The 288,358-nt window shown below is 47.5% G+C and overlaps 3 protein-coding genes, 1 long non-coding RNA gene and 1 pseudogene across 4 annotated transcripts; 2 read left to right on the plus strand and 3 right to left on the minus strand.

Moving 5' to 3' along the window:
- Nucleotides 1-60,625: 60,625 nt before the first annotated feature.
- On the minus strand, nucleotides 60,626-114,464 carry ZBTB44 (zinc finger and BTB domain containing 44). Its single transcript, XM_090027033.1, has 6 exons — nucleotides 114,289-114,464; nucleotides 87,863-88,931; nucleotides 80,714-80,798; nucleotides 72,665-72,828; nucleotides 68,934-69,234; nucleotides 60,626-66,526 (listed from the first exon to the last, which is right to left on the minus strand). The coding sequence occupies exons 2-6, from the start codon at nucleotides 88,878-88,880 to the stop codon at nucleotides 66,244-66,246; spliced, it is 1,851 nt and encodes a 616-aa protein (XP_089883159.1). The 5' UTR covers nucleotides 88,881-88,931; nucleotides 114,289-114,464; the 3' UTR covers nucleotides 60,626-66,243.
- Nucleotides 114,465-125,968: 11,504 nt separating this feature from the next.
- ADAMTS8 (ADAM metallopeptidase with thrombospondin type 1 motif 8) lies at nucleotides 125,969-161,165 on the minus strand. The gene is made up of 9 exons (XM_090027034.1): nucleotides 159,982-161,165; nucleotides 144,430-144,669; nucleotides 143,331-143,463; nucleotides 142,548-142,715; nucleotides 141,205-141,503; nucleotides 138,122-138,305; nucleotides 136,079-136,251; nucleotides 135,804-135,979; nucleotides 125,969-132,189 (listed from the first exon to the last, which is right to left on the minus strand). The coding sequence occupies exons 1-9, from the start codon at nucleotides 160,645-160,647 to the stop codon at nucleotides 131,457-131,459; spliced, it is 2,772 nt and encodes a 923-aa protein (XP_089883160.1). The 5' UTR covers nucleotides 160,648-161,165; the 3' UTR covers nucleotides 125,969-131,456.
- Nucleotides 161,166-178,019: 16,854 nt separating this feature from the next.
- LOC149853426 (U2 spliceosomal RNA) lies at nucleotides 178,020-178,174 on the minus strand (annotated as a pseudogene).
- Nucleotides 178,175-178,538: 364 nt separating this feature from the next.
- ADAMTS15 (ADAM metallopeptidase with thrombospondin type 1 motif 15) lies at nucleotides 178,539-206,913 on the plus strand. The gene is made up of 8 exons (XM_090026817.1): nucleotides 178,539-179,503; nucleotides 191,611-191,743; nucleotides 194,837-195,004; nucleotides 197,272-197,555; nucleotides 198,541-198,718; nucleotides 201,934-202,115; nucleotides 203,018-203,193; nucleotides 203,669-206,913. The coding sequence occupies exons 1-8, from the start codon at nucleotides 178,691-178,693 to the stop codon at nucleotides 204,447-204,449; spliced, it is 2,715 nt and encodes a 904-aa protein (XP_089882943.1). The 5' UTR covers nucleotides 178,539-178,690; the 3' UTR covers nucleotides 204,450-206,913.
- A 60,767-nt stretch (nucleotides 206,914-267,680) lies between these two features.
- Nucleotides 267,681-273,977, plus strand: LOC149853428 (uncharacterized). Its single transcript, XR_016439147.1, has 3 exons — nucleotides 267,681-269,113; nucleotides 271,228-271,661; nucleotides 272,451-273,977. It is a non-coding gene; the product is annotated as an uncharacterized LOC149853428 (long non-coding RNA).
- Nucleotides 273,978-288,358: the final 14,381 nt, after the last annotated feature.

The following is a 288,358-nucleotide window of genomic DNA, read 5'->3' on the forward strand; positions in this document are numbered from 1 at the left end:
AGCTGTTGAGAGCTTGTGGGGAGGGGGAGAGGTGCTGATCTGGCCTTGGGCTCCGTCATGGCTGTTTACACCACCTGGTGCAGGGTTGAGGGGCTGAGGAGATGCCAATTGATCCTATATGGCCCTGGGCCCATCCATCACTCACAGCTGGGTGCGCCGGATGGGTTGGGTGGGCAGGGCTTCCATGGAGACTAGCCTGGGATGCCTGTGGGGAGGGCACGCCGGGCTGGGTGGATGCGATGGGGCTGCCTGCCCATTTTTATAGAAATGGGAGTCTCCTCCCTAGCTTGCTCCTGCAGCCATATGGCTGAGAGCGGGCAAAACTTGGGGGCTTGGGCCTGCAAGTAGGATGCCTGCCAAAAGACATTGGAAATATCTGATGCCCCTGGTGGGGATGGAGGATGTTTGCCGGTTGTAGGGCCACTTATGGTTCTGGACTGACTCCAGGATTTGGACTTGATTTGACTGATTTGGCTTGGAACAGGAAAAATGTCTTTAAAGAAAAAGAAAAAAGGATGGGATGGGGCTGCAGGCAGGCAGGTGGGGCTGGGATCGTAGGGCAGTGACAGCATGGGGCTGGGCCCAGAATCTGCTCCCCACCCATCCGCAGCCCCAGCCCGTTTGCCTGGCTGAGCATGCCCTGCCCACAGGGGTCCCAGGCCAGTCTCCATGAACCTGCCTGCCTGCTCCGTCCAGTGCCTCTGGCGGTGAGTGCAGGGCAGACGCCTGGGGTGTGCAGGCAGCGGGGCTGGGGCTGGCACCAGTGGCAGAGATGCGGGCAGCAGCAGCCCGAAGCATGAGGGCAGGGAGCTGCTGTCATGGGGGTTGCCAGGAAGCCATGTCCAGCCACCCTGCCTCCCCTGCTCTGCTGCCATGCCACGTGGCCCCACAGACTACTGCTTCCAGCATTCCCGAGAGCCGTTCGAGCCAGGCAGCACTTCCACAGCGGGTATGGCAGGGCCAGATGTACAAGCCATGGCCTAAGCTGCCCTCCACACCTGGCCTAGGTGGACTCACCATGGGCCACATAAAATCACCTGGTCGGGACCCGGCCCACAGGCCATATTATCCTCACCCCTGATTTACAGCCCCAGTTGAATGCAGCTTTGAGGTGGGCTGCCAGTGCCAGGAAGCAAGTCATCCTCAAAGAACTCCTGGACATTGCTAAGACAACCTGAAGTCATCACTAGTGTCACTAAAGGAAACAGACACAAAAGCATTAATAAAGACCATTTGTCTGGGAACCCCCAAGAAAAGATCCAGTGATAAACTACCACCATGCTGGCAACACTAGCTTTTCTACAACTTTTCCTATGGTTGTATTGGTTCAGGACTGTCTTTGCATTCACTGTGTGTTAGTGGTCTCCCCCGGGGTAGAGATTTTATAGGGATCCACAAGTACAGGTGGCATCTGAGTGTGTGACACAACCATTGCTAAAGGAGCTCACAGGTCAGCTGAGCTCTGCTCCTTTCTAAGCAGGGAAGCGTGCCGTGGTCTCACCATCCTGACCACACCCAGTGCCCTGGCCCGTCTTCCCCATAACCCTCCTGGGCCCATTCAAGTCAATCCTATTCAGCAAGCTATTTTTTCATAGTTTCATATGGTCACAACCCACCGAAGTAACTGGCACCATCAGAGTCCTGCTAGCAGGGGACTGTGTGAGCCTCTTGAGAGATGGAGCCTGGGTTTGGTGTGAATCTTACAGGAAAGGAAAAGCAATTCTGAGACTGGAGCATCATAGTGGACTGGTCCCTGCACTTGGCTGAGACACCAAGGATGAAATCAGCCAAGGGGAGTAGTCTTCGCCTCTGGCAGGGAGGCAATGCCCCTTCACCTGTAGGTAGGAGCCCTGGTGGGATACGCCGGGTGAGGAAGCTTGCTCTGCTGCTGTTCTCTCTTGTACAAGCACCGCTCCCGCTTCCCATGGGTGTTCAGAGCTGAGCCCAAGCTCAAAAGCCCTCGCAGGACACCACGGTCTCCAGAACACCAGGGTGCCCGTGATAGGAATAGACCCTCACCCGGAGGTTTAGCTCTTGAGCCCAAACACCCTGAAGTCTGAGGGGTTCAGCCTGGGCCCCCTTCAATTGGTTAGACAGTCAGATTCAAACTGGACAGAGTTTGGCGTGTGATGCACAGAGTAGCTGGGCCAGACCTGCGCCATGCAAGGCGGGGGTGTTGCTACACTTGCCCAGCCTCTCCTCATCGAATGTAAAACCTGAAGTACAAGAGTTTTTCCAGTAGATGTCATTATTGTACCAGCAAGCGGCTGTGGTCCAGCTGGTACGCAGCGCAGGAGGACAGCCACTTGGAACAGCTCTTTCTAGTCTAGGACTCTGTTATGCCAATTGTGCAACGGCGACTTTTACCCCTGCCCTAGAGGCAGCAGATGGCTCTCTACACAAGGGAAGCTCATGCCAACTAGGTAGGATAACCAAGCATGATGGACTCCCTGGTCAGACATTTACAGTGGAATAAGAAAAGCCACAGTCCATGATGAGAGCCAGTCTGGAATGATGCTCCATGCAGATGTGGAGGCCATGACCCTTGTGGAAAGGGGCTACAGGAGGAGAATCACACTACAGGAAATGCTGAGAAACCACTACAAGAGGCACATTAGGTACAGTCACCTGTCCAGTGTAAGCCATTTGGTTCCCTAGCACATAAGCTTCTTGGGTCAGACTGTCTTTCGGCATGTACATAGACAATATCCTAAACATACCAATTAGTTCCTGGTAATGCTGCTCCCCACCCAGCATAGTGGAGCTACATAATAAAGAGCTGACTGTGCACTTAATATTTTGACTTAGTTACTTGTGATTATTTGGGGGCTGCTAAAGCAATCCCTTCTCCACACTTAGATAGCTCCCACCATACGCTGGCATGTGATCATCCTCATCACGTCCAACACGCAGACTGTTCAGCCCCCAGCGACAACCACCCAATGTCCCTGGGCTCGTCATTGACTCTGTTAATCCTTCCCTAACAAATCTCTTGGTCACACTCCTTGCAGATCCACTGGCTTTGGGGCTTGATCCTGAGTTCCTGTGAGAGCAGAATCCTGCCCTGGGGACTCCTGCTTTACACCAGGCCTGTTATTAGCGCAGTGCCCCTCCGGAGATACTGCATGACCACCCTAGGAATTTTTCTGCTCTAGCCCAAGTCTTGGGGGTCTGGGCCCGCCTGTCTGTCTCCCTCTCTGACATGGAGCAACAGCCAAATGAGTTAGAAACCTCCAAGACTTTCGCAACTACACAGCTCCCGTTGGCTTCAGCACTTCCAGATGGGGACGGGATACCACCCACAGAAGCCGTGTTCTCACTTGTCAGGCTTAGTCCCTTCCCAGAACTGAGCTGCCAGGAAGCCTGGGCAATTTTGGAGCACTGTTTCCAACTGGTTTCAGGTCCTGTTCTCTGTAACTCATGGCTAAAGGTGCTTGATAGAGTGCTCCCAGGTCAGCAGAAAGGATGCACCATCATTCCCTGAACCCCAGGCTACAGATGGGCAGGCAACACCTTGATCAGGGAGTGCAAATAGCACAATGAACCCATTTTCCCCCTGCGCAGACACAAGTTACGTGTGCAGACAAAGTAGCCTCCAGGACACTTGCAGGCTTCAAAGGGCTGGACTGGCTGCCAAGAGAATGGCAACCAGGCTGCGACCCAACACACTTGTCTCTCCTCTCACCCCTCAGCCTGCCCACAGCCCCACCCAAACCCATGGTGACTGGCAGTCTGGCCCTGCAGAACCGGTCCCAAGCTCTGCTTTTCCTTGCCTATCTGGAAAGCACTACAGACCCACCCTCTGTCTACTCCCTTGGCTGCAGGTCCCTGCCAGCTCCATCAGGAAGAGACAAGAGGCCTTTCATTGGCCCGAAGCAGATGTTTTAACAGGTCAGAAGCCCCCACTGGTCTTTTCTAGAGAGAAGAAATGGCACAAGACATTGCAAGGTGGGTAAGAAGACACAGAGGCATTCCAGTGCTCCCAAGCAGGGATTGCTGGGGATAGGAGCAAAGGTGGGGAGCGGAGGGGGGCAGGGAGGGTCAGTGCCAGGCTCCAGTCAATACCTGGACATGCCAGACAGGTTAGTCATGTTCTGCGGAGACACATCCCTAATCATAAATAGTTCACTGGAACCTTGATGTTGCCAAGCTTGGGAGAAGCTGGCATCAAAGATGCAGCATGTGAGAGGAGCAAATATGGTATGCATCAGTGCAGAGACTGCTATGACCAAGAGCGACTGGCTCCCTTCACTTTGAGCTATCACAGACTACGGGCTTATTCATTTTGCTCACTTCATTGGTGCAGAAAGTTAGCCCGGAGGACTAAATCTGCCTTGCCTGTGAGTCAACATATTCACGGCAGGGATGAATTGGGCTGTGCTCTGGACAATGCAGTGACACATGAACAAATGAAAGTTGAGATCCCAACTTCCACAGGTTCTGCCCAGCTTATATGTTCACTAGCCTCAGCCAGGATGTGACTGCATCCCACTCCCCAGAGCTGCCTGCCTCCATTTTGCCAGGGGGTTTCTGCCTGCCTGTGTCTCCTTCCCCAATATGGAGTAGCAGCTGAATGGGTTAGAAACCTCTAGGACTTTCCATATGCCCCATGAGCTGGAACCAAGTGCCATAGGCCACTTGGCACCTGGGAATCTAAACTCCTGGATGGTATCCTACATTAGTTCCTGATGGTCCTTGAGGAGATTGTTGCAACGTGACTAGCCAAGGGAGGCTGATTACCTCACAGGAGGGGCGAGAACCATGTAGAGGGATCTCAACCCACCCAGGGAAAACGCCTGGTGAGGACTGATGACAGACGTGATTTACCTGCAGGTGCAGAGTCCCACAAAATGGAGCAGCATATGCAGCTGCAGCCCCATTTCAAGAGTACATGCTCTCTGCACATCACCTATGTCATAAGACTGTGCCAGGAGTGGCAGAAGGAGGAAGTGAGAGAACTGGGCGGAGGTAAACTCCAGAAGCCTGCGGCTCTACAGGATCAATCATCAGATCCTAATTAGGAGACAGACCCATCCAAAGCTACAGACTGACCACCAGAGGGGTTCTCAGCCCTGGAGGACTTGGACGTGGAAGATGGAGGCAGCAGTTGGATACTGCACACCAACCTGGTGAATAAGGGGCACATGAGTCAGGCATCCTGACAGCAAAAAGCTACAAATGATGAGACTGCATCTCTTTTCTTTTCATCCATCTCTCCTTCTGAGGGTCTTAGACAACTCACATTCTGAAGAGTTAAAGGGTTGTGTATATACATATATTAATTTGCAAGCCCATCATTGTTGTAAGTGGCTGTCATGCTGGTTTATTTATGCATATAATTAATTGAAGACATAATTCATATTGGGAAATTCAGGAAGGAATTAATGGGTCTGGATGCAGTCTGGTTACTCATAATTGATTCCAGCTAGTATCAAAATTAAGGAAACATTTGGACCTGTCCCACATCTAAGAGTGGGCAAGGTCCGAGCCTTGTGACCTGTGGATTAGTTAAGAATTTTTCTTTGGGACTTGACCAAGGACTTTAGCTGCTTACAAATCGATTTGGGGAAGTTTACTTGATTAAAGAATTGATTGTGGCAAATAGTGATTGACAATACCCTGAGGGTGACGAAGGCAACCACACGTAAGACCATGTCATCAGGACATTTTGCCTTTCTGAATAGGCAGCAACCCCGAAGACACTGGTTGCACATACCCATAACACTGAGCACCCTACAGCTGGTCAGACCTGGCTGGTGAGTGGACAGGGTGCAGGGGAAGAGGAGCCCCAAGGAACGCTTGCAGAGAGAGCATACCTGGGGGCGGTGCCTAATACATTTGGAACCTCCTTTTTCTTTTCATTATTATCAAGACATGGCAGGTGAGCAGAGAAAGGTCACCTTAGGGGAAAATGTTTGATGTACCAAGGCGCTAGTGCAGACAGAAGGCCAAGCCTGCGCAGAGCACTCTCAACCTGTACACCACCTACTGTGCTGATACAGGCAGGTACAGAGATAGTGCGTACTCAGATCAGGCAGGAATTGAAGTGAGAGGTGATGGCTACAAAACGGTATTTAGAGGTTTACTTTTGGAAATAGGCTTATAGGTAAAGTAGATAAATATTAGAATAATGGTCCAGGGCAACAAGAAGGGTTTATTGATTTCTAAAGAGCCTGTGTATGACAGTTTCTTCAAGGCTCACTGCATCTGACAGGCAAGCAGCAAACAGGCTGGGAAACTGAAGACATGTTCCACACTGTTCTATAACATTAGGTAAGGTGGCACCAGGTTACAGTGTCCAACTGCAGGGCCTTGGGCTTTCTGGTTTGGGGGAACGAATCAATTTAAGAGAAGACCCTGAAAGGACCATATTAGGATGTGAGCATGTGATGGGCTTGTGAAAGAAAGGGATATGCTGATAGGACAGAACATGGACAGTATGACAACTACAGAGAGACCAGTGAGCAATGCCCAAAGATGAGGAGTCATCAGGAGAAGAAAAGAATACAAATGGAGGGACTGCAGAGCAGAAAAGGGTCCCCAAGAGGGGAACCTGAGGCCACCATGGACAGAGGGCATACCACCAGCCCATCTCACCCATGTCACTGGGGGAGAGTGGGCCTTGGCCTCCAACCTCTAGGATGCTGACATCTGACATTCAAGAGATGGGGTGAAGCTTGCATACTGGCCAGATGTACCTTCCATCTGATGACAGCTCTAGGACTGGTAAATATAGAAATGTTTGCATTATTCTTATCTGCTATCACTGTGTATCAGTAAAATTCACTTATTATTGAATGGAGAGGTAGTGGTTGGTCTGAGGGTTTGGCTTCACCCGAAACAAGGTCTCTGGGTCATAAATGCAGTGCCAACAAAAGGAAGAACCCAAGGCACTAACTATGCTGTTTAAAGCAGTGTCAGCTCACAGACTATTCTCCTTTGGTCCTGTCCTTGCAAGCTTGTGAGAGATCACACTTGTAGCAAGACCCCAGGTCTCCTAGACCACACAAATATTCCTGGTCATTTACTAAGTGGCCTAACGTGATATCAGTGTTTGAAGCCGGCTGCCCTTTTCCTCCTCAAATGTTCTCAGCCCATCTCCGAACGTCTCTGGAGAGCTCAATTGCGGCAAACCCTAACCCACAGAAATCTGTTCCAAAACCAGCTCCTCTTGAGTTACAGACACAATAAGCGTGTGTATTGAGCAGTGCCAAGAACAAACAGAGTTTCTGCTTCTCTGACTTCCCTTGTATAGCAAATGATGTTACGCAAGACTCACAATAGCCCTGTTGTAACTTGGATGGCATTGCAAGCCCGCAAAGAGTGGAAAGAGGGAATTTCTAGTCAGCAAGAACAGGCAGAGTCCTCCTTCCCACTGTGTGTCTCCTACCACACATCATGGATGATACAATCTTAGTCACGTAAGCTTTCAGGGCACAAAGGCAACCTGTTGGCAGTGGGAAGAAAAATTATGACCCAGAGCCAAAAAGGTTTTTAAGAAATCCCCCTCTTCAAATTAATCCAGGACAGATAAGAACTGAATTGCTCAGATCCCATCCCAAGTTACAGAGGAGGAGACTTGTCTTCCCTCCCCCGTGATGGACTTCCCCAGGACAAGCCCTTAGTCTGAGCTAGTCATTGACAGACCATCCTGTGGTTTCTGATATGACATCTTGGCACTAAACAGGCCTCTTCAAAAGTTTGCTGTGGCTTGAATGGGGCCGTCATCAATGGTTTTAATAAGAAAAGAAATGGCCAAGTGCACTTTGATGCCTAAGGATGATTTGCTTGGTGCTGCAACCAGGGGTGTGGGGAGTGATAAGTGAGATCGTCAGAAACACCCGCGTGACTCAGATATGTGCATAACACTTCCACAGGGCTCCTGAGAGCCACAGCCATCCATTCCTGCTCCGTATACACCAGCCCTGGGAATGCAGTGGTGAAGCTGCCCTGCTGTGCCCCTGCCATGGCTGTTGAGAGCTTCCTCCAGCATGCTCGTTGTGGCAGAGGGATGTCCTCAGCTGCTTCTGAGGAGTGCCACAGAAACAATATACACACACCTTAGGGTACCCAAGCCCCATTTATAGACTTGAGTTACTTGGGTGCTGCAGAGATTCTTGCTTAGAGCTCCTACTAGAGCATCCAGTGCATTATCAGGTGAGGTGGTTCTTGCCATGCAGTGTAATCGCCACCCCAGCAGCAGTAGTTAATCCTCTGGGAAACAGGCTGATGCTGACTTGTTCCTTAGCTTAGGCCCAAGAAAGCTGGGAGTGGGCTTAAGAGAGAGGGTTATAGCTGCAAGCTGAGCAGCATGGAAGTGGGACAGTGACTGCAGCAGCCAGAGCCAGGGACTGCTGTCAGTTCCTTACTTGCAAAACCCAACTCCAGGACAGGGGTGAGGTTAGATCAGGGGTGAGCAAAATACAGCCTGTGGGCTGAATCTGGCCCATCAAATGATTGAATGTGGCCTGCTGGCAGGTGCCTGCCAGGTGAATGGAGCTGGTCTGCACATGGGCAGGGGTCAGCTCCAGCAGCTGCATGGCGCTGGGAGCTCTCCGTCTCTCTGGGCTGGGGCTGCCACTAGTGTGGAAGTGGAAGCATGAACCTACCTGCAGCCGTAGCATGCTCCCCCCATGCCTGGAGTCCCGAGCTGGAGGCAGCTGGCTGCATTTGGGCAGCTGCGGGGTCTGGACATGGGGCGGGGGTGCTAAAGTTGTGGGTGGGTGGACTCTGGCTATGGGGAGTGGGACATGCTAAAGTTGTGGGTGGGTTCAGGCTTCCACGCTGCTTGCAGCCCTGGGAGGTGGGGATGGGGGCGCAGAAGGGTGGGGGAGGGAGAGGTGTGGCCCTTAACAGGTCACCAAAACTCATTAAGTGGCCCACCAGCCCAAATAATTTCCCACCCCTGGGTTAGACTTCTCATTTTGTGTGTGTGTGGATGTCTGTCCATCCTAATGTGCTCCCTGGTCTCTCATGATGTGTTGTGTCCCACAGCCTCTACAATCTGGTGTAGGCTGAAGGCTTTTTGTGCACTTCCCTTTGTGCACCAAACGTACACGCACCGTCATCCCAGCACAACAGGCGAGTGCCTGAGGAGGGGGCTCCAAACACCTTGCGTTTCCAAGGCTGCCAGTAGAGCCAGTGTCAGCATGAGGCTACGACTCAAGTGAGAGACACACGCAAGATGGTACCAGAGTGACTTGCTTTTAAAGCATCAAGTTATCTACTGCCTTTTTTTTTTGACACCGGACTCTTGGTGGCCATGGGCCATTAACTGTGAATGTGTTAACACATTTCAGGGAGCATTAATCTTGGTGGGAGAGGCAATCCCAGCCAAAGCACAAAAGTCAGCTCAGTGTAGGGTTCCTGCTCTCCTGGTGAGGCAGGGCTGGGTATACACAAGACACCTTCTCAGAAAAAGGCAATTTTTGGATGTTAGGTATGAACTGAGCAGAGCCGGCTGCTGGAGTAGCCCCTCACCGGAGGATTTCGTGGCCTTCTTTCCTTCTGAAGTGTTTTCTTCTGCCTCAGGGACTCTGCCGCTGTCCTCTCCCAGGCCCCTTCACTGATGTCAGTCACCTTTGGCTCCGCAACCCACAATATGGCAAACACTTGGCTAGTGGATTCAGGAAAGTCCCCAGAGAACATTTCCTCGGCCCATGGCACAGGGGCATAAGTACCAGGCTCTTCGTTAATGTTAAAGGGAACTGCGCAGCCCAATTTGTTCCCTTAGATGCATCAGAGCCTACAGGAAGGGTTGTTCTGATCCTTGGAAAAAGGGATTGGAAAACAGTTTTTGGCAAGTGCATGTGAAAGTGCCCTACTCCAATGCAGCAAAACCACTTCCCTCTGCCAAGGCTCGCTCTCAGTTTTGGCTCCTTCACTCTCTGCTGTGCCTGTCTAAGCCTACCTGCCCCAGCTCTTCCCACTCTCTGTTGCCAATCACCTTCCCCAACATCCCCCAAGTTGAATTTTCAGATCTCCAAGTAGACTCAACAGTAAACAAGGCCACTTCCCAACAAGACCAACCCCATTTAGCATGAAATGTAGGCAACAGGTTTGTCCTGTGAACAGATGGTGTCCAGCTACACAGCTTCTGCTCTCAACAGCCAGGCATCACCTTCTCGTACGCAGAGGCCAGTGATGTGGGTCTGAGAAGAAGGATGGTTTTACGATCAAAGCTTTGGATCAAGAGAAGTGATTTCAATGCCCGACTCCCACAAATTCACCCTGCTGCTTCATGTGGCGGCCGCACACTTCTTTTTACAAAAGGGGGATAATAGTTCCCTCTGTCTGCTTAGGTTATGTACCGTGACACACCGTGGACTTGTACAGTATGTAGTGCGAGGGGACCTTGCTGTCATCGGGATGCCAAGGGGTTGCTATAAAAGAAGCACCTTCTAAGTTAGGGGCGGGCAATTATTTCAGGTGGAGAGCCGCTTGCTGAGTTTTGGCGAGCCTTCGAGGGCCGCATGACAGGCAGCCAGGGGCAGATAAATATTTATTTTCTAAAATTTTTAGGGGCCCCATGGGCCAGAGAGGATGTTCCGGTGGGCTGCATCCGGCCCGCGGGCCGCATTTTGCCCACCCCTGTTCTATGTGATAATACCTCTCCCTCTGTCATGTGTACTGTTGCCCCATACCACTGGACCCCAGTGCAAAGTCTCCAGACTTCTGTGATGAGACCAAGCTAAAATCCAGGTTCAGAGCAAGTTATTTATGCTGTACACCAAATCCCCCATGCTCAAGCCTCCCAGGAGAACATAGAAATCATTTCCTTCACGTGAGTTATTCCCTGATGCTATTCTGGCACACTTCAGCCTAGCTATGTGCAACCCATGAGAGAGAGGGGTAGCAGGGCCAAGAACAGGATTTCAACAAGAGCCAAACACTAAATCAAAGATTAGCCCTGTCTTTGGGGAACCAGGAGATTATAGGTGGGGGTCTGTGCCTGCGCTGGAGTCAGACTGACAGGTCCAAGACACTATCAGAAGCTACTTTTAAATGCTGCAGATGGATTCCTCTCCATCCCCTTCCACAAAGACGTCTGCCAAATCACTTCTACAGAAACCACAGCAAGGGCTGGTCGGGCGCTATGGGAGGAACTGAAATAACCGAACAACCCATCAGTCTTGGATGAGACAGATCCGGGAGCAGATGAGACTGCCAAACTGGGGAAGCCAGCTGGCCCTGCTAGCCTGCCAATGTCTTAGAGCAGCAAATCTGAAATGCTTCAGAGAAAGATGCAGCCACCCCTCCACGTGGTGCCCTGCTGTGGGGAGGACACACCTGTCTCCAGTTGGGGCTGGTTTATGGCCGTGGCCGTGTAACATTCACCCCAGCTAAGGGCAACAATGTCCTCACATTGATGTCTAGTCCTTGTATAATATTAATTGAGAGAACACAGGCATCTTCTCAGGCTCAAGCCTCAGGGACGTCACAGGAACAACAGCCCTTTGTCACTGCAGTGGTCATTCAGGTTACAGCCAGTGCCCAGCATGGGAGGCAGGTCCTAGCGTGGTCCCTTCGGAGCCGCATACCATAGCTGGGCACCTGCTGTGGTTTTCCCTTGTGGTGGCAAAATGAGGTAATTATGAAGGGATCCCGAGCATCTCGCTCAGGCTGATGAGTGAAACTAAGCAATCAGGAGTCCTTGCTAGCTTGTATACAGGCATCAGGAGAGCTAGCCAGGGAAGAGCTACCCAAAAAGCAGATGTGCACACCTGCTCTCCGCCACAAACAAATCACCTTCTCGCACACATTTGGGAGAACAAACTTCTGTCCTTGAACCCCCGCTAGAGGTCTCTCTTTGCCAAGCTATCCAGCGGTCCGGGCACCACGTCTGCTCAGCATCTCCTGGGCGGGTGCAGACGAGGGAGGAAGGAGCGCTAAGTGCAGGCGTTTTCCTGCTGTCCAGGCCCCCGTCTCTGTGAAGCCAAAGTGGGTTGGCACCATCACAGGGGACAGCAGTGAGAAGGCAGAGAGGAAGGACAAGTGGATGCACAAGAAAGCAAGCTTAGGCAGTGCTGGATGGTGGGAGGACATGTGCCGCTTGCAGCAGCCCCTCGCAGCTGCTAGGTAAATCAGGGGACAGAATCAGGCTGGAAAATCCCTTCCCCCAGGATCAAGGTTCACACCGATGGGACGTGTTGACACACAGAGCCATGCAAACAGCTCATGTGCCCAGCTTGCTCTGAAAAGTTAAAAAGGTCGTTGCTGAAATCTCTGAACTATTTCTGCTCGGGGTTGACCTGAAAAAAGTGTATAAACCCACCCACCTGTTACTGGAAGGGCTTGTCCCAGCCCAGTGCATAGGGAACTCCCCTGGGCACCTTTGGGTGAGTGGTTATGAGAAGAGTAGAACCACCTCCTTCTCGTTGGTGTGAACAGGCCCAGAATCCCCTCACAAATCTACCTCAAACATTACGAAAATGGTTTGTTTGGGCAATTGCAAAATGCACCATTTCCAGCATGTCTCACTCCCAACCTTGACCTGCTCTATTTACACTAGGGCTTATTCTGGGTCCGAACAGCCCAGGCCTGTGGAGGAAAGGGCAGAGGTGCTGAACCTGAGCCTGGAGAAAAGAGGCTGAGCAATGCATCATATCCAGCCTCTTAAGACATCCTTACTTCATTGCCTTCCCAAATGTTCCCATTTCCCATCAGTCCAGGAAGATGAATCCTGACTTTCCCCATATTTCAGGTCCCATTACTATGGCTGTTTCGAATCCACCCTTCTGGGAAGCATCGACACCTGAGCAAAAGCATTGTCTGGCAGGAGGAATCTGATGCTCTCTCTTTGTGATGGTGACTTCTGGTTTTGAAGGGGTTCAGGTGAACTTCATATTCCTGAGACATAGAAACCCTAGCACCCGTGGAGATGGATCCACTGAGCATGTTGGTGGTGCAGCGTAAGAGAAGCTTGCCCTGCTGCTACTCCCTGCCCTTGCTCTGTGGCTAAGAAGAGGGCCAGAGACCTTGGGGCTGTTACTTCTGGATTTTTCACCACTCCTAAACCGAGTCCAAAAATACAGCAAAGCAAAGGAACTGCTTAGCCCCAGGGGCAACCGTTAAAGGGTGTCATTTCCCCACTGCAAAATCTTAAATAAATTAGCAGCAACATAAGCATGGATCTGGCCCCACTTTGTATTTCAGTCATATGACTCTTTGCCAAGCGTGGGACTAGAGATAGTTAGTGGTAGCACAGAGAAACATGAATGCAAGGGGTTTCCGTAACACAGGGCACAGAGGTGAAGCGGAGAATCAGACAGAGGGACTGACGTTGGTCGTTCGTGGCACTGGTCGCCTTAGAAACCGTGAGAAAAGTAAAGAGATCAAGGATCCCAAAACAATCAGCAGTGTGACCTCTGACCCCCAAAACCCATGCAAACAAAAGGGTCAGAGGCTGGGGAGCTGATGACATTTCACACTGCCAGGAGCTGTAAGAGAACCTATCTAGGCCTACAGGCTGTAGGTGGAAATAGCAACATCCTTTGGCTGCGAGCCACAGCAACACTCCCTGGGGGCAGCCACGCCCTGAAAGCAAGCAAACAGCAAGCAGATTGTGAGCAGTCAGGAACGCCTGCCAGGGCTTCGGAGAAATTACACACGATGAATCAAACTGAGGAAAACAGCCCACACATACATGATTATTTGGAAATGATTTTCATATAGCTTGGACTGATCAGGGTGAATGATCGCACAGGAGTTCATTGCAACTCCTAGTCTAGGGGTATGTGCCAGTTTGGTGCTCCCAACAACTGGGTACAGAATTCATTGTCACCTTATTTCCTGTCCTGAACCCTCACACAGCATTGCAATCTGATGTTAAATGTCAGCTCCACGTGGAATAATGCAGCAGTTTCACTAGTGCCCGCTGTATACTATTTTAAGAATCAAGTCCTCAGGGGCTCTGGGCACTTGCAAGCTGTGGCAAGGATCCAGGGGTGGCTGTGATGCTCCCTGGTGGCCATGCAACCCTTGCCCTGCTCCGACTCTGGGGTACCCTTCTCTTCTTGCCTGCCATGCCTTGATGTAACTATTTGAGTTGGTCTAATAAACGATATTGGATTTACCCAAAGAACCTTGATTGTCTCTTGATGTAACCACTGAATGTTACAAAGGGAGGCTGCCTAAAGGTCCTAGAGAGATCCCCCCATTCTTCTTACCACCAGCAGGTCCCACCCAGACTCTGCTGGTCTTAGTCCTACTTTGCATTCCCTGGGCCCCCTCAGCCTGCTTGAGCCCCTCAGGATACTTGCAGCCTTAAGGTCTATTCACAGCCTCCAAACCTCCCCTACAGTCATGCCTATGCCTTGCAGGTGTTACTGTACAGTACCACGGGGCTGGGGACAGCAGTGGCAGCAGCCGGAAGGAGCTGCCACTGCCAGGGCTGCCTAGAAATGCAGTCAGCTGCAGAGCCGCTCCAGCCCAGCTGCGTGCCTAGGGGGCAGCCAGACAGCACCTAGGCCAGGTGGGACCAAGGGACCTGCCATGGGCCAGGCAAAGTCCCGCTGCATGCCAGATGCAGCTTACGGGCTGTATTTTGCTCATCCCTGTGATAAGCCCTACCTTTTCCAGTCAAGTGACTCAGCAGCCATCACAGGTATCTTCATTCTGACCCAAGGGACCTGCCTGCTTTCCCTTGCAGCTGCTTAGCTGCTGTTTGCAGCTTTTAGCCCCCCCCCCCCCCCCCCCCCAAGTACCCTGGTTGTCTGTCCCTTGTGCCTGCTACTGCTGGCTTTTGGCTACACCTCAGCTAGCAAGTAGCTAGTTCCTTAGCTGTTAGCTTTCTCTGAGCCAGCTCACCCTGCTGCAATTTCCTGCTAAGTAACAGGAGCCTTCTGGCTCCCTGTTACACAAGCCCAGCTGGAATCAATGGATACTGCAAGCACTCAGTGCCTTGCTGAATTTGACCCAACTAAAATTTGATTTTGGAACTGTTAAGGGGCAAGGTGTTCAATTAATTCCCAGAACTGATGCTCTCAGATAATCAGTGAGAGTCACATGGAGGGGTTCAAAGAGAAACATGTGAGGAGGAGGGGAAGCTTCTGGGAAAAGCCACCAGACTTACTGAAAGAACACCCCTGCCTAGAGCAGAGTTAGCAGTAGGAGAATGCCTTGTCCCCACACCTCCATGCCCTGCCTGACCTAACAGTGCTAGGAAGGGTGACTGTAGAGCCACTGCTCTGTGTGCCTCTGCAGCAGCTCACACAATGACAAGTGGCACGGGGTGCCTGCAGCCTGTCAGCCTGACTGCTCCTTGCCCTGACACATGCCACCTTTGAGTTCAGCTTGCCCTGGCTCCTCTGCTCTTGTGTTCTTAGTTAGCCCTGTCTCCAGTGCCTCCTGCCTCCACCTGCTAGCTGGGACTCAACACCTTTGCCCCTCCTGGTCCAACTCCCCTTACACCCATTACCCAATTCTTCATTTGCACATGGGACTTGTTGTGGATGCCAAGCACAGCGTGGATGATGGCCCCATCTGCAAGGGAACCTCACCTGGCCTTTCCCTATTGCCTTGCCTTCTTCTTGCCCACTTTATGCACAACCTTCAGCCTTGTTTACATCAGGTGTTTTAGGCACTGGTGTAACTGTGCCAAAATAAACTCAGGACACTATAATCCTGGACTGAAAGCCAGCACCTCCTTATTCTTCTTCCCCCTTTCTCTCACCCACTACCTAGGAAAGGGCCACATTTGGGGTGGCAGGCAACAGATGAGCTGCACTTCCTAGCTATATGGAACTTCATGGCAACAGCAGGACATAGGACACCAATCCTTCTGCTATAGCAGTAAAGACCTGTACCGCTAAGGAGAAGCCACCTCAGCAGGGGAGTGGAGTACACCTCTTACATACGTCTCTTATCCTATCTGTGGGCCGCCATAACCATACCACCCCACAGCTTAGGTACCCCTGCACCCATCTGTGTCAAGAGCCATGCGTGCCACAGCATCTGCCCCTTTCCTGTCTTTCACCGCTGAGCTCAGAAGCAGCAGCTGGACATGCAGGAACCACAAGCTCTTATTTCAGCACATCCCTCGCTCAGAGCAGTAGCCTGGAGGCCACATCTTTCCCATTTGTTTTGGGGGTTTACAAGGCCATGGGAAATTCTCTCGGGCATTAGAATCTCTGGTTCCATCGCTCCAGGGAACAGGCCTACAAGGCACAAACGACTTCACGTGCCATTGTCTGTTGGCCTCCTCGCTCAAAGCCATTTGCATCCTGAACATGTTCTCCTGCTCGTCGACAGGGAGATGTGCAACAAAGCCACCTTGGCAGCCAAGACGTAAGTGGATGATCACCATAACACCCCTCACAAACAATGATCTCAACCCGCCAGGCAGAGCTGTAATTTCACACTCAGGGTCTTATCTTATCACGGCTGGGGGTTTGTGGTAAATGCTGCATACTTCAACCCCAAGTGGCTTCCCCATGCAGTGACAGTCTCCCAGACTACATCACTGAGTGATGGCTCCTGAGGAGGGGACTGGCAGGTACCCCCACCTTCCCCAGGACACATGGACCTGGGCCTCTCCTGACAGGCTCCATCTCTCATCGGCAGGAGTGGGGCTCACTCCAGGGGTGGAGCTTAATGCTGTTCTCAAGGGGAAGGCACAGAAGTTACATGTAAACCAGTTTAAGTGATCAGAAACTGGTTTAAACCTGTAACAGAACAGAAGCTCAGTGCACATAAATCAGTTTCAAAATGGCTGAAACTGGTTTAAGATAAACCTGGTTGAATGCAGTGTCAGACTTAACTGATTTGGATCAAACTGGTTTATGAAACTTTTGTCCCAGACCCCTTCCTGGTTCAAGTTAAATCACAGTCCCCAGCATCCCAGCATGCTTCCCAGCCCTGGGCTGGGCTGTACTGTCTGCTCCAGAAAGCAGGGCTGTGTCTGCTCCTCTGCTGTTTTAGCTGGGGCAGTGGGAGCTGGCTGACAAGGTGTGAAGGTAAGCCTGGCTGGGGATGCAGCCCCCTTCCACTCCCCCAGGCAAACCATGGCTGGGGTCTGGGGCCAGGGATGGGGGTTAAATATCCCTTCCTCAGCTCAATCTTACTGCTGGCTGCAACTGTGGACTACAAATCCCAGAGGCAGCTGGAAGCAGGAAGAGGAAGTGATGAACAACCCTGCAGAGTCCTGTTGCTGTAATTCTGGACTGCAAATCTGAGAGACCTTGGCGGTAGCAGGAAGAGGAAGCGAACACACAGCCAGAGAGCCTTGCTCTAGCACTCCCCAGCTTCTGATTTGAGCCACTGCAGGCACGTGGCTGCGTTTCTTGAATCAATAGGTAAATGTTGGTTCACTTCTGTTTCACTTTAACCTGTGCAGTGTAGACTAGCCTGCAAAGACTGAATCAATTCAGCCCTGGGCTTTTTGACTGCCTGTACCGAGCCAAGGAAACAGAGCTGCACTCCTGGATGGTCCCTGCTCAGAGCACCAGTTTCACAGGGCTGTTTCACAAGGCCTCCTGGGCCACTGAGTCCAGTCCCCGAAAAAAATTCTGGCACATGGCCCAGGTGCATTGCCTCATACGTGGGCACAGCTCAAGCCCAGTACCACATCCACGCTGAATCTGAGGATCTGACCAGACTTCTTTTCACTCAGCTGAGGGCAGAGATCCTCATCCGTCCTTTCAGTATGGCTCTCACCTGTCTCTTAGGGCAGACTGATTCATGTTCGACAGCTGTTCACATGGAAGCCTGTGGGTCACCGACTGAACTAGGTAGCATTTGCTTAATTCTTGGAGAATGCATGTCTCATATCGGGTGCTGGGCAGTGGCAGACTGTACTCAGAATGGCTAGCATAGCTGTGTTTGCTACAGGCCAGGTCCAAGGGGCATTGGCAGCACCCTGTGCAGAGAGTGCAGGACTAAGCTAGTTAGCAGCCATGGCTGTTGGTGGGCAGTAGGGCTCATACCTTCCAGATAAGATTGCCCTAGCTACAGTCATTAAGGATAACACCAGATAAACAGGTGCAGCTATGCAAATAAACCAAGTCAGATTTGTGCACCCTGATGCTTACAGACATAAGGCATTGTCCCCTGTGATCACAGGGAACTGGATGCAGTGGTCTGGGAGGTCCCTTTCGGTCCTATATGGCCATTTTTTAAATTTTTTTTTTACAGTTATAGGGAGGAACGTGAATGGTTTCTACTTGTGTTTAGAGCAGCTGTCACCTGGGAGGGACATAAGATGCTTTTGCAACCTCAGGGCAAATTTTGCAGTTCTCACCAAGAAGAAACCCTCATTCACATGCTTAAGATGCAAAACCAAGACCCTGCCATCCTTAGTCAGCCCAATCAGTGCCTTCTTCTGAGAAGTCCCACTGGGACTAGTGAGAAGCAAGATGCTCCTTGATGCAAATAGGCAAAACCTACAGGCACGTGTGTATACCAACTACCCAATACCAGGTGCAAATGGCAAATCCTTCCATTGCCCGTGCAGGACAATGAGTGGAGCCCAGACTAGGCCCGTCCCCAGCCCTTCCTTCCCTGCTGTCCCCAGCCCTTCCTTCCCTGCTGCGTATCCCGAGGGGTTAGGAAGCCGGCAGCCCTGCCTACTCCTGAACCCAAGACCTATGCAGCGAGTGTAAGAGTAGAGGACAGGAGAGGGGAGCTCCTTAATCTCTTGGCCGGACACTTCAGTCTAAATCATGATCAGGAGATGTGAAAGGCAGCAGCAGATTCTAGGCCTGACTGTAATAGGGCTGTTGATGAAGTAAGGCAGCAAACACGTGTGAGAGGAGCAGAATCTGGCCCACAGAGGCCAGACCCTTGCCAAGCTGCTGGGGAGGGGGAGTCTGACAGAAGGGTCAGAGCAAGTACCCCCAGACAGATCCCGGTCAAAGCATTAGTAACCTGATGTGCCACGTTAGGCCCACTCCAGGCTGCTTTCTGGTTAGGTTCTGAAATCCAATGGCCCTTTCATGAACAAAACTCCAGAGTAGGCCATAAGTCCACTGCTGGGAGATTCACGAAGGGCTGGGGGGAGCTGCGGCTTAGCACAGCATGCACGGCCAAGGCCTGGGAGGTGCCGAGCTGCTGCTAGGAGCAGAGGGTCCTTTTTCCACCACCCTCCTCCCCCTACAAGGATTGGGCCCATCATTTCCAGATGACTTCAACTTCCTGCTGGTCCTGCTTTGAACAGGGGTAGATGCTCTCCTGAGGTCCCTTCCAACCCTCATTTTCTATGTTTCTGTAATTCTAACTTGCATGTAAGAATTTTTACAGCCTTTCTTTTTCTCTTGTGCAACTGATTTTCTGTGGCATCCAGCCAGGCATTGTTAGGAGCCCGGCGTTCCCCCAGCACAGGAGATGGGGTTACAGGCTGGCTCCGTCAAGCACAGAAGCTCTTCTGGTGCATTCTTGCCTGCACCACCTCTGCCTTCCCCAGCCCTTCTCATCACAGACGGGCGCGAATAATAGATACTGGAAGGCTTAATATCAGAGGCTCAGATTGTTTTCTAATCCTGGAGGGAGCAGAGAGCTGAATCTTCCCACCCCCACGCTCCGATTTAAACTGAGCAAAGGGGGTGATTATGGGAAGTCTTGCGGATGGTATGTGTGGCTGCACTGAGCTCGTGCCAGGACGGGAGGACATAGTCATACCAGAGAGCCCATTTAGATACAGCGGATGGACCTCTCTCTTCAAAGATAGAAACTACCTATTTATACCGATGCTGTCAAGAGACTGGGATCCCTTCATGAGTTCGGTGCAAAAGGTCACTATTATTTTTCTTCCCACAATGCATGCCTGAACGATTAATCAGCAGTGAGAATTTGGTTAGTTATCTGCCCTCCTACAGTGCCTTGCAGCCACGGAGCGTCAGGCACTCTGCAAACATTTGTTAAGCTTCACGGCACCCCGTGAAGAAGATATTCTCCTTTCTGTGCCAGCAGAGACCTTGAGAGCTACATCACACGGCAGCTGGGGAAGCAGTGCCCTTCTAAAGGATCTCTGCATCTCAACTGTTTCGTGGCAAAGCAGCAGCATGATCTGAGGTTTTGTACACACAACAGCAGAGCACTATTTTAGGCACCATCTACTCTCGACTCAGTCCCATGAAGACAAAGGAAACGTGAATCTCTTATCCTCCAGCTTCTCACCTCCTGGTTGCTTGGATGGATGACAAGACATCAAGCCCATTTCGATCCAGTTAATCATTGCCTTCTGCTCTGCCTCAAAAGCCTCACAAGAGCAGCAGCAATCAGTCTAGGACAAGGCATATGAATTCGCACGCATTTATTCAGGTAGGAAAACTAACACAGAGAAAGGGGAGACTTGCCTAAGTCAGAGACAGTTGTAGGGGTAAAGCCCAAGCTTTCTGCTCTGACCATACAGTCCACCATTTCCACTGTGGCCAGATGCAGGAGACTGACAAACAAGATTCCCCACTTCCAAGGACCTGGGGCTGAATATGAGCCCTCACCATCACTGAGCTATATACTGGGTCCTTATCCTTGTCTTTGGTGATGGTGAGCCCCACTATGGAAGGAGCAGAGCTGGCAGGCCTAATCATAAGCAACCCAGACGGGCATTAATGTTTGTGTGCAGTTAAGTGGCTGTACAAATTGTGACTTGGCGTTGCACGTTTGTCGGTTCTGTTATTTCTGTACCAGACGTGCTTGACTTGACAAGCAGTTATTTTTCTCTCATTCTGGCCTTACAAATTCACCCTGAGATCTGACATTGAAACCAGGTCCTATCCATCTCGTGCTTCAACGTCATTAATAAAGGGCTCTGCAGCTTACGTGTGCCCTCAGAGATACCTGTGCCAGCCTAATATCTTCAAAGGCTTTGCAAGGACAGAGCAGACTGGGGCTGGGCAAACGGTCCTGCAGACAATGTATAGGCAGGAATAGACTCCAGCTCACTCTAGTTTTCACTCTGGTTAGTAACCAGCACATCAACAGGGCTGAAGCCCGAGACACAGGAGGATGAGAGGATCTTCATGGTTTCTTCTAGCCTTAGCTGCAAATCCTTTGAATCAGGTGGTCCCATTTCTCAGAACAGAAGTGTCCTGCAGACTTGGGTTCCCTGGGCTGGGCAGAGCCCTTCCCATCTGTGGTAGTTACAGTGAAAGGGATGACAACTTCACTACCAACACGTACAACTTCCAGAGGAGAAAGGCATCGAGCGTTGCCTCGGAGACAGCAGTAAGCAACGTGCTGCCAGATGACTGGGTCTCATACCGCAGCTGCCTCTTGCCAAAAGGGTGATCTCAGTTGTGTGCGCTGCACTATCAAACAGCCCTGCAGGAAAGTCTGAATGTGCCCGACGTCTGATTCACTCTGTCCTTATGGAAGGTAGCTCTTTATTTTACGAAGCCCATTAATCAAGGACATTGGCTTTGTCTCCCGACGTGCGGATTGTGATCACGCTCGATGGAACAGAAGATTCCCTCTCGGACGCCGGGAGTGAAACAACTCGCTCAGTCACATGCGGCATCTCAGCAGTTACAGAAACCAGAGAGAACAATGCCAAAGAGACCTGCTAGAGCATCTGCTTCACCCCACGTGCTCAATGCAGAATTATTCCCTGTTTTATGTCCTCCAGCATGATTTAGAAATAACCCTGCTGGTGGAGGTGCCACTACTCACCTACAGAGATTAGATAATGGTCTGAAAAGGTAACCATTGGGAAGTTTTCTGAAATATAGCCTAATCCTTGATCCTTTGGCTTCTAACTATTTACACTCTTTGTACCCTTTGTTTGGGCCATACAACATTTACCTATTTCTTCTGGTTTCATCCCTTGCTCAGCCGATATGTGCATTGATTTAAATTCGCACTGTTTTTACTCCCTTTTGCACTGGCTTGAGTAGCCCAAGTATGCTGCTTTTCTGAACGTTACACTGCAATTTCTCCTGTAATGCACAAATAAAACTGACTGTATCTTGAAAAGAAAAGAATGAATGAAAGTTAGATCCCGGATACAGGGAGCTTGCCTTATTCTATGTTGACTGATCCCTGTAGTCGGCTGTGTTTTACACTACAGTAGTTCTATGGAGGCATCGAGCCAGTCTGCGGAGACAACATTTTTAAATAGGAAGAAAAAAGGCCCTCAAACAAACATGCAGCAGTTTACTAAAGAGTATTTAAAAAGAGGGTAAGGCTGACACATGGTTCCTGACGGGATCTTAGGCAGAAGCAAAGTTCAGACAAAACATAGGAATTGCCAAACTATACCATCTAGATCCTGGTCATTTGATTCAACATACTGACTCTACAAAGTGCTAACAACATGCACTTCAAGTTTTCACGATTTCAAAAAGTTTTCTCTTCCCACCCTGGGACAAAAAAAATCTCAATTTTTATACATGCCCAAAATGATCCGAGTCAATTGCTTCAATTCCAACTGTATTTTTTTTTTAAATGTCATTAGTAATTTTAAAATGACTCATTTTAAAATGAGACCTTTTAATAATTAGAAAAGGTAATTTTGAACTAGCCAATGGGAATTTTGCACATTGAAAAACATCAACACTTTAATTAAATCTTTTCCAGGCCTTTTGCAAAAGCCTGGAGTCAAAACAGTTCAAAGCAGACCTGTTCTGCAAAACATTTCATTTGCTACATTAGCATTTTCTAAAGAAAAATCCATGTCATTAAAAGATTCCTGATCACCTCTAGGAGAAACCTGCTCACAGAGAAAATCTTCCTGGCTGTCAGTGTTTAGGGGCTGCCCTGAGGCAGGCAGCTTTTTAAAACTCAAGTTTTTTAGTCTTTAACTATACTAACAATCTCTTGACTTGTTATCCTTTATTAAATTCTGCTAACCACTTGGCCTGAAGGCTACCTTATGGCAGCATTTCCCAACCAGCGTGCCACCAGAAATGAACAGGTGCGCCGTGGGATTTTGCCATGGCAATGAGCTACAATGGGTATGAGGATGGGGAATGCCTTGACAGGTGGAAAATTTTGATTAATATAGGTGTGCCTTGGGCTGGCAAAAGTTAGGGAATACTGCCTTATGGCATCACTATCCACAAGTTATTGGTGCTTTGGTGTGAAAACACTGGGACCAGTTGAAAAGGGCAGAAGTGGCAGCCAACAGATACCTGGGAGCCTAAGGGCTATTCACCTGCAAAGACCTGAGTAGTGACCTAGAGTTCACCTTCGTCTCTCAAGGGAGTTTGATTTAGGCTGGGGAAAGGCTCTAGGACAATTCGAGCGACAGGGATTGAACTGCAAGTGCCTTTTCACTGGTCTATTAGTTGACTCAGCAAGTGCCCCCGTCTTGCTCACAATTTACTGCCAACTCATTCAAGCGATCACTCATCTGCCAACCCTAGGTGCTCAGCCCAGGGGCCTGGAAGCTCCCATGTTGTTACTCTGGTTTACCCTGGTCCCCCAGGTGAAACCCTTGATTAGCACAAACCTCCTTTTGTTTGTAGCAATTATTTTTGTATTGATAAGACTAGGGGAGAACATACTTGCTCATCTTCGCTCACATCCTATGGATGTGGCTTTCATTCAACTGGATGCTAATATTGAAAGATTTGTCCCTGGTTTCTAATCAAAAGGCCCACACTTGCACGGCAGAGAGATAGTAAATTAAGATTGCCTGACTGGCACCCGGAGCAACAGAGGCTTAAAACTTCCCTGAGTTAATCTCCGATGATGTTGATGCTTTGTATTCCTTGCTGTTCCAGCTAGAGATGGAGTAAAGAAATGGAACGGGTAGCTCAAACACGAGGAAAATCTTTGCTAATGGTGAGAAGTTTGCCAGCCTGTGGAAGAATCTCCCAAGGGAAGCGATGGAAGTCCCATTGCTTGAGTCACTTAAAACTGGAAAAAATACAGGAAAATCTAGTGGAGGGAACAAACCTGCACCTGTAGAGGGGGGAAGGAGTTAGATGACCTCATAGGTTTTTTCCCATCACTAATTTCCCTGATTCTAGGAATTTACCCAGGCCAAAAAAAGAATGGATGGCTTGCAGACCATGAACAGCGCAAGGCAGAAATTCTCAATCTGGTCCATTGTTGCTCTGACGTTTTGTGGAAGAAGTTATAACAATTCAAATATGATCGTACTTGCCTCTACTTCCACCATGTTTCTCCCCCAACATCTCAAAGCACTTTACACCAACTAGTCCATCCACAACAGACTGAACCAGTCAGCCAGTGCATAAAGCTTGATGCACTCTTGACAAGGGCAGAGGAACCGTGGACAGGAGCAAGAAATTAGGCAGCCAGTGGTCCTTTACCACCAGGAAGTGGCATCTGTCTGACAGTACTCCCGTGCACAAAGTCCTGGCTGGGCGTTTAAAAAAGCCTGGAAATGTTTAAGACAAAAACCACAACACTCTTTGTGCGGTGTAAACTGGGATCATATCGCAGTTAGAGAAGCAAGCAGCAATAAAGGGGAGATTACAGAACTGGAAACAAAGGGAATGCCCTACATTATAATGGGAAATAAATAAAAGAATTGGTGGGGATTAAGGGGTTAGCCATACTAGCTCACCAACATGAATTTATCTTTAAAGCATCTTCTGAAAGCTGCCCTCACAAGGACTTTTCCACGTGCCTGGGACTGGTATGAGATTCTGGTTATCTACATTTGGATTACGGTAGCATCTATGGCCCATTGCATTAGGCTCTGTACACAGGCAAGAGAGAAAACCCTTGTTTGGAGGAGCTTATCATCCAACCGATATTTGATCTCCATTCTCCATATGAGCCACACAGGGAAATGAGCAACTTAACTTGCCATGTGGGCATACCACATAGATATTGCTGACCAGAGGTCTCTGCCAACTCTCTGGAGCAGCTCCTGCTGCTGGTAGGTATCAACCCAAATCGGTAGAGAGAAATACAAGACATCAGTATCTATTAAGAAAGCCCAGAGCTCATCTGATAAGAGGTGGCTGATCCTTTGTCCACAGAAAGGGGGAAAGCCACTGCCCAGGGTTGTCACAGATATACAGTTTTGCTGGTTCTTAAATTTGCCTTCAAATTCTGTGGATGTTAATCTGCTTCACCCTTGAATTTGCACTTCACGCAGGAAATAGCGTTAAGTTAAATTATCCTGCAGCTGTGAGTTTTAAGATTATTACCAATGCTGATGGCTTGATAGAAGTCTAGAAAGAATAAGTCATGAACGGCCATTCACAGCTACATTAGTTAGGACACAGCATTTTTAAAAATAAAAATATCTCTGTGCTTTCAGACAAAAGTCAACCACTAAATGTCTGGAGTTGGAAAGTGCTTCTCCAATGGGATTTACCTTGAGTGTACATTAATCATTTTTCCTGCACCTTCTTCTGAAATACCTGGGGTTGGCTATAGTCACAGACAGGTCTGTTTTTTGTATGAGGATGGTGGGTCCAGGTCCACGGGGGCCACTAAATGTAAAACAACTGAGTTTATGGGAAAAATCATGAAAAACAGGACCAGGAGTGCAGGTTTTATAGGCTAATAACTAGGGTGCCAAGGGAGGCAGCCAACTTTGACTAGCACCCACTGCTCCCTGAACGTATCTAAGGAGTCAGAGGATGCTGCCCAGAAAAGCTGCTGGAAAACATGCACTGGCAAGGGAAAGGAAGACAGTTCTTCTGTCCCCGGGGTTCCCTCTGGCCAGCACCTCAGTCCTGGTCTGGTAGATGGACACAGCTTGGCCAGGGCCAGGAGCAGATGGACTCGAGAGGTGTGGGATTCTGTGGGCTAGGGATGGGGTGTGCGTAAAATAAAAGGTGCAGGGAAAAGTGCAGCCAGAAACTCAGTAAGAGGTTCCTGAGGAGGCAGAAGAGGGGCTGTAGCCTGGTGCAGTGAAGGCATACATGCACCGAGGGCTTTCGTTAGCTACAGAAGGGAGAGGCAGTCTATAAACAGGATACTGGACTGGATGGACCACTCATCTCATCCACCATGGCAGGCCAAGGTAGGGACAGCACAGCACAGTTCTCTGCTTGGATCCCCGCCGTTGTCTGGATTCGTTTGCTGCCACTGGGCATACTCTCTCTGCAAAACAGTTGTTTGCAAGTGCCAAGCAGATGGTTGTTAGATTTTACAGTGAAGATGTTAACTGCAGCCTCCAGTGTCTGCCTGGTTATCCGTAACAAGGGCATTGCCCATACAAGAAGTCCTGCCCCCATAACTTCTCTATGACAGGCACTTTGCAAAGAAGGAAGGAGTTTATTACTGCTATAGCTTCATCAAAGCTCCAACGTACTTGTTAAAACAAGGTATTGCGGGGGATGAATTCCGATTCCAAGATAATTTATAGCTTCAGTGAAGTAAAACAGGCTTATGGCTATTAGACACTGAATTAATCTTACAAAATTGCCCCAGGCAGACAAGGCAAATAGGAAAGCTGCTTGAGTTGGAAGACAAAGCAGGAAAGTGAGGTAGAAGCCCGTCTCCTCAGAAAAATAGGCCCTTCCTACTTGGTTGGAGGCCAGGGTAGGCAGAGTATTTCCATTCATCATTTTCTACACTAACACTGACTCCTCCCACTCTTTTCGTGCTCAAAAAGTAAAAGCACATTTGCCTATGATCTGAGATGCTGCCATGTCCCACTCCATCAGATAACCCCACAATGTATCGTTTGTATTGGATTGCTGCTCAACCTGTGTCCAAATTATTGCAGGGCCTCTGCTTTCCTCCTGCCCCCCCCGCCAGTCCCATTGAGACACTTGCTCCCCCAGCGCAGACATGGCATTTTGAGCTCTTTACAGGGTAACTGGGAACATGCCAACGTCACCGAGCAATAAACCTGTAGCAAAGACTGCATTTTGCATATACTTCCCATTTCATTAGCAGGTGGAGGGATCGTGAATTTGACATTATTGAGGTTCACCCCGAGCGAATAGCCATCTGTCACCATTTGGTGCTGTCTCATTCTCTGGATGGACATAAATCTGTCGTGTTTGGATACAAACACAGAATCCCAAGTGCTTCTGAGCAGCCTGGATCCCAGTAATCCTTGGTAGCTCAAGCCTGTGCCCTGGTGCAGACTGTCTCGCACCCTTCTCTCGCCCCGGTTGTCCAGCCATTCCCACATTACCCGACTGCAGGAGCTCAGTGTCCTAGCTGCACCCTTCGCATGGCAGCAGAGCAACGGAACAAGCAAAGGAAAGGAAAGTCTCTCTCTCTTACACCAGCACATGAGTGTTACTGATCCATGGAAACAAAGGCCTGAACGCAACCCCCTTCTCGTCCTCCTCACCCTGCAAGCCAAGGGCTTGGCTCCAGTCCTTTTGGCCAGGCCACCCTTCCAGTTTCCTGGCCTGACTATCTTGTTCCTGGTGGCCCTTGCTTAGAGGGAATTCCACTCATCAGAAGAGCTTATTCCCTTTCCTGTCCCTGGGCATCTGCTGGGAAATTTTCAGGCTCCAGTTTTCCTGCCCTGTCCCAAAACTCATCAGCAGCCTCGGGACAGAGCATCATCCTAATTCAACGGCTCTGCTGGTGGCAAATCTATCATTTCTCTAAGGTAGAGCCCCTTCCCGTCACTCTGTCACAGCCTCCCTGCAAAGCCAGAAGGCGTCACACTGAATGCTCAAAGCCATGCTAAAGATCCCTTGACTATGGAGGATGGATTGCAACTCTGCATTTACCAAGCCACAAGGAAATTCATAAGTGGACAACACAGACACGCTCCCTTGACACTCCAGTTCACTAGCAGTTTATCAATACTGGACTTTCAAAATCCATGCAACATTGGTTAATTATGTAGGTCACCTGATGTTGTTTCTAATCCCCGGTGAAGACTCACGAGATGAAATACAACGTGTGCTGCGAGCACTGCAGCAAAATAGTATCCTTTGTAAAATGGGAGATTCATTTTAAAGACACTTTCTAAAAATGCTTGTTCATGTGTGTTGTGGTAGATCCCAGAAGCCTGACTGATGTATGGATCCCACTGCACTAGGTGCTATACAAGCCCCAAACAGACAGCATGTCCCTATCTCCAAGGGCCTGCATCCAGGTTTACAGAGAAGAGACAACAGGTAGACGGACCCAGGTGCACAGACAAACTATATTAGTCAGCCAACAAGCAAGGGTAACAGCTTACTTACTGCTTCAGTATCTCTAATAAAGCATTTTCCCTAGGAAAACTCACTCCCACCTTCTAGCAAGTGAGCACAGTGGGGTCACGAGTACAGCTGAATCTCAATTTATTTTGGATCCCGAATGAACGCTCGCAAAACAAGCTCCCCCTGTAGATAGCCAGGCTCCAAATATTACCAATAGATCTTCACAGAGTTAGGGCAGTGTGACCTACACTGCATCTCTTAACTATTTAAATACCTTCATTGTGCAGGGCAGGCCCAATTTTCAGACACGAGACATTAAATAGCACGTTTGAATGTTATGCTGGCTGGCTGGGTTCACCAGTTCCCCATTCATAAGGTCTACTAGGGCATCTACCTGATTTGAAAACGTCAAGGCTGAACTGGACACCTGGTCTGAAAGTGAATCTCCAGATGTATAGATTATTCAAAGGGACCCCAACTCCATGACCTATTGCTGGGGGTACCATATATCGGAGGTACTTACCATTCCACCGAAGGGACCCAGCACACCTGTCCCCTGGGTGGGGATGATGCATTGCATTGCAAGTGGTGTTGCAACAGCCACAAAGAACTCATTGCACCCCTGCACACCACCTCTGAGTTATGTCTATTGTAATCAGCCCAGCACTGCAATAAACTGGCGTTTTGAGAAGAACCAAAAAAATAGCTCCAGGTCTGGAGGGACTGATTTAGGAGAGAATGACTAAGAAGGGCAAGAGATGGAACATGATAACGCCTACAGATATATGAAGCATGTAAATATTATGGAGAGTGGAATTATTTAGAACAATATAAGGGGGTGGATGTTACCGGACGTCATGGTACGACATTCCAAAAAGGAAAACTTAGGCTGAATTTCAGGAAAAACTCTGGACGGTGAGATCTAATAGGCTGCGGAAGATGTTGTAAAGAGCAAAGATGGAATCTCCACCACTGGGTACATTTATAATTGCATTTGAGAGCACAATGGAGAATGGAAAACCGAGAACAATAGCTGAGGGAATGGATTGTATGATCCAACTGTCGTCTGCTCCTTACCTCCCAACCCCTGCTTTATTCCTGTGGATCAGACCCTAGTTATCATTCAAAACAGTTATTCCACATTTGTGATAATAGCACTCAGGAGCTCACCCAGGCCCAGTTACCCATTGTGGCAGACCCTATACACGAGCCTGGAGTGTGCATTGGTGCTCCCTAGGGAGTTTGCAATGCAAGAGGGGAGTTTTGCCAGAAGAAGAATGATGGGAGCCAGCCTAGCAAGTCTGACCCTTCACTCCAGGTAGAATCTGCTCAGCAAAAACCCGAACAAAATTCTTGCCCTGGGTTAACCAGACATAACCAGCGTCTCAGACCAATGTGTGCTCGTGACCGCAGCTGGGCTTCCTTGCACACGAGAACATTCAGGACTGATTTGAACAAGGAAAGCTTAACGGAGAGGGGCTTTGGTAGATGTTTCAAGCACAGAATGAGGCTGAAGACACTGTGGGCAGTAAGCACAGGACAGAAAGGGGGCCATGACATGAGGACACTGACCAGAAAGCAGGGAGAAAATGGGGATAGACCCGGGAACACAACCCTGGCTATCACTCTCGAGTAAAGCCAACAGTATGTTGGGCTCTGCCCCCAGGTATGGAAAGCGAGGTCAGCCTGTCTCCAGTGAGAAATCCCAAACTGGAAGGAGTATGCCCTGCCACCTAAGAGGAGTCAACACAGCAGGCAACAGGGATGATGAATCCAAGAATAAAAAATAACCACCCTTCCTCCTTATATTGCCCCTTCCATCAGGAAAGCGGCCGGCTGTTGGGCAGAGCATCAGGAGGCTGGTTCGCTTCACTCTGCCGCTGACTCCCCGTGTGGCCTTAAGCAACTTGCTTTGCCGCATGTGCCCCCCTATTCACCCTTCTGCTTTTTCCACTTTGGCAAAGCATTTCTGAATTCCCAGCTAAAAGACGGTGAGGTTTTCTGATGTTGGATGATTTACAGAACATGCATTAGCCTTCGCGGCAACTCTGACGCAGGCAACAGCCTCCTTTTAAAACAGAAGTGAAGTGTTTTACCAAGGTCACTAGATGAACCCATGACAGGGCTCCTGGGTTCCTTCCCTGGCTCTAAGTGTTGGTCTCTGCATCCAGTTACTGGATTTTTGTTCACTTGAAATAAGTGCATCTTAGCCAGCTGTAAGGGCCCCCCTCTACTCCAAGTGGGATTATTCACAGAGTACATCCCTATTTATGGGCCCTGAAAGGTTCTGGTTTGGATAACAACTTCCCTCAAACTCGGACGTGTTCAAGACTCAGGGTTTTGGCTCAGCGTCCTGTAGAGAGATGGGCCAACTGCAAAGCTTGGCATTATCTAAGCATGTATTTATATGGTCTCCATCCCCTCAATCGCATAAAGATTAGCACTTGCTCACAATATTCTGCTGAGCCAGGGAAAAATTATCCCAATTTTAAAGATGAGGGGCTAAGTCAAGGCAGCGAGAAGGAAAACAGCTTGCCCAGAATCACCCAGGGGGCCTGGGGATCAGCCACAAATCGCATGCAGATCTCCAAACGCCTGCATGTGGGGCTGAAGCACAAGTGCATCTAGCATGGCTGGATCAGGACTGCTGGGAGGCCAGCGGCTATTTATTTAATGCTGCTGAGCACATCCTTAGATGGGTTATTAAGGGCCTCACTGCCTCGCATCTCCCTACGGTGTGTGCGGAGGCTCAGGATACTTCCAAAACCTTTCCACAAGCTCTGGTTCCTGCTCACAAGCGTAGGTGTTGGAGCTGCTGCTGTGGCTGGGCAGGATTGTTCCACATGCAGTTTGAATACAATCCACATAGAAGAGCTTTGTGTTCCCTGAATGGAAACGAGACCCCTTTATAGAGGCTGGATTGGCGATTCAATAGCCAAACTGTTCTCCTCATGCCTTATTTTCTTTAGGTTTTTGCTATGCCCCACGAGACATCTGGCACAAGGTTTATATGACACCGTTTGCTTTGGCACCGGGTGGACTTGGAGCCCAGATTGTTTAGATAGGATTTTATGAATTGAACAGAGTCACTTTTTTTTTCGGTAATGCTTCAAATTAAGGTTTCCACATATGAATTTAATAGAGATTCACTAAGACACTTATTACATGTTAAATAAATAACAGCCAGAGAAAGAGAACACCCTCACCAAGGATTAACAAACATATAATTCAATGGATCAGTTACAGCCGTTAAACCTCAATATAATTTTAACATCATAATCAGTCATTTTATTACGATAATAACTGCCCTACTAATGATTGTTAAATAACTAATAGTTATGACACCTTTTGCTGCAGGTCCCTTGTATTTCATAGTTGTTAGGGGCTGGACTTACAGGTCATCGGGTCCAGCCCCCCTGCACGTGCATCGCTTGGCCGCAGTTCACAAAGACTAAGGCAGGAAGGTGAAGTGAGCTGCCCACTGTCAGAGCCAGGAAAGGGCCTGCCTCCTATCTTAAATGACACTTCCTTAAGCATCCTTTCGAAGCATGTCCAGATAGCTAAGGGAGGACAGGTTTTAGTTCAGGCAGTGGGCTGTTTCTCTCTGGGTTTATTTCCCTGCTCTGTGGCAGCCCCCACACCATGACTACGATCAAGTGAGTACATTTTAAAATACACAAGACAACCAGTGGAAGAAAGGAAATATTTTTATCCTCCTTCAGTAGGTGCGCAAAGAGAGTAAGGGCCATGGCCCAGGTCCCACACAGTCTGAGGCACAGCAGAGACCTAAAGCACTTCAGTGGTTGTGGCCAAGAACAGATGCTCATTTCTACTGGTGGAAATTTCTAGGAAAGGGGGCATTCAGGCTGGAGCTGCCCCTCGTCCCCGCCGTCTGTGCCTCCACCGTGCTGGGGTGATCCCGGGCTGGAGGACAGCAAGCAGTAAGCAGCTGCTCCTGGTCTCAAGAAGGGGAGCAGTGGGAACCATCCTCCCCACCCACTCCCCAGCCCCGGGACCCCAGCGTGGCAGGCGGGCAGAGAACAAGGAACAGCTGCTCCTCTGCTCAGCCAGCCCTCCTTTTGCTGCTGAAACAAAAGTTGAACTCGCTCCAAAACTGAGCTCAAGGAACCCAGGCCCCCCATCCCACGCTTTATATCCCAGACCCTTCTGTGCCCCCATCTTCTAAGGAGTGGGAAAATGTGGTAGCCGGGACAAGGTGCCGTCACCCTTTCATTCAACCTGACCTTCCGTCTTGAGAAACACCAGGGCTTGGGCTACAAGGGCTCAGCAATGGCACAAGTCCAGCCTTAAAGCTAGGACACATTGTGTGTAACACTTGGCTGAGTCTGTAAAGAGATTTTTTCTGTGTTCCCAATTTTTGGAAATAATTATATTTTTACATTTACAAAAACAAAGATTCCTCCCATCTTCAGCCTGTCGTTTGAAGATGCACTTCCATATATGGTGAATACAACTGCCCAGCTCCGAGGACCCTGTAGATACTGTAAATAGGCGTAGGAGGAGCAAATTACTATTTAACACCAGATAGCTGCCTTCATCGCAGCTCTGGGATTTAACCTACTCATACGCTCCGGCAGCCTCCCAGTTCTTGAGTTATGCAATGCAACAAGTTGCCAAAAATCCCATAATGGGCTGCAGGTTTAGGTATTAATTAATGGTTGAAACATTTTAGAAATGTACTGTGTTAGGAGGAACATGACATCATGCTTCCTTTGAGACTTTGTATCCTCCTTCTCAAAGGGGTTTTCGGGTGATGACAGAAAGGACAGCAGCAAATCATTCTACATGTGACTTTAATGCAAATCGTACTGACCCATTTCTTCCTGCAGCCAGGACGGTTAGACCTGTTCAACTTCCAGAGACGATGCAAACCTCAGCTCAAAAAAAAATCAGACCCATTTGCTTGTCACTCCAGTTTCATAGTTGCTGAGACAAGACCACACTGAAACGAAGAACTCAAGAACTGTGTGAAAGTTTGGATTCAAACTTGACTTCAGTTTGGATTCCCCTGTAGCTAAAAGTACTGACTTGGATTCAGAAAACATAGGAGTATTCCACATTATTTAAGCATAACCCCTGTATTTATTACTATTCTGATGAAATTGGAGCTACTTGGCAACAGCTAATGCATGCTGCACGGCGACTTTTTAATGGAGATGTTTACAGTAGGACTACGTTGGTTTAGTGCAGCAGAGAAGAGCGAGGATCAGAAATAAGCCACTTCTCCACAAAAGCCAGGATTATTGAGGAAAATGTGCAGGGCTGCAACAGCCTGGTAACCAGAGGATCAAAACGTTACTAAACTGGGTCTCGATCAGGAAAAGGAAGAGTCGCTTGAGGGAACACAGAGGCACTCACCTAGGCCTGCAGTTGTAACAGAGGAGTTTAGCCTGTGTGTTGCTTTAAAATCCTGTCTCCCTCTAAACACTTTGCTTTTAAGAACCCCTTTTGGTCGCAGATTCCCCAGGTGAAGAGTCACAGGTGCCTGAATTCAATCAGACCTGCCGGGCATGCACAGGGGGTATGTAGCGTTCTTGAGAGCAGGAACAGGAGAGCAGACCATGCCAGGACACACAAAGACATGGGCCTGAGAAAGGACATTCAGGGAGACAGAGATGCAGCCGCATCCGTACACGAGGCGTCTCTTCTCTAATGCTACTGAAAACAGGCATGAATGTCATCCCTGTCACCCCAGCCTCCACTTACCCCTTTGCAAGGAGTTTAAATTAGCAGCAATTTTTTCAGTGCTCCACACAAACATTTTGGACCCTACATTGTGCATGAGCTTGAGACTTCAAACATCATTTTCCAACCTGTTCCAAGACCCACTGCTAGAAATCTCCTCTCTCCACCCCATACACTGAGGCCCTCCACATCACCCATGCAGGATATCACACAGACCATTGGCAGCCATCTCTGAGCATTTTGGTTTGTGGAGGTTGAGAGCAACAGATGCACGCACAAATTGACAGTAAGGGATGCACAGCCGTGTCTGTAATGGCTTGGACAACCTACAACTTCAAGACAGTTTCATGCATCCCAAATAAGGGAAACAAATTTGAAGCTCATAGTGCCAGACAAGTCATCTTCCATCTCCACCGACAGAACCAGAGTCCTGATTTTTATACACTGTGATTACATTAAAAACATGCAAATTGCAGCACCAATAAAGCCACTCTGTGCACAGAATAAACCAGCCCCACCACGATCAAACAGCATAAACATCAAAGCACTTCAAGAGCTTTAGGCACACACAGGCCCTTAACCCTACCTTGTGCCATTGTCTGTTGAATTAACTGTCTTCATCACCTGGACTATGCATTGCTCACCACCTGCTGCTCCCTCTGCACCTTGCATTTGGATAAAGAGGCTGACAGGCAAGATTACTGCCCCACCAAAACCTTGGGCAGTCTTCAGGGTGAGGCAAGAATAAGCAGACCCCCAGCCACACTACAGCAGACTCAGGAGGAGAAAGCCAGGCTTGCAGCTGAGTGATCGCAGGTGTGAGGCTTTGCCCAGGAGGTTACCAGAAGCCAGGATCAGCCTCCACTGATCTGCAGTGTTAACAAAAAGGGTTACACAACATGAGGACAAATGCTTTTTTCCTCTCTTTCCTTTCAAACATTTGCTCCTAAAAACAAAACTCTCTATTTTGAAAAAAAAATTGCTTCTTTTAAGTTTTTTTTTTTAAATTTAAGATATTTATTTTTCATCCTTTCTCTCTCCTTTCATTTATCTCCACCCCTTCCTTCTGCTCTAGACTTCAGCTGAGTGAGAGCAAGTTTTCTGGACAGGCTAAGCTTTAAAGAAAACCCAGCAAAACCAACAGCCAGACTTCATTTCCATTTGATTATGCAGACAGTCCTCTTCCTCCTCTACCTCTTGGGTCTCCCCTTCGGCTGGTACTGGTTTTGGTCAGTTTGATTTCCTGCTTCTTCATAATTTGCTTAATGCTAGGGATGAAAATAAAGCAAACAGCTGCTCCCCAGCCCCAAACCTGCTTTCATTTCAGTATCTTTTTTAAGTTCCTGAAACCATTTCTCTCCATATTTGTTTTTGCATATGCTCTCAGTAATAACACATGGGTCTTTCAAAGCAAGGCAGGTTTATTCATGCCACTGCCAATTAAATTAGCAGGTGTGGCTGCTGTGACATTGGAGGTAATATGGTCCAATTGATAGAACGATGCATCCATTAGGATTGTGACACTCCTGCAATGCAAGTCAGAAGAACAGCAGGACCCCCTATTACAATTGTGACACATTTCAGCTGTAGAGACCTGCACTGGAGGCCAATGATGCTCACGAGCACCCGTTTAATATAATGCTTCCCTCACACAGCCTTTTTGGTCTCATTCCACTTGATTAGGGATGCCTGCTTGCCTTTTGAGGATGTGCCTGACCATGAAGTGAGCAATGCAGCACAAAGGGGGCACCATCCATTGGCATTTTGCCGTGTGCGTGGTGCTCAGACATGCAATGCAGTTCCCTCTGCTACAGCACAGAAGCTTTGGTGTGGCTGTTGTTTGGACACAGGCCCCTTCCCTGCCCCTTACTGACATCTCCTGATACATCTCAGCCTCCTGGTCTATCTGAGCTCTGGCAAACCAAGAGGGGTGCCCTTCTCACTGGCTCTCCACCAGGAGTGAGGAAGGCTGCCCCTGCAGAAGAGGCAAGGAGCCAAAAGAAAAACAGAGTCACAGCCCTGGGCTGTCCTATTTTTTAATATCTCCTCCCTGAGTGCCTCTTCCATGGCCTGGTTTTGCCAGTGCGCGTGTGCAGGTGCCTGTTGCTGCATCTGTATGGTTAGAGGACCACTCAAAGACTCCAGACCAGACAGAGCATGAAAACCTTCCTGGGCTCAGCCTAAAGCCTGGTGTCAATTTTGGCAGAATAAAAAGGACCAGACAGTCAGACCAGGAAATCTGGCCCCCTGGGAAGAAGTGCCAACAAGCACCAGAGAGTGGTCGTGTAGACTAGGGCCCTGGCAGTCGCTTCTAGACATGAACATGAAACAGGCAAGTAAGGTGTGTGGTTTTGACTTGACAAGCTAAAGATACATAAAAGAAGAACGGAAATGAGCCAGGAGGCATTTTGAACTTGGAATCGCATGCTTCCACAGAGCAAGCTATTAATTGCAACTTAGCAAATTTCCTTTTTCAGATGCAGAGGACATGCACCCAGCCTCTGTGAGCTGCCTTGAGATCCCTAAGCTAAGGGGTGTCATATCAATGCAAGGGGCAGTTATTGCTCAGGAAACATTGGACTTCATAAAAATAAAAATGCAGGGAGGGAGACAGAACCTCCTTGGTGGGAGCACCTCAAGGACACAAATACCCCTCGTGGCCACAAGATGCTCCCCAAGTCTGCCAGCAGCTCCCAAAGCAGACGTGCTCATACTTTAGTCCCTCTGCGTGGGCAGATTCCAGCTCCTGCCGCGGAGTGAAAAAGTACCTAACAAGTGTCGACACTGAGAAACTGCCTTGGCCCCGAGTCCTTGCATTTTTCCCATTCTCCAGGCCAAGTTGCAAACGATTTGACTGCATTATTCACAACAGAAAGAACTTGTTTTTTTTAAAGCAAGGAAGGAGAGTCTGGATTCCTTGAAATCCTTCCGTGTCCTATAAGAGCTGTGAAGCAACAAATGTGATCTTTTCCTAGCAGCGAGAAAAGTCCTCGGCAAACTCTGCCTGCCTCCTCTAGGATTTACCTACACGTGAGGAACCCAGAGGGTTTTCATGCTGAAGAACCAGGGATTCACTCTCCTTTAAATGCCGCATGTCAGTGAAAGTGGTTGAGCTGACTTTTCTGATAACCAGTGTCCTCTTTTCGGCCACAGAACAGCCCGGGAGACTCAGCCAACACATCAAAATGCTCGCCAGTGCACCTTCCGTGGGGCTGACTCGGGTCCAGGTTAAGCACAGTGAACAACTTGGACCCTCTGAACAAATCAGTGGGGTGAAAAACCAAGACCCTTTTGATCTTCGTCTTCCGGGTGAAATGGCCACAAAGTGGAAAATTATTCCCCGCTGTGAGGCAACAAGGTTGAGAGCACTGGAGAGTGGTGATTTGGCTAAAGCTCTGCTACGGGGCTGGTGGATCACAAAATGGCACACGTTTCAATAATGGAGTGATTTCGGACCCATTTAGTTAAACTGCTACACACTAGTGCATGCAATTAAAGTGGATTTCAATGCATCTTGTTGTGGTTTAGCTTTGTGAGTACAGTTACGGGCACAAGCTCAACCAAAACACCCAGTTGTCCTAGAATCACAGCCGGGTTGTGCTGGAAGGGACCTCGGAGGTCATCTAGTCCAACCCGGTGCCTGAGGAAGGATCCTCGCTATTCAAACCACCCTAGACAAATCCTTAATCTGACCTCTTAGGGAACCTACCACCAAACCTGATGCACTGCAAGCTGGAGCACCCTAACCCGCCACCAGTAAAGCGAGGTACCACAGCAGGCAACATCCTGCTTCTGTCAGAGATTGCTAATACATGCTCAAGAGATCCCGGGTAGAGGGCCGTGCCTCCTGTTACAGAGTGAGGCAAAAACCCCAGTCTGTACCAATCCGACCATGGGGCGAAATTCCTTCCTGACCCCAAATGTGGTGTTTGGTCTGACCCTGAGTGGAGGGGCAAGGCCCCCTAGCCAGGAACCTCTGGCTCTACATCCCCAGCAGGAGCATTCACACACCCCGTCAAAATCCTCATCCTTGGCTGCACCCAACGCCCGATGCCTCTGAGAAAGGCTTAAAAACAAAACCTCCCTGACATACATAGCACAAAGCGGGATGATGGGGTGGGGGGGAGAATTCCTCCCAGCCCTATACAGCATCCAGCAAAGCCGAGCAGCATAACTGCAGATGTTCCCCAACCAGTGGCTGCCCAACCTCTTCCTGAGGCTCTCCAGTGATGGAGAGTCCATACCGTTTTGAACTGACATGTGTGACCACACAAGGATTCCCATTAGTTTAACCAATGATTTTTAACTTGTTCAAATACAACCAGCAGCACTTCCCTGCACACAAAATCATGCTGCAGGAGGATACCACCCAGCCCACTCCCTTGCAGTTTTCCATGCTCCTTTACCGCACATAGCATGGACTTTAGAGGAATTTAGCACTGGCCTATTTACTTCCTGAGGGGTGGGCAGAGCAATAAAAAGTCCCCCCACTTGGGAACTGCCCGCCTGGAGTCAGAAGTGCTCAGCTGATCGGTGATAGAGTACAGAGCGGGCAGCGGAGAGCAGCATGTTTCTTGTCCCTCGGCCTGTGGAGGCAAAGATGAATTCTGTCCCTGGCCGCGCTTGCCATAACACATTTCCATGTGGATCCCTGTCATCAGGTATGGTTCTTTCTGGAATGGGACTCGGACGTGTATCCATGACATGGGTGTTGATATATGGAGCCTTTGATCTTCTGGGTCCAGTGGATATCCTGCTCAGGACACTTGAGACTGACAATCATTCAGTACTATCTACACTCCAAGCTCTTTGGCTGACTAAAGCAAATAAGATGGGGACCCCAAGTCCAGTTTCTAATGCTCACACCTTAAGTGATACCACTTAGGAGTGGCAGCAGAGAGAACCACTGAGCAGAAGATGGAAACCAAATTTTGTTCTCCAGAGCAAGGACTAGCAGAGCAGCAAGGCCACCGTGGTACCAACAGCCCCTAAGACATATTTGTGCACATAATGCATAGAAACCCACTGGGAAGGAGAGGAACATTATCCTCCTTTGACAAGGGAGTGGGGCAGAGACTGTGTCTCGCACAAGGCCACGTAGCGGGTCCGTGGCAGAGCCAACATCTGAACCAAGAGCTCCTGTGGCCCTGCTCCCCGCCTTCCCCTCTCTGCTCACTTTTACAGTCTGTGTCACAGACTCTTGAAAGCACCAATAAGCAAAGGCTGGCCATACGACTTGTGGGGTACTATTTTGCTGGACTCTTTCCTCCGTTTAATTTCTATCACTATGCAATCCCCTTCCTTCCACCCTTTTCCTTTGTCCATAAACACTCTCTCCCTCTCCTCCTCAGTAATCCCCATTAAAGTCCAGAAATCATCTGTTTTAATTAGGCAGCGATTGCTATACCCAGAAAAAATGCATGGGATTTACAGCCATTTGGGAAAATCTGCTTTTGCCTGTGGTATCCCTCTGACCCCTTATCAACGACGCGACCCGGCTCCAGCAGGACAGGGATCGAATTGCTCTTCAGAACAGCTAGGAATTAAGATGTGTTATTTGAAACACTGCCAGCTAATCCTTCAAAGGACGAGGGACCAGCCCCTGAGCGCCATGCTGACAGAAGGCATCTTTCCTGCTTGCTTGGAGCTCAGTTTAGGAATCCATGTCTCCCCCCCCTTCATCTTCTTTTCTGAACGAGCTCCAAGGTTGATTTCCTGCGTGTTTGAATAGGACCAGCTTGACACAGCCTGCCTTGGGATGAAATCACCAACTTGGCTTGCCTTCTGTCTGAAAAACAAACTCCTTCTGCAGGGCTTTCATCTACAGAGAGGACAAGGATTCTGCAACCCAGGCAGGCCTCTCCCAAGCCCCTGCGAGCCACTGCCTGAAGAAAGCTTGCACCAGCTGAATGTTTAGCTCGGTTTGAAATAAATGTTACCTAGGCAAGATGTTAAGGCTAAATAAATGATCCCTTTTCACTTTGTTCCCTTGGAGTCAGCCAGAACCAATAAAGAACAGCCAGGCAAACATACAGAGAGGGACACATACAGGCAGAAGCGGAGCAAGGCACCCCATAGAAACAGCCCTCCCCAAACTGGTTGAGCCAAACTGGTACAGCGTGAGCTAGCACAGGGCTCGGAGAGGAAGGATGGTCCAATGCTTAGGCGACTGGCCTGGGACCTGGAAAACCTGTGGCCAGTTCCTTGCTCTGCCACAGACTGCTCACTGGACCCTGGGCAAGTCACTTAGACTCAACTCATTTACCTTTGAGGATGTGGCCCTCATCCCCTGTGCCTCAGTTCCCCACTTCTAAAATGGAGATAACCACAGGAACTCATGGGCTGATATAAGGGGAAAGCACTTAAGACTGAGTGGGGTGGATTTTATAGTCACCAGGGTCATTTAATTACCTCAGAGCAGACCGAGACAGCCAGAAAGGCATGCAGGAGTTACGGGATAATATGGGCAGGTCAGTAATCAGTCCCAGGTTCCCCATCTGTGAAATAAAGATAAACAGTCTGTCATACAAACCATACAGCCCAGATGCAAAAGCCACTTGCCAGCACGTCACCATAAGGAGCGGTGAAATGAGCCACACACTTTTTATATTACTTACAAGGCCAAAACCAAGATGCACTTGTGGAGTTTTGTGAGGCTGCGGGAAAGCTGACAAGCAGGAGCAGGGTGTAGGCGAAGGCTGCGCTTCCAGCTCCCTGCTGCGGTGTCACTCCTCCGACAAGAGTCTCCGGTTCAGGTACGGACTCAGCCCAGCCCTGCTTAGCTTGGGAAGTATAACAGGGCCACAAAGGAATGAGGCGCCCGAACCCAATGATGTGATTTAGGAGCCCAAGTCTTGGGGACTTTTGGTAGGACTTTCACTTATTCAGGCCCTGTTGAAAAAAACTGCCATTACTCCCCACCCCTTAGGGTGGAGATTTTTAAAAGCACCTCTGGGATTTAGGAGCGCAGGTCTCATGTAAAATCAGTGACACCTTTAAGGGCTTTTAAAAATTCCCCCTTGAATTTCGGCCGGCCCCAGGCAACTTCCTTAGATGTTTTTGCAAATTCCAGTCTAACTCTTCGATGCTTCTGGATGTCCAGGAAAAGCAGCTCAGATACTGGGTATTGAGCTTTGCCAGCTAGATGCTGGCAAAACACAGGCAGACGAGGCTTTATGTCCAGTGCAAGAGAGTCTTGGCCTCTTGAATTCTTTGCAGGATAGACCCACAAACACTGCGTGTTTTGGACTGTCCCTGCAGATGTGGCAAGGGCAGCTGATGTCGTAAAGAAAAGAACAACCCTATCTACACTTACCCATCAGCCAAAATTACTCAGCTCCGAAAACGGCGCAGGAGTGCCCTTGCACTGAATGGGGACACCTCTCGGTTCGTAGAGGTGACCGTAGTCTGCAGCCGTACGGCTTTCCCTTTAGGAGCCTCCCATTCAGGTACGAATAACCCAGCCCCACGTAGAACAAGGTCACACCACGTAACTGCATGGCAGCTCCTGGGCGCACGCAGCCGGCTGCGGCCAGGGCTGGGTTAAGAGTCTGCTCTGTACGTGCTTGTGCTAATCCTTGCTAGCACTTCTGCTGGTTGGAAAGAGGGGTCTGAGCACAGCCATATGGTTATCATTGGTACCGGGGAAGCATGTGGCAAGGACATGTGTAACTCACATTTTCCTCTGGACCACACTCAGCCTGCACTTGTTTATTGTGGGGGATGGACTGGAAAAACCATTGACTCACTGTAAGGAACAAAACATTTAAGCACTTAAGTTGAAAACGACTTTTTTAATCAAGCTGCGTTTGGTTGGTGACGATTTGACATGGAGCTCGGGGAGCTGGCAGCTACATGTTCTTCCTGAGCAGAGAAAGTACGGGAGGGGTGGATCGCAGAGCCAGCTCTTTCTGGGCCTCGTACACCAACTCCTCCGTGTCTCTGCTCTGTACTAGGCATGCCTGAACCCACTCCGAAGAAATAACGCACCAGCGCTCCCCAAGCAGCTTGTCTACTTCACGTAGGAAAATTTCAAATCACGGATGGGGCCTAGAGTGAAAAGCCAGATTCGTACCCACCACGCTGTAGTTTAGACCAAGATCTGGACTGGTGCTTTGCTGTTATTAGGGATGTATCATGGACTGGTGTGTGGGGTAGAGACCCCCACCCAGTTCTGCAGCAGAGGACAAGTTGTTTCGCCCCGGGGTGGCTCAGTTTCCCCCTCTGTCGTGGGGAAGGGATCCCAGGTCTTAGCCAGCTTTGTAACGCAGAGCCTTGTAGCCTGGAGCCCAGAAACATTCAGATGGTTACGTCTTACGAGGGGACAAACGCGAGTCCCAGATACGACACCCCTAATGTGGGCAAAGTCGATTTCTATTTAAGCCAAAAGGCTCCCCCACCACAGCAGTTAAAATGAACAGATTCCCACTACAGAGATCTCCGTGACAGTTCCCAGGGGAGGGGTGAAGCGCCCAGTCCGCACGCCACTGGGTTTGCTTCACGCAAGCTACCCAACACGCCTGAGTTGGCAAAGGTGAGCGGGAGGCTCCCAAGAGCTGGTTCCCTCTGGTCACCTTGCTGGTGTTTCCTGCTGTCAACGGGAGGTGAAGTACCTGGAGCACACTGCTCCACGTCCTTTGTGCTGCCAGTCTGCACTGGGGCATGGAGGCTTCTGCAGAGACTTCAACAGCAGCTAAAGGTCACTGCCCTTTCAACACAGACCTCGGCGTTGAGCTTAACCGCTGTGACGGAGCAGGTTTAAAGCCTGGCTGAAGCTCACGCACTGACTTGCAAGGAGGACAGAGGACTAAAGTCGGCACAAAGTTGAACCCTGTGGCCTTCTCCGTCTGCCCGCTTCCAATGCTGCCAAGTTCTCACGAACAAGCCAAAGCACTTTCCAACTTCAGCCTCAGCTCCTGCACCAGGATGACAGGGGAGCAGACCAGCCAGAGCTCTGAATCCTTTCAGGCACTTTCCAGAAAGCGTGAAGTTTTCTGGTCTGCTTCCATTTCTTGCCGACGTCAGAGGACTAGCCCCACCCTTAACGCCCCAGGGACACGCCAGGAGAGTGTCTCGCACAATGGAAGAGGTCCCTGTCCTGGGATTTAACAAGCACTAAGGGGACTGAACATCTGGAAGGAGCAGATGGTTCTCATATCTGCAGACAGTGTGTTTCAGTACATTCCTCCGTACCTGTCAGGGCCTGTCTGGCTACAAAGAAACAGAATACGTACCCCCAGATGGAGCAGCACCCACGTGAGATGAGCTGGGTATCTGAGGCTGTTGGATGTTCGTTAATGAGCAGATGCATCTTTAATATTCTGCATACAATACTTTGCCATTATGCCGTGCCTTTCATCTGAGGCTCTCAGAAAGCTTAGCAAATGTGGGTCTGTATTATCTCCACAGGCAAGATGGAGAAACCAAGGCACAACCAGACGGCCTGACTCAACATCGCTCAGGCAGCCGGTAGTAGAATCAGGACAGAGCCACAGGTCTGAGCCAACAGCCCCTGGCCCCTAATCACTAGATTACAGCCTTTCTTTACTGATGTATAAGTGGTTCAATAAACAAAGTCTTAAATCACTGTATTTTCTGCTTTTGTTTGCAAGCGTAATAACTGCCCTGCTATGAGTTTTCACTAGGGATTGAATCTAGTGGCTTCAACTTCCAAACCAGGTCTCTGGCATTTCAGCAACGCCACTAGCTGGTAGCGGCAGCGGGCCGCGTTCCTCGGTGCGCACCAGCCGGTGAAGAAACACAACGTCCCTCTACCCAATGGTCCCACTGGCACAGCGTGCAAGTGGCCCACACTCATCTGTGGGTTTAATCCTCATAACTCCGGGGAGGCAGGGAAGTGCTACCCGCCTTTTACCACGGGAGAACTGAGGCAGAGGCTGGTTTCAGGCACTTGGCCAAGTTTCCACAGGAAAACCAAACTGGGAGTTAACCCAAAGTCCCAGCCCAGTACTAAACCAGCCTTGCTTCCTCTCCACGTGTGAATATGAGGACAAGGCCAATGCCGCTAGGTCATGAGAGAGTGGTGAGGGACGGCTCTGTCCGGCAGGTGTAACCCATGGGGCAGGCAAAGAGCACCGAGTCCTACCTGCCGGGGGCTAGAGCAGGTGCCGACAGGGGTGTGTATCTGCTGAGTCCTTCATGCAGATGGAAGGGGAGAAAGACGTGGGTGCAGGAAGTGCAGCAGCTGAGCCCCAGGTCTCAGTCTCATGGAAGCTTCTCATTCAGATCCACAGCATTTCAATCCAGTTTGGTCGTTTCTTACCCAGCCGCTGTGCTGTCACACCCCAGCAGTGGGAGCGATGATGTAGAAATAATCCCAGCCTGAGCTTCTGGTGGCATCAGAAATGGCCTGTGTTGCAGCCAGCAGAAATCCGAGCTGCAGATTTTTCCTTTGAAGTTAATTATTTCCAATCCTTTGCTGCCTTCATAGTGCTGGGAAAGGTGCTAAACTGACTGCCCTAGAGACTTAGGCTTTAGGCTTTCCAGTTGCCAACGGTACAGACATGCACAGGCAATGGTGAAGAAAACTTACTCTACTCCAGCCAACAGGCTGCCACTCTAAACCGGGGGTAGTAACACTAAGGGCACGATGGGAGTCTCCTCGCTGTGGCCCACTGATCTCCCAGCAGGGGCAAGGCTCAATTATTGACTAATGTGGTGGTGGCTTTTGGCAACAGGCATCTACAGTAACTAGACTTTGAATCCACTGTGCAGGCTGCAGAACTGGTCGTGGCATCACTCCCCATCTGGTCTGTCAAGCAGTGGCTTAGGAACAAAACCCTTGATCCTCTTGTCCCATCAAGGCTTGTGGATACCATTATTCTGCTGTATTATACATGTGCTTTGCATGCTTCATCCTCCCACTTCAGGTAGTACCACAGGAAGTTAGTGTTTGTCTGTCGCTGCCATTGCGGCAAACGTGCATTTAATCACCAGAGAGGATGGGAAGAGAGATGATCAAGGGACAGGAACTGGAATTTGACTCTAGTCTTCTTTGCTGTAGTTCCCATGCTGTGCAACACAGGTTGCGTCCCTTTGAAATGGCATCGCTGCAGAAAGCCATCCTCAGTTCCTGGAGCCAAACTCGAGCCGTATTTTGCCCCACAAGCCTCTAGCAGCCCTCTTAGGGTGAAACAGCCAACTCCAGACCTGTTGCTGATGCTTAGCACAGCCAGGTGCAAATCTTTGTGCTCTGGCACGAAGCCAAGAGACCACCATGTTTTGAAGAATTTCACCCCATTACCAGACGCTGTTTTTCAATATTTTGCATTAAATCTTCGGCTGTATTTGATTAGCCTACAGCAGCTGTTTTCCACTCTCACAACAAACCATAAATCTACACGCTTGTGTAAGAAAGCGCCCGTGTCTAAGAATGTCTGCGTCTGAGAACACTTGTGGGTATAAATATATGCATGGGTCGGTACATGAATGTTTCCCAGCATGTGTGAGAAAGTGCAAATGTCTCTACCCACATGTGCAAGCGACTTTGAATGGGGATGGGTCCATGCATGTACCACCATGCAGGAGCCTGTGTGCAGACTATATTCCTGTATGTGTGCTTGGAAGAAACCAAGCAGAAAAGCCTAAGGTCCTTTGTCTCCCTGCACGTCCCTGAGCTTGTATTGCTTATGTGTGAGAACATGGGTAAGCATGGGGATGAGAACATGGGTAAACTCAGGATGCAGGCACATACCTCTATACCCAAAGCTGAGAGGGTGCGCATAGGAGGGCATGTTCTGTGTACTGTGCATAGGAGGGCTGCGTGTGAGTGAATGTCTGAGCACATAGTAGGCAGCGTGTGTGAAGCCACGTCAGAGTGTGCACAGCACAGTGCAAATCTTTGCACTATGTGTGCATGCATGTGAGAGCATGTACAACCATGCTGACAGACATGGATGTTCAATCCACAGCCACCGGGTCTAAACCAGAAGGCGCCATCGCACGGGTTGTCTAGAGAAGAGCAGCAAATGACTGAAGAAAAAAGTTACAATATGCATTGCTTTTAAAACATAAAAGGCGCTTGTCAAAGACTATAAAAGGCAAAAGTTTGGATGGAGGAGGAGAGCAGGTTTTGCCAAGCTGCTTTTAAAAAAAAAAAAATCAAGCAAGCTGCTGCCAGGTCTTGGCACGTGTGTTTTTGCTTGTATAAATCAGTCACTCCAGACCTATGGTAGTTCTTGCTGACAAGCTGTCCAGCTCCTTGGCCAGCGGAGCAGGGCATGTGCTTTATGTGCACTTACAGAATAGTAAACTGTTATTAGAAGTGGAAAAAGAACCCCAGCCTGATTTACTTGTGGTTTTGCCTGCTCTGCTGTATTAGCAAAGAACAGCTCCATGCACGGACAGCTTTGTCTGGGAGGACAGAGACTGTGCATGGAAAACTACAGCGCAGCTCTCCATGGAACGGCTTGACCTCTTAAAGGAACATCCAGACACCGAACAACAGCAGACACTAATGGAGGACTTGAAAACAAAACCCAGAGATGGGCTCAAGACAAAAGTGTATGATGCTTTCAAACACCCCAAAGTGCACTGGGCCCTGGTTCATGGCCTTTAAAGGTTATGGGGCCTCTGCAAGCTTTTGAGCTGGATTTGAGTAGGGATAAGCTGCCTCTCCAGGCTCTGAGGTGCTCAGATCCAGGGCTTGGCTTTAGGTTCATTCCTATGTGAATCTAAACATGAAGGCAGGGCTCTGTTAGAAGCTAATGTCAGTACCCCGCTGACCAGGTGAGCCTGGTATCCCACATTGGTAGGCACTGGCAGCACTGAAGAAGCAAGGCCATCAGGCAGGGGAGTAGGCAAGTGCCTCATGATACAGAACAGTCAGAGAAGCATGGATGGGCATCCAAAGGTTTCCTAGGCTGAAGAAAAGATAGAAGGTGGACCCTGGTCCCTCTGGCTTATGTTCAGGGGGGAATAGAGCTGTAAAAGCAGGAAGGACTTCCAATGCCCCATATAGGATATGGGAGAAATAAATGTAAACCTGACTTGACGGTTCTCCCTGCCTTGACTGCAGTCATATACATCCCTGCTACCACCGTCCACATTACAGCTCATTCGTTCTGCTTGATCATTCACTGAGCGTCCCATACCCGCAGCAGCTTGGACCTCACGTTTCTGTTACCTGCTGGAGTCAACCCTGAGATGCACCTCACATGTGGGAGCAGTTAGTTTTGTATGGCGCTCAGAACATATTACCGCCACGGCTTGTGCCTTGAGGAGCCTGTCAGCCTTCCCATTCTAGGTCGTGTTTTTTCAAGCTGTACATATGTCATACCAATTCATTCTGGACAGGAACTTGGCATCTGCAATATCAGTCTACATGCCAATATTTTAGAAAACATCAAAATGATAATCTATTACGGTATTTCAGTTAATACGGAAAAAAGAACTTTGTTTTCAAGTTGCAGTTCTTGGCAACTAATCCAAAATCCACTTTGCTTTGGAAATCTAGAACTCAATTGGAGTCATCCGAGCCATTCACTACCCAGATTGCACCTAGTCAAGAAGGCCAATCGTACCCTGTCATGCATCCACAGATGCATCTCGAGCAGGTCCAGGGAGGTGATCCTCCCCCTCTATGCGGCACTGGTCAGGCCGCAGCTGGAGTACTGCGTCCAGTTCTGGGCGCCACACTTCAAGAGGGACGTGGACAATATGGAAAGAGTTCAGAGGAGGGCCACTCGTATGATCAGGGGTCAGCAGGGCAGGCCTTATGAGGATAGGCTACGGGACCTGAACCTGTTTAGCCTCCACAAGAGAAGGCTAAGGGGGGACCTTGTGGCCTGCTACAAACTGGTCAGGGGGGATCAGCAGGTATTGGGGGAGTCCCTGTTCCCCCGTGCGCTGCCAGGAGTGACCAGGAATAACGGTCACAAACTGGCGGAGGGTAAGTTTAGATTAGATATTAGGAGGCGCTACTTCACAGTCAGGGTGGCTAGGGCCTGGAACCAGCTTCCAGGGGAAGTGGTGCAGGCTCCTAGCCTGGGGATTTTTAAAAGGAAGTTAGATGAGCACCTTGCCGGGGTCATCTGACCCCGGTGCTCTTTCCTGCTAAGGCAGGGGGTCGGACTAGATGATCTACCTAGGTCCCTTCCGACTCTAGCTACTATGAAACTATGAAACTATGAAACTATATTAACCATGTCAGATCCCTGGGGTAGAGGTGGTGCTCCATTGTGTATCTTGGGAAGTCCAGAGCACACTAGGTATAATGAGTGTGGTGGGTCACAGCCCAAATCCCAATGGACATGTGCCACCTTCACTGAAAAAGCACCACAACCACTGGCACTATTTACACTTTGGGGAGGTGGGGAGTGCATCCGGAAGACCATGCACGTGCAGTTCGCAGTGCCTCAAAGCAGTTTGAGGCACCGCAAACCACATGCGGTGCACGTGCACCTGTTCACCATGCTGCTAATTTGTAGTAGGGTGGGTGTTTGTGACACTGGGAGATCCCAATGTTTAAAAAAAAAAAATGCTGCTAAAAAAGCCGTGCAGAGCACATGGCAGCAGTGTTTGCCCACAGAAACCAGAGCCTGGTGGGCAGAGACACTTGGCCAGGCTCCGAGCGGCTGGCTCGGTGCTGCTGCTGTCCCGGGAGGCCCCCAGGACCCCAGGCAAGGCTGCTGGGACCACCTGGGTCACTTTGCTGTGTGCGAATATGTGCCACTGCTATTTCTCCCGTGAAAAATGTGCATTCATTGGGAGGTGGCCAACTTGAGCAGCAGATCAGGGAAGGGAAAGGGATTGGAGTGGCACTGAGGGAGGGTGTGGGGATAATTTAGAGCTCACCTGCCACAAAGCTTGGCCCTCACCGTGGACCTACAAAGACTCACCGATTCAGCAACAGGGTACCTTTAAGCTGGGTTGTCCTTCAGAGCAGCAGCATGGAGAAACTCACACTGTAGCTGTAACCTGGTCTGTAAAGGAAAATCAGTCCTGAGGGCTGCATCAATCTTTCACCACCAATAAATTCACCAGATATACATATATCTTTAAATCTACATTGGATATGTCTTTAATTGCACATTCATGCCACTGAGCCAACATCACACATTTTATGACTTGTGTATTATAGCCACAGTTGGAGGGAATTTGCTCAGGAAGGGATTATTAAAACCATTAAAAAAATCTGCCGTGAGCAAGCTGCTGAGTAACCCCCAAGCCTTTTGAAGGAGGAATCAAAGAGCCAACGGTCAGCAGCCACCCAGCACCGTCACTGTTGGCACTAAAGCAACTCCCAAAGCAATGGTGCTCAAGCTTTTCCAATTCAAGACACCCCTTGGAAAATGCCAGCTCTTAGTTTCCGTTTGTCTTTTGACTACAGAAAAATAATAGAGCAATTCTTCTGTTGCAAAGAATTGAGAAAGACCCCAGCAGGTCAGAATGCTTTTAATACCAAGGATCCCTATTTGAAATCTCTGGGTTTATCTTGTGAATCATGTTTGCATACTTCGCAGTGGTAACATTGCATCCGATAGCCCCCTTGAAAGGATCTCAGGGCACCCAGCACCATGGGTGAGAATCACTGTGTTAGAGGCTGCAGCGAAAGTTGGGGCCCCGCTGTGCTAATTCATACACACAGCAAGAGGAAGGTGGTAAGTTCTTCAGACCGGGGACCGGGTGGACAAGGCAGACAAAAGTGGGCAGGACCACCGAGGCAGAGAAGTGAAGCGACAGGACTGGAGCTTGGGAAACCCAGTTCACTGAGCCCCACTGCCTTGCCACAAAAGCATTTCAAGCTTGCCCCAAAAGCATGCTAGAAGCAGAGATCTTTTAGGGCTTTGCTCAAGCCTGTGCTTCAGTGAGTCAGGACCCACCAAAGGTGGCAGGATGTTTTGTGCTCAGGGTCAGATGTACTGAGACTGCTCATCCATTTTGGCTTTGATGCCCCACCAGTCCCTGCAGCTTCCCACCTTTGAGACAATAGGGGAGAAGAACTAGCGCAACCAAAACGTCAACGTACTTAAGGTAAAATTCAGCCCCGAGCAAGACTCATAATAGCAAGGATGCCCTTTCAGTGTGGCCTGTGTGTGTGCAGAGCACGCTTCATCCACAGATCTCAAAGTATATTGCACTTTTTTTCTTTTGCTGATAGAGGAACTGAGCCAGGGACTAGGGAAATGACTTGACCTATGTATCATGGCAAATCAGAGTTGGGAGCAGAATTCATTCAGGCTTCTTGATTCCAAGTCTGAGGTTTTTTTTATCATTTAACCAATAACCAGCATCAGACAAAATGGAACAACCAAGAAGGGAAGTCTACGTTGCAGGGTCAGGTAAAGCAGCAAAGTCCTCCCTAAAAGGTGTGGATGCGCACAAGTCACGAGGCACCAGGGATTAAAGGAGGGGAAAGGAAGGAGGTTAATTGCCACCTATTTCTCAAGCCATTCAGGTTGGCTGAGATGACTCTGTCAGCAGCCCAGTAATTGAGCTAATGAAACACCTCTGGAGATACAAGAGCACAAGTTAAGTTCAGTCCTGGCTCAGCCGAGGCCTGAAGATCATCACTCAGAAGGTTGCCCAGAGAGGCAGCCGCTGTGTTTAAGGTGTGTGTGCGGGGGAGAAGGGGAGCTGCAAAGCCAAGGCTTGAACTGGTTTGACTTGAAGGAGCAGGGACCTGGTTTCTTTCAATCAAGGCTGTTGGACTGGGGTAATTAGGCAGATTGCTTCGCTATTGACAGTCTCCCAGGACAGGAATTGAAACTCCTGTAACACAGCAATGAAATTTGCTAAACGTAGCAGAAAATCTCTTCCTTTGCCCTGCTACTAGGCTAAAGACTGAGCCATGAAAAACAGAAGTTAATCACCCAAGGCTAGCAGGCAAGCAGACTGTTTCAAGGCTGTGCCAAGGGAAATGCAACTGGTTTGCTTGAAGGGGGTTATGAATACTTGGTCTGCCTGATGCATTTTTCAGCGCGTTGAATCTCAGTTTTCAAGGATAAAGACAGAAATAAAAAGATTTCTATCCTTTGTGGTCATGAAGAAAACCTTCCAAATGCGCACAGAGGTCAGCAATGAAGTGTTGCCTTCCTGAGTCTGCTGATAGCTTCCAACTGAGCTGCTCAGAAAACAGGATCTTTTCTTCCTCTGTGAGGAATTTTGGCATTTTCGAATCAGTTTCTGGTCCAAATCAGATCAAAAAGTTGAAATTTTAAAAAATTCCCTGGAATGAAAAGTTCTGGAGAATTTCAATTGGGAAATGACAGAACGGAAAAAAAAAAAAAAAAGGCATTTCTGCCTGAACCAAAAGAATTCAACATTTCAAGCCGAACATTAAGCCAAAAGAACACGAAAGCTGTTGTCTTGCTTTGAAATGTTAGTTTGAAAGAAAATTTGCTTTTGGGAAAAAATCACAATTCTTAATGTTCCTGTCAAAAAATGTTAGTTTCCAAAAACCCCTATAATTTGGGGCAATTTTCCACCTGAATGAGCTGCAGTTAACATCTCTGGGCTGCCAACTCTGAAGCCCAACACTGACCCTAATGAAAGGCTTTTTGGTGCAACTTAAAAACGAGTTAAGTCCATTAGGGTGAGGACTGGAAGGTGGTTCAAGGAAGGGAAGGCAGAGGGCAGGACACAGGAAAGACGAACGCAAGGGAAAAGAAGAGGAACAGAAAGGAGCAGTAGTTCTCAATGGTTTTCTCCCTGTAAGAGACAAAAATGAACTGAATAAATAATTAACATTTTCTATCCCCAATCTCTCTACAATCTCCCACTGACCTTTGTGGGAGAGTCAGCATATGTCTCCAGAGGAAAGGGAGCATTTCCAGCCTTAACATTATGGCACAGACGTGGTATATGTAATAGAAGTGCTGGCCGAGGCTCTGTACTTAAGCCGAGTAAAGCAGCAGTGCTTTCTCTGTTATGGATCAAACATATGGGGTGTCCTTTCCTCCCCCCTAATGACAATGCTTCTTCCTTGGCCACAGAATGAATTTTCTAAGCACTCTTAAAGAAACCACTTAGTTGGATTAAAAATGGATCTTTTCAGAAATTGGGGATCTGCCTTTTTCTTTTTTGCAGGAATGGGGGGAAAAAATCTAATGTATCTTCATAGATTTGATAGACATCAGGGCTGGAAGGGACCTCGGGAGATCACAGAGTCCAGCCCCCTGCCCCAAGGGCAGGAAGTCAGCTGGGGTCAAAGGATCCCAGCAAGATAAGTGTCCAAACGTTTCTTAAAGGAGTCCAGAGTAGGTGCTTGCACCATTTCTGGAGGCAGTCTATTCCAGGCCAACACACTTGAGTTGGCAAAGGTGAGCGGGAGGCTCCCAAGAGCTGGTTCCCTCTGGTCACCTTGCTGGTGTTTCCTGCTGTCAACGGGAGGTGAAGTACCTGGAGCACACCGCTCCACATCCTTTGTGCTGCCAGTCTGCACTGGGGCATGGAGGCTTCTGCAGAGACTTCAACAGCAGCTAAAGGTCACTGCCCTTTCAACACAGACCTCGGCGTTGAGCTTAACCGCTGTGACGGAGCAGGTTTAAAGCCTGGCTGAAGCTCACGCACTGACTTGCAAGGAGGACAGAGGACTAAAGTCGGCACAAAGTTGAACCCTGTGGCCTTCTCCGTCTGCCCGCTTCCAATGCTGCCAAGTTCTCACGAACAAGCCAAAGCACTTTCCAACTTCAGCCTCAGCTCCTGCGCCAGGATGACAGGGGAGCAGACCAGCCAGAGCTCTGAATCCTTTCAGGTACTTTCCAGAAAGCGTGAAGTTTTTTGGCCTGCTTCCATTTCTTGCCGACGTCAGAGGACTAGCCCCACCCTTAACGCCCCAGGGACACGCCAGGAGAGTGTCTCGCACAATGGAAGAGGTCCCTGTCCTGGGATCTAACAAGCCTTGGGGACTTGGACAGTAAAGAAGTTTTCCCTTATGTGCAGCCTAAAATGGCTTTGGAGGAGTTTGTGACCATTGGTCCTTGTCGTCTCTTGGGGTGCTCTGGTGAACAGATCCTGATGCACACCCCTGATATACTTATATGCTGCCACCAGGTCACCCCTGAGCCTGCACTCTTCCAGGCTGAAGAGTCCCATGGCTCTCAGCCTCTCTTCATAAGGCCTATCCTGTTGCCCTCTGATCATGTGCGTGGCTCTCCTCTCTTCAAAATTCAGTATAATCTGATCTGGAGCTACAAGCCTCATTAGGGATTAATTTGAATTGGACAGTTATTTCCTAGGCCCCTGCCATAATTTACAATAGTGGTGTGATCAGGATCTGAGGAATGTTATGCCCCATGCCCAAAATCTCCTGCCCTGTGCCAGACATTCATGGCAGGAAAAGTGATCCAACTGTACCTCCAGTCCAAACCTGCAGATTGGGCAGGGGAAAGCTCTGTCCAGAACACCAGGGTTGCCCTGTGCTCAATCCCAAAGCTCAGATGAGTACTGGGACTGGGCATGGGCAGCTCTAGATCCTGGAGACTGGACTGGGGGCAGGGGCTGAATGTCTAGGTAGTCCCAAACTGATGCCAACAGTCAGGTGATAGCATTGGCCCAATCATTGTTGATCCCAGGGCTGTCCAAGTCCAATGACAACAATCAACTGGCACAGGTGAGCAGCCCCATTCTGGAATACAAGACATGGCACATATTCCACTTCAGGCACCTTACAAACTATCCACAAAGATATTTTATATTATATGTGGAACATCATTATGGCTGGTTTGCCATTTTATGACACCATAAATTGGCTGAACATGTATATGCTTTAATTTATGGCACAATTAACACATGAATCATGTCATAAATGTAACACTTGCCAGGTGCCCTACTATCACCACAAGGCAGACTTAAGAGTGCATGGATGCGTTAAATACGCACTGCTATAATTTAACATGTTTTAGATTTCTTTAATGTTAGACCTTGTTGCTGAATTTTCGGAGTTTGTAAAGTAATTGTTATGGGGATAATTACAACATTGCAGTGATATTGTTTCGCTAAATTATTCATAGATACTCTTAATCTGAACTCCACTTTAACTGCTCTCGTGAAAGGTACTTTTGACACCCCTAATTTATTAGCTCATACATAGTCATAGAAATACAAATCAATATACATTGCTCCCAGCCCTTAAATGTATCAGAACTGCTTCTGGCCACTCTAATAATGCAAGAGAGCACTACAATGATTTAAATGCTCAAAGGAGGATCATCCTGTGTTGAGATCTGGCATGGGGGTTATCTGACTGGTGATCTTGTGGTACCTGAGATACTTGCTAGTTCATCTCTCCTAGGGACTGAGGCAAGGGAGCTGCTGGGGAAGACGGTGGCTCACAGAGCTTAGAAGCTGGCTTCAACCCACACCAGTAGATTCGATTGTCTCTCAGCACATCCAAATCAGAGGCACTCTTCAGAAAAAAACAGGAAAAGGATTTCCAAACATGAGCAAACTCACTTGAGTGCAGGAATTCAGGCCTGGATCCTCCTGGTATCATCAAGCAACACGGTCTTCATCAGCCAGATTCTGCTCTTGGTGCACAGGTGGCTGAATTCAGTGAGGTTGAACCATTTGGACTGGCCAACCATTCTCCCACTGAGACTTGAGACAATGGAACCCAGTTCCCTCTCCCAGAGCTGAACCAGCCTCATGGTGCTGACAGTATAAAAAGCAGCAGCAAAAAGCTGCCTATTAAAGCTACTGCAGTGAACAGCAAGGACTCTGAATACCAGCAGGACAGATCCGCTCGATTGAGCTAAATGACCACAACCAGAAGAATCACATTTTAGAGGAAACCTGTATCTGAATACAATCATGTATAATACAAACCATGTATTATTCAAGCAGCTGGAGCTTTCCATTTTGTATTAATTGCCCCTTTTCCCACTGTACGTGTTTCTATCTAATCCACTGATTCTTTATTTGTCCCTCCCCCACAGAGCAATGCATCACCCTTTAAAGGGTTACATGAAGCTACAGGGAAGGGTGTCTGTTTTGTGTTAACTTGGCTGCACCAGACTTTAATAAAGCACCCGTCACAGCTCCTAGCCATGCTGTAGATCAAACTCCTATCATTCTTTTTAAGTCTCCATAGAGAAAAGTGAAGTAAAACGTAAAACTTGACCTTCCAATACTTTATTTCTCAACCCGAAAAATGCTGGAGTCCAAGTGAACTTGCAGTTTTTCCCATCCCAGTAAGAATTCACTGTGATAGGTTAAAGTGTGTGGGAAAGCGCAGGGTAACAGCAAGGGCTGAACGTTTTCATGTTACTCAATAGCACCGCAGAGCTGCCATCCAAGCTGCTCAAGACTGGGGCTGATCTTTTAGAGAAACAACATAAGTGACTACTCGAAACTCTCAGCCTATGGAGAGTCTGTAGCTCAGACAGGTTTCGCGCCCCTGCAGCCCGGGTATTGCTGGTGGGTGAACCCACCTTCAACGCTTCCATGTAAGGACTACCGAAAACAACATATGGGTGGATCCCCTTGCCTGGCCCTGACGTATGTAAAACTGGCCACAGCTCTGGATTCTGCAGTTTTTCTTGGTGCTTTACATACCTGGCCTGCTCTGAAGCACAGGGAAGCACTTGCTAGGGAAGGATTTGCTGGTGTGGGAGGCAGTCCTAGTTGTTTCTCCCATGATGTGAGCAGCTAGAGAGGCACCAGTCAGAAGCAGAAAGAAGAGAGAACAAGCAACCATGGGCTTTTTTTCTATCCCCCAGCTCATCCTAAATATGAGGAATTTCTCAAATCTATACAGAATGTGTCTTGGGGAGAAAGGAGGCAGCAATAGGATTCACTGGATGCAGAAAGATCCATCATCACATATGGTCTGGTATTGCTCTGCTACGTTTGCCTGGTGATGGCACGCTGAACCTCAGTGATACTCACACATGCCTGCACAATGCCCTTAGGTATCGCTATGAAACACGGGAGAAGGATGTTGGGCAGTGGTTGTGTTTGGCCTCAGAGCACGGAAAGTCTGCGGTTACATGCCACGATGCAGAAGGTAGCAAGTTCAGTACAGCTAGGACTGTGTTTTTGCCATTACAGCCAACAAAATAAGGAACTCTTGTGCTCTCTTTATTTGAATGCATTCTCTATTCAAATAGGGATTTGGGGATAGGAAACATTCCTCTCAGAGATATCAAATGATCACTGTGCAGCGTACAACAGCCTTACTGACTTGATTTCCATTAAAGAAAAAGAATCGGGTTTGCCAGATGGTAAACAAAAGGAAACACACAGAGACACATCATCAGATGGTGCAGATCAGCATGGCTCCACTGAAGTCATCCACTGAAGATCTGGTCCCTATATGCTAAATAATTATTAAGAGTTTTAACCCTAGTAAAAGAAATCAAAATAAAATTAAACTGTTAAATTACACAGCTGTTCCCTTTCAGACAGAAACCATTGCATCTCTTGGAACAGGGATGTCCAACTGGGGTGGGCACAAGGGGTTAATACTTGGTCCCTGGGCTCCTGGCCAGCTGCTGCTCCCTGTTTCTCTGGATGCTGCTGCAGCCTGGGTCTCCAGACTCCCTGCTCCAGGGGCAGTGCAACCCAGAGCACCAGGGGAGCACATGGCACAGTGCAGTGGGGAGCTGAATTGGGGGGTCGTGTGTGTGTGTGTGTGCATGCGGAGGGGGGAGCAGCAGGGGGTGCTACCTGTACTGTGCAGTGGGGACGAGCCGGGGGCCGTGGGTCACGTAGTGCGGCCCACAGGGCCACGGAGAAGCTGGACAGCCTGCCTTGGAGCACGGTAAACGAGAGCTTGCCTTTAACACAAAAGAAGTTTTTAAGAGCAGCACACTTTATCCAGCTGTTCATCAAAGCAGCTTTTTCATCCCAGACTCGTGTTAGATTTGGAGAAGGTCAACCTGCAGTTTTTTTAGTATTATAATTATTAATCTGAAACATGACAAGTTCCCCAAATGGCTCCTCTTTTTGTTTGGCTTTTTCTTTGACTGTATTAATTTCAATTCAATCATCTGCAAGGTTACATAACAGTTGTTTATAATTGCTGTCACGTCAGCCCTGAGACCGATCGCTATAGCTCTGAAGTTACATAAAGATTGGTTGTTCTTTTTTCAAATTGCAGGAAAGATGAAGTCCAAACTTGGAGGGATGTTTTTGTTTTTTAAAGCTCTGCTATTATATAGTGCCTCAATGCCATCTTTCTGTGGAGTCTTATTTTACACAGTACATGGATCCGTTTACACACAAGAGCTCACCAGTAATATAATTCCATGAACCCCTTTAAAAGCTCAAAGTTCAAGGGTACTTGAACACATTGCACTCAAATAAAAGCAAGTCAGGGGAGATACTGGCAACAATAAGCCCCAATTCAGCAAAGCTCTTCAGGATGTATAGTGGACTCCATTGAGTGCACAATCCCCTGGCCTGCCAAAAGCACCGACTTTACCAGAACTCAGTGTGAATAATGCTAATTGCCCACATGAACAACTCACTAAGCCTTTTGCACCTTACTGGTACTCAGCACTTCTCAAAATCTTGAGCTTAAACAGCAGCCTAAATTTTCGACAGGACCCAGTCAGTTTGCTTTAGAAACCTTGAAATTGCTAACCCCAAACCAGTTTCACTGATTAGACAGTTCAAGGGATTACATTTACAATAGTGGGATCCAGATTCCCGATACACTTGTAAGTGTATGCACTTAACTCACACACAGATTGACCAATATTTGTTTGAAGATAAGGTACAGGCAATAGGTGCCGTATTAGGCAGTAAAGCAAGTTGCGTGCTTTTCTGATCTGCATTTTCTGGGCCAAGACTAGATACAAGAACAAAGAGAAAGATGTTCCCAACTGCAATCCATGGGCTTACTTCCCCAGGAAGCCCACCCGTCAGCATGAAACCCCGTTGCTTTCTGTGGGGAACATAGTTTCTTAGAACCATCCCTGCTGAAGTTCGATGTAGGCATGTGGTCCCTCTTCCCCAGCAGAAAAGATTATTATAGAATATAGGCAGAGAGCCTTGTTGGAGACAAATTTGTGCCTCAGCTGAACTCACTCTCTCTCACCAAGCTTAGGAAAAGCTCCTAAAGAGGAGGAGGAGGGAATCAAAGTAGTACTAGTAAGAGCAAGGTATTGGATAGATACTTCAGCCTCTGGAAAGCTCTTAACTCTTTTCATGACAACCAGAATCAATAAAATGTACAGCAACACCACCTGTTTCTTTCAAGAACATTTTCTTTGGCAAGGGAAGATTTAGACAATTCCACACATTGTGTAAATCATTCATATTCCTAATGAATGCACATATGCAGATTCTGTGTGTGAACCTGTATTGAGGGTGGTATAGCTTGCTGAGAGAAGGAGCTGTTCTGATTTCTTTACTAGGTCTAGGTCTTTGATTTCAAATAATGTAGGCAAGAATGTAGGTCTTCCAAAAGAGAACATATGCACCTGGTTGCATAAGATGGGACAGCCGGTTTAACTGGGCCAGCAAATTAATTCGCCAATATACTTCCACCACTCAATAGTTAGCATTAACTGTTCTTCATATATTGCTAAATTCAACTTAGGCAGCTGTACATTTAATAAGTACTGGATGCTAGCCCCTGAATCAAGCACAGAAATAAGAGTGCATGGCTGAGTATGTGACAGCTTTTGCTGTAAATTCATTAACCTTGCACTTCGAAAGAGTCCACATTTTTTGTTAGACCAGAAGCAAACAAGTTGCCATGGAGCCCCATTAATAAGTGAACTATGATGACCTGTAGTTTTTGCTCAAAAGGTAGCCAGGGCTGGTGTTACACAGGTCAGGGTTGATCTCTTGAGCTGTTTCGTGCAAGGGGGTAACGATAAAGCTGGGAAGAAGGAATTCCCCAGGTTGTAACCCTAGCTGTGACAAAGACACCCACACCCTTGGACCAGTCACTTGCTCATTGAAAACCAGCAGCAAAAGGAAAATGCTTAGATGTCATGAATTGACGCTCACAGCAAATAATTGTATCATTATGATCAGTGCTCAGGAGACATACACACTCTGCCTGTGTGCACTAGGACTGGCTTAAGCAAACGCCCTTAGCTAATTCACCTACTTCGGCCTTGTTATCCCACGGAGAAGACAGGTCCAGTGGTAGCTAGGGAGCTGGCCAGGGACTTGGAAGAAGTGGGTTCAATATCCCACTTTGCAACATACTTCCTTTGTGACCTTGATTTCCATCTCTGCCTCAGTTCCTCATTGGTGTAAAGGAGATTATCCTTCCCTATCCCACTGGGGAATTGAAGGATGCTCAGACCGTCCGATGACGGGTGCATACAAGTACCTATACTCATGACGAGTACATTGATAGGGGACTGTTACAGAAATTTAGGCATACACTGGGCATGTGGACAGTAGTGATACATTTGGATTCTGAGAACAGGCAAATTCAGCACGTTAGCTCTGTGACAGGAGTGTTTGTACACGGTACTGTATTGGTCTGGGGCATGTGACACTTTGTTCGGGGTCACTGCACTGTCCCCCTGCCAAATGAATGACTTCGTAGGCACTAAAGTTCTCCCTTACTCAGGAAGCAAGACCAGAAACATTTCAAAGTTGCCAACTCAGAAAGTTAGTCTGAGCAAAACCTATACAAAAAACTTCCCATCTCAATTATTGTTGCAATAAAATACACCAAAGATTTAGCTAAGATCTTCTAAAAGGAAAGTAAGAGCATGGAATATGTAGAACCCAAACCGCTTAATCATCCAATCTGAGGCTCAACATGACTGCTTACCCAGACTCTGGAATCTCACTGGCTTTTCCACTTACTTTTCCAATTCAATTTTCAGATGCTGAACACATCAAGGATTGGATTGCTAGGTTATTCAGATTTGGCAATCACACCAGCCTATAACAGGAATGGCAAATATACAGGTTTATGGGTAGAGTTTTAAACGTTTTAGCCAAGCAATTACAAAACTACTGCCTTGTCACTTGTTTCCAGCTCCACACAAACCCTGCCAGGGTTTCAGCTCAGCCAGGGAAAGGTGGATCTGCTGGAGGCAGCCTGATTTAAATGCAAAAGTTGACAGAGATGGTAAAGTTCAAGTCCCCTTTCTTTACTACTCCCTCATAGATAAACTGAGCTCCAATCAGAGACACTGCACTGCTGTTTTAAACATCAGTTTTGACTAATCTGGATATGCTGGTTTCCACTGGCTTTCCATTAGAACAAGCCAATTCAAAAGGGAGCTCCCACCTCTTTTGGCAGAACACAAGCCAGAAGAAAGCAAGAGCCATTAACTAAGGGAAACGTTGCACATATTGGAAAGTCAAAGGGTGTCAGGTACTTTACTCTTAATGCTCTTTACTCATGCAACCTGTAAAATCACCCACTATTACTTTGTTTAAATGTACCCTGTCCGTCTAGAAAGGACTTGGACACACCGGGCACGTTTACACAAGACATTTACTGTGGAGTTGCCTAAGGCTGGAGTCAAGTAATAAACTTTGCAGCAGGTTAGTACTTGTAAATACAAATACTATTCTACAGTGGAGTTTTTTGTACTCTACAGCAACATGCAGGTAGACAACGAAGGGGCTAGCTGGGGCATGAGGGTGCTTCAGTTTGAGGGCTGCCTGCCAGCTAGCTCCGCACTGAAGCACTCTTGTGCCCCAGCCAGCCTCTCCGCAGCATGCTGAGCTGGGTCAGAACAGCCCCAGGCTGGCAGGTTGACCCCCTGGGCCCCTTGCCAGCTGGGGCTGCTCCGACCCAGCTCAACGTGTTGTGATCAGAGGCGCACATTCAAATGCGGTGCCTGGAAGCAATAAACACTGGCACAATATGCACCAAAGAGCTCCTACCTTACTTAATTTCTCTGAGCCAAAGCCAGCTCTAATGTCAGAGCCTGCAACTGGACTGAGAGAATTGCCCCAGTCCACAACAAAGCTGGATCTGGTTGTCTGTCTGTACTGTAAGACATACCGGTAGGGTTAAAAAATGACACAGAGCAAGTATGTACTCCATAAAACATTAATATTTTAATGAAAAATCTTAGCTTCATGTTTCTATCCAAAGACACTCAAAACTAGTTTTTCTCCCCACTTATTTTTGACCTATAATGTGACCAATCTGGAGATTTTTTTGTATTTTAAAACAGTTTTTTTTAAAGATTAAACAACCAGGCTAGCAAAAAGGTACCCAATACATACTTTTCTTATATCAAACAAGCTAGTATTTCAGTACAATATAACTATACAGAATATATACATTACACATATGATCACAAAGCAAACACTACAGGCTCAGAACAGATTTGAAAAAACATGATATTCACATTGATTACAATAACTCTAAAAATGATTGTAACGTTGAAACGGCACTTAGTTTACAAAAAAGATCACAAAAATATATATAGCCACCAAGAACTATGGTTCCTGAAAAATACTAATAGCCAGATAGTATTATATAAAATGTGAAGTGTATTTAAACATCGTATACATTAAAAACCAAAACCAAAAAACAATTCTGTTAAGTCAATAAACATGCCAAGTAATCTAGCTGTGGCCAGCATCAACAAGAGAAGCTGTACTGTGTATGAGATGACAACTGGATATACGGCTGGTGACTGGAGACTGGCACAGTTAAGGGGGTTGCACTGTTACTAAAATGCACAAAGAAGCCCAACGATAATTTAATTCACATTTTTCCTCCATCTTTTACCCTCTCCCCTTTCAAGAGTTCCACCAAAGGCCAGTGCCCAGAGTCAAGGCACTGCAAAAGGAGGGTAAAGAAGCCACCCAGGACTTTTTTGTAGCCGGGGCTATAGTCAGAATATCAACAGCATGCATCAGTGAAACAAAATGGTTAGTCAAAAATCACTCCACTGGGGATTTTAGCAACCCCGCAGGAAGACTGGTTACAGTGTCCACATGGGCTGGCAGCACCAGAAACTGATTCAATTTTCTCTTTAGTGTAATCAGATCTGCATGTGAGCCCTGTGGGGTACTGAATTACTGTGGTAACACATACTGAGTTAACAAAAACCCAGAGCTTCATTTGAACAATTACCATTGCATTACAAAAATTCACATTTGTTTTATGGTATAGTCCCTATGGAAATTCTGCACCAACTCTTATTTGCTGGTGATGTGTGATGTGGCTGATGCACAGCCTGACTTTGATCATCTTCTTTGTGAATAAGATGCTATGGAGCTGACTATGCCTATAACAAGCTGAGAATCCTCCAAAACTGGGATTTCCTTTGTAAGAAAAATACAAAGCGAAGTTATTTGAATGGAGTTTGATATTCTTTATGCTGATGGGGTGAGAATAGCACTTTCTGCTGCCTGCCACAGACCTAGGACCAGAGGTTGCTCCTAAGCAAATCTACACAGGTTGCACAAAGCCACAGCTCTCCCAATGCATATAAGACGCTACAGGACATTCAGGATATGTCCTAAAAAGAGGCTGGCAATAGTCTTATGCTCTAATGTCCTGGGGCTGGACTGGAAAACAAGCAACCAAGTAGTGATCGAAGCCCTCATAAAAGAACTTAAAACCACATCTTAAAAACGATAATATTTATCCCGTGAGGAACACAAGGATTATAGTTTTATAAAATATATTTTTACTGCACTGGCAGCTATTACTTTTTATTTTAAAAAGCTGTAATTCACACCTTCTAGACTCAAGATACACATGAACCCAGAACCATATTAAAAGACCTAGTCAAACTAATCTCTCAGTATGAGAGACTCAACCATTTCATCTGCCAGTCAGACAACCCAAGTCAAACCATAGTGAGAAAGCCAAGCCACTGGGAATATGATGCTTTTTAACCCACACGATAAGGAAAAAGACGTGTTTGTTGCAAGGAACCGACACTCCATACAATACCTGCAGGAAGCTTAAGCTCCTCAATGAGAAAGTAGCACCTTGGATATCAATGGAAGCTGTGCAAGCATGTATGCATCCTACCAGACCACGACCTGCTGCAACAGCTGAAACAGCCACCCCTGACTCCTTCTCCTCTGTGTGTGTGAAAGGGCCAGTCTGTCTGTCCCTTCTCCAAGATCTATTCGGTAGGGTTTCTCCTCCCCTCCCTTAACAGAACTATCCTACGCAATATGAAGAGGATAAAGATCCAGTACAGGTTCCCAGAATTTCACAGAAAGGTAAGGCTGGAAGGGACCTCAAGAGACCATCTAGTCCAACCAGGGATTGAACCTAGGACCTTGGTGTCATTAGCACCACATTCAAGCAACCAAGCCAATCCTTCTTGCCCCCAAGCACCAGAACCATTCACTCTGTGACAGCTGAGCCCCTGCATTTGCAAGTTAGCAGCAGAGGAAATGTTTTTTCTCTAAATGTGCAGAGTACTGCTGGACACAAGAAATATATGCAAAAGCAAAACGGAGTCAAACTACTTTGTGAATACATCTAGAGAATATGCACTGTTAAAAGTTGCTGCAATGGATTCTACTTCTTTCAGGAAACAAAATTCCCTCTATTGGAAAGCTATTAAATAACTTACTCGTCAATGAAAATACAAATGCATTCCTAAGAAAAAAATTTATGGAAAAAACAGTACAGGAATCAAATGTTGGCATTCATGTGTTGAATGGAATTTATGTATTAGGCTTAATCCCTTGTGTTGTCTAAGGCACACTTCTTTTAGCTTACTTAGGCATTTAGCTTGTTCAGTCTGGAATCTAAATATCCAGCAGTAAAGCCTGATTTAAAATGCTCTAATATTTTACCTCTCCTGTGAGAGGCATTAGCACACTCCAAAGAACTATGCATTTCCAGAATGTCAAAAAGCAGAAAAATGAAACAAGATTTATATTTCATTTGTATTCAATTCTTTGGAGAAGTGACACAAACTAACAGGAAACAATTACAAATGCCAAAAAACCAAAAATATTTATTGCTCTGACTAAGAGTGAACTGTACTGTTCCCTCAATTGACTCAGAGATTTAAAATAGTGAAAAAACTAAGCTTTCACGCCAACATTAGGGGTTTTGGTATGACAAGGTAAAATACACTGCAGTGAACAGTGGGCCAATGACTCACCTGGCACTGAGGCACTGACACTAACTATACTCATGTCTTTCTCTGGAAGAACAGGTTAGAGCTATAATAGTCCTTGTAGTAGGTTTTCATGCATTCTCTATGGTATTCAGAAAGTAGTTTATCTTCTGATACAAAATTTAGCTAAGGTGCATCTACTTTGCATCTGCACATCTCGCAATCATTATGTGTTGTGACACATTTTTTACTGGGTGGAAACCATCTGTTTGTGGCAGAAGGAATAGGTCCAGCCATGTTTGAGGCGATAAACAATTCATTACACATTATACTCATGGGACATCTGGAAAGTCTGAGTGTGCATATCTACCTAACTGTTTTTTGTATTATGACTAAATAAAAATTCCCACGTACGTGGACGAAAGACACCACACACATGAATTCAGTACCATACCCCTAACAGTCAAGATAAAGTAGGAAATGGGGAGAGAAGAATTTCAGCATGTATTTTTTTGGGGTGTTCATGTTTTTTTTTTAATTACAGAAATTGAAAGTGGAAGAGCGGTGGCCTTTTTGATTCATCCCTTTCAACAGATACTGGGCTAGTTCTTAGCACAGTACCTTGAAAAAAATTATTTTCCTTCCAACCTCTTTACAAAAGACTTAAGAGTTAGATACACAAGATGAACTGCAGCTGAGAAATTCTCTGCAGCACATTTCCTAAAAAGCCTTCAGATCTGACAGATAAAACTTAGCTTTGTAAGGTGGAAAAAGCAGAATCTCAAATGTGTGCGTTTTGCTTAACATAATAGAGAAAACTTGTTAAATGTCTGTTAACACTGAAGCCTTTTAAAATCATACCAGAATGCAATAAGCTAAATCTTGATAAATGTAGAGTTTGACATCAGTGTACATTTTACAGATCTACAGAAACATAGAGCTGCCTACCTCACCATGCAAATAAATCTTGTGATCTAACCTTTGCACCTCCTCACTGGTTCTTCAATATCAACCTTTATGCTTCTTATTCAATTCGATGCTTGTGTGAGAGGGACTTAATACCAAGAGCATCTGACCCATGCCCTTGGGGTAGTCGGGTCAGGTAATGCTTATTCTGAGCATGCCATGAGTTGTAGGGACAGCTCTTTGTGCATCAAACCAGAATTAATTAGATCAGCAGCCAAAAAAAAAAAAAAAAAAAAAATCTTAAAACAATTCCTAATTTAAATTTCTAAGTTTACTACAGTTCAAACTGCCTGCAACAAAATGAGAATCACCGCTTTGAGAATCCCATGGTCTAAATGTATAGTCTTTTCTAAATCAGGAAAAATGAAATGGCAAATCTTTCAATTTATTGCTTGCTTGAGCTGTGCATGTAGCTGGAGTAATGGTCTTTAATAAACCAACTTGGCAAGGGTTTAAAATGTTTTGGAACAGGAAAAATTTATCATTGCTGTATAGGCTTTTTGTAAACAACCCCCTGTTGGGTTAGAAAGTTGGCCTCTAAAGTGAATAAATTGCTTATTTTGTCCAAAATAGGCTAATAAAAGTCCCAGAAAGTATACATGCATATGTATAAACATAAAAGTGTACAATAATACACAGAAGATCTCATTTTTTCCCTTCTGCAAACTCTCTCTAACCAGCATTTGGAGATTAGTGAAAAAGAAACATAGTAAATGCAATAAAGGAAAGTGACTAAGACTGCAACAGCCTAGGTAAGGTATTTCAGTTGGGAAAACTTTCATTTTTTCAAACGTGGTTCCCTTTATCAGAAGATACAGTAATGAGATATTTGTCAGGTTTGAATGGATTTAATACCTTTCAATCACCTCCAATTCATTATGCATCATTAGCTGTTTCCTGACAGAATATTTCTATGCCGTACCCCATATAAGCAGATTTGGGTAGGTTGTTTGAACGAGCAGTTTCTAAAAAGAGTGGAATATCTGAAGTAGGAGTACCAGGATTGACAGAACTGAATTTGTCAAAACTGATTCAGAGACTGTAACAGGGACAATGCATTTTTAATAGGGTGGTACTGGGACTTTCAGAAATGCTTACCATACCCCAAAAAGGGGGCTACAGTAAGCGCTTTGAAAAACAGCAGGCACAAAGATGGGAAGTGTCATATTATAAAATAAGGATTAAAATGTCCACTCATAACTTAGTTAAAAGTGATTAGCAACTGATTTCCAATGCATCCTTGTGTTTCCCATTTTAAAACAATGTCCTCTGTTTTGTTTTATTTTCCTTTTTTACCAGAGGGTCTGCAGAAGCATGAGAAACTTAATGAGCTGTACTGACTGCGGAAAAAGAAACGATTAGAAGTTATTCGAATTGGTTGGTTCTTCTTTAGAAGTGTATCACAGTTTCTATGAAGTTCTGTCGGGATCTTTTTGTGCATTCAGTCTTAAGTATTTTCACAGAAGTGATCATTCAGTCATGAAAAATAATGTAAAATCTGTTGCAGTTTTCTGTTTAAAGTGTAGCTTACAAAGTAAAAAGGGAAAATCTCCCCACTTTCATTTTAAAAAATTAAATTAAAATGTACAGGACCAAACACAGGCACTTTCCAAAGAACAAATATGTAACCAAACCAAGAATTATTCAATAGTAATCGATGACAGCTCCGATTTCGGGGGGTCACCTGTGGCTGCCTCAGCACTGGCATTAGTCTTTGGCTGCTCTGGCACGTCTTCCTCCTTCTCTGCCAACCCACCCAGAGACCCCAAGGGGAAAGTGCTTTCACAATTCTGAGTCGACGAGACCTGCGAAATGACAGGCATTTGGACTGAGGAGTTGCTTTCAAAACCATGCTCTCCTAGCTCATACTGCCCAAGGGTCTCTTCTTGTTCCTGGTTTAAGTAGTCCGGTACTAGGAAATCACTAGAGAGGGGCAAAGGACAGAAGAGAATGTTATTTTTTTTTCAAAGAAACACCAGATACAGTTTTGCTCCCCACTGCATTGCATAGGGAAAAAAGTAACTAGTATCACACCGTGCCAACACGTTAATAAGGACATGCTTCAGTAAGTGTTGTTAACTTAGTTCTCGTTTATGATGACAGAGAAGCTATACTAGGATACCTACAATTTTGCACTGCTTTTAAAGCCATACCTCCTGCAAGGCAACTTCATACCTAGGTTTGATCCCCCTGATAAGGATGAGAGTTCACGGATACTGAGGTTCTGCTTTTAGTGCTAGGGAAGGTGAGGGTCTATCCAATCTCTGCAGTGGGAGGTGGGAATACCACTGAGTTCTCAACAGCCTTCCCTTTTAGGGGAGACGGGCTATCAACAAAAGTAAAGAAGGATAAGGAAGAGCTCTCAGGCTGTGACTATCGGACAACAGTGGAACAACAGTATGCCAACAGAAAGCAACAAGCAGAGAATAACCCCGAGTGACACCCACTGCACCCAGTCAAGGTGAATGTCCAACAGCCCTGGAGACTGAAATCAGTGGAACACAGCACTGATGACAGGTCAAACTTTCCTCATGCTGCCTTAACAGTGATTCAGGAGGACTGCTCTGGGGACACTGAGGCTAGTTCTGCTTCTGTGGTTAACCTGGTCAACTATGACTAAGGGTGCCAGCTGTGAAGGTGTTTTTCATACCACTGACACCTATCCTGTTACTAAACAGAGGACTGAACTTCATTTTCTCCCCAGTCATCCCTTCATGGTGTGTTTTGGCACAATAGCGCTATAGATAATTGTCAGCAGCAGGGTGCTGAAATGTGCTCGGAAGAAATCTATTGAAAACCCATTACCAACATTTTCAGAGCACAGGCTGAGAGCATGATGAAAAGTTTTTCTGTGGATGTTTGACATCAGATATATTTATGCGTGAAGCCCCTGACTACAGCCAAAGCAGCAGAGGCACGCTTGAGTTTTAACGTGCAGTCCACTGCAAAAGGAGTGGATTCTACATCAATGGTATCTGAGATTCAATGCCCTTTTTTACTTCTGCATGAGAGGGTGTGCATTCCAAATCTAATGGGCAACAGGATAATAATCTATCCTCCCACGTCAATTGGCATTTTCAAACTAAAAAGAACAATACATTGCTAAAAGGAACATGTTTTAGTCTATCCAACAACAACAACAAAAGAATATACCACACACCACATCATCTTGGCACAGGAACGTTAACTCTAGCACAAGTGGCACCCTCCCAGAACTGTACACTCCAGCAGGTATTGAACCTTTGTACTTTTCAGATATGTATATTTTAGGGGAAAACAGCTGACAAGCAAAAATTTCCTGACTGCTAATTATTTTGAATTCTTTGGTTCTTCACTACTTGGATAATAACCAAATGTAACAAAGTGTTGAAACCTTATGTACGACAAAAAAGATAACATCTAGAAAATGCCTCATCTCATCACTGGGGAACTTTAGTTGCGACAATATTATGAATAAAATTTACAATGGCTTTATTTAAAAAGCTCAATAAAAAGCCAACTTTATACATACGCTCTCCCTTGTGAAGGATTTTTTTTTTAAACTTAATTTGTTCCCAAGTTTTACCATTTGATGGTACTGAGGTCTCTCCTCACCCCGGGTTCTCTTCCTTCACTTTCATTTTTAACCCTCTATTTTAAAAAATAAAGTCTTTTTAACAAAGATGTATCCTATGTCATTATGATACGACTGCCAGCTTGACCCCACAAAATGCACCTAGAGGCCTTTTCAAGCACCTTAAGTGACATGTTTGTCTGGTAAACCAATTTTGTTCTACCTAAACAACAAGAAATGTGCAGTAGGTCTACATGATCAACAGGACATACATCTTAAAGTGTGATTTTTTACTGGTTAATAATCCTAGAAAGAAGAACAGCGGAGATATGATCATCTAGAGTCACGCCGTCTCACACCAGAATATCCTCCCCTCGATAAAAATGACTAAAATAAAATCAGTGAACTTCTCTCATAACGAACAAGCCAAACTTTTTCATATATTGCCATCAAATTATTTATAAAATCCCACAAACATTAGTAGAGAATGTTACACTTAGCACCATAAACTTCCTTATGATTATTACAGGAAAAAGAAGGAAGGAGCCTAGTCACCACAAAGAAACCTGTACATATAACTGGATACTTCAATGCCTTAGAATATAGGTTACACACACTAAAAAAGCAGATCAGAGATAACAGATAGTGGTGCAAGAGTGAACGTGACAGCAATTAGCTGGCAACCTGATGAGAGGCGCAGCAGGCTGCCCTGAAAGCAGGAAGAGATGGTTTAGAAAAAGCAAGTTTTCCCTGTTAGATTTTTGTTGTGCACCTCACCTGCTCTGGAAGTAGTTTGCTAGCTCTGATGCTTCATGGTTCAGACTCCGCAGGTGAACGATTAAATTTCCAGAGTTGGTGAACATGGCGCCACATGTTTTGCACTCGTAAATCCGAGGCTTGCGGATAATATGCCGGGAAACCCGCATGTGGTGTTTATATTCCCCGAAGGAAGTGAAAGTGGCACTACATATCTGGCACCGGAAACAGCGTTTACCTTCGTGCTTCAGGCGATGCATCTTTAACGAGTAAGCTCGGGTGAACTTTTTCCCACAACGGTCACACTGAAATGGTTTAATGCCTACAGGGAGAGAGGGGAAAATATATGCTTTGAGAATCTTTTACACTCCCTAATGACCAGAAGGACAGCAGTCACAGCTGGGCAGATGAAATTCTGATTTTAGAGAGAACAAACCGATTAACCATTAAGAGACAGAAATGATTAGCATAAAGTTGCAATTTCTCAGAATCAGCCCAGAAATCCTTATAACGGATAGGTCCTTCTTAGTTCTTATGCAGTCTTTCTTCCTTATAATTTAAATCAGTTGAAGCTTCTGTAACTCAGAAACTAAAGAAAGAACTAAAGTGTGTGGTGCAGTAGTAGCCTTAAACTACTTATTGCCCATATATCTTCCAAGCTCAAAAGAATGCATATTTAAGCTACCCTTGGTTAGCACCTGCCAGTGAGCTGGCCTGGATTTAGGGGATTGCCTGAACATAGAGATGTCCCAGTTCAGCACAGGAGGCATCAGAGAAGTAGTATACAGCAGGTCCACACCATCTGAGAAAATCTCCCTATAATAAAGTGATCTTGTGAGGGCCAGGAAAGGAAGCCTTGGCATGCTTTGCAGAGCTAAAGGTGCTCAAGGGTTGCCCTTCAAGTTGAGGATCTTGCCCTTAGTGTTTCACCTATATCACATATCCAGTGCTGAAGCCTTGGCTCCCACCTCTCTTGTCATTTACAGAAAATACGCATTTTGAAGTGAAGACATGGTACTGAAAGAAACATTTGCTCACTAAGTAATCACATCACGGCCAGGATTACTACAATACAAAAGGTTAACCACAAGAAGGTCCCAATAAAAGGTCTGAAATACAGGAATTATGGAAATTCAGAATTCAAGCCAATAATCTGGAAGTCAGATCTCAAATTCATACTAGTTCAAAGGGCCTGAATTAAGGATGAAGCACCACAGACCAGGCTAATTTTACTCATCTATACCTCTGCTTTCCTTATGTTAAAGTGAAACCCTTTAATTTTGGCTTCCAAAATAGCCTCAGTGTAACCTTAACTATAGCATTTGCTTTTTATAAACCTGCTTTCACATGGTTAACATATGAAAGTGCTGGCCCTTGAGACAGAAACTTTCCGTGGTTGCTTTCTGCCCCAAAGCATCCATTTTCTTGGAAAGTATGAGAAATAAATCTCTTTAGTTGTTTCAGTTAAGTTAAAATACTTTCAGTATTTAAAATGTTTAAGTTGTTTTTCCACACAAATAGCTAGTAAAAACATCTCTCTAATTTTGCATTTGAGACTTACTGTGGGACTGCTGGTAACTGGACCAACCTAAAATATTTCATACATGCTTGACTGATGCTGGTTAGGACTCCTACACCTAGCTGGGACGATTTAATAAGCAATGTGCATAGAATCATAGAAGTAGGGTCGGAAGGGACCTTATAGATCTTCCAAGTCTGACCCGCCCCCTGGGTGGGAGAAAAACTGGGCTCAAATGAGTCCAGCCAGGTAGGCATCAAGCCTCTTCTTAAAGATGGCCAGGGTAGGAGCCAGCACCACTTTCTTAGGAAGTTGGTTCCAGCTCCTAGCCACCCTAACTGAAGTAGTTCTTGCAGATGTCTAATCTAAACCTACTCTCCAATAATGTGTCCACTGTTCCTTGTCATGCCAGGGGGGCGATAGGGGAAACAGTGTCTCCCCCAAACCCTTCTGGTCCCCCCTAGTGAGTTTATCGACAGTCACCAGGTCCCCCCTCGGCCTTCTCTTGTGGAGGCTGAACAGGTTCAGGTCCCGTAGTCTTTCAACGTAGGGTCTGCCCTGTTGTCCCCGGATCATGCCGGTGGCCCTCCGCTGGACCCTCTCCATGTTGTCCACATCCCTCCTGAAGTGGGGCGCACAGAACTGGATGCAGTGCTCCAGCTGCGGCCTGACCGGTGTCGCATAGAGGGGGAGGATCACCTCCCTGGCTCTACCTGAGATGCACCTGCGGATGCACAAGCTGCGGTTAGCTCTGCCAACCGTGACCTCGCATTGTCAGCCTGTGTTCATCTTGGAGTCAATAATGACTCCGAGATCCCTTTCTGCCTCCGTGCTCTCAAGAAGGGAGTTTCCCATTCTATAAGTGTGCTGCTGGTTTCTACCGCCTAAGTGCAGCATCCTGCACTTGTCAGTATTGAAATGCATCCTGTTTAGGTCAGCCCACTCCTGTAACCTATCCAGGTCTTGCTGTAGTCTTTCCCTCCCTACTAGCATGTTCACCTCACCCCAAATTTTGGTATCATCAGCAAATTTAAACAGGTTGCTTTTCACCCCGTCGTCCAAATCACTGATGAAGAAATTGAACAGCGCAGGCCCAAGGACAGAGCTCTGGGGGACTCCGCTGCCCACTTCCCCCCAGGTTGAATATGACCCGTCCACCACCACCCTCTGAGTGCGACCCTGCAGCCAATCTGCAATCCATCTGACTGTGCAGAATCAATGCCAGAGTCACCTAGTTGTTTTTTTTTTAAATGAGGATGGGGTGGGAGATGGTGTCAAAGGCCTGCTGAAGTCTAGAAAGACTACATCCACGGTGACACCTGCATCCATTGCCTTTGTGACCTGACCATAAAAGGCAATCAGGTTGGTCTGACATGACCTGCCCCTAATGAAGCCGTGTTGGTTGCCCTTGAGCATCATCCCTGAAGACGGCCCATCACAGATGTGCTCCTTGAGGATCTTCTCAAATAGCTTGTTTTATTAAAAGTGAAGCACTGAAAAACTAGATTAATGGGTCATTACTTCATCTCTAAAATCACAAAACAGCCATTTTGAGCAGTAGCAGTTCTTGGTCTGTCTGGTCACTTGCCTGAGAGAAGATAAAATGACAAGGAAAAACCTGGGGATCACAATTGATGTAAAGAGGTAGCACTGACACAAGTCTTGTTGTACTGTACTGACTGAAATCACTTAGTTTATTAGGAAATAGGTTTCTACTAATTCTGTAAGAGTTAGGAGGCTATAACTGTATCTAAATCAGGCAGGCATGATTAACAGTGTTGCTGGTCAGTACTCTTTTCAATGCGAGTTTTCATAAACATCAGCAGACAGTTGTAACATCCCAAGGACTTCCTGTCTAGGCAACTGATTTAGTATTAAAAAAAGCCAATGTAGCAGAACATCTGAAAGTCCTTACATTAAAAGGCATCTTGGGTGTGCCTCAAACCTCTAGTTTTAGTCCAATAACTACTTCAATTAATATTTTTTAAATCCACACACAGTTCAAGCATTGTGACAGATCTCATTTAGCAAAAACAGTATGCAGACAACTAGCTAATCTCAGATTTTGGAGACTTCCCTCCCCCCCCCCCCCGAAGGGGGATATAAAAAGCCCTCCTTCATGTGTGCACACAGAACATCAATTAAAAACATTAGTTCCACACCTGCTACACAACCAAGCAAGCTCCCTTGGGTGCATGTCCCACTTATTCATGGAAACAGTGACGTTTCTTACCTGAGTGGATGAGCATGTGCTGTTTTAAATTCTGAATGCGCGTGAATCGGACCCCACAGGTCGGACACTGAAAAGGTCTATCTGGACCATTTGGGCTGGGTCTCTCTGTGCTGCTGGTAGAAGGAGCAATGTAGAGTTGATAGGGATACTGAACGTTCTCCAAACTAAAAGGAAAAAATTCACTCATTTACAAGCAAGCTGGAGAAAAGTGGAGGTGGCTTGTCCAAAACAGCTTGAACTTCAAATCTGTTTGTACAACAAGAAAACATGATTGTCCTGTTTAAGCAACAAGTATTGTTTCCATTTATATTAAACTGTATGGATGCTGAAAGCATCTTCCTGAAAAACTACTGATCTGAGCCGCCCTGGAAGTTTCATGTTCACTGGCTTGCCATTATGGCTAGAAATGGAAACGGGCCTCTGATTTGTTTGATTACAAATGGTTTTTGAATATCAGTTGCACAACCTACTTTACTTTTGAGGTACGCATCCTCTTCCAAAGGTATGCAACTAATTGCAACTGGAAAGTGTACCCATAAGAATTCTTCTTCTTCTGGCAAGCTAGGGAAGCAAACAGTAATTTATTTTGTAGTTTCAGTGACATTTTAAAAAAAGGAAACTGAGGCAGAGAGCCATTTTTAGCTCAGGTCAGATTTTATGATTGATGCAATCATTTGCAAATGTTATGTAGTACATATTATACACAAGCTCAACCCATCAGTCCGTCAGCATGCAGTAAGATAATAAATGTCATTATTTCATACTGGCTATTTGGTTGATTCAGTCCTCTGCATGACAGGAGTTGTGTTAGGAATTTAAAAACTAGCAAACTGGTTACTAGGTTGGTAAGTAAAAAGGAAAGGAATATTTTATTTTCAAAGAAGTAAGTTACATGAAATGGACTACATACTTTCATCCATTCAGACTATTAAAACTGGGGAGGGAGGAAAGGGACTATAATGTTATAATCTGGCCTTCAACTTAATATTTTCTTCCTTGTAGACAGAGCTTAGTCACTTAACTATAATAGGAAATGTATTTGTGTTTCCCTGAAAATTTCCTTTTTTCAAGCAAATGAGGCCCATAAATATGTCAGCCTGCTCACAGTTTGGGACAGAACCTAACCATCACTGGGATGCCCTGTGCTGTGAAATCCTCTCCAACTAAGACAGCTTCCACAGCCAGGATAATTCAATTTTACTTTTCTAAATTACACTGTATTAAATAAACCCTAAGGAAAAAGCACGGCAAATTTTCCTACTACAGAACATACAAAATTCTTCCAAGAAAAAGAAATATAAATTTTTGGATGCTGATTTCAACTAGCGTTCTACATGACTGCTGGTTTACAGGCTGTACTGGACCAGTGGACGGTAAAAGTCATAGAAAGGAAATCTTCACATAAACACACATATTTTCCTAGTCTTCACGATACAAAGCTCCATAGATTAATGAAATAGGATCAGGACACCAAAATAAGGTACACCCTTCCCATCTTCTCCTGAAAAGAAATCAATTGCCAAACAAATGACAGTGGACCAAAGCCTGGATGACTAATGCACATAATTTTGGTGAATTTATGTAGTGACAGCGTGGTGGCTGATCAGTAGGTCACAACACATGATCTGACTTCTCAGTCAGAAGATCACCAGCATTCTGACACATTTGAGCTGAATGTTTAACAAAAGAAAAGTAAATTCAGGAAATATTCTTAAGAGATGAATGTTAGGTCTACTGCAAAGAATACTGATCTGAATTCCAGGGACAACACTGGATCTCATTTGGGGATGGTAACTATCAGCAGGTCTACTTTAATGTAGTATAGCAAGTATAACACTCTTCCACAAGAGCTCAAAGAGGTTTTGAGGTCATGCTCCATGATCTGAGAGAGAACTGGAATAGTGAAGTATTTCATTCTGGGATTTGTATGAAACTCCCCTTTTAAAACATTCTGATGACTTTCTACTAGACAGCTGCTCTTTTTTCTTGGACATGCTTCTAAAAGCACTCCTAGAAGAATTCAAGGCTATGTTCAATTTTAATATGGTTGTTAAATTACAGACTTTGTATTAACCAGTAGAACGTGCATCACTTCATTGAAGTATCCATTTTGTATTCAGGGTGGCCCCAAATGGATGGATTTCTGCAGTAACACAATTTATCTGTAGGAGATCGACAATCCAGTGCTAGTCAGACAACCAGATTCATTGCCACTCTCTTCTCATCTTTTGTATGGTCTCAGTGGGAAAGCTGGGAAGATAACAGAGGTACTGAATCGCCTTTGGGAGAGGTAATTTGCCACCTTACATCTCGGGTCCCAACACAGAAGCCACGGGATATTTCACTGCTGTTTCCACATGTAAAACAGTCAAATCACAAGCTCAGCAATTTGGGGGGTTTGTTTCTCCCCCACACACAATGAATGAGGCCCTTCCTGGTTGCCAGATCCACTATTTATTCAAACTGCTACCAAGAAAGCTTTGGTGCCCATGCCCCCTTGCTAGACAGTGCCCCCAAAAAGATAAAGAGATTTTACTGAACCCAGGACAGAAGACATCCATTTTTCTTTTTGATATCAGCCGTTTCCAAGTTTATTTATGACAATCCCCTCACGCTGACTTCCACAGCCACAAGAAATTTGTTATCCACATTAGGAGCAAAAGTCATTTTGTTCCAGTTGATGCTGCGTTCCACTTCTACAGGTAAATACCTATTTCTTGGATTGAACTGAGAACCAAATGAGCCTGCTCTGTCACCCCGGCTTGAATGCATCAGGATTGCTCAATCTAATTCACTGAGAAGATCCCTTCAAAAAGACCCACCCAAAAAAAAACTGATCCCTTCCCCTCAAGGGAGCCGAAAATTTACAGTGGGTTTTTAATCTCTGTAAATGGACATGATAGGGTGAAATGGAGAGGATAAACAGGGATTATTGGATAAATTTCACGAACTCGAAAGCACTAATGCATGCCTGTTTAACAGATCAGTATTTCTTGCACGCTCCAAGAACTGTATTATCTTTATTTATGACCACCGTAATCTTCTGTTAACATTCTTCTAAGAGGAAAGCTCGTACCTGATTACTTATTGTCAGCCCAAACTCATTTCTCCAGCTCTCTGTATTATGGCTCTCTGGCTTCTTTAAATTATAACTCTTAGATGCCCCAAAATCTTAACACTATTTGACAAGATTTTCTCTTTGCACAGAGACCTGAATGCAAATATTATCCAGGAAGAGATAAATTATTCCCGTTTTTTTCTTTGCAGTTTCCATGGTTCACTGTTTTTGTTGGGGGGGGGTTTTGTCAGCAATTTTGTTGATGCTGGGGTTTTTTAGTTAATGAGAAACTGTGTTATGATTGTTGTTCAGTACCATGAGATTTACTGTGGGCTATGGTGCTTTATGAACATTATTATACTTTATATTAAAACCAAATATTAATGCTACCCTGATGCTGGAAGAAACCCTGAAGCATTGTAAAAATCAACTGGTAATAAGCAAAGTAGGAAAAAGAAAATGCTGCCATTCATGTGCAAGCTAGCCTGATTCAAACCTGAGGCTCAAGGATCAGTTCCCCAGAAGTTCTCCCTCTCTTTCCATTAAATAAAGCCTAAGTGACCCAGATAGGTGCATTTCTCCTGGAAGCCTAACCTAGGATATCAGCAGGGAATCCCTATGAGGCCTGTTACAACAGAGCCATATATTCCATTTCTTGGCAGCATCTAAGAGATATCCAGTGGTCTCCATCAGCAGCAGAGTAGCAGAAAAGGTGAGAAGGTTGCGGAGCTCTGAAGTTGGAGGCTCAGTTGCTTGTGCAGGCTGTAGGGATTCTGATTCAATCTTTCACCTGCCGTGCTGTCATTTTGGCATTATTCCCTTCATGGCCTTGGTTGGAAGAGGGCAGAATTCAGTCTTCCCCTGGAACCAGCAAAGCTCCCCAATGAAACACTTGAAAAAGAGGGAAAAAGCAGAAGATACCACCACACGAGTGGAAATGTGCATTTCTCAAGGGACAAGTAGCAGCGGCACTTCTTGTGCTGCTATTACTTGTCCTCAGGGAATGACAGTGCTGTGTGCATGCTCTGGCATGTGGCAGGTTACCCCAAATGGGGCAGGGGAGGCTGGGGCCAGCCAGCAGCCTTACCTGGAGTCCTGGGGGCCTCTGGGAGCTGCAGCCACAGTGCTCCTGCAGCAGGGAGCAGGGAATGTGGCTTTGGCTCTGGGCAGCGCACACACTACTGCCACATGTGCTGCCCTATTTTTTTTTTGGTGTGGGTTTTTTTGACCCCAGAATCTCCCTGAACATGCAATGTGTGGCGCTGCAGACGGGTCTGCAGCGCCATGTACTGCACATCCATGCTTGTCTGGACATGGCTCCTCTTTTCTTTTGCCTCTGGCTCTTCTTGGCCTAGCTCACTCCTTGAAGCCTGTTGTGGTGCCAGGCTCTGCAAATGCCTTGAAAAGGGAAGAAAAGCTAACAGCACAATCTCCTCAGAAGACATACCACCTTGGGATATGACTGGAAACATCCTGGTACCTTGACCCACATTATCTGTAAGGCAGCTGACCTTCAGTTTAGGATTTTACTCAAACAGTGCTGTAGCTGGACGGGCTGAATGGCCACCAAATTCCGCTAATGAGGCAGGTAAGACCGGAGTAGGAAATTCTCCTGCTGCTGGTGACAGAGAGGTCTTGGTGTGTTCCCAGACTGAAGCACCGATTTGTAACGGATCTATGGACCTGTCCGCAATAAACACGTTCAATTTAAAAATAATACTTGATCTCACCCTAATTCTCTACTTATATGCACTTCTTAACCATTTCAAGCTGTAAGAAATGGGTGTACCATCAGATAAAAAAGGGATAACACTGAAATGCAACAGATACCAAGTGTCCAAAAATGTTTTGTAACAGTTACATAAAATAAAAGCAGCAATTTAAATAGCCCCCACCCCCAATTCATTTGGGAAATGAATAAGAATATGGAAAAATGTTCCAATCATCTCAGTCAAGAAACAAATTGTGTTAATTGTAGTTAAGAGTTTCACAACCTAAGATCTCAAGTTCTATCAGCAATTTTTCCTGCTTTGGACAGTCTAAAAAATGCACGTTCAAGCATGAAAAACTAAATCCCAACAAATGTAAATATCCATAGTCTAAGTTTATTTAAAAATGTCCTGTTTGTAAAGCAGAAAACAAACATTTTGAACAAATGAAGACACTTATTATGATTAGACCTTACAAGCCTTAAAATATTTTAGTGTTAGTAATCTACTTCATAACTGGTATAAAGACCAGTAAAGCTAAACCAGTCATACAGTCATATTATATATCCACATTATAGAATTTTATTACAATCCAGTAACAAATCAGCAGAAGAAAAAATACTACAGAAATCAATTCAGTGACAGCAGATGAAATACATAACAATCACATGTGCCCCATTATACTGCAAGTAATAAACCATATGACCTGCCTGAAACAAGTAAGTTGCCAAACTACTGTATTACACACGTATAAACTAAAAGTAATAAGTCCAGGTAGTCAATGGATAGTTGTGTTAAATAATTATCATGGAAAAAGATATTTTACATGACAACACACTTTACATTGGAAGATAAAACTCTCACTGATTACACAGTTTTATTTTACATTTAGGTGGACAGGTCTTTTTGCTTGTACTTGAAGTAGAAAGGAAGCACATTCCAGCGTGTCTGGAGAACTGGAGTTTTGAAAACCTACATTAATAAAGCAACCTCCAATTTAGTTTTAAAAAAAGCCAGTAAGGAAAAATAACTGCACATATATCAATCTGTTAAACAAGTATGCTTGAGAGCGATTCGGTCACAAACTCTACTTGGTGACACAAAGCCCCTATGCTTCTTTCAGACAGTCAAAAATTCCTCCTGTTCCTGAGAACCTGGAGGAAGTCTGAACTCTGTTTGGAGATATGGTGCTTTTAGAGTAAGCCCAGGATATTCTAGGTAATGCTTCTCTACAGAGGAAACTTTCAGACTCTTCTTATTTATTTATTTTTTTTTTGGAAGTGGGGAGTGTCAAAGATAGCAGTAGAGGTTTTACTGTACTCAGAACATGATCTCCATCTCATTCTAGAATACATCTAAATGCCACATTGTGAATTGAAAATAGCCAGCTTACTGTCCTGTGGATAAAAATCAGGACACCTTATAAATACACACACTCAGGAGAGAAAATAGAGTGTGCACCTCAGAAAATTAATATAGAAGTTATATAGCTCAAGATGATTTTTGTTGACTGTGAATTACTGAACAGAGCAGAGCCAGAAGGTAGCAATAGTAAATATACCCAAATATATATCCTGATTGAGAATCAAGTCGGGGCATACATAAAACAATGCTTCCTACTACAATCAAGTCAAGGATGAACTACCTGAGACTTAGAAGTTCTAACTTAAACATTTAGCTGATTTATAGGGCATGCAAAGGCATATAAGATGTATTTGAACTTATAAAATACATTATTTGCTTTAAAAAGCTTTAAACTGGAATGCAGAGTTTTGCTCCTAATAAACCTACCCAGCCAGCAGCGCTCTCAGAACGATACGCAATACAGAAAATCCTACTGCATTTTATAGAGGGGCTTATTCAATTGGACTTAGGAGTTTCCAAGCAAAGGTTCAATACAGGGAATAAACTCATATTTTTCTCTGTATGTAAAAGGCTTTCATTGTGACACTGCACAATTTTAGAGGTCTCATAGCCTTTGAATCTTCCATGCAGTTTTGGCTTATTTTTTTTCCATATTTTTAAAAAGTGTTTGAGATTAGCTGTGGATGATTAGTGCCTGTGCCAATTTGAATTTGTCACCTGGTATCTTTTTTCTACCATTGGTGGAGATATAACAGATCTATTTTGGATTTAACAAGTAGTTTAAAAAAAGAATATTTAGGAGTTGGGGTTATCTTTAGCTATTATTACTCATAACTATATGTGATAGTTATTTTATAACTAAATTTGCATACTTAAAGGTAGCAAATGGATACAGCCTTTTCTCTGTCATAGTCTTCTCTCAGTAGCTCTGATTTTCTTTTAGGTGTAATCCTACAATGAAGGAGGCTCTATGTGCACCTGCCAACAGGGTTTATGTACTAGAAAAACACAGCTGCTGAGTGATAAAACCTTCTCTCTAACACAGAGATTGTAGCATAGCCATGGTTCACTTCCTTTGCTCAAAGTTCCTCCCCTAAGTAATACGTAAAAAACTAGGAAGATGACATAATAAAAAGGTTCATTTTGAAACAGAACAGCTAGCTGCATACCATACCTGACATAGCCACAAAAGCAAGGACATAAAACATTAAATTTACCTCTACTCCCCCGAGAGCTATAGACTTCTCTAATAAATATTTCATATACTTCCAGCTATGAAACATAACCTTGACTTAACCCACCTACATATGCCAGGATTCCTTTACCCACCCTTTAGCAAGCTTCCTATTCCAAACACAAACTACTATATTATTACAGGGGTGTAAGTTGCCAAACTACTGTATTACACACGTATAAACTAAAAGTAGTAAGTCCAGGTAGTCAATGGAGGTTAAAGGCTGCGGGTCCTGTCACATTCTTTAGGGCAGTTATAGAAATAGTGAAATGTGTGCCTCTGCATGCAAAAGCTAAGATGTACATGTTGCTTTGTGGCATTATGTCAGATATAGAACATATGAAGCAACTTTAGCTGTTTCTCAATGACATTTTTCTTGCTTATTAATAAAGAACAGTGATGAAGATAGCACACGACTATGGGTATCTGTCTCTCATCTCCAGTTCAAGTTGAAAACTTCTGAAATACATAGGAAATGAAGAGCAACAGGTAAGTAAATATCAACTTTCATCACCTGCATTGTTCTAAAGCATCTGCAGCTTCAGGCACTGACTGTACTTTGATCAACAGAGAAAGTGTACGTACGAGCAGCTAAACATTCAGGGATTACAGTTGGGTAAGTTAATTATAGCAACAGCATACCACTTACTGCAGAACAGTTTGCACACAATGTGGGTACATACCGATCATCATCATCTGCATGAGTATTAGTGCCAGAGGTACTTTGGAGTGTGGGTAATCCTTCAGTGACCCCCTCATCTATTGAACCTGGGCAAGGAAAAAAAGAACATCAACTTGCAATTTAATGGAAGTAAAGTAGACAAACAGTGCATAACTGCACAATTAAGGGTGTCATTAAATGACAATGATTTCTTCTGCACTAACACCTGTAAAGCAGAAAATGCTAATTTAGAGTGAAACTTACCTGTGTTTCACCATTTATTTCCACCATCTAACGACCAATTTAATCTTGCTGCTGTTCTACATCTTGATTTCCCCTGCCTTACACATTCGCCATATGATAGCTTTATTAACAGAATGCCAATCCCAGGCTGTAGGTGCCCTTGACAAATTAAAAAATGCAATCCAAAGGAGATGAAACAGTAGTATACCAGCCACCTGTCACTGAATGAGAGATGCAAGCACACAAAATGGCTCATTATGACTTCCAGCCAATGTCTTGGCAAATTCAGCTAAAACGAGCTTTGGAAATGAAATCTAGTCCAAATTCAGCACTAAACCAAATCCTGACATCTTCATTCCACTTGTACACTCAACTGTTGCTCAAAAGGGTCCCTGTTGATGAGAATGGAAATTTCACTAGTGTACGAGGTGATCTTCCTCCTACCTGGTAATGCTGTTGGGGTCCTACACCTGCATTGGCAGAACAAGTGCACTGAACTCCCCGGGACCCCGCATGCCTCCATTCCTTCCAATAAGCTCTCTGTGGCCATTTTCTCAGAGCTCTTTATTTCAGGGATGACCTGTGTCTTTTAATCCCTCCTTTCCTTATGGCAGGGACAATGTGCATCCTTTAATTACCCCATCTCCACCGCCAATCTTGGCCCAATGCCAGCTCTCTCTGTATGCCTCAATTCCTTCCATGTCATGGGCTTTGTGCTTGCAATTCTTCCTTCCATTGCAGAGAACTATATCTTCTTCTTCCTTGGCCAAGGTCTGCTGTACCCCATGTCCTCCAGTGCCCCCATTTCCTCCAACAATTTTTTTTTTAAATTTCTGATTGGGAAAAATATTTCAGGGTGTCTTTTAAATTATGCTGGGGCCATGGACAAAGCCAAGATGCGAGTGGGAGATGTTAAGGTGGAAGATGTTAATGGTTGCCATCAAACTTTCTTTTGGACTTAGAGAAAAAGTTACAGCCCCAGAGAAAGGTGGCACGTGCTGTGCACTAAGGAGGTAAAGAGGCACCACCCCATCAGTCCTTCAGCTTTCTGATTTTCACCAGAAGCAGAGAGGAGCCATTTCAAAATTCCTCCACTGCATTCGGGGAGATGGACAAGGAAACAAAGAAACACCACAGAGCTGAATGGGAGACCTTGCTCTGCGAGACCAAGTAGCTGTCACTGTTTTGCAGCATCATTCTGCATGCACCCTCCTGCAGGACTCCTCTACTCAACCTTTATAGTAGCGAACGTCTTAAATCCTGTATCCCTTGCCAGTTTGGTCTTATGGCTTTAGATATTTTAGGAAGTGCTGCATCCTGAACCAGCTTATGGTCCAATTACATATAACCTGTTACTAAGCTTAGTCCTACTATTTAAAGATATTTTAAATCATAAGTTCCCTGCACCACCCTAGCTGAGAATCACTGCTCTAGTAGAAAGATCCCTCTGTGATAAGCTATGCAGTTTATGACCTGAGACCAGACCCCGTGTCATATTTCCTCAGTAGAGGCAATTCATTTTTCCACGTCCACCACTCACATATACCGAGTGCTGCTGGCAGTTTGTTCTCCAGAGAGGTCGAGTTCACTGTGTCTCCTTCACCCCACCACGCAGCAGAGACTGACTTTTTTGACCTTTAGAGATTCTGTAAAGCCCGACTACTGGGACAGACATTAGGAGATGGCTTGAGAGAAGAGGACTTTAATGGTAGGGGGTGGAACCTGATGACTAACCTCCACCACACTTAAATGGGAGTAGGTCCATGGCCATCCGCTCTGAAGTATAACACTAGAAAAAACAAGTCCCAAGAAAGCTTACAAAGAGACTGAAAGGAAGTAGGCAGATACCAAAAGAAAGATGCAGCGCCACTCATGAAAAGGAGACAAACCTGATGGGAAACATCTCTGACAGCCTTCTGAAGATAAAGCTCTTAACATCAAATTTAAAACCCTAATATGGTACAGCTTAAAATAAACTGGAGCTATTGTTGGGGGTGCGAAATTAGATGTTATACAATCTGTAAAAATAGAGAGATTCATATTGGCTTATTTTTCTCCTTCATGGTAAAGCCGACTCAAAATCTACCACAAAAATAAGCATATTTGCTCTTGGAGTTTTCATACAATACCCTTATCTCTGTAATGGAACTGATCTTAAGGAGTTATGAAAATGTCTTCTCAAACATAGCGAGCGTTGCTACCATAATGACTTATTTATAAAGCTCTCCTGCTTGTATCTCTAGCATTATAAAGTACTCTCATGCACTGAGTGATACCAAATATAATAAACTGCAAATGAATGATTCTTGTAGTTGCCTGAACAGTGAATAAGGGCTCTCTACAATATCAGAAAGACAGGCAGGAGAGCTTTTATAAATGCATTATAAAGTACTGAGATAAATATATGTAATTTTATAAGGAAAATGCCTGTATTCAGGGAAGAGAAAGCCGTATTTTAACACACCTCTCTGACCCCATTCACTACTATAATATTACTGCAAAAGGCAACACCTCTTCAGGAAATAAAAGGGGATTGACATTGATGTGCCCTGTGCTGCCACTATGTGTATTATACTTCTGGTACAGTGGAAATCCTGCTCTACAGCAAGAAATTTGCCTTTCGTTAGGGGACAGCAAAATAGGCCTATAATCAGGATGTTTAATAGCACTGAGCAAAGAAAGTTAAATGTAAATTCAAAGGCAATTTTGTTTTGTGGTCTTGGATCAAATTTTTTCCATTGTGTCTGCAGCTCTCAAGGTGTAAGGCACTGGATCAAAATGTAGTTCTACAGACATTTAATTTTAAACATTACGTCTGGTTAACAAAATGGTGTTCAACAAAACACAATTCCTTCTTCTTAGTAGGATAAATATAAAATGGGGCACCTACCCTCAGTGACAGAAAACCCAGCCACAGCAGACAGTAAACCTGCCAGCAACTATATAGCTACATCACTGCAAGCTGATACTTCCTTGAATCTGGGTGAGCAAAGTTGCTCGTCAGCAGATATCATTTTATATGTAATGAATCTTGACTAGGGCAGTGGTTCTCAATCTTTTTAGAGTCAAGGAATCCCTTTATAGGCTTGAGACACCCTCAGAAAAAGGAAGCTCTTAGTTTTTACTCATTATTTGACTAAAGAAAAATAATAAAACAATTCTTCTGTTGCAAAGAACTCAAAAAAACCACAACAGTTCTTTCGACACTATGGATTAGGGATGTAAACAATTAAATGGTAATTATATTAATACTGTTCAACAGGCCTGTGTGACGCTTCGGTCCCTGATTCGATTTGGCAAAGATTCGGCCACTGGATCTCCGAATCTAAATCGAATCAGAGGACCCTTTAATCTCTCCAAATCAAATCGGAGAGATTTGGAAAGATTCAGTGATTTGAACACAGACACAGCTTTACGTGTTTTTTCTACATACCTCTAGGTAGCAGGGGCTCGTGAGTGCTGCGATGGTGGGGTGCATGGAACATCCCACAGAAGCATGGGGGGCTCCCCAGCACGCTCAGCCGCAGACCCGGAGGTGGATCAGAAGCACTCCTCCCCCCACTTGGTGACTGGTGCCTCCTGGGTCTGGGGGGTTCCCCTGCAGTCAATCACCGAGTGGGGGAGATGTGGGGGGGGGGGTCCCCCAGTGTGCTCCTTGTTGGACCCAAAAGTGGACCGGCAGTACTTCCAGTCCACTTCTGGCTTTGCCACCAAGCACGTGGAGGGCCCCCCACACACTCCTGTGGGATGCTCCATGTACCCCAGCATCACAGTGATCACAAGCCACACTGGTACCTCAAGGTATGTAGAAAAAACATTTAAAAGGTGCATCTATGGCCAAATCGTTGATTCTCCAAATCAGCATCTAATAGTCAGATTCAGATTTGGCCAAATCGAATCAGAGACAGCGATCCAAATCAACTTTGGGCCAAATCTGAAAAGAATAGGGCCTGCTTCAGCTCCCTCCCCCCACTGTTTAACGTTTACACCCTCCCCTTCCCTCCCCTGGCTCAGTGCTGCAAGCTGTTAGGGGAGTAGCTTCAGCAATGGCAGCCCAGAAGGCAGTGTGGATCTGAGCTGTGGCACTGCACGGCTGCCGTCGCAATGAGGGAACTAGCAGTTACCTGGGGGAGTGGAGCTGGCCCAAGTTGCACAGAGGAGCCGGCAGGTCTTCAACAGGAGCAGGTGCAGTGGTTGGGTTGCCATCATGTACTGCAGGGGTGGGCTGCATGGAGCTAGGCACCCCCCTTTCATAGCACCCACAGGCACTCCCACCTGCCAAGATAGTTGTGCCATGCCATCCCCAGGTAGTGCCTCTAGTTTGCAGGTACCCAGAGCTGTGAGCAGTACCCCCCTCTAAGCTCTGGCAGCTGCCACTCTGCAAGGACCCGCAGTGGTTCTCCCAGCCTGGGGGCATGTGGTAGACAGACATGCCACACAGGATCACACCTGCAGCATCCACCTGTGGGCTGAGTGCCCTCTGCTAGGAGCAGTGGCATTAGGGCAAGCCCTCAGTCAAGAAGGAGGAATACAGCACTGGCCCAGCTGCTGGTTTCATCGGGAGAGGAAGGGACTGCACTGCTCCTTCTGCTGCAGGACCTTTTAACCGATATAATTACAAGAGGTCAAACAGGCAATTTTTTAAACAATGCTTACACTCCTACTATGCATTCCCAATTGACATCTCTAGGTTTACCCTGTGAATCATGTATGCACGCCTAGCAGTGCTAACACTGCAGGGCAGCATGCAGCACCTTTGAAAGGATCTCAAACACCCCAGGATGTCACTGCAGCCTGGTTGAGAATCACTGGACTACAGCAATCTTTAGCAGGGGAAGGAATTCAAGTGCACACCGTAAGAATCCGACTGCGGGCCAATGTTTCCATGGCTTTTTTGGTTCAATTTCAGCATCCCCTTAAAAAGGAATTGTTATATTACTCCTTGGAGTCCCTTTCTCTACGATCTAGTCCTGGTTTCACTCTTTTGTTCTCATTCCTGCTACTGGCTTACGATAAAAACAGTTGTCTTCAAGCTGGATGCACATTTTTCTGATATTGCTATTTTTGCTCATTTTAAAACAGATGGCATCTAATACATCCCTTTCCCCTGAAACTGTTCACAAATAGATTATACTGTTTCCTTTAGATCTTGACTTGGTATAGTTTATTATTTCAGAGTACCTGGATACGGTGAACAGAAAACAGTAAAACTCCCTCTTTTTAGCTGCACCTGTAGCCTTTCCCCCCTTCCCCGATTGCTTCCTGTGACTTGTCCAATTTTGTTTGTTGCAGTTTATATTTTTCTTACTGATACAGCGATATGGTTTCCTACTAGTGTTATGTTCGTTTAATGACTTGCGCCATTGATCTCATGTCTTTAGCAATTTCTTTTCTAAGTTACTGCGGTAACGAGTAAAGGCCTGGGGTCAAATTGCAGCAGTTCAGTGAACAAGTATGTTTTTTTGGCAGCTTCCCAGAAAACAAATGTCTTCTCTCCCTTTAATTTATGAACTACACACAAAATTCTTTTGCAAATTAAGTACAAGAAAATTAACAGTGTTTATTTAGACTGATCGCACATTCCTCTGTTTGTACATACTGCCCAGAGGACTCACAAAACCAATGCTTGTAAAGTCCAAGGCAGGTAACACACTTTAGTTTGGACAAAAGTGTTACCATTATAAAACGTCAACACATAAACCATTCAAAATAATAATACACAAAAATAGTATTACAGAAAAGTACTGAAGCACATGCTAACATGTACTGAAGTTCCTGTTTCCTTAAAGCAATGGTATAAAGGAAACAGTATGCTTACAGTGGTCACACATCTCACCCTTCCAAGGAGGAAATATCAGTTCCTACTCTCTCCAATGAAGGCATGGCACCAGACAAAAACTTTAGGGTAGAGTTAGAGTACGGGGCTACATGGAGAATCTTATTAACAGCATTTAACATTTATGTTGTTTGAATCATGCAGAATCAAAGAATTTTCAACTCAAGGTTTTCAAATAAACCAGAGTTTACTGAACTAAGCCTTTAATAAACTAATGCCATATTCAGCTCAAGTCAATCCATTAATACAGAACTAAATAGACGATCTGTGCAACTCTGGCAACCGTACTAGGAACGTTACAAATTGTCTGTGCTTTGACTTATTGAGAGAGAGAACTGGATTGTTACAGTGACAACCTCTATATGTGAACTATTAATAACCAACAGCTCACTAGAGGCACCCAATAACAGCTTCAAAACTGTCTTTCATGAAAAAAGGTTACTTTTAGCTTTGCGTAGCACAAGGACTGGGATTTGTGATTAAAGCCCACAGAACTGGAATGATATGACAGCACTCTTGTTTTTGTCTGGAGTGTTAAAATGACAACTTTCCAACATGTATTTGGCAACTTATTATAAGAACAGTCACCACTGTACCCACATTGACACAAGGCCTTACCTTATTTTAAAGTCACCATATTACCCCTTAACACCTACTGTTACAATACTAAAAACACCAGTCTATCCATCATGGCATCTGGATGGACTCTAGTCAAAACATCTGGTACTGTTACAAACAGAATATTCATTTGAAAAAATACTTAAATGCACAACCTGTAGTATAAGTGCCACAAGTGGCATGGGCAGCCTGTGTGTAGCATGCAGCAGATCAGGTAGAGAGCCCAGGGCAGGAAACAGAGAGCAGATCAGGCACAAGAGAACTGGAGCAGTACTTGGAATAGGCATGAGGCTAATTTGCTCAAAAAAAAAGGTTGGTCCCCACCGCACTGGTGCCTATCAGAACTCAGAGTGCCAAAATACAGTTTAACCAAACTACAGTGATCTAACAGAGTCAAGCGGACTTCCTCAAATCAAATCACATCTACATGTGCATTTGTGTACATAGATTTATATTAAAAAAAAGTGACTATACCTATAGAGGAAGACTGCGGGCTGATCAGGAGATCTTCCTGAACCTGTTCACTTCCAGGGACTGTCTGCTGATCACTCAGAGAGCTCTGCGATGCACTGACAGGCTGTGATACTTCCTCATGAACCTCCTCATCACTTAACCTTTCCACTTTGACACGCACATCTTCTTCAATCACAAGAGGTGAACTGGCCTTTGTGCTCTCACAAGTTACATAATCAGTAATTCTTCTGGCTGCCTCAGATGGCCCAGGCATTTCTAAAGTCCTAGAATTCTCTACTTGCTTCACCTTGTCAGACTGAAGTCTTCGATCAATTCCAAAAGGAAAAGTCCAAGGAAAAGCTAAGGAAGAGTCTACAGGCTGATTTCTGGACTCTGGGTAGGAAGCTGAAGGATTCAGCACTTGCGGGGAATTTGTCTGTGTGTTACACTTAAGTGGACTCTCAGGAGACATGACTATGTAGCTTTTGCGTTTTCTTCGGGACTCTCGGCACACGGGAATGGTTCTTTCCACCACGCTGCATTCAGAGGAAACTGGAGAAAGGCTGCCATCTCGAGAGGCAAAATTGCAGTTTGCACTGCTTTCTTGTCCTCCATCAAGCACCTTTTCTTGCTGGCTGTTCGGTGTATTCCATAAAATGCTTGACTTCATGAACTCTGAACATGTGCTGGCAACACTGAACATCTGCATATAGCTGGCTGCAGCCAACACATCGATAATATTTTCTGTGTTAATAGATAGTGTTGCTGTGTATGCATATTCCAGGAGGGGTATAAAGCCAGTTACTGTCACGTGATGCAAGTCTAACACACTCTTGCTGTCATCTTCTGCTTGACCAACAAGCTTGGAGCGAAAGAAGTCACTGCAGGCTGCCAAAACCACCTTATGTGCCCTGAAGATTTTGTCCTGCACACGAATGGTGATGTCACAGAAATGCCCATCGTTGCGAAGCATGTTTAACTTGCCAAGCATCTCCTGGCTGTGGGCAGGTGAGTTATGAGTAAATGTTTTTACACCCATTTTTCACCCTTCTGCCAGTACTCTTTCACAATGCAAGAGGTTACCAGTGTCCTAAAAGGAAGACAAAAAAAGAAAAAAGAAAAAAAAAATCTTTTGTCACTTACAGGAAGTGAATTTCTACAATGAGAATGGAAAGTTAGTGACTTATCTAGAGAGATTTAATATGAAAGAGTCTCTCCCCACAGGGGGCAGACTATTCCATGGGCAAGAAGCAATGACAGGATTTCACATTAAGTTACCACTACAGAGAATATATTCAGTTATTCATACTTTTGTAATAATGCATATGAAATCTGAAAGCTAGGTTATCTGAAGTCAGTCAATAATGTGAGCAATAAACCCACTCAAAAAAAAAAAAAAATACACAGATGATGACAGTATGATAACAGGAACAATTAAACCACCTTGCTAGAGTGAAAATACGGAGTTTTGGAGTGGTACCCGTGTCCTAAATTTGTACTTTTGCTTTCTGGGCTTGGGAATCTGTTGCTTACTGCTTTCAGACATAAAAAGACTTTGGGAACTGATTCTATAAACTGTGGAAAACATCTGTTTTGCCACTGTACAGAAGCAAACAGACTCCTTAGTGCAAGTATTAAACAACAGAAGACCTTTATAGCGTCCATAGTATGACTTTTCAGAACACAGAGTTCAAACAATAAACAGAAAATGTTTGGTAATAGCTAAGCTGTGTTGCTGGTAGTGCAGGTACTAACTGCCTAGAGCTGCTTTTAATAACTAGCTCTGGAATAGGAAGAAAGGCTATTAAAAATTCCGTCAAACACAATGGGTTATAAACCTCAAAGTAAACTGTGGTACGCCTACCCCCGGGGGTATGCAAGCCATCTCTGGAGGGTACACAGGAAAAATTGTGTAATGGCAGATTTAATTTTCATTATAATAATAATTGACATTTAAGGGGTTACAATATAAAATGCATGTTGGTAGGGGTATGAGGGCAGCTGGTAAATCCAGAAGGGGGTATGCAATAAGAAAGAAGAGTTTGGGAACCTCTGTTACAGACTAACCAAAGTATATACGAGTACAAGCTCGTATGGGCTGAAGCACACTTCATCAGCTGCTGTGAAAGGACGCACAAAAAGCTGCTTATAAGGAAAGTGAAATCTACTCAGTCTTCTACTTGATTTCAGACCAACAGGGCTAAATAAGACTCTGGGCAGAGAGACGATCTGAACCACTGCAGCAGCCTCAAAACTGCAAGCCTCTTGCAGATTTCATGGTGGAATCTGTTGATTGGTGACCCCCGACTGTTCCCTCATTACCAATGTGGAAAGACAGTGCACAGAGCAAGGCACAATGTGTCTAGAAGTCCCCTGCAGTGGACCCATGTCATTCCTACTGCCTCCAAAGCCTTCGGTGCTGGCAAGTGAAGGTAGAATTTGTCTCTGTAAGAGGAAACCTAATTGTTCAGACTATTTTAAATGTGCATGGTGCATTGCACTCCAAAAGAAAAATGGCTATTAGTTTTACTGTCCCTTAATGCCCCAAGCATGCATTCTTTACCTGACCAAAGCTCCCAAAAGTGGGCTGCCATTTTACTGCATATTCTGTAGGTTTCAGTCTTTTCTGTATGCTGCTTTAATCCCAGATCCCTCCATACTTAAACTGGTTACCGTCAACATCATATCTGGTTGGCTAACACTGGGAAATAACCTTTTCCTCTCATGACCATTTTTCTTTCCCCTGCAAGCACACACAGTCAGCCCCTCCAAGCCACTCCATGCAAGTGAGTCCTCAGAAGGAGCTTAATAAGGCCCTGCATAGACACAGACATGGCTCAGCTTACAACACTGGAGTCTCAAAATATATTTAAAGGGTGGTTGCCAAAGTCTCCAAGTGAATTTCCTTCATTACTCACTCACTCCATTATTAAATATGAGCCATATTTACACCTCATTTTGTCTCATTCCTGTTATTTCACTCTTCATATTGCAAACTGCTTCAGATAAAGAGAAATAAATGTTTCTCCCCTAGTCTCCTGAAACACAGGATCAGCTTACCAACATTAGATCATCACATGGCTTATCAATTTCAATAACTAGAAGTTATAAGAGGAACATTAACAATTTATGAAGGCTGAGTCAAATTATGAGGGCAGCTTGGATTTAAAGTGAAATTTCACACCACGACAGAAGGAGAAGTTAAGCACAAACAAAACACTTTTTCAAGCAAAAGAAACATATCCCAAGTCCATATTGACCACAAGGGGCATCTGAAGATCCAGACCGTCTCTTCTTACATGAATCAAATGAAAACCATATTTAATTGATCTGAGACCAACACATTACAGTAAAATCTCATAACTGCATATTATAAAGTAGCCCGGGGGCACCCTTCCCTCAGATTTGTCAGTAGCTATGGCAATGCCGCGGCACTCCACAACACTTCGGGACTATTACTGCTCAATGAACCACTTCACAAATACCAGTGTACAAGTAACGGGCTAGTCATCAGGCACAATGTAGAATATTTAGAGACCATTAATGTTTCAAACAATCATTAAGAAATGAGTAAATAATGAAACTGACCAAATATTTTATGTAATAGCCCCCAACCTCCATTTGACTGACTGCCTCTCCGCTTTGCTCATTCTGCTTTATGGTTACGAGTAATTCTGCTCCTTAGTCACCAAGTGCTGCACTCCACTCACCTGTCCAATTTTGTTCAGAACCAGTTCTTGTATCCCACTCCCCCCCTGCGCCCCCCACAGCTTCCTCTCCCCTTCCCCTTTCATCTGTTTCTTGCTTGACCTCAATCTGATAGTTTCATAGTAGCAAGGGTCAGGAGGGACCTAAACAGATCCTCTAGCCTGACCCCCTGCCACAGGCAGGAATGAATGCTGGGTTCACAAGACCCCAGACAGGTGATTGCCCAACCTCATCTTGAATTTGCCCAATGTAGGGGCAAGGACCACTTCCCTGGGAAGTTGGTTCCAGATTTGGCCACCCTAACTGTAAAATATTGCCTTCTGATCTCTAACCTAAACCTATTCTCCATCAGCTTATTACCATTGTTCCTCGTCACCCCAGGTGGTGCTGGGGAGAAAAGGGCTCTACCTATTTGCTGTTGATCTCCCCCGATGAGTTTGTAGGCAGCCACCAGGTCTCCCCTCAGTCTCCTCTTGCTGAGGCTGAACAGGTTCAGGTCCCTCAGTCTCTCCTCATAGGGCCTGTCCTGCTGCCCTCTCACCAAACGGGTGGCCCTCCTCTGAACCCTCTCCAGGCTGGCCACATCCCTTTTAAAGCGCGGCGCCCAGTACTAGACACAGTACCCCAACTGCAGCCTGACCAAAGTCACAGAGGAGGAGTACCATCTCTCTGGACTGGCTTGAGATGCATCTTTGGATGCATGACAAGGCATGGCTGGCCTTGCTGGCTGCGGTCTGGCACTGGCAGCTCATGTTCATCTTGGAGTCAATAATGACTCCAAGGTCCCGTTCCACCTCTGTGCTTTCAAGAGGGGAACTCCCCAGCTTGTATGTATGCTGTGGAGTCCTTCTCCCAAGGTGCAGCTGGTTACTAAGCTTAAGATAAAATAGGTGAATCCAGTAATATGCAATAATTGGATGCAAATTTATTACAGAAACAAAAAGCCTACTACCAAACTACATGGGATGCTGCTCTACTAACTCTTCTTTGTAAACTACTTGTGCCCACCCCTCACTGAACCACTGCCATGCAGGCAGATGGTTCCTATGCTTGGACACACACGGCACACATCTTTCCAAAACGAAACCTTGGAGCGAAGGGAAACGGGGAGAGGGAGGAAAGAACAAGACTACTTATACAGTTACCAAAGAGGTATAATTTGCAACTAATTTTAACGTTCTGTACACAAAGCCTGAAACTACTTTTGGTAAATTATGCATTTTAAAATCCATTATAAATTATTCAATAGTTTCATTCTATTTTCTAACCTATGAATGACAAATGGTCATTTTGTTATTGCAGTAAGTCACGTCAGGGAATACAGCGTTGAGACAGCACACTTTTGCCTCATGTTCAACACCGGAGACGTGACAGTATTCCAAAATGACACAGATTGCCGTGTCGTATTTCTAGTGTTAAGACATGCACTACCAACAGCTGATAATTCATAAGCAAGAGTATTGCATGATGAAGAGTTTAAGAGAACCATTAAGACAAAACCGAGTTTCTGCATATCATGGCTCACTTGTTACCTGACCGATGAACGATAAGGTGCTGGAAGAGCAAATATCTTCTAGCCACAGGATGAAGCAAAACAAAATCTCTGAGCAAGGACTAGGATGGCACTGTGATAAAAACACTAATTTTCTTTCCTTTGCCAACAGCTTGTGACTGAACAGCTGGACTTCTCACCCCTCAGAAATAAAATCCAACTCACTGCTCCTCTCTCCCATACTGTATTACATTACAGTATTTCCAAATTCAACAGGTAAAACCACTTACAATAAAGCTTAAAATACTGCCTCCAAAAGCTTAAAAAAAAAATTTAATGCAGCAGACCAGTGCTACCAACTTTGCCCTGACATTTTCATTAATAATTCGTGAGCTAAATTTATCCAGAGGACAGTCCTGGTCAGGCAATCTGCAGAGGTACCAGGCTGGACATCGGGGGAAATTTAGACGAGAGTGCTTCACATCAGAACAAGGAGAATCTTCCGACTTGCCAGTTGCTGGAGAGGCTGATAACAGTGGAAATTCTCTCACGCGTTTTTAAAACAGTTCAGTCTAACATGATTTTTAATTGGGTCAGAGCTGGGGCTTAAGTGATTTAAGCAGGCCTGAGTAAAGAAAAGAAGTCCATGCCTAGCAAAAAGCAGACCACTAAACATCTGAACAAAAAATATGTACCAGTACACATCTTCCAAAGTAGTTCTGCTTAGTTAAGACTATTAAAGAGGTGTATACAAAGCTTTTTCATGCGACAAACAAACATGAGAACACATCCTGCACAATACGCAATGTAAAGAAATTGAAGGTCAGACTTCAGCATTGTCTATCTTTCACATAATACCTTTTCCTTCTTACTCATCTCGTTTTATCTGCATTTCCTGGCTCAAACTATTCTCTTTATGACATGAGTTATACAGCAATCTCGTTTTTCTTTTCCATGCAGGACCATGGGTCACCAAATATACACCTGGCTTAAAGGAAGGTTCAGTTCTTGACTTCATTGTACCTCCATACAACAGAAGTGAATTGGGAGCTATTCCTTCACAAAGACACCAAATCATCCAGGATGGCAGCTGGAACTGACAAAGGTCTCCCACTTAAATGGAACTAAGTATTTGCCAGATTTGTTTTGAAACAGTTTTAACCCAGTTCAATAAACCCAGCTTAAGCCCTATTGTGGACAAGACCAGTTACAGTAAAAAGAAAGGCAAACACAGCAAGATTTCTTTGCTTGCAGTGACCTCAGCCTGCAATACTCACTCTAGCACAATGGAATCTAGGGAATGCTAACCTGTAACCTCTCAGGGCAGTGGGTGAATACATCAAGGCAGTGAGCCTTCAAGGTAAGAATGTAATGTTTTAATACTCCTATCTCTGGCAGGATGGCATAGCTAAGATCACAAGCAACCTAAAGTAATTGCAATTTATTTAGTTACTGCCATAAATATCATTTACAATAAAACTCCAAATTCAAGTTGAGCAGTAACATTTACATGAAAAGTTTGGGTTTGTTTGAAGACCAAACAAACATTCAATAGGTTTAAACAGAAGTTAGAAAGAAGATATTACACCTGTGGAGATAGCCCTAATGTACTGTTTCATAATTAGCTTCTCCAAGGTAGGGCAGTTGCTCACAGATGCTATACAGCAATTCTAGTGTTTCAAAATGAAGATTTGAAAATACTGGGGCTAAGAACTGACTCACCCTAGAGCAGTTTCATTCAGATCTTTATAGTTGCATCTATTTACATTCCTTACTTTAAAAAGCCCATTGAACTTTCTATCACTTGCCTTGATTATTGATCTTTCACAAACAACCCTGATGAAAGTTTTCAAATGATGGGACAACATATGTAACTTAGTTTATAAGAGTTGAGCATCAAAGTATTTTTGTTTGATATGATTCAGCCCCAGAACCATTGAAAAGGGATTTTTGTGTGTGTGAGTGGAGGAATAGGAACAGATAAAATGCACCTTGCAAGGTGGTCTCTTTAAACTGTATCTGAGGTAACATCTCTCCCATGAGTTCCTAAACTTTTTGGCTCATGTACCTCTACCTTAAAAAAAAAACCTGACATCTCTTTTTCTGCACATTTATTTCAGACCTTAGTAGGCTTAAATATATTCGGCCTCTATAAAAAAGTAAATGCCTATGGAAATCTAAAATGTTAAATTACTGCCTCTTATAATTACAATGGGTTTTTGACAGTGCATCAAAAAGGCAACACATTAAAGCAGCCATCATTGTGATGTTTTGCCTTACTTAATTTACAATAAACAAATGAGATATTTTGGTATGACACTACAGTCCTGGGCTAAATTTTCTTTTTGTCTAATTAAACAAAAAACCAAACCAAAACAAACAAACAAGCAATCACCTTTAGTGAGAAGTGTGTATTAGGGATATAAATATAGTTTAAAACATGATCCGTTTAACCTCCTCCAATTATACAAGTTAAGACCCGCTTGGACACAGCTGCTGCTGGAAGCCGCTCCCTGGGGTCTTTGACAGAGGAGGAAGGAGGCAGCAAGAAGCCCCACCAGGCAGCACAGCCCACATGAAGCTGTGGGTGGCAGCGGCAGCAGGGGAGGGGCTTTCCCAGCCTGCTGCAGCCCCCAGCACGCGGGGAGGGAGGTAGCAGACTAGCTATGGGTACCAGTGCCCCTTCACCTCTCTCCCTTCCTCCTGCCCTGCCACCTTCCGGTTCCTGCTGGGGCATGTGCGGCACCACACAGCTTCACTTCCCCTCTTCTCTGCTGGACTGTGCCCTGCCCTGCACTAAATGATAAGCTATAACCAGTTGTCACTGAGCTTATAGGCTAAAATATTAATTTGTGAACTCTCCATAACGAGATCTGCAAGAAAAGTTTGGACAGACAGTGGCCAGGGAGGATATAGGTGCAGTTATGCCTGTTCCATCTCCAGGTATTTCCTATGTTGCTTGGTTTTGCTGGTTGCCATATGGGACCAGGAGAAATTCTGCCCCCTCAGCCCCCTTCCTACTACATCTGCCAGGTTTTTGTTTTTAAGCCTTCATCAGAGGCATCGGGCGTTGGGTGCAGCCAAGGATGAGGATTTTGACGGGGTGTGTGAATGCTCCTGCTGGGGATGTAGAGCCAGAAGTTCCTGGCTAGAGGGCCTTGCCCCTCCACTTAGGGTCAGACCAAACACCACATTTGGGGTCAGGAAGGAATTTCGCCCCATGGTCAGATTGATACACACTGTGGGGTTTTTGCCCCTCTATGATTCTAAGAAAACTGGGTGTTTTGGTTGAGCTTGTGCCCGTAACTGTACTCACAAAGCTAAACCACTACAAGATGCATTGAAATCCACTTTAATTGCATGCACTAGTGTGTAGCAGTTTAACTAAATGGGTCTGAAATCACTCCATTATTGAAACTTGTGCCATTCTGTGCATACACCAGCACGCTCCAGTGCTCTCAACCTTGTTGCCTCACAGCTGGGGCTAATTTTCCACTTTGTGGAAGACAAAGATCAAACAGGTCTTGGTTTTTCACCCCACTGATTTGTTCAAAGGGTCCAAGTTGTTCACTGTGCTTAACCTGGAAGGTGCATTGGCGAGCATTTTGATGTGGTGTTGGCTGAGTCTCCCAGGCTGTTCCGTGGCCAAAAAAGAGGACACTGGTTATCAGAAAAGTCAGCTCCACAACTTTCACTGACATGCAGCATTTAAATTAAAAAGTGAATCGCTGGTTCATCAGCATGAAAACCCTCTGGGTTCCTCACGTGTAGGTAAGTCCTAGAGGAGGCAGGCAGAGTTTGCCAAGGACTTTTCTTGTTGCTGCTAGGAAAAGATCACATTTGTTGCTTCACAGCTCTTATAGGACACGGAAGGATTTCAAGGAATCCAGACTCTCCTTTCTTGCTTTGAAAAAAACAAACTCTTTTTGTTGTTGTGAATAATGTAGTCAAATTGTTCGCAACCAGGGGACCAAACAGGATCAGATCCAGGAATCTCTTCTTAAGCAGACCCCTCAATCTCCCCACCACCCCAAAAACCCCCTCAAAAGCAAACAAACCAACCACAATCCAGAAACTGGAAACAGTTCAAAATGCAGGCAGCCAGCTGCTATTCTGCTGAAGGATCAGGCAAATTGTTTTCCTCTATCCACATTTTTATTCACCAGACCACCTCACCTCAACTTCCCTGTGGAGAAAGTAAAGGAGCACCCATGGGCCTCTTGCTTTCCAGGTCCGTGGAGACCAGGCTCCAGAACAAGGAGTTTCTAGTCTGCCGTTTCCTTTACGGGAGCCCTTCAGTCGTGGGCCTTCCCACATCTGCAGGTTTTTCCCACTCTGAAACAGCTCTGCATACATCTGTCTGTCTAGATGGGAGGGGATCTGGCAGCATGATATGGAATTTTGCAAGTTCCCCTTAGTAGCCTCAACAGATCATCATCCAACAGTAGTTGTATCAGAGGCCCTGTTTGGAGGTATGTACAATGCACTAGATTGTTATTCCAGCTCTGAAGAACAAACTAAAGGAGGAATTCTTCAGTGTAGCACCAATGCGCCAGGGTGCTGGCCCGAATATCTATCTAGATGCATGTGACAGCCACTCAGGAATCCAGCCCTTCCCCAACCCCATTTGTCACAGATAGGAAACTAGATCTGAAAAAAATCCAATGCAACACTTGCAAGGTCATATGGTGAAACTGCAGGTTCATTTGGTAAAAGTGGCTAGTATTCCTCCCTCCTCCTCCCCACAATGTATTATTACTGAGGAAATTCAGTAGCTGGGATTCTTGATTTGGCTACAGTCATTCACCTATCCACGATCGTCCAATGCAGCACAGAAATATAAACACAACAACTCATTACTTTCATTACAAAGTCCCTGGTGTACCAGGAACATTCATACATGACCTTCATAGAGGCAACAGTGAAATACATGAAGACATATTCAAGATCATGCAACCACATATTAATTTTTCATACTGCTGTTCTAGATGACCCCACACACTTAACTGCTGCCCTGGCTTTATGAAACTTCCTCCTAATGTACGAATGAGAAATAACTACACCGTCAACAGGTACAAGATGCTAGTGATATATGTTACACCTCTATCAGGCTAAAAACCTAATATATATGCCTGCTTACCTTCAGCCACAAGCTGCTGAAAAACATGATTTCTGTTTTGGTGGCACAGTGCATCCTTCAAAAACATTTGCAGAAACAAAGGAGGATTTGGGGCCCAAACTGCCTGCAGAGGCCTAGCCACCTGCCTCTTTCAAGAAGCCTAGACCCATATGGAAACATTAGTGCAAAGAACCCAAGAAATGACCAGTACTCCCATATGCTAAGTCTATGCAAGAGGAAATTAATGGATGAATTGTCAAAGTCTTTATTGTCCATGTTATTATTGTCATGAAAATGTTACTTGGGGAATACAACTGCTTTTGCTTGAGGCTGTGGGACTACAAGAGACACTAACATTTTGTAATCCTAACATATGGAGGGGAGGGCATGGCGGAAAAATGTATAGCTTCAATTTTTTTTTGAGGTATAAAAACATGACGCTAAGGAGTGGAAGTATAAGTTATTTATTTAAAAAACACAATGTTATTGTAGCCAGAGATGGTAAACCACCTGAAATCTTGTAACAGAATAAATCTGAAATGATGATGCAGCCACATTATAAAAACAAGACCAAGACAGCAATTCTAACAGTAAAAATAAAACTAACTTCCAAATGTGAGAACATGCTGCTATAATTCACATTTCACATGAAGACTTGACGCATGCTTTTCCAGCAAGTAACACCCGAGGCCTAGTCTGTCTGTCAGGCCTGAGAGTTGGCAAGTCTTCATCTCTTCGAGACACCGGTTCTCTTTTCCTCTGCATTCTCCTAGGGACAAATGCACAGGCTATGGCTGAGACACGATATTGCTGGTAAAGGGCCCATGTCAAATACTCCAACTTTACATATTCCAAAAAACATAGCTGCATAGAAGAGAGGAAGCACATGAGGCAAATGGAATAGGGTGAGACTTGAAACATTTTGGTGTTAATATTTAAATCTCTCAAGCTCGTATCTCAGGAGCTCCCTGTCTCTTCAGATTTGCCGAGGTGAACAGTCAACCATGCTCTGGCTTGTCACTCACTCACTCCCTCTCAGCAGCCTAAAATCTGAAAACTGCAGCTGAAAGTAGCAGTCATGTTTCTGGCCAGCATCCCTAAGGATGTCCAATTTGAATTTTTGTTATTTATTTTTTTTTAAAGAACAGGCCTGGGAAAGGTTGTGCGAGAGGCCTGTAGTCTTGTTGGGTGTCTACGGCAACATACTACTAAACCTTTCTAAGCAAGCAGGCAAGGGAAAGTTTGGACATTTAACCTACATTTTCTAATTTCAGTATTGGATCTCATCCATGCTTTTACCTAGAGATAGATGGTATACTCCCCCCTTCCCATCAAGCTTCTCAAAGGTTTGCCAGCCACGGTAATTGATAATTAACAATTTAAAATAGTCTTTAAAAAGAGGGAAAAGAACAAAGTCAACCACACAGGAGGAAAAGAAACAAAGAACGCTCAGGGCAGCAGACTATTTCTACCTCCATCAGGCTGCGGCAATGATGGAAAACATCAGTTTGTTGCACATTCTGGAATGAGAGCGCCCAGGCCTTCCAGAAATGGGAAGAAAGCCCACGAGTTATGCAGCAGACATTCTGTTAATGTACAGACAGATTTGCTAGATACATGGAAAGTGTGTCAAATGTAACAGAGAGAAGAGGGGAAACAGACCATTCCCGTAATACTAAAAAATAAATAAATGGAATATTAAAATATAGGAAGCCTCATCTTTTGCCACAGGAATGCATAGTGATCATATGTGAAACCAGATTAAGGCAGTGTCTGCACCTCAAATAATTCTGCCTACATTGCACACATGCTGTGCATGCAGTGCACTCTTTCACCACTTGAGGCACCCTGCACATTACCAAAAAGTCACTGAGGGTACCAATTGTTTATAAATCACGATGATAAGAATATATTAAAAAAAATTTTCAACCAAGTTATCAAGTCCATGTGAAGCCATGGAACTATCTAGATTTCACATTTGGCTTAAAAACGCTACCTGCAACTCCCACATTTGGGGAATGTGTTATAACCAAGTTCAGCCACTGGAGGAGTCCACAAAGCCTCTCCCTTTTTCTTCACTGCTAGATAAGGGGTCAGAACCATTCCTGTAATATGGATGACTACAGAAAACAGACACTGAGTGAAAGCAAGGAAACACTCCCTCCTCCCTGTTACACCCACATATACTATGCGGTTTGCGTTCGATTTTCTTCCCCTGGTTGCTCCCCCCTTGCACAAAGATTTGTAGGTACACTGACCTGTTTACCATCCTAAGCTGTGTCCCAGAAGACTTGTAGGTGATAGTAATAGGATAAGAAGGTTGGGTGCGGTATGGTGGAAAGGAAATCCACAATCCAAAAAAGGTTGGAATAGGGATACTATCCAAGACCACCAGAAGACGAAAAAATCTGCACTCTTATAAAGCCATATCAATTCATAATTGCCACTTCCAGAAAACAGTGAAGTTCCCCACAGATATCAAATGAAGAAATGTGACAAATAAAAAGGAACTTGTTGCCAGGCTGTGCTCTACACTGCAGTTTTCTTCTGCAGAGTGCATCAGCCTGAATATTCCTGAATAAGCCCTGAGATTCAGAAAGAGTTCTTCAAACCCCTGAAGAAATCAAACATCACCTGCCCAAACCTAATGATTCCAGGTACCAAGGCCACATTCATTAAGTACACCAGCCTTGTACTTGGGAAGTCTCGTGAGGCAATTCATTCAAGGAGGAAATGCACATTAGCACATTTCTGGATTTATTATTATCCTTTGTCTTCTTGTAAGCCACCTTTATTTCCTTGGATTTTCTTTTAACACTGATCTCTGGTCTGGACAACTCCAAACTTTGCACTTTGTTTTGAACCTTTGGTTTTGTTGCAGGAATGCTGCACCAGTTGCATCTCAGACCAAAAGAATCAAATTGCTAAATGCCTACAGCTGAGAAACTAGAAGCCTATTGCCCACAATAACAGTGCCACACTAGACAAATGAAAAGTACATAAATTAATACTGAAGCAGTCAGTTGATCAGATGCAATAATTTGGCTGCTGTTACAGCTGGAAGATGTGTGGCCATAGAAGGCACTGACACATGCACCACTTATAACAATTTAAAGTGTGGTTTAAATTTGAAGCAGACAGACATACGTCTGTTAAACTGATATAAATCCACCCAGAATGGTTCAGAAGTGTACCTGGAAAATACAAGTACTATTCTGAACTGATTCAGTGTGTGGACAACCAAGTATTTTGTGACAGGTCTGGTTGGTCCTCTAGGTATCCCACACCATTGCAACTGGCTGGTCTGGTATGCAGCCGGAAGTCTTAGCAGAACTCTTAGAGTGGTGCCTCCTGAGACTCGGAGGGCACAGTGCCTGCCCCAACCCCAGCCCCACTCCCTCTCTCATGAGAGGGGCCCTGCACACCCCTTCCCTTTCCCCTCCCCTTCCACAACAGACTTACTAGCTGCATGCAGCTCTTCAAGCTGCCAGGCTCCTTCCCACCTACGTGCTGTGCTGTGGCTGCACACATGCATGGGGTGCATCAGCCACATCAGGCCAACTTCCGATTCAGTCAATTTTCGTTATATTGGTGCTGATCCAATATCAGACCGATGTATCGGTGCACCTCCAATGGATTCCTATTTGAAATCTCTCAGTTTAATTTTGTGAATCATGTTTACATACCTAACAGTGCTAACATTGTGAAGCAGCCCATGGAACCTCGTGCCATGGGACCATGGTTGAGAATTGCAGACATAAAGGCTTAAGACCAATCTGTCTGGCATACTGCAATATGACAGCAAGGGTTAAACAGATCCAATTCATTCACGGTAATGGTCAACCTTAGAAGCAAGTCCTAGGATATGTGGAACAAGCTGTAGATAACCTAATCACCTGAGAGATTTGTAATTGGCTATAAGGAGTGCTGGAATAATACTAATACTGATACCACATTAAACAGCCACAACTTCTAGTCCAGACAAAACTGAAGGATTAAGGCAGATCAATTTTTAGGTATGTAAACCATGGCACTGGTGCGTTCATTAGAAAAAGTCTGAAGTGCTACAATTTTAATCTGTTTAATTACAGCCAAACTAGGCACTCTCTCCATTTTCAAAGAAAAGCTCTAGTTTAAAGAAAGGAAGGTAGTCAACAACATGCAAAGATTGTTGCACAGTCATTTTATGCTTGATAGCTGCCAGATATCCTCACAGCACTAGCATGCCTTTAATTTCATTTCTCAAATATTGAATAGTGAAGTTACAATTATCTCAATTTAATATAATTTCTAGACCTTTCAAAGATCAGTAACTAGATACAATGTAAATATTATTTCACATGGAATTGCAAAAACTTGGGAAAAACAAAGGACGAAACCACATGCCCAGCAAAACCACAACGCTGCAGATATGTATAGTAATTTGCTACACCCAGACAATCAAAACTCTTATTCAAGAGGCCAGCAAGAAAAATTCCCACTGTGCATTTGTTAGAATATGAATGTATGGTATTTGAGATGTCAATTAAATCAATTACAGCTTTACAGCATTTCTTTGCTATAATCTTGATAGAGGGTTTCATATTTAAAAACCAAGCAACAACCTCCCCCAATAGCGTTCTATCCAAAATATAACAAATACCAAAACCTCCCCCCACCCCCGGCCCCAACATATAAATCTATCACGTTTAGGGTAATTAGTAACCAGTTAGTAAGCACTTCAGTGCCAAAATTCATATTAATTAAAATATCAGTTAAACTCCTAAATTCAGAAGTTTCCAAGAGGCTCTACTGAAGCATTAGATTGAGAGGACTATACCCATAATTTCCAACTTAGTCAAATGGATAGATTAATGGACCTGCTTGCTTCCAACACGCAGGTATATTTTAATGTATATGTCCTGTAATATATTCAGCTAGGACACTTCACCTTGATTGTTAACAGAATACTTTCACAGCAAAAGCACTTGAAATTACATACGGCTTTATTTAAAGCAACCAACAACAAAATCTTGACCTTAACTTTATGTTTTGATATTATTTTTAATTTTAACATTACAGTAATCTGGTTGGGCACATACTTTCTTCCATGAAGGAGAAAGAAAATTCCATTTGTCTTTTTGGATGTATAAAGATGTGCACGAAAATTCACTTCAACAAAGTCTGACTTTTTGCTGGTATTATAGCATGACAAAATTGAAACTTGAGCAACTGAGGATTTGTCTAGACAAGAGCTTTACCTCAATTAAACATCCGTTTAACTGGAGGGAACACGCATTTGTAAACGTCAGTCTAGACACTCAAAAGCATTTGTTTAGGCATCTACAAACATATTTACCAATTACAGTTGGCTATCAACAAACTTTAATTTTTTCCACCTATTTTGAACCCCAGATATTAATCAAGAGAAGGATATTTTTCAAAGCTCCCTCCTCCCCATTTTGCAATTGCTCAAAAAGTGCAGGGCAACTCTACTTGGATTTGTCCGAGGCATTCGACTTAGTAGCACATGACATTTTTTAATTAAAAACTTGCATGACACAGCGCTAACAGAGCATGCACTGAAAGGATTAAAACAATTCACTGACCAATCAAGATGGAGCTGTTAATGGAAGGAAAATAAGCAACAGAGAGGGAAGTTTCTAGCAGTGTCTTTCCCCTCCTCCCTGCCTCTCAGACCCATTCTAGGTTCAATGCTAATCCATTTTTTTTCCAATGGTCTCTAAAGACCATATTTCCAAGCTGTAGTCCTCAGACCCTAGCCTTACAGAAAAACATAGGTAAGTGGACTGAAAGAGGACATGCACCACCAAGCTCTTCCAAGTTAAAGGCCTGAATATGTTCCAAAAATATTAGGAATCACTAATCAAATAATGTATGAACTCTTGACTGTTAAACTGGCAAACAGCCAGTACTGGTAGGCTAGCACATTACAAGGAGGACAGGTAATTGTTGAACTGCCCCGAACTGCTTGATCCAATGGTCACAATCAAACAAAAATACCCTTTAAGAGTTAAAAATGCAAGGCAATACATTTGGAAGCAAAGATTGCAGAGTTTATGGAAAAAATGGGAGGCTTTGCCTTGAAACAAGCAATTGAGAAGGGCTTAGAAGAGGGTATGTATAATTGCCTCAACTTAAGGTTTCAGAGCAATTCTGTTCCAAAATGAAGTCTTTGGATGTATAAAAAGGGCAATGCCAAGTAGAAGTAGAGAAGCAACCTCCCCTGTGTGTATAGGGTTGGTAATAGCACAGGGGTGCACTGATAAAAGATTTTTCTGGCTGATACCAATGGATGATTATTAACCAGCCATATCGGCCGATACTGATCCAACAGCTGATATGTGCAGCTGCTTGGAGAGTAAGTCTGTGGGGGGGAAGGCATGTGGGGGGGCTCCCCATCACTGTGTGAACCCCTGGGGGAGGCATGGGGGCATATGCCCCCCAAGTTTGTGTAGGGTGAGGGACGGGCTGCTCACTGCAGGCTCTGGGCTGCGAGGCAGGCCACGACTGCATTTGGGGTAGGCGGCAGTGGCGCAGGAGGGGAGGGGGGGATATGGGGAATTTTGAGGTGGATGTAGCCTACCTCGTGGCCCCCCGCTCCTACTGCCGCCACTGCCTGCCCTCTGTCCTTGCCCTGAGCACAGCCCCAGCTCAGCTCCCCCCACAACGAGAAGAGGCCAGCACAGCCCCCAGGTGCGAGACTGCAGCAGGCAGCCCACCCTTGGTCTGCACACAAATCCAGGGGGACCATGCCTACCTTGGGGATGCACGCAGCGGCGGGAGGTGCTCCACTCCCTGCGCCCCCTGGATGAGCCACCCATGGCTCCATCCTGTGCCGCACCGCAGCTGGGCAGCACCTGCCTCATTTCCTCCCTCACTGTGGCAGCCTCAATCTGCCCCTCCTCATGCCCCATCCCCACCCCCACCGAATTTCTGGCCGGACACTGCTGTCTAAGCTGCCCAGCTGCATTCCTGGCCATGTGCATGGCGGCTGCATGCATGCACACTGCATTTAATCAGTGATATTATCACCTACACGGGCCAAAAAAAGCTGATTGCCGATAATAACATTTTTCCTTTTATTGGTGCAGATCTGATATGGACCGATATATTGGTGTACCTCTACTTTTCTACCTTGTCAGGTTTCAATATTTGTGTTCAGAAGGCCGTGGGAAGGCTGAAAAGCATTTAGAGAGCCAAAAAACCCAATCCAGGGAATGGTAAGCACCACACTGCAAGTCTTGTTTAAGGAGCTCAGCCTATTCTGCTTATCAAAGAGAAGGTCAAGAAGCAATGTCACTTGCTGTATGCAAGTACTCACAAAAGAAAGACATCTGAGGGTGTCTGGGGGGCAAGCTTTGCTACCCAGCTAACAAAAGCATATAAAAGATCCAGTGGAAGCAAGCTGAAAGATTTAAAACAAAAAGATTTTTAAAAAGGGGGGGAAGGGGAAATCAATTAAAAAAGCAAAACAGAACACTTAATTTCTTAGCAGCAAGAATGATTAAACCTTAGAACAGCTTGCCAGCAAAACTGTGGACTCACCATTGCTCACAGTCTCAGCTGCCTGGCTGATGTGCCTTGCTCATATGCTCAGGGTCAACTGAAATTCGGAATTGGAAAGAAGAAATCTTACCCAAGTTATACTTAAGCCTACCTCCCCCCACACCTTCCTCTGGTACATGGAGCATGGATCTCTCTCATTAAAACTTTGGCAGCACAGGGTCTCAGACAATGCCGGCACCTTTGTCTGTCATATGGCACCCAATTGTTTCAAGGACTGAAATGCTTTAATTTAATTAAGTTACTGGGCTCAATATAGAGGTAACTCAATGAAATGTAACAGCTTCTGATACACGGGAGATCAGAAGTCATCTTATGACTCCCTTTAGCATTAAGCTATGAAAGCTCTCGTTCCCTCCTACTATTTTGAACTGCTCTTGAGGTCCTAGTATACCACAGTGATACAGCCTTCCCAGCCACTTCCTCCAACAAATAAGCAAAAGTCAGACTCCTCTTCTAGAAGGCCGCTTTTAAGAACATCACCACTGACACGGTACAAATTGGGCTCCAAAGTTCACTTTTCACCATCATAAAAATCAAGAGGCAGCAAATTCAAACCCTTGCTGATATTGTTTTGCTTGAACAGTAGAGCTGAACTGGTAAATTCAAGTATCCAGGTAATATCTTTTAAGTAGTCCACAAAACCTTAGTGGAATTTCTCACTATTTTCTGAATTTTCTAACGTCTGAAAGTTGTATGGAGATTAGACTGGTTGATAAACTAACTAATTTTATGCAAGATGTCTGTATTTACAATGATAAATAAACACCCAGTGTCTGCCTTGATTATACTGACTATACAAAACTGCTCTCTCTCCCCAGGTTTGCAAGCTTCCCACTAAAGTTTACTAGCACAAGGTTTTCTTTAACTTTGAGCTCACATAGCTTCAAGTGTTACTGTAACTACACTTGAAGAGGATTAGTCACTCACTTGCCAAAGTACAGGCGGAAATACACTCCTAACGCAACAAACTGTAAACAAACGGTTAGGATCACTATTCTAGATGAATAAAAGCAGCATATAGTTCTTCTCTTCATTATTTATACTACATTTAGTGCCCACCTGCACTGAGATACTCAGAAAAAATAATTTTTTAAAAGGAGATACATGAAACCACATTAAAACCTGTATGGACCAACTCATTTAAAATTAGTCACTTTATTTCTGAACAAACATACCCACAAGGATTTTAATGCTGTTTTTAACTAGCTGACCTCAAATTCACACCCTTCATTAATTCAATTTAAATTTTGCGCAGGCATCCCTTTATATGCTAACTCTTACTCCAATCTCATTGTTTGGACAACAAGCACCACTAAAGTCCATTTCATTTCTGAGCTTAGATTTCATAAGTTGTTGCTTTGAAATAGCTTATTTACCCAAATATAAGACTATCTTGAATACAAGACAATTCCCCCATTAGATTTTATTTATGGAACACCTATACATTTGTTATAATTTTCCAGGTATAGAATCCAATTCAAGGAAGTTTGCCTTGAATTTGTTCCTTCCCACTGCTAAAGGAGGTAAAATAAAGTGCGTTGGGGGGGGGGGGGTTAAGTCAGGCAGCCCCTTTCCCTCTGGCCTCCAACTTCTCTCCTCCACCACATTACTATCAGAGCATTCTCTCCCTGTGCACATGGAACTGAGGGGCTCATTTGAAAACACTGATTTTGAAATAAAGATACTTGTAGTAATCTGCATATAGGCAAACTACTCAAGGTATTCATAGACTTAGTTCATCTAAAAATGATGTGCATTTACTTTTCAATTTTTTAAAACAAGCTGCTGCAAGTTTTATCCCAGGTACTCAATAACTACATGTTTAAGCAGCACTTTTGTATCTACGTATCAATAGTACAAACTATGCACAGTATTAGTCCAGAGCCAAAAGGCTCATGATTTATCATATGGTTCTTTGGGCTGGGCCCCAGTAGAATCCACAGGATTTCCAGCCATGGTGACCCCACAGCCCAGCGTTGCTCAGTGCAGGTACTCCAGATATCTCCCCTCTCCCTGCCAAGGGTCTATGGGCTAGTTAGTTCCCTACTCACAAATGGAACCAGGTGTTCTTGCCACAAGTCCTGGGATCCTCCAAAATGTGTATGCAGATGAGGTGTGGGGTGCCCTCTTGGAAGGAGGGAACACACTAATCACACGTGACAGGCTGAGAGAAGGGATAACAGGGCCTCTCACCCATACAGAAGTTTGGTGACATTTGCAACATCTAAGGCTGGTGAAAAAGCAGGAATCACTGAAAATGAGAAAGAAAGGTGCTGCTCAGCTGTGGGAGTGAAGAGGAAGTCAAAATTTATTCGAGGCAGTGGTACACCATGAGCTGAAAAAAAGAGTCAGTGCTGAGCACAATGGGCACTACGCATCTTATTCAGACAGGCTGCACTAACCTATCCTTGTGGAAGGTTCCCATCCGCATGTTGTCCCAGTATGGGCCGTGCATTTTTACAAGCATGCTTAGTATTGGCTGCATTTAATCAACTTCATAATTTGTTTTCATTATTAAGCACATGCTGTGTCTGGCAGCAGTTTCATGACAGGCAATGAATTTAATGCGGTAGGTTTTTCCAATACGTGAATATAAGATAAGGGGCTTTCTCCCCCCTCACTGCCCCCCTGATTCTGATCATGGGAAAAAGACCTCACTTTATAGTTGAGTAAATATGATAACCGTTTGGTGTAGAAATGGCACCACACAGTTCATTCAGATTAGCACATAAAATGAACCTATAGGATGTTCTCTCTCTCACCCACACACACTAAAGTGTCAACCAACATGCAACAGGAATCACCGTACACTGTGTCAGAAAAAACCTCAAAATATTAAGTTATTCTGCCTAGCGTCTCCCCTCTCTTCCCGATTTTTGTTACGCTTTTATACCAAATACTTCAGACACTTTAATGATAGTGAACTGGGAACACTGAGGACAGTTCTGAGAACCAGCCCTGCAAAAAACAAATATGCAGTACAGTGGAGGGAGATATACAAGTCAAAATTCAATTTTGTTTTCTTTTAAAAATGCAGCACAATCATTGCAAACAACATAGAAAGCTCCCAAATTTTCCACATGGCAATAACTTTTTAGTAAAACAGTAAAAGAGTTTGAGCCAATTGCAGGAAATGATTTTCTTTGGTTATATATAGGGTTTCAACTAACGTCCAGTTTAGAAGCTCCAAGCACAAACCATTCAAACTTGTGTGACGGTGGACCTTGCCTCTCTGTATCCTTTTATAATGTCCCAAAGAGCTGTAAGTACCCCGACTTTCCCGCCTGCCATGTCTTAGATGTTATTATATGTTCTGCTTTATGATGTGACTTGTCAGAAGGGTTGTTATATATATATATGATGTTTTATTTTACTCTTTAGGTGTCTCTATTAGGAATCTCAGTATTATAGAGGAAAACTTCACTTGATTATATATATCGGCAAGTGTGTGGGAATATATATATATATATATATATATATTCACAATCAGATGCAAATTAACACTAGTTTTTATCTTTATTCTTTATAACACTATAGAAACTTTCATTATCTTTAAACAGAAGTGGTCCTTTTTTCTTTTTTTTTTAGAGCAGGCTTTTCTCTTCAAGTCTTGTTATTTCTCACTCTTTACTTTTGCTATCCTGAGTGCATACCTTTCATCTGGTGTGTGCCTGAAGTCTTGAATCCTTGTGGTCAGCACTCAGTTGTTTTCACTAAGCTTGTGGGAGCGAGTCAATTCACTCTTCTCTTTTTTGTTTGTTTACTTCTCAGCGCGGCCGTGTCTCCGGTGCCTTTTCAGGGATGCGCCCCTCTCTGAGCTCTGCTCGCTCCAGCCACGAGAAAAATCCTGGAGGTAAGTGTCTTATCTCCTGGATATCATCTTCCTCCCTCACTTTCTCCTTCAGATGCTCTTTTTTTCTTCTCCCTTTCTGACTCCCTTCTCCTCTTTTCTTTCTTTTCCCGGAGCTTCTATCCCAACATGGCAATAGCTCCGGAAGCAGTGTTCTCCGGCTCTTTTTGCCGCGTTGCTGTTTACTCTTTCACATTGTGACAGAAATATTTATACTTACACACATAGCTTGAGTAAACTCCATCCCAGTTTTAAAAAGCTATTCGTGGAGATGCTGTGTAAAGGAAATCTGAAGCAAAGTGGGATGCTTAGCATGCTTATTTGCAGGTCAAAACAATTCATAGCTACACTAGTGTTTAAGCTCCAAGGAGAAACCAAAACACACTGGGGCATGCTTCAGTATGCACGCTCTCCTGCATGCTTTCTTTTTTTAATTACATTCCTACTTGCAAAACAAGTCCTGTTGCTGTTAACACAAACATGAATATCACCAAATTCAGTAGGATCAGAAATGCTCAGATCTTACCAGCCTTTGGAAAAGTTGCACACAACCCTGGGCTTTCAGACAGGGTTAGATAAGTTTCAGATCAATTCTCTTCTCTGAAAAATTCCTTCTTTAAGAAAAAAAGGGCCAAGCTAGTTGGGTGATTTCCCTAGCACTGCCACAGTCAACAGGACTTCACTGCATGAAGAAAACAGCGCTTTCGCACCCTATACCCCCATTTAAAACAATCAGGTCTATTCCTTCACCGTAGAGAAACACGCTGTTATTCAAAGAATTATTATAACAAAACTGAACACAAGGTAGCTTTTCTTCATTAATTTTCATACCAGGTAGCCAAGTAAGTGTAGAACCATGATTAATGAAATACAACTATTAGGTTCTTACTGTGGTATGAAGCAAAATGTAACCCTCCACCTTACACCTACCTCCCTTTGCCCCATCCCATATCAGTGCCAAAGCTGAAGAGAAAGCTGCACTGACAGGAAGCTTTACACAAAACTTTGTATGCTTGCACTTAGACTGAATGGAGTGATCAAGGCAAAAGTCACACATCATGCAAAATCCTCACACACAGTAGTGAAATAAATTACCAATCCAGACAGCACGGCCTGGGGCCAGCTAGTCAGCATCCAATACACAGAAGTAAATACATAGCCACCTTTGCAAACAGAAGTGGCTTTAAGGAATCCTAAACAAGTTTAAGCAAGGCAGGAATGTGGTTCTGTCATCACTCTTTTAGCATCGAGAGTTGGCTTTATTTCCCTAATGAATCAATTATGGAGGCAAAACTAAATGCCTAAGAGGAACTCTTCTTGGCCCCGGAACCTGAAAAGTCTCCTGTTTAATCTACAAAACAAGCAAAGGGTGAGAAACAGCAATGTATGTGGGAAGGTTACAAGATGTTTTCCCTGTACGTGACTGAACCCCGACTTGGAGGAACCACACCCGTGTTTAAGACAACAGGTCAGTCGCCACATACCTAGTCTATGCCTCTACTAACATTGCCAAGAAATCTGCATAAGTGTGGGGCTGAGTGAGACGGGTACTTTTCCACTCAAAACTGGACTCAAGTTCACTTCTGGGAACATGATTTTTAATGTTCATCAAGGTGCCAAGACAAGCTACAAAACACTCTGCTAACGTTGTAAAGCATACTTCGGAAGATAGTAACAGCTCTTTCCCATTACCGACATGGACTGGCCTCAAGACTTCAGCCTGGAAGAAGAAAGCTTCTATGAAGCCCATAGCCATCCACAGAGTCCTCCAGTTCACTAGTGGTACATTACCTGTAAATGCTACCAAAAATATTCCTCAGGAGACTTATTCCTGGCAAAACCCCATTTGGTTTACAGGAAAACTGCTTAAAATAATTTTTATATAAAATATGCAGATCTACAGTCCACACAATAATCTGTCATCTAGTTCAGAAGAGCGATCTTCAACCAATCTTAGCAGCCTATAGATATTCAAGAATGCTTTCAAGCTGCCTAGTAAAACTGCTTATTGTAGATGAATGTAGGAGTAATACTTCTTACATGCAGGCTAGTGCATACTACATTTAGTTATACTAACAATGCAGACAGGTACATCAGAAAAAACAAATGTCTATTGTAACAGAAAGTTTGTGCTCTGAGGAACATGCCTTAATTAATTCTTTTGGAACCAAAGAAAATACTGTTCTGTGAACAACAGTAACATTTAACAAACCATTCCCTGGCAGAAACTTTGGTTTCTCTTAACTCTTTAAATTGTTTAAAACTTGTGATTTATATTAAAGTATCTAATATGTACTATACAGAGGCTGCCTGCAAACAATGTATAGCTTAAGTTGCTTCCTCCATAACTTGGTTAGAGGTGGAAGCTAGAAGAATTGCTGTCAAAGCTTTAGACCCCTCTTCTCCTTCTCCCCAGCTCTATACAGGTAACAGTGAAACCCGTGTTGATTTTTATGTATTTGACTCTGTGGACTGTCAAAAAACAGTTTACACAGCAATGCTTCAGTGCTTGTTTTTGTCCAATGACATCACTAGGAGTATCAATTTTGCTCCTAAGCAGACAAGTTAACACATGGACTACTAAGGAGTTTGAAATAAGGGCATGAGCTATTTAAACAGATCTACACAAGGCCGTCTTTCATTTATAGGTTGGGCAGGGAATTTTCACTTTTTTACAGTACTTTCAGTTTTGCCAGATATTCAGCAGATTAGCAATTTAGTACTTGCTATTTCAATAATGGAAGTTCACAAGTAAGACAGACACCACCTAACTTCTGCATTCTTAGATAATACTTTTTAAAAGGCACTTCTATCTCTGAAAATGTTTTGTGAAGTTGCTGCCCTTAACTAAGACAACATTTAAGTCTTGTACCCTTCTCATGTCAATGTTACTTTAAATAAGTCCTTTCAGTCAGAAGTTTTTGAGCACTTAAGGCACTGAAGGATTCAGAATCCCCAAATTGTGGCCATCTGCAAAGGCTGCATAATATGAACAGGGATAATTCTTTTATAACTAACAAGTTAAGGGTATGTCAGTGAAAAAAATCACTTGTCTCACACACACACAGCAAGTATACGCAGACCATATGGTCACAAGGTATTGGTTTGTTTAGCTGACTACTGGCTGGTACTTCCCCTTCCTTACTACTGGTAATTTCTTCCATACTTGTCTGTTAAAACAAGAAAGCATAGAGGTGCTGCGGGGAAACTGGCTATTAACAAAAGAAAAATGCTACTGTCTCACTTTAACCCCAGATATTGGGGTGACGGGTGCTGCAAACACACCGTCACCACTTAGCACAGCAGGAAACACAACACAAATCTAACACATGGTGCCCATAATGGATCCCATCAACAACTCTTCCATGTGTCCAGTAACCAGGTTGTGGCCATATTGGTCTAGAGGAAAAAGCAAATCAGGGTTCATGGACAGAGATGATATCTTTTATTAGACCCGCAAGATACTTGCAAAAAATTAAAGAATTTTTCTGCAAATATCTTGTGGGTCTAATAAAAGATATCACCTCTGTCCATGAGCCCTGATCAACAACTCTTCACACCTGACCAGCTCTTGAGAGAGCTCAGGAACTGTAACGCTTCAAAGAAAATGAAAGACCTACACAAGATGGCTTGAAAAGATTTGGCAGAGATAGACGCTTGAAACCACCCCAAAGTGATCATCATTTCAAAATTAATGGATAATCGTGGCACCAATATGAAACCAAACCCTTATTAGCAGAGCCTGCTCGAGTCCCCCAAAATTTTACTCCCCTCGACCTGTGGTACAGGTTTCCCTTGCTTTACGCTGTACACGCGTTCCTAGAAAATGGCGCATAACTCAAATCCGCATGAAGGGAACCCACTTCAGCGTGATAAACAGGGATACCTTCCAAGACCTCGAGCATACCAATCCCCAGGCCCATTTCTACCACTTTCACGAGACAATTTTGGTACTCACCAACAACAGACAGCACACACAAGTAAGTACAGGGCACTATTGCGACAGGGAAGACAACTACAGAAACGCAAGTCACAGACAACCAGTGAGGAGCACAGATCCACACAGGAGAGACTGTTTTGGTGTGCGTCACTCCCACAATGCACCGCACAAAGCAGCCACCTACGGGCTTCCACCGCACCCGTCGCAGAAGAGCGAGTTTACCTCGCGCATCAACAAATTTTCGGTATAAAAAGGGCCATTACATAGGAGCGAATTCGCACCTACAAAACCCACATAAAGCGAGGGAAAATGGGGCTTACACCCCATCACAAGGAGCTCCAATTTATCCTCCATTTCTCTTTTTTTTTTTTTTTTTTGCTGCCCCAGACCAGACACTTTGGTTTCAGAGGCAATGTCTTTCGTGCTGCCTATTTATTCTTCAGGTTGAGCTGTTTCAGTCATAAGGGAGCACGCCTTTATCAATGCTTTTGAAGCCAAAGAGAACGGTGCTGTGCGCACCCCCGCTTTACAGGCACCGTCTTTACGCCGCTCTTTTATTTACCCCACTATTTCGGCCCACCCCGGCCGCACGCGGCCCCGCTCCGGCCTAGTCGGGCAGGACGGGTGCGAGGCGCTGAGGGCCGGACCCCGGGCGGGGGGGGATCAGGGCCGCGGGGCGGTGGCACCCGAAAAGCGGTCTGGCCCGGGGGGGAGGGGGGACACGACAGCGGCCCCGGGCCTCCCCCCGCCCCCGTGAGGCCGCCGTTACCTGCGGTGGGTGGGGCCGAGCCGCTATCTGGCCCCGCGCGGAGGCAGCGGTGGCGGCGGCCGGGCCATGGCGGCGGCGGCGAGGGGAGGCCGGGGCGGCGAGGCCGAGGCGTCGCGCTGCTCTCTCCGGCCTGGCCGGGCACTTTGTTTGTGTCCCACAATGCAGCGCGGGCGGGCGGTGGGGGGGGAGGGGCCGCGCAGCCCGCAGGCGCACTGAGAGCGGGCGCCGGACGGCCCGGGGCAGGCGCATGCGCAAACGCTCAGCCGCGGCCGGACTCCGCCGCGCTGTCCCCGGCGCGGAGGGCGCGAGCTGGGCTTGGCGTGGGGGCGGGCCGTGTGACGTCACCGGGGGCGCGGTTGCCCCGCCCCCCGGGCGCGAGAGACGCGTAGGTGCGCCCGGCCCGGCGGGGGGGGCTTTGGGGCAGATAGCGGAGCAGAGTAGGGCAGGGGGCAGATAGCAGAGCAGGAGAATGGGCAGGAGGAGATAGCAGAGTACTAGATGGGGCAGGAGGAGATAGCAGAGCAGCGGATGGGGAAGGGGGAGAAAGCAGAGCAGCGGATGGGGAAGGGGGCAGATAGCAGAGCAGCGGATGGGGAAGGGGGAGAAAGCTGAGCAGCGGATGGGGCAGAGGAAGGGGATTGCAGAGGCACTGCAAGTCTTCTGCCAGAGCAGTCGCCCCCAGCCGCAGGGTTGTACACGATGGTGCCGCAGCACCTGCCTCGTGGGGCCGGCGTGTCAGGTTACGTAAAGTGACAAAGTTCAACTGACTTTGGTAACGCTGCAGCTGCGGGCCTTCCCCACGCATCTGGGCCATGGATGCACAATGTGATTCCTGTGGAGCCCTTTACACTAGGTTTTGCTCCATCACAGTAAATTGATTGTGCAAGAAGGAGCTGGTACAACCAGATCTCCTGAGGTAGCTGCCATCGGCGAGCGCTGTAGTCGGCCCTACCCTCCAGACAGCAGGAGGTGCAGGTTGCACTGAGCAAGGAGCTGCAGGGATGAGTTTGGCTGGGGACGAACACACTCCCTACCCTGGTGTCTAACTTAATTCCCAGCAGAGCACTTAGGGTTGCCAACCCTCCAGCGTTGTCCTGGAGTCTGCAGGAATTAGATATAAATCTCCAAGAAACTGCTGAGTGTCACTTGGGAAATAAACAATAGGGCATTCATTAAAATAAATATTAAATGTTGAATCTGATTTATACAGTAGTTCAGTAGGTTTTTAAAATGTAATAGCAATGTGCATTTGCCTTCCCAATGTAAAGTCTGCACACCGTAATCTGTAACTGATGTTTGCAGCTCCGTGGGCATGTTCACATTGTGTGTCACAGGCATGTTGGCAGTCCGGAAACCTCCCGGAATAGATTCAAACAGAGCTGGCAACCCTAGGAGTGCCTTGCACCAGTGTAAGGCATGTCCACTTCATTTTACCACATAGTAAAGTGGGATTGATCTGTTGACCACAAACCCCCTTTCAGCCTGACTTTCCTCTCACCCATAGCTTTGTAAGTCAGTGGTGTGCCAGACACAGAGCTGTGTGTACTAATCAAAGACCACTGGTCTGAGATGGTTTTATGAATGCACCCAGGTCAGTGAGGCAGGGGATACGTTGGTTTACTAGGCTTCTCTGTCTGACTGTATTGGTCTAGCTTAGAAACGGGCCATTGGAAGAACAAGCGGGAAGGCAACATGGCAGCTCCCAGCTAAACACGTCTCAGCTCACGCTTGAAAGGTGGCAAGAAAAGCTCCTCTCCCTGCTCCATGGATCTTGTATCCTGTTGCCAATAAAAAGTGCAAGCCTGTTTGGGCAGCAGTGGGTGTTAGAGATCCAAGGAAGGTTGAGAGGAGATGGGAGGGGAGCTTGTTCTTTCTGTTGAGAACAGACGGGGATGGAGGTGAGACTGGGTCCGCTGGGAGCGTCTGGAAGCAATTGAGCACTTCCAGGGAATGGGAAACCATCAGAAAAGACAGACAAATGTATAGACTGTTCACTGCCTTAGATCCATTTCCTCTTATAGACTGTTCACTGGCTTAGATCCATTTCCTCTTAAATGCTTTTGTTTTAAAGAAATACCAGTTTGCAGTCAGAGGACTGTCTGCCTGGTGACTTGTTATGCTGTCCTAGTTTCTGGAAGGACCAGAGCTGCAGGTCCTAATCCTAAATCAGCCCTGCTGAGATAATCACAGCCAGCACCTGAGGACTGTAGTTGAGATTTCACTGAAAGGGGCAGAGTTGGATTGAGACGGGTGATAGCTTGAAGTGTGAAACCAGAGAAGCGGGGGTGGCACTCCAGGATGACAGTAGGAAAAAGTCACAAGTTCAGTCAAACCAGGGACTGTGATGGGGGGGTCACTTTACTGATGTCCCTGGACTTATATAAGTGTAAAACCAGGGGAAGTGTAAAGGGAATTAGATTTATGCTGCCAGATAGTCAGCCAGAAGAAAGCAGTTTGGTTGTGGGATGCAAGCGTGTAAAGAACAACCCCTAGCTTGTTTATTGCATGATTTGGGAGGTCATGGGTAAAGCCATGCATCACTGGAGGCATGAAGACATGGGAATGGACAGCGATCATGGCCCAGGACCTCAGCTGGTGCAAGCCATCATATTTCCATTGAATAAGGTCTGGTCTAACATCCATATATATATTTTTTGCATGTGAATTATGACAATGCCCAATAGAGAACCCCCAAGGAGTTAAGTGTAGAGGAGCTGGGGCAAACATTTGCAGAATTAGAAACTCAGTTTTCCATGAGGAGGAACTTCTGTCTTCCACAGCAAATACCACATGGTTTGTTAGCAGGCTGATTTTGTGCGTACATAACCAGCAGCTGGATTAACTCAGCCGACTGTGATGGTTACTCAGCTGCCACCGAGTCAATGAGAACGGCCTGTAGACCTGTTGTGGTGCAGCAGGTTCTGCTAGTTCCACGGCCTCCTCCTGCCGGGTTTCTTAAATCCTATTTCCAGCTCTGTTTTCCCAGCCCTGATTCATTTGCTCAGACTTTGACAGCTGTGTAGGACTGAAGCAAAGTGAAGTCATTATCTTAGCATGTGCGCAGATGCCAAGTTACATAGGTTTTAGCAGCATGACACAGCTGCTTGGTATTTATCACACGGTCATACTGGGACAGGACCATTCCATGCAGTTGTTCACATGTCCCTCTTTCAGCTGCAGCCAAGTCTGCCAAATGTCCCTCTGTGGCTGGTCAGCAGTTCTGACTTGCCTTCCCTCTTTCTCATGTCATGTGCCTCATTCTGCAGTAACTTACTTGCTCACCTCTTGGCCCAACCACTGCTGAAGTCAATAGAAAGTCTCCTATAGCCTTAAAGAGCTTTGAATCAGACCCCCAGCCAGAAGGATCTCTTTTGTACCTTATTCAATTTCTTATTCTTAAAAAAAAAAAACCATAATGGTGCTCCTGATCCAGAACACCTGACTGAACTCTTGGTGTGTCTTGTTGAGTTTTTAATCAGCAACAGATCATTTTGGTTTCAGAGGCACAGAGCTGGAATATGCCAATGGGGTTTTTTTCACTATGCAGTGCTCTCTGTGTATTATACATCACTACACAGCACTGGGAAGGGACACTTGTCGCCTGGCCCATCAATGGCATGTAAATATAGCTGTATTGCATATAGTCTGTCACATTTGCATCCTTTAGGTTCGCAAGAGATGGCTCTCGACTAACAGGAGATTCTTCCCACTCTGGCAGAAGAGGCCTGCTTTTACTAAAAGGAGTTCATCAGGCCTCAACCCCTTCAGAAAAGATTCCAGCAGGAGCTCCATAAGCCAAATTGTTAGCAGGGTACTTGTAAATCAATGCAGCAGCTGTACCAAATTTATTCCAGCCAATAATTTGGCTTCATTTTTCTTATGATACAAGGTGATCTTTACTCTGGGCTTTTTCTGTTGAACTGGTCATTTCACAGTGAGGAGCAATGATACCTTCAGGTTATCCCAAGGGCATTGATATTAATTGTATCAGAGTGCTTCTGTCTGGATGGAATCAACACTAACACCTCTAGACTGACACGTCGCAGCTGCCAAATTCCCACGCACTGAGCAGGTGGAATGAATAGTCAGACCCTGAGAAACAGTGAAACCAATAAGATGATTAATAGGATTCTGTAGCCCTCAAAACCTATGTAATTTAATAGAGAATGATCTCCTTTGAAGTACGCTGTAGCAATCTATACCAGGGATATTAATTTTTTATTAAATTCAACAAGGTGGTTAAAAAAACCCCCGCAGTGAGTGGATCGTTTGCTCTGGGGGTGGTTGCCTTGACCTTAGGTTCGTTTCATAACATTCTGGGCTTAATTCATTGGCATTAATGGAGTTGCATTGGCGCCAAACGGGAGTGACACGGCAGTGAATCAGGCCCCATACCTCTCTTGGGACTAAGTTTGGTCGCTTCATTTGTAAATCAGTAGCAATTTCACTGTTGTGCATAGGATTGCACAGGTATAAACCGGACGTAGCCAATTCGCTTCATTTTTTCCAAAAGCGCTGAATTCATTTAGAAGCCTCAGCCCTATTGGCTGTCAGTGAGACTCAGGCTTCTACACATCCAGTTGCTTTTAAAGATGTCACCTTTGGACGCAAAGTGGCTCTAGGGCTTTCACCCCGCACATTGCATGTAACTGCCAGAGATGAGGGGCCAAGGTATTGCTACCTCCTGTCTTGCATAATTCCCTTTTTTTGCACACAATTCTTACGCTGGTGAAAGGGAGCGGAGGGTTCTGATCCGATAGCAGTTTGCAGGCTGTTGCGCTTCCCTTCCGCAGATAGAAGACCACCCTGTCTTTGAGCCTTGCGGATTCAGTACTGTAGTCACTTTTTGTAGTGCCAAGGATTCTTTTGCTGTGTTTCCAGAGCCCCTTTTGGCTGGAAGAAGTGCTAATAGCCTTTATCTTCTTGCAGAGCCTTTATCAGAAATTGCTACTCCTCCAGCATACACTGTGAGAATGTTTGCCTGAGCTTTCCCTGGAAGTGGTGCCTGCATCAGGGCGGTTATCAGAGCTGTCGTGTATCACTTCTAGCAGCTTGTAGCACTTCACATTGCTTCCCGTGGAATGCTTGAGGCTTTGGTTTGAAGTGTTCGTTCTGCTCCATGAATCTGGGAGGCCCTTTTGCAGCCTTTATTTCAGAGTGATGGGCAAGAGCGTGGGTTAGATCTTGTACGTGGCTGCATTAGCACAATTCATCAGCAGCAACACTTAAAACCCACTCGGGCTATCTACGCAGCCATTCCTATTTCCCATCTATCTAGAAGACTCCCAGATATATGCCCTGGCCCTTGTGATGTCTGTCACACCATAATTGCCTTTCTGATATCAAGGCAGGCTAATTTTCTCAAGATGAATGCTGACAAGCTGGGATTGTGGTTAATTTGCTTCTCCTCAGCAAGAACTCTTTTCTTCTCCCGAGCAGTTTCCTCTCATAGCAGCTCTCTTTTCTGCCACCAGCACTTTTAAGGTTGGACATATTTTTGACCTTATGCATTTGCAATTTCATTGTTAGGCAGGCAGGCAGGCTTAAGTATGGGCTCACTCCATCAGGATGTCACACTGGTCTTTCCCTTTGCTGCTTTTATTTCAGAGAAAATTGCAGCTCCTGCATAACTTCTCCTTTTTCGTTATATTTAGCACTGGAGGAATTCAAAGCATGGGCAAAGTATCTGAGCCTCGCAACATTTTATGCAGGAGGTGGGGAAACTGCAGCCCTGCGAAGTTAAGTGACTTGCTCAAGGCTGCTCAGCGGGTCAGTGGCAGAGCCCAGGGCAGGAGCCTAGAACTCTGACCCGGCACTGTAATTCTCAAGTGTGCAGACTGTTCCTACATTGCTGTCCAGTTTCAAGATATCAGAACATGTTATTCCAGTGTCACACACGTTCCACCTCTTCTCAGTAGCCCGCTGCGGTCAATGGGACACTTTCCATTAACACCAGCATCAATGGGGCTTGGATCAGATCCTATCTCCAGATTAATTTGGGACCTGCATGTCATCTTCCACTAAGGAACCAAGTCAAGTTACTTCTATATAGCACATAGCATGGTCTCGGCTCCCGGTGATGCTTACCTCGCCGACCTGGGTAGTTCCAAAGGGGAAATCTTTTCCTTTCTACCCTGTCAGGAAATTGCTGCCTATTCCTCAATTTAGCACTAAAGCTTTGGAAGCTGCGTCACACTTCTTCAGTTCATCTCTCCACTTCCTGCCCATATTAGTCCCTTAACGGCCATTAACTAACTTTAGATCAAGCCGCTGACTTAGTTCTTTGGTGACTGCCAGGTTTTTTGTTTTTTTTCCCACTTACATTTTATTTGGGTTTTATCTCCGGAGTAGCACAGCAGGATGTTCCCGCAAAGGACACTCTGTAAGTGTGACTGATTGACCAAGGGGAATGTAACTCAATCATCAGGCCACTGCTGAGAAAACTGCTCTGTGGAGTTGGATGCATTTCCTGGGGCCTGAGGGCCTCAGCTGTCAGTGACACACCAGATCGGGTCTGAAACCACACAAAATAGAGAGGAAAGCAAAAATGTGAGAGACTGCAAGTGATTCTGAGCCAGGACAACTGTAATGGCAGGGCTGGGTGGAAGGAACAAATCCGATGGTCCCGTCAGACTGGAAAGACTCAGCTGCCATCCTCTCCAGACACAAACACTTTGTTGGGCTCTCCGGCGGTTGCGGGTAGACAAGATTCCCTTGCGAGCCGGCTCTTTGGAAAGTAAAGAGAACTGCTCAACCCGGTGCTGTAGTATTTCCACTGGGTTCTGATCTGGTTCAGGAGAAGCATGTGTGAGATCAGAGAGGGCTTGATAAAACCAGCCTGAGGATGACTATGAATCACCACAGTAAGGCAGCTGTGAAAAGAGGCAAATACAGCCCTAGGATGTATCACGTGAGGTCTTTCCGCAAGAAAAGGAACAACGAATCTGATTGCCCGGGTTAAAAGCCCTCGTGAGGCCTCGCCTGGAATGGCAGGTACAACTCTGATCTCCCACGCTCGGGAAGGTGCATCCAACCTGGAACAGAGCTGACCTGGAGCAGGAGACTAAGGCCAGCTCTATACCATGCAGTTTTGCTGGCTTTGCTATGTCATTTAGGGTGGGAGACATCAACGCTCCAGACTAACGTTGTCAGGCCAGCAAAACTGGAGGCAATTGCGCCAGCAGAAGGGGGGCCTGTTGGGTTTTTTTTCTGTTGCCATACACTGTATCTGCAGGAGGAGGCGCTGCTGTCACAGCAGTAACCCCAGGGGTTGGGCACAGGGCAGCCTAACCTGTGGAGAGCAAATCTTGTTTAGCCTTGCAGTGAAGCCTGATAGAGATTTGATCGCCGGCTATAACCAAGATGTGGGCTGTCACCAAAGTAGAGGCATGAACTGGGGACGTCAGGAGCCAGAACCAGGGATCCAGAATCACTAACCAGAGGATCTGGATGGGACAGCTGTAGCTGTAAGGGACCAGGACATTTGTCAAGCTAAAGCTAGGAGCTGGCTGTCAGAAGACAGGAGTCTGCAACAACGGGGTCTGTGCTGGAGTCTGGAAGAGTTTTGCAGGTGAGAATCAGGAAATTAGGAACAAGGAGTTAGCAGCTCAGGGCTAGACTGAGATGCATCCATCCTGCTGAGCAACCCCTGGGTACTGCAAGAGCTGCTACTTATATTTAGGCAGTCATGGCCATGCAGGCAACTGCGGCCAGCTGAGAGTAGTTAGGCCACTGACAATCAACTAATTGGGCTAATTAACCTGCCTGCAGCTCTGACTGCTGACACCTCTTCTATATCCTATGAGAACCCCACCCCCTGGTTGTGACCTTAAGTACAGAGTCACAACCTGTGATGTGGAGACCCTGAACCAATTTCTCAGATCACTAATATACTAATCTCCCTGATCAGAACACGTCTGAATTTTGGGGGTGTTGGCAGCCAAACCCAGGTCTGGATCCAAACCGTGCGACTTCCGTGGTGGGAGGCTGGAATCTGGCAATTTCCTTTATGGGTCGCAAACATGCCGACGCTCAAATGGTCATAGATAGTATGCTTTTGGCCTGATGCTGCACTTGGTCAGGTGCTTAGCACCTGCTTGGACTAAGCAGCACATTTCATCCCAAAAAACAGCAAAGCACAATTTACACCTGCACCTCCATCTTCACCCATGACTGCAGTGCAGCTATTTCTGGGGTGGATGTAGCATCTGTTGGCAAGACAAAGAGTTTTATGATGAGAAATGAAGGAAATGGCATAAACCAGGAACTATGCAGTGAGGAATGTAGGCTGACAAAATATAATTACCCCAACCTGGAACACACCCAGAACGGGGTGAATCACAGCTCTAAACAACTCATGAACAACTGAACAAAGTGAATTCAGGGGTAGGCTGTTCATAATCTTTTCTCCTGCAAGTGCAAATAAAGAAAGGTATCTCCATGCCCACTGTCCCATACTCTGTCTGTCCTTCTGTCCTACCCTGAAAGGAAAGTCTGAAAACACATTTCAAGAACACCCATTTTCTTGTGCTACTTTTCTGTTTGTTAACCTCTTCTTCATCCTGCCGTGTAGTACTTTCGCATGATTGATGGGTGGCTTTTACCTATCCATTAATATTCTGTAGCCTTTGGCTTCAGCTGAAATTCAGCAGTACTGAGCTGACAAATATTCATTTCATTCTGAGGACAGGAGCAAAAAAAAATAAATGTCACTTTTGAAAAATAAAAAGAATTATAATAATAAAAAAAAGGCAAGGCTGTCTCCTTAATGAGCTGAAAATAGAACCCTTCTCTATTCGGGCCAAGAGAAGCCATCTAAAACTAATGCTACACATAGTTATAAATAGGGTGTCATGCATTTCTGTGTCCATTAACATAGCGGCATGTGCCATAGTAAAACCCTGTGCACTGAGCAGACTGGTAGGCTAATCCTTCCTCACCTGAGACTCAAAGTACCCCTTACTCTATGTCAGTTGTGTTTGCTTAATTCCCCCTAAGGAAGGAAGTAGAAATAATTACTCTGAAACCCCAGAGGCTGTGTAATGTCCTGGTCCCAAAATGGGCCAACAGATCAGCTTCACAAAGATGCAGGGAAGCTTCAGAATTCAAGTTCATGGGTAACGCCAAGTACAACAGAAGAGAAGCGACTCCATTGCTCAAGCCAGGAGCTGGACTGAGGGGGGTCTGCATAAGAAGTGTAGCCTCTGTGTGTGCCAAGAGATGCTCAGGCATTTCCCTTCCCATCCCTGCTCAGCACATGAGGAGGGATTGGCTCCAAGTGTCTAAAGAGCCTTTGGAAAGTGCCAAAGCCCAGTCAAGCCACTGGAAGCTCTGCTTTTTTAGTGGGGTCAGGATTTGGCCCTAAGAGATTAGAGTGTATCCAGGGGTACACCCCATACCATAACTCAGGGCTGAATCCAGTCAATGTGAAAACAAATCTGGTACCATTGGCATATCCCTTTTCCTGATCTCTCTGCTGTGATCAATGCATCAGTTTTGCCTTCTCTGGGGTGCTGAGCTCTGACTTCACCCAGCCTATAACACTGTCAGTCCTGATATAACAACAGAGTTGCCTGGCTGAGAGCAGGTCTATGTTGCCCACTCAGTGCAGGGTGAAGATACCCCAGCAAGCTTTGAATGAGGCAGTGCAGGCACTGGAAGCCATCTAGCATGGAGAAGTGGGATAATTCAACCCACACAGCTGTGTGCTGCTGCACTGAGGTCTGCAGCATACTTGTCCTGTGGGGTCTATCACAGGGGACTACTAATGGCATCAATGCCTTCAGCCATTTGGCTTGTCCTGGTGCATTCCAGCTGCTTTGTGTGTAGCAGCACCCTGGCTGAGCTCCTCCTGCACCAGCTTCTCCAACCAGCAAGCACGTAGGGCCAGGTTTGGGAGAGAAGAAGCTGAGCCAGTGCCTCCATATGCCATGGTGCTCCTTTACTGGGACAAGAGCCCTTTGCAGCCAAGGGCATCCAATGAGTAATCTGCACCTGCATTCCTATGTGATGTAGCTTCACCCCCAAGGGAGCATCAAGGGGGCTGAAAACAATATTTGGACCGTATGTGTTGAGCCACACTAACTGCAAGGCAAGGAAACGCTGCTTCTGTGCCCTCCCCACACCTCCTGACAGGTCTTGGAACGGGAACTTCATCAGCAGAGACATTGTTAGTGAAAATGATGCAAAGAAGCCACTTTGCCAATGCACAGTCTGCCTTGAGAGCAGAATTTGGTATTCAAATGCACTTTGGGATTTCAGTCCCAGGCTTTTTTATGCCCCCTGAGTTAGTCTTGCAACCCAAAGGTCTTTAACAAGATGCATGCTTCAGTGTATTGTATGTGCTCGTTTTATTTTGCCTGCCATGGATGGCATGTCAGCCATTCCCAAGGCTGGGGCTGCATATATAAATAGAATAATAGATAAGTGACTGTGTAATACACAGAAAATAAACCATGCCAGGGGCATTCTGTGATATGAGGCTGTGCTTTAATGAGGGCTTCTGGTGACAGCACACGCCACAGGAGCAATGGTCAAGTGGTCCAACCATGTAATTAGGAATGTCCAAGTGTACATAGGCTGGATAGCAGGCTGGGTACTGCTCTAACACATTGCAAATCTGTAGTAACCCCACTACATTTTGTTAATTTTTAGTACTGTTGGGATTTGAATATGTATCAACTACCCCGAGATTCGGGGCACGCATTCCAAGATGATATGTAACAGGCAGGCACATCTGTTATATAGTGCCAGCTCTGTGCGAATATAAGGCTGTCTGCACCACAGTCACAGACATCCCCAAACTAGCTGCAAGTTAGCTCTCACAGATTCAAGCGGCAGAGTTGCTGTGAGCTCAGCATGGATGAATATACTCTGCTATTTGGGCAGGTTTTGCAGCCCATGCCAAGCTCCATGCTACTTCACTGCCACGGGTACCCAAACTAGCTAATTGAAAGCTAGCATGGTTATCTGTACGCTAAACTGTAACTGTATAGTAGGCATAACCAAAGGCCCTGGTTCAGTAGAACAATGAAGCACAGGCTTAATGTTGAATGGTTTGAACCAGGGTCTATATAATTTAAGGGGTCCATGGGGAGTAGAGGTGGCACACGCTTCGCAAAAGCGAAGAAGTATATAGTAACAGCAAGCTGCTAGTTGATGTATTCATGTTACCCATCTAACATGGCCACCTTATATGAACTTCAGACATGCTAAATTTGAAAGGTCCTGTATTTTAGGGGGCAATGGTATATTAATAACAGTTGAGCCAACTTTTGCCCTCTGGGACACCAGTATAAAACTGGAGTAACTCATTTAGATGGCACGGTTACACGCACCCAGCAGTCCCTGCACTGTGACCATCCAGCCACACTTCCTTCCAGTGGCTCTGACGAGGCACAGAACTCCACAGAGTCCCCGAGCTGCCCAAGAGCAAGTTGTCTACTGGAAATAACTGCAGGATTTTTGCAGAATATTTACCCCTATGTAATTGCTGGTCCCATAACAACGTATTTTGCTTTGTTTTTTAAAAGCCCAGATGGCCACTTCTTAGGAACCCTAAATAAAGTCTGAGAAATGAGGAGCAGAAATAACGCTCAGTGCACAAACATCTAATATACACCCAGGGAAGGATTAACGAAACCAAATACAAACAATGGGGGGAAAAAAGCTGACAAAGCAGTCATAGCCAGGAAGTCCTTTATTAAGAGATAAAGGCTAGCGTTACATTTGGACTATCTGTTTCCAAAGGTTTAACAAAAATAATGATAAAAGGATAAAACAGGAAAGTGAAGTCTTTAAATAACACTAGAAAGATTATTTTGGTGGGGTTGTTTTGATGGTGACGATGGAGAATCGTTTCCTGATTTGCACACCAAACTGCACTGAAATGCCAGTCCAAAGCATTAGGAAGATAAGTGAGATTTCCTTCCCTGTTATACCGCAGTGGATGGAGGAGTGAGGCCAGGGAGAAGGGGAGCAGCATGTTAAAACACAGACGGTCACACCTTGTTTTCAAACAGCTACTATACAAAACAAAACAACACTTTATAATAAATACCTTAAACAAGAGGCTCAGTACATTGATACAATCCTTCACTGAAGGGAAACATATACCATATATACATGTATATATATCCTATATATAAGTTACTTGACTTACATCAGCATAACTGCTACGTTTCTAGAAGGATAGGTCAGGACTTCCAACACAATCGTCTCCCCCAGACTTGTACATAGGAGAATTGGGCCCCGACATCCTGGATCAAGATGCTTTCTGAAGAAGCCCTGATTCAAGCTTCATGGTTTGGGCCAATCTCTAGTATCTACAGTCACTGGAAGAGCGAGAAGAGAGATCAAAGTGGTCTTCTTAAAATAGAAGGTGCCCTTTCTGCAGGGGTTGAGGCTGGTGCAAATGGGGAACTGGCAGGTTTCCTGCCCTTGTCACCTTTCCTTTTCAGAGGTCAGCACTGGCCCCCACGTGCGGGCGTTAAGCTGCTAACCCTCAGTAGCAGCAGTGCAGCTGCTGGGAGGAATTCCCACTTCAAACTTAGAGATCCTGGCTGGCACCGAAGAAGTATAGTGCAACAGCACTGGAGCGAGGGCCTGCTGTTTTGCTACTGCTGGCTCAGGGGCTAATGTTGCTTGGTAGTGGTACTATACCCAGTGCCAAGGCAGTTCTTTACTAGGTTTGTAGATGCTGCGGATTCATTTTTCCTCTCAGATGACACAATCCCAGCACAGCAGTTCTACACATACTTAGCAAGGAAGTCAGGGACTTACTCCCATGCTTATGCAGGGCACAGGCTTCAGTACCATGCCCAATCAGGGCCAATTTCCTTGGGTGTGTTGTTAGGAGTAAGAGTACAAGAAGACAATTTGAGGACTAACAACATCATCCGGGTTGGGATCTGCCTGTAACAGGGCTTATTTGCACATGAGATGTTCTAGCTGAAGAGCTGTACCCCACCTCTTTGACTTCAGTGAAAGCCTTGTTAGTACATGCGTTTTCCTTAGCACTGTCTCAGGGAACTCACAGCCCAACTTTCTGACCTGCCCCAAAGGGGCACTACTTGCAGCCTTGGAGAGCAGACAGTTGCTTTGGGGTTAAAAACATTCAAACGCGTGAGCATAAAAAATAGCAAAACAAGAGAATGACTGTAGCATCCACATTTTGCTGGAGCATGCCATCTGGTTTGAATTCCTGGAGATAGGGCAGCATGCGGGGTCTATTCATTACAGATAAGTCTAAACTGAACCCAGACTCTGAGGGAGTTCAACAGTGGGCCCATGCAGAACAGCTGGTCTGCAGCACTATTAAAAGGCCACAGCAAAACTCTGCTTCCCTGATCCACTGAGGTTTTGGACAGCTCGGGGCCCTGATCAGGCTCAACAGCACAGGCTCACATGCTTCAGATGTTGTGTAACATGCTGGCAGAACAACACTGGGGAGAGGAGGGTGCTGCAATTATGTTCATGACCTAGTCTTCATACCTATTTTCAGATCAGTGAAGAGAAGTAGGGAAATGCACAAGCTGCTATTTCCTGGAAGGAACTAAGAAGGACTTCCAAGGATTTCTAAGGACATGCAGAAGTGAGCAAACCTCAGTTTCAGGGGCAAAGCTCTTCAGAGGCAAAGAATCAATCTGATTCCTAAGTCAAGAGCATCCAAATCTGGGACCTTTGGCTCAGCCCAGCGAGCGAAGTACTGGCTGCGATATTCAGAGCCAGGAGGTTTAACCACAGCCTTACAGGACAGGTGGATGGATGGATAGAGATTTCTTAAAAGTACGCTCTAATCTCTAGCTGACTACCCAACTGTTTGCTTTAGGGAGTCTCCTATTGCAGTTAACCCTCAGATTAAATGTGGTGCTGCCCTCTTGATTTGTGATGAATGAAACTGGCTTCTTTCTCACTGCCCAAACCCTGTAGCGAGGTGCAAGGGTTTATCCCTGTTCCTTTTTCCCTTGGGGCGTCAGTTAAAAAGGACCCAGGACAAGCTCTACCCTCCAGAGCTAGTGAAACATGAATGCTCACCTGGGCAGAGCAGCGGGAAAGCCTGGGAGCCCCCCAGTAGCCAGCTCATGCAACAGCCTGTGTTGGAAAGGTCAGAGGCTTCAGGAAACAGCGTGACCCTGCTGCAGACCCTTTCTCGGGGCACAACCTTGATGAGGTTGCCAGACCACATTCCACAGTTACGGCCCCAGGAGCAGCAGTTAGTCAAAGCTGCAGGAGTCAATTCCTGCACTAATGATTTTAAAAAATGCATCTCCCAAGACCCTGCAGCTGCCCGCCCCCTGTGCCGACAGCTGTGGCTAAAATAGTTTCTCCCACTTGTCTCTTCCTACAACAATGCTGTGCCCTTCTGCACTTCAGGATCTCAAAGCGCATCGTGAGCATTAACTAATGGATTCCAACAGGCCTCTCTTTTAGAGACGGGAAACTCAGGGGCAGAAAACTGAAATGACTTTTTTCCATCACAAAACAGCCAGAAAGCAAGACAGACCCTGCCGGGCCTGGCACTAGCACTCTGTTAACACTCTTCTGGTGGAGAAATGCTGGCATTCCCTTCCCTAAACATGCAGCCCTAGGAAAACCTAGGATTACAAATAGAGGGGAATAAAGTAGCTATAAGTCTGACAACCACCACGACCCCCGCCCTCCTGCCATAGATCACCACGATGAAAGGACATTATGGTGCAATCAGTGTTTCAGCCCTAACTGGAGAAAGATCGATATGAGACAGACACACAGACATCCTTTTAGTTTTCAAGGGTTTACTTCCAGCAGTAACATGGAAGCTGTGCAGGAGGGAGGCTGCGTATGACCATCAGAAAGGAGAAAGATGTGTCCAAAAGGCTCCCAGAAAGGAGTAGGAAGAAGGGAGCCTCTTGATAACACACAGATCCTCTATTTGCAAGACACTGATGACAAGGAAATTTGCAAATCCTCCCCGCCCCAGAGATGCAGGCTGCTGCCAGGCTGGCTGAGCCGCAGTGCACATATAGCAAAAGGGGCAAAGTTCAGTGACTGGCCAGGCATCTGCAATGACCAGACAGTGTCTGGGTTGCAGGCAGAAAGCTTGGCTGTTCTACTCCACTCTGGCAGCAATCCCTGCAGGGAAGGAAAGATTTCAGCCTTGGGAGCAGGGGTGTTAGATCTCCTTGTCAGGACTGCTTAGCAGCAGGGAACCACATGGAGGATGATAATTGGCTACAGGGAGGGGAGGATGACTGCAAGCTGGAAAGGCCTGTGAATATCCTGAGCCAAAGCCCCAGATCTGGACCCCCTCAAATACTATACAGGCAGGAATCCAGGCCCAGATCTGACGTTAGCAAACATACTCGGTCTGCACAATGGGTTGACCCAAAGGCCAGAGCTCTGCGCGCCTGAATTCTGGGGGCGTTTGCAACCTGAGCCATGGATCTGTACAACCGAAGACAATGAAACCGGAAGGGGCCGCTGTGATCATCTAGCCTGACTTCCCGCAGGTACAGTAGAGCGCAGAACAGGCACAGTCCAATCCACTGCAAACGCACACGGCCAGGTGATGTCACAGGATAAGGGTTAATCAAAACCTGAAACATCTCCACCCTCCACATTGTATCCTCTTCCATGCTGAAGGCAAAACAACACACTTCAGTCAAGTTACAGTAACACGGTTAACAAAGGACTTTACAATGCAACGTGTCTTGGTTAGAGTGTATTTTCAGTTGTTTTGGGAGGTTATCAATCCACTGCATGTTTTCACGACCACACAGTGGTTGGACCCAATTAGTGTTCAGCGTTCTACTGTAATTCTTGTTTGACCCCTGAATGGCGAATGACCTGACCCCAAACCACAACTTTTCGAAAACTCGATGGATGCAAAGCTAAGGAGGACTTTTCTGGGGAAGGAAATGGCAGCCCCTACTCAAGCCTGGTGAGAAGACAGGGTGTAGCTAGCATTTAGCACATGTCATGCAAAAAGCATTTCAAGTGTCACCTTCAAAGCCATGTACAAATGTTAGCTCTTCCTCACAGCAAACACCCTGGGAATCAGGTCAGGTTTAAGCTCCATATTACAGCTAGGAAAACTGAGGCGCACAGAAAGAGAGAGAAAAAGAGAGAGAAAGAGAGATCAAATGACTTGTCTAAGGCCACAGAAAGGAGGTGTGTCTTCCACTGTATTAGAGCTCAGGAGCAGCTGGATCTCAGTCCCACGCTCAGACCACTCTGCCTCATGTCAGAGTCCATTGGTTTTCTGGGTGAGCTGACAGAGAGAGACAAGCAGGTCAGATTCGGGTACAAACGTACAAAGCCGGATTTGCATGTATGGGCTGACCTTGAATTGGGTTTTCATTGCATTTATGTGAGCAGCTAAGAAGAGAGATGGCCTGGAACACAGGATGGGGGGATGGAAATCTGACCCTAGCTCCAGCTTTTGGCAAAAATGCCATTTTCTAATGAGCTGAACTGAAGTCCCAGACCAAGCACCACTGAAACATGGCGGGGATGGAGAGATTTGGAATCGAGACCCCATCTCGGCAGCTTACACCTCTGGGTAGTCTCGAACCTAACTCAAACTGGTAGGAAGAATGTGAGCTCATGGCTAAGGCTTCTGATCCCACAGCCATCATGGAGCTAACAGGAGAACCATCTGATGATCAGACCCTCCATCCAATACATGGTTTTTAAAAAAAGACTTCCATGGCGTCACCTTCAAGCGTGGAAGCCCCTTCCCCACCCCAGCCCTTGGCGGCCCTGGGTATCAGCCTGATGGCCTGCACACAGTCCATCATGGTGTACGCTGAGGTCCTCACTGTCAGACTCACACGGCCAGGTGGATGGGACTGAAACTCAGGCCATCCTCTTTGCAAACAGACTAGGACATGAATTTTTACTTCTGGGGTGAAATTCCCCTCCTGCTGGCCAGAAAAAACACCCAGTGTCTCCTCCCCGCTCCCACGCTGCTCTTGTCCCCCTCTGAGGTAGATGGCTGTCGGGTGGGGGAGGGATTGTTATTGAATGTCTGTTAGTCTTTCAAGCAGGGCTGCCTCGGGGCCCTGCTCAGGTCAATTAGTGCACGTCCGCCTTTAAACCTATGTTCCTGCTCTGGCTGCTGAGCCAGGTCTAGTCTGGTTAGTAGTTGCCTATGTTATGTGCCTCTGACGCACTGGCCTGGCACTGGCTCAGCACTCTTGCAGCAGGCAGGCTGCGGTGGGTTCTGCTGGTGGTGGCAAGCTGCATTTCTCAGGGGCTGTGATCTTCCCTGTGTAGTCAAGGCAGGAGGCGCCGCGCGTCCTCACTCCCTCGCCGCAAGTTCGGGAGCACGCAGACCAGGGACCCAGCCGCCAAATGGGGCACGGGAGGTCGCCGCAGGGCTTGATATCCTCCGGCTTCAGGGCCCTGTCGCAGGTTGTCGAGGTCTGGCCCTCCACGTCCCGGCAGTCCACTGTCCGTCTCTGCCAGCCGGAGCCGCAGGTTTTAGAGCATTCAGACCAGTCCCCCATGATCCACTGCGAGGTCAGCATTGGCTGGATGATATTGGCTGACTTCTTCTCTTTGTCCTTCTGCTTGTTGAAGGGGACATCCTTGGGGATGAAGAAGGTGTACTTCACCTTGGGTGGGAAGACCTCGCCGGTGATGGTGAGCAGCTGGACCGTGAGGGATTCGGGGAGTGCCTGGAAGCTCTGGAGCCGCTCCAGGGTAGTCATGGAGCCGCTGTACTTCAGGATTGTCCCCTTGATCAGGATGTCCTGCTCCATGGCTGAAATGGCAAACTCTCCATTCAGGAGGTAGTGGCCGTCGAGAGTCCTCAAAGCCAAGTAGTTCCCATCGTGCCTGACTCCTCGATGGCTGCGCTGTTTGATGTCAATGTTCGTAGCTCCGGCAGGGATGGTGACAATGTCATTATAGCCATACCTGCATGGATCATATGGAGATGGTTATTTTCCTCATCTTACCAACAAGGCAGCTGGGGTGGGGTGACATTACTATCCGGGCTTTGAGTATCCCAGGGCAAACTGACCTACACTCTGGATCCATCCTCTTGGATCTCACAGCACTCGAGTGCCACAGCCTGGAAATTGTGTTGCAGCAGCAGATCAGTGCTTAACTGGAAGGTTGTGCTGAATTACTTATGAAAATGAATGATCGATTCAGAACTGTATTTAGGTACAGTCCCTGAGTTAGGTATCTCAATATGAACTTCCACTTATTTTATACTGCCCCCAAATGTTTACACTGGAACAAGCTTGGCATTTTGGTATTGAAAAGTCAGATCTGCATTGGGATCCTGGTGGTTTTGGCAGCTGGATAAGATACAGCTTTTGGCACCCAGGGAGGGATTCCTGACAGCTGGGAATGACTAGATGTTTCTGCTAAAAAGAAATTGGCAGTGAAACAGTTAACGATATTTGCATTCCTGCTGTCATCATTAGGTCTTAGACCCAACACCTCACATGATGACAATCCAAGTCTCTTAAAGCTACGGTTTCAGGCTGTCTGCAGACTCAGGCAGAAATCTCTGCATCACTTAAAACTTAAGTTTGTTTTCTTGGGAGATTTTCATTGCAAGCCTAGACTGGAAACTAACTGTAAATTAAATGTTGGTATATGGAGCACACTCTGTTTTCCAGATAGGAGATCCCACTCCAAATTGCACGGCAGCAGAATCCCGGAGTATGCAGTCCCCGGGGGATTACAGCACGAACACATTGGCATTCAAATACTCATAGCTATGGACTGGACAGTCTTTGGCTCAGTGACTCTCCATCTTTGTGCCCTGTACAGCTCAGGAAACACTGTCAGTGCTGAACAAATAATAATCGCTATTTGTAGAATGATATGGAAACGCACCAGGCTGCAGCACCTGGCAGAAATCAGCCACAGTGGCCAACGGGAAAATTTATACAAGGCATTTCAAGAGTTTGTACCGCGGCTGTTCGTTATGCCAAGAATACCGAACAACGATGCGAGGTCAAACTCTGCTGTCAGTTGCACTGGCATCCTGAACCCTGATCTTAACAGGATGTCTTGAAAATTAAATCCAGTTGGCTGTAGTTATCACATTAATCTCTCTTACTATAACCACAATTCACTGGGAAATGGAAGATCCATTCATCTTGCTCCCTGGGAGAAAACAATTGAGGAAATGTAATTTGGCTGTATCAGTAATCTTGCCACAAGGAATTTGATACTTTGGGCCTTGTTACTGTATTTTTAGGAAATGCCTCTGTTGGGTTTTTGGGGTTAGATTTACTCAGCTTGAACTTCAGCCTTTAAATCAAGAGGTTTAGAGATTCACATGGTAGAAGTTGCCACAGGTCACTGATATCAAAGCTCTGGCACACAGGCTGGAATTCACCCAGAGCTGAAAGCCAATACAAAGTTGCTCAGGCATTTACATCCCACTTTACCCCAAGGGAAATGATGATAAGCACAGGCTGCAGAACTGGGTGGGCCACCGGGGCCATGGCCCAACCAACTTTTAGCACGTTAATTTAGCTAGCTACCCAGTTAAAAAAATAACTATAAAGTCTTAACCGGAATGACAATTGTGCATTTGTGGGTTATATAAATTAATGTGCTAAAAATTGGTCGGGCTATGGCCTGGGTGGCCCAGCCCTTTCTGTGGCCTATAATAAGCCTTGTGCCAGCATGGGTGAAATTCATTGACTTGAGGTTTGCACTCCTCAGGACAGGGACTGAATTTTTATTTACAACTGGTAGAGTACTAAGAACTCATTGATGTCAGCACCTGATCATACCGGAGGCAGTAAGCACTGCTTGGGTTACACTTTACATAAAGCTGTGAACCTATGGGCAGAGATAACAGACATTACACCTGGCTGGATTCGGAGCTCATTTTCATAGCTGCAAATCCAGGTTGTCTTTATGCCAGTGGTTCTCAACCTCTTTAGACTTGAGGCACCCCTCAGAAAATGCCAGCTCTTAGGTTTCATACTTTGTTGACTACAGAAAATGAATAGAGCAATTCTTCTGCTGCAAAGATCTCAGAAAGGCCACAATGGGTCAGCATAGTTTTAACACAATGGATTCTTATGTAAAAACTCTAAGTTTATCTTGTGACCCATGTTTATACACCTAACAGTGCTAAACCTGAGTGGCACCCCCTGGCACCCTTGCAAGGGCTGCAAGGCACCCCCGGGTGCCACAGAACCTGGTTGAGAATCACTGAGTTACTTTAGAATTAGGTTGGCACAAATTGGATCCAAGGTTGGTTGTCAAGCAGTTAAGATTCAAAACTAGTTAAGATTCAAAACTTGGGTGTGAAAGTAAATTGCTTTTACCAGTCCTAGTGTTTCTGTGGCAGTTAGAAAACACTATGGAAAAGGGATGGGTTTTAAAAAAAAGTTTTCCTGCAGTGTTGGGCCTCATACAGCAGACTTGTGGAGACTGCTTCTGGGAATCAGAGTATGTAATGGACCAGACACAAAAAAAATGAGCAGCTGATTTCACTGCCCGAGCTGATTCAAAAATAAAAAAAGTAAAATTAATTACATATACTAGGCATCTCTCTGTCTCATGAGACAGTACAATTACGCCAAATGAGACATCAGCTCACTGAACGTAATCCTTGCTTGAAAATAAAGTGAAGCTGGAGTGACCTCTCCAGGGCACAAAAGCCTGGGCAGTGTATTTGGAGACACTGAACTGCCCACACACCACTGCCCCGCTTTTGGCCTTGCTGGTTTAGTCCAAAGGAAAGACAAGTGCCAGGACACTTGGAACCAGCCTGGCTGCAGGAGCTGCCAGAGTCAATGACATGATCCATTTGTCCATCTATCAGGGCTTTGTTTCTAGACTGGCTGCCGACCAGGGTTAAAGAGCCCAGTCTACCCTATCATGGAGTGGACTTCAGTTCTACGACTTTTTGGTGGCATTTCCTCCACCCGGGTGGAAGAATAGTGCCCCTCTCTAAGGTGCATGAAGCCACTGGCACCCTAGAGGTTGCTAAGTTATTTAACCTCTGCCAGCACTCAGTGCTAACAGTCACAGGTAGCACCGTTTACTGTAAGTTACGGTAGCAGGTGAACCTGACCTGCGCCAGGACAGTGTTCTTAATCCCTGAGCGTGAGGCTTGAGGATGCATTTAACTATCTGTGTGTGTTCTTGCTTATGTCCTTATCGCTCCTGAGACATTTGTACAGCAGCAACATGGCGTGGTATGTTTACCTTCCTAAGTCCTTTGGTACTATATGTAAGGAGAAGAGTAAATGAATTGTTCTGCGTTCCTTGAGTTTTACTAATGTAATGAGTTACTCATCATTTGGGCCAGGAAATCTGTGTTAACAACCTATGTGGCTATATCCTCTTCTCAGCTACACTGTAAATGCACAAAATCAGCAAATTTTCATGGGTAGAACTAAGAAAATTGGTTCCACAAGCCAGATCTTGAGCAGCTCGAAAGCAGGACAGCTCTGGGGAAGGCAGACATCCAGCCTTGGCATAATCCTTTCTTTCCTACTCCCAGAGCTCCAGAGATGGATTCAGTCCCCCCCAGCATGGCTTACTTGGATCTGTTGAGTGAACCAGATATTTTCCTGCAAGTTGAGCCATTGCCACCACACACCCCACACTTGTCCAGCTTCTTGGAGGACCCAATCACATGGTCACAGCCAGCCTTGATGCACTGCCCATGGACACAGATGGAGAGAGTCTCTGGCCCACACAATGTTCCATCAATCACCTGGAAAATACGAAGCAAAAAAGGAGTGACAATTATGAGATGATGCCATGGGGCACTTTAGGGAAGGAGAATAGTAAAAATTAAAGGCAGGCATCTTACTTTGGCCTCAAATACTTTGAATTCGCTCCTCCCTCTGGCTCGGCAAAAGAGCTTGCAGCGATCTCTGGGGGAGACACCCGTGTATTTTGGGACCCATTCCAGCAGATTCCCATCCAGATCCGTGAAATTGTAGCTGTTGTACTTCTCACACTGCTGCTCTCGGAAGCTCTTCCCTGAAAGGAAGGAAAAGCAGGACCTCATAGTCCTCAGCAGGGCTGGAGTGGGGGAAGAGGCAGCTTGTGGGGAATTGCGGCCTCTCTTGCTGACTGGTCGGAGGTGCCAGAGTGAGCCAAGGGGCAATTCATCATTTATCAGAGCACTCATGAATGGCATCCTCTCAGTCCTTTCACAGCACATGGTGGAGTGAGCCTGGGCTCACAAAAGCTTATGCTATAAATGATTTAATTAGCCTATAAGGTCCACATCTGCCCTGCCTTCATCTTCTCAGTGAACATGCCCGCTGCTCACCCTGGTGCTGACCTTGCTTATGACTTCCTGGACTTTTGGAAGGCCTTCGACACTGTCTCTCACCCTGTTCTCATTAAGAAACCGGGGGGCTGTGGTGTCGACACCCACACAATCAGATGTGTCGCCAACTGGCTGGAGGGCCACACCCAGAGAGTGGTGGTGGACGGGTCCTATTCAGCCTGCAGGGATGTGGGCAGTGGGGTCCCCCAGGGCTCGGTCCTTGGGCCCGCACTGTTCAACATCTTCATCAGTGACTTGGACAAGGGGATAAAAAGCACCCCGTTCAAATCTGCTGATGACACTAAGATGTGGGGGGATGTGGGTACGCTAGAAGGGAGCAATAGCTACAATCAGACCTAGACAGGTTACGGGGTGGGCGGATGAGAATAGGATGGGATTCAGCACTGACAAGCGCAAGGTGCTGCACCTGGGGAGGAACAACCGGCACCATAACTGCAGGTTGGGGAACTCCCTTCTTGTCAGCACGGAGGCGGAAAAGGATCTTGGGGTCGTCATTGACTCCACGATGAACATGGGCCAGCAGTGTGGGGAGGCAGTCAAGAAGGCCAACCGTACCCTGTCATGCATCCACAGATGCATCTCGAGCAGGTCCAGGGAGGTGATCCTCCCCCTGTATGCGGCACTGGTCAGGCCGCAGCTGGAGCACTGCATCCAGTTCTGGGTACCGCACTTCAGGAGGGATGTGGACAACATGGAGAAGGTCCAGAGGAGGCCACTCGCATGATCAGGGGGCAGCAGGGCAGGCCCTATGAGGAGAGGCGACGGGACCTGAACCTGTTCAGCCTCCACAAGAGAAGGCTGAGGGGGGATCTTGTGGCCTGTTACAAACTAGTCAGGGGGGATCAGCAGGCACTGGGGGAGTCCCTGTTCCCGCGAGCACCGCTAGGAGTGACCAGGAATAACGGTGACAAGCTGGCAGAGGGCAGGTTTAGGCTAGATATCAGGAGGCGCAACTTCACTGTCAGGGCGGCTAGGGTCTGGAACCAACTTCCAAGAGAAGTGGTGCAGGCTCCTACCCTGGGGGTCTTTAAGAGGAGGTTAGATGAACATCTTGCTGGGGTCGTTTGACCCCAGTAATCTTTCCTGCCATGGCAGGGGGTCGGACTCAATGATCTGCTCAGGTCCCCTCCGACCCTAGAAACTATGAAACTATGACAGCTCATCAAAACCCCCCATGTGGCCCTTGGGCCCAACTAACTGCCCTTGACAAGCGGTGGCTTTGCAGACTGGGCCTACAGGTAGATTTGGGATGGGAGGAAACAGACTGTATAGTCCTTCCAAAACCTTGCTGAGGGGTGTCTCTTGGTAGGTGCCTCAGTATCAGACCGGGTCCTCTTTGACTCCCTATCGCTTGACTTCTCCAGTGCCTGGTGGCAGTTGGACAGACAGGCTGCTGCCATCCATAATGCCTCATAATTATATCTATATCAGTACCATGGCTTCTTTCGTGTCAGGCTCAGCTCCACCAAGCCAGGTCCTGGAGCTGCTCCGGACACAGGCAGGGACACCAAGGGGAGGGAAGGGAAGGCAAGCGTTACTGGGAAACTGGATTACCATCGGCTGGGCACTCCTCCGTGTGGCATGACTGGTACTTGGCTCTCTGGCCCTCGCAGTATTTCCCACCGTTCTGCGGTTCGGGATTGTTGCAGTTGCGGTGTGAGAACTGCACCCCGCCTCCGCACGTCCTGGAGCAGGTGCCCCACGGGCTCCAGGGCCCCCAGTCTCCATCCACCACAGGCTGCAAGACATCACAAATCACTTCATTACAGCCACCCCTCTCTTTTAATGGACTGCACAGACTTAGCCAGGAGGAGCAGATCATTTGTGGGACATCCCAAAGGGTCTGGGGCTCAAACACAGATGTGGCCATTTCAGGATGTGGGGGGAGGATGTGGGGTAGTTGATTTTGCAAGGCACAAACAGCAATTAGGGTCCTAATTCTCTTTGACTTCTGAAAAGAGTTAGACACAGCACTGCCTTTTGTGTCTTTGAAAATCTCCTCTTCAGACATCTAGTTCTCATGAAAACAAATAAGACCTGGGCATAACAACTCTTGAGCAGCTTTGAAACCTTATTCTTAAGGTGTAAGATGCTTTTTATCTGACAGCTGAGTTGTGCAGTGTTCACCAGGATGGCGTCTAGCTGGTAAGGCTCTCCCAGGGGAAGGCCCTCACCTCTGGAGCCCCTGCCCTTCAGCCACTGTCTAGAGCCAAGGTTCAAGAAGCTTGTGAGCTCACAAAAGCGTCCCTCAAATGGCCGCAACAAGAAATACCTACTGGTGCTATACGACAAGAGACCAAGATTGAATATGGAGTAAGACAGAGAGTGGGTCTCAAGACCTGAGTGAGAAACCTGGAGTGGGCCAAATTGCTGAGCTGACTGGTCCTGCCCTCCAGACAGCTGCCTCTGTACCTTCCAGCTCTCTCCTACCAAAGAGGTGATGAGCACCATCAGCCTGTGTTCAGCTCTGCGGTTGAAATCCTGGCCTCACTGCAGTCAATGGAAATAGAGAAGTGCTGCCAAGATTTTCCTTTATATGAGCTGTGTGTGCTCAGCCCCTCCTAGGTTCTGGTCCTTCGAATACTTGCTAGACAGGGAGAGAGGCTTAGTATCCAACTTGGCCTGGCTTTGTGCTGATCTTGCCACAGAGACTGGGTCACTCTTTGTAGTGGTTTTTTAACAAGTATAAGGCACGTGCTTAGTGTGTCGTTCTGCACATGGCAGAACTGAAAAACAACATGCAGGGCGAGGGGGATGGAGCGGGGGTTGCATTCATGTCAAAATACAGGACTGGAACCAGCAAGGGCTTTACCAAGCCTGAGGGGAGACAGAATGTGAAAAGATAAGCAGACGTCCCATCTGTTTTCTAGGAGCGGAAAGCATGACTTTGTGGTGCGCACAAACACCAGCACAGGGATGCAGGACAGCCTGACTGCAAACACATCTCCGACACCTAGAGGGGCTGATTTGTCTGCCCTCATCCTGCTGCCTGGCTGGAGCATAGAGCACTGCGTGGGCAACACGAGCCAACCTGCACAGCCCAATTCACACCCCTGAGCTTGGTCACAACGCCCCGAAAGCCAATGGCACTGCACAAGGCTGTTGCCGGTGGGAGGAGACTTGGGCTCCTGACTTTGTCTCTGGCCATATGCACTGCCCAGGTTTTTGTGCCCTGAAGAGGTCACTCCAGCTTCATTTTATCTTCAAGTGAGGGTTACATTCAGCAAGTTGATGTCTCGGCACAATTTCATTGTCTCACGAGACAGACAGATGCCTACTACCGGTCCTGTACTATAAATATGGAAAGCAAATGAAGGCTGCAGGCACCAGTAACATGCACATGTTCCCTCCGCTCCTGACAATACTAAGTATGGCCCTGATGCAGCTAGCACTTATGCAGGGATGTAAGCACCGTTGGCACAGATGAGCCTATTCGCTGAAGCTGCTGTAAGCATTTTGCTGGGCTAGGGGCTGCTTCAGAAGTAGTTTGTCTTCACGTATATTCCCAGAGGGGAAAGACAATGAATTAATGGCACAATGACAGTCTTCCTGGAGTTGACAGTTCAGGCCAGCACAAGTCATCAGGAAATTCATTGCAGAGTGACTCTGTGAGTTGGCCTGGCCCAGCACAGGCCACAGTAGAGATGATCTCAGTGGCAAGTGCTGCCTGAGAGGAGATTTAAAAACAAACCAGGCAAATCAGAAGACAATGGCCTTTCCTGGATACAGATTAGAGTGGAACGGGGAACCCAAGGTAGTAACTTAAGCTGCTTCATTTGCAAATTGCAGAGTCAAGGAGCCCCATCCTTAACTGGCACAAGCTTTGATCCTGCAACTGGATGTGCTAGTGGGGACCCTTGCCCACACTGCAGAGAACTACACTGGCAGGCTGGATTGCAGGATCAGGGCCCAGCTTTCCTCACATCCAGACTTTGTGCTGTCTACTTGGAGAAAAGGAGAGGACTTGTCCTCAGACACAGACCAGGAGGCCCTGTGGTGCAGTGGGCAGAGAATACGGCTGGGAGCTAGGATTTCTGAGACTTACGGAAAGAGGATGGAGCTGGACTGTTCTCACCAATGGCAGATAAGAGAACAAGGAGCAATGGGCTCAAGTTGCAGCAAGGGAAGTTTAGGTTGGATATTAGGAAGGATTTTCTCACTAGGAGGGTAGTAAAACACTGGAGCAGAGAGGTGGTGGCAGCTCCATCCTTGAAGGTTTTCAAAACCGGGCTAGACAAAGCTCGAGGATGATCTAGCTGAGGACAATCCTGCTTCGAGCAGGGAGCTGGATTAGATGTGACCTCTTGAGGTCCCTTCCAATCCGAACTGTCTGTGATTCTGTGATTAAGCCCATCCCCGCTAATGACTCGCTGTGCTGCCCTGAGCAAGTCAATTCAGCTCTCTGCCTCCCCATCCCCATCCAGGATCGTGATGCTTTCCTGGCCCCTTGGCGAGAATTGTGGCAATGTCTTAGTGCACAGAAGCTGAGTTTTATTGCTGTGGCCCTCACAGCTGGGAATGCTGGCCCTCAGCTCCTGAGCAGCAATGGGAGAGACTGATGAGGGACAGGCCCCTTCCCTGCAGGAAAGAAGCTTCCCCTGCAGACACAGATCATTTCCATCCCACCAGCCAGTTACCTGGGGCTTTGCCATGTTCCCTAGCACACAGAGGCCTTCCCAGCACAGCCTGCCTGCCCCGCAGGGTGTGCCGTCCGCCCAGGGCAAGCTGCCATTTTTGGTGTGACAGAGAGGCTCTCCTGTCTCCATCCGGCACCACAGCTGAGCGCAGACGTCCTCCTCGGTGGTATTCGGGCAGTGCCGAAATTCCTTGCCAAAGATCTGCTGGCATTGACGGTCCAGGCTGTAGATGGACACTTGGCCTGGCAGGTCTGTGGGGAGGGTGATGAGTTTGGCTGGAGCGTCGAGGAGGCAATCTCCTAATTGGGAAACAGATGCAAATGCAAGGTGAGCTGGGCATAAAGAAGCCGGCAGGCCCCTACAGTGCCCAACTCCATGCAAACGGGAAGCCTATTGTTTTCTATGGACTACGGTCACCTCCAGCACTGGGGACTTTTCAGCTTCAACAAACTTTTGGTTTCCTGACTTATACCTTCCATGACCCTTTTCTGCACATGCGTCTTCACTCCTAATTCCCCCATTCATTCTGCTCCCCTGTCAGCACATGTTTTTACTACATTTAACCAGGCTTTTATAGTTCCATGCCTGCGCATCTCCCTCAGCTCTGCTGCAGTAAATGCTCGCTTGCAGTTTCCTATGCACGGCCTGTTCTCCTGATGCAAAGCTGTCAGAACATTTCCAGCTGGTAAAAACCTGCCAGCTGCTGCCGGGCTCTTAGATCACAGCCAGTGCTGTTAGACCTGACAATGCCTTTGCTCCCCAAACTCCCCACTAGATCTTCCAAGGGCTTTCTCACTTGCTGTTTACCACAGCTGATTATAGCATCTCTACACCAGGCCTATTCAGCAGGCATCAAAGCTGTGCCTCCCATCTCCCCAGGCAAAGTGATTCCCAGCAATTGCTTTTTTATTCCAGATATTTTGGCAGGGGAAGTTAATGGTAGATGCGCAGCAAGGAAGACCCTCTGGTAATGCTCAAGTCCATAGTGGCTGTGATGAATCATTTGTGAGAAAAACAGTACCCCAGTCTACATGATCAGTTTGCCATGGAGATACAGCCTAATAGCATATTAAGCCTGTCTACACAGCTGAATGGGAGCAGGGCGGCAATGGTGCATGACAGCCCACCACACTGTAACATTATGAGGGCAGGGAATGGAAGCCTGATGACCATACATGAAAACCTGGGGCCAGGTTTACATGACTAGAGGTGAAAGGACTGCTTAGTGGGATTTTCACGAGTGCCTGAGCCTGCTGGGTGCTGGGAAGTCTGGCCCAGAATGACCATTTCCAGCATGTCTGGAACAACCCCAGGCATCCCGCGAGTACCGAGGTGATTCTTACCATGTCCTCCATCTAGAAACTCTGTGATGTACATGGCGCTACAGGGGGACCAGGGCAGAGTCTTGTTCAAGTGAACGAAGAGAGGAGCCATCATGTGATGTTTGCCCAGAGGCCCAAAAAGTCGCTCGCAGGTCTTGGAGTCATCATGGGGCATGCTGAATACGTGCCCTGGAACATGAGAGGCAGCCTGAACATTAGCAGCTCGTTCTCTTCCCTGCCCCCTCCACTTTCAAGCTCCCTCTCAGACCTCATCAAAAAAGTCTTGCATTTCAGTTCATCTAACTCTATCCCAACTATACAGTTGGCCCAAATAAAGCTCGGGGCTTCGGGAGGCTTGTGTAGAGCCCCCCATGTGGCGCAGGGCAGTGGGGCAGGAACTGGTGAGTGGGGGCTTTTTTGGCTTTTGTTTTTCTTAAAGGGCCGGAGCTGGGGCAGGCAGGGCAGCCATGGTGGGGTTGGGGGCTTGTGCAGAGCCCCCACGTGGCGTGGGCCAGTGGGAAGCAGCGGGAATTGCCCCCTGCCCAGCAGCACCTGGTGAGTCCAGGTCTTTTTTTCCGAAGTGCTGGGAGCTGGCACGGCTGGGGAGAGTGGGTGGGGGATGGGGCCTGTCCAATCTGGAGATTCGCAATCTCCGAATCAAATTCAGCCAAATCGATTTGGGACAGTGGTTTGAATCACTGAATTGAATCACTGTCCCCTGAATCGGCCAAATCCGAAGCATACACTAGGCACTTTTTGCAGGCCTATTGACTATCCCTTGCACACAAGTGATAAAGGAGTTACCTAGTTCATGAGCCAGGGTGTAGGCAGCTTGGAGGCCCTCATCTTCGATCACAGAGCAGCTTTTTTTGGGGTCGCACATGGTGCCGATGTCAGCTACACCCAGAGTGTCACAGCTCTGGTGCCCACAGAAATCCTGTGTTTGAAGAGAGCATCAGAGGACATAAGATAAGAGAGCAGGGACCCAATGTGATTCCTCTCCCTGTGACATGGGCTCATAGCACTACTGGGATGTCCCTGTCATTCAGTTTGCATACCTCTCAGTGGGAAGGTTGGACACCCAGTGCCTGATCCCACTCCTAGCTTCTCCTTGTAGGACAACTTGTGTTGTGCTGCATAATATGCCAAAGCAGCCTCCTTCTGCACCTTCCTGCCAAGGGATAGCACTGCCAGGTTCCCAGCCCAACCTGCCAAGCTCCTTTGTGCTTGAGCTGCAGACAAACCAACTCCCAGAGCTTTGCCCTCTCTCGTTTTCCAGAATTTGTGTATGATAACAAATGAGCCCAGTGGTGACTTATTCATTGACTTTAGTGATTAATGATTAATAGAATTTTCATAGACATTAGGGCTGGAAGGGACCTCGGGAGATCATCGAGTCCAGCCCCTCTCTCGTTAGCCTTTCTGAAACTTGATGGTTTGGAATAATTCAGATCCAACCCATTTTCATCTCCTCCCTTTCTCCAGAGACACCTTTGCTGGATGCCTGATGATGGATCAGCCAGAAGACATTTCATGGAGAAGAAGAGTGGCTTAGTGGGCAATGCACTGGTGGGAACCAGAGAATACTTCTGACATTCCCATCCGTGCTCCAGGCTCCCTGTTTCCTTGGGCAAATCACTGCACTTCCCCATTCTCATTGTCGACATGGGGATAACAGTCATTCCCTAATATACTTTGTCTGTATAAATGACAAGCTGTCTGGACAGGAACCACTTTTTATTATATGAATGCTAAGCACCGAGTTCAATGGATGTCCTCCCCCAGGGACCTGCTACAACACAAATAAGGACGATGGATTTGATGAACACAATTCTGCTTGATCTCTGCTCCAGACCCCACTCAGGCTAGGCCCTGCATTGATTTAGGTGGCTCAGCTGCAAACCTGTCTCGTCAGCAGGATGGCCGTGTCAAAATGCTCTGGGTGACGGTCGCTAGCAGGGTTGAAGCTCTGCTGCCAGTTGCAGAAGTTGCGGAGTGTGAGCCCTCCATTATCTGACACTTCTGGCCCGAGCTTCTCATCTTCGATAATCAGCACCTTCACCACCACGAGGTTGATGGAGTTCTTTAGGCTGGGGTGCTTGTAGATCCAGGCAGCCATAGCCATCAGGGTCAGGATGTGATTCTGCAAGGACAAAAGTGCGCAGGCAAAGAAAGGTTATGTCTTTTGGACAGGAAACTTCAGGGTCCCAAATGCATGTCATGAAAGCTTCCACCCTCTGTTCCCTTGAGGAGACCACTACTGGGCTTCCCTTATAACCTGTCCATTAGGAAAGGGACCAGTTTCTGTGGCATCCAATAGTGCTCTCAGCACCTCAAATATGCTCAGCATACGCCCAGTTCTTCATTGCTCCTCATCTTGGATAGCTGCTGACACTAGCTCAACATGGGTATGAACACTTCCCTCCTGATTTAAGAAGCAGCAAGGGATTTGGGGAAAATGCAAAGATCTTGACCCATATGCATAGCTTTATCCCATTATCATCTCCAGATCTCTTGTACTGACATCCCTGCCCCTGCCAAGGACACACTGAGGCCTGCAACCCTTCAACAGAATATAAAGGACCTTTTCTGTGTTCTGGTAAAACATGAACCACCCACTCATTTTCCAGGTGTAACCTTCAGAAGATGGGAAACAGCCTGAATGCATCCATTTTGGCTCCCATCTCAGTGTTGTACACCTAATGCTCCTGCCCTTTTTTGGTCAGCACCATGTGAACCCAGAGCCTTCAGCTCCACAGTACAGAACTCTATTACTTGATCCATAGCAGTGATCTCTTATCTGGCACTAGCTGCAGGTTGTTTAATCCTTTCTGTCAATCAGCTTGAAGAGCATAACACACACTGTACAAGCATGTTAAAGAAACATTAGGTAATGCAGATGGGGTATGTTAGGGCCCACATTTCTGGCTGGGGTAAACCAAAGTAGCATTGTTGACTTCAGCAGGATGACACCTGTTTTCATCAGCAGATAATCAGGGCCTTGCTCCTGAGCACAGGGTTTCTCAGACTGTATCTCCAGGTGTGTATACAAGCTTCTCCAGGGCACATAAGAGGGAGGAAGGAAGCAAGCAAGCAAGGAAGAAGTCAGCAGACAAAGGGAAAAGGGGAATTATATGTGGAGGGGAAAAAAAGTGAAGGACAACCTGGCACTCTCTTTTAGGGAGCTGGAGGGGTTATTGTGATGCAGCGACATAAAGCCTTCCCTTTTCTGTTAGCACAGACACAGAGGGGCTTACGGCAATGACGCAAGCTCAAAAAGGGGTAATGAACCTCAAAACAGGTGGGAGTCAGTGCGTGGTAAAGCACTGGCTGGCCTTTACATGCAGCTTCCAGCATGTGCTCTTTAAACACATTCTTCCCTCCCGTGGGGTGGTCGGCCCTCCCAGCGCAGATTCCTAGGAGATACGCTCACGGCAGGAAATAGCCGAGTTCTTCCCAGGACACTGCGAGAGGTGCATACATCTGTCCAAGCCCTGTGCGTGGGAGTTACACATCAGTGTCATTATTTATGAATGAGATTCATTCCCGTACCACTTGAGCAAGCTGCCAAGCATTCACCCAGCACTGTCTTCTGCTTGGGTGAACAGGAGACCTCGAGGTTACTTAATATGTCAAGTGCTCCAGCAATGTTTAGGCTGATGTAAACATCTTATCAGCGCAACAAAATTTCTTCTCTCTTTGGCACCAGTTCATGGAATCATATTCATGAGAAAAAAATGCAATCATTACACAACAGTTAAATATTGGGAAAGAGAAAGTGACTTCTCGTAGCCCAGGCATGTTACATTGTGTAGTCTTGCCTTGGTGACTTCAGCATTATAGCTTCCAGTCTAATTAAATAATACAGACGGAATATTGCCCTCTCTTATACCTGCACAAATCCAGTGCAGCTCAGCCCAAGTCAGCTGGGCTGCTACAGATTTACACCCATGACAGAGCAGAATTTGGCCCTGTGCCTTGAATAACCTCATCTCTCCCTGGAATGGAGAGTATCATTGTGGGCTTAACTGCTCAACAGTTCAGTGGGTGGAAAACTGGCTGCACGGTAGGACCCAGGAGTTCCCATGAACAGATCTGTCTCGCCCTGGCGAGAAGTGGGCAGCGGTGTCCCTCAGGGTCTGTGCTTGGACCGGTGCTTTTCAGCATCTTTATCAATGATTTGGATGCAGGGGTGAAAAGCTCGCTGGCCAAGTTTGCAGATGACACCAAGTCATGGGGGAGTGTGGCCATGCCAAAAGATAGGTTGCAGATACAGGCAGACCTTGCCAGGCTGAAGTGTTGGGCTGACCAGAACCAGATGAAGTTCAACGCTCAGAAGCATAAGATGCTCCATCTGGGGGCAAACAATCCCCAACGTATCTACAAGCTTGGTGGTGACAATTTGATTTGTACTATGGCTGAAAGGGATCTAGGGGGAGTGACTGACCATCACATGAACATGAGCCATCAATGCAATGCTGTGGTCAGCAGTGCAAACACACTGGCATGCACTAACTGTTACATCTCATGCAAAACTAAGGAAGTGAAGCTCCCACTGTAGTCCGCACTGGCGAGACTGCAGCTGGAGTACTGCGTCCAGTTCTGGGCGCCGCACTTCAACAAGGATGTGGAAAAACTTGAGAGGGTCCAAAGAAGAGCCACTCGTATGACCAGGGACTTGCAAGACGAGCCATACGAGGAGAGGCTGAGGGACCTGGGCCTCTTCAGCCTACAGACGAGTAGGATGAGTGGGAATTTGGCAGCGGCTTATTGTTACGCCAGGGGAGTACATCAAGAACTCGGTGAACAGCTGTTCACCACGGCACCCCTGGGGAAGACCAGGGGCAATGGATACAAACTCCTGGAAGGCCACTCAATTGGAGGAAAAACTCCTTCACAGTCAGGGTGTCCAGACTGTGGAATAAACTCCCTCCAGTGGTGGTGCAGTCGCCTACCCTGGAAATCTTCAAAAGGAGACTGGACAGTTGTCACTTGACCCCGGTTGTCTTTTCCTGCCTAGTGCAGGGGGACTGGACCCGACGATCTACAAGATCCCTTCCAGCCCCTACACGAATCATGTCGTATGGAACAAGCCAAGCTCACTGCCTCGGTGGAGAATAAATGGCTCAATCTTCAGTGCGTTTCCGGGAACAGGGATTTGCATGGAGGAAGCTGGAATGCCATTTGCTTAGAAATGGAGTGAGACTGAGTGGATCATGTATATAAATCGGTGCCCACAGGGAAGTCTCACTTGCAGTCCAAGTCTCAGATCTTCGGATGGACCTACAGGCCCTTCCATAGACCTGCCGCGTGGAGGGCATCCATTGCCGATAACGTTCTAGGTGGAATGAGGGTGATACTGAGCGACCCACAGTCAAGGATGCAAAGTCAAGGGTGCGAAGTAAAGAATGCCATGAACCGATGCTGCAGGAAGACTCTAGTGTTAGGTGGTAGAGCATCATTTACTAAAAGGAAGTTTGGTTGGGATACTGTAGTCTTTGTTCCTCTACCATTTTGATAGCCCCCACTTCTAACAGTCCAAATATGACAAGCAGCTGCATCTGAAGAACTAGCCGGTACATCAGAGCCAGCACAAACTAGACATGGCACTCCTAGATAGTTTAAATTTTTCTTCAACATTTTACCCTGCTACAGACATCACCATGTAAACAGATGCCTATTTTTAGCAAGATGCATATTAGTCAGCTTCAGTTCATTACACTATAGGAGGTTCCAGAAAGAGTGATGGCAGTACTAACGAGAAGGCTTTATTTAGACTAGCCAGATCTCCATGATGTGACATAAAGATCCAAAGAATACAGCAGATATAGCAAAGAATTCATTGTCAGGGCAAGACACACAGAAGAGACTGCACAATGTCCTCCTCTTACTGTTCCAGTGGAAATTTGGGCATTCTTTCTGCCTGCATAATGGAAAAGTCAAGTTGGGCGCCTTTATGAAAATGTCACCAAGCTACATATTAAATGTCTGAAGATTTAGGAATGCAAGGCTGGGACTGAACTCAGCCTTCCGAACTCACACTTCATCTTGCAGAATTCCCAAGGCACTTAAACCAGGGGAGCTGAGCTTCCATGGCCGCTGGGGAGAAGCCGATTTTGCAAAGGTACCCGATGGAGCAGAATGAACCACGCGTGGTGCTTTCCCTTGCCCACACACAGTCCAACATCTCTGCAGCAGCCCAGCACTCACACACAGTGTTTCTATGGCAGTGGCAGCAGCAGGAGCCGGTAATAAGTGCGGCCCCCTGTGACTACTCCGTGGTGCTCCAGGCACACGGCTATAATTATTGGCTATGATGACCAAAAAAGCCAAAAGCCAATTTCTCCCTTTACCGGTGCCGAATCGATAGCCAGCTGATATATTGGCGCACTCCTAACTTAAACTCATCTGCAAATTCTTCAGCGTTTACGCACTCTTCCACCAGTGAAGTGCAATAATCATCTCTGGGGTGAACACAGAAGTAATTTGGAAGTATGTTGCACTGTATACCAAAGAAGCACGACTTGAATCCTTAGGGGGATATAAATGATTATCTCTATTGGCCAGGACATCAGGGTAACATCTTATTTCTTGCAAAGAGTGACAAGATCTTGAGCGAGCACAAGTAGCTTGGGTACTAGTGTTGTCTCACACTGAGTAGCACAGCTCCTTTTGTTGGGACACTCCCGATCCAGAAGAAAGAGACCTGCCCATTGAGAACATCACTAGCTAAATATTTCTTGAAGGTTTCTCTGCTAAACCCTAAACTAGACCGGTGGGTCTTCTTTTGGTGAGATCTGAGATGCTGCTCATAGCACAAAGGAGCATGGAGCCTGACCCTCATCTGACACCCATTCTGTTAATCAGGCGATGTGCAGCGTCTCAGCTATACCCACATGCTTTGAGGGGGAAGGCTGGCTTGGCAGAAGGAACAGAGAGACTACGATTAAATTCTTATTTCCTTCCTGTATTGCAAACACAGAAAAGAACTGGAAAGTGAAGATGGAAAGTGAACCGAACAAACAGCTCTTTAGTGAAGACTAAAAGGTCAAATTTGCTTGTTCCACCATCTGGTGTGTGTTTACTGTATACCAGCGCTTGGACTGCAGAAGACCCTTCTGCTTCAGCATGTGAATGTGAGGTTCGGCTGGCTTGCGATGGTGCCAGGCTCCTCTTGGGAGAGAAAGAAGCCACCTGCATCAAGTCCAGTTGGTCATTTGAGAAACATGTGTTGGCATCTCGGGCGGGCAGAGGTTGTTGTGCGTTCTCAGCCAAAGACTCCATTTGAATTTGCTTGATCCAGCTTGTTCACCTCCCTCCGCTCAAACAGCGTCTGGGTTAAAAAAGGCAGGGAGGGGGCTTAGCTTTCCTCCGACTTTGACTCTCCATGGACTTCCCCTTCATGACGTTTCCTGCCCCTTGCTGCTGAGGAGGCAGTGCTAAGTGTACGCACAGAGTTGGGGTTCAGAGATGGGGTGAAAACCTTGCGTGTTGATCTCTGCCCTTTTGGGTGGGAAGATGCACTGTGGGATCTGGAACGTCCTTGTGAGATTTCGGTCATCTTGGCTCGTAAGTCTCTTCTTGACTTCAGGCTAGCATGGCAAACTATGTCTATCTGCTTAGAAACCTCTTCTCAGGGTTTTAGTCAAGTCTCTGAGTCAAGCCAGAGAACTGATCCCTTCCAGTTTGGGAGCTGAGAAGGAGCTTGCTCAGGACAAGGTGCACTGGGCGGTGAAAAAGGGAAGGTGAAGGGAGTCATTCGCTCTGCCCCAAGTACACCAGCACAGTTGTCCAAGCTGGGTGTAGGTGTTTGGATTTGGCCCATGCCTCAGCAGAGATAAATAATACAGTGGTACACTTCCACTGCTTAAAGGCACCTACTGTCACTTCCCACCTCCCCAGTGGCAGCTGTTGAGTTGCTATTCTTGGCTTATCACAATTGGGAGAAAATGAGCTTCCATCTGGCTGTTTCCAAAGGGAAAACAAGCTGAGGAAACGGTCAGAAAAGTCCATGCAACAAGCCTCACTTGTGCCTGCCACCAGCTAGGGGCAGAGATTGCTTCTGTTTCCATGTGTGTGAAAAAGGAATAATCCTAATTTTGAGGTTAACTCAAACCGAGCTGTCAGCCTTTTCCTAGGACCCCCTCCCAGGTCTAAGACCATCAGTGATCACCTCTCCCAGGCAGGAACGTGCACCCTCTCCCCTTTTCCTCAGAAATGTAAGCAATGATATTTAATCTGACCAAAGGCTGGTGCTCTGAGCCCCTTGAGGGAGATCACCAAGGTCACCTCGGCAAGTTTTACTTTTCTACCCATGCTTGCAGTTCTGCTCTCGGTGGGATGCTGCTGCTGTTAGCCAGGGACCAGTCATTTTGCACCACATAGTCCTGTTTATTTTAGGACAAAGGAATTACAAAGGAAACCTATCATAAAGCATAATGCAGTAAGATTTATGAAGCAGGCATGTAAGCTCCCCACCAAGTACCCAGGGTCTGCCCTCCCGGTTCTGGCGCTCAGTATTGCTCCATTCTTTCTGCCAGGGTGAGTCTTCCACCCCTTAAAGCAGGAAGCTCTTTTTATACCATTTCCAATCCTTTGTTCCTAGCCTTCTCCAACCAATTCAAACCAGGATATGCAATTTTCTCAGCAGGGAAGCCCCTTCAGAACTGTTTATTTGCCTGGGGATTTGCATTAATTACCTCCCAAGTGATTTTAGTTTCTGCAGGAAACCCCCCCATTGAGAAGAACACAAAAGCTATACAATCAGCCTTCAATAAAAGATGGGTAAGCTCTTGTGGATTAGTTTCTACTTGCTATAGGATAACCGCAGAGGGCAGCTATGGCACATCAGCCGATATGCAGTAAAGCTCCACACCTTTTTATCCCATGGTAAATTTGTTTATGTGTCCAGATCAAAACATTTAATAGCTTTTGCCCTGCTAAAACTATTTCTGTGGCACTTGTCTCTCCTTAACATGACCTTCTTGGAAACCTCCATGCTTGCAAAACACCACCTCTGTTCCAGGAATGATTCATAACACCCCTAGCAAACTGCGTGGAAAGCTTTAGCTGGAATGGCACTTTGGAAGCATTATTATTACCAGTATTATCATTACTGATACTACTGTGCCCAGGCATCATTAGCAACTCATGCTCAGGTGAATTACAAAGCAGGTAGAGAGAAACCCAGAAGATCTACTGGTCACGAGGCTGATGCCTGCAGCTGACCAATGGGAAAAGCAAAAGTGATTACAGGGACGGCTGTCAGCGTACAGCCCAACACAATGCCAGGAGTTTTGCGGTAGAAAAATGCAAGTGACATGTATGTAAGCAATGACATTTAATCTGATTGCACCCAAGGAAACCAGGGCTCCTTGCAGAATCCCTGCTGACACATGACATGAGCCACCTGGAAGGTGAAAAGTGCAAAGTTCTCTAAACTGCGTTTTTGCGGGGGATGCATGTTGCAGGGGAAAGCACAGCCGTGCCCAGCCCCACACGGATCTGTCATTGTAGGGTCTTTTGCAGGACATATTTCTGCATTTCCTCATTTAGGGCTGTTCTTATAGAATAGAACAGGTGCTAATCTGCTGTTGTAGTTATTTCTGTAGGTCATGCACACTGATACGATATCGTAGGGCTGGTTTTTGGGCTATGTCTGGACACACACACACACACACACACACACACACACACACACACACACACACACACACACACACACACACACACACACACACACACACACACACACACACACACACACACACACACACACACTACTACCAGTGGTTTTTCTTCTTAGAACACAGCGCTCAATGTGGGAACATAAGCACACAGGCTTCTGTATCCAAACAGACATATGAAAGCAAACACAAGGGCAGGGTTGGGCCAAACCACTTTGAACCCAACTTCCAAATGCAGAGTGAAGCCCCCATGCCACCCAGAAGCAAAGATCTTCTATGAGAACAGTTTTGCCCTTCTCCAGTAGCTGGATGGGGTCCCTGCTGCCTGCTGGCGTGTGCAGCAGGCAGCTGGGAGTTGGTATGGACGACGGCGCCGGCTCAGCTCCTGCTCTGCGATGAGAAGTGCTAAAAGGATCCAGGAGGGCATTCCAGAGTTACAGCCCATCCACGATCCCTGGCAGGTGGGCAGGGGGGGCCCAGGCAGTGTTTACCAATGTCTGTCTGTGAGCTCTGTGGGCTCCTGCCAGGTCTGGGCTCCTGCCTCTCTTGTGCCACCTCCTTCTGCGGTTTGAACTCTCAGCCAGGAATTTCCTTTCACAAATCCAGGTGGCAGCCAGAGTAAACAGCGGGCAGCGCTGGGGCAGGAGACAAGGTGAAGCCCTGGGCAGCCCTATTGTTCACAGCCCCTGCCCTACCCCGCTCCTCTCCTGTTCCTCTTTCCTTTTCTGTCCAGCTCCTTTCCTCCCTCTTCACTTTGTCCTTCCCTCCCCTTCCTTCTCCCTGCCCCATCCACTTCTTTCCTTCCTTTCTTTCTGTTCATTTTCTCTCTCCCTTTCCCCTCAGTTCCTTCTCTTCCCCATCTCCTCTTCCCCGCGCTCTGTTGTGTTCCTTCCACCACCCCAGGCTGAATATTTTGCTCTCCGCTCTGAGAACAGTCCTTTCACTGCACCCACCTGGGACCTGAGCCAACGCTGAGAGGACTGTGGCCAAGGGGCCTGGAGCTTGGGCCCAAGACCCACTCCCTTTTTTCTGCTTCGAGATGACAGCATTTCAGTGACCACGATCCTTCCCTGTAGTACAATATTATCATTATCCCCATTTGTAAATGTTGGAAAATATGGCCCAGAAAGGTAAAGTGACTTGGCCAGTCACCAACCATGATATGAGCCACACTGGCAAAAGAATCCAGGAGTCCTGAAGCAAAAGTTTCTTCACTGCTTAATTCTCAGCCAGGGTGCTGAGGCATTTTCCAAGGAGGCCCTTTAGTTTAATAAGGGAGACTATGGGTCTAAAAAGTTTGAGAGTCACTAACCTAGGAGGTCTCATCATTTGCTCCAGACACAGGATCTAGGGATCAGCCTGCAGGCACACTGAAGGGTGGGCAGGAGGCAAAGCCTCCTGTCTGATGCAGCACTGGATGGGAGCGGAGCCGCGCCGCGCCACGCCGGCTTTGCCTTTTGACATCTGTAATCACTCGGGCAGGTTACAATCCTGGTGGGTGGGAGCTCCACCCAGGCCCCCGGGCAGCAGGTGCAGCATAATAACAACAGCCTCCAACACTAGGTCTTTCATACCAAAGCACTTCATAAGCAGCCATCCCTCTGCCAGCAGCTGGGTTGCAATGTGCAGCTGTTTAACATTATGCAGCAGTGAAGAACCGCACATGCAACAGCAAAGCACTGAGAGGCAGGGTGTCATTGCTCCACTGGGAACGTGCTGCTTGATCTCCAAGCTTAGCCTGGTCTGGACCTCCCTGGCCTACCATGCCAGCTGGGCACAGACTAGAAGTCATGTTGACCAAGGCATGTTGTCCAAGGAGTCTGTCCTTTTACAGGACAGACTCCAAGCAGGTGTCTCAAGACTAGAGGCCCAAACATGGATGTGCTCAGACTCCTCCTTTGCCAGCTCTTTGCTTCCCCCCAAGGACCATAACTAAGAGAAGCTAGCTCCCGCCTGAGCGAACTGAACCTTCAGATGTGGTCTCCCTGGCAGGCAGAACGCCTCCCTTTATCTGGCCACTGCTTGACCCTGCAGTCTGATAAGGGCTGGTTCCTTTTGTCCAGGGATTAAGTGAACTCTACTGTGCAAGCTGTGAAAAATCCTAGCGTAAGCCTGGGAGCAAGAGCTGGCACAAGTCATCTTAGCTCCGACCTTAGCTCCATCTTAATCAATCTGGAGCCACCTGCTTCAATAAATGATGCAATGAACCAGACACCGGTCCCTTTCCCAGCCACAAGCCAGAGGGTGGCATCTGTAGTGACTGGGAGATTTAGATGCCCTATTCCCACTGAAGTCCAGGGCAGATGTGCATTTCAGTCCTCCAGGAGGTTTTGAAACTTTGCCCAGAGTCCTTAAGGGACGCACAACATTGATCTGCAGAGGAATCCTAGCTCTGTAGAAGGACGCTGCTAGAGTCAGTACTCGCATCAGGGCCTCGTTGGTTTAACTTTACCTGCATGGTTATGGATGTTTTAAAAGCAACCAGTTTTTAACAGGCCTCACAGGAGTCCCCTGAAGATCTCAGCTGTATGGATGAGCCTCTGCAATCAAAGGGAGATGACCTGACTACTACTTACTAATGCTACTGTGAGCCTTGTGATGCTTCTCCTCCCCTCCCCATCCAGTTCCTGGGGTCATGTGATTATAAAAGACTCCCAGTTGTCACTTATATGAAAACGTAAGAGTCTTGCCCTTGTGCTTGCAGAGAAGGTGGTCTTCCAGAGACTCAGTGCTCAGAAGGCACTGAAAATGCATCCAGCAGTTACAATGATGACTGTAAAGCCCAGTCTCAGGACAGATCTGGATTACATAATTAGAGGCCGTGCTTCCTAAAGATCACAATGGAGTCAGATGGATTTGTGAGGGCTCAGCACCCCTGAAGATCTTTTAATGCCCGTTTCCTTATCTGTCACGAGCAAGTTAGTAGTGCTAATGATGCTCATCTTCCCTTTTAAAGTCTTTCGGCACCGATGGCAGGAAAGTGAAAAGACTTACGATAGCGTGCTGATGTATTTTCACCTATCACTGCACTCAGGGTGCCACAGCACTCTGGGGTGCCATGAGATCCTTTTAAGGGTGCTGCTGGGAACTGTGCAATATTAGCACTGTTATGCGTGCCAACCGCTGCACAGGACTCAGGACAAGGAATGGGAATCCAGAGTGTCAAACCATCTGGCCTTGTTCTGGTCGGAGTTCTTTGCAACAGAAGAGTTGGTCTACTATTTTTCTGTAGTCACAAAAGCCCAGAACTGGTATTGTCCGATGGGGATACTGAGGCTAAGAAGGTTGGGAACCACTGCGGAAGACTCTAGGTACTTCTCATCACTGCCGAAACGGCCCTGCAAAGTCTTGGCCTGCTCCCAGAGGAAGCTGAATGCCCCAGGGCTGTTGAATTGAAAGCACACAACCCTGCTCAAGAGATGCTCAGCCCTCTACCAGAAGAGGCTGACTGGCGGCAAACACGAATGTTTAGTGAACTAATCTGCTCCAGAAGCATGAGTAAGAAATCCAGTGATTTAAAGCCTAATTCTGATCTCGCTTCCCCGACTAACTTCAGCATAGTTATTTCTGATTTACACCAATATATGTGAAAGCAGAACCCAGCCCTCACCGTCTAGATTAGCTGAGAGCTGAGCTCAAGAAGGAGAGCTGGAGCAGTGGCCTGACTGAAATTAAATCACCTATAAAAATCTCTCTGCTAACAGTGTGAAATAAGATTTTAGCCGACAAACCCTCAAACTCTCCTGTATCTTTGTATTGTGGATATCTGATGCCCAGCTTATGTAAGAAAATAACTTGTACTATAAACAATGCTTTTGACCTTTAATAAATATTTGGTAATTAAAGAGTGGTTCTGAGAAGAAAAGTAACTATGTAAATATGGCCCCTTCTGACTCACCATTTCTGTTCTTGGTGTGCCTCCCACTGATCGCCCTGACGCACACAAGTCTCCACTTCCATTGACCCAGTATAGCCAGTATAGTTATGGTGGGGCCAGCTGGGTTTTACTTTTCCATTAGGGCCCACCAAGAGCCGAGATCCATCTGCAGAAATTCTCTCTGGGGACGATGGAAGGAGCAGAGCAGAGCTCTGGTTTTTTCTACCACTCTGGACTTCTGGAAGAGATTTTGCCCTCCAAATATTAGAGGTGCACCGATATATCAGTCACCCATCAGATTGGCACTGATAAAAAGGGAAATTTACATTATCGGCTATTGGCTTTTTTGGCTGTTGTAGCCAATAACGTTCTCTGATAGTTATGCCTTTTGGCTGCAGCCTCCAGATGCCTGGGTTCTTCTAGCTCATGGGGTCACGGCCCCCAGATTCCCTCCTGCAAGCTGGGGTAGCCCCAGATATACCGCCATCCCCACTGGCAGGCCGGGCTGGGCTGGAGCAGAGCAGCTGCTGCAGTGTCTCAGGCACCCGAGTGGCGCCGGCTGTAGGCTGGGGCCAGGGCGAGTGCTGCAAAAGGCACTGAATACTGCAGATGTGACTAAAGCAGGTAGGGGGTAAGTGCCCAGCGCCACTTATCTGCAGCATGACTCAACTGCAGTTAATACCAGTTATCGATTGGTATTGGCTGATGTGGCTGGTTGATAATCAGCTATCGGTATTGGCCAAGAAAATCTTTATTGGCGCAGCCCTACCAAATATTGATTCCATTAATGAAATATTTAATCAAAATGTTTTTCCACTTTCTCTAAAACTGCCTTGAAAAATGTTGTGGGGGGGGGAAAAAAAATCTCTCTCTGAATAAGCAGCGGTAGGCTAGGTAAATTTCTGACAGTGAATGTCAGGTCTTCCTCTTAAGTCACTCCACTAAACCCAACAGGCCCAGCTGTGTCTGGATAGAGGAGGACAGGGGCAGTCTCTAACTTCAGTGTAAACTGAGAGAGAAACTCCATGTCTACACAGAGGAGCTGAGAAGCCCAGTTACATGCATTTCATAGTTTCATAGTTTCTAGGGTCGGAAGGGACCTGAGTAGATCATCTAGTCTGACCCCCTGCCATGGCAAGAAAGGGTACTGAAGTCCAACGACCCCAGTGAGGTGTACATCTAACCTCCTCTTAAACACCCCCAGGGTAGGAGCCTGCACCACTCCTCTTGGAAGTTGGTTCCAGAAAGTTGGTTCTCTTGGAAGATGGTTTCCACTCCCCTTCAGAAACAATTTGCTATTACTCAACAGTTGATTGGACTTAAAGTCCCTTCACTCCTTAATGTCTTAGGATCCTTTAGTGGGGCAAGCACACAGTTTACTTGGCTCTGTGTGGCCCCTGGCCTCTGGACTGGTCCTATAGATATTCCTTGGCATGTTAAAATATTGGCATCCAGCTCATTGGCTTTGTCTATGTGCAGCTCAGTGGTGACGTGGCTTCCACAGTAGCTGTGCCATGAGGAACTACCACCCTATTACCCCACTGGATCAGGCACTTGCCTGGGTGTAATAATCAGCAGAGCTCCTAGCATCTCTAGGCAGCTAGAAAGGACTTTGTTCACAAGCTGGAGACAGATCCAGAAAACTTGAGACTGTTTTAAACCAGCTCCCACCTGACAGCTTTAATCAGGACAAGATGGATGGAAAAACATATTATTACTATGCTGGGCCACAAGCATCCCCTCTGTTACAACAGACTATCATCTAGAACTTGTGCATGCTAAACTAATTGACTTCAAGGACTGAATCAAAGAAGAATTAGGACCTTGAGACTCGGCTCAAGGTGATGTTTAACCTCCAGGTCTATTAGAGTGTAAACTCTCTGGGGTAGGGACTTTTTCTTCACGTGGAAGTCAGAAGGAGGTTGTGTTTTTAAGACCTGTCAGGATTAGGTCCTAATGCAACACAGGCAGAAGGAGAACATGCAGCAGTAGGGAGAGCTTTTGGGAAGGGGATGTTAGGGAAGAAGAAGACAGACTGTGGCTTTACTCCAACGCTGACCCCAGTGCCATCCTACTTGCTTCATTCAGTCAGACAAGACCTCACGCAGCCCCGTAACCCACTGGCATCCAAATACCCCCAGACATCAGCAAGACTTCAGGCTATGGAACAGCAGCAGAATCAAGTCCTACCCAGTCTCCCGCACATCCTCTGCTCACTCACGTGCATCCACTCCCACTTGGACATGGCCCATTAGTAGGATGACTATAATTATTTTAGGGAAATCCAGGATGGGGGGCGGGAAGTGCCAGGGGGTATGTGCGTGCGTGCATGCATGAGCACACACACATGTGCCAGGCCGGTGCATGGCCGCAGGCAGGGCCGGCGCAGCTGCCAGAAGCGTGGTGCCTTTGTCACTGGAGCCAGGGTCGTGGTCTGCGGACTCTGTCCGACTGCCGGCTCTGGTCTCATTCTGGCGCCTGCAATTGCATCCTGGGCATGTGCCCCTGGTCCGGGGGCCCCAGTCTCACCCCCCACTATGGTTAGGGCAGGGCACAGGAGCTTTTTGCATGGGACCTGCAATGCGGCTGGCCTGGCAGCACAAAGCCAGGATGGGGCCAGAGCCACAAGTCAGCATAGGGCAGACAGCCCATGCAGCGTCCCAGCCGGCCAGTGCCCAGCCCTGGCCCCAGCCGACAGCCCCGGTTCTGGTGAGAAAGGCACCGTGCTCCCCAGCATGTCCTGACACCTGCCTGCCACACACATACATGCACACCCCACCCCGCGGCTCCCAGGAGCAGGCAGGACCGCATGGCGCACACACAGACACAGCCGCAACCCTGTGGCTCCCAGGTTCCCGCCAATCCAGGACTTTTGCTTCAATTTTTTCCAGTGGCCGGGATGCTGAGACAGCCTAGAAAACCCAGGGCATATGGTCACCCTACCCATTAGTATGATACCCCTTTCCCTTGGAGAAAGCCATGAAATGGAAGGATGAAAATTGCTACTTCTGTGCTAGGGATTATTTGTATTGTGACGACTCTAAGAGGAGTTCTGCATGGATGTACGGGGGCAGACTGCAACCTTCATGGGCTATGCGATCCCGTACAGAGAGGGGCTGGACCCGATGATCTCACGAGGTCCCTTCCAGCCCTGAACTTCTGTGAAGCTGTAAAAAAAGCAGGTTAATTGACCCTTACAGAGGTACCTCTGGGGAGGATAAGGAAGGGCAGCAAGTGGCTGGAAGGTTAAAGGGTTAGGTTTGGGCCATGGGTGGAAGTAGGATTTTGGAAAGGGGGTGGTGCACATGATGTGATGCGTTGTCCCATATAACACAACGCATCCGTTTATCGCGTTAACAAGAAAGCTAGATGCTTTACTAGTAAGCTAGTGGCCTAGGGCTGTATTATTCAGCTGAAGATCACACAAAAAGCAAGGATAAATTTCCGATATCTTACACGATGGATAAAAAACCCCACAACGAGCTAGGCGACACACAATCACCCTCCGTCCTGTAGCCGTCAGAATTACCCGGACCTCTCTCGTTCAGATTCACGAAACAAGAACCTAGCAGCCCCCTCGAGCGTCTCGACAGCGCAGGCAACGCCGCGCTTCAACCTCGCCCCCTCGAGTCTCGACGGCGCAGGCAACGCCGCGCTTCAACCTCGCCCCCTCGAGAGTCTCGACGGCGCAGGCAACGCCGCGCTGGAAGTTATTATTTCCAGGCTTGGGCTAATGTTTTTTAGCTCCGGTGAAAAAAACCCCAAGCAACCCCCAAAGCGGGCTGCGAATCAGGAGCCGTGCACGGGGCGGGGGCCTGAGGCGGGGTCCGCAGGGCGAGCTCCGCGGCCGCGGGAAGCCACGCGGGTGGGGGGCCGCGGCGGCGCCGCTTACCTCCAGCTCGGGCCCGTAGAAGCGCGCCATGGAGGCGTCGGCGGCCAGCAGCGTCTCCACGTAGCGCGGCCGGGACACGAAGCGGCGCGCGCGGCGCTGCCCGCCCGGCCCCGGCCCCGGCCCCGGCCCCGGCCCCGGCCCGCGGCGCTGCAGGCGGTGCGGCCCCCAGGGGGGCCCGGCGCTGCGGGCCGCCCGCGGCTGGACGAGGTAGAGGCGGCCGTCGAGCAGGAGGGAGCCGCGCACGCCGCGGCAGAGGCTGAGGGCCGCCCGCGAGCCGGGCCGCCGCGCCACCCAGCCCGAGTAGAAGCAGCCGCGCGGCGCCGGCGCCCGCCCCCGCCCCAGGCGCTGCACCGCCAGCCCCGGCGCCAGGAAGCCGGCGTCGGGCCGCAGCCGCAGCACCAGGCCGCCGCCGCCGCCGCCGAAGGCCGGGAGGCGGAGGGACACGGGGCCGCCCGCCCCCGGCGCGCCCGCCAGCCGCACGGGCACCACCTCCCGCCACTCCGCCCGCAGCACCGGCGGCGCCAGCGCCAGCGCCAGCGCCAGCGCCAGCCACGTGCCGCCGCGCCGGGGCATGGGGCCGCCCGCCGCCGCCCGCCTGCGCACGCCGCGGCTCCGGCCACCGCGCTCCTCCGTATTTATACTTTCGTCTTTCCCCGGCTTTGACATAAGAGGTTTATTTTTGATCGCTCGCTGGCCCGCACTCCCCTCCCCTGCCCGCCGGAGTGAGACGGCGGCGGGGGGGGAAGTTTTGGATGGGACGCGAGGCCAATCAGGAGCCGCAGGACCCGCCTCTGCTCTTCAAGTGTCAACTCCGGCGGTTTACTCCCCCAGGATTAACTCCTTCGGCCCTCCCGGGTGGGACCAGCAGCGGCCCCTCGGAGCCTGCCTCCTTTCTCTCCGCTGACTCGGGCGGAGGTGCCCCCGGGCCCCGCGGCGGCACAGACGGGAGCGGGCACCCGCGGGCACTTTGCTTGGCGCGCCCGTCTGGGGGGCGCAGGGAAGGGGATGGGGCTGCCCTGCCACGGGAAGGCCCGGGCCCCTCCTGGCTCCCCCACCACCTGTCCCTGGCGCGCCGACGTAGGGCCCGGGTGTTTTGGGCACTCTGACCCCTGTTTTAAGTACCTAAGAAGAACCTGCAGCGGGAAGTTTTTCTTCCTGGTCCCCCAAGCTTCTTTATAAGCCAGAGACAAAAAGCTTCGGGCCCCGAGGCAAATACCTACACAAGGGACAGGTATCCAGGTTGTAGCCGTATTGGTTTAGAGGAAAAGGCAGTCGGGACTCATAGTAGAGGGGATAGCTTTTATTAGACCAACAAGATTTTTGCAAAAAAAACCCAACAGATTTTTTGTTGCTCTAATAAAAGAGATCCTCTCTTCTCTGAGTCCCGATTGCCTTTGTATGACGGACAAGCGCTCTCCACAGCTTTGGCTGAGGAGGTCTCTTGACGCTAGAATAAAGCACAAGGCTGTCTGTAGAGACAGGTTCCTGGTGCCTACCTAGGACAATAAAGGGATCCAAACTGTATTTTTTCCCCTCCAGCTGGGGACACAAGTTGCGATTTCAAAGCTGAACTGATCCTTGAGTATAGGAGATAAAGATCTTGACCTGCAGAACTGGGTAAGTGAGACGTTGTCCTGTTCTCAGCTGGGAGAGTGGAAAAGGGAGCGAGAGGTGCAGAAAAGGGACGTCCTTGGCTGGGCAGGCTCTCAGAAGCAGCTGTGATGAGAATTGGAAATCGCCCCGAGGGATACGAGTGTTTCATTCCTCCTCTTACCCCATCAGCTGAAAACGCTCCTCGCTCTTATTTCTCTTGAGGCGATACTCAAACTCCCACAAAACATTAGCACGGGTGAGCCCCCCGCAGCCACCCGTAGGAGCAACGGGGCCCTTGCCGAGCACCCGTCATTAGTCAGAACCGGGCCCCGACACTCAGCAGTCGGAGACTGAGCTTGTGTTTTTTAAGCCTAATCCTTAAAACACTTGGAAGTGCAAAGCAGCATTTTGAGTCTCCAGGTACCTGCTTCCCTGGAAGCTGGGAAATCAGCTTTGTGGGCAGCAGGATTGAGGTTAAAGGCTATTTCCCCCACTCGGATGCCTGTGTGCAAGGAAGTATTTACATCTGCCCCTCACTATTCTTATCGCCATTTAAAAACCACAAGCCTACCTATGTAGTAAACGCACGGCACTGTCTCTAAATAGCAGAGAGCTACCCTGGGGCCAAGTTTCTAATTACTGCCTGTCTTTTTAAAGTGTGGTTTTGCGATGGCCTCCTGGGGCTCCATCTGTGACATCTCTCAGGGGCTCAGCATCAGATCTGCTTGGTTTACACATACAGCCATTGGGCTTATCTTCCAGCCAGCCAGCACTGCCAGCTCCCGGTGGGATCCAGCTGGGTCCTTCCTCACCCACCTGCTGCCACCACCAATAAAGATCCTGCGGCCGGCCCTTTAGCTGGTAACCCTATGGGTGATGATGTGTGAGTTAGTGTGGGCTCTGGCTCCTGCTCTCACATACAGCAAAGGAGGAAGAGGACAATGTCCTGCATATTTAGGGTGGTAATTGAACACTCAGGTGGGTCTGTGGCACAAGAAGGGTCCACATTTACAAAGACGTTTGGCACCTTCATCACTTCAAAGAATCCCTTCAAACTATTTTTGCTACGTGAAGAAGAGTGGACAGCACCCGTGCTGTCCATTTCTAGCTCCTTTCACCAGAGACACCAAATGCATCCATAAATTAGCCTTATAACTGCCCGTTCTGCTGAGTAGATAGCTTAATCCCTGTTTTATAGCCAAGGAAACTGAGGCACAGAGCAAAGGCACGTGACTTTCCCTGGGACACCAGCAAGGCAATGAACGGACCAGGAGCAGACCTCGGGAGTCCTGGCTCCAACTCCTTTCTTAAACCCAAATGCCACCGTTCCTCTTCATCTTCCACTGTACCTCCCAGATTCATTAGACAATGTCTCTAGGAACAAATTTGACAAGGTTTTGGTAGCCGGGAATTTAGTTATAACAACACAGAAATGAGAACCCCTGCAAGCTTCATTATGTCAGTCAGGTCTGTGCCAGGCATCGGAGACATACCTTTGCAACGGGATGCAATTAATTCTTTTTCCTTCGCTTCCCTAGCCCTGTCTTTGACCTCCGAGGAGATGCCTGTGTCTTACTTGTAGGCAGCCCTGGTTTTCATTAGCAGTTCTGTCTGCAAACAGTAGCCTGGAATTTCTTGTAGCTGATACAAGTCTCCCAGGGCTTGTTAAAGTGAGTTGTAAGGAGTGCCCTGGGACCACATAACCAAACCTGGTTCCCACCTCCAGTTTCAGGAACCGTCTCCTTGCGGATCTCAGAAGCAGATGAAAAAACAACCCAGGGCTCTGCAGCAGTGTTTTTTCTCCTCATAACCCTTTCAGAACTACTTTGTTAACCACTAGCATGTGCTGAAGACAAAGGCTTAGGGCTTTGCCATTTCCATTAGATGAGCCGTGCACATAAAACATAAAACACATAAATAATCAACGTGACTTTAAAGCCCCTTGGATCAAGCTGTTTGCAAGCTCATTTCCCTTCACCTCTCCAAACACATGAATCCATCACCTCCCTGAGCCAGGAGGGCAATAAACAGCAACCTTGGGGAACCGCCATTATTCACCGCACAGAACCGGCATGACTGGGCCAAATCCTGACCTCTGTGGGAGTTTTGCTTCTGGACACACTTCACTGGGCACATCTACATGAGAGGCTAACTGTGCAGTAGCCTAATAACACTGCCCAGTAGCGTGCCAGGCAAAAACCGTGCTAATGCACTATTGCACAGTAGAATTAGGTTGCTGCGCAGTAAGCATCCCTAAAAACCCAGGTGCTGGTGCTGCTGCACAGTAGCCCAAGTTACTGTGCATTGATTTAGTGCTTGGTTAACCAAGTATTAAACATAATGCACCATAACTACAGCACATGTAGATGCGCCCATTGAATACTCCCCTGCACGTCTACAGCAACAGAAGGAACGACAAGTGTCAAGGCGCTGCAGAATACTTTGATCTGTCCTTAATGATACATTGTGAGGAGATCGCCTTCTTCCTATTTGCAGTAGGGGCATTTGGTGACTTAAGCCCATTACCTGCCTGTTCAATTGAGGTTCAGCCTCTGCTTTCCCTGCACTGCTTATTGATAACACCCTAGAAAAATAAAATCCCCTAGCATACAACCACTCAAGAAATGACCGCTAGATGTCAGCCCTGGTTCATTCTCTCTAGGTAGCGTAGATAACAAGGGTCCAGCCAGGGGATAGCCAGGGCCTTTGAGTGAATTCTCATATAACAGGATTATTCTGGCAGTGTTTTTCAGCTGAGTTCAGTTTCTATCTAGTTGTGTGTCTGTCTGTCAGATTATTAGATCAGATTATTGCAATCCAGGGAAATTTACCTCTGTCATGTGACTAAAAGTGAAAAGTGTTCTCAACTGAATTGTCAGCTGGCAGATTTGCAATTATATTCTAGTCACCCAAATGCCATCCCTGCAACTTATCCATTTCCATGAAAGAACCAGCAATGATTAAGTCCATGAAACACCTTTTGCATGTGCAGGGGGACAATTTGAACAGGACTTGTACTGTAAACACTGGACCCGCGTGTCTTTCCATATTTTGAATCATCAACATTTAGACGTGTTCGAATGTGACCACATCTAACAGTCACATTTATAAATGAAAGCAGACAAAACATTGCTTTGTGCAGAAAAGGCTGATGTTGAATATGACACCTGCAATGGAGAGTTACTTCTGAGTGAATGCAGAGCAACTAAAAGTTGTGTTATGCCCACTGCATCTCTGTGTGGCTGAAACAACATATTTGCTCATTTTCCTCTGAAACTAAATCCTGTAAATGGGACCAGGTAACTAGGAAAAGCATTTGTGTTTGAAATCAATGGATTGGATATGTTTCCTGACAGTTTATCCTCTCTAGAGCATTCAGTGAAAAACTTAAGTCATAAAAACTTTAAATTCAGATATATGCTTATAGCATCTCATTTTTGTTACTTTAATGTGAAAAAGAATGACGGGCTTGATGCTGCGAGAGACTTAGGAGCAATATTGCTTAAGATCAGATATTAAAAATGGATGGATACCTCCAATATCACTGTATATCACTGTATTAAATCATGAATGTATCATCACTGTCTCAAGCACTCGGTCATATGAATTTGGCCACCAGAGGTCTCCCTTGACTTATAAGTGCTGACTATTTAGCTTATAACACCTTAAAACCTGCACTGGTTTGTGACGGAGCATCCCCATCATGGTGTCATTACTCTAGTCTGTTGATATACAGATTGCTTGCTTGGGCACTTCACTGTCCTGGGGTAGGGTAGCTGGTGCGTTCCAGTGACGCCAAGAGCAATGGCAGCAGGGGTTTTAACCCCCTACTAGTGGTACCCAGGTTGGGCAGGTCAGAGGGTGGAGATGAGAGGATAAGCAGACCACTCATGTCCAGGTGTTGGTGAGCAGTAGGTCAGCAACCTCTCCCGTTCCAGCCAACAGAATGAGAGGCAGGGATGGTGGAGACTTCTTTGTACCTTATGTGATGGTTGATGTTAGGGGAAGCATTCAGAGTAAAAAATACAAGTGAAATTAGGCCCCCAGAATTTTTTTGTTTCAATTGTTTCATTTAATTTGTTTCAACAGTTCAATTTTGTTTCTTTTTTTCTTTCCTATTTTTTAACAATGAAGTGACATTGGTTTATGGAAGTGAGTGTCTCCTTGTTTGCCACCAGAGGGCTGTCTTGGTTTAGTGTGGTTTCAAATTCTTTCCACATTGATGGAGTGTGCTTTAAGCCAGGTGAGCAGGCTTCTGGCTTTCCAGAAATCCTGGCTAAGCAGCATCCCCATCATTACAGCTCAGTTGGTCCCAGAAGTGAAGATACTGTTAGCAAACGCATAACAGAAAATCTTGTGTGCAAGACACTAGCATGAAACTCGGGACGCCTGGGTTCCAGTCCTACATATTCCTGCATGACATTTGGCAGCTGATTTCCCTGCTTACAGTGGGGATTGTGCTGCCTTTCTGTCACCATTCGTTGCCTTGGCCATTTTAGATTGTAACCTCCTGATAGAACACCCCCATTTTCATGATCTAGCATTCCCATTATGGGAGTGCCCAGGGACTCCAGCTGTGATCAGGCTCTCATTGCGCTAGGTGCTGTATGAACACTATCTAAGAGGTCATCCCTAGCTGAGGAGCGCATGTTCAGCTGCAAGTCTACTGCAGTGGGGCTCCCATCTTGGATGGGAACCTACTGCTCCATATATATCCAGTGCTTCATAGGTCCTCCTCTCCACGGCAGTCCAGGCAGCATGGGGAGTGCTATTATCTCCATTTTTCTTAGCTGGAACAGAGAGACTCGTGCAGGGGACACAGGATATCTCTGGGACTTGGATCTTATGTTCCTGGCTAGCTCCCTGAGCACTGGTCAATCACATACATGTGTACATACACACACTTGCTTCCCCGTTGCAATTGGCACTCTCTTTCTATTGCTTTTTTCCTCCTGTGTACTATTAGGGAAAGACGACTTTTTTTTCTTCTCTAATTTCACCCTTTCCATAGATCTTTTTTTCAGTGAATTTCAACCTGGACAAGCAGCTATGCAGATAACAGTGTGACAGGCCAGGTGATGAGGGAATGAGGATACTAACTCTCTACGGGTCTTCTGGTGGGCTTGCCATCTCTGTGGAGATTGGCCAAAGAGGTTTTGGTGATGTGGAATAAGACTCAACAGCTCATTGTATTTGTGGCCGCACAGGACAGAGGCTTGTGATCACTACCAGCCTTTGCTTGGTCTGATTAGCTCTCTCAATGCGAAAGCCCCTAACAGTCTCCCAGACAAGCCAGCCCTTCTGCTTGGGTCTTCTGTTGGATCCCAGAAGATGCACTAACTTGGCCTTGCCTCCCGCATATTCAGCATCATCTGCAGCACTGGTACTGCCAGCCAGTGACAGGCAGCAGGTGTGCAAGTCTCCTCCCTCAGATGGTTGACTCTCACCAGAGCATCTGAGACAGGGCGTGAAGCATGGGACACCAGTAGCTGTCAGCATTGCAGGGTCAGGGGAGTGACGATTCCTGCCCAGGGAGGATGCGCTGCATCAGTGCTAAGAGGAGCTGAGCGTTATAAAACCTGAGACCTCCACCCTCCCCAGCTAGAGGGACAGCAGCTGAACTTGAGCTTGTATTTTCCCAGGAAACCCAATGGGATAGACCCACCTTTCTGGGGCTTCCACAGAGCAGTGAGGACATGCTTTTCATTTTGCTGCTGTCGGGGAAGCGGGTCTTAAAAGGTTCAGCTGGGGCACAAAGGGGTGAAATCCTGCACAGCTGGATGATGGAAGGGCATGAGTGGGGCCTGTACCTGCTCTCTCCTCATCTGCTCAAGGCAGGACAAAACACCTGGAAGAGCACACCAAAGCAGCACTGCTCCAGCACACTCACTGGAAACATCTGGCCTCATGCTGGGCCTCCCAAGAGCCTGGCTGGGACCGGCGAATACAAGCAAGGAGCACCCATGAGCCAGCAGAGCAGAGGAGAGAGGGTTCAGCATAGTTTCCTTCCTTCCTCCCACTCTGTTGCTGTCTTCCCTTCCCTTTTCCCCTCTTTCTTCCTCTTCCATGCTTTAGCTTCTCTACCTTCTGCTTACTTTCCTTGTCAGCTGTCCTGTCTTTGGGAACCAGGCGCCCTGGCCTCCCCCATTTCAGCCCCCCTTCTCTTTCCTATCTTCCCCACATTTCTCTCCCCACTCTTCTTTTTTTGTCCCACTTTCTCCTCTTCTGGTTTCTCTCAGCAGTTGCAAACAGGAAGGCTGGGGACACCCTCCCTGCCCCACCTGAGAGATGGGGAAGCTGTAATAAGCCCTGGTTGCCCCAGCTAGGCAGAGGGTTGGGGAAACCCTTTCAGCTCCTTACTCCCTCTTCCCTGCTGTAGGGGTAGGGGGTGGTGGCCTGGACTGAGACTCCTACAGCAGGCCTGCATTCAGCTGGCACTGCTGCCAGCAAGGCAAAGGGCCTTTGGCTCCCTCCTGAAATCAGGCCAAGGCTCCAGCCAACACAGCTGTGCCTGGAGACTGTACTCATTTCCCTCTTCAAGTGCTGCATTAGGTCACCAGGGAGATTTGGGAGCTGATAGGACCCGTGAGGAGTTCACAGCAGCGCTGATGACATCCTGGCATGAGTGTCGAGACCACCCCTGAGGGAAAGGGGTGTGGAGAAGAGAAGGGCTGGCCTTGTGGTAAAGGGGCTGGATTCGATCTGGGCTCAGTGCTTGGCTCTGCCATGGACTCTCTGTATAACTGTGCGCAAGTCGCTTATTAGAGCCGACATATGCCCGTGTCCCAGGCATTACACGGGGGCAGTCAGATGCCTGGTCTTCCACACAGTGACAGAGACTCGACAAGGGCTAAAATGAAAGAGCCCAAGTCTTGGCTGAGTCTTGTGGGACTTTTGTAAAATAAAACAACAATTAACGTGTTCTCCACACTCCAATAAAGGCTGAGAATCCCTGGCCTAGCCAGTACCAGTTTATAGGCTGAGAAGAAAACAAATGAAGTGTATAATAGCTTGCTTGGTCTGTGTGCATCCTTGGTATTTGGACGGTGAATCCCTATATCGCCAGGTTTATTCCAGATGTGTAAACTCTGTACAACCTTTCAGGCTCACCCAGGCCTGGAGTTTTGCAATCCTGTAAGCCCAGCAGTTTTTTTTAAACGTGAGTGCCAATCTGCCTGCATATTTCCAGCTGGGGCACTCTGCATGGGGTTTATTAATCTGGAATGAACCTGCAAACCTTGTATAAGGCAGGTGTGTACAATATAATGCACTGTAATTGTGGGCTGTAAATCTTAGGAATGTGTTTTAGGGACCTAGTTTGTAGTTCCCCCATGAGGTCAAGAGATACATGAGTGAGGTTTTGCTGCAGTTTTATTGGGAGCCAGCTGTGAGTGGCTCAGTGGGGCCCTCATGGGAATGGTGTATCAGGCTGGGAGTGCTGTCTGCAGAGGTTGGTATCAAAAGCAATACAGTCGCTTCACACCTCTGCAGACACCAGAAGTCTTAAGAGCAGCCAAGGCAGGACACTTTAAAGCAGCTTCACTGCAGTGTTTCTGGGTTGGGGAGGGAATGAGTGGGCAGGGCATGCTTGGGGCGTTCTTCCCAGGGGTCTTTCGTAATCATTAATGCACTAGTCCCCACCACACACTCAGAGGCAGATAGTGTTGTTATCCCCCTTTTACAGACAGGGATCTGAAGCAAGGAGAGGCTAGGTGATTTGACCAAGGCTGTACTGGAAACCTGGGGCAGAGTAAGGACTTAAGCCCAGGTTTTCTAAGTTTCATCCTCACCATTGGATCATCCTATGTCTTCTGGAAGAGCCTCGTACTGTTTTCTAGCAGTCCCTCGGGCCAACCTAGGAGCAGCAGCAACAGCTCTGGAAATTTACTGAATGCTCCTTTCATGGCCAAGGGAATGTGTCTACTGGCCACTAGCTGGGGGACAAGCCTTAAAATGGCTTTGGGTTCCAGTTTAGGGGAGCAATGAGGATGTCTGTCTGAAGCGAGGTTGAAATAGCAGCAGCGCTTCAGCCTGCAAAGCAGGAATGGAAATCTGGTCAGTCGGTGGTTTTGGTATTTCTGGATCCAGTCCAGCCAGAAGCAGAAATGGAAGAAACGCACCAGTACACTTTTAGGGCCCTGCAGATGTGTCTCTCTGCTCACAGAGCATGCCAGGGCCTGGAGTGGTGAGGGACAGGGGATTTTTCACTGATTGCTTTATTTATCTCTAAGAGTCACATTAAAAGACCCAGATGGGCATAAAGTAGGGGAGCAACAGAAGAAGCCCTTACTTCTTTCCTTAACTGACTGGTTAGTGAGGGGTCCCCATTGAGGGCGACTGGCTTGTTCAGGATTGGTTCGCGCTTGGGAGTTTTGGCATTATCAAATAGAGATGAGTTGTGTAACTCAAATCCTCAAAGGTCTTTAGGTGCTAAGACCCTGTGACATCATGGGAGCTATGGATTGTAAATTGCAGTGATTTTTTTTTTTGATCAAGGCTGAAAAATTCATTAAGGCTTCTGATGCATCAGATTTTTAATTAGAGAATGGCCCATGAAACAGTATTTGGCCCCAGATTCAACTTGCCCCCAAGTTTACCAGAGTTTCAGTTTGGGCCCAGCTGGAATTAAAAAGATTTTATTGCACTGTAATGTTTTGCTGAAGTAGGAAGCCAAGTGATGTGTAAACTACACACTTCTACACACTCACCGCCCAAGCAGCAAGTAAGCTCGTTAACGTGATGTATGCACAGTTGTGCTGCATGCATGAATTGTGGGTTTGTGGTGATCTGTGCATCCTCTTGTGGTGGTGTCCAGCATCCTCTTGTGCTACACCCTGGTTGCCAGGGTCTGTCGCCAAAGAGCTTCAGGTCTAAGTACTGGATTGGACATGAGAGATGGACAGAATAAATAAAGAAGGGGAGGATAAATTGTGACCACTGTGGTGATGTGCCTGTGGTCCACCAACTCTTTGGGTACTGGGAAGACTTTGTAGACCTCTCAGAAATGGTGAGTTTCAAAGCAGAGTAATAATGGCTTCCAAAAAAGCCAGCCAGCTTGCCTGATCCTGATCTTATTTTCCATGCTTTTAAACCAATTCATTTCTTCAGCACAGTTAGTGAATTGATGGTGCTGTAACAGGGAGCGGGATCAGGCCCCACTCATTTACAATCTCCCCTCAAACCAGTTTGCACTGATTTATCTGATGAACATGCCAGCTTGAAATCCCAGCTCAGCATGGGACTGCACTTTGCCAAAAAACAGAAGCCCATCTATCTATCCGACATACTTGCGTGGTCTCTAGGACCACAGTGTTTTTAGTGCATTTATCCTTACAGCGCCCACGGGCTGCCGCAGTGCTGTTGCCGGCATTTTACAGACGGGAAACTGAGGCCCAGAGGTGCCAAGTGAAGAAATCTGCCAGAGCAAGAAATTGATGCCAGGTATCTTGAGTCCCGCCTAGTGAACAAACCCAACATCCATTAAGGCCCAGTCAGATTTTGCGTGTCAGTCTTTCCAGCTAGGTTTGACTCATCCTCAGGCCTGGGAGAGAATCTCCCTTCCTCGTCAGGTGGGAGGCCTGAGAGCTTGGCTGGGGACAGCAGAACTTGAATGCTTGGGCTGGAGTCCATTTCCCGCTGCTGCCAGCCTTTCAAGGCAGGGCAAGTGCAGCGCACGCGTAGCCAGCTTTTCCTCGGTAGAGCCTTTCCACTCTTTCTTTGGCTTTGAGCTGTTGGAAGGGCTATTTTAAATGTGTTCATTTCTGAACTGGAACATACATCCTTGGGTTTCTGCCTCTTCTTGTTCTTTATTTTTGATCTGGCAACCCGGCTACAGGATGTGAACAAAAATACTTCTCTTGCCTTTGAGAAACACAGGGGGTAGGAACAGAGGGGAAGCTGGGACAAGAGCTGAGGAGGCAGCTTGAGGCGCCATACTAAGATTCAGGTTAGAGGGTCCAGATTAGGATGGGATCTGGCGCTGGGTTTGAGTGAGATTAAATCTGGATGTGAAGGGGATCTGCATGGGGTTTGAAGCGAGCTCAGGACTAGGATTCATGTCTGGAATCAACAGTACCCAGATCTCAAGAGCCGTCCTCAAAACCTTTTCTGAACCTGATTTGGCAAATATCTATTTTATGTGCTGGTGCTCTTGGGGAATCCCACCCCTTTGAAGCCAATTGAATTATAAGGCCAAGAAGCAGCAAAACACAGCCCAAAATATCTGGAATGAGACTTTCAATGAAATCAAGTCAGTGCATCCTTCCCCTGTCTCAGCTGATTCCCAGACCTGCATCCAAACAAGCTGGATAATGCAATTTTTTATGTGAGATATCATCTAATTTCCTAAGCAGAGCCTGTTTAATGCAACAGAGTCTCTCTGCCCGCTGCCAGCTTAGGGGCACCAGGGCCATTCTACATCAATGCTCAGCTGCAGAAAACAGCTGCCTCTCTCGTGGCCTGCCCCTCTCTTGCATCTTTGCTTTTCCTTCACTGGCTGTTTTTTTTAACAACAAAGGTCCTGAAGACTGAAAAAATGTAAGGTACTTTCTAGTAATACAAGATGTAACAGGGATCTTTCCCCTCTTGCTCTCCAGCACCATTGCCTTTCAGATGGGAATAAATGGAAAGAAGAAAGGCCAGGGGAACCCGCAGACAGGGCACTGGACTGTCAATCAGGGGATCTGGGCAAATTATGTCATGTTTTGTACAGCGCCTCATTTTCCCTATATACCAAATAAGGATAAGAAATCACTTTGGGATCTATTATCACACATGTGCCAGCGGCACACAGACGCCTCTGTTAAGATCAAAGCCTTATGATTTGGTAAGATAGTACGGAGAACCTAGGTATTAGTTCCAGGAGGCCTGAGTTCTGCCTCCAGAAATGAGTGATATGGGAGGCATCAAAGGAGGGAGAAACCCACATGAATACACTTGGCCATTCAAGCAGCGCTTTGCAGTGTGTGTGTGTGTGTGTGTGTGTGTGTTTTCTTCCCACTAGTTCTAGCAGTAGATTAAGATACCACAAAAGGACAGAAAAATGTGGCAGGGACTTCTCCTGTTTAGCAGTGAAGCTATTCGAGGGGGCCACAATTAGCCAAAGATACATGAGCTCTGAACTGAGCTGCCTGGACTTAATATGCTGGCTGGGTGTCACGCATGAGGGGTGGTTTGTCTAAAGAAACCTGCACCTTCCTGTATGTCTTATGAGGGCACCCAAGCAGAAATGAGACTTCTCAGAGATCCTTGCAAGCTCTTTCCAGTGTCAGGCGGAGGGCTGCTGTACTGTGCAGCAGCCAGTCAAGTGTGCAAGCGATGTCTTGTTGGAAGGGGCTGGAGTGGACTTTACTCCTCAGGTTCTTTTCTTTGCCTCTCCATTGCCCCTTCTCTGTCCTCTCAGTGCAGAGCAGTCAGCTCACCTTGTTTTTCAGCAATGTGAACTGGTGCAGCAGCAGACCAGGCAGGTCCCTTGAGGGCTACATCCAGAAACCAGACTGGGCACTGGCTCAGTCCATCCCGAGCTGCCCACACACGGAAGAACTGTTCGGTTAATCTCTAGGCCGGTTGCAAGTAACAGGATTTTTTTTTCCCTTAACATGCGGCTGCAAAGAACAAATGGAGTGGAAGAAGAGATTAGATACAAAAACACTGTTGTATTAAATGTGCCCTTGGCCCCTCTTGGGATCTCTGATTCAGGCAGGGGTTGAATCCATGGCAGGGGTTTCTGGGCTGTGGGGACCAGTAGCAGCCCAGGGGGATGGGGAAGGGAGTTGTGAGGTGGCTCTCAGCCCCCCAGGGTAAGGGATCAGGCAGTAGGAAGGTGCCCAACTTGGCAAGGGGGTGAGGGAAATAAATAGAAAAGCTTATTTTTCAAGTGCTTCAGCTTCCAGTTCTCTGCTTCTAGAATAGACTCAACTCAATGTCTCTTGACTTCACAGAAATACAGAACGAACTAGTGCTCAGGTGGGGCATCACTGCATCCAGGCCCACTATGGGCCTCTATATTGGGAGACATGTTCCCTTCAAGGGAACCTGCACAGATATGAAACACGAGGCTAACTGTACTTCCAGTATGCGGAGACACCCAGTGGTATGCAGTGGGCCTCCCTTGTCCTGATACTGGTGTCAAACAGGGAGATCTGACCTGAACGTGAGGTGCCAAGTCAGCACAGCAGAGATGATGGTTGTATTTATCATTTGCTTTGTGGTGGCACTGGAGACCTCCACCAGGCCGTGGTCCTATGGTGCTGGGAGCTGTACGACACTGAGATGCCAAATGCAGATCTGGATGTTAGCTTTGCCCCATATACAGAGCATATATCTATATCTATATCTCTATATAGCTATATGTATCTATATAGATATATAGTGCTCAGACTGCAGAGGGTTGGGTCAATCTGCCATACAGCGAGGGCTCAGAGCTGAATCTGGAGTCCAACCACTTCTGGACTTTAAGGGTGCCAAATCTGGGGTAGTGATTTGGGATCACTACTAACAGCACCCGTTCTCCAAAAGTTAGATCCTTATGGGATTGTTTGAGTTACTTCAACTTAAACTAGGCCCCTTCCTTATTTATTATTTTTTGGCAGCCATTGATCCTTTGGATTATAGTGTACAAGAAGTACAGTCAGGTGCCTAATGAATCTGCTTGTACAGAATCCTGCAACCATCACATGAAGACCTTTGATTCATACCCCTAGTCAAGAGTATGGAGGAGCAGAAGCTGCCCAAGACCTACAATCCCTGCTTTAGACCAATAAGACAGAATCCAAAGGGCAGACCGAGTCCAGACGTTCAGTGACTCAATGGTTGTAGCTTCTGCCAGAGAGCAACAGATAAAAACTGCTGCTGACTGCCTAACATCTCAGCAAGGGCACGTTTCTGTTAGGGTGATGTCCCTTAGCCATTCTCTAACCCAGGGCTGGATTAATCATTTAGCAGGCCTGGGCAAGGGTGGGCACGGCAGGGACCCGGTGCCAGGGCTCCCCACTTCAAGATCTAAGCTCCAGCAGAAAAAGGATCCTTGTCCCCTCTTGCTGCTAGTGTTACGGAGGTGTGCGACCGGGTTCTCACTCTCTCACTGGTACGTTATGATGAACAATGTGTATTAAGTGAGGGGAGGACTAATTTGCATGCTTTATTTGCATAGTCCAGATATATGTAAAACAGGCATGCAAATGCATCTCCTTGCTTGTTTTGTATTGCTCAGGGTGGCTGGCAGGTGAGTGAATGAGACTGAGAACTGGGTCAAAATTGAAAAGTAATTGTATTTACCTGGCAGCACCTTTCCCCCAGGCATCCAGGGGAGGGTGAAGCGAGGTGATGGGGCCATTTGCACCGCTGCAGAGGGAAGTAACGGGCTCCGCCTGCAGCTCACGTGCCTGGTTTGCCTATGTATCAATCTGGCCCTGCTCCAACCAAGGAGTGCCCACAAAGCAGTTGGGGCCAAGGTTTTGAGGCACCCTATTCTTGCCTTACTTCGAAGACTGCAACATCGTGGTACTTCATAGGAGCTTCTCCTGCCATGAGTAGCCCCACCTTGTTGCTACCAGGTCTTCCAGTTGGATGAAGTTGAGTCACACCCAGAACTTTCTTTATATGTATATCCCTTCCTTATACATATTCATGAACTGGGATAGTGGGTCCAGTCTAAAACAGCTTCCACATCAATGCCCAGCCGCATGCCCTTGAAGATGATACCAGGTGCACAGAGGGAAATTCTTCAAGAGATTCTCTGCTGTACTTGTTGCCTTCTCACTGTGGTGTGTGAGGGAGAAACCCAGGTAAGAGCCCTGGGCTGCTACCAATAACTCTCCCTATCGGCCTGAGGGAAGGGCTCTCCTTAGCGGGGATTAAACTGAAGCTCTTTGCAACATTTTGGAAGGTGTGACATGAAACCCGAAGCCCGAATATCCAGCTGCACTAAAGTCACCCTTGCATTTTTGGCCAGCATGCAGACAGGGTTTGATTCATTGATGTCACAACAGTCATTAGCCGAAATCCCTGATTCACCAAGTCTGATTCAGTGAAATCATGTTTGGGTCACCAGGTCAGCTGGAAAAGAGTTTATTGGGTGACCCAATGGCAAATCCGCTCAGCGGTGAAATTCTGGCACAGGGACAAGGCCGGGCTGCAGGCAGGGAGCTCACAGACTCCCCGAGGCAGCACTGTTGGTTTATATTTCAGAAATGCATAAAATTCTTCTGCTCCGATTGCATCCCTGCCAAATCCTTTAAATCACATCAGAACCGTTGTGTCTACCAGAGGGGCTTAATTTCCCATTAAACCAACTCGGTAAAGTAAAAACAAGCATTTCCTTTGAATACGTGACCTATGCGTGGGCAGGTAACTGTAGAGCTTTATTTGAAATGCAGGTGCCTTTTTTTCCAACACAAACTCATCTTGCACTGAGCCAGAGAAGCTACAGATGGAAAGAGCCTAATTAGTCAGTCACCTCCCAGCCTGTGTGGATTGCTCCATGCAGCGCACTCTCCAGTGCTCGGCCAGCAAAGCCACTAAACATGCAGGGCTTGATAATTGATACGTGCCAGCCCCACATGCATGTACAGCCCAACTGGCAGCTGGTGTGCTCCAGTGCAGCTAGGCTGATTTACAAGGCTGGAGGATTTGGCTCAGACACCATATACATGGTCATATGGGAATGTGGAGGAGGTATCAAGTGGGGTTCCCTAGGGGCCTGTCCCAGGAGCAGTGTTGTTTGATATCTTCCTTAACAGTTTGGATGATGGGATTGAGTTCACGCTTAGCAGATTTGTGGATGACGCCAAACTGGGTGGTGTTGAAGCCACTCCATGGGGTAGGGCTATGATCCAGAATGAACTGGATAGACTGGAACAATGACCTGCGATCAACCAAAAGCAATTCAAGAAGGACAAGCGCAAAGTCTGGCACTTGGGATGGAATAATTGCATGCACAAATAGACCGAGGAATGACAGGCTAGGCTGCAGTACTGCTGAGAAGGACCTTGGGGGTACAGTAGACCCTAAGCTGAATGCAACCCAACAGTGTGTTCTTGTTGCAGAAATGTCCAACGGTATATTGGACTGTATTGACAGAAGTGTCGCTTGCAAATCGAAGGGAGTGAATCTTCCACTCTATTCAGCACTGGTGAGGCCTCACGCTGAGTCCCGTGTCCAGTTTTGGGCCCCACACTTCGAGAAGACCGTGGACGGATTACATAGAGTCCAGTGGAGATCCACGGAAATGATCAGATGCCTGGAAAGCATGAAAGGTGGGAAAGAACTATGGTTATTTACTCTGGATAAGAGGAAACTGAGAAGGGATGTAATAGCAGTCTTCAAGTACCTGAAAGGTGATGGTATAGAGGGTGGAGATGGGCTTTTTCTCTGTGGCTGTAGGGGATGGGACTCGGAGCAATGGCCTCAAGGTGCAGAAAAGTACATTTAAATTGGAGATTGGGAAGAACTTTGTAACTATGAGGGTGGTCAAGCGCTGGGAAGCTGTGGAATCCCCACCCCTAGAAGTTTTCAAGAGCAGCTTGGACAGACAGTTGGTTGGGATGGTTTAGTTAGGGATGACCCTGCCTTGAGAAGGCGGCTGGACTACATGACCGTGTGAGAGCTCTTCCAGCCCTCCTTTTCTGTGATCTATGAACTCCTTAACACACAAGTTCACATGTAGGTATATGTGCAAATACATGCAGGTACATATTTGCACACGTAAGCAACAGTCACGGAGACTCTCACAAGCACACACCATAAGCAAATCAGGTTGGCTCCAAGTAAGCAAAAACACGTTCTCTTTTCTGTGCCCACACACAGTCTCCAGCAGAAATCCACGTGCTGTCACACACATACTTGCACACCTGATTGTAAGAACATGTACACACAAGCAGGTGTGCACACTTGCACAGAAACTGTTGTGTTCGCCTATTGGCACTGCCCCAGTTCAACACAGTACATAAGCACATACATCACTTTAAACACATAAGTAACGCTATTAAACTCAGTGAGATTACCATGTTACGTTGCTGAATTAAAACCAGCGTGCTCATTATTACAGCCCCTCATTTATTCGAATTGCTCCCAAAAGCCCCGGTCACAATCAAGGCCCCTTTGTGCGAGGTGCTGTACAAACATGTAGCGAGAGACAGCTCCTCTCCCCCAAAAGTGTACCGCTGAACACAAGTCAGGAAGCAACAAGTCTGTGTGGCTGGTGGTAGGAAGGAGGTGGGGAGCAATGTTCCAGTCGAGCTGAGTCTTGCTGGAATTACAAGTGACAGGAGCCCAAGGACTCCCTTCTCTCTGCTTTGGAAGGGGCCCAGCAAGTGTGTGTGCTCAAGGATTTCATCTGGGGAGGTCACTGAAGGCAGGCACGTCCGGTGACATTGCAAAGCAAGAAATCCCCTTCCTTACACTGCTCTGCAGGTCTGGGACACACCTTTTTTTTTTTTTTTTTCCGCTTTTTTTGCACCGGTCCTGGAAGCACTGCAATACCAGGTCAATGCATGGAGTGGATGGAGCACGCTCCGGTTCCACCACCCAATACCAAAAAGAATCTGCTCAATATAGACCTCCTATGGAGGACATATCAGAGACAATTACCCTGGGGAGCTCGCCTACGTGGTCACCTACCACAAGCAAAAAACAGCACACCCCTCCCCACCCAAGCCCATCCGGGACTCGGGCAGCATGCCCCTGCCGCACAGTGAGAGGGAGTGAGAGCCCTTGTAGGGGCAGCCGGGCCGTGAGCGTGAGCATGTGGGACGGGGCAGCGCCAGGTGCCCCTGAGAGACCCGCTCTCGGAGAGCGTGGCACCGCCGCCGCTTGGGCGAGATCTCAGGACAGCGGGCGTCGGCAGCATCTTGCCCCCTTGGCTCGGGGGGCTCCCAGGAAGCGTCCAGCCGCGCTGCGGGCGAGCCGCGGGGGGCCGGCAGCGCCCCCGGCCCGGGATGCGGAGCGCTGCGAGTGGCTGGAGGCGGCTCCAATCGGCGCCCGCAGCGCCTCCCCCGCCCGCCCGCGGGTATAAAGCGGCGGCGGGGCCGGTGCGCGGCACGCGGCAGGTAGCGGCGGGCGGCGGCGGCGTCTGGCGGGTGCGGAGCCCCGCTGCCGCCCGGCCCCCGCACGCGGCACCATGCTCCTCCCGCTCCTCCTCCTGCTGCCCCTGCCCCTGCCCCTGCGCGCCGCGGGGCCGGCGCCCGAGAGCGCGGTGGTGCGGCCGCGCCGGCTCCCGCCGCCGCCGGGCCCGGGGGCCGTCGCCTTCCAGCTCGGCGCCTTCGGCGAGGACCTGCGCCTGCACCTGCGGCCCGACGCGCGGTTCCTGGCGCCCGGCCTGGCGCTGCCCGGCGCCGCCGGCCTGCGCCGCTGCTTCTACTCGGGGCTGGTGAACGCGGATCCCGCGTCCTTCGCGGCGCTCAGCCTGTGCGGGGGCCTGCGCGGCGCCTTCGGCCTGCGCGGCGCCCACTACACGCTCCGCCCGCTGCGCCCGGCCCCGGCCGCGCCGGCCGGCGCCCCGCACCTGCTGCAGCGCCGCCGCCCGCCCGCGCCGGCCCAGCGCTGCGCCGCGCCCGAGCCCGCGCCCGAGGCGGCGGCGCGGGCGCTGCGCGGGCGCGGCCGGGCGCGGCGCTTCGTGTCGCTGCCGCGCTTCGTGGAGACGCTGGTGGTGGCGGACGAGTCCATGGCCGACTTCCACGGCGCGGACCTGCAGCACTACGTGCTCACCCTCATGGCGGTGGCGGCGCGGCTCTACCGCCACCCCAGCCTGCGCAACCCGGTCAGCCTGGCCGTCGTCAAGTTCCTGCGCCTGGGCCGCGACGACAAGGGCCCCAAGGTGACGGGCAACGCGGCGCTCACGCTGCGCAACTTCTGCGCCTGGCAGAAGCGCTGGAACAAGGGCAGCGACAAGCACCCCGAGTACTGGGACACCGCCATCCTCTTCACCAAGCAGGTGGGCCGGGCCGGGCGGAGGCGGGGCGGGGCGGCGGCCGGCAGGGGGCGCTGCGGGCGGCGGCCGCCTCGGGGGGCCCTGCGCGCCTCGCTCGCGGGAGCCGCTGCCCGGCGGGGCCCTCTCCTCACTGCCGGCGCCGCGCGGGGGGAGGCCGTGCCGCCGGCGGGCGCTGTGTGGGCAGGAGGGCCCCGCAGCCGGGCTGGGCGGAGCTGGTAGGCAGCACCACTAGGCTGGATCTGGGCCAAGCTTGTTCCTGCCCCCATGGTGCCAGTTGTTAATGGCTCCTTAGCGTGCCTAAGATTTGAGACCAGTGGCTCATTGGCGATGGGGCCCCTGAACCCCCGCCGGGTGGGAACTGGACATGGACAGCAGCCCTGAAACGTCTTTGAATCGCGAACCTCTCTCCCATCGGCCAGTTGTGGGCTGCAGACTGCCTCTGGCTCTGCTGCCCAGCGGCGATGTCGCATCTGTCCCGGGGAAGGGACTGCATGCATCGGGGGGGCCATCCTTGGCTTTTAAGATGCACAGAAGGCTTCGCCCACCTCCAGTAAAGCAGCCTGCGCTTTGCCGTCGTTGCTGACTGCCGATACAGATGGTGGACCTCTCTCCATTGCACGGCAGCGATGAATGCAGTTGACAGTCCCAAGGCCAACTTGCCTCCTGTTATTGCCTGCCTGAGTGGTGCCAGAAGGAAGCAGCCAGGTTGTGCTCTTGGCTCCCCACCTGCCGTAGTTTGGGACTGCACAGGGCATAAATCCCGGTAGGGTGCAGCCCAGTGAGCCAAACCGCATTGCAATCAAGGGGCGTTTTGTCACTGGGACGGGCTGTAGCTCAGACTGTCAGTGCACTCATGGACTTGCAGTGCTTTGCTGGCGTGTGGCTGGCTGGATTAGTAAAATCACTAATGCGAGTTGGCAGGCTAGAGGAGGCCAAAGTCTTCTGCCTGCGCATCGCACCACAGGCAGAAGTCCCATAACGCTTTAACAGTGACATGGACACTTCTAACTCTCTTCCATCCCACTTCCCCATGAGGATTATACCCTGGAAGGGACCAGCATCTGCCTTTTGGAAGTGGTGAGGGGCATATTGGTAACTTGTTCCCTTGTTAAGTATTCTAGGAGGGAAAAGATGTGGCTCCAAGCGAGACGTAACAGTCAATATAAGCGTTGCCGCCCAGGCCCGTGATAACTGGTGGCCTCTTGTGTAATGTTATAGGGACTGCCCAATGCACGATCACTTCAACTGTAGAAACTCCAATCCATTTTTCTCACCAGCCGTTCCAGACTCGGTTTGTGTCCTCTAGCCAGCCATAAATCCCATTCAATGGGAACAGAGACGGTTTGATCCAAAGCCCGTTGGAGTCCATGGTAATCTTTCCATTGGACCAGTCTGTTTTAGGATTGTTGCAAGTAAGTGTGTTGATGCTGCCACTTCAGGAGCCAGATTCATCCCTGATGTAAACATCACCAACGTCACTGGAGTTGCGCCAGGGATGAATTTGACAGTTTAAGCCCTGTGCTGTCTTAAAACTCAAATGATGGCTGGCTACATTCATCATGCATTGCTAAACCATCCGTTCCTGAAATCCCAGTGGAAGCTCAGTGCGAGGGCATGTGATCAGCACAGACATCTGCCTTGAACTCCTCCATCTCCAGTCTCCCGATACCCTGAAGTTCATCTCCCTGCCAGAAGGAGGTTATGTAACCATGTAGCTTTTATTTCATCTACAGTCCAATTGATAGACAGTTTCCAGTTGTAGTCAACAAGCTGCTGATGAATGGGGTTGTGCTTTCTCGGTCTGGCATCAGGAGCTCCCACAGTCTTGCTCCCCGTGATGATGTAAATTGAACTGGATTATGGATGTCCTTGGCAAGCTCTTTCCATGCATCTATAACCAGCTGGGGCTTGCCAGCGAGAGCAGATGAGATGTCTTTGCTGGCATGAGGGGTGCTTGGACTATGCAGCATGTCACCTCTGCCTCCTGGGACAAGTGTTGAACACGGAGTGGTTCTAATATGTTGGCTACAGTTCCTGCCATCTTTGGCCTGATGCTCTGCAAGTTTGTCAAGATTACCGTCAGCCCAGGACAATTGTGGAAGTCCTTGATCTTTGGAAACGAGTATTGTTCTCTCTGTTCAGTGAACCAGGTGTCAGGAGAGTATATGACGTTCCATAACTTGTGGATTCGGGTGTGGAGAGCTTAGATGTTATGGTTGCTTCCAGTGCTTAGGTGTGCAGTCCTTAATGGAAAACTCAAGTGGCTTTGAAGAAGGCTGACCCTGTTCAGTTCTGAGTGCTTGTGGAGAGGGGACACGGTGTCCTTTGGAGCTTGAAACAACGCAACAGTGACCCTGCAGCATGGCTCAAGAAAACAAGCCGGAAAGACACGGAGTGGGCATCTTAAGAATCTGTTATGCCAAGCTTGGCGTAAGTGGGGCAATGGCACAGTGGCTGCCCGATCCTGTTGGGCTGGTGAGGGAAGGTTGGAGTGTCATATGGGAGCCTGGAGCCAGCAGGAGATGGGACCACAGTCCCAGTGCTTGGCTTGTACAGCTCAAGCCTTTGCTACTCAGAAGTAGATGGTGGCATTGTTACGTTCCTCGCTGCAAGCAGTGCTCCGAGTCTGCCAGGATCAGCCATGACAGCTGGTGTTGTAGGCTGTTCTCTAACATCAGCATGAGGAAGGGGGCAGGGGGCATGGAGGACTTGTAAGGGGAGGAGAAGCAATTCCCTTCCACAGAGGATGACAACCCTTCAGTATAGAGCCTTCTACTTCACAAAGGAGCAAGTGGGGGGTGGGGGGTTTCCTATGCTGATCACTTGCTCCGGAGCTGCAGGATTCAAGCAGGAGCATGTGTGCAGCGCGGGGCACCACCTGGGGTCACTGTGCAGATCAGTGGCCTCCTTTGCAACCTTCAGAGATGTTTGAGAAGGGGCCATGGGCAACTTCCTGGTTTTGGGAGCAGCTGCTCCTGCTTAGTGTTTGCCTTGCAAAACTTAGAAAGGCCAGAAGATGTTTGAGATGTGGGAGGCGGCCTGGGCTGTCTTTCTCGGCTTTGCCATTGACCAGGTTACTGTGGACCACTTGCTTCTCTGTGTGCTTCATTTTCCTTATCTCTAAAATTATTAAAATGCTGAGGAGGTTGCAAAGGTGACATCCCAAGTTCCTTGGAGGAGAGAAGCTGCAGTTGTTTCAAGTACTATTTCCTAGTAAAGGGCCAGTATGTAGAGTCCATGCAGGGGGCACTGGAGCAACACACAGGGCTACCAGGTCATGCTCAGATTATCCACAGTGAAGTAAAACAAGGACCTATGGAGCCCTGCATGTCCACAGACCACGTCTAAGGGTTCCACGAAAGATGAGTATAATCAACCGAAAGTATCTGGATACCCACACTTACCATTCAAAGGAGTCTGCACCTCCGTCTAAAATTTTTTAGGTGTCTGCAAATGGAAAAAAGACTGAAAAACACTGCTGTGGAGCAAAGCTTCACTGGGAACATTATAGAAATCCCACTGGAGGTGGCAGCTCTAAACTAGGCTGTTTCCACCTTCTCCTCTTTCCTATCCTCACCAGACCTTGCGGGATTTTAAATGAGTGACGCTTCCACTGGCAGTCTGTTTTCCTGGCATCCAGTTTACCGGGGAAGCTGGCTCTGTAATTCAGCCTCCGATGCCTTCATCCCCTCTAATGAGTTTTGATGGGATTGTGTTATTGCACAGTCCCAGTGCAGGAATCTCTGGGTAAAATTCTCTGGCCTGTGTTATACAGGGGGTGAAACTAGATGATCAAAATGGTCCTATTTAGCCGTAAAGTCCAGGAATGTCTGGGAAACTCATGTGTCGGTCAAAAAGGGCAGGTCTTCAGAGAGAAGAAGAATTTCTTTGCTACATCCATTGATCCAGCTTCAGGGTTATCCTGCTCTCTCTTTCAGACATCTGCACCATCTGTCCATGGCACTGATCAGTTCCCAGTACTTTTAGCCACAATCCAGGAACAGTCTGTCCTTATACTGCTAGCACAGAACCTTCCTCAGCTTCACGGCACGCTTCCCCACGTGTGTGCGTTAGGGCTGATCCTCACGGGACTTGTACTTAAGTGATTTCTGGCGCAGAGTTGGTGTGACACGTTGCCAGCCCAGCATTCTCCGGTTGTGCACCAGTGGCATAATCCTGCATGTGTTCTGCCCAGATGTTGGTGACAGAGGGATCAGCCTAGTGGAGAGGGAGGCCCTTTGCGTTTCATTCATTCTCTCTCTCCCATCGTCCACCTCTTTCCTCTGCTCTGTCTCATCTCCTGATTTCCACCACCCTTTGTTTCTGTCTGTAGTTCCCCACTCCCCTCCCTTGCTCTGTACTGAGGGGATGCCATTCCACTGTTAATCCAGGAGTCCAGATGCTTTCATTCCCCTCGCATCCCATCTCTTGGCCTTTCTTGCACCACTGACTCATCTCTGCGGGGTCTCTTGCTTTGTGTTCCTTTGCTGACCTTCTGAGCCAGGCGTTGGAGCTGGCTGGATGGCCAGCATTGCTGGGTGAGGGCTTCTCTGGTATGAAGATGCTCTTGTTAGCGGCATGGAGCTGCAGCTTGGCATTTCAAGAGGGATGGTCACTGGGATGCTGCCATTGAGATCTGAACCCAGGTCCTGGGGGAGGGCCCACTAAGAGCTGCTTGTTAATGTATCCCTGCAGTGAGCAGTCAAGGTTCACAGCCGTAAGTGGGTCAGTGTGTCGGTGCAGGTGTTGGGCACTGAGCCAAATGTTCTCTCAGCCAGCAAGGAAACAGAGATTCTTAAAAGAGCAATGAGTAAAGAGAAGCATATGACCAGGCTCTTCACTGTGTGTCCTAGCTGTACCAACCCTTCCTGTTTAACCATGGCCTTTGCCCTCAGTAGCTTTGTTGGAAAAGACTGAGTCTCACCTGAACTGCCGTGCTGCTTCCCAAGAGGGAGCAGGACCTTTGAGCTAGGAACCCACACTAAACTGACGGTGTGAAAGCCTCAGACCCCTTTAGCCTATATGAGATCACTGCACAGTGCTGGCTTCTTCATAGCAGGGGCCCATCTGCAGCACCAGGGCCCACCTGCATTTATAATGCTCTGCTTCTGCAGGCAGCCTCTCTGTGGTTTGCAAAGCACGTTGGGGGGGGAAAGGAAAATCTGTCATTGCCCCCATCAGATAGTCAGGGAGACTGTGTTGAGAAGTGACTTGAAAAGAATTGAACGGCAGAGCCGCATCTCCAGGCTCCTGCCCAGTGCTTCAGTCTTAATGGGGTCATCTCGTTCCCTAAGATGCTTCTCTGGCCTATATTACCATAGAATGAGTCGCCTCCAGCCTTCAATGCATCTCTCTCTTCACAGCACTCCTGTGGGGCAGAGGAAGGGCAGGGCAGTGATTTCTGCTGCTAATGGATGGATAGAGAGGCTGAGTGACTTGGCTAAAGCCACACAGTCAGTCTCTGGAGCAGGGAACTGAACTGTGGGCCCCTAGGACACGACTGGGCGTCTTTCTCCCAGCAGGAACTATGCCTCAGCACTGGCATTTGAGGAACCCAGTTTGGTTCTCACTTACTCCAGCCTGATGCCAGGCTACTTCCACTTCTCTCTGGGAGACTCTCCTGATTTACACTGAGGCGAGTGAGTGTGGAAGCAAGTGGAGTAGTTTCTGTGTTCACTTGGGCAAGATCAAAAGAAAACCCAGGAATGGAAAACTAAAGTCATCAAACTAGAGAGAGAAAAAGATCAGATGCCTCTGGATTTCTCCTCTGCAAAGCCTGAAAAACCTCTTGGCAATTGTTACTTGAATCCTTATGGGTCTCGTTTCTAGCTCTGACGCTGATGCTAGCAGGACATGTCCCATATCTGGATCCCAGGGGAAAGCATGGATAACGTATACCCAAGGATGTGAAGTCTGATTGTAAGGTAAAAGGTCTCTGAGCATCCACTGCTGTGGAGAGGTTGAGCACTCCCATACATACTTGTAGCTGTGGGTTTAGGATGGTCATTTGGCAGGAAGGTGAGTCATGCTGCTGATCTCTCCTAGCTAGGGGGGCAAAGGCCACTCCCAGGAGGCTAGTGGAGCTTGGGAGGAGTATGTGCCTGACTCCCTTTTGAAGCTAATGGTCAAGCCTTAAGGTGTCCTGACATGGAGATGCTGACCATATGCATGGTAGTGAGACTGATGGCCGTGATTCCAGATGGCGGCGAGCCTTAAAGCCAGTGAACCTACGTGCTGCCAACTCCTCACTGCACTCCACCCGGGGAGACTGACAGAGTGGTTAAGTGGTTCCCCTGAATTCCTCAATTTGAAGATGAGGTGAGGCACCATGGTGATGGATTGCTGTGCTCCCTTTCAGTCAGAGAGATTCTCCTCCAAAAGTATGAGCTACAGCCCTTAGCTGCTAAAGGAAAGAAAGGTCCAGGATCCTCCTGCAGGGGAAGCTGTAAAGATGCCAGCATGCTCCTTATTCAGTTGAGACTGTAAGCTTCAAAGATCAGAGAAACAGCTTACCCAGCTCTGCCAGTTCTGTTTAAGGATCAGGACCTTTAGCTCCCCACTCAGTTCTGCCAATGCCCTCAATACTCACCTGCAGCCTCCCCTCTTGTTCCTGCCCTGGGCTCCCAATGCAGCTCTGCCAGTTTACCTCTGAGGACTGAATTCAGGGCCTCTTCTCACTTCCTGTTGTGTCCAATCATGTAACAGTTTTGTGATGGTGATAAACTCTCTCTTGGGACAAAGATGACTCCATCAAAGTCATTTCATTTGCAGTTGAATCCGGAATTGTGCCTCTGCATGTCCATCTGAGAGAGGCCACTAAAAACCCAGCGCCAAGCATGCTGTGGGTTTTCAGCCATATGGTAGTCATTGCTGCTCACAGGAGACTTTTTTTTTTTTTTCCTTGGCTCCTGACTCCATTTATTTTAGTCTCTTTGAAACCTTTCAAATCATTCACTCCATTAGACAGTGCCAAATTATCTGCTTCATTGACTAGCTTTCCCTGAGAGGGGAGGAATGTGCTGGTTGTACAGATGCTCTTTTCCTAAAGAACCATCTCCTCCTTTGTCTGGACAGAGATGTGAAAGATCTCAAGGGGCTTTATGGATTAACCAGTGCCTTCTGGACCTAGGCAGATAAGTATCATCCCTATTGAAAAGAAGGGGAGAATTAAGCAGAGAGAGAGTTTGTGACTTTCATTTGAGGTTGAGTACCGAGGAGTCCCAGTTCCAAGCCTCTTGTTCAAATCCAAAGGTGACCCTTCATCCCATGAAGGTCACGGACCTTGGCAAGATGTTCTTGATGGGCCATCTGGTTGGGTGTCATCCAAGCTATTCTGTGTTGTTTCTCACCCTATCCCATGGCTTCTGTTTAGATCTGGATGACGCATTCCCTAGTGCCTTCTAAATGCAACCCGTGTTGTTCTGGCCCTTGCTGCTTTTCTGTGCAAGTGCTAACTCTTTCCCCATGGATAGAACGATGTTTACAAAGTATCTCATGAGTTTCACACGTCTTCTATCAAAGCCAGCAGGGCCATGGCCAGAACCTTCTGAAATAGTCATTAATTATTGCTGGATGAACCTCAGTTCATTTTGGATAAGCCCCAGTGGTTTGGATGCTTATAGGAACTTCTCAGTTTAGAGACCAGGGTGGACATTTTAGCAGATGAGCTTTTCTTGTAAGATATTTAGCATCTTAGACTCTCTCTCTGGGTAGAGATATAGCATGAATCTTTCATTTATAGTGTAGTAGGACCTTTTGGATGCTAAGTATTGTTGTTTGTTTTTGTCCATTTTGCAAGCTGCAGTGATACCCTGCCCCTGCTCAGTCTGGGAGTGCATTTTTATTTTTTTCTTTCCTCCTTTGATTCTAGGAGCTCCTTGCCTGATCAGAGAAGATGATTAAAAGAGTGAAAAACCAATACTTAGATCTTCACAAACAAATTAAAAATGTTTGTGTAAAGTCCAGGGGGAAGGAGGGAATACCATTCATCTTCCTGGACTTTCCCATGCGGGTGAACTTCAGCGGTGAGGGCTGCTCAGTAGGGAGCTAGCTGTGCACTGCCTTGAAACCTGAGAAGCTCACAAATGTGACCCAATGTCAGACTCATTGGGTGAGCCCTGCCCTGGGGATACATCTCCACTTTTAGGTTACTCAAATGGTCTTCTTAAGTCCTCTAGTCTGGAGAGAGAGACAAGCATGGAAGAAAAGGAGGTGGGATAGCAAGGAGCAAGGGCTCTCTTCAGACAGGTAGCAGTGATCTGCTCTCTATGGTAACTTCTGTCTGACTTTATTTGTGTTAACATAAATACACCTGTCTCTCAATAGTGTGTGTGCACCTTGCCACTGGTTAGGCAAGGCACATGCTCACAGAGAGGGAAAGTTCCTGCCTCAGAAAACATTACATTTTAAGCGGACAAGGGGAACGTCATAATCTATATCTGTATATAGCCAGTAAGACTGTGTCCAGATGAGCATGGCTGTGCAGCATGTGGTGCCGCAGACGCATCTGGAATGCCACATGCCGCACATTCAGCTGTTCTCTGAGCTGCAAGGGTGCAGCACAAGAGGTGTGGCTTTTGGGGTCAAAAAACCCCCCATGGGGGGTGGAAAAAAAAATGGCGCACACGGGGGGCAGCACATGCAAATCAAAAATGGAGCCTGGCCGGCCACAGTCACACTTCAGCTGCTGGCCAGGCTCTGAGCAGCAAGATTACCACTGCTGCAGCCCCACAAGGCCCCCAGGCAAGGCTGCTGGGGCCAGCCCAATGTTGGCCCAGCCTCCTGTACCCCACCCAGAGTACCCTGCTGCATGTAAGAGGGTGCATAGCACAGGCGTTCCTGGGTGACAGCTAGCGGCAGCCCAAGGTGTCCTGCTGCTAGTTGTCCCCAGGGAACCAAATGTCCACGCTTGTGTGGATGTGGCCTAAAGGCCCAATCCAGCTCCCCCTGACTTTGGTAAAACTTCCAAAGACTTTAATTATGCAGGATCAGACCTTAATGACATCATGCAAACTCTCCAGTACAGGCATATGTCTTTATTGTAATGTCTCAGATGGGGAAACTGAGGCACTCTTTTAAGAAGCCTCAAGCTGGGCACCAGAAATTACCAGCTGTTTCATGGCAGTCTCCCCATGCTCTCTCTCAGGCACTGGGAGGTGAAAGACTAAACCATTCAAACTCAGTTTCCAGAATTTACATTTGGAGATGGAGATAATGCACCCAGCTTTCAGCAGAGGCATTGAGCACCTGCTGCTCCTACTGTCTGCAGTAGGGGTTTTGGATGCTAAGTACTTCCAAATTAACAGCTATACTCCTTATACACTTAGCCCATGTCTAGCATTTAGTCTGTGTGCTGGGATTCACTATTTGCTCAGGTTGCTTGGAGCTGCTGGAAGATGATCACCAATATTATTTAGGGAACCTAAATTTGAAGATCCCCGATTGATCTTCTTCAGTGGGAGAAGAAGCCAGGCGTCCTGCCTCTCTGACCACTGCTTGGAATCCTGTTCTTGTTCCATTGGGTAAATTTTCTCTCCCTTGCAACTGAGCATCCTCTGTGGCCTCTGCTGTGTGGGAGACTACAACATCCCTGTACAAGTCCTGGTTCAAAGGTAGTCCAGGCCTGGGAGGGTTTGCCCTGAAACTGTTATTAATTCTGTTGAGGGAGTAAAATCTGTATGCCAGCCTCTCTTGACTAGCAGCATCATCTCAGTCCTGGCTCCTTACAGCTGCCCTCTTAAGACAGGTGTGGTAAAAGTACTGCCTGGGCTTCTTGCTCCAGCAGCTGACACAGTGGTCCTCCTCAGCGGGGTCTGTTTGCTCGCTAAGGACAAGCGGTAAAGGAAGAGTCAGAAACATGAGACTTAAAACTACAAGCCTGGGAAAGTTGGAGTGAGTTACAACCAGAAGCAATTAGTTACCTTCAGGACTTCCAGCTGGGAGATAAAACTTCCCTCTCCGGGGTGAACTGCAAGTCTTCAGACTGTCATGCACACGTCACTTCAGAGGCTAGAGATTTCCCTGGCTGCTGAGAAAGCCAAGGACATTTTGGCAGCACCTCATCAGGGTGGGAAAGGCATCCTCTGTGGCAGGCTTTTCTGGGCTTGAAAGGGAAGCCACCTTGTTTCACTCCTTGGTGCTGCAGATGCTCTCCCTTGCCCAATTCTGCAGTCATTTCCCCAGTTCTATCTTGGGTGCATCTCCCCTCTCTGTCTCACAGAAGAGTGATAATCAGGGATTCAACTCTGGTCTCTGGACTACCAGGCTATATTGCCTTTACCACTAAACCTGTACCTGAGCCAGCAGAAACCAGTTACAGCTTTCATCTCCAGTGCAGTGCCCCCTGCCAGCACTCTCTTGGGAAGGTCTTACTCTGGTGTAGCCCAGAGAAACAGTGCAGTCTGCTGAGTAGCACATGGGTCTGGGGCCAGGATACCTACCTTCTGTTTCCAATGCCATCGCTTCCTCAGGGGCTACTAACACCACCTTTTGTAAAGCACACTGAACAAGCAGCAATGCAAAGCATTATGACTGCAGTTCAACCCACTGCTTAAAGAGGCAGTGCTTCCCGGCAGTCTTCCTACAGTGCTGCCTTCTCCTTCAGAGCATGAATCACTTCATTCACAGGCTGCTGTATGCTATCTGTGCCTGGGGAGCTCAGAGAAACCACAATGGTCTGCAGTGGCTGAGAGCTGCAAGGACCTTGTTGAGAGTAGGTGAAGTTAAGCAAATGTTAATAGTAATTAGAGCCTGGTTTATATCTGCAAGTGAGGAAAGTTGGTTTTGCGGTTCAGATGTTAAGTTCAAGTGCTTGGCTCTGGGACAGACTGTCTGGGTGACCCTGGACAAGTGACTTTATGCCTCTGGTCAGGATTATTAGGGTCACTGAACCTCTCAGCTGGTAGGTAGCTTATAAAACAGACCTGAAAGGGGCCTGGTTTTCAGAGGCAGTGGCTGATGCTCTTTGAAAAGCAGTGCATTTTTAAAAAGCATCAAGTTGGGCATCAGAAATTACCAGCTTCTTCATGGCAGTCTCCCCATTCTCTTGCTCGGATGTTGTCTCTCTTGACTGTTTAGATGAGGTTCTTATACAGGAATCCTGTCCGCTTCTGTGCAGCCCCTAGCACAATGGGGTATAGAATATGTGGATGATATTTTGCCTATTTGGTTGCAGTAAGCCCACAGCACTAGAGAATATCCTGATAGGGGTTCTGTTTTCAGAACCTGGAAATGGTAATGGGATGCTATAACATGAGGTTTCTTATGACTCTTTCTAGGCACATTGGACATAAATATATTAAGAAGAGGCCCGCCCGCAGTTGCTCAGTGTTTTTGGTCCAATCCAGACAGTCAGGGGCAACTAGGAAGCCAGAAAAAGGGGAATGCAATAATTTTAAGCCATTTGAATGTTAAAATGAGTGTCAGCGATTGGTGAAGATTAGATCAGTTCAAACTTTTGTGTCCTCCCAGTGCTGGTACCGGCTTGAATCCAAAACAGTTTGAAGTGATAGGAGCTTTTCAGTTGACTTCAGCTGACTTTGGATCTGACCCATAAACCTCTCAAAGCCAGCCAGAGGTGAAAACTGACCAGTTTCTTGAGCCTCGTTCCAGTGCAGCAAATCTTTCCATTGACTTCAGTGAGCATTAAATCAGACTTACTGTCTTTCTGAACCAAAAGAAGCTGGACTGAATCCTTTGGTGTTCAGGCTGTGCTCCTCCTGGCTGAACAGGGGAAGCAGGAGTGACTGTCACTGAAAATGCGGGAAGATGCTATATATAAGGTGCCCTCGGTGCCAGGGTTAATTCCAAACGTGCCATTTCAGTACATAGCACAGTCCAAGGTTGTGTGTATTTTAGGTCGGGCTCCTGCTGGAGAGGCTTCCTGGATGCTGCACTGTATAAACAGAGATGTGAAACTCCCTCCTGGTTCTTCCTTTTTGGGGATTCTTTCATGCAAAAACAAATTCTTTCTTGCCTGTGTGCGGCAAGGCATCTGAGTCGTTTCTTGAGGGCTCGGTCCTTCCCCTGGGGGATGGTTCAGGACCTGTGTATTCAGTGCTCAAGCTGCACCACTAATGCATAGTTTTGTCCTCTGCCCATGTCCCCTGCAGGATTTGTGCGGTGCCACCACCTGCGACACACTGGGCATGGCTGATGTTGGCACTATGTGCGACCCCAAGCGCAGCTGCTCCGTTATTGAGGACGACGGGCTCCCTTCTGCCTTCACCACGGCGCATGAGCTGGGTAAGGGGCTGTGGGGGAGCAGGAGGCTGGGAATGCCAGTCCCTGTTTGTGCTACTCCAGGGCATCTTATTCATGCACTGTGCAGCTGAGGTCCTTCTACCCACCACATGCTCTGCTATTCAGCTGTGGTTGGATCTTGATCTCAAAGTATTTTTGCACAGAGGGATAACTTGAGCATGTCAGTACTCCTCATGCCTCAGTGTCACGTAGAACATCTGTGGCCAAGCCAGGAATTGAACCCAGGAGTCCTTACCCCCTGCCTGGGGCCCTATCCACTGCACTGAACTGCTCCTCTCCTGATGCTAGAGCTGCATATACCTTTTGTGAAGCCATGTGGTTCACTGATACTCTTCCTCGTGCTGTCTGCCGTGGGGCATGACTCCACCATGGCGGTAGGGAGCTCTGCGATGTGACCCAAGAAATAAGCCCCAAGATTGAGTATCAGGTGAGGGGAATGCTCCTGAATGTGCTGGAAACCAGGGTTAGAGTGTGTGCTCTCCTTGGGGTGTCCTCACTTCCTCAATTGGAGGGTGAATGTGTGGGGCACAGGGGGAGGTGGATAGGGCTTGATCCATCGGTGGTATATGGAGCCTTGGACCACAGCGGTGTGGAGGACCAGGGTTGTGCTCATGTGATGTGCATAGGTATTTAGTGTCTTGGGCAACCGTCCATTCCCTGTGCCTTGTGCCTGCTTGCCAACATCTGCCAGACCATTCTCAGGTTTAATAGTGAGAGCCTTTGTCGATCTTTCTGTGGCTTGGGAGCTGCCACTTTAACCAAGCCCACAGCAGAGTTGTAGAGCCCAGGACTGTCTGCCACCTGGGGAGGAAAAAAACATGCCTCCCAAATCTGCTAATGTTTATTGCTCCATCATTAGGAGAGCAGGGAAAGGGAGGGAAGCCTGCAATATTTAAAATAACCCTGAATTCCAACCCCAGGAAGTTTAGACAATAGCCACGCTTCCAGAACAGCTTTCTGGGGAAACTCCACCTTGGGGTGAGACAGCGAGACAGACTCACCAGCTTTCTTCCCGGCACTCCTGGGAGGTTGGAGGCAAACCACTGGAAAAAAGCTGCTGGGAAGTGAGAGTGGCTGGTGTGGGCGGCTGAGCCATCCCAGCTATATTGTGTCCTTGATGCCGCTTTGGTTTATTTTCCAGGATTGAGGAGACCTGAAATAACACGCTGGGATCCGTTAGGCACACCCTCGGATCCGGAGTCACATGTACTCCCTCAGGGGCTGAGCTGTGAAATCTGCTTTTCTGTTGCAATTTCCTTGCTTTCTCTTTCTCCGGTTCAATTTTGCTTTCTCTCATTCCTTCAAAATAAGCCAACGTCCATACACGAAGCAGATGGTGTGAGTTTTGGCTAGAAAAGTGCTGGCTTGGGGACCTCACTGGCAGGATTACTTACATGTATTATGGCTTGTCTGTCTTATGGGCAATCTGATTGAAACACAAGGAGTGGAGCTGGCAAAGCTGTCCAAAGTGGGGGCGGGGGGAGGCCTGTGTTGCCGGCATTTCAGAGCTGTAGGCCCACAGACAATAAATGTTTCTTCTGGGTTGCAGAGAATGGCCAAGAGCTGGGGTGAAGTGACTCATTAGCATCTAGGAGGGGCACACAGAGTCCATGGGGAGAGACCTCACAGCTGAGGCAATGCTGGATTTGCATTGCAATGTAGGAGTGGTAGCTTGTGAAAGCCAATGAGGGCTCCATGACACTGGCTTGAGCAGAGGTAGCAGGGCTCAGCCATGCCCAGGGCTTCCTTCCAGCTCACCAGGGTCTCAAGGGACCAGCCCGAGTGCTCAGTTGAATTGCACCCCACCCTGCCCAAGGGATGCCCTTGTGCCCTGGTCCCCCTGCAGAGCTGCCTGTTGGAGGAGAGAAGGTGCTTGGTGACGGACAGATCTCTGTAGAGATGTTAGCTTTTCTGCCTTGGGCTTTAAGGGGAGATGCTTCCCAGTTTAGCCAGTGAGCTGTGGGCTAAAGGGGAGTGGGATTTTCAGTTTCCAGGATGTGGGTATTGTTTCTTCCACAGTGATCCCAAGATGGGTGCTGAGATGCTGGCTCTGCTTGCTCATGCCCGCTGCCCATGTCCGCAAGAGCCATGTGCTAGGTAGTCACTCCTTGGCTTGTGCCAAGCAGCTTTTTCTCATGTTCTTGTGCATGGTGCTGGGTGAGCCCAGTGTTATGCTAATGGGCCAGCACCCAGCTTGCAGCACACTAAGAGCAGGGTGAGCAGGTGATGTGTATTTTGGTGGCTGTCTCGGGATTGCTGTGGAGAGCAGAGCACACCTTTAAGGCCAGAGCGGGTTGTTACAGTTATGCCAATCCCCTAAGATGACACTTGGCTTCATCCTAACCCAAGGCCTGGAGCTGTGCCCTGCAATGGTCCCCATGTACTGGCTTAACTCTGTTCCTGTGGAAGCAGCTGGTAAGTCTGTCTGGCTTCTGTGGGAGCCAGAGGTGTAACAAGGCAGGCGGGTGCCTGGGGCAGCAACATGCACGGGGGCAGCTGACTCAACTGCTACCAGGCAGCAGGCGTGGTGGTAGCTGTTATTTTTCTACCCTGCTTTTGAAGTCAGCACCTAGGACTGCTCCTCCTTTGCGTGCATCAGTGGATGCTGATGGATGAACTGCTCGCACTGCAGGGTCTTGGGGTCACTGGCAGAAGAGCCACAGAGTATGTGGGTGCTGCCTTTGTGTGTGGCTGGTTGTCAGCCCCGGGGGACAGAGGCTTTGCCCAGCTGCGAATGAGGCCTGACCTTCCTGCACAGGCTGCACTGTGCGGAAGGGTAGATGGTGCCTCTTAGGGATGAGAGTGGGTTGCAGTAACCCCTTCACACTTTGGTAGTGAATAGTGATGTAGCCCGCTGGACAGATGAGTGGATCCGACTCTGGAATCTGGGTTCTATTCCTGGCTCTGCCACTAGGCGAATTTAGGCAACTAATTCTGCCTCTGTTTCCTCTTCTGTAAAATGGGCCAATGATACTGCACTCTGTTGTGAAGTACCTTTTGAGATCTACTGATGGCTAGCTCTGTATAAGGGCTGTCCGTTATTCTTAAGGTTGCCTCTTCCTTTTACTTTTCTAGGTCATGTGTTCAACATGCCCCATGACAACGTGAAGGTTTGTGAGGAGACCTTTGGTAGACTGAAAACCAACCACATGATGTCTCCCACCCTCATACAGATTGACCGTGCCAGCCCCTGGTCAGCCTGCAGCGCGGCCATCATCACCGACTTCCTTGACAGTGGGCATGGTGAGCTGGGGCTGGGACCATAGGTAGGTGGGAGGGGTGGATGGAGAGGAGAGGGAGGGGGATGCAGTTGCTGATGCTGGCTCATGTCAGGTGTTACTGGAGGCCAGTCCCAGCAGGTGATGTGAGGCACCCTGGGGTATTGTCAAAACTGTGAAGTCCATTGCTAGAATAATTCTATGTACCGGGACAGGCTCGGGGCTGACTGGCTGCAGAAAAGGACCTGGGGGTGACAGTGGACAAGAAGCTGAATATGAGCCAGCGGTGTGCCCTTGTTGCCAAGAAGGGAAATGGCATCCTGGGCTGCATTGGGAGGATTGTTGCTAGCAAATTGAGGGAAGTGATTATTCCCCTTTATTCGGCACTAGTGAGGCCATATCTGGAGTCCTGTGTCCAGTTTTGGGCCCCCCACTACAGAAAGGACATGGACAAATTGGAGGGAGTCCAGTAGAAGGCAATGAAAATGGGTCAGGGGCTGGGGGACATGACTCCTGAGGAGAGGCTTAGGGAACTGAGCTTATTTAGTTTGGAGAAGAGAAGACTGAGAAGGGATTCAATAGCAGCCTTCAAGTCCCTGCAGGGGGGTCCAAAGAGGATGGAGCTGGTCTGATCTCAGTGGGGGCAGATGACAGAATAAGGAGCAATGGTCAGAAGTTGCAGCAAGGGAGGTTTTACATTGGATATTAAGAAAAAACTCTCTCACTGGGAGGGTGGTGAAGCACTGGAACAGGTTACCTAGAGGGGTGGGGGAATCTCCATCCTTGGAGGTTTTTAGGGCCCAACTTGACAAAGCCTTGGCTGGGATGATCTAGTTGGGGATGGTCTTGCTTTGAACAAGGGGTTGGACTAGATGACCTCCTGAGGTCCCTTCCATCCCAAACTTTCTATGATTCTTTGATATATATATTTTGATGCCATTCCAGGTAGGCACAGAAACCTGCTTCAAGTCCCTGTTCCAGGTCCCTGCCTGATGTGAGGGACAGTAGGATGCTGGGTAGAGGGCCCTCCCGTGAGAAGTGCTGTCAGTTGTGCTTTGTGGGTGCATGGCTGAGGAAAGGCAGAGACTGAATGCTCTGAGATGAATCCCAGCCTTGCCTTGCCTCTGTGCATCCCCACTGAAGGGCATTTGGAGGACAGCGTGGGTGCAGATCTCAGTCACTGGGGCCAGTAGCTGCCCCTGAAATGGGATTCATGCTTGTTATTGAGTGAGTTCCTCTTTCCTGTGCTCTGTCCTGCTGAAGCTCCTGTTCTCATCCTGTCTTCTCCCAGCTCTGGGTGACCATTTCTGTTTATTCTTCATTGACACCACACATAGCAAATGCCCTGACCTAGCAACTTGGCCACACTGGATATGAAGGGCAAGAGCAGGTAGAGCCGTGAACCTCCCTTGAGGGTGGGGCAGAAGGCAGGGGGCTGAGGCTGGAGGGGGCATCTGTAATCCTCACACCAGATGTCTGCAGGCTTGAAGCCATCAGAGAGCTGAGCTGGGACAGCCCCTAGCTCCATAGACTTCAGCAGTTCTCCCTTTCTAAACAGTTTACTTTTAGGCAGCTTGAAGGCTGCCAGAAGTTATCACTTCTAAGGGACCACTTAGCACCCGAGACTAGATCAACTTGGAAATGGTCTAGCTTTGCGATGCTGGGTTTGTTTTTTGTTTTTTGTAACTCTTTACTTGCCTTGGACCTGATTTTAAAGCAGACCTATAAGGCCTCACTGCTTCTGCTGTTGGAGCCCCCTGGCCCAAAATGCCCCTCTGAACAGCTCCACTCACCTGCCAACCTGCTTAAGCCTTGATCCAGAGGACTGGTTGAAATTGGGAGGGTAGAATATCGATGGGAGATATGTGCCTAAGTTCCTTAGACAGACTTGAAAAGCTCAGCTATTAACCTTGAGCGTAGTCAGTCACTGGTTGGTCTCATGGTGGTACTTGGCAGTGCCAGCTGTATTGGAGCTGTTTGCAAAGTGGACACTTGCCCCAGTGGGAGCTGGCTGGTAGTTATGAAAACTACAGATAATGTTGATTAGAAAAAAAAATCATCACATGGCTCCTGCTCAGCTATGAATAAATCAGTCAATCCAGCCACAGATTTACTTGCCAGCTTCTTGCAGCATTGAGGTCCATGGGTTCTGCAGTGTGATGTGGCTCTCTATTTACCAGCTGTAACTGTTTTTCTCCTACAAGACGATGAGTGTGATGGTACCCAGCACTGAAACTCAGGTCATTCTGATTGCATCTCACTGAGCATTTCTCTTCTTTCACTGCCCCACAGGGGATTGCTTGCTGGACCAACCCACCAAGCCCATCCCTCTGCCAGAGGACCTCCCTGGGGCCAGCTATACCCTCAACCAGCAGTGTGAGCTGGCCTTTGGCATCGGCTCCAAGCCCTGCCCCTACATGCAGTATTGCACCAAGCTGTGGTGCACGGGAAAAGCTCGGGGACAGATCGTCTGTCAGACACGCCACTTCCCCTGGGCTGACGGCACCAGCTGTGGAGAGGGAAGGTTCTGCATGAAGGGAGCCTGCGTCGAGAGGCATAACATCAGTAAGTACAGGGTGAGTACCGGCCTGCTTTGTGCTGGGGGGAGTCAGTGGGGAGGCCAAGGCAAGTCGCATGAAGGCTGCAGCTTGGGCTGAAGAGTGCAATATGGAGTTTGTAGACCTATCTGCACTGAACCCTGATGCAAGCAGGCTCCCCAGAGCTCACTGCAGATAGTGAGCCTGGGTATGGCACCTACCCTCTCTGATTGCAGCAGCTTGCTCAGCCCCAGGGAGATGTTTTCTAATTCCACCATGTGGCAGCAGGCCCAGGAGTGTTGATTTTCATCATCCTTTAACCCATGGAAAGTGAGCGTTTCCCTAGAAAGCTGTGCTATGCAGTAGTTATCCTCCATGTTGGATAACTCCAGTCTCCCTGCAAGGGGCACCCTGGTCTTTGACAGATCACTTACATGCTCAGTTGCCTCACTGGCCAGGCTGAGATGCTCATTATGGTGTTCGTGGTTTGACCTTAAAGAAGCACAAAACTCTTCAGGCCACCAAGTTGCTCGCCATTTCCAAGCATTCTCAAGAGCCAGTGATAGAGAACACAAGGGCCCTACTTTGCATTAGGAACCCCTGACATCATTTGTGTCCCTGGCTGTTGCTGTATCAAAAGCAATTGGGGTAGAGAAGGAAGGGAATTAAACAATATGCTTTTGCCAAGGGTGTAAGGTCTTAGTTGCTGCTCTTGGGTTGCAGGGATGGGACTTCTACTGACTGCACTTTTGTGTGAGAACAGGGCTTATTCTTAATACCATTTTGCTGCTGTTGCTGGTGCCCAGTAGGCGTTTCTTCTGAATGACTTTTGTTGAGTGCAACAGCAGAGAGGGTAGAATATTTCCCCCAGGGAAAGATCCTCTGGTCAATCTTGGGTATGTTGTGGACCTCTCCCGCTGAGTCTGGTCCACTCTGCTGAGAGCCCAGATATGGCACAATGTGCTGGTTTTGATATTGCTGCAGGGTAAAGGCGCTTTCCTCTTAACATCCCATTTTCTGGCAGGTGGATGGCAACTGGGGGAAGTGGTCACCCTATGGCCAGTGCTCTCGGACCTGTGGTGGAGGAGTCCAGCTGGCCAAGCGCGAATGCAACAATCCAGTGCCTGCCAGTGGAGGGAAGTACTGTGAGGGCATCCGTGTCAAGTACCGGTCCTGCAGCCTAGATCCATGCTCCGATTCAGGTAAGGCTTCCCCCAGGGAAGGGGGCAGCTGGGAGGGGAAGAACCTGTTCTGGAACTGGTTGATACTGAGGACGGTTGGTGAATTGAAAGGGCCCTTTAAATAGCACAGGTAAAGAAAATGGGCAGCTGCCTGCTCCTGGAACAGCCTCTTGGCAGTGGATTCTCCATTGCATCCATGGTGCAGTGTAGCATTGAAATTAGCAGCAGCTCAGGGAGATGGAGGGGCACAGTTCAAGCACTCAAATAATTAAGTGATAATTGGACCTGTGGAATCTGCAGACATGTCCTGAAGGAGGAGCTGGGGTGTTCATGCTTCTGCCTTTGTTTTTAGCCAGAAGGGAAGAAAGGGCTTCAAATATTTCAGCCATCCAATTGGTTTAGGGAGGCTCTAAAGAGGAAAGTAGGCAGTAGCTTAAAGGCAGGAAGTGTCACGTCCCAGTTTTGCTCATTCACACTGACTGTTGTTCCTCTCATTCAATCCCAGCTTCTGTCTCGCTATCAACATCTTTAATCTCAATCTTCCCAGTTCTTCTGGGATGGAAATTCTGTAGAAATCCTCAGTCTTATGGCATTTCTGTCCTGGCCTGTGAAAACTGGTTGATGGGGCTAGAGCAGGAAAATGACTGTATCTGCAAACATGTGGCTTAAATTGTTAGATATGGAGTTAACTGGCTTATTATTTTATCTGCATCAGTTCGCTCACCTGAACTAGTGGTGTGCTCATCCCTACATTACCCTCCAGCCTAACACCCTCTGGTCTGTCAGGGAGTGGTTACATCACTGGGGAATAAAGCTCAGACTGAGAGTCTGTGGTTATTTTTTCTCCCCATGCACAGCAGAGCGGAGAGTAGAATGTAAAAAATATGGAAAATATTCCCCCTCCCTTGCCCCCCTGCAACCCCCACCCCTCCAAAAATCAGCACTTTAAATTCTTGGAGTATTTCAAACACTTTAAACTGAGGGAAAGAAACCATGTTTTTTCAGGAAAAAAAGAAATCAAAGTTTCACACAATCAGCTACCTAATGGACCTCCACAGTTGCTACTTCTTGCAAGGTTTGCAGACATTTTTGTTAGATGGAGGTCCTGTTTCCTTTGCTCTGCATCCCGTGTGTGCTCATTTACCCCTGGGCATTAGTACAGAGTTTTACATCACATACTTAGCTGATGTAAATCAAACTTACTTAGTTAAAGCAGAAAGAGATTAGAGCAGCAGTGGGCAACATGTGGCCCACCGGGCCATTCTATCTGGTCCGTGGGGCACCTAAAAAATTTAGAAAATTAATATTTATCTGTCCCTAGCTGCCTGTCATGCAGCCCTTGATGGCTTGCCAAAACTGTGAGTGGCCCTCCACCTGAAATAATTGCCTGCCCCTGGATTAGAGAGTTGTCACAGCAGAAAACCTGGCTCTGCCAACGTGATGCAAGGGGTCACACTCTGCCGAGGTGTGACTGCACAGCACTCAAACCCGGAGTGCATGTCTTTCCTGCACAGGCAACAATGACGGTCTGAACTTTCCACTCCTTCCTTCCCCCGGCAAAAGTAGAAGCCCTGTCCCAAACAGGGAGAAGTGCCAGACACTCCACCAAATTTGTCATGGCCTTTTGCTATTGACTTTCCTTGGAGGAAGATCAGATACTGTGCTGATGGATGGTGGGTACTAGCAGTGCCTCCTTACTGTGCATGAGCATCCTGTTCCCTAGCAGGTGGAGGGCAGCATAGGGAAGTGGATGTTAAGGCCACATCCAGACGGGCTGGCACATGCAGCTGGTGGTGCTGCAGACATCTTTGTGTTGCCACAAGCTGCATGCCCAGAAAGTTAAAATGTGCTTTGCACTGAGAGAGAATTTTGCTACCAGGAAATCCTGGTATAAAAAAAACAGAACAAAAAAACCCCAACAAAACCCACCATAGGGGAAAAAAACAGCATGGTGCATGCACACAAGAAGAGCATGTGCTAGCAAACTGGGAGACTTAGTTCTCCAGGGAGATGCTCTGGCTGCCAGCCAGAGCATCTGTACTCTTCCTTTAGTTGTCACCCAGCTCCTCTAGCATGCTGGGAGCAGTGAGGAAAGTGCAGTTTCCCTGAAGTGGGGCAGTTTGCCCCACACCAAGGTGCACATGCGGGGGCATGCACTGTGTTAAAAAGTAGAGGCACAGATTTGTGCCACTATTTTTGCTGCTGCAAGTGCACATCCCTGCATGTGGGGATGCGCCCTGTGTGGCTGGTATTTGCATACGTGGCAGGGAAGGTGAATGAGAGGCATGGCTGAGTGGTCTTCTCCTGGAATTGTACAGGGAGAAGGCAAGGGCCTGGCTCTCAAGTGAGAGGAACTCTGAGGCCTGATGTGCGCAGCTTGCGTGCAGGCCCATATGGAAAGGCATATACAGTGAACACTTCCTCTACCTCCCCTGTGCCAGCTAGCCCAGCTGTCTCTGCACATGCCTCTTATGGTGTGCTGGGGGGAATTGTCTAATTTGCTACAGCTGGTCCCAACCTTGCTTTGTGGATGGGATCCCAAACACAATCTCCACACTGAGGGTATGCAGCTGTGTTGTTTCCTTTGCTTAAGGAGGCCAGTTAACTCCTTCTCTGCTCACTCCTGGCCAGGCCCTCTGCACTTCTCCTAATACCCTTCTCCATTAGGTGATTGGCAATAGGTGCCTTGTAATTCCTTTCTTTGACATGTACTCTCCTGTGAATCCCAGATGTTTTCAGCAAATGCTGATGTTATCATTGCAGCTGATGCTGTCTTGGCTATGAGTGTAGCTTGTGTTTCTCCCATTAGCAGTCCTGTACCATCATTATCCTTTCCCTGGAAACCAATCTCTCTTGTAACACACATCTTGCTAGTGTCCAGAATATCCAAAGAACCTGACTTGCTGTTCTGACTCTGCTAAAAGTGGAAAGACTAGCATGTTAGCAACTTCAGGTAGAGAGGCAACCCCCTGCAATTCTGAGTAATCTAGCTGGGTCAAGTTGTTTGTACATTCAAGGTCAGATTTTTTTTCATCCCATTTACAGTCATGTACATCAGGAGTGACTCTTCTGAAGTCAGTGGAACAGAACTGAAATAAAATCAGAGCAAGGGATAGGACACTCTGCCGCTGCTCCTCCATGCTCAGATCCCAGGCCTGGGCCCTGCCAGGCAGATGCATTCCAGCTGAGGATGCCCTTCCTGGTGGCATTTCCACATGTGCTTTATTTCCTTCCAGTGCCAGGAAAGAGTTTCCGAGAGGAACAGTGCGAGGCCTTCAATGGCTACAGCCACAGCACCAACCGGCTCACTGCCTCCGTCTCGTGGGTCCCTAAGTACTCAGGAGTTTCGCCTCGAGACAAATGCAAGCTCATATGCAGGGCTAACGGCACAGGTTACTTCTATGTGTTGGCTCCTAAGGTGAGGAGGGGGAGAGCAACTGTATGAGCCATTGGGCTTGAGGGAAGGGAAATGGGAAGCTGCTATAAATGACTGTGTAAGGAGAGTGATGGTTAACTGTATTAATGAGTAAGGAGAACACAAGCATCACTGGAAATGAATGAGCAGGAAGGCTTTATACTTAGATGGAGTAATCGGGTAACTGGCCTTTGGGATGCTCTGCCTTAGAGGCTGCAGGTACCGCTCTATGCTATTGGGATTCAAGAACGAACAGACAGTTAATCTGGGGAAACAGTGCTACTGCAAGGCACTGAGGGGTTGCAAGCCAGAGTCTATGCTGGAGCTGTGCTGAATTCAGTGGAACTGCCAGTTTAGACCAGTCTTGGCTCTGGCCCAGGTTTGCAAAGCACGTGAGATTGCTCTTGCTCTGGTGCCCTAGGTGTGCAAAAGGCAAGGAGGCAGCTTTTCATGGGAGCTCAAGCTCGCACGCACAGGACTGGGCTGTCTGTCTGAATTGGGATGGGGAATACAGTGACACCACCAAAGGGTCAACTGGCTCTCTAAACCTGTTCATTTGCAGTGTCCAGGTGTCAGGATTGCTGATTAGGTAGGGAGAGAAGTTGTTCATAGATGTGGTATAAAAGTCATGATTCTGGGTTGTGCCTCTGGGCAGGTGCCAACACAGCCCCAACATGGGGTGGGGACACAGGTGGCTTTATGCCTATTAATGTCTTCTCTGTACCAGGCTGGTCTAGAGGCAGGCATAACTTAGAGCAGCTCTGGGATTGGTGTACCCCAGCACCCAAAGGTTCCTCCTTGGATGCTGGTGGTACATGCACAGGTGGGATGTGGGGCACTCTTATGCACCTGGGAACCAAATACCTTGACTGCTAAGACCTCCTCTCCCCCTTGGTGACCTGCAGGTGGTAGATGGGACCCCATGTGCACCCGACTCCACCTCTGTCTGCGTCCAGGGCAAATGCATCAAAGCGGGATGTGACGGGAAGCTGGGCTCCAAGAAGAAGTTTGACAAATGCAGTGTGTGTGGAGGAGACAACAAGAGCTGCAAGAAGGTTTCGGGGTTGTTCACAAAGCCCATGTGAGTGTCTGATAGTCCTGTTTCCTCAACCCCCCAGGCTTGTCTTTTTTAACATGCATTTCAGAAAATGTAGGGAAAGGGAGGGACCATTCGCCTCTTGTTCATAAGCAACTGTTACTGCTAGTGATGGCTGCTGGGTCTTTAGATCCACGGTCCCAGGGTCTAGTCTACCTGACTTAAATCTAGTCTTTTGTGGGGGAGGGTGAGACCTGTCTACACTGCAGAATCTTGTCAGCATTTAACCTCAAATGAAGATGCTGGATGACTTGGACTGATGTGCGAGTAGTCACCCTATCACTTGCAGGTCCCTGCACCATACTCGGACGCAGCGGGAAGGTTTTACTGTAGCTTTCTAATGGAGCTGTGGGGAGCAGTTCAGTCTGCATTTGGCTTGGAGCTTCATCCCCTTGATGGACAAATAACTGTTCCCAGCAGTACTGGTGTGGTGCTAACACCCTCTTTCTTTGTCTTACAGGCATGGCTACAACTTTGTGGTGGTCATTCCAGCAGGAGCCTCCAGCATTGACATCAGGCAGCGTGGCTACAAGGGACTGATTAATGATGATAACTACCTAGCTCTGAAGAATGGGCAAGGCAAGTATCTGCTCAATGGGCACTTCATTGTCTCGGCTGTGGAGAGGGACCTGATAGTGAAGGGCAGCGTGCTGCGGTACAGTGGGACAGGCACGGCAGTGGAAAGCCTTCAGTCCTTTAAGCCTATCCAGGAGCCTCTGACTCTGGAGGTGCTGTCAGTTGGGAAAATGACTCCCCCCCGGGTGCGTTACTCCTTCTACCTGCCCAAGGAGAGAAAAGATGACAAGTCCTCATACAAGAGTGATGGGAAGAGCCTGCCTGACCTCACCAACAGTGTCCTAAGCCTATCCAACCGCCTGGACATGGGCAGGCCGAGTTACAAACGCCCATCCTACAAGTGGGCAGCTGGAGGCTGGGAGGCCTGTTCTGTCACCTGTGGCAATGGGCTGCAGAAGCGCTCTGTGGACTGTCGTGACTCCTACGGCCACCTGGCCTCTGAGTGCGATGCCACCCAGCGGCCTGTTGACGTCAGGATATGCGGAGACCCCTGCCCCACATGGGAGGCAGGTCCTTGGTCCTCTTGCTCCAAAACCTGTGGCAGAGGCTTCAAGAGGCGCATGCTGAAGTGCACAGCCCAGGCAGGGCAGCTGTTGCCTCGGGATCGCTGCAATCTCAGGAAGAAACCTCAGGAGCTAGACTTCTGTACCCTGAGGCCCTGCTGACCAGGCTGGTGGCACTTCCAAAGGAGGCATGGTGTCTCTCTGGCTGGAGATCCGTGGCTGAAGGTTGAACAGCAGCTGGGGGAAGGGAGAGGGGGAGCCATCTGAGGCGAGGGGTCTGCTACATAGCACATACCAACAGACAAAGGATTTGTATGTGGGGAGAGAGCACGCATGAGCGAGGGGCTCAGCGTGGTTTTGTGGAACAGGTCACTCAGAGATGGAGTAGGATAAACATCTACCTCGAAGCTGGCAGACTACCCAGACTCCACCACCCTCCACCAGATGCTGTAGGCACGAGGAGAAAGGATGAAAGGCAGGGCAAGTCTCCAGGGATGCTGTCTGGGACTGAACCAAGGACAACAGAGGGTGCTCTTATATTGCCATGGCCCAACCTCCCTCTGCTCTTCCAAGGGTCGCCCCTACCCCCCAACTCCCAGAGCACTAGTACTAGACAGGACCAAGTGGAATTACCATTGCAATGCTGACAAATGATAGCGCTTAGTGACCAGTGCAGTGAAGCACTGGCGTGTCTCATGAATCGATGCCTTCAGGGCTTGCTAGCAGTGACTGCAGCCTGGACATGCTGCTGCCCTCCAGACCCTTGCAGCGATGTTTTCATGCAGGGCTGTAAGTCCTTTTTTTATTGTTCATGTTTATGGATCGAACAAAGTAGATTCTTATGGTGCTTAACTCTGTATTCTTACTCTCCTTCCTCTCAGTCGGTGTGAACCATGTGTAGCTGAGGCAGTTTGTCATTTCCATTGATTCCTTTTCTAAGACTATGACTTTCTATGGTGCTTCAGGAAGGGTGCGTTGGGGGTGACGCATCTTCAATATAAAACGGGCATGAATTTAAAAAAAACCTCTTCTGGCCACATGCTCACTTACACTCTGGTCTTGTAAATGGGCATGAATTGGATTGGCAGGGCCCCATTCTGCTGCAAGGGCAGCTCAAATGGATCTCTGCGTAGATGAGGATCAGGCCTTGGCTCCAGGAGGCAGTGCTCAGTCGTACTGTTGTGCCCCTCCATAGCACTTCCTCACCTGAGAATCGGCAGCACTGCCAATGGCACATAACTAGTAGGACTGGCAGATGCTGAGTCAGTTTTCACAGTGGTGCTCCTTGCCATGTGGTGCCCAGGACTAGCCCGCACCCTCTTCCGCTAGAACGCTTTTTTTTTTTTCTCCCCAGGGTAAAAAAAAAAAATTAAATTAAAAAAAATATATCTATACACACCTAGAGATGTTATGAGCAGAAATGTAACAGAAATGGCTGTGACTTGTCTCCATCCACCTTAGGGCTGCTTTAGTGTAATGGGGTAAGCAGGCTTTGGGTGTTTACTGGGGTGATGAGGACCAAGGAAGGCTGCTTGTATAGGAGAGGGGGCTGCAGAGTGGTCTCTTTCGTGGGCAAGTCTTCTCCCCTCCCTGGCTGCGGTTCTGTCTGTAGATGGTCCTAGTGGCTTTAATGAGACTCCTTGCAGGTGCTATGTCAGCCAACTACTTTGCTGTATTGGGGCCTTCGTGCCTTAGTGTCCTACCAGTAAACGGGCAAAGAGATCAGGGATGCCGCCTCCTCCTTGCAAAGCACTTTGCAGACCTCTGGTGAAAGGTCCCAGAGAAGCATGCTGTTTGATTACAACTCGGGCATTGAAACGAAGACCAAAGGCCAGGTTTTTAGGATCATTTGGGCACCTCAGGATCCAGAGGGGTGCCTGCTGGCAATTTCCCAAACATCTCTCTGCCCCTTCAGGTCCCTGGATGTCTTAGGAAGTCTGGCCCCAAGTGCCTTCCACCTTCTTCTAAAGATGACTGCTGCTCATGGAGCTCCCAGGCTGTGCACAACATTAGTAATCTGTACCCAGCTGTTGCCTGGTGGCTCACTGCCTGGCCTCTAGACCAACACCGCTTGGCCCCATCATCACCTTTCTTACTCCAGTGCCTCTTTTCATTCAGCCCATTGACTACATTTTTATATAACACAATTCTGTAATGAACTTTCCATTAAGAGGCCAGATTCTAAGCTTGGCCACCTTAAAACAGTGCCTACATCTTACTTTTGCCTAAAGCCTGTTTTGCCTGTCAAAATGCTCCTCCCGAGCTTCCGCGTACAGTATGGTAGGCCTGTGCGAAGTGGCTAGTATTTGCTTTGGATTCGGCTGATTTGGGGGGCAGTGATTCAATTTAGCCAAACCCGCTTTGGCTGCTGCTGTCCTGGGGCTTTCTTCTTAAAGGGCCAGAGCTGGCCTTGGAGGGGCTGGGGGAGCAAAGGGGGAGGGGCATCAGGGGGCTTGTTCAGAGCCCCCCATGCAGTGTGGGGCAGCGGGGATTGCCCCCTACCCAGCAGCACCTGGTGAGCACTGAGGCTTTCTTTTTAAAAACACAGGAAGCTGGGGCGGGCAGGGGCAGCCATGGGGGGCGGGGCTGGCAGGGGTCCCCCCCATGGTCCCCTCCCCCCCCCCCCCCCCCCCCCCAGTTCTTACCAGCTCAGAGTCAGCTGCAGCTCCCTGTTGCAGCCACCAGGGACTACCTGAATCATCAAAGCTCTCCAAGTCTCTTCCAAAGATCCGGACCTTTAAATTGGTCTGCTGATTCAATTTGGATTTGGAGATTTGGCCACCAAATTGGGCTGAATCTCCTCTGAATCGAATCGCCACCTGAAGCTTCGCACAGCCCTAGTATTTGGACATTCTAGCAGAGCTCTGCCAATGGGGCATTCTCCAGTCCTCACAAACCCTGTACTATCCAGATGGCTCCAGCTGATGCGGAAAGCTGGGCCAAGCCACACTATCTTTACAACCACATTATGAGATGTCAGCCGCATTATTGCAGCCTCCACATTTTGTGGGAGAAGATTCAGGCCATGATTTTGTTCCATTGTGGTAAGCTGGCGTTTTGACATGTCCTTCACTGAGAGAGGCCCCAGCTTTACAACCCCAGGTTTCCAAAGTGAAGTACAATCCAGCAACAATTGGAAATCCAGTGAAACTCGTAGAATCATAGAAAATGAGAGCTGGAAGGGACCACAGGAGGTCATTTAGTGCTCAAAGCAGGATCATCCCTAACTAGATTATCCCACCCAAGGGTTTGTCTAGTTGAGTTTTAAACCTTTAAGCATGAAGAGTCCACGACCTCTCTGGGTAACCTGTTCCAGTGCTTGACTACCCTCCTAGCAAGAGTTTTTCCAATATCTAACCTAAACTTCTCTTGCTGCAACTTGAGCACATTGCTCCTTGTTCTGTCATCTGCCATCGGTGAGAACAGTCCAGCTCCATCCTCTTTGGAGCCTCCTTTCAGGTAGTTGAAGGCTGCTATTCAGTCTTCCCCTCTGTCTTCTCTTCTCCAGACAAAACAAGCCCAGTTCCCTCAGTCTCTTCACAAAACTCATGTCCCCCAGCTCCTGAACCATTTTTGTTGCCTTCTGCTGGACTCTCTCCAATTTGTCCATATCCTTTATTAAGTGGGGGGGGCCCAAAACTGGATGCAGTACTCTAGATACGGCCTCACCAGTGCTGAAAGAGGGGAAGAATCACTTCCCTTGATCTGCTGGCGGTGCTCCTACTAATACAGACCAGGATGCCGTTAGCCTTCTTTGCAACAAGGGCACAGTTGGCTTATCTTCAGGTTATTGTACATTGTAACCCCCAGGTCCTTGTTTGCAGATCTGCTGCTTAGCTAGGTGGTCCCCAGCCTGTACTAGTGTATGGGATTGTTCCGACCCACGTGCAGGACTTTGCATGTGCTCTTACTGAATCTCATGAGATTTCTTTTGCTCTAATCCTTCAATTTGTTCAGGTCTCTTTGAATCCTAGCCCTACCCTCCAGCATATCTACCATTCCCCTCTAGCTTGGTGTCATCTGCAAACATGCTGAGGGTGCGCTCTATGCCATCTTTCAGGTCATTGATGGATTCTGATCATTCCTGTTGCATTCAGTGGGCATTAACAATGTTCTTCCCATAAAGCCAGATTTCAGGACAGGGATCTAGGAATTAGAGTCCTGGGATTTCATGTAGTTACTAAATGGCTGATTAAAAAACCCCAAGGTATTGTGGGCTGGAGTCTCATCTGATGTGAATTGGCATAGTTCTGACTTTAATTATTCTGACTTTTAATGGTGCTCTTCTGATTTATGCCAGCTGAATATTGGACTCTTCAAGTGCTGCTCACTGCTGTAGGTCCATGGTCCTGCACAGAGGCTGTGCAAAATGGACAGGGGACTCCAACTGTGACTGTTTTAGTCCCTCTTGTTCTATTGGTCTGTCTTAACGTGCCTTTTTTGTAATGGGTCCATATAATTTCTTTTCCCGAGCATTTGTTTCACTTTTCTTTCCACTGTTTATTGACGGTGACCTCAATAAGAGTATTGGCTTTCACCAGTCCCATGATTTCTCTACTGAAATATGTCATTAGTGGTATCTGTGCAGGGGAGAATGAATCTGAGAAGCAGTTACTGGTTCCAGATGGGGACAAGGATCTCTCCAGGCAAATGATAATGTTTAAGTTGAGGGAGGATCAGGAGAGAGGAAAGAAAATCCCAGAGGGCAGCCAGTCATTAGGACGGCCAAATAGTACTATAACAGACTGGAACAGGCACTAGACAGGATAGTGCCTGCATGTAATGCATGAAGTTGACTCCTTTCCTGAGTCTTCTCCCCATCTCCTACAAAGAGGGGTATGAGGTGCCAAGAGGGACAGATAATTTAACTAGCTTTAAGATGGTGTTGGAGATTTGTTTACAAATGGGATTAGAGGTCATGGTTGCCTGTAGTAGCAGGTGGCTGGACCATCAAGTCCCTTCCAGTCCTACATACAATTTTTTGCTGTTTTCTCTGTGTAGCACATATTACATGGTGCTTTCATTTGAGTGTATTGTTCTGAGGGGCTGCCCTTTGTGTCTTTCCAATGAAAAGATGGTTCCCAAAGCCACCAAGAATGGTCATTGCTATTGTTCACTGGGGGACGGGCAGGGGTTTGTTTTGTTTTCTGTGGTTCTTTTGCAAAATGTATAGCAGAAGGATGGAAATGCCTATTGTACTGGCTGCTTTGTGTATACCATGTATACTGTACATTGGTCTCTGCTGTTTGTGCATCGATAGCAAACCTGAAATAAAATTGTATTTAAAGTTCTGCCCGTGTGTACTCTCATGCATGTGTGTTTGTGCATGTGCGTATTTTTGTCTAATTGGTGACTTCAAAGTGTGGATTTTTAATTAATACAGGCTAGATACTGATTCCCTGCCTCAGTGCTGAATGGGACCTTCTTCCACAAGGCTGTTGTCTTGATGCTTGTTAACAGGTCAAGATAAACCAGAAGTTTACCTGGAAAAGGCTTTCAGTGAATGGCTGACTTTGTTGAAACAACTTGCCTGGTCCACACCATTTGCTTAAACACATTACAGATGTCTTGTCTAATGAACACAGCCCCTGCTCTGTTACTCCAGCCCTTCTGGTCACTGCAGTTACTGTCATTGTAACTGTACATGTTTTACTGTACAGCCTGTAGGAGCTCTACCATGGAGCAAGACCCACTGTGTGCAGGCACTGTATAATATAGTGCAAAAAGATTGTTCCTAATGTCTAAATCCCAGATGGGAGACAGCAGATTATGGGACATTACAACATATGGGACAGTACAAGAAACCAATGAGACCTACTGGTCAGCCTGTGGGACACTGTCATAGGCTGACTGGAGGCGCAGAGGTCACATCTCAATGGCAAATGAGAGCTAGGGGGTAGGATGGGGAAAGACTTGAAAGTCTTAACTTGAAACAACTTAAGTTTGCAATAGAAGAGGGGAAGCCAGTGGAGGGATGCAGGAAGAGAGGATGTGATGTTCAAACCTGGCTGGGCAAGTGATGCTTAGAGCATCCTTCTGGATGGGGACAAGTGGGCAACATTGCAGTTGTCATGGCCAGAGAGAAGGATGAACCGTAAGTGAGACATGAGATGGGTTTAAGAACATCTCCACCAAATTAAGGTCTTAAATACTTGACCTAAAGCTAAAGGAGAGCCTAAATGAGTATGAAGAGGTATAACTCATATATTACTGTTGTTAGTTGGATGCATGGCTCTTAAGTCAGCCTTCCTTGAAACTCGGGTAGTTAGCTACTTATTTGCATAGGGGTAATGGTTTCCTGCTGTGGTTAGTGAACTTGGGCCACCGAAGCATATGACCTTGAAAGCACCAGAGGAAGATGCAGGGTTGCTCCTACTTCTTTACAGTAAGGTGTGAGGAGACGAGCATTAGAACGGCCTGCAGACCACTTGGGCTCCTTAACATCTACTTGTGCCTCTTCTGTACTAGTTAAGTCTCCCACAAGTATTGGCAAAAGAGGTTTGAAGTAGTTTTGCTCAAGAAGAGTCTAAGGTAAGCCTCAGAGGTTGTATACACTCTAGAGCTCATGTGGGCAAAGAAAGGGTGTGAATTTAAAGTGCAATGACTGTTCCTCCTTGGCTGTATGTGGGGGTGCACATTTCTGAACGGGGAGTTGTCATCAGTTAGCTGAGTGGGTTCACCTAAACTCTTGGCTATTCCTAAATACTTATTCCCAATTTACTCCATGCATACACAAACCCTAAACTTTGATGGTTTACACATTGCCTCTTTTCCATGAAAGCAACTCCAGATACATAGTACTGTCAGTGATGGAACAATTTGGCCCATTTACATTGTTGCTAGGTGCTTGGACAACATCATATACTCATTCCCTTGCTTGATTCCCAGCACACCCTTCATGAGTCAGTTCCCACTCCTTAAGTCATATCAGTGCCAATGGTGAGATAAAGCACCAATCCTTTTATTGGGACATGTCTGTGCAGAGATGACTGATGTCACCTCCAGTTTTCAACAGGGACAGATTGTCCTTTATGTTATTCCTTTTCCCCAAACAAGTAAGGAACTTGACAGCTTGATTGTCATGTAGTCATTTGGCAAATTTCACCCAAAAGAGGCTGAGGATGGCCTTGAACTTACTTTGCACAAGGTAAAAGAGCCATTTTTCATTACCAGCAAAAAGGAAACAAAAAGTGCCCTTCTAAGTTAAACACAGAAAGAGATTGATAGCTTAGTCCTCCTTCCATAAAATGTTCGATTTCTGTGCAAGTACATTACACATTGCAAACAATCCAGCTACAAACAGCTTTATTAAGAACAGACAGCCAAATCCAACATGCAGAGCCCATTGACTCCAATGCAACAACGTTCGTCTACATGAACCGAGGCTGGAGGCTGGACTGTTCACGTGGGCTGAGTGTCTCCTGCTGCTTAGCGGGTGAGCTGAAAAGTTTATTTGCAGAGTTGGAGGCATTGATCCTATCCCATAATGGCTGTTTGATTCTTATGATACCAACAACAAAAAATGTATGCATGTGTAATCATTTAGTCTGATAGACGCTGGTGGAGTAGAGTGAGCACATCTCACTCTACCATCTTTGAAAAATCAGAGGAGAGCATAACTACAGTCCCATGTTACTTGTAGAAATGGTAAAAGGTGGAGGTGCCACATAATTCTCATGGATCCCCTATGGATGGGCTTTGTGCTGATAATCTACACAAGCATGACTTTTACTTGCATCCCATGGCTCTTCCTTTCAGAATCTATGCAAGGTGAGTTGAGTTAATGTCTCGTCCTTAGTCATTGTTAATGTCTAGTGCTCAGCAGCATTCTTCTCAAATACCCTTGAAAAACAACTAGAGGGATGCCATAACGCCACCTTCACGTGACCGAACAAGAGAGTCAGCAATGACTCTTTGAAATGCCAGGTCATAGGAAAACGATTATGAGCTGATAGCTGGTCATCTCAATGTTTTCTTTGCTCAGTGCCTGTGCAAATGTATTGCCAAAGGAAAGCCATGCAATTGCTTAACGCGTCCAAGACATGCTAACAAATGGGGCAACGTGAGTGACATGCAGTGGTCATATCAAATATCAGAACTGCAGGAATAGGGCATTAACACTGAACAAACAATGTTAAAAAAAACAGAGTGTATAATTAGAGGCAGAGGAAAGAGCAGTTGTTTCCCATAGGCAAAACCTCAACCAAGTGCTTTAGCTCACCCCCAGTATATGGGGTTGGGGCTGAAATGCTATAGGGTAGTGAGTGCTGAAGAGCAGATTCTCAGTACTGGGCCCAGTGGAATTAGGTGATGACTGATACTAGCTGAGGATGTGGCCCTGCAAACTGAAATCTCTGAGGGTTCATGGGTCTTGTCTCCTGCATGATTGGGTCTTTTAGCCCCCAAAACTTGATTCTCATGTCCCTGATCCCACTGAAAAACCTTCACCTGGCCACACAATTGAACAGTTACTTCCAGCCTTCTCTGGAGCACATCACACTCGTGTCAAGGTGGACTTCAGTGAAATCAGACTGTGCTTAGGTCAGTCAGATCCCAGTTTTCTAATGCTCTGAGCTGTTTTCTTTCCTGTCCGGAGTGCTGCTTTAGCATTTAGTGGTTTTTTGTCAGCACTAGAAGATTTTTTTAAACTCCTTGGCAGAAAGGGAAAAAGCCTTCTTCTAGATTAATAAAGGTGTCATTCACTGGAATGCAAGACTAACGCAAGTTGTCTGGGTTGGCACACCAACCTCAGTATTAACCAGCCACATAAATGGAAGCTTAATGTCTTGGATTATTGGTGGGAACTGTCACAAATCCACTGGACGCTGGTCAGGGTGCTTGCACTGCCGATGGCACTGGGACACAGCAAGTGGATGAATGCAACCAAGTTGCTGTGGCTTCTGGTGGCAGGAAGAGATCAGCTGTTTCTCTACCATGGAGCCTTGGCCACATTGCTGTACTAGCACAGCTATGTTGGCATTGCCCCTTAGTGGTAAGATGGTGCGTGCCAGTATTTCTGCTAATGTAACCACACCACTTTGCTGAGCAATGTAAGCAAGCCAACAAAAACCCTCTTCTGTAAGCAGCGTTGATCCACACCATGTGTTTTTTTCTGTACAGCTACACTGAGCAAGGGTTGGGATCTGTTTGCACCTCCAGCTGATATAGCTGTAGCAGCAAGACTGGGAACATAAGTAGCGCTAATCCCTCTGCAGCAGCCACAGGGAGGCAGCGGCATGCAGGGAAGCTAATTGTCTGTGCTCCCCTCGCCATTCATACGCTGCCAGTCAAAGTGAGGACCAAGCATGGCCAACCTACTGTCTTCTGACTTTGAGGGGAAATGGTAAATCTTTTGGCCCATTTGAACAGCAAGAACCATAGGAGGCAACATATTTGTTCAGCATCCACAACTCAGCTGTGCGTGATTCTGCACTGGGTTGGCATCTGTGGCATGCCCGGTGCTGTGCGTCACTGGGGGTCCCTGTAGAGCCGTGAGAGTAATGAGAGCTGGAAAAGAGATGCTCTGGGAAGACTTTTCTTTATTCGACGTGGGCTAGGTGCAGGACATTTCCTTTGACACAGCAGTTTCCATGCATCAATGACCAGCTGCCGGGCCCTGCAGCACAACCAGGTGTTAGTCATTGCCCTGTAAGCATTGTGCCTCCTGACCTCCCCTGTGCTCAGGCCAAGAGTTTTATTTTGATACAGGGCAGAGGAACATGAGCTCTAACTGAGGAGGGAAAGGACACGTGCAATCTCTCCACTGAAGTGGGCACAGGCTGGTGCCATGCTTGGATGGGAAAGCTGCAGTGACCCCCCAGGGGAGAGCAGGAAGTGGTGTATTTAGCCCTTCCTTCTGGGTCAGTCCTGAGCAGTGCGAAGGTCCTGTGCTTTTGGAAGTGCTGCCTTTATCAGGAGGCAGAAATGGGAAGTCTAGATCATTTGTGACTATTTAAAAGCCTGTGGCAGCCCCAATAAAGGGGGTTAAAGAGCTGGTGTGAGACTCTTTCTACTACTTGTGTAGCAATGAACAGCCCCATGCGCCCTCATAAGAAAGGCTGGATGAAGTGACTGCTACCTCACTATGTATCAAGGTTTACTAATCTCTCTGGCTAAAAGGTACTGTGCAAATATAATTTCCTTATCAACAAACAACAGTGGAACCTCTTGTTCCCATTGTTCCTCACCAAGGTCAGTGTGACCTTGTGGCTTTGTTCCACTGCTCCGACCGGGAACTGACTATCGCACACGCAGAAGCATTTCCGTGCTGGCCCAGCTCTAAGTGAACATTTCTGAGTTTGAATTCCCACTTAGGATACAGTTGTTCTCATGAGCTGCCAGTAGCGCGGCCCAGCTGTGCCAACAGCAGGGTGCTGCTGGGCGGCTCTCAAGCACTTGGCATGGATGAAAGCACAATAGCTCTTACAAACCTCATTGGACCATGTTTGCTTTCAAAGGGCGGTTGTTTCACAAAGGACCCATTCACCTCACTGAAGACCGCAGGCAGGAATTATTAGTGGCAATGAAAAAAAAAAAAAGCCAACTCTTGCTCTAAGTGCATGAAGTTCTTTGGGGATGAGCTGAAAGCAGGACTTCCCTGACTCCAAGTGGGTCAGAGCACGGAGACAACCCATGGCAGTCCATGGCTGACCTGGACAAGCTCAGCAAATGGGCAGACGAGAACCTCATGGTGTTTAACACCGAAAAATGCAAGGTTCTCCACCTTGGGAGGAAAAACCTGCAGCACCCTTATAGGCTCGGCAGTGCTACGTTGGTTAGCACTACAGAAGAAAGAGACTTGGGGGTCATCATTGATCACAAGATGAACATGAGCCTGCAATGCGATGCTGCAGCTAGTAAAGCCACCAAAACGCTGGCATGCATCCATAGATGCTTCTCGAGCAAATCCCGGGACGTCATTCTCCCCTTGTACTCGGCCTCGGTGAGGCCGCAGCTGGAGTACTGCGTCCAGTTTTGGGCTCCACAATTCAAAAAGGATGTGGAGAAGCTTGAGAGAGTCCAGAGGAGAGCCACGCGCATGATCAGAGGTCAGGAAAACAGATCTTACGATGACAGGCTGAGAGCCATGGGACTCTTTAGCCTGGAAAAGCGCAGGCTCAGGGGTGATCTGATGGCCACCTATAAGTTAATCAGGGGTGACCACCAGGATCTGGGGGAACGTCTGTTCACCAGAGCGCCCCAAGGGATGACGAGGTCGAACGGTCACAAACTCCTGCAAGACCATTTCAGGCTGGACATAAGGAAGAATTTCTTTCCTGTCCGAGCCCCCAAGGTCTGGAACAGTCTGCCAGCGGAGGTGGTTCAAGCACCTACATTGAACACCTTCAAGAGTAAATTGGATGCTTATCTTGCTGGGATCCTATGACCCCAGCTGCCTTCCTGCCCTTTGGGCAGGGGGCTGGACTCGATGATCTCCCGAGGTCCCTTCCAGCCCTGATGTCTATGAAATGTATGAAGTTTACAACTTGAGCCTCAGCTTCCTTAACACCCCTGTCCGGTGGCAGGAGCTCCATAGTCAGCACTAGTATTCAAGAAGTAGAGGCAGCCAGTCCAGGGCAGGGGATCCAAGCAACCCACCAAGACAGGTATAAGGACCAATATGAAGGTGTAGACATCCCTAGTACCAGGCAGCTGCAGGTACTGGGGTGCAGCTGCATGTAGTCCTGGCTTTAGGAGCAGTGCTAGTTCCAAGCAAATGGAGACTCTCCTCTGCTTGAGACTGGCTCTGAATTAGTCTTTAACTATGGAGTTAATTTATAGGGGAAAAAAATATATATATATATATATATATATATAAAAAAGGTCAAAGTCAAATCATAAACCTGAAGAACATGAACTATGGAAATGAAACCCTTTGACCTACCCAAAACAGATTTTTTTCTTTCAGACTTTTTGTCCCAATTTGTGAAAAGAAAACAGTTTTAATTCCCCAAAGTTCTCCAGGAACGGGGATGTGGTTTTCTTTCCAGCGCAGAGACAGGTTTTTACTTTGTTGTTTAAATCGCTGGCTGGTTACTTTAATTAGATTTTATTGTACGGCGGGCGGCTTTTACACTGCTGGATAACCATAACTGTCAGGGCACCCAGAAGTGGAAACAGGTGTCTTTATTCATATGTAAATCTAGCAACACAAAGAAAAACCTTTGTTCCTAAAACATAATGATAGATCACCCTCCCAAATTAAGAACAAATCTACATGGTTAGAGTCAGTGGAGCAGTAGGCCACAGCCCAGACAGCCTCACAGTGTATTTCACCCCATCACCAGTGTATCCAGCTACGTCATAACCATTGAACACATCTCTTCTTACAACCCCTCTGTGAGGCTGGGATGTGCCATTATCCCTATTTCATAGAAGGGATATTGGGGCACAGAGGAATAAAGGGAATTAACAAGGTCATTTAGGCAGTCAAAGCAGAGCATTGAACACTGATCTCCCACCTTCAGGTTAGTCCTCTCCCATGAAAGGAATCCTTCCTTTCCCAGTATCCAACATGTTGCTCAAGAACAGCATCTTAGTTATCCTGTATGGGTAGGATTTTCAAAGTCATCCAAGCCTTCTAGACATACACATGTACATTCAGGAATCTCACTGAGCTCTGGATCCCAGCATGGGGGATCAGACCTCTCTCCACTTAAAGTAGTTGTTTTATGGGAAGTGAATGGGGTAGGGCAGAGGAATGCAGAATTAGTGATTTAAGCCTAACTGGTATCTGGCTTGGGTTGGTAGTAACAGAAAAGTGTCTTCATCAGAGGTATGTTCAACAGCCGGTAGGAAGTGAGCACCCAGCACGCAGGTGCCGCCAGCGCCTATGTATTGGCAGTCACTAACTACCACCCTCCATGCTTTGTTCTTCCCAGCAAGGAATGAACAGGCCACAAAACCCTATTTCTCTTTGTAGGGTAGCGTGAGGTCCTGTGCCTGTCATTATGTGAACTTTCTAGTTTCTGGGGCTGGCATTTTGATGTGTCCTGTGAGCGCCAACTTCCCTAATCCACGCTGGGTTTTGAGGGGAGTGGGAAGGGTATGTTGCTCTCTGCCAAAATCGACAGATTTTGTGCTCCAAGTGTATCCCTGGTGTAACCCTAAGTCAATGGGGGAAGATGGCTGGGTTGGTTCCACACTAAATGCCTTTTAAAATTGCATCCTACGCCTGGGATCAAGAGGAATTTTGCTTGTTTTCCTTTGTGCTGAACTGAAACGTAAGAAGCTGGAAAAAAAAAAGGCAAAAAAATAAAAAAGCAAGGTACCTTAAATGTGTTGTCAGGAGGAAAAACCTTGCTGAACAATGCTAAGAATCCTGCCTGGTGTTTCTTTTCTGTCAGAGACTTTAGCTCTGACTGAGATATGGCTTCAGCTCAACTTGTTGAGGCTGGGCTCCTCGTACTTTTTTTGCCAAAAGACAAAAGCAAAAACAGACGTAGATTAAACTAATGGGCCTAATTTGTAACACATGTGGTGTGCAACACCACTCCCAAGAGGAAAGCAGCTGTGAAGGATGGCTCGTTGCTCTGCATGAGCTGTGTCTAGCATCAGGTAACAGAAACAGCAGAATGTAGCCAGGGATGACACCAAAAGCCAACAAATGGTTGGTTTGCAACGTGGTACCATGGGTCCTGGTTTTCTCTGATAAAAAAACAAAAATCCCCAATTTTCAGATTAAAAAAGTAAACCCAAATCCACATATTTCCGTGTTGAAAATGAAACACCACTATATATATATATCTATTTATTAGTGGCGTTTCATTTTAATCATGAAAAAATGTGCACTTTGGGTTACTTCTCTTAATCCAAAAATTGGGGATTTTTTTTTTTTAATCAGAGAAAACCAGGATCCCTGCTGAAAACTAATTTTCCTTCCCAATGACTGACTTGCTGTAGGCTTGCACCACTGCCTTATCTGCCTGTCGCATGTTGCCCATCAGCCGACCTCAGAATTAGCTTCCTGGCTTCACTGCTGGATTGTTATAAACCAGGGGCAGGCAATTATTTTGGGCAGAGGGCCACTTACTGAGTTTTGGCAAGCCATTGAGAGCCACATGATAGGCAGGCAGGGGCAGATAAATATTAATTTTCTAAACGTTTTAGGGGCCCTGCAGGCCGGAGAGAATGGCCTGGTGGGCCGCATCTGGCCCCTGGGCCGCATTTGCCCACCCCTGTTATAAAGTCTTTGCATACCTATATATTTTAATTGCAACCCCAATTTGAGAGAAAGCAGCTGAAATCAATTCACTGGCTTTGCAGAAAAGCAAGGAGCAAACTGGTGATACTTTTCTCCTTAATAAGGGAGATGTGCCTTTCAGGGAGATGGGGAGTAATTGCTCCACCCTGAGGGAGGATCTGTGTGTGGGGCAGCTGGTATAAAAGGAATGGAAGTCAATATAGGGTACTAGGTATATGTGGGTTCAGCCTTGTAACAAGTGTGAGGAGCCCTATAAGGCCATGCTGAAAGTCCTGCATAGGGTACAGTAGGATGGACTGGAAAGGCAGGCTGGTGGACAGACTTGGATGCAATAGATCTTCTCTGTGGTAGTTGGGTGCCAGTGGTGTGCAATACGTGAACCAGTAGTTCCTGCAGCAGCAGTCCCAGTGTAGCAGTCCAGGGCAAGATCCAGGGGGAAGGATGCATGTGCACTCGTGTGGAAACTCAGCAAAGCAACATCCTGCGATTTGACTGAGAGGTGATTTATGGCATTTTGATTGGAATGGCACAAGGATTAGTCTGACGGCTACAGCATAATGTTAACGCGGGGGCAGGAAGCTCCAACAGGCAGGAAATACCTCACCCTTACACACTGCTTTCACCCCCAGATGAATGGAGGGAGATATCTGAGGCACAGAGAGGTGGTTTGACTTCCCTATGGCCATAGGGACACCGCAGGTCAGCGGTAAACCAGAAGACCGAATCAACCCCCATCCAATGTCCTACTGATAGCACTGACACTTCCTCGAGAGAAGCTATTTCCTTTTTCACAGCCACATGAGAAAGTATTTAGCAAACTTCATCAGAATCTGACAGGCTGCACTGTGAGCATCTCTGCTATGGCCTCAAACTTGCAACCTCTGGGCTGTGAACCAAGCACCTTAGTGCCCACCCCACACCATGCTAAAAGAGTGCAGTACAGATTGCAATTGCCATGAAAGTAGCCTTTAGTCAGAGGTGGCCAAATCTTGAACTTCTGACTTAGCGAAGGGAGTTGTGCCATCATGCAGTTAGCTAAACTGAAGACAGAAAAGACCTGGGGAAAATTGCTCCCCAGGCTGCAGGGGTTAATTGTCCCTTTCCTTCCATGGAAACATCTTCAGTGTATCCCAACAAGGTTCATCCACTGACAAATTACCTGCCCTGAACCCTTTTTTCAGGAGAGCTGGAATCAAATGACAAAAACAAGGTCTGAATCTGAATTCCACTCATTCCAAGTTAAGGGCAGGTTAGGTCTGGGAGTGTATCCCAGATCCCTCACAGAGCACATTTTTGTGGTAAGGGGAGCCAAATAGTTTCTTTTACCTGATTATGACCTTTGCCAGCTGCTGCTGTCTTCTTGCCCCAGGGCTGATTTCATGGGACAGCATGTATTTCCTGGGCATGTGTACAGCAAGGAAAACATTCACAATTCAGGAAAGTCTTTCCTCACTCTACACCAGTCTTGACTAGGTCATCCATTACTTGGTCCAAGCAATCTCCAGATGTATATGAATAAAGGAAGGCTTTAGTGCCACATTTTACATATCTTGGAGATGGATATCAATAACCTTTACAGGAAATATCATAGAAGCGGAGTGGGGCACTCTGGTCCGCTACAGATTAATGCAGACTGGGCTTCCTACATAATCAACCAGAGTCCCCTAGCCAAGAAGCTGACATGCTCTCACAAGTATTTTTTTAGAGCCACCCAATTATACAACATAACCATTGGCAAATTTGTCCAGGCACTTCTAATCTGGCGACTGTGCCTAAGAGATTCATGGCAAGCCTGCTTTCATTTTTTTGTGATTTGGAGGAATGGGGAATATGAGGTGAATTGGTGGACTATTTTGTAGTAGCCTTGAACGGGCTGGAGATAAATGCTGAGATCTCCATCAATCATATACTATTAAGACATAATCCTTAAAGAACTGGTGGCAGAAGAAAGCAGAATGGTCTCCTTTTCTGAGATCCATGTCAGCAGCTCTGATGAAAGATCAAAAATGAACTGAGTAAATCAGGCAGCTGTTGAAGATTATAGTCCTTAATTAGTTAAATCCTTTGGAAATTGCAGCCTTGGGGTGCGTACTTTCCAAAGGAACCCTGAGAAGACACTCCTCTTCCATTTAGTGTAATTAGCATCAAGCCCAGTCAGGCGAGCATGCAAGGCTGGGTGACTCAGGGATGGGAAGTCATTTTGCTCGAGTCTTTATTTTTGAACCATTTTTATTCTTGTAAATGAACGTGGAGCTGATGAAAGGTGCTGGGTTGGCAGCCCAGGAAATGTGAGCCCCCAAGGCAAAACAATTGTACCTTACAACAGCACATACAATCACTGATTATGGGTAATTATAGACAATTGTGAAAGCTGCAGCCCCAGCAACAGCTGCTCTTTGCTGTGCCTTGAAATGTGGCTCTTGGTAGGGTCTTGCAGAGTTCAGAAGGGAGCATTTTCCACACTCATGGGGACCACAGCGAAAAGCCCCAGGTTGCACCATTTCAAAGGAGGGATCCTTCAGCTAGAACATCAGATTAAGATGCATGTGGCCTTGGTTCTCCTTCTAGCCCTGCCACAGATATAACATATGACCTTGGGCAAAATGCTTGATACCTCTGTGCCCCAGTTTCTCTTGCTGAAAAAGGGAGATTGCACTTCTCTACCATGAGAGCATGCTGCAAGGATGAAATCCATTCATGCTTGTACCCTGCTCACAAGCCTGGTGTGAGAATTGTCAGGAAGCGTGTGGGCAGGGATCCCCACTAACTACTTAGATGTGCAACTCCTTGGCCCAGGGTAGGTAGCTAGGGGTCTCCTGAGATCTGGTTCAGCTCTCCAACCTTCGCTTTGTATGTACACATGTCTTTCTTTGCACGTGCACTGAGCCACTGTGTGTGGCCATAACCATGGAGAATAGCTAAGGGCAGTGATGAATACAAAGAACCCGACACCCAGGCTTTTAATACTCAGAGCCAGAATCCAAATGGCATCATGAAATGAGACGGCCAAAGCCTGCCTGCTACCACCACAGAGAGCAAACCTGTCTCTCTGCCCGCTGCCACGACTCGTCTCAGTGGATTTTTATTTTCAGCAACCAGAGCGCAGTATTGAAGCTCAAGAGACCTGTTCTTCCTGCATCACTCTTTCCCTTCCTGCTTCCTCAACCTTTCCTCTCAGGATGCACCACCATCTTCAGCACTAGAACAGCGGGCTTTCTAAAATAGATGGTTCTCCTTTACCCTACTGCCCATTTTCCTTGCTTTAGTTAATGCAAAGGGGTCTTAAAAGTGGGTATATATGTGATTTTCTGAGATCAAGACCAAAACCCCTCATTAGTTTGACAAGGGGGAAAGGAGGTAGAAGAGTATTTGGAAAGCAGCCTTAAGCCACACCATGTGTTACTTTTACTGGTAACACGGAGCTCATTTGGAAGCTAGGTTCTTGACCTCAGTCAGTTGTTCTGGGCTCCCATCGGAAGTCTCTGATCTGTGCTGTGCAGGAGTTCACATCAGATGTTCCTAATGAGCCTCTCTGATCTTAAAGTCTTTTAATCTATTACTCCACCCACACCAGCTGTAATGCACTGTACACATTCAGCTGCTGGTAAATACTACATCCCTCTTTCACTTGGGAGCCAGATTTTTTAAAGGTATTTAGGTGCCTAATTCCCATGGATTGAAACGAGTTAGATGCCCAAATACCTTTAAAAAATCTGGGTCTTAAGCAAGTTGTTAACTTTAAGCATATATCTAAGTCCAGTATTCAAGAAAGCATTTAAGCAATTGGAGTTGAATTCATGCTTATAGTTAAAGACAGGCTGGAGTACTTTACTGAATCAAATCCTGTGTGCATCTGTACCATAACAACATATAATCTATACCAAATATATCTCTATGTAAGTCACAGAACAGTCTCCCTTTATTCTTCATATACCGCTTCTATCCTTCACTTAACTATATCGGGTGCCTAATAGTTCTGAAGTCTAAAACTGAGGATCTGAATAGGAGAAACATCTGTTAACAAAATTATATCAGCTTCAGGGCCGACGTTGCTGTGATAGAGGTTATTAAGACCCTCTATGTTCTCAGTGACATATGCTGTACAGAAATGATCCCATATGGTTTACAAGGGGTATGAATACAAAGAGGACATCTGGAAAGGGGAAGGAGGGAAAGGATGAAAAGAGAACAGAAGGGAAGGGGACACTGAAAATGCAATGGAAAGGAAGAGAGAAAGAAACAGAGTATCTGTGATCCATGGCACCCTAGCGTCAGACCACCTTAGTTTTTAATGTCCTTATTTTCAAAACACTCTTGTGGATAAGCATAGTGCTCTTTTCCCCATGTTATAAAGGACGGTTCCTCCTAAACATGTAGGAATTAAGTCCAGATCTTCCACAGTATTTAGACACTACTGATTTTAATAGAGGTTAAGTGGCAGCTAAATACCTTTAAACAGCTGGGCCCAAGTGATATGTCCCAGGTCAGAAGGGGAGCCCCATGACAGTGATATGATCTCTCCAAGGCCAGAAGAGAAGTCCTTGCTAGAGTGGGCACTGAGTCTGGGGCTCTCACCTCCCACAACAGCAAGCTGACTACTGGCCTCCTGTTCCTCCAGGCAAGAAGCATGATAGAGCAATGGCAGAACATGATATTAAACATTGCACAGGAGCAAGAGTGAGGGCAAGCAGGCACTGAACCACTGAGGAACCCAAGACCAAATCCAGCCCAGAACATGTTCAACCCCAAGATTATGGCTACTTTGTGTTTTTAGCCAAGAAGTTAGCTCTGGAAGCTAAGCTCATCAGGGTATGCTCTTCCTCTGCCTCCTGATGTTAGGACTTGGATACAGTTCAGTCCCTTCCCAGATACCTACATAGCTCTACACTCATAAGCCAGGCAGGGAAGGGAACATTAGAGCCCATCACGTTATGCAGAAGCTCAGAGTAGACTATCAAAAAGGTCACTTCAAGCCTTAAAATCTATGAGTGAGCACACTGGACATAGGTCTGGAAAATGCATTCGCCCCAACATGGTCCGTTCACAGGTCCATCCTCTCACAAGCATTTCAAAAAGAGGCAGTGAAAGCTGCTTCTAAGGCAAGCTTCTGCAGCTGACAAGGGGTTAATCAAAGCCAGTAACAATGAAAGCCAGGGTAATGTTATTGGCTCACCCAGTTGGATCTCTATCCCTCTGCCTAAATCCATCTCCTGATTCAAGCATTCGGGCTTTCTTTGTTCTTCCATTTTTCCTTCACTTTTTCCTCCTCACCCTTGTAATTAAAGGGCTAGTGCCCAGCTTCTCAAAAGAAGTCAGGGATGCTTAACTCTGATGCTGATGCCTAACTCCCATCTATGGGGACACATACTAAATAGGAGTTAGGCTCCCAAATACCTTTAAGGAGCTAGGACTTTCTTTCCATCATCAGGATGAGAATGCTGCCAGTGGAAAAGTTTGCCTTCTACTGCATGAAGGAGGGCGAGTGAGCAGAGGGAGCTGTGAATTGTTTGCCACTCAAGTCCAACAGCTTCTGTCTACCCAGGACAGGAATCACTTAGGGCCATGAGAGCACCTTAATCCAGAGCAGATGAAAACCACTTGAACTGAGCTTGCTTCAGAAACAAATCATTCAGGGAGAACAACAGGAAGCAATTAATCCACAACCAGAAGGCCCCTTAGGCAATGCTTTCTGGAGCTAGCTCGCTCTCTGGCTATGGTTATTTCTGTGTTAGGTACAGACATTTCTCACTGAGGAGACAGCAGTATTGCCAACATTAAGTGCTTACAAAACAAGAGTCAGATGTCAAAAGAACATGAGACCAAATTTTCCAAGGGGATGCCTTGAATTTTTTGTGCCAACCCTGAGACAGTCTTGGGTTGGGCACCAAGAGCAGGCAAATGGAGGCCTTAGCCTCACTCCTAAATGAGAGAAACTGCTCCAACTTGACTGGCAGGGTAGGATTAAGGCCAGCAGCAGGCACCAGGAATAAACAGAGACCCAAGGGGAACATTACAGATAAGTTTCAAACCCACTGGAACCCCCAAAGCTGGCTCCGAGACGGCCTTGCCTTCGTGCAAGACCGGCTAGAGGGAGGAAGAAATGACAGAGAAGTGCAGAGGGAACAATGAGTAGGACCTAACTTCTTTGGGCCTCTGTTTCCCCGTCTGCATTGTCAGGTTTCCCCTCCTTTGCAGGTATGTCTGAGAGGCTTAACCCACTCTGGTGCAAAAAGCAACATCACATATGGCTGAGGTCTCCGTTCCGTAGGGCTCAGCCTGATGATTACTTTTTATTTCCTTGTAGGCGTGTACCTGTGCCATCTTTACCGAGAGATCACTACCCCATCTTACACCTATGGAAACTGAGTCACAGCGAGAGGAGGCAACATGTCCCAGGCCAGTTAGGAAGTCGGTGGTCACCCTAGGCACAGAACTTAAGTCTGGTTGGTGGCAGTTCCTGTTCCTGGTCTGGAGACACTGGGCCCCGCAAATTCTGGTATCATTTATCTTGGTGCAGTATTGAGGGACGTAACACACTGACTTGGGAGTGTTTACTCCTGCTTTGACTTGGGTAGCTGAAAGCAAAGTAGCAACACTGTGTGGACGGGGGACGCAGAACAGCATGCCTGAGTAAGGACAACTCAGCACGAGCCGGAGTAGCAGAATTAGGTCCTGAATAGTATAACTTTGTGGCCTGCCCCAGGCTCAGCTGCTGGTTCTGGGCTGCCTCCCAGCTTGACTCAGCAGTGATTGTGAGGTTCACCATCCCTGGGCGTCCCTGGGCAGAAAAGTCTGCAGTTTGCTCAGCTTCTGATGTGGTGCTACCTTTTAGGGAATGCATCCTACAGTCTCAGTCCACCTGCTGCCTCTTCCCTGTGCAGACTGAGCCAGCAGTTTGACGGGTGTTCTGCTCTGATCATGGCTGCAGGATGCAGCCGGGCTGACTGCAGCCTTTAGTGCTCTCTTGTTTTGCTGAACTTCCTTTAAGAACCTGATATAAGTGTTTCCTCCTGAAAGAGTGTATGCTCCTGTCCCTGCCCCATCTGTGCTCTCACGCAGCCGCGTCACACATTTTAAGGTTCCCTAGCAAAGTCCCCTTTCATGGTTAGTACGATCTGAGCTAAACCATCAGCTCAGGATGGGGACAAGTTTGTGGCAGTTCAGAGAAGAGGATGAAGGAAAGGACAACAGGTATTCTCTCTCTAGGCCAATAACTTTTTGGCTTTGCAGATGTGTCTCATGTCCTGCAGCAATGATCCTGTACAGGCTGACCCCAGCAACCTCTTCCATGTCCTGCCAAATGATGACAGAATGGAATTTGGAAGGAGGACAGCACTGACCGGAAGATCAGACTCTACACAATGGCCATGTTTCCCATTCAAAAATAGCTGACCTATAAACCCACTTTCCCTTGTCTTTCTTGGCTCTGTGTTTAGATATGACACTGAATAGAGAAAGGAGCCATTGTGCATGCTGGATATTGCTCTGGGAGGGAGGGAGAGGTAGGGAGGACTAGGAATCACTTTCTGCTGCTAGCTGCCACTGGCAGCTTGCAACCTTTAGCTGGGTAACAAAAGGTAAGCACCTGAACCTAGTGATTTTGGGTGGCCACTTGTAAACTCCTTAATGAGGTCTGCTTTCCAGGGGCTTGGGACTCAGCACTTCTTAAACCTGAAGTATCTCAAGGATGGCTCTTAAAAGCCAATGCACCCAGCATCATCAATCACTTTGGAGAAACTTGGCTGCAGTGCACCTGACTAGATCAGCTGAGCCCTTAAACGTGTTTCTCTCCCTCCATCGCATCTCAGCCAGGAAAGAGAAGTTCTGTTCTTTGTGTGGGGTTTTTTTTTTTTCAAAGTTTTTAAAAGCCTCTTGAAATACACTTTTAAAATATGCTTAATTTACAGGAGAGGAAGTTTGTGAGTGGGAGTGGAGTTACCAAAGCAAACAAAATAGTTTAAGAGGTTTGAGGTAAAGGGTCAGATACTATGCTTGGATGCTGAGGTGACTGCTGCTAATATAATATTCTAAGATCAAGATCAATTGATAGATAGATATGCAGGCAGGCAGACCAAGGAGGTTCTGCACTGCTGTATCCAGTTATAGAGACTAATCATGTTGAAACAGCAGCTGAGCTAGAGTTAGGGAACACGTTAGAAGATAATAATGGAGTAGGAGTTAATTAAGGCCAATGGTACAATGGTGATCAGTAATTACAGCCGGGGCAGACATTAAGCATAGGATCAGCTCTGCAACCCCTTGTTACATGTAAGTCTGTCTCCAGTAAAGTATTGGCTGGGCACAGTGTACAGACCCCTCTCTAACAACAGCTGTTTTCAACCTTTTCGTCCACTGGCAGCAGAGCTGCAACCGATGGGAAAATGCTCCCATTGCCCCCATAAGAAGTGGGTGAATGTGCAGTGGAGGTGACTTTAGAGAGGAGGGAGATGGGGAAGAACTGTAAGATTTTCACTTGCAAAGTTGGTGTGAAATCCTTCTCATGATCACAAGGCAGTTTGCTCATCTCCTGTAGGACAGCAGGTGAGCTCTGCTAATAGCTCTTAGCTCCACACGTCACAGACACGTATACTGCCTTTTCTCCTCAGACATCTGTGAAGTTCAGCTGGTATCACTGCCTTCATTGCACAAATGGAGATAATGAGGCAAAGGAGCCAGGTGATCAGTAGTGGAGCTGGGCACAGCACTCAGGTGCAGAGCACTGTGCGTAACAGAGAGTCCATTTCTGCAGCCAGTTTGATCCAAATTCATAAGTTGTCTCAGGCCCATGAAAGCTTGCACTGCTCTGGTGTCCTGCCTCTCACCCTGGGGTCTGGTCTGCTAGACCACCATGCCCTTATCTCTGCCTCCCCTGGCAGAAATTTTTCCAGCAGTCTGGCTTTCTGCCTTGGGAAACAATGTCAAGTTAAGTCACACAGGGAACCTGTTTCTGCTTCCCTCTTATTCATTTCCCATCTAGTGTTTGCTGAATGCTCTACCCACACTTCTACTTCACCGGGGTAGGAAGGGTCTGAGAGCTCAAAGTGGGACCAGGCAGGAAAGGGTTAAATATTTCACCAGCCCTTTTTCTTAATTTGACAGTGTCTGCGAAGAAACAAGCAGAGGCGAATCCCACCCTTCCCCTGAGACTCTTTTTCTTGGCTCTGTCCAGGGCATGCACAAATAAGAATTACTTGGACTTGTTATTTCGAGTTGTGCTTGCTGAACAAGCAAGCAAACTAGGAAAGCAATAAACCCAAATAAATAAATAACTGATAAATCAGGAGGGAAAAGGAGATAACAGTCCATATAACAGCCCTTTGCAGTGCCAACCCTAAGGACTGAAAATGCCAGTAAAGCAAACAACACGATGGGAGAGACAAACAAAAGGGTTTTGGTGCTTCCTTGATGTATGCCAGAAACGTGCTGCAATGGATCCACAGAGCAGGAGGGATGCACACTGCACACTCATGCACGTTGTCTATGGAACGTGGCTTGGCTCCCATCCATCCATGGAAATGTACCTAATTCTTCACGGGTGTGAGTCTAGAATAACGCATCAGATGCAAGTAAAATCAGGAGCAGTCGAAAGGCTAGAGGGTTTGGTATGTCCACTCTTGATGTCCTGTTTTGTTACAGCTTCTGACTGTGCTGTGTCTGTTGTCTCTGTTTCCTTGAGCTGCCCACCCCCAGTCTGTCTCTTGGACTGCCTCTCAACTGAGAATTAAATTTCAAGTTCTTCAGGGCAGAACTGAGTTTCTGCTCAGTTTGTGCAGCATCAAGCATAGGTGACTGGTAGGGGAAGACATGGGGGGGCACGTACCCCACCTGACAGGGCCGTCCCCTGCCACTGCCACTGCTGCCAGCTTCTGCGGGTGCTCGCCAGCTCCCTCCCCACTGCCATTACTGCCGTTGGCTTCTGCGGGTGCTTGCCAGCCCCGTCCCCACTGCTGATGCCACTGTGGGCTTCTGTGGGTGCTTCCCCCAGACTCAGGAGGCACCAGTTGCCCATGACATCAAGCACAGCGGGGACCCACTGTTAGGCTGGGACTCCTACTTGCTATCACCATAGAGGATTTTTCCCTACCACACTGTGTGTGTGTGGATGTGGAACCTGTGGCACAGAGAGGGAGTGACTAGTGTGACTTCACATAGGGACCACAGTTAGTCACCTCAGCTAGCAGTGGAAACACTCACAGGTTCATCCTGCCTCTGTGCAGCCCTTACGCATGAGAGCTACCATGGAAGTCAATGAGCCTGATCATTTAAATGAAAACTCCAGGATTGGGCCCTCTCTCCTCTACAGAATCAGGGCATCTTTGGCTCAGAGGCAGCATCACATGGAGCTCTAAACACACACAGAAACCCTCCAGTGATCTGGGGCATGGTGGTGTCAATGCTCAAAATTTTACCTGCTGCAAGCACCATGCGGGAGCATCTTTTCTCCTCATGACTGGCATGATGGAGATAACCCAGCCAAGGAGCTATTCCCCCCTTCCCACAACTGAAGGAAACCAGCATTGTTTTTCTGAATACACAGCACGAGCATGTGGCACGTTACAAGCCCTTATTATAAAGGTGGCTTCCACAGTTCAGAGTTACATTCGGTTACTCTGTACTTCTTTCCCATGCATCTGTCACCCTTCTCTAGAGGGATCTTCTTTCTGGTGCTCATTATGAGTTACCCATTCATGCAGTCTCCTTTCCTGTCCTATGCTCTGCACTGTGTTCTTCTAGGCCGCCTCTGAAGCATAAGCCAATATGCTCTAGTTATTGCTTCAGGGCAGACTTTTCTCCTCATACACATCAGAACACAGCCTAGTCAGGTTCTAGTAAGAATGCTTTTCATGCCACAGCATGAGTATCCTCTGCTGACTAGTGGAGAGACAACAGAGGCCTGATCCAAGGCTCATTCAAGTCCATGCAAGTATTTCAGTTGTCTTCTGTGGGCTTTAGATCAGACTGGGAGTGTCTACACGTGCAATATGCACCCAGGTTTATTGCTCCCAGGCATGCCATTTGAACATGCACCTGGGATTGCAGCACATTCAGCCAGGTCAGAGCAACCCCGGCTGGCAAGGGGCCTTGGGGGGTCACACTGCCAGCCCAGGGCTACTCCAACCCAGCTCATTGTGCTGCAGAATGGATGGCTGGGGCATGAGGATGCTTCATTGTGGGGTAGCTGGCAGGCAGCCCCCAGATTGAAGCACCTCATGCCCCAGCTAGCCCCGCAAGCATGTACATGTGTGTTGTAGCACAGCAAATAACGCCGCCATAGAATAGTACTTGTATTTGCAAATACTATCCTATGGCAGCGTTTATGAGTTTACTGTGGCCTAATAGGGCTGCACGTATAGACACCAAGACTTTACTGCATCGCTAATTAGTCAGCTCTGCAGTAAATGTCCTGTGTAGATGCACCCACTATGAGTGAAAGAAGGATAAGAGCATGTACATAAGACACTTTCACTGTAGAATCCAAAATGTCAAAGTCCCAACTCCACAAAGCACGAGAAATCCCACTGCTATTCTGAGCCAGGACCTAACACACTAAACAGTAGAAAATGTGTACAAGCATTTCCTCACTCTTTCAGTCTGCTTCCTTTCCCACTGTTCCTCACCCATATATCAATTGCACTGGCTTCCCATAAAAGTATTGATATCTTCCCCTTATAAATGAATGATAGGTAAAATAACCCTACAGTAACAAAGAAAATAACCTCCCCAGATGTGTGTCCAACTCTTTCAAGCCTCACAGGGTGCTTGTAGAGTTTAGTTCTCCCTAAACTGAAACGGTGGGTTTTTAATTGGTGGGTTTTTAATTGTGTCATTTAAAAACCCACCATTTCAATTTAGGGACTTATGTCATGTCACATCCCCCCGTTAGCTCACCCGCCTGCTCTCCTTCCCTCCCACTGCCATGGGCAGCTCCACCAGGAAAAAAAAAAGCAGTGAGGGGCCTGATCCTTTTTCTTCCCCCCAGAGACTACCTGGTACCTGCCTGTCCTGCAGCGGGGGCAGGGGAAATGGGGTGAGATGCTGGTGGGCCCAGCGGTCCCTGGGTTGTGGGGGCCCTGGTCCTTCCCTCTGCAATGGCAGCACCCCTGGGCAGCACCCAACCACTAGCAGCCCATCTGGGTGGTCCTGGGGGGTGCCACCACTGTGGGGGGAAACACCGGGCCCTGCACAGCTCAAGGGCTGTGTGACCCAGCAGCAGCTCATTCAGGCAGGCTCCACTCAGGGGAAAAAAAAAGCAGCAAGGAGTCTGATCTTTTTTTTTCCCCTCCCAGAGGCTGCCTGCCTCTCCTGCGGCGGGGGGACAAGCTGCCAGCAGGCCAAGTGGTCCCTGAGCTGCGTGGGGCCCGGTTCTTCCCTCCACCACAGTGGCACCCCCCAGGACCACCCGGGTGGGTTGCCAGTGGGCAAGTGCTGCCTGGGAGTGCCGTCACCATGGAGGGAAGGACGGGGGCCCACTGCAGCTCAGGGACTGCTCGGCCTGCTACCTGCTTGCCCTCACACTGCGGGAGGAAAAAAAAAAAAAAAGATCAAGCTCCTCACCACTTTTCCCATTTTTCCCCTCAGTGGAGCCTGCCTGCGTGAGCTGCCACCGGATTGCACAGCGCCAAACCTGCGCAGGGCTCGGTGCTTCCCTCCATGGTGGTGGTGTCCCCCAGAAACCCCCAGGTGAGGTGCTAGTGGGTGGGTGCCACCTGGGGGCACAGCTGCTATGGAAGGAAGGTCTGGGATCCCCTGCCCACCAGCAGCTTGCCACCTGGCCATGGGAGAGGCAGATAGGCTCAAGTGCCCTGTGCACCATTCCCACCACCTTCCTACCACCTGGGACCGCCCGGGAATGGGCTGGCTTGCCCCGGTGCAGTGTGGCAAGGCAGCAGGAAGATGGCTAGGTGTGCTGGTGGTGGGGATGGTGCACTGGGTGCTAGAAGCCTGCCAAGCCTGAGCTTCCCTGTGCACATCTAGGCTTTCAGCACCCCATGCACCATGGCACTTTGTTACAGAGCAATAGCAAACTAAAATTCTTTGGATGGGTCTTACCTTGCTACATAACAAGGTCTTTCAAAGCGAAATACGCTGCTGAACATGCACATCGCAGCAGAAATAAAATGAAATAAGCTGCCAAAGGTGTAAACAGCAGCGTCATTAAAGCAGTGCAAAAGCCGCTCTGAAAGGCCAATTTTGTCATGTGTACGAGCACCCATAAAGTGATGTTTTTCCATCTTTCCTTTACCTCCCTTAGTTTTTCTTGTGTCTTCTTGTTGCATCATGTATTATTTAAATTGCAACCTGTTTGGCGCAGGGACCGTGTCTTCTCTATTGTCTGCAAATAACTTTGCAGCACAGCAGGTTGAAATTTTTCCATGGAAACCAGGGTCTTTGGCCAAGCAACATTGGCCATGATACATTACATTCAGGGACTCTAATTAAAGTACCACAGTGTCTCATGTATCAGTGTCCCTGTGCTTCAAAATGGCAGTGGGGGTGCTTGAACTAAAGCTTGTTCAACACTGATACATGCGATGCGGGAGGCTGCTGAAGCGTGGTAATTGCCATGTAATTACAGTGCGTTGGAGCAGCCTCCACGCTCGTGTACAGGCCCCCCAGGAGATACAGTGATCTCACTGAGAGGTGCCACTTCTCATACAAGAGAAGGAGAGCAATATGTCACCTGAGGTACAACTCCCGCGGGGACTGCTTTAAACAGAAATGCTTGGGGATTTGACTGAAATATTTCACCCCCCGCAAAAATCACATTTCTCTATGGAAAATTTCAACACAAATGCCAAATAAATTGATTTTCACGGAATGCTTTCATGGGAGCCCCTACCCCCCAACACCACCCAGTTTTGAGCTATCTGCCTTACTTTAGATGATAACAAACTGATATTTACTCATAATCCTCAGCTGATCGCAGGCATTCCCAGGATTGTTCAGTGTCCTGGATAGGACTGACCACTTGGTGGTATTTAGGTTGGCAGTTCGATGCGGAGTATTTCCTGGGCATTTGCACATATGGCAGAGGAAAGATTTGCTTTTCTTCTCTCACAAGGAAGCGGCTTTGTGTGTCTTTTTCACTAATCTCTCATCTCTGAACTCCTCAAAGCTGATAATGAGAAACTTCCTGCTGCCCTGGGATTGTTACTTTTCTAGATTAAGAAATGCTTCTCAAGGAGTCCAATGACAATAATATCACCATTGCCAGAGACTACATTAGCAGATCTAGTCTCCTTTGTGACATGCTCAGCAACTTGCTTAGAAGTATATGTATAGTCTCTGGCAGTCCAAATGGACAAGACTTGCTAAGCAAATTATGCTATCTGTCTGCCAAGTGGGGGCTTTCCCTGGCAGAATTAATGGGGACTCTGTCCAATCTACCTCTACATGTCTCAAGTAATAGGGCTTTCACTACTTTCTTTTTGAGAGACTGCTCCACAAGCAAACAGATCCTACCATTCCTCTTTTCCTGTTTGATCCTGAAGAGCACCATGGATGTCTGACAGGGCCACTGCCTGGCCCAGCGTCTGTAGTGCTGACATGCCCTTTAGAGCTCGTCTCTTCCCAATAGCACTGATTGCTTCCCTCTTCCATGAGCTCCTGTGGCAATGACAAAAATTGCTCACATGAAATAGTAATGTTAGGGGACACCATGGTTATTACAGATTGGACCTCATACATGAAACTGAGAACACACTGAACATCCCTGTGCTTTGGCCAACGTGGTACATCTGCAAATTACATAATCACCCTGATCAACATTATCACTGCTTGGTATTAGTGCAGGCTGCCTGGGTCTTGGCTGGATAGGTCCTGCTACATGATGACACAACTAACATATACTGGGATACAAGAACCATCACAGACCATGTTGGGCCACACCACTGAGCAGATGGATAAGATGGTAACCCATCAATGTTGTCATCCCACCAAATGACAATGGGCACTGCAGTATATTATCAGAGAAGAGCTATGAAGGTAGCAGGACATGGTCAAACCTGTGAAGGCAATCCTGAATCTCAAACAGGGGAATGTAGTGCTGTGTATAAGCAAAATTACATGAAAACTGACTGCTAAGACCTTAAAAACACTGAGAATGGAGAAAACTCACCCACACATTTAAAAGGTGGCCTTCCTATAGACAATGAGGATTTCCCAAAAGGCTCTTTCATGTGAACAAACAGGCATAAAGTCAGGGATGGGCAAAATGCAGACCACGGGCCAGATGTGGCCCGCCAGGCCATTCTATCCAGCCCGTGAGGCCCCTAAAAAATTTAGAGAATTAATATTTATCTGCCCCTGGCTGCCTGTCATACAGCCCTCGATAGCCAAACTCAGTAAGTAGACCTTCACCCAAAATAATTGCCTGCCCCTGCATAAAGTCCTCCGTACATGCACCAGCACATACCAAGAGCCAAGGGAATCCTCCTCCTCATTATTATTATGCCACCTAGCTAGCTTTTATAGTGCTTTTCCTAGATCTTAATGCAATTTAGTAGCTGAAAAAACAAACAAATAAAAGCCCTCATTTAACAACCCAATTAAGCAGGTGCTTAAGGACATACTTAACTCCCACTGACTTCAATAAGACTTAAAACTGAGCCATGCTTGCGGGCTTGAACTAAATCCCATTGGAAGCAGTAGGGATTTTCAGTTGTGACCTGGTGCCTTTTCATCAGATCCGAGGCACTTTCCTGAAAAGAACTGGACTGAAATAGATACTTAGGTTAAACATGCCCTTGAATGCTTTACTGAATCAGGGCCAAAGGAGAGGACGTGAACAGCCAGCAAGTGCTCCGTAGACTACAAACAGACCCTCTGTTCTGCAGTCCTTCATGCCTGCCTTGTTACTGCACATTATTAAGGGATGTGTCTACAAGGATCTGGCCTTACAGGTTATGTACTTTGGGATGGCAACACTGTGGTTGCAGAATCCTGCCTAATGATTATACTTTGAGAAAAGCAATGTCCCAGCATTTGTCCCACACTTGCATCAAGCCTATCCCCCCCACCCCCCTCAACAGGGTCGTTTGCTTTTTCAAATCATGCTTTAACTTCTAAGCAGATCTCTGTCGGCTAAATAATAACATCTGGGGAGTGTATATAAACCAGTTAGCCTGGAGTGTTTGTATAGTCCCTGCAAGCTAGGCTTCCATGTTTACTCACATTGAACTTGTTTAAAGTTGATTTGACAGGCAAATGAATGTATGCATTTTTGTTAGACTCAGACAAATTTGACATTTCCCCAAGGCCCCGCTCTGTTGTATTTCAGGGCCGAGAACCCACTCCAAAGCCCACTGAAATCAAAGGGAGTCTTTCCATAATGGTTCTGGATCAGGCCTGTTGTGTATACCAGGCTGTACTGGGGAGATTAAGGAAAAGGAATAATGAGAAGAAACCATATGGGCCGACCAGGGTAATCAGGAATGGCATTTCAAAGAGAAGATCTGGTGCCAGAGACTTGGCAGGTGAAAGCAGATGTCACTCTGTTGTCCATTTACAGCAGTGTGGTTTTGGCCCACGGTTTTCAGGACTGAGTTATGAAATCCTGGAGGTGAGAGCAGATTGGCAAGAATGCCTCAACGCTGGTTATCCCCAGTTCTCAGCATTCAACGTCCCTCCAAATCGGGCACTGAGCTCTTTTGAAGTTTTGAATGAATGCTGCAAATTTCTTTTTAAAAAGAGCTCATTCAGGTGATAGGGAGAGACAGAGGCCTGGAAGAACTGGGAGTGACAGCACAGCTAATCCTAGGCACAAAGTGGGTGAGTCGGTTGCAGATCTAACCATGGTAGAAGCCCAGAAGTCCTGATTCCTGAGAATTTTGGTTGAACCAGTGGATCCCATGGCAGCCAGAGAGAGGAGGAAGTCAGTGTTCTGCTGAACACACTTGACCTATGGCCAGTTGTGCATGTAGTTTATTTGTCTGTTTGAAAGAGAAATCCATCCATAAGCTGTTTCCTGACCTGTCTGGGCTGGAGGGAAAGGGCTGGCTTGTCACCAGGTTCCTTCTTTGTCCCCCACCACATTCCCAAGATGCTCATGCAGCTTCAAAGATGCCTGACTTCAAAGCTTGGATGATTTCTGAAGGCAGCTGGTGAACTGGGCACCACATTAAATGTAGCTGCAGAGATGTAAATGGGAACTTCACCCTAAGGCTGCCTTTAACATGGAACTAAGCTGTCAGTCACCTACGACTGGCATGGTAATGCCTCCAGGCCTGTAAGGAATGAGATAAACCATTCCAACCACTCATTACATTGACCCAAACAAGTGAGACTTAAAAGGAAAGCTCAGCTATTAAAACACTGTGCAATGCAGACCCTGAAACAAATTTCAGCACCACTTCTGTGCCAGGTAAATATAGCCCTGGCATGTGGATGGTGTTTCTTGATACGGGCATAGGTTTTCTCCTCTGATCTTTTGGTCTTTGTTCCCAGCTCTGAGCTGGGCAAGGCTTTGTGCATCACTTAGGCCCAGCTGTTTTAATAGGTCAATGTTTGTCTAGGACAGGGATTCTCGACTTTGAAATCCTTTCAAGGATGCCACATTTTGCTGCCACACAATGTTAGCACATTTAGGCTTACAGACATGATTCACAAGATAAACCCAGATATTTAAAATAGAAATACATAGCTGTGTTTTGTTCTGCGTTCTTTCAAACAGAAAAACTGCAGTATTATTTTTCTGCAGTTAAAAAATGAGTGAGAAGGAGAGCTGCTGGCATTCTCTAAAGGGTGTCTTGAGTCTATCCAGGGGCATCTGGAGTCTAAACAGGTTGAGAAATACTGGTGTAGATGCTTCTAAATCTGCTCTGGTATCACCTGATGAAGTGAGCTTCAGCTCATGAAAGTTTGTGCTATATATATGTACATATCTAGTCTGGTTAGTTTATAAGGTGCAAGTTTATCCTGACTTCTATCTTGGTACTCATTAGAGGTGTGAGCTTAGAGCTGATGGAACGAGGCCGTGGAAGTACAGACTGGGGCAAAGATGGCAACTTGCAGGGGCAAGCAAAACTGGCATCAGTTCTGGGCCATGACAAAGGTCCTGAAGGCATGGCACAAAAGAACTCATGATACCAACTGGGTTTTGAGGGTCTGTGACATGCTCTTATAATGTGGGACTTTCATTAGACTGCAGGTGATGACTCCATTGAGTCACACTTCATCACCAGTGCTGAAGTGGACCCAGAGACACCTGGTGACAGTAATGGTATGGACTTGGAGGACTGTGAGGAGGCTCTGACCCAAGCCCCTTCCCAGAAGCATCCCTAGGAGGGACAGGAGGATCCTGAAGGGTAGGCTGCCATGGGAAAATAGCCCCTGCTACAGATGTAGAGAGTGTAAGAGCTTGGTAGACAGCTGGTGGATTAAGAGAGGGCAGCAAATAGAAAGGGTGGAAGTGGATGCGGGGCAGGTGCAGTAGGAGGCATGGTAGGGTGGACTTACCTGGGGGTGAGGTACGCCGCTCGACAATGGACCATGGGGGCATACAGAGGGGTTCCAAAGCTGGTGGGTCACAGGGATGCTCCAACCTGCCCCAGGGTTGCACTGGCTCCTTGAAGCCCATCTCTCCCTACGCTGGTGCCTCCCCTCCAGCCTGCCAAGCCAGCTCAGCTCTTAAATGTTTAATGACTTGTGTTTACGAGAGCTAAAAATATTTACTTGGGAAAAGAAAGGTTTGTTTGCTTCGTTATCGCTTGAGGATTTTACTAGCCTATTTTGGAAAGAGGATCACATAAAAATAAAGTGGTATTAACAAACCAAAACCAAAAATCCCAATATGGATGTTTCTCCACTCAAAGTACAGACAGCTGGGAAGAAAGAAACCTCTGAATTAGCCTGGGGACCAAGTGGTGTGATGCAAATCGCAGCAGGGGGTGAGAGCCTTGGAGCCCTTCTGTGCCTTTGATGGCAATGAGAGGTTCTGGTGTTTGTGGAGCTCTACCCACGGCTTTGTTGAGCAAGATAAAATCGTGATCCCCCATCCCAGGGTGTGGGAAAATCAGACTTGGCTGGGAGTCTCCCGACAAAACATTTTTTCTTTAGCTAACAGCAATTTGCTTAAACTGAACTTCATTGCCAGGACAGGTTGAAGATCCATGAGGGATGGATCAGAACAATCTATGTCAGCAGGTCTTTGGGTGGGCAGGAGCTCACCTGTGAGGTGGGAGACCCAAGTTCAAGTGCTTCCTTGTTTCATTTAAACCAACGACTAAGATGTGTGTCATCCCCCACGACGTGAGTGTACTACACGCTGGGCTTTTGCTGTTCTAAGCTGGCTTCACTCTCTGTCTCCTTCTCTTTCTGTATTTTTCAGGAGAAACCCTGAAAGCAACTTGTTTTATCCCAGTTTGGAACAGGAAAAATGCTGAAATCTCAAACATTTCACAGAATCAGAAAACTGTTTCCTGCTCAGGTCTGGTAACGTGCTCATTCACGGCTCCTGCACCGTGCTTTGAGAACCTTAGCAATGCTAAATGTTAATCTAACACACAAATGCTTAGGACTTTTCTCCAGTAGTGGGCTTGGCTGTTTGCAGCTGAAACACTTGTCTAGTATCCACTGAGATGGAAACCATTCTGTTGTGAGAAAGGGGTCAAATTCCCATTCTTTCTTAGGAGACTCCTATGACTCCCCAGAGAATCACAGAAATTAACGGCTGGCTCGAAAGATCGTCGAGTCCAAACTGCCTGCTCTGGGCAGGAATATTGCTGAGATCCCAGGAGGTGCCTGTCCAGTCTCCTCTTGAAGACTCCCAAGGTTGGGCACTGCACCCCCTCCTTGGGAAGTCTATTCTGGTCACCCTTACTGTAAAGAGGTTCTTCCTTGCATCCAACCTGAAACCATCCTTTAACAGTTTATGGCCATTGCTCCTTGTCCTCCCTTGGGGTGCCCTGGTGAACAGTTTTTCTCCCAGCTCCTGATATTCACCCTTTACATACTTACAGATGGCCACCAAATCCCTCCTCAGTCTTCTCTTCCCCAGGTCAAACAGTCCCAGATGTCTTAGTCTTTCCTCATAAGGTTGGTCCTCCAGGCCCTTAATTATTCTTGTGGCTCTCCTCTGGACTCTTTTGAGACTCTCCAAGTCTTTTTTGAAGTGCGTCACCCAGAACTGGACACAGTCCTCCAGCTGGGGTCTCACCAGTGCCGAGTAGAGAGGATGCATCACTTCCTTAGCCTTGCTCGCGACACATCGGCTAATGCACCCCAGTATGCTATTAGCTCTGTTGACTACACTGACAGCTCATGTGCATCCTGTGATCAACCATAATCCCAAACTCTCTTACAGCCATTGTGCTGGCCAGAACATCTCCTCCTAACCTATATTCATGTCTCTGGTTACTTCTCCCCAGATGAAGCACTCTGCATTTATCCTTATTGAACTGCATCCAGTTCTGCTCTCACCCTCTTTCCAGCTTGTCCAGATCTACTTGGACCCACATCCTATCCCCTAGCATGACTGCTTTTTCCCATAACTTAGTATCACCTGCAAATGTGGCCAGTGCACTTTCCACATCCTCTTCTAAATTGTTGATAAAGGTGTTGAACAGCTCAAGGCCAAAAACGGAAACCCGCGGGACACCACTGGCCACTTCCTGCCAAGACAGTACAGACCCGTCCACTAACACTCTCTGGGTTCGACCCCTTAGCCAGTTCCCAGCCCACCTGACTATGGACTCTGCCAGTCCACAATCCCCCAAAAGGTGCCTCAACTCATCTGACTTTGGTCCCATTTTCAAGTGGTGACAGCGACATGAAAGCCAACAGAACTGCTCATTCCCAGCTCCCGGATGTATGCTTGAGATTTGAGAAGGAACTAGGAGGTTTGTAAAGAGTAGGGCAAATGCTTGAAGCTCTGCCAGTACACAAGCACTAAGCTTGTACCTGCCTACTCCAGGGATACAACTTGTAGTCTCAGTGCCTGAGGAGATCCCATCAAGACAGGCACATTGTGGGGACAGCCTGGAGAAAGCTTGCATGAATGCCATCTGTATTGTACCTGTGCAATGGGCAGGTAGAACAACCCAGTCCCCAGGGTGCCTCCAACGCATCCACTTACACACACAGACGTACCTGTGCACACGCACATCCAGATCTTTGGCTGGTGTAAAGTGACACAGTTCTACCAACTTCAGGAGGCCAAAGCCACAGCTGTTCTGCAGCAATATAGCTCTGTTTCAGTTTGTGGAGCTGTGATGTTTTAGATCATCTAATGCTCTGGTTTTGAGCATTTTTCTGCCCAGAAAAATCCCCTTTGAGGCCTCTATCTGCTCTTGTCCCCTACCTGCCCTTTGACTGACTTTCAGAGGGACAAGCTGGGTGCCAGTGAGACCAGAACTGGGCCCACAGTGTTCGTGGAGGGCTGCAGGGCTAGGCTGCAGCTGCCAGAGCTGAATGGACAGCCTGGTTCTTGGCTGGCTGAGCCCTGCTCCGAGCTTTCATGTCAGAAATATGAAGTGCTACTTCCCTTCCCCTTGGGGGCCCTAAGCCAGCACATGGCTGGGGTTATCTGCACAGTCAGCGGAAACTTTGTTTAGTAAATCAAAGTGTTTTTTTCTCATTGACATTCTGCTCACAGAGGGCTGTGAGCTGATGGGGGCAGGACGGGCAAGGCTGACACTTTGCCAGGATCCTGCTGCTTCCTCCTCTGGAGCCACCAGGATGACTTGTGATGGGCCCGATCCTGAGGCCAACAGAAACATGGGCTCCTCTGCTTTATGCTGCGTAAGGGAGGTGAAGCAAATCCCAGAGGACGGCCGATCCTGCTGAAAGAGTTTGAAGTCCTCCCTCGGGTACCATTTGTGGCCAAATAGTGGCAGCAGCCACGATCAAGAGGGGGCATGATGGGTCACTTGGGCAAGCTGCTGGTTTTCAATACTTTTGTTCTGGTCCTGGAAGACTGCCCTAGCCACCCTGTCCACCTGCCCCTCTGCTGCATGCATCTGTGAAGCATCCTGAAGGAAGCGCATCTTGGCAGGACTCTGACATTCAAAACCCCTGGCTGGGCTGTCTGACAGCCCATGTTGCCCTGCAGTGCTCCCCAGTCCCGCCAGGACTCCCTCCCACGTCCACCGACAGTCAGGTTTGTTTTCCCGTTATGTAATTTTTTCCTGGCAAAACGCACCGTTGTCTAGAGCCACCGAGAGGGGTTTCCTTAAAGGCACCGTTTGATCTCCTGCCAAAGAGCTCTGCTGAAGCATGTCAGTTCTTCTGACCAGCGGCTTCTGGCTGGTTATTCCAGTCCCGGACACCTCTGCACAGTACACACAGAGCTCTGCGCTGTCAGCAGTGGCACCCCCCTTTTCTAGCTTGAAGCCCCCCCTACCACAGCGCTGCCAATGCACTTCTGGCTCAACCAAAGACCTCTTCCAGTCTTAGGCCCTCTATGTGACACTGTAGTTCCCCAATGGATCTCCTCTGCAGCCCTGCTATTCCTGTTCTCAGACACCCCTACTGATGTATGCTGGTCCCTCCAGCCCTAGGTCCCACACCACCGAATTTCTGCAGACTCACCAATGTCCTGACCCACCACTGTTCTCACTGCAGAGATGTATCAAGGAATGCCAAATTGTACTTTGGCTTTGTAACGGGGGAAAAAACCCCATTTACTGGGGTAAAGCTATACCCAGTTCTTTTGAAATATATTTAAAAGGTATTTCGTTCAAAGTAAAACAAAGGGAGAAAATATCAATCATATTCATAGCCCTCCCCTGAGAAAGGAGTCACTATACCACCCCGAGGCCACAAGATGCATATTATACTGCTGACCCCAACAGGACCTCTATGCGACACTGTACTGGCAATACGGTGCACCAACATGTACAATTTGTGCATTGTGTGAGATATTTCCAATGGCATATTGGGTCACTGAGTGCCTGTCCTGAGTCAATGGAGTCTTTACGGTCAGCAATGGCTCCTTGTGAAATCAATGGGATATTGTCTGGAAAGAATGCCAGGCAGTCTGCAGCGGTATGGGATGCCCGTGTATAGGGCAGCAATGTGAGGAGGACTCACGTTTCATGGGTGCTTTTAAGTGCTATATGTTGTGTGTGAATTCGAATGCACCTTCAGTTCAAGAACCCTGGAACACAAGTACAACCAAAGCACCGTATGACGCTTTTGAAACAATTAAGGGACACGGAGAATAGGGATCACATCATGCAGCACAGAAATGCAGCCATCTCTGGGCTAGAACGTGGCAGGAGGTTTTGATCAACTGAGAAGCAGTGTCTTCCACCCGCATTGATCGTAGCAGCAAATTCAGATCCATAGTTACAAGAGATAAGTAAAAATCAAACACAAAATTTAGAAAAGCTATAAGCTATCCCTGTTTGGGCCACTTCTAACAACAGGCGGTCAGGAAGAAACATCATCCATGAATGAAAGCGTGTGGCCTGGAGTACAGAAATTAATCAGGACCTGACTCAGAAGTCAACAGTTGGCTCCTATCTTTATATCATCAGCTGGACACAAACCCCATATCCAAAGAGCCCCCAAATTATGAGAGCTTTGAAACCTGAGTTTACATCTAGGTCTGACTTTTATAGTTCATGCCTGACTCCTAAAAGCTTCTTGCAGAACCTTTATTGCTAGTGATGAAAGAGGTAAAAAGGGTCCAGCTGTGTTGCCAGCTCCCAAGCTGAAGTTGCAATGCTGGGAGGTTAGAAAAATAAGCCTTCAACTTTTAAACTGAGTGAGTTTGATCTGGTATTGCAGAAGGGGGATAAACATGGATGCCCTTTTCCAGGCAGTTTTCAGAGCAGAGCCACAATCTGAACCAGAAGGAGCATTTCCAGCCAGGGTCCTGTGCCGAAATCAATTCTCAGCCTGATGAGACTGATCTGACTTGAGTTATACCTCCCCTTGGCCTTCTCTGAATACTAGGTTTGATCACAGGAACACCAACACGGCCCTCACTTGCTTGGACTCTAACAAACCGGGCTCTGAGACCTGGCAGCCAAAAAATGTCAGTATTCATTCAAACAAAACACCGGGATTTGCTGTGTTGTGTTGTTTGCATTGGTGATGTAGATGCGAACAGACAAGATGTGGGCTCAGCTTGCAGGACAGAGGCCTGGTCAGTTCCAGCAGTGAAACCTGACTTTTAAAGCTTAGATCCAGAATGGCCATTGGGACTTTTGGCTTGTTTACTATATTTTCATGATGACTGATGGCATAGGAGGGACCTGGGTGGGATGACTGCTTTCACTCCCTCGGTGTGAGAGGAAAGAATGATGGTTTTGCATGCATTTTTAGTTTTGCATCCTTGAAAACATGATGTGCCAGCTGTAGTGCAAAATAATGTGCTTCCACTGAAATCAATGGAGCTGCGTGGATTTGCACCAACAGGGGCCATGCTTATGGCCCACAGTGAGGATACCTGAGATGTGGACAGATGATGAAGTTGGATGGGACACAAGCAACAAAAATGGCTTGCAAGCCTCTGCCAGCTTCTTTTTGCACAGCTTTTGTTAGCTTCAGCAACAGTTCACCTCATTAGTTGGTATATGGCACTGCAGCAAAATGGCCCGTAGAGATAATCTAGCATGACTGGACAGAAGGAGAAGCACAGTAATAAGGGGGCAGCAAGTCAGTGCTAAGGTGTATGTGCTGGGATGCAGGAGGAGGGGACTGCAGTTGCTGACTGCGGTGCATGAGGAAAGCAGCGTTTTGGGTGGAAGCAGGTACAGCTGGTCACAGAATCATACAGAAGTAGGGCTGGAAGGGACCCCCAAAGATCATCTAGTCCTACCCTACCCCCTGCTCAAAGCAAAAACAAATCTGGCCTCATAGTAAAACTGCACAGTTATGACTAAGACTGACCGGGGCTGAGCATTGTGGGACTTCTGGACTGGAAGAGCAAGGGGCTTCATAGGTCAGGACTGGGGTGTATTGAGCCCAAGCTGTGGGAACTGTCTGAAGCTGGAAGTGCAGCAGATGAGGAGGGGCTGCAAGTCAGGATGGATAAAAGACAGAGTGCTGGAGGTGTCAGGTCTTCAAAGTCATGGCCTCCATTCCCTGCCCCTCCGCTCCCCACTGAACAAAAACAGCTTCCTGGCTGTAACCAAGCAGCAAGTCACGCAGTGGGCAGGCAGCACTGCCCTCCCTTTTATTGCACAGTTCAGCCTCAGGGAAATTGGAGGGAGCAGCTGCATGCATTGGATCCCCTGGCATTTTGCAAAATGCCTCTGTTTCAAAGGGTGGGATGGAGCTGGGGCTGGTCCCTTTAGCACAGAGCTGATTACTTGCATGGGGCAGTTTCACTACAGCTCAAAGTCACAAGTGGCACGGTGAAAACCCTCTGTGTTTGCGTGGACAGAGGTTATTTAGCGGAGGTGGATCTTCTTGGAAACCATGGATGCAAACAGATCCACAGTCATGTGAGCTAGCGACAGAAGTTACAGATAAACAGGTTTCAGTGATCAGAAACTGGTTTAAACCTGTAATATAGCAGAAGTTCAGAGCACATAAACCAGTTTCAAAATGGCGGAAACTGGTTTAAGATAAACCTGGTTGAATGTAGTATCAGACATAACCGACTTAGGTCAAACTGGTTTATGAAACTTCTGTCCCAGACCCCTTCCTCGTTCAAGTTAAATCACAGTCCCCCAGCATGCTTTCCAGCCTTGGGCTGGGCTGTCTCCCCCTCTGCTCCCTAGCTGGAGCAGCAAGGGCTGGCTGACAAGGGGGTAGGAGGGCAAACTTGGCTGGGGATGCAGCCCAGTCTACAGGGGGTTGGGGGGGGGGGTGGGCTGCCCCCCCCCCCCAGCAAACCCTGGCTGGAGTCTGGGGCCAGGGAGGGGGTGTGCATTAAAACACCCCTTCCTCTGCTCAGACTTACTGCTGGCAGCAACTGTGGACTACACATCCCAGAGGTACTAGGAAGCAGGAAGAGGAAGTGATAAGCAACCCTGCAGAGTCCTGTTGCTATAATTCTGGACTGCAAATCCCAGAGACCTCTGGGGCAGCAGGAAGAGGAAAAGAGAAAGTAAACACAGAGCCACAGAGTGTGCTCTTGCACCCCCAGCTTCTGGCTTGAGTCACTGCAGGCATGTGGCTACATTTCCTGTATCAAATGTAAATGTGTATTCACTTCTGTTTCAATTTAACCTGTGCAGTTTAGGCTAACCTGCAATGACTGAATAGATTCAGCCTTGGGCTTTTTGACTGTCTATACCTAGCCATTAAGAGTTAGCTTGATGCCAAGAGACTATTGTTGCGCACAAGGGAAGTCAGTTTCTATTTCAGCATGACTCAGAGCACAACCAAGCCAATAAAGACTTCCATGGACTTTAATAGGTCTTGGACTGGGACATAAGCCTTTTAGATCCTAGCACCCAAGAATTTGAGAGAGTTTGAATCCAGATGTGTTCCCATTTCTAGCAATTAGCTGGCATTCTGGGCCCAGCAGATTTCCTACCCTTTGATAGTGATAAACAGGAGCATCTTTGTGCCTGTGGCCATTGGCTGTAGAAGAGATGGGGGTTAATAGTGGTTAAGCAGTCTTGCTTCTCTACCCTAGAAATCCTCTGCCAGCACAGCCATGTTGGCATGCATTTCAAGGGAACAAGAGGCAACACCCAGCCTAGTCTCTGAGGGGCAGCATGAAGAAGCTGATGACAGTGAGAATTATCAGTAGGTGGGAAAAAATCCCCTTTCTTTTGGGCTCATGAGAAATCAGATGCATTCTTCTATTATCCCTTCAGTGATCTATACAAACAAGAGGCAACCACTACAGTGCAAGGCCTCTTTACCACCAAAAGCCACTTCCATTATAACAACAGTGATGTTTTGCACGCCCCAAACAGCCCAACATATATCTACCAAGGTGATCCTATCCAGCTTAACATTCTCCTCCCTGAAGGAAATTTCATTTTCCTTATCCACCATGGATAAAGGCCCTGATCCTCTGCCACTGAAGTGAAAGGGAGGCTTGATAAAGGACATGACTGTTTCCTGTAGTGATGCTGTAAATATTGCTTTCATGCTATCCTGTTGCCAAGCATTTTTGATAGAGGTATGTGCATTTGAACTGGCTTCCCAGAGGCTGACCTTTCTATCTCAATTCATTTCCCTGGTGTGAGAATCCCCTGCGCCCTCTCACCCTGAGTGGGGTTCTGGATTTTACTATCTACCCAGTGACTGGAGCAAGTTGAGGGAAGAGAGGTGATATTTCTGATCTTGGCACAGCTGCTCCTGCTCATTTCATCTTGGGGAGAACGAGCACCGTGTCAAACTAAACCTCTGTAGCTTGAAAGAGCCCAGCTGTTTCAAATGTTCCAGGAAGGCCTTGAATTTCAGGGGTTTACATCCTGAAGTCCCTAAAGAATTCCTGACTTGGGAATTCTGTCCCACATGAGAACAACTAGCTAGTCCCAAACTGGCTGACCTGCAGGTTGCCACAGTACCAGCTAGCACCCACCTGAGTGGAAGAGGAAGACCTAGAAAGCCCAGTGGTGTGTAAATATGGCTATATATTGCATCTAGCTGGAAAAGTGACCGTGAGCAACCATTCAGGGGCTGCTGCATCCAAGCTGGTTGGTTATTGCTGCCTCTAAACTAATTAGTGGAACAAGTTAGCTTGCCTGCAGCATGGTGTCAAAGCAGCTTTATTAACTGGAGCTAGGAGTGGTACAGACAACCTGTGATTCTCCAGGTCTGCGGTGCATTATGTATTGTGCCCTGGATTCTACCGGCCCAGTATATTGAGCACCCCGATGCTTCCTAATAAAACACTGCTTTCTTATGATCTTTGCCTGTTTTTGCAGTGCTTTGCAGATGAAATCTTCCTGATAGCCCCTGCTGCTTGATTTCTGTCCCAGCCCTACCAAGCAGCAGTGAAACACCTCCATAAACAATGAGTCAGCTAATCCAAACCAAATTGCAATAAAAAGCAAGAGGTCAGCTCAGTCCACAATTGCAGTCATGAACAGCAAAATGTCTCTTAAAAGAAAAGGAATAATTCATCAGATGAAAAACATCCTCAACTGCCGAGGCTCAGGAGGGGGAATTTAAGGACAATGCTCTCTCTCCTGCAGGTGCTCAGTGATGGGCAGGGAATGAATTGGCTCATAGGTTCATTGCACCCTCTTGAACTCTCACTTTAGAACCAGTAGGCGACCAATGACTTCATTTCAGCAGGGCGGCTGGATCCAGTAGCAGTTACAGGCTTATGCGTCAGAGAAGGCCCTGGGACCAAGGTGTCTAAACAAACTAACCTATGTGCCATTATGTAATGTCAGAGGAAGGAAGAACCTGTGGCTGTGCAACTGGGCTGGGAACTTTCTCCACACTGCAGAGATGGGTGGCCCATTGCTTGGGGGCCCAGCTTGAGACCTTGCTTCAATTCTTGGATCTTCCAGGAACTGTGTTTGTGACTCTGGGCAAGTTATTTCTGGCCACATCCAATAAATATTGAGGTGCATAAAGGTTGGCACCATGGCAGCTAACATTCAGGCCTCTGGGTGAACTTCCAAAACCCCATGTGAGGCATCTAAGCTACCTCTACTGTGTATGGGGGGAGTAGGAACTGCAGAATGGGATCCAAAGTAGTCAGCTGTTTACAGCCAGCAAGCACCTGCCTCACTCCAGTGAATAGGGGGTGCTGAGTGCTAACTCCCACCACCTAGGGGTTTACCCCAGGCAGGTACCTTTATCTACTTGGGCTCCTGAACCCACCCTCGTGGTGAGATCCTCATGGTGAGGGAGGGAGTGGGGAAGGAGCTTGGGTGAATGGGTTCCCAGGGCTGGGTAAGGCATGAGGGGGGCACATGCCCCCCCCAGATTTGTGCATGGGGCAGAGGCAGGCTGCCTGCTGCTGGCTGGGGCTCTGCACCGTGCTGCCTTTGCACCAGGAACGGCACACGCACACTTAAAAAATAGCATCTCATGATTTATGTTCCAAATCTCTTGATTTTGAAGAGTTTGTCTCATGATTTTTGCCACAGTGGAGTTGGCAATACTGAGGCTGGTGACTGTGTGTGAGGGGTTTTGAACCCATAACCCCAGCTTGCCAAAACAGAGCTAAAGGCTGCTGTGCCATGACTGTGTAAGGCTGGGGGGGTGGGACACTACTGACCCCTGTCATAGCAGCTCCACTGCTCAGAGCAAGGACCAGAACTCAGGAGTTCCACAGCCCAATCCAGTGCCCTGGGCACCAGGACTTTCTCCCTGAGCAGAAGAGATAGAATCATAGAAAATTAGGGTTGGATGGGACCTCAGGAGGTCATCTAGTCCAACCCCTTGCTCGAAGCAGGACCATCCCCAACTAGATCATCCCAGCCAAGATGATTCTTCACCTTCTCCAAGAGCCCCACGCTCTGACCAGTTGCTACCTTACCCCTAAACTCCTTGGACAAGGGTCCTTCCTCTTCTCTTCAGTCCCTTGCATGCATACCAGCCTGCTGCAGCTCTGGGTTGTTCTCAGGAGGCAGCATGGGAACCCTTCAATGAACCATTCTTTCCCCGATCATCTTCCTCCCATTCTCCTTGACTACAGTGCTAGTTCAGTCATTAACAGCTGCTCTGGGCTGCTAAGCCCTTCTGTAGCTTTGCACAGGAACGAGCAGAATGACTGATAGGCCATACTGGCCTGCCTCATGCACCTAGACTTCCCTTTATGGAGTCTCTAATCTGGGGAGCCATCTAATCTTACCTTCTTGGTCCTCTCCCATGCCTTTCACTTCTACTTCATTTGTGCACCTGGGTCTTCTCGGAGGGAAATGTAAAAGACAAAAAGCCTGCAGGCTGAATTTGCCAATGGCTGTGATTATCAGCAATGGGCCAGGGTGAGACCCCTAGATCTGCACCCCCAGACCTAGGGAACTAGAGTTCAGGGGACTGTCGTGGGTTTGGAATTTGGGATCTTGAGGTCTGGCTCTACTTCCCCTGTCACCAGGGTGAGGGCATTGCTCATGCTTCAGTTTGTGCCCCATCTCTCCTCCATCTTTAGTAACACCCTAATTTGGAGACACTGGCACAGAGAAGAAAAATCCCTGGAGCCAGCCAGCAGCCTGCACTGCCTTTGGACTATTGCTTTGGTTTCATGTTCAACTCTAATCCCACAATTTATACAGCAGAGCCCTGGGCCAACCCCAACATCTTCAAGAATCTGCCAGAAACCTCAGCTTTTCCTAAGCCCTATAAACAGTTTCCTGCCTCCATCCCTGCACCTGCTCCCCCAGGCCTTACAGAGCACCTCAGGCCCCAGCAGATACCAGTAAAGGCTGATGGTACTGCTGTGGGGATAAGGGCAGCTCTGAGGGGTGCCTTGAGCTCTGCTCCTAACCATCCCCTCCAATCGCTGCTCTCTCCTCAGCTTTTATTGCCTTCGGCTGCTTGGCAGGTACTGCTCTGAACACTTCATTTGCATTGAAACTGGCTGCTTCTCCCAGCCGATGGGAAATGAGCTAATTACATAAAATGCTGCTTCTCCCCAGGGACAATGTCGTTTTTCCTGGCAGGCTGGGCACTGACCGTTTCCAAAAATACATTCCTGCCTTGAGCCGTTACTGAGCTTTTTATCTCGCAATTCCTCTCAGGCCACAATGTCCTCTAAGGGCCAAGGAGTCAGATGCCCAATGTCCAGTCTGCATGCCGCCCCCTCATTGTGCTCCAGATAGGCGGAGCGAGCCTTGAATCTGAGTCCTTTGACAAAGTGTTCTGCATGGTGTGGAGATTCTTGCTGTATTGCTTTGGCTATCCAATTCATCAGGCTGATTTCAACTTGGAGGATAGAAGGCCTTTTGTTCAGAGAAACTTAATGTCTTTGCTCTATAACTTTAGGGGATTTTTATTAGGTGTCCTAAGAGAAATCAGGTTGTTTTCTCTTTCAGGTCAGATTTTCTGTGCTCCACCCCATTCCCATTGCTTGATCCTTCAGTGAAGTCACTGTTCTTCATTTGGAAGATCTAATCCCCAGTTGGGATGTTGTCAGTTTAGCACCACTGTGATTCAGGCTCAGTGCCAGACAGGATGTCGAGATGGTAGAAGCCCCCTGACAGAAATGCAGGTCTTGGCGAAGGTTCAGAAGTGTTATAAGGAACCAGGCTTGGGTGGTCTGACCAGGAACGACTTAAACTGCAGTTCTGGAGAGGGGGGTGCAGCAAAGGCTGGAAAACCATGGAAAACTCTGGACCATGTACTTGACAACTTCTAGGATGGAAATTTGGGAATGCTGCACGGCAGGAAGGACTTCCAGGACTTGGAATTGCAGGAGCAGAACTGAGAAACATGCAGCAGTAAGAAACAGAGCTCCTGACTTAAGAGAGAACTGTTTACTGTAATTATTCAGATATAAGATGAAGTTCCCTACCATCAATTGGCATAGGGAAAAAAGCCCCTCATTTTATAATCACAAATGAGAAAATCTCACAAAAGATGTCTTCTATTACCAAACAGCTGCCAAAAGCTATATGTGCTCAGCAATAGAAACCAACTATAAAATTGATTAAATGCAGCCAACACTGAGCATGACTATAAAACAAATATCCACATTGGCCAAGGACAGGCAAGAACAACCCATCTGGATAAGAGATATGCTAATGCCCATTAAAATGCAGTCCCCCTCATCGCTGACTCTTTTCCAAGTCATGGTAAGCCACAACTTTGCATACACTTCACCCAGCATCCCTCTGTCACCCCCTCTCAGCCTGGCACATATGATTAGTGTGGCTGTGCCCTCCACAAGGTGAAGTCAAACCAAGTTGCCCCACGCCTCATTTGCATATACATTTTCAGATCATCCCAGGATTTGTAACAAGAACACCTGGTTCTGGTGATATGTGGGGGCTAACTAGCACATGGATCCTTTTGTGAGGTGGGTATCTAGAGTAGACGCACATACTGAGCAGCGCTGAGTTGTGGGGTCACTGTGTCTTGAAATGCTGTTGACTCTGGTGGGGCCCAGGCCAGGAAGCTATGTGGTAAATCATAAGCCTTTTGACTCTGGACTAATACCATACACAGTGGGTACATCTACACATGCATTTACTCTGGCCTAGTCTTACTTTGGTGTAAACTAAGCTGGAGTAAGGGCTTTTGGGTAGGAGTCTACACATGTAAAGATTAGGGAGAAAACTTGCTCCCAGTTCCCAGCAGCCCTGCAATGGGCTCCTGCCATCACCCTGGGGTGCTCCAGGCTCCAGCTGCAGCTGCTAGCACTTGGCAGCCCTCTTTAAAAGCCAGTCCCAATCTCTGCTCCCTGGCCAGCCTCTTCCTTGTCCAGGAACAGTGTGTCCAGCATAGGGGCAGCATGTGGCAGTTTTCTCTTTGGCTACTCTGCCACTCCACGCTATGGCTCCTCCAGCCTCTGGCCCTGACAGTGACAACCAGTGTCCCACAATCCTGCTGGCCATCATGATAACACTGTTGGCCTGCTGCACTGACCACTGCTTGGCCCAAGGTCGTCTCACCCTGCCTGGCTCCCCCATGCCCAGTGACCACCTGCCTGTCCATAACATGCTGTCCCAGGGCTGCCACTGTCACCACACAGCTTCTGCCACCAGGGACACCAACAAGGGGCTCCACAATGCCACCTCCAGAGCAGCCCTCACCCTTCTGGGCCTCCAGCCCTGCTGCCTCTGGGCCTACCACACCACCCAGCACTGGTGGCTGCACCTCATCCAGCAGACCTGGGACAATGAGAAGTGGCTGGATGGCTTCCACATGAACCAGGCCACCTTCCAGGACCTGCTTCAGCAGCTCCAGCCCCACCTGGAGTGTCAGAACACTGATAGCCCCAGCCCTCCCCACTGACATCTGGCTGGCCCTTGTGTTGCTGAAGCTGGCCACATCTGCCAGCCTCCAGTATGCTGGACACCTGTTCAGCATGGGCAAGACCACCACTGGGAAGGCCATTTTGGTGATGTGTGGGGCTGGGGCACACCATGCTCTGCATCCACGACCCCCTGGCAGTGGTGGCAGGGTTCTGTGCGCTGGGGCTCTGGACCAGACTCACATTTCTGTCACCTGGAGACCACCTATATTACATCCACAGAGGATTTCACTGCATGGTCCTAAAGACCGCCATGGACCACCGGGGCACATTTACACATGTCAGCACTGGCTACCTGGGCTGTGTGCACAGTGCCCATGTGTTTTGGAACTCCGGTCTGGCAGGATTGGTGGAGAGTAGGTGCTTCATGCCAGGGGCGCAGGACTTGAAGCTGGGCACCATCATGGTCCTGCCCCTGCTCATCAGGGACCCTGCCTACCCGTGCCTGCCTTGGCTGAAAGAGCTCTACAATGGCCAGCGGACAGAAACTCTGGGACGTGGACCTGCTGAACTCTGAAGGTGGGACTAGAATGCCCAGATGTTCCCCTCTGTGTCAGGGTGGACCGTTGGGAGGCAGGGTTGTTGAGCTGCTAAACTCTGGGTGCCAGACAGGAACTCTAAGATGCAAAATTCTGGGGCTCTGGAATGTGGCTGCTGGACGGGAGCTCGGGTGGGGAACTTCAGGACTGTGTGCGCTAGACTGGAGCTGTGAGGCGAGGAACCATAGTACTGTTGAGTGCTCTGTAGTGGACTGGGACTCAAATATTTTGAAATATCTCCTGGGACTCTGGAGTTTTAGGTGAAGGGGCTGAAACTCTCAAACTCCTCCATAACTTTCAGACTCAGGACTCTGGATCTCTTCTTGGAACCCCGAGTTCTCATGCCTGGCACAAGCAGCCTCAGGCTGGAAATCTGGATGTCCTCCTTGCATTTTGGGAGCTCTCCAGCTTGGAGGTCAGAAACTCTTTAAGTGATGATGATGACGATGAGCCACCACACCCATATATTGGAAGCAGGAGGGCCGGAAAGCCAGTAATACAGAAAAATGGTCAATGCCAATAAGACCTTGAGCTCCTGAACAAGGGTGCAAAGGCATTCATAGATAACATGGCTGGTCATCTGAGCTTGAGCACCACAGCTGGGGTAGACTGTGGCAACCTCCTCATGGTCTACTTTGTCAGTACCTCTTTGAGGGACACTTTCGTCACTGCCCCTGCATTTGCCAAGCCAAGTAGCTTGTGGGACTGCTTGTGGGGGTCCCACACCAGGAAGCTCTAAGTGCTGAACTGCAACTCTCAAGCTCAGACTTAAGCTCTTCAGTTCTTCACTGCCAACACCCCCGCTTCTCTACAGACAGGCATGCTAGAGAGGATTTCATCCCTGCAGCACATTCAGATAAAATGGTGGTATGGAGGCTGGTCAAACTGTCCAGTCTAGTGGTTAGGGCTGAGATCTAGCACCAGGAAGCAAGTCAAAGTTCAAAAGCTGAAACCAGGAGGCTAAGGCAAGAGTCAGACAGTAAGCTGACAGTCTGGAAAAGAGCCTAAAGCAGTAACCACCAGAAGCTATAGACCAGTTTGAATATACTACTGCCAGATGCTGCCCTAAATACCTAGGCTCCTGCTTTCAGTAGCCAATCCCTCCGTGGAACTACTCTAGGCACAGCTACAAATGGTAGCTCATTCAGCTAATGCTTCATTAGCTCCAGCTGGGGCTGGTGCTGGAGCTGGCTCTGGTTTAGCCTTGGCTAGCCATGCACTAGTTTAAAATCCTGACAGGTGGGAAGGTAAGAAACAGCCATACATCAAGAGGAGAAGTAAATGCACTGTTCTTTAGTATGTTCTCTAATGCAAACATCGCCCTAAAGCTAACAAGGGTAGTACTGCTTTTGAGGCACCCCCTCTTCCTATCCAGTCTGGTCTGAAAGGAAGGAAGGAGAGGCTATATGCACAGGCAATCCACCCTAGGTTTTCCACTAAGCCCAGCTCAGGCCTTGGGGAACTAGTCAGTGGGGAGTGGATACTCCTACAGCCTAGTACAATTTATTCCCAAGGACATTGGGTGCCTTGTTTCATGGGCTTTAAGGCTGGAGGCACCAGGAGATCATCTGGTCTGACCTCCAATGGATTGCCATTACATTTCACTTACACCCCATCATCTCTTAAGTCCCAAAAGGGCAGTGAAAGCATGGACAAGCACAGTGAACTAACTGAGGGCAGGGACCTGCTGAGCATCAGCTGCTCTGTGGTAAATGGGCAGCAAAGCATGGCTAAGCTACCATGGTTTAGCTGGCATTTGCCCCACAGTAGGAGTGGGGACATGGACTGTAACTATGGGGCATCTGATGTACTCTAGGGGCCTGTCTCCTTTAGTTTGCTGTACATTTTTTTGGTCCATACTGCTTGGACTAAAGCGCCTCAGTCCTTAGAAGGCAGTTTGTGTCACAGACAGACCACAAGAGACCAAGGCCAGCTGTACCCAAGACCTCCGTAATGGCAAAGATGGTTAGGGGAGATACACCCAGTGATCCTAGCAGGCAAGTCATGGCCCCTGCTACAAAGGAAGTGCCTCCTAAATCTGACCTGAAGGACAACTCCTTTCTGTCTCCAAACCCAGTGGTCAATTTGTTCCCGAGGACATGGGTAAGACATGCCAGCCTGTGACCGGCATCCTTTCGTATGCAAGAGACAGTGAAAATTGCAATCTATGGAGTAGGTGGTTTGCAGCGTCTCCTGTGACTGAATAGTCCAGTCTGAGATTTGCGTGATCTGCGGCAGTTCTTGCAAGTGTATGTGTCACGATTGGGTGGTTTGGGAGCTGCTTGCTTCCTGTGGACTCTTTTCTCTTCAAGCTGTTGGAGCCAATTCCTGCTGTGGGCTGTAATGCCCTGGTGGAGACAGTGATGCCACTTGTTCTGAGTGCTGAGTATGCAAGCGTTGGAGACTATTATTTTGGTCTTGATGGTAAGCTTTGAGTTGTTCCATGCTCTTTTAGTTAGTCTGTTGAAGGTGGTGATAGCCTTTCCAATGCGAACATTAAGTTCTTCATCCAGTGAGCGCTTAGTGGTCACTGTGGAGCCTAAGTAGCTGAGCTTTTGGACTACTCCTAGCTGGTTCTCAATGAGAGTGATTGATGGACCTTGTGGAACTCCCTGTCCTAGCACAACTGTTTTCTTTATTAATCTGGTGGTCAATTTGTTCCTGAGGACCTGGCTAAGACATGCCAGCCAAGCAACCAGGAAGCAGCATTCTCTGCACCACCTCTCTGCACTGTCCCACCCGCTCTAGTGCACTGTGTGTGGCTATGACCAATTTCTGGTGCTCCAGAAGACGGTGGAAAAAATCAACCCCCAGAATATCTCTGACCAATTGTTCCTCAGGGAAAATAAATCCTTTGTGAATCCAGCAGGGGAAGTCCTAAAGCATGAGATTTGTTAATAGTTATTATCTTAGTGCAGAGATATTATAGGACTGATGAGGGCAATGCAGGGTTAAGTCAGGGCTCAGGAATTGAGGAGATAAGCAGGGGAATGCATAGCTTTGTCTTTTATAGCTTAAAAACAAGGGAGATTTTGAATTCCAGGGCAATGATCTGGGAGAGTCTGGGGAAAATATTTTGTAATATATTTTGTAATAAAATCTCCTTTGCTTTCTATTTTAGGATGCCAAGGCACTTGCATGTATTATTTAAGTAATGATTCCTCCCTATGCTGTCATAATCAGTTGTTATCCTCATTCTATAGACATAGAAAATGGAAGCACAGAGCCATGTTTTAGTCCAGATCAAGCAGAAAGTGGGAGAGTCAGATAGAAAACCTGGAGTTGAGTCCGTTCCTCCCTCTTACTTCTGAATCACAGCCCTGTGTGTCATTCTCAGAGCTGATGATGATACAGAAGATCATCGCTTTTCACTATGATCCTTTCTGGTGTAGCACACCAACACCACCACTTCCAGTCACTTCAAAGCTCTGAGGCTACTTTGTCATCAAAGCCATAACATGCATGAGAAAGGGAGTTAAACTACCGCTACTGTGCTTTTAGCCAGAAGTGGGAGGCACAAGTAAGGTGAAGTGAACTATGTGATTACGGACAGATTTATCATGACCGGGTGCTTCTCAAAATGAATTTGGGGAATGCTTTTCCTCTTGTTTTCCCCCTTTCTTTCTTAAAGGATCAGAACCCAGAGGATGCAAGCAGAAGGCAGGAGGGCATGGGCTGCCATAAAAACATATTTTCCTTATTATCATAGTGTGATGTGCTTGAAATATAAAGAGCAGCACAGGAGCTCATAACAGTTAGGACTAAGGCTAAATGCATTTGTGTTCCTGAGAGAGATCTTTTGGTGTGGGCTTTTATTTTTAAATTCTTTTCTTGAACAACTTGGCTAAGACCATAGCCCCAAGGGAAAGACAAACAGTTTTATCTAATACTTCTGCACAGCAACGTTTGCCTCAGGACAGGAATAATCTTTGTTTGTACATAGCCTGGACAATCAACGTCCCCCGCTAAGTGCTGTCTTGGGTGCTTCTGTAATAAAAACATCTTTCTATCTGTCTGGAATCAATCTAATGAGCTGCACAAACGACGTAATTTCCAGTGCCTAAGGTAGATTTTAACTATGCTACAAATTATTGAGTACCACTTTATGTCATCTTATTAATTAACTATTTTATGTCTATGTTTATGTCTATAGATGCCTTTTTATATTATCTGGGTTTCCATTGCTGCTTTATGAGAATGCCAGTGATCTTTCTCTTCATCTGTCATACTAGGGTCATCACTGCAGTATTTAAGCACTGAGATGCCACAAGAGCCATTGTTGGGCGAACCATACGCTATTATTGGGTAGAGGTGGCCAAGTACTCCTGGTTTAGTGGTCAAGTTGCCGCAGCAGCGTGTTGGTGTCATTCCTCCTGCTTTTCTGGCTGACTGAGTGATTTCATTCTCAGCAGAGCTGTATAAAGAGGACTAACCAATCAGACTGCAGGATGCATTACCTTTATGGAGCTTGTAAGGAGTGTATCCGAATTCAGAGAAAAGCCAGGCTAGTAAAATCTGGCTGGTACTGCATATGCAGAGAAATCTTGGCTCCATAGTAGACAACAGTGAAACTCCCATTGATTTCAGTGGGGCCAGGATTTCACCTATAAACCTGACTATAATGGTAAGACTTCAAAGTCTCCATTCATAAATCAGCTCTGCCTATCCCAAGTGCAACATAAGAAACATGACCTAAAAGGAAAGTGGATTGTGTTAGTCTTTATTGGCAGAATTTGCGGTTCCATTTGAAAGGGACATTAAGCCATTTCCTCCTGTATAAATCAACTGAATGTTTTTAGCTCCCTCCAAGGTCTCGAACAATGATTTCTGAATCAGGCTTGCTGCTTGGTAATTCATAGTGGCAGCTGGCTCCATAAATCTCAGGCAGAGAAATGTAATTCAAACCTCTGAGAAGTGCCGATTTATTGCTCCAATGAGTAAATCAGCATAAAAACATCATACGTCTCACTAATATCTTTATAAATGGAGCCCTCTCCCACGGGAGAGGAACTTTAGGACCTGACAAGACATCCAGATAACTTGCAAAAGGCCACTGAATAGTAGCCATCAGTGTAGGCATGTGATACTCCGGTGAAAGCCTCCATCATTTTCCTATGGCCAAGGTACTTCTGGCTGCACCGTGAACATCTTGCAACCCAAGAAACAACTTAACTTCATTCCTTTCCCATGCTCTCATACAAAACAGCTTTTGTCTCTGACTTATGGTACACCTTTATCGTCAGACACCTGCTAACCTAGGCCATTTATTCTAACGGCTAATAAACTTTGAATCTTCGTGGGACATCCTCTGTTTTAATCATAGCCACCAGATGTATAGCGGTCTCTTCGGGCATTGTTATTTCACTGGGATCTTCTCCTTCGCTATCTCCATCACTTTAAGGCTCCACTGTCATAATATCTGAGTGTCTCAAAATGATCGTATGCTTAGAACACCCCCAAAAAGTGTTGCTTCTGGTTAACAAATGGAGGGCTGACATGCAGAGGGGATGTCTACACCATGTCCTCAATCTTCCCAAGGAACAACGCATCAAGACAGGCCATGCCCGCCTGCTCCCACTTTCACATGCCAACACCAGGAATGCAGTGGCTAAGGTACTCCAGGGCAGTCCCACAGGGCCATTCTTGAGTAGGCCTCAGACAAAGTGCTTCAGAGGAGCACCCCTCCCTGGGAACATGGGTACAGCATAGATATGCCCAGACAGACAGGCTAAGCAACTCCACTTGAGGTCATGCAGAAAGACTATAGCCAACTCTCAGATGAACTTCCCTGGATAACTTGGTATCCTATACAAAGGGGCTTCCATCTCAAGTGCAAACCTCACGACCAGCATTGTTAAGATGCAAAAAAAAGGGACCAAGCTGTCAACTGAGCAGAGAGGGAAAGAAACAGAGACAGATGCAGACATCTGGGGTTGTAAACAGGATTCTGAAAATGAATGCAATCCTGAGAAATGCCGTGGGACTAATTTTCATAAGCACTTAGGTCTGACCATGCTGCTCCGGCATTGCGCTGGCACTACCAGTGTAAAGTGGACTGCAGTGTAGACCTAATATAATGGCCTTTGGCTTTCTGGTATATATTTCCACTTATATACCAGTCAAACTTAAGTTGGTGATCAGTAAATCCTCAACTTGTGTTATTTAAAAGCTTCTCTGCCAGTGTGACCCAAGTTATAATCCATCATCCAAAAAAGGATGTTTGTATATTTATGTAACATGAAAGATGGACGGGTCTTGGAGTTGAAACCAGATGCTTTCCCAGGACAGAAAGTAAGGTTTACAAGCACAAGAAACCATGAGGAGGGGCTGATTCTGTGAGAGACTGGACTGCAGTGATTTTCTTTAATAATACCGATGCATTGCTATCTGTTGGGCTTTTAGCCTAAATTAAATCACAGCCTCAAGGTTTCCATTTTACATATTAAGAAATTGAGGCATAAAGTGGTGTAATGAATTGCCCAAGGTCCCCCAACAAATCAGTGGCAGAGTGGGGAACAGAAGCCACGTTTCCATTCTGAATCTGAATTATACCCTACTCCTCCCTTGGTGACCAGGTCATCACTCTGGAAAAAAGCGGCAGCTTTCCCCCTTCATAAGGGATGAACCTCTGTTTAAACCTTTATGATACTGTGGACACTGCAGCCAAAGCCGTCGAGAGGCTTCTATTATATCAGGTAGCTAATCCTCTGGTCTGCCCTGGATCACAGGATTTCACCTGGTAACTACTCATCAGGCCTGTAACTTCTGGAGCTACTGCAGATTTTGCCAGCCTAGAATGAGAGACTTTAAGTAATGCTGACTCCAGCTTTCCTTCCAATCTGCATTTCCCTGTCTTTGGCTTTCCTTCATGGGATCGTGTTCTGTCTTTACTAAATTAAAGAGCAATCTGCTCTCAGAAATCTTCCTTGTCAGATGTATAATATCTCAATCTAGTCAGGGTCAATAAACTTGCAGCAGCCTCCCCTGTCTCTCCATCTCCAGAGCACTACAAATCCCATCCCTGGCCAGTGGAGGCTACATGTACCTTGGGATCTGGGACTGGCTGGGGCTCAGAAAAGCTGTCTCAGTCCTTAAACAAGGGGTTGATTAGGCTTTGCCTCCAAGACCTTCCAGATGCCTCTGTAACCAGCCGTATACAGTAAACACTACACAGACTCCTCTCTAGGGAGGCACTTCTCCAGGCCCTGCAGGACTGCTCCAATATCTCAATAGTGATATTATCTGTGAGTGAGTAAGTTCCTAATGAGTCCAATGGCTCAGTAAATGCAAGGGGCTGGAGAGGCATGCACAGCATGGACACAGACAGCAGCCACAGCTCAGAGCCAAGCCCTCCGCAAACAAACACCCATTAACAAGAGGTAGACTGATGGGGAACTCATCCGTTCCCATAAACAGTGCATTTGGCTGTAGGTCCAGCTGATTCCTGTTTGAGCTGTTATAAAACAAGGGGTGAGTGACCCATGAGCCAGCTAAAACCCACACTGGATCTTTGCTGAGTTGTGAAAGCCTTTGGTTTGGTTTGGTTCAGTTCGTGTTTGCTGGGGACTTCTCTGCTCACAGCCAGGCACACCAGGCCTTCCTGGGCTTGTCTGCCCTGCCTCTGTGGGGAGCTAGAAGCATCACTGTGAAACACAACCCTCCCCGTGAATGCACGCCAAGCCCTGGAAATAAGGCAGAGGAGGCAGCTACAGCGCCTCATTTCCAGGGTTTGGAGCAGGAGTGGATGGGGCACAGAGACAGTGTAAACTGGCCCAGTGAGCCTGCATGAGTCCCACTATGACCAGCTCCTGAATGGATCTGGATCTGGAGCACTCTCTCATGGATCTGTCATATTTAAGTGTCTGAAGCTAAAAATGGAGGACACCTGGAGATGTGTCCTCTAGGATGTTGGCAGGGCTGAATGGTGAGGGGACAGTATGGATCCAGTCAAGGTGTTTTAAATGATCTTGTGTGTTTCTAGGGAGCTTTAACTAGGGCTTTACCAACCAGCTCCATAACTGTTATAGTCCCATGGGGCCTGGTGGGAATGGCCTCCATTTTACAGGCGGGGGAAATGAGGCTCAGGTCAGAGAAGTGGCTTACCCAGCAGCCCTGTCTGCAATGGGGAATGGTAGATCATCAGAGATCTGGTGCTAGGGATCAGGACTCTGGGAGTGAAGTGTGGCCTAGCAGTTAGAGGAGACTTGAAGCAGGTCTCCTGGGTTCTGTATCGCCCCTTGTCACAGGCTCAGGCCACAGAGTTGTACACAAAGGGGGTTTCTGGGTGGCCGCTGGAAAGGATGCAAGTTGTAATGGTTTCTTTCCACCTGGGTTTGCCTCTTTTGCTCCTGAGTCTCTGCAGATCAGCAGTGCAGTCTTACTGGGAACAGCCTACGAATGAGTTAATGGCCTGTGCAGGGAAGGTGGGGCTCTTGCATGGACGTCTGATTTCCCAGGCTCGCTTTCTGCTGCTCCTTTGGTCTCCGCTGGATCCCCTTACCCTGTCCCTCAAAGGCCAGTGCTGAGAAGTCGCATTCTTGCATTATCACATTTCCACATCCCCGCAACCCCACACCCATTGCCCCCCTGCTCTGTTCAGTGCACTGATGCCAGGGACCCAAGCTGTGTGAAACCTCCCAGAGGTTGGTGGGAACCCTGCTTCCAGAGACAATCTGACTGGTTTCGGAAGCTTATCTTCCAGCACCTGCTCTCCCAGCAAGGAAGGGAGGGGGGAGGAAGGGGCTCTGCATGTATGGAAGAGGGCCAAAGAGATATGGACAGATATAACACTCCCTGGGGATGTGTGGCCAGATCCTGCTCTGGCTCATGGCAATGTAGCTCTGGAGGAACTGCCCTGAGGTCAAAAGAGTTAACCTGGTGTAATCGAGAGGACAGTCCAGCCAGGGATGTGAGAGAGCTGCAAGTCCCATGCCACTGCCTGACCTGGAAGTTGACAGGGGTTTTCACTGATCTGACTGTAGGCAGAATCAAATGCTAGGGCAGATTCATGCCTTGTATATGCTGCAGCCAGAGGTGTGATGGCAGCCTGAGAGATCTACCTGAGCTCGCTTTAAGCCAGCCAGCTCAGGGGAGGAGAACAGCAAAGCCACAGCATCGCAGGCTTCAGCATGTGCAGGCTACCTGAGCACATACCCAGAGTCTGGGTGGGCTGACATAGCCTGTTTTGAGGCCCCTGCCATTATGTGTTCACACCATTTGTTGCCTGTGCTGCCTGGCTCAGGTAAATGCTGCAGCCAAAAGTCTGATGACAGGGGAGCTATAGCCATGGGCTCCCTCTCCTTTTCAAGGGACAGGCCCTTGCTATAGTGATCACTAGGTTCAGTAAACACAGGCATATGAGTATGAGAAGAATTAAACAATTCACTTTATTGTGGAGCACTAGGCAACCTCTTACACTTTCCCTTATACCTGCACTGCCTGGGGATGCTCAAATCACAGTAAACATATTGACACCACCCTAAATGATACAGGTAGAACTATAACAGGCTGCCTAAAACCCACTCCTGTTCCCGGCCTATACACACCATCTGGCATAGCACCCCCTTGCATTAGGAGGAAAGTAGCAGGTGACATTGATTGGCAGGTACAAGAGTGTGACGCCTGCCACCTGCTATATGGGCGTCAACCAGTGCACCATCATCTGTTATTGAGAAATAGCTTTTTGCCCTCTACCATACCATTGACCGCATCACCAGAATCAACCAGAATTACCCTCTGGCAAACAATGGGAGAAACTAGGTGAGCATCTGGCTCCAACTCCAAATGACATACATGGAGGAGCCTGAGCGGATTGAGAATGGGCCTCCGAAGATGAAACTTTCTCATGAAATCACGGAGCCTCTATCCAACCGACCAATGTGTTTGTCAGGAGAAGCCAACCATGGACCATCTCCTGAGATGCCCTGTAGCACCACAAGGCACCCCACAAGATCTGGCAACATCAACACCAGAAGCAGTGGCCTGTGCAGAATATTGGTAACAGACCACATAGAAAGGTTGGATCGGAGACAAGACAACGATGACAAAGACCTTCCATCTTTACACTGCGTGGTGTTCAGGAATGTCACTCTGTACAAAGAGGAGCCCCTAGACAGGTCTGAGAGGGCACTACAAAAGAAAATCCACACCAGGCTTACTATTAAAATCCCAGATTGCTCAGACTCAGCCTCTTGCCCCCTTTCCCTTCCCTTTGTTGACTCCTGCACCAAGACAACTACACAAGGAAGAAGAGGAAGGGGATAGCCTAACTTATCAGTGCCCAAAGGAGCTGCACTGGTAGTTTGCCAAAAGTCTGAAGGCCACTGTTGATAGAAGATGGAGATGGTAGTAACCTCAGGGCTAAGTACAGACACTCAGAAAGCCTGTGGCTGAATTGATTCAATCTAGGCAGTTTCCTTTAAGCTGTGAAGGTTGAACTGATAACCAAATGAACTGACATTCAGTTTTTAATTGGGAAAGGCAGGGGGATGCCTGCACTGACCCAGGCCAGTAGGCAGGGAGCACTACAGCACATCTCTCAGCCTGGTGGCCATTGCCAGCCCAGCCAAGTGTCTCCCCACAGGGGTTAAGGAGCCCCCTGTCCAGGTACTGGCCCACCTTGGGGAAGCCTCTCCCTTAGGTGCTCCCCAGCCGGGGTTCCCCGGCCCAGGCAGCCCTGGGGAGCTGAAGGGAACCCTCTTCTACCCCTTCCCACCTGCTGATTGCTTCTGCTGGAGGGAGAAGTAGTCCTCCAGGCCAGGTGCCTGCCCATGCAGCCCAGGGTGGGGCCACTGGGGAGCCCCTGCCTTGGGGAGCTTCCCCCACCCCAGACCAGGGTCCCCCAACCCCAGGCTGCCCCAGGGAGCTGAGGGGAATTCTTCTCTTCCCCAAGCCTTTGCCTTAGCTGCTGCAAGTCTCAGGGATAACCCAGGGAGCAGAGGGAAATTCCTGTTCCCCTGAATTACTTTTGCCTCTGACTCACAGCAGCTAAAGCAAAAACAGCTGGGGAGAAGCAGGAGCATGTCCTTCCACTCCCTGAAGCTGCCTGAGACTCATAGGACCATCATCTGCCAGGGGACACCCCCTGCCCTGGTCGGTGACTGGCCTCTGGGGAGGTACATGCTCCCCCTTCCCCCCCATTCAGCTGGCACCAGTTGCCCATGACCTCAGCTTCCTGGGGGACCCTGAGCTGGGGTGTGAGGGGGAATCCCCCCAAGGCAGGAGCTCCTGGTGCCCCCATATTGGGCTGAATGGGCAGGCACCCAGTCGGAGGACTCCTTTTCCCTCCGTCCTGTGGCAGCCAATGAAGCAATCAGCAGCTGGGAAGGGGCAAAGAGGAGGGGAGAGGGCTGCCCGGGTCTGAAAAGCCTCCACCACAGGGACTTTCCCTCACATCATGTGCTGTGTTAGACCCTGGCTAGGGGGACCTGGGGGTCTGTTCCCTCCCCCCACCATCCCTGTGGGCTGACGGACACAGGCAGGAAGCAGGCTAAGGAGCAGAGGGGCGAGGCAGTCCCGGCTCCACTGGAGCAGGCAGCATAGCTCGGGGCTGCAAAGCATGCTGGGATGCTGAGGGACTGTGAGTTAACTTGAACCAGGAAGGGGTCTGGGACAGAAGTCCATAAACTGATTTGATTTAAATCAGTTAAGTCTGATACTACATCCAACCAGTTTTGGTCATCTTGAAAGCAGTTTACGTGGACAGAATTTCTTGTCTGCTACAGGTTTAAACCAGTTTCTGATCACTTAAACTGGTTTATGTGTAACTTCTGTCCCCAGCCCTGGAGAGCAGAAGGGACTTCATGCTCATTGGCCATTTCAGTCCTTGGTCCCCTTGGCAATGGCTGTCAAGAAAGGCTCTATATAGTGGTTTCTTTGAGTTTGCTAGAGAAGCATTCCCAAGTCACCAGCTGCAGTGCTCACAAGGGGTCATCTTTCTTTCACCACATTTGACCCAGTTCCCTGGAGGAAAAACTCATCCTAGTCCATTACCAGCCCTTTAAGCCACTCATCTTCTCCCTCCCCGAACCCCCACTCTTTCCTGTACTGTCCTAACAAGTGTGAAGCAACCTCTTGCCTGCTGGGACATAGCGAAATCCATTCTCCTAGTATTGCATAAGAGGCTTTCTCATCGGGATCTTGGCATGACTGGGGGCAATTCTGACTCTGTACCAAGCTAACCAGCCCCCTGCCTGTTGCCTATTCCCCTGCTCAGACCAAGTGCAAAGGCTGAGCCATGATGAAAGGGAAGTTCCCAGTACAAGGCTGGGCTTTTGTCTGCAACACCTGTTCTCTGTCGCATGTGCTCTGAGTCAGTTATTGACTGTCTGGAAGGGTGTTAACACACAGAGGAAACAGCTAAACATGGTAAACAGAAGGTCTCGCAGGCCAGCACATCAACTGAGTCTATAAAATGAAGATACATGTCTATAAAATGGGTCAGAGTCTATAAAGCCCCACTCCCGAACACTGTTTTAGCAATGTGATGGAAACAGGCTTTTGGGGCTGCTATAGCACATGCCAAGAGGAGATTCTTGGGTGTCAGCCTTGAATAACTTGCTGGGTTTTCAAAATGAAAGTGCTTTTGTAGCTAGCAGAGGAGGTTGCATTGTACTGCACAGTGCACCTAAGAAGGCATTTCAGCATTGACAAACCTAAGGGAAAAGTATTCTCTTTCCGATACACGGCTGGGTAAACCAGAGGTCTAAGCCATCGCTTCTTGAAGTCATTGGAAAGCCTCCAGTTTCATTTTCTTTACCAAGTGCTAGGCTTTAAATAAGACAGGGCCAACCACAAACATGACCCATTTAGAGCCAGATCAAGGTGCAAGTCATTCCTTTTAAGAAAGTCCTGCCAGTTAGAGCTGATCAAAAGAAATGCCAACTATTTTTGGCAAAAGGCTTTAATTTTGATTGTTTGTTTTCTTTTAAACGTGCCCTGGAAACAGTTTCATCTGTTTATAAGTAAAGAGCATGCTTATCAGCATGCCAGAAATGTTTTTCAGGAGGTTTTTTGGTGAAAAACTGGAATATATCCCCCAGAAGAAAGGTTCCATGAAAATGTTTTGCTCAATAAGCCATTTTACAACCAAATAAAAAGGTAAGTGAAAACATTTTGACCAGTTCCCCTTGCAGTACCCAGGCAGCCACTGAAGTGATGCACTGGCTTCTGCACAAGCCTGTCCTACATTAGTGAGTTCCACCCTTTGACGCTAAGCGGACCTTGAATTAGATCCCTCTACTGGAATGGCTTGAGGGGACCTGGGAAAGCCTGATGCCAAGTGAGAACGAGACTGTTGGAACTTTTCAAGTCCAAGGAATTGGCCGCAATGTATTTATCTAACTGGTACTAGCCATTTTGGATTAGGAGCTATTTAATGCCAATGGGAGTGTTGCCTCTGGCATCAGTGGCTCTGGATAAGGCCCTCCATCCTCAGTGAATCCATTTTTCTGACCATTCAGACATCTTCACAATGGGCCAAACAACAGGCAGCCAATCGGTGGTCAGGTCACTTTTCCCTGTTGCTTCACAAATAATTTATTCCCCTGGAAAGGAAATCAGCAATTGTTGGGCCAGGTGTGTAATAACGATTCCAGGCTCCACAGAGCCCTGGTGCAGAAAGGGTCCTGTGAAAACAAATCCAATAAAACGAAAGAGTCAAATCTCAATTTCTGTTAAATGCCGGTTTTGCAACCTGGGACCCCACAGCTGGGGCAGCTTCTCACTTCCTCCCAGCTCTGGCAGCTGTGCCCAGTTGTTCTCTCATCATCTCTCCCGAGAAGCTGGGGAAGGAGAAGAAAGGAGAACCCTGGAAAGCAGGTGTTTTCCAATATGTTACCTACTTGATAGTCAAATCCCACCTTGATTCCACTGAAGTCAATGATTAAATCCCATTGTACCGAGATTTTATTTGAATTTAAAACACGTAAGTCACTTTTGTCTCAGTCTTACAGCATGACTTCCACTGAGTTCAGTCAGAGTTTTGCCAAGAGAAGGCTGAGTCAATACTGATAAGAATGGAGGATGTGGCCATTTATGCAGCTCTTGAAGATAAGTAGCACTTATCCCACTAAGTGCACTCATTGCTGAGGTGGTAGGCCACAGATTTGCAAATTTTGCACAGCAATGTTACGCAACTGCTCGGATAGGAAGAGCATCGTGTACCCCGGCAGAGCCGTTAGGGAGCTGAACATGATGAGCAAAATTATTTAAAATCATTGCTAAAGTGATGAAGCGCGAAAATTGTGGGTTTTGCAAATGAGGAGTTTAATTGTTTACTGATAGCTCAGCATTCCTTACTGATGAGGTTTTTTGGCTTCTGTGGGTCATTTCAATCTCCATCGCTGAAATGCATGCTGGTATCTTCGCAAACACTGTGTGAACCTGGGCTCTCTTAAAGTACATGCAATTCTGGTGCCAGCCCGAGATGCCTGGGTATCTTTTCAAGCCAGCGCAAACTAATGAATCTAGGTGCCCAAGTGTTTTTGCAACTGCTGGAGCGGGGTCAACATGGAGCTATATTGTTGTGGAGGAAGTAGGCACCTTGCATCTACTAGCTCTGTTTAGGCACCAACTCATCTGGTTCAGATCTGGCCGGAAGGGTGTTTATACATGTCTCTGGGAGGCAAGGGTGTGTGTGTGGGGGGGTGTCACATGTATCACATGTCACATGCATCAGCGTTCCCATGCTGAAAAATGCTGGCAGGGGTGCTTTAACTAAAGCTTGTCAGATGAGCTTTAGTTAAAGCGCTCCCACTGGTGTTTTTCAGTGTGGGAATGCTGATACATGTGATGCTAGAGTCCGTTGGGGCATGGTAATTAATTACCATGTTCCAGCACAGTTAATCAAGTGCGCTCCAACGCACTGTAATTACAGTATGTCAGAGCAGCCTCAATGCACATGTACAGGTGCCCCAAGTCACTAGGGCAAGTATCTAGGCTAGTTCCTCAAGGCTCCTTCTACTGCTGCCTACCTCCTGGATCTCCATTGAAAATAAGTTACGTGTCAGAGACAATTCCTCCCTTCCCACTCATGTGAAAGGCCAGTGACTCACTACGTTCCCATGGGAGTTGCCCACATTTTCCCTTATCTTGCAAGATAAGAGTAGGACCCACATGGCCAAATTCAACTCTCCCCTCCACTCTCAGCTCAACCCTGCCAATGTCAGTCAGCGTGAGGTGCATGTTGGCTGGGTCTGGTATGTGGTGCTGGGTCTTGGAAAAGAATTGTTCATTTATTTGAACTGTGGTAGCACTTAGCAGCCCAAGACAGGGATTGGGATCCCACCGTGATCATCACCATGCAAACACAAAGCAACAAGCTGATTCTTGACCCAGAGGGTTTACAGGCTACAAGTAAGATAAGAGACGCAAGGATCTAGGCAGACGGGCAATACTGAAGAAACAATGAGAAGATTCAGGTCAGCGGGCTGGCAGCAGTCCCTGTGACACAATCATATTCAAGTTCTTTGCGGGCAAGGGAGAAAGCAAGCATACAGTTGCTTGCTTGGCAGTTTAACAACCAGGTGACAGAGGGCATCAGGGCTGAGTGGTCAGAGGTGACATCCTAAGCGTGAACAAGAGAGGACAGTTAAAGTAGGGAGAGGCTGTGAAAGACCTTGAGTGTGAAGAATAAAAGCTTGTACTTGTTGGCAAGCCAGGGGCAGGATGCAGAAAGTGGGTCAAAGTGATGAGCTAGGAGAATGAGTACATCAACCCCTTCTCCCTCTCAGCCATCCCTTGAACTCAGCACCAACCCCACTGCCTCCCTCCCAGGCTCAGCATGTGTCTGTACGGGTAAGGAGTCCAGGTTCTTGTAATCCACCAACAAATAAATACTAGAGATTTACAGACAAAAGCAGGAAGAGTTTTTATCTTGTTTTATGTTTCCAGCTGGAAAGAGAGAGAAAGAGAAGAGAATGTACTCTTAGAGGAAACGCTGCATTTTCTTTTTTTTTCACTGTGGTTGAGCTGAACTGTAACAAGTCACTTTAGCTCTCTAGAAAGAAGGATTTTCTAGCTTTCCGGTAAACTTCAGTTACCATGGAGAGGCCTGGGACAAGCCAACTGTAAAACATTGGAAACTACACCCGAACTCACTGCAGCCATATCAAACAGTTAATTAGAAAGGCCTTCCATGTGTTTCCCATTCCCTGGAAAGGTTTGAATCAATTGCCCCGTGATTTATCACCTGTTTTCTGTGCTAACGTTTCAGCTCTGCTTTCAGGCATGTGCTAGTGGGGGGGATTTGTGTTATACAGTAAGAGAGCAGGGGAGAATTTAAGGATCTTTTTCTTTATGATCAAATAACCACCCCCCTATCCAAGTCCTGAAATATAAATCTCTCCTCAGAGCAATGTGCCGATGAGAGAACATCTCTTGATCCAGATGTGGCTTCAAGTCCCTGCTGATGGGGAGAAGGCAGAGATGCTTTGCTCTGCTCTGACACTGGAAGGGTGCGAGAATATGGTGGGTCCGGATGCTTGAGGGGCATGAAATATTGTCCCCAGATGGAAATTTCAGATGAGTGAGATTCTTCTGGACTATTTCGCTCATTGCTGCCCGTGTAGCCGGTTGGTTGGCAGGGGTGTGTGTTGGGGGGTGAGGGCGGGAGGAGGAAACTTTCCACAAAGATCTCAGCTTGATGTGTGAGGTTGTCCACCCACAACCTGTAACACCTCATTCTCCAGTGGAACAGTAGTAGAGATAATTCGGTGACATGGTTCAGAGTTAGTAAGTCATTTGGAGATGGTTTCAAGCTGCCAAGGAGAGATCTGGAGCCGTTTCTCTGCTGTTCAATGTGGGTTCTTGCTCAGCATATCAACAGGGAGCCAACTGCCATGGCTCCTCCTTTTGGGATGTTATCTCCTTCAGAAAAATGCATTTCCAATTGTTTCAGTGCTGGTGAGGGTATTGTACAGACAGCTCCAAGACTCACATCTTCTATACAGCAGCAATACAGAATAAATCAGTTGTGCCCCTTATTCTTCTCCTGGAAGCATCATCAGGAAGCATGCAAGAGTTTGTGCCCTGAAGTCTATCAGCTCTTGAATGACTAGAATCAGTCAGTTCAAATGGACTGGAGTTAAACTATCAAGCTGGCATAGTCTCTCAACTGTTTCTTGACCCTTTTGTCATCTGATCTAAATGCAGATATGGCCTGCAGAGAGAAGACCTTGGGAATAAGGCATTGGCTTTGTGCATAAGACAGCTGTGTTTGGTCCTGTCCTCTGCCACGCACCTTCTGGGTGACCTTGGATGGGTTGCTTCAACCATTCTGTTCCTTGGCTCCACATTGGTAACTGGTGATAAGATAATACTTGCTGTTTAGCTCTTCTACTTGTAGGGGCAATGACTGTTTTGCATGTATATGTAGCACGTGGCACAATGGGGTCATGATATTTAATGCATTTTGCTATGATAGGAATAATTATACTACCAGAGATAACACACAGATCCATGGATGTTAGGGTCGGAAGGGACCTCAATAGGTCATCGAGTCCGACCCCCTGCCCTGGGCAGGAAAGAGTGCTGCGGTCAGATGACCCTAGCTAGGTGCTTGTCCAGTGAAGGCCCCCCAGGTAGGGGAGAGCATCACCTCCCTTGAAAGCCCATTCCAGATTCTGGGAACCCTTATTGTGAAGAAGTTCTTTCTAATGTCCAACCTAATGCACAAAAAGTGTTGGCTGTGCCTCAGTCCATCTTCCAGTTCATTCAAAGACAGGTTGACTTTGTCTCTCTCCATCATTTCTTTAACATCCTAAGCACTGGGGCAGTGTCTTCATCAGTTGTTAAACAGTTGCTGCATTTTGCTGCAGAGATAGATGCATTTCTTTGGTGGGGGGAGTTGGATCTTACCTGTAAAATTCTTTGGGACCTTATGAGATGAGCATCAGCATTATCTATGTGAGCTCTTCTCTTTTATCTATGTTCCAGCTAATAGGCTGATCACAGTCCTGCATATTTATCCATCCCATCCCCCAAACCAGCTGTTGGACTGAAAGGTCATTGCTCAACTGCTAACAATTCACATTCTGCCTTTCCTGCCAAGATTTTGGGAGAGAGGGAATAAAAGTTGCTTTCCTATCATAAATGCATGATTGAAAAACCTTCCAGCCAGGGGAAGCAAAATGTGAGATGTATCAGCCCTTTAAGACATGTGGTAAATAATCCCAAACTGCAGATAAGTCTGGGACAGAAAGATTTGGTCACACTCTGGTTCCCATGTCCTGGGCTTTTTGGATATGGGATGTTGGGTCACACTCCATGCCCAACAAAGATACCCCAAAACTGAGGTTTATCATGCTTTAATGTAACCATTCAAAATTGGGGTACAATCCCAACCTTGAATGGTGAAACTGAGGCACACATGGGTAAGCAACTGAACCAAAGGCTCAGAGAATGAACAATAGGAGCCAGGGCTTTGTAGCTCTGTGCCCTGTGTATCAGACCTATCGATCACACAGTCTTGCTTTGACAGCAGATGTGGTATTTCACGTACTTCAGAGGTTTACTTTTTCCTGGTGTGCCAACAGATTTTGAACACTAGGCTCAATGAACACCTCTGAGTAGCAGTCGAGGTGATGCCCTGGGGCTTCACAGCTCCCAGACTGCTGCTGTCACATCTGAGGTCTCCCTAGATGGCCCTTAAACCTGAGGGACTCACCAGGCTGCTCCCATAGAATCCTGTACCATAAAATGTGGCCGTTGGAAGGCACAAGAGCCGCAGCACTGGCTGCAGCCAGGAAGCCTGACAGACCCATCTCAGACTGGGGCTCTCAGGACTTCCAGCTTCCCTGCCTCAGAGCCAAGTCTCAAGAGAAACCTGATGCAGCACAGTGACCCTGGGAGTCCTGAGAGCCCCAGTCTAAGGCTCACCCTCCAAGTCTGGGGTCAGGGACAAATAGGCAGGTGTAATGGGCCACACTGTTTACCAGAGTATCTGGTTCATACTGGTTTGTTAGACGTTGCTGTTGCTCAGGGAAAAGATGGCCTACTATCAAATCAGATTCCAGAGGGTCCTCAGGGGTTCTCTCCTGCCATGTCTTTGCTGTAATAAATGTCTTTGGTAGGGAGGAAGAAGTATGTTCCATCCCTCGTGGTCTCCTCTTTCGATCCTCCTGTCAGTCTTCCTGTTTTGGCACTCCGCCTCCCCTACAACCCCACCTGATGCCAACCAATGATGCTGAATCCCGGTCTTCTGGGTTTTGTCACAGTACTGGTACATGGGTCTTGGCCTTTTGAATCAGTATAAATGTATACAGCTGTCAGTTCACCTTACACTGCTTAACCCATAGTGGGATTGGCCTAGCCTCTTCCTGACCCCGGTTACCTTGTCTCCCAGCGTCGGTTCCACTTTCCTTGGCCTGTAGTTGCTGTGGTGTAGAAATCTGTCTCTCCTTCTCTCCGCAGGTCCCTGGTGGGCCCAATCCAGTCGTGAGATGTCAGGAGTCCATTGCTCTGTTTCAGATGAGTAATATAACTGTTCTGGGCTTGAATTATCTCCAAAAACCCCTTCCTGGGGCTGCCACCACTTCCCCTCAGGATAGCTTTGCTCTGCTCTGAGATGCTTGTTGCTTGCTGGGGAACCCACTTCTGGTTCCTCCTGCTTCTTGTCCAGTGGAGACTTTATTCCCTTTTCAATGGGCTGGCCGGCAAATCAGTGCCGACACGCGGCCATAAAATGCGCCTATGCTGGCACAGGAACTGGTCCCAGCTCCTCCAGGCTCGGCTGCTTTTTGCTTTTTTTTCTTCTGGTGCAGCATTCTCTCCAGCTGCAGCTCCGTGCCCGCTGCTCCTTCGGCTCGGTGCAGCTTTGCGCTGGCTCTGCTTGTCTCCCCCCGCAGGTAAGTTCTTTTCTGGAGTTTTATTTTTGTCAGCAGATTTCTGACAGTCTTGCCGTCTCTGGGAAAGTTCATTGAAAAAGCAAGATTTTCCACAGAAATGTTTCTTGATGACTCAACTTTATCCTCCCTAATGCCTCAGCTCCCAAATGAGAACAAAAACAGCAATTATTATCTACGCTGTTTCTCTGCAGGACATGTTGTAGGGCCTTCTGGTCTGCTTACAGCCACAGGAGCTCTGCTTTTGACTGGGTCCTGCAGGTGCTGTCTTGTTACAAATAACAGGCACCCTACAGACCAGTTTTTGTGCCTGAACACAGGCAGAACTGTTCCTGGAAAGTATCACAGCAAAGCAAAACAGGTGAAGAACGGGGGCCTCAGACAATGTTTTCAAGATTGGGAGGAAAGACGTTAATTTGCAGGTATTAGGCAGTATTTGAAAGCTTTGCAAACCCTCCTGTTGGAAGGACTGAGAGGGCTTTGCCAGCTGATGGGGAGCAGACCTTGCAAAATGAGTGGTGCTTCACAGAGCATTCTGATAACACTTTCAGCTTAGGAAGAGGGCTCTGAACTACAGCTGAATAACAGGCCTGTGCGAAGCAGCAAGTATTTGCTTTGGATTCAGATTCGGCCAATTCGGAGGGACAGCGATTTGATTCAGTGGTGCGAATCACTGTCTCAATTTGATTCGGCCAATTTGGATTTGGAGATTTGGTGCTGATTTGGAGATTCGGCCATAGACTGTAATGGGGAATCACTAAAATCCCTGTAACTTTGTCATTTTTTTTGCAGATTCAGATGCAGGGATGGTATCCCCTTCTGAGGTCATGAAGACTGCCAAGTTTCAAGGAGACAGGTCCAGGGATTTCTTGGAAAATGCATCTTAAACTGTTGAAAGCAAAACTAGTATCACTTGTGTATGCTAAGGCAGAACAGGATGAAGACAGCAGGGATGGTAGCCCCTTGTCCAGGTATGAGGCCTTGCTGCAAGCCTTCCAAATCTTCAAATCTCTCCGAATTGATTCGGAGGCTTCCATTTTGATTCAGACCTTTTATTGGGTTTCCCAATTTGATTCAGATTTGGAGATTTGGCCACCGATTTGGGCCAAGTCTCCTCTGAATCAAATCAGTTACTGAAGCTTTGCACAGCCCTACTAAATGACAGAGTGGAACAGGCTGCAGTAAAAGGTTTTCTTATTTTCAAACATTTGCAAAAATGTGTCCCTTTTTGGGGGGATGAAACTATACATCGAATTTGACTCAAATCATGAATGGTCCTAGCTTTCCTGAACTACCTTCCTCGGTGAGTTCACTTAAAAAAAATGCCGCATTCAAATCTAAACTTTACTGTGAAAGTGTTTGTGAAGCAGCCTGCTCCCAAGGAGATCTTTTTGCTTTGATAGCGATAGTGTCATGACTAAGAGCAAGAGGCAGTGGATATCAAGGTACAAGATATAGCTCTGTTTTTCTGTATGAGAACTAAATGAGGAGAATTCAAACTAAGCTGAAAACAGCTCTTGTTTTAAGGTTCACTCACACTTTGACACAACTGCTGTACTCTTCTTTCCTCCCAGAACTATACTGTTGCAGGAACAGATCTATTAAGAATATGCCGATGCCATGATAATCAATGTATTGGGAGAATCCCAGGCCCACAACCAGTTATCCTGTTAATGGCAGTGGTCACACGTCATCATTCTGATGTTGTGCTAGCGTAAATCAGGAGCAGTTTCTCTGAAGCCAAGAAAGATATTTGTGTAAATACTCTTCAGTGTAAGTGAACATGCATATGGCCCCACACTGCAGAAGCCTCACTTGGACCACCACGATGCAGAGAATGAATGAATATTTCTGGTTTGTGTAATCTTGCTTTCTCAGAGTCTTTATAGGAAGGTCCTACGCTGAGGTTGGACATCTTGTGTGTGTAAAAGGGCCATTACTAAGAGGGGTAAGGAACCCAGGGCCCATTGGCTAGCCCAGTACAGACTTAATGGCAAAAAGGGACCTTAAATAAGATGACCACCCACCCCAGGTGTAGGCAGTGATTGGCAGGCCTGGGGTGAAAGTAGAGGGTCAGGTGACCCAGGGAGAGGCTCAGAAGCCCAGGGCTTGGCCCCAAAAGGGCAGTCTGGCCGTAGGAGCCACAGGAGGGGGAGCTCCAGGAACCAGCCAGCTCAGATTGCCTGGTAGAGACTTTCTGCCACAGAAGGGCAGAAGAGACCCTGTACTGTGAGCAACACAAGATGAGATCCTTGAACTTTTTGCATTGCACCACCGCAGGGTATGATTAACTCTAACAGGGGAGCTTGTGTTTGCCAAGCCTTGTTTTTTGGGAGCAGACACTCATGCATTTGATTTACATTTGGACCGAAGGACCACAGTGACTGTAAGGAGTGGATTGGAGGCCACTGGAGTGCGGCAGGGGAACACAGCTGAGAGCACTCCTATTCCAGGGTGTTGAGTACTGGCAGGAGTTCAGATACATTCAGAGGGAAGGTTATGGCATGTCAGAGGACTGCAAATCTGACAGCAAAGACTGGGGAGCAAAACTCCTGTGCCTGCAAGGGTGTGCGTAGGAGTAAAGTGGCCTACAGCCCATAAGGGGCTACAGCTAGAGTCTGAGAACCAAGGGTCCTGGTGCAGTGGACCCGGGGCAGCAGGACCCAGCCTAATTAAAAGCAAGCCAAGGCCAGGAAGGGCCTGGGTTCAGACAAGGCCCACCCCAAAACCTGCATTTCTCTCTCAGGGGCAGCCTCTCGCCAAAACTGTAACATCAAGTCGTGGCAGGTGAGATAACCATGTGGGGGAAGGACCCAGTGAGTTAGGAAGCAGGGGTGATGAGGAGGTCGGGGCCAGGAAACATGTCACACCAGCACCAAACATTCAAGTTACAGTGTAATAACTGCAAAACTTGAGCTGTCTTAACCCCCCAACCTGGGCTGGAACAGAGTCTGTGGAACAGACATATGTGACACTCATTCACCAGCAACATCCATGTGCAGTGAGAGCACACCAGAACCATAATGCTTTGCATAGGTATAAATGACAACACCAGGTATAGGCCAGCCAAAATTCAAGCCCCAGGACATCCTGGGATCAAGCCAAAATGACCTCAGTGCCTGAAACAATTTCAATTAGGGATAATTACCCTGCTAAGTGCTGGGTACATTATGTTTCTGTCCACAGCAATCTGTGCCTGAATACTGCTCTCTATGAACTGTACAAGATCCACTTATGGGAAGTTCCTGTGCTCAGTGTCTAGGTTATGCTGCCTCTCAGTTTATTAGGGAGGCTCTGTGGTTTTTGTGTTTTATTATTTTTAATGGGGTATTATTTTTTGTTTCTGGCCGTTTGTTTGAGAAATCACTCCCAGGGGAGTTTCTTTTGATCGCTTGGTTGCCAGACAGAATGACATCAGACAGACGCTCGGAGGAATGATAAAAAGGCAAAGCTTCAGCCTTAATAACATTCACTGGCAAAATGCAGCAAGTGAAATTAAACACACCATGCAGTACCAATCAATAGCGGCGTTTGGGGTGTGGGACAGGGGTCTGCAAAGGAGAGCTGTTCCCTTCTGCATCCCAGCAGCCATCACCATATGCTCTCCCTTGCCAGTAGATTCATTTTGTATTTTGAAAGCCATAGACAAAGAAAGTGAAAAGTGCACTAGGTCACAAGCAGAGAAATAGGGTGCAAACGTCTTTCCCCATCTCAATCCTGACCTAGAACATCCCTCTAAAGACCCACCAAGACAGCCATCCTTAGCCACAGCCCCCTCCCCGGTTCCAGTTCTCCCAAAGCAGATATCACGATCCGTTTCAATACTGATCATGCCAGCGACAGTGCTGTGGTATTTTGTCAGCTGGACATTTACTACACACATTCTTGACACCAGGGATTGGGTTGGAACCCTTGAATCTGCATCACTTACCAGGGAAGGCAGATTGGGACCCTAGTCTTTAAAAGGAAAACATCATGCATTAATGCATCGTGCAGCTCCAAGCTCCCACCCTCCTGATTTGTAAATCTGTTGTTGTGCTTGGGAAGCATAATCAGAAGTCAGATCCCAGACTATCTTTGGCTCTAGGTTTCCCCTGGCTGCTTCACTGCCTTCTGAGACCCCCAACCAGCTTGCAGATAGGACTCTGAGAGACTAGCATGCTAAGAGCTCACCATCTCTGTCCAGGCTTGCGTGCTAGTCCCTCTACCAGCAATCTCCTCAAAAATGCACTCTGATGGGCACTGCCTGGCATTCCTGCATAAGCCCTTCCTTCAAGTTTCCTCATTACACGTCAATCCTCCAGGTGAGATGGGCGAGGTGACCAAACCCATTTCTCAGGCCTAAGGAGTTTAAAGAGACTTGCTCAAGACTATGGGCAGAGCTAGGACCAGACTCCCAGTTCTTTTTTCTAATCACAAGACAACACTTTAGTTCACTTTAGCATTCACTCAATCTGTGGCAGTCCAAATCCATGGTAGTTTCTCAGGATATATTAGGGAATCCTTGAGTTTTATGTGGCCAAATGTAGACCATCTGCAGTCCCAGAGAATCATGCCAACCAGCTGGTAAAAGGCTTAGGGAAGAATTTTCTCCATTGCAAAGTCATGAACTCCCTCCCCTCTCCAGCATGGCATCTTGAAGGGCTTATGGAGCAGGGGGAGTCATCAGTACAATGGATGCTACATGAAGAAACTTGCCTCTGAACAAAGCTGACATTCTCCATGTATACTTGCCTATTGTTTTCACATGAGATTGCCTCCCTAGTGCTCTACGAGGAGGACTGTGTGTGTCCAGAAGCCTTGCACTGGCATTCCCGCCTGCTTATAAATTGTGCTGTTCTATTCTAATAAATAATATCCTCTTTATGCAAGTGATCATAAATCAGATTGACGAGAGAAGGTTTAATACAAAAAGTGGAGCATAGCTTTTTAGTTTTTAGTCCTGTTTCTTCTTTTTGGCACAAACTTTCTTTTCCCAGCCCTTAGACAAGAGAAAGTGGAATCTCTCCTCCTCCTCTTTTTTTTTTTTTTGATACTGTTATTATCACACTAAGTGTCCCTAATATGCCATTTGTTACAGTGAGATACCAGCATGGGAATGGGCCCCAGCCATGCCAATGATATGTAAATGCAGCCCTGGTGCTTTTGTTGCAAAAGGGGTGGAGGGGGGAGATGGCCATTGGAATTACATTCAGAACATTTTCTGGCAAAAGCTGGGAAATTCTTAATGGCAAAAACCAAACCAAAACAGAAAGGAACTCAGCAGGTCTGCTACAAACACATCCCACGGTGGAAAGCATTTCTCAGCCATATTGTCAGAAGAGAGTGGGATGCAGAGGCGTTTGCACTGCAGATGGAGAGAACTAAGCCACAAAAAAAAAAATGTAGGAATTAACTATGGCTAGGATGTCCATAGGGATTTAGACACCCACTGGGATTTATGTGCGTACCTCCTTTTGGCTCTTCTGTAAATGCCAGTCCAAAATCAGAGTTTCCTCAGATTTCCCCCTCGCCCACTCCCCCTTTGTTTTGATTGATAAAGGCCCAGAGTGAAAAGTCTGCTGTAGATGTGAAACACCCCAAGGGCCTCACCTTTTGGGTTCAGAGAGCTGGGTATGGCTATTGCTGACCGGCTTGTTAGACACATGTCTAGGCACTTTTTCCTGCCTGGGCACAATGTACTCATGCCAGAAATCAGCAAACAGCTTATGCTCCAGTTAGGCCCTGATTCCCCTCCCCAACACTTTGAGGCTTTAAGCAAATTGGATGTTTGTCCAGGAGGAATCCCCACAGTTCACATACCGTTCCTGATTTTCCCACGCGTTCCTTGCTCATAAAGACTCTCCCAGAATTGTATAGGGACAGATTTCAGCCTATAAATATGGTGATTGGTCAGGTAAGACACATGGCATCATTTCTGCTCCCTGACTGGGCAATTGAACCATTTTGGAAAGCAGTAACTTTGAAAAGTAAGTGAGCATGGAGGTTTTCTAGTACGGCACTTTCAGGCAAACAGGCGGGGATTTGCAAAGATGCCTTGGGGATTTAGGTGCATGACTTGCATTGGAATTTAACTTCTTCAAGCTCCTTTGAAGTATCACTTCAAGGCTTCTGAGATCTGGGACTATTTTCACTAGCAAGCCAGGGGTTGGCTACATTCTTGTGAACCAAGCCTGTACCCTTTAAGTTAGGGAGAGGCTCCATAGCGGTGCAAATTCCTCACCGATTCCTTCCAGCAGAAGTCAGCAGTGTACCACACACACAAACATATGCACACACTATCGGGTGCTCTGTAATGTTTAATATGTGCACCACATTTTCAATGGTAAAAGCACAGTACAATGATTAGTGTATTGTTATTTACCACTTTGCCTCATGCAGGAAGTCCTGCCTAGCACCTGGCTCACACACCTATTCATCCCTCACTGCAACAGGAGCCCAAATTCCAGGTTTTGCTGGCTGCTCCCCACACCATAGCCAGGTTACCTGACAAGTAAACCATGGACACGGTGGGAAGAGTTGAAGGAACTTTGTCCTGCCACAGAGATAAGATGCGACTGTGCTCCCAAATCAAGTCGATGGGCCTTAATGGGGAATTGCTTCTCGTGTTGGCTTTAGATCTGAACTTCTCCCTTCTGATGTTAACTCTACCGCTCCCAGAAGAATTCAATAAGATGTAATTTGAGGGGCATATTGCAGCTGGAAGGAGCCTGCAAGCCCAGGGCTGCTTGGTATCACTGCCAAGTGCTGCCACCCATTTCTGATACCCAGATCCAACAATAAGAATGTTGCAAGATAGTCAGATACTCCCTTTTGGAGATGGGCCAGGAAGCAATGAAGTGATCAAGCACAGAAATGAAGTTTAGTGTTGCATCAGTGCCTTGTTATACACAGTGCAGCAGCTTAAAGGCTTCCAATTAGAGCCTGAAAGATCTAAATATAAAGAAAAAGAAAGCCATGCAATGCTACCGTGATATTTGGCTTCCAGTTCTGAACAGCCCTCTCTTTTTAAGCTGCTTATAAATTTTTCAAATAAAATTATTTTGAGCTATTTTTTTATGTTTGGATTTCCACCAAAAGGGCTATTTTTTTTAAAGGAAATGTGAGTATGTTTGAGAGTTTTAAAATAAACCCTGCCCTCACATTTCCAGTATTTTCAACCAGAAGAGTTATATTCAAATCTAGGTCCCATTGGTCTGTCCAGTAAAAAAAGAGAAAAAAAAGAAAAAGAAAAAGAAATAAAAGGAAAGAAAAGAGAGAGCCACACCCTCAGCTGTCAGGGTAGAATTGAAATTAATACAGTTTCCATGTAGCTTTTGGGCAGGGCTTTCAGCAGTGGATCTCAAAGTACCTTACTAAATGCAAGCAGTAACATTACCCCTATTTCACATGTCGGGGATCTAAGGACACAGAAGTGACTGACTTCCCAGGACCAAGGGAAAGGCTTGGGACAAAGCTGAGAGTGGACCCTTGTCCCTGTGTAACTGTTTAGTCCTGCTGAGGGGCTGACTGAAGGATTTAAAATACAATTCTGATTGCAAATTAATTTTCAATCCTATATTTTAGATGTTTATTAGAAGGGATCTTTTTTTTCCTATAGAGCAGCAGTGTAGGGATGTGCCCAGGGCATAAGGGCAGAGGTGACTTTCAGTTGCTACTGATTGTGATGGTGCTGGCAGCAGCTACTATTTTTTGCCGCCTCCCCCACCCAAAGTCACCGCTTGGGGTGGTTGCCCCATTCACCCCACCCTAGTTATACCACTGCTATAGTGATCTTAAAGTATCATGGATTTGGAAAATCTAATTCTGAACCACCTTCAGTTCCAAAAACTGTTGATGCATCAATAGGGCATCAAAAAGACCCAGTCCACCCATACTGTCATAACAGAGCAGACTGCTCTAATAATGCCATGGAATTTGGGGCAATTGTACAGTAGTCTTCACTTTTGAAGGAGATGGTAGCTCTTATCTACTTAAAGGGACGATTTTAAATCAGGAGGCTTCATGCATGACCAACTTGGAAAGAAACAAGCTTTAATTTAAACCACTGGTATTGCCAGGGCGTATGTATATTTCTGCTTCCATACAGCTGCAGTAATGCATATAAAAATTGCATTTGGAAATCCTTAATTTGATCAAGCACAATGTTATTGATACTAGTCCCATATGTCTATGCTTAAATTATGTTGTTACTGCAATATGGGGTCATGGTGAATACATACAGATGTACATGTAAAAGAAGCATCTTTCTCAAGAACTCTTCTCCTGCTTGCTAGTTGGTTTTCTTTTATAACAGGCTGGTCCCAGGGATTCTTTAATAAAGGCACCAGAGTAGAGGGAATATGATGGTTTTAATTTTTCTCTCTTTTAAAAAAATTCTTGTTATTATCTAGGAGCCCTTTAAAAAAAGCCAGCAGGCAGGAAGATCAAAGTTTGTGCATCTGGGGTAGGAGTGCTGTGCACACCCTGGAGTGCTGAGCTTCACAAGGAATAAAGGCCTACTATGAAACCAACAAAGGGAACCATTTTGTATTCATGCTTCATGTTCATTGTGTGGATCACAATGAACATGCCTGGCCTCTGGTGAGCGAGCAGTACCAACCTCGGGTGGGTGTCCTGTCTCTGGCATGATGGACCCATCCTATTGAGTCCCACCACCAGTAGATGCATACAAGAGGAGGAAGGAGTGCGGGCTTGTAGGCTTCCCTGGATCAGAGAGGAAGGGGGAACTTTGTGTTAATTCAGACTACAGAGCTTTTTATACATGAATTCAGAATTCTTTCATTCCTCGTTACTGAAGTTTTTCTGTGGGGGAGACGGTGGGGAAGGGAAAGATTTCTGATGAACTCTATTCAAACCTCTAGAAGATGACAAACACCCACACTGTTTTGCGTGGGATATATAAGCATGCTGTTGGCTGAGGAAAGCCCAAAAAGCATTTCTGTGCTTAGTTCCAGATGTCTAAGCCCTTTATAATGTGCTTCCATGGCATCAAGATAGAGGTGCAGCTTTGTGGGGGTGCTCTACCTCTCAGTGGGCACATCTATACATGCATTAAAGTGCCATAGGAATGGCTCATTAAGTATAGGACCTGTAATAACAGGTACTAACTAAATGTGCAGTAACCGGCACTATTGCACAGTAGCACCGGCGCACGCCTGGTTTAGTGATGCTAATGCAGAGTAAAGTAATTCTACTGAATTAGTAGACTAATGTACAGTAGACTAATTATACTGAGCATTAATGCAATAGCATTAAGAGCTTTTGCCATGACGCACTAATGCGCTTTAGAATTAGCCTTGTGCATTTAGTGTCCCAGCGTCTATGAAACTGAGACGAGTTCTATACCATTAGCAAGATCTATGACCAGGGGACAGATTTCCAATTGGCATTTCCTTTACTACTGCCATAGGATGGTCTTTGTGGGTTCAAGGTGTGGACTGGGCATAAGGGGCCCTTGTACATGTGACAGGGGTTTAGTCCCTCAGGGTTGCACTCTATGTCCCCTATGTTGAAATGGTGGGTTTTATTTTTCCGTCACTGTTTACATGTTATTGGTCTTAAATCTCATGAAATGCTCAGTGTGCTAAATTATTGCAGGAGGCACCGCACAACAATCCACCCCGCTGATCTCTTCCCTAAACTACAGCAGAGGGCTCTGCACACTGTTCATTCCTACTACAGACCAGTAATGTCTATAGCTCACAGCTTGCTGATATGTACAGATGACCTAAAGTGGTGCAATTTCATTAATTTAATTGATTTAATTAATGTTTACACACATTATTATTTTTTTTGCACATTTAAATTTTTTTGAATTTTTTACATCAACATTTTAAAAATACTCTTCTTTTATTCTTATTCTTTACTTTCTTATCTTTGTTCTTATCTTATTTTTTATTTTCCTATTTCTATGTTGTCAAGTAAACTTTATTTCACATGTAAATCTGCCTGGGTTTTTTTTTGTTTTTTTCACTCAAACAACCACCCCTACAAACAGGGTGCTGAAATTCTCCGAGTGCTTATAATGCGTGCACAAATCTGCACCCCCTGGATTTTTTACATATACCTTTGTGCGTATATTGGATGTGGTGGTGCACTAATTGGAACTCCGGTTATGCACTCCCTGCATTCTCTCAAGGGGGAACCAATTCTGGAAGATGCCCGGACCCCCCCATTCTGCACCCACATTCCTGCACTGTTGGCAGTCGTGTTTTCATTCAGTGTTTCCCTTCCATCCCCAGACACTGCTCGCCACATCTCTGTTAGGGTCTCTGTTCCCATAGCCCCTCAAGTCCCGGTTTCCATGGGCTGTCCCCCAAGCTCTACCCACCGAATTCAAATCCACACACCAGTTATCCAAGCTCTTCCCCCAGGCTAACAAGAAACCCTGGCCTTCTGACTGGACATACCCCCCAGAAGACTGGAGCAGAGAGCCGCTTCATTATCACCTCCCCCTTCTCCGAACAGCACGCTGCGAGCACTTATATGCGCACGAATCTGCACCCCATGAATTTCTTATTTCTTCGCACGCATATTGGGCATTGGGTTAATGTGACCAGTGAACAGGTAATGCATTTTCATGTCCTTGCTGCATTTCACCCTCCTTCCGCCTCCGCAATACACACAAAGCAAAGGAAAACCTGTAGACTTCAGCCCTCTCTGGCTCCCCCTGTTACAGCACCACCTGCTTGTGCTAAGTGGGTTGAATAGGTAGGGCTGTTGAACAGGGTCTTTAACTGCCCTGCTCTTTACATGTCAATTCTTACATACCTCAGGTTCCTGTAACCACCCCTCCTCCAAAACCTTGCGGTGTCCGATGACCCCAGAAACTCGCAATCTGCTCAGGGCTGCAGATATACAATGAATAGACCTGCCACGGAGTATCACCCCAGCAAATGCCCCCAGCCCGGCAGAAGCTGGGGAAGAAATGTGGGGGTGAGGTCCCTCTCTTTTTGGATAGGTCCCATTAGCACATCAAGAGCTATGCCAGACATTGAGGCACCAGAACCACCAAGTAAGATCACGGTCACAAATGTCCTGTAATCTTTCTGCTGAGCACCTGTCAGCGGTACAAGGGCCGGGTTCAATTTTGGGGTACTAAATATATTTCACTTTGGCTTGAGCCCCCACCCAGACCACTGAGGAAACACTAAATGAATCACTAGGAAGTCCAATAAAGCCCCAAATCCTTTCCTCGCAAGTACGAACACAAACCCCTGATTTATTACAGAGGCAAACACCAGAACACAACATACGGTCAAGCAAAACAAAAACACTGTCCTGGTTCAAAGTATACCCTGTATCACCCCTTCCCCTACTGGGGAGCCTTCGACCCCAGGCTCGGCAGTCCGAGAGTGGGGGAGTCTCAACCCAAAAGAGGTTAGTCCCTGGGAATTTGGTTCCATCATCTCCCTCGCCATCGCCGTCACCGTCTGCTGGGGGCACCAGTTCCCTCTGTGCTGCAAAGGGCCCTTTGGTGAGCTGACGTAGCTCTGCTGAGCTGCTGGGGAGCACTGATCTCTGCTCCTGGCCTGGATTCCCACTGATGCGACTCCACCAAGTTGCTGTGGAGTGCCGATCTCTGCTCCTTCCCAGGTGGCTGTGGGGGTGAGCTACCAGCCCTGCCCTGGCCTCCCAGTCCAAAAACCCCACACACCTACTTGATTTGAAAGCCTGGCTCTCTCTACCACCTGGCCTCAGGCTCCAGCAAGTATTCCAGTGGTCCCCCCTCCTCTGCAAGGGACCCACGGGACAAACAAAGAGAACGCCGGCTAGCCCAGGTGGCCTGAACTTTAAATAACTTTTCTGACTTCATCGCAGCATCACTGAAACATGGCTAATGCACACCAATCAATTTAAGCACTCCCGAATTTGGCCAGAATCACTAAACTGGTTTTACTGGTTTTGTTGAGGAATCTTAAGTCAGTGGTCTGGACACAATGAGGGGGATGGGGGGTGATCCTCTCCAGTCCTAATGGAGGCACAATATACAACTGTCACACAGAAAACTTGACCATGCTTTACAGCCAAATGAGATAAACAGCAACATGAAACACACTTTATAGCACAGGAAGACTTGTACATTTTGGGTGTCCTACAGTCCGAAATCTCCTTACACCCAGTTTTCGATGACATGCACGCAATGGAAAAAAGGCAGGTGCTGAGCAGAACACTAAAATGGCCAAACCCTGAATTAAGGGTTGTTGAACAGAGACATTAGCATTAACAGCATTAACAGCCCTAGTTTTCTCCTACACACCCCACGTTCCTGTAACTGCACCTCCTCTAAAAACTTGGGGTTTTAGGATTATCCCTGAAACCTGCCAAGTGCTCAGTGGAAAAAAAAAAAATCAGGTGCTGAGCAGGAAGACTGAATGGATGAGCCACAATTCCCCACTCCCCTCCCAGACCAAATAGACCCCCAGGAGCATAGCTAAGCAATTGATAAGGTCAGACAGTGTTGGGGGGGGGGTGCTTGAAGGAACAGCTGCAGTCCCTTCAAGCCGCATCGTAAGCTGCCAGGCAAAGAATTCTGGGTGTGCGCGGCAGCGAGCCATGAACACTATCCTTCTGCACGATGGGGATCTGGGGGGCAATTTGGGGCAGCCTATAGCTGTCACAGGTGCTCTGTTAGGAAAGGTCACGTAAGCAGATTTCTGTGAGTGCCAGCACCAAGACACAGCTCACACTTGCACAGGTGTGTATACGTGGAAATTCAGACCTGCACAAAGAGGTTCCATATATGTATCTATATAACTGCTCTCAGCCAGGAGCAGAAAGCATCTCGTGACTCTGGTGACTCATTTTGGCCCTGAAAATATACTCAATGGAGAGCCAAAGAACAAGCCACGTTTGCTGGGCTTGGAGCAGTCTAATACCTAAGCCAGGGGTGGGCAAAATGCAGCCTGGGGGCCAGATGCAGCCTGCCAGGCCATTTTATCTCACTCACGGGACCCCTAAAAAATTTAGAAAATTAACGTTTATCTGCCCTGTCATGCGGCCCTCGACGGCTTGCCGAAACTCAGTAAGCGGCCCTCTGCCCAAAATAATTGCCTGCCCCTAACCTAAGCCATGGCCCCAACTGGGCCCAAGAAGAACTGGCAGATCTGATTGATATTTGGGAGAACAAAAGGTTCTGGAGCAGCTGGAGAATTGATGAAATAAGCCAGTCTATGAGGCCATTGCCCAGGAAATGAAGGTGCATGGCCACAACTGGGACTGGGCATAGTGCTGCAGCAAGATGAAGGCCTGGAAATGTGCTTTCCATTGGGTCAAGGGGCAGATTTCTCATTTGGGGGCAGGGTGCGCAGTAGCCCCATTCTATGAGCAACTGTCCTGTATTCTCACGAAGGATGCAGGTAACGCTTGCCTCTCACTCTTTGGGATGACAGGGGTGCAGGAGGCCATAGTGTCACTTAGCCCACAAGAGTCCACAGACTGTCCTGCCACTGCAGCAGGCAGTGCAGTATGCACCGTGCAGCCTTGAGGCTGAAAATTCATGAACTAACCCAGAATTCCCTAAGACTTTCCCAGTGTAAGGCTCATTTCCTCCCTGTGGTCAGAGAAGAAGTACAGATGCTTCCTATTCAAAACCACCCACTGGCCCTCCTCCAAAGTGAAGTTATATCTCCAGATTCATTACCCAGTGCAGAAGTGCACAGTTCCGCTTTCATCTTGCAGTCAGTCAGCATGTGCGTAATTGCCAATCCACGCGATAGCCACTGAGGATGCTACGTGCAATTCCTGTAGTCTGCCACTGACTGCCTGCTAAGTTCATCAACAATATGCGGCATGGTATGTCCATCTTGCAAGAGCAGGTTAACTATGGTTGTGGCTCTCTCTAGGCTTCAGCAACCATGAATGGCAAGGGTGGGATGGGCATGTGAAATCTAAAGCAGCCTCACGCAGGGCCAGGTATGGGATTAAAGCAAATCTATTGCTCAGAGAGAGAACAGTGGTGTCAACGACAATTTTGTGAGCACTGAGAGTCCTTCAGGGTGACTGCTGCTGCTCATGTTGTCACCCTGAGGGCAGGGCTACAGCATTAGTCCTAGGTAGGCCTGGAGGGGTTCTGTGGAGGGTATTAGACCCCTCGTTGGAGGAAGTCATGCCCAAGGAGCTGGTCTACAAAGTGGAAGATGTCTGAAAGGGAGCTGGCCAAAAAGAGACTGATAGATGGATGTGTCAAAATACTAAGATAATGGCTAGTCTCGTGTTATTTCTAGCCAGACCAGCAGCAGAAAAAAGCTGAATCTCTCAGAAGCCTTCTTCTTTATCTACACTCATTGACTTGAGGGGTTTGTATCACTTGGATGTGGTTTGGGGAACCTCTAGAGGCCTGTTCAGACCACCCACGGCCACTGGAAGTTTTCCACATCACTAATTGATGACATCTATGTTTTGGCTGGGAGAGATCATGTCAGCAGCACTCCAAAATGTTCAGGTAGTTAAATTAAGAGTCTTAATATCACACTTGCTTCCTAATTCCCTTCTAAGCTCTTAACTGCTGTTACTGCAACAATAGTTATGCTCTTCCACTGTCCTAACACAGTGGAACAGCCACATTCAGATGGGGAGTGCCCTGCCTTGCCCTTGTAAGGTTAATAAAAATTTGACAGCAGAAACTCAGTGAACAAGAACCCTGAATGTTAGTGCTCTGTTCCTTGTCCTGTGTTAAACAAACTGACTGGCTCCAACAGATATCAGTGCTGCCTGCTGGGCTCTGATGATAGATCCTGTGGATTGTCCCCTGTCAAATGAATTAATCCTGACAACTTTTGGAACAGCTTGGTACAGTCTCAGGATTCCCTGGAAGGACGTGTTTGGGGTGGGACATCAGGAGGGCAGCAGGAAGATGAAAAAGGGGAGGGCGGGATTCCAAGAAACAGCGAAGACAGGCTACTACATATTTCATTATCATTTCCATGAAAGGGGCCTGGGAAGATCGGAGGGGTGGCTTCTTAGGAGAAGGGAATGATCTGGCTGCCTGAAATCTTTTGGCTGAATTTGTAGCGTTTCCAAGGACTGGCCGATGATCTAGAGTCACCCCAATTTCCTTTGTAATGAAGAACACCTCCCTCCTCAGCAAAGGGAAAGTTTCCAGCCCTGCCTGTGGAGCTTTGCAGAGTACACTCCACTTTAATTAGTCTGATAGCTCAGATAGGACAGGATACACAAAGCCAGCCCAGCAAGTAAAGCGTTCCCTGCCATGAGATCTTGTTCCCTAGGATGGGAGTGGCACAAGCTCAGTCTGAGCTCTTCTTTCTGTGTAGTCTACATTGCTACTATGGTACCCCCAAGAGATCAGAGTCTGGTTGGAGAGGCGCCCCCCAAAAACACCAGCCTACTTTCCCCAGAGAATCCTGGGTTTGTGAGAGCACTGGCTGCCTGACTGTGCAATAGCTCATTACTATCGTGCAGTAGTGTTGCATGGTACAAAGTGTGACATGATGCTACTGTGCAGTAGTAATGAGCTACCATGCAGCCAGCATCCCCAAAAAGCCATTTGGTGATGCTACTGTGCAGTAACACCGGTTACTCCACTGTCATTTAGTACTTCTGTATATGTCTTGTGTAGACGTGGCCATTGAGAACTACAGCTGAAAGCTGACACATGCTACTGATCCAGCTGAGCCAGAGGTAACCACAGAAGTGGCCTCTCACCTGGTATATTGACAGCTTTTGTTCACATCCTAACAGGAACAGCATGGAGAGGACAGGAACACAGGCAGAAATCTCACCAAGCTGTCACACACCTCCCCCTGTAACAGGATGGAAAGCTTAAATCATGGGTGTAGGCAAGGTAGAAGCCAAGGACGATGACCCTTGGCTGAGTAGGTAGAGGAAGGGGCCCTATAAAATTCAGTTCCTATAAGGCCTGTTCCAAAACCATTGAGATCTATGGGCCCAGAGTGAGTAGAACAAGCAAACACTTAATCCCATTAAATGCATTTACTAAGCCCTAACATTGCTCAGCAACACTGCCCAAGAGGTTAGGTTATTAACAGCAGCAATAATACTTAACACGTGCATACGGCCTTTCCCAGATTAACCAGCTAATTAACCGATCTGGGGAGGGAGTGAAGAGCAGCTTTTCCAGCCAAAGCCACAGTGCGGATTCGAGGCAGCAGGATGCGAATGGGGTTTGAATTCAGCCTAGACGCCAGCTCTAGCAGTTCTGATCTTGCCAAAGCAAATAAATAAATAACAGCCTGCCCTGAGGTTTCAGTGATTGTGAGTCACCAGGAGGATGCTGAATTTACAACTGGCTACGCGGCACATCCCACTGGGATGTTGCACTAGCGTTGCTTTTGCCAGAGGGGTGACACCTCTAATGCTGTGCGGAGGGGTGGCACAGTTCAGTGCGCAACACCGTTGCTGGAGATGTCAATTCTAGTCCCACCTGCGTCAAAAGTCTGCTGGGGACCGGGGTCTAGTTGCTCGGCCTCTGTTTCCACCTCCACCCTTTGTCTTATCTGTTGAAAGGCTGTCTCCTGCTCCATTTCATGCAGAGCCTGGCACAACAAGCCTCATCTCCATTTGAGACTCCAGGCGCTATTTGAAATTAGCACCTTCATCCTTGGAAGTCTCATGTCTCAGCCAAGCTTGCCGAGACATCTGGTGGCATCACAATACCACATGATGCAGGGGGAAGGCAAGCAGGAGCAAGGCCCCCACCTTCCTGATACACAGTTTGT

The sequence above is a fragment of the Crocodylus siamensis genome, chromosome 14 (genome assembly GCF_052110815.1).
Source record: "Crocodylus siamensis isolate JL-2025a chromosome 14, ASM5211081v1, whole genome shotgun sequence".
NCBI lineage: Eukaryota > Metazoa > Chordata > Crocodylia > Crocodylidae > Crocodylus > Crocodylus siamensis.

What these genes read in the sequence shown, in the direction of transcription:
- ADAMTS8 (XM_090027034.1), bottom strand. Translation starts at nt 160,647, where the DNA reads ATGTCAAAGCCGGGGAAAGACGAAAGTATAAATACGGAGGAGCGCGGT. An exon ending in GTTTCTAGATGGAGGACATG is followed by an intron (nt 141,504 to 142,547) that starts GTAAGAATCACC and finishes TTTCCCAATTAG; the next exon opens with GAGATTGCCTCCTCGACGCT. An exon ending in GGTTCACTCAACAGATCCAA is followed by an intron (nt 132,190 to 135,803) that starts GTAAGCCATGCT and finishes TGATCCATGCAG; the next exon opens with GTATGGCTATAATGACATTG.
- ZBTB44 (XM_090027033.1), bottom strand. Translation starts at nt 88,880, where the DNA reads ATGGGTGTAAAAACATTTACTCATAACTCACCTGCCCACAGCCAGGAG. An exon ending in CCCGCAGTCTTCCTCTATAG is followed by an intron (nt 80,799 to 87,862) that starts GTATAGTCACTT and finishes TTCCTTGCCCAG; the next exon opens with GTTCAATAGATGAGGGGGTC. An exon ending in GCAAACTACTTCCAGAGCAG is followed by an intron (nt 66,527 to 68,933) that starts GTGAGGTGCACA and finishes GCCCCTCTCTAG; the next exon opens with TGATTTCCTAGTACCGGACT.
- ADAMTS15 (XM_090026817.1), top strand. Translation starts at nt 178,691, where the DNA reads ATGCTCCTCCCGCTCCTCCTCCTGCTGCCCCTGCCCCTGCCCCTGCGC. An exon ending in CACCACGGCGCATGAGCTGG is followed by an intron (nt 191,744 to 194,836) that starts GTAAGGGGCTGT and finishes TTACTTTTCTAG; the next exon opens with GTCATGTGTTCAACATGCCC. An exon ending in TCTATGTGTTGGCTCCTAAG is followed by an intron (nt 202,116 to 203,017) that starts GTGAGGAGGGGG and finishes GGTGACCTGCAG; the next exon opens with GTGGTAGATGGGACCCCATG.